The 288358-nt window shown below is 41.1% G+C and overlaps 1 protein-coding gene across 2 annotated transcripts; it reads left to right on the top strand.

Moving 5' to 3' along the window:
• The first annotated feature begins 95933 nt into the window (after positions 1–95933).
• On the top strand, positions 95934–246253 carry NPSR1 (neuropeptide S receptor 1). Of its 2 annotated transcripts, XM_082691785.1 has the most exons (9): positions 95934–96136; positions 128972–129104; positions 195444–195547; positions 204437–204530; positions 214067–214268; positions 225584–225660; positions 239761–239847; positions 244362–244542; positions 245447–246253. In XM_082691785.1, the coding sequence occupies exons 1-9, from the start codon at positions 95990–95992 to the stop codon at positions 245535–245537; spliced, it is 1116 nt and encodes a 371-aa protein (XP_082547911.1). In that variant the 5' UTR covers positions 95934–95989; the 3' UTR covers positions 245538–246253. The 2 variants fall into 2 exon arrangements, with proteins under 2 accessions (XP_082547911.1, XP_082547912.1); XM_082691786.1 differs by lacking the exons at positions 195444–195547; positions 204437–204530.
• The last annotated feature ends 42105 nt before the right edge of the window (positions 246254–288358 follow it).

Genomic DNA, 288358 nt, shown 5'->3' with positions numbered 1-288358 from the left:
TTTTGTTTGTGTTTGACCTGGACATTAAAATTTTTTAGAAAAATTTTATTTACTTATTTGACAGAAAGAGAGAGAGAGAGAAAGAAAGAGAGAGAAGGAGAGAGAGCACAAGCAGGGGGAGGGGCAGAGGGAGAGGGAAAATCAGATTCACCATTGAGCAGGGAGTCCCATATGGGGCTAAATCCCAGGACCCTGGGATCATGACTTGAACCAGAGGAAGATGCTTAACCAACTGAGCCACCCAGGTGACCCTGGACATGAGGATTTTTTAAAACTCTCCATGTCAAGGGAAGAAAAAGAATCACTGCTCTGGCCAATTAAGCCAGATTTTCTGAGAGTGGGAACCAGAATGTTTTCAAAGCTCTCACCGATATCTGGGTGTATGGCCGGGATTGAGAACCACAGGTGCACACCTGCGAGATTAGCATCCACCTTTAGTCAGTTGTACCCGAGTTTTTGAGTCTGAGAGACCACCAAGGAGCCAGGCACCGATGCAATCACAGGAGGGTTTATTTGACAAGCTTAAGCTTGGGCCCAAGTATACCCGACACAGCAGAGTAGGGACTTGGACCCCGAACTTAGTTAAGGCAGGGGTATTTATGGGTTCCTGTTACTAAAGCAGGGTGGGGGGTCTCTGAAACTAAAGTAAAGTAGAAGAAAGTTCAGCCATTGGGCACAGGGGTCTGAGATGGCTGTACTTATGCTAAGGCTAAACCTGAGGTGAGATGGCCTTGATTTTTCTCGGCCTCCACATTTCCCCTGAACAATTTGACCCTTAAATCTTTAAGGTTGTTGAAGGTGGAAGGTCTCATCTTCTGTAACTTCTTCCTGATGAGTAGGGGCATAGAGTTGTCCCTACCTACTCGGGTCAACAATGATAAGTTGGGGAATGTATAGGGGAGTTGTGAAAGACAGAGGCAACTGAGTCCAGGGGTTTAAATCAATCATTAAAGGAGAGAGGGACTGTTTAAAGTGCTAACCTTGAGTAGGTCAGAACCCAATAAATATTTTGTGATAATCTAGAACATCAAAATGGCTGCACTTATGTCAGGACTAGACTCGAGATGGGTACAGCCTTGTTTTTCTTGGCCTCCACAAGTCAAAGAGGAAACCTGGAGCTGCCCTGGTTTCCTCAAGAACACAGAGCAGATTAGTGGTGGGGCCGTGACTACTAACACTAAGTCTTCCCTGAACAAGTCAGAAGTCAGACAGTTGACACATTTTTCACCTGAGAGAGGACCACAGAAGGTATTTCTATACGTCCAGCCCAGAAAAACTGAGACAAATAGACAGTTGTGTTCTGGTCGCTCCATGAATGACCACCTCCATTCTACTAAAAGCAGGGCCCAGGGAGTAGCCATGCGGGCAGCAGACTCTCAGCCCCTTCTCAGACTTGTGGGACCAGAATCTGAACATCACAAGATCTCCAAGTGTTCTGAATGCAAATTAAAATTTGAGGAGCACGGGGCCCTGGCACAGGGGCAATGATACAGAAGCTGGTAAACCTTCAGATGTTGTAGGTCACACAGTCTTTGTCACAACCACTCGTCCGGCCTTTAGAGCACAAAAGCAGCCACAGACACTGGTGAGTGAGGGTGAGCGTGTTAACAGCAACAGGTAGTGGGCCAGTGTGGCCAGTGGACCATAGTTTGCTGACCTCTGCACTAATGCAATGAGGCAGGGTTGAGAGCAAATAAGATGAGCTCATGAAATAGGGAAATGAAAAAATTTGGATCCTAGCTCTTCCAGCAACCAGCTTTGTGAGCTAAAACAAATTACCAAGCACCTCCAGGCCTCATCTGTAAACTGTATGAAGAAACCCCTGCTGTACAGGGTCAAGGATGATTAAGAGAGAAGGCATGCCCTAGGAGTGGCATGAAGAAGGCCCTTGGCAAAGGTCAGTTTCCTTGCTTCCTTCCAACTCTCCTTGTGTACAAGCTCAACGAGTCTGCCAGTTTGCACCAGGGCACTGCAACACAGAGAAGCCAAACACACTTTTTTTTTTTTTTTTTGGTTCAAAATAGCATTTTAATTTGGCTCTGGAATGTTCTTTTGTTTTTTATTTGATTATAAGAAGTCTGATCACTGGCACATCTCCAAATGTCTAATCAAATAATGATGCCAAACTATAAAAATCCAGCTCTCAAAAAGCAGGAAACCCATCAGCTTTATTCCTCCCCACATTGTCCCTTCTCTTTCTCTTTCTCTACAGCTCATTCTGTCTAGAGGATGAAAGCACCTCCCCATCCAACCTCTTTCTCTAAGCTGAGGTTTTTCTGACTCATAAGTTCCCTAAGGGAGAGGAGAAAATAGAAAGTGAAATGATTTTGCTTGAAAGACTTTGGTAAGGTAGGATGGGGGAAGTGAGCTGTAGCTCCTGTTGAAGGATGAGATTGCTAAATACATTTAACAGGATGATTCAACAGGAGAGAAGAATGTTGAATGGGACTTAACAGTGTGCCCAGGATGGCCTACCGAGGAATAATGACAGCGTTAGAGAGGAGGCAGGCAGTGGGCAAGGACATTGTTGACGGACCCTCACCCTGGACTAATTATAAAACATAATTAGTTTTATAACTATAAAGGGTCCATGCAGAAAGCTGCTTGGCACTTTTTCCAAGCAGCTTGGAAGTCAGCAAGAAAATATAGTTCTTATTGTGGCTGTCATTAAATTGGGACCAGAAGCTGATGGACAAATATATATGGGCAAGCACAAAAATAAAACTTGATGTGGCCAGGAGAGTGATAAAACATCAACTCAGAGGCTTATTCAGAGCCGTTCAAGTAATCCCAATGTAGAACATCAGAAAAATAGCCCATGCATGTTATTTGGTTATAGAGAGCTTAAAATTTGGTGAGACATGTAATTGATTATAGGGACAAGGAGCCTTGGGGATGTTCCTTTATGATGACAATTTGATCACCCGTATGTATTGTGCTTTTCTCTCTAATTCACGTGCATCAAAGTGTCCAAAAGAATATAATAGGCATCTCTGGATCCCAGAAAGGGTCCTATTCACATTTGGAAACTCTGGAGAGCAGGCAGATGGGGAAATGGGAATGGCCAGACCTTCCATATGACCATTACCATACACAAGGGTAGCAGCATTCTGAGCTAGAAGAGATATGGGAGGCAAGAGTGGGCTGCAAGAGAGAAAGAATCTGATCTTGATTTAAGAAGTATACCAGGGTTGAGACCATGGATCTCACTCTGAAGTTACATCTGGTCTGCATGCCTTCCTGAGAATAGAGAAGAAGTGTGGGAGAAGGGGTCTATCTTTAGGTTGTACATAACACAGAAAAGCATGACTGTGATGTTTCCTTTCTGCTCTTGTATATAAGAATAAACAAATAAAAATCACCAGATGAAAAGATTTAGCAGTTTCAAGAGAAAGGAAATAGAGGTAAGGAATTAGAATAAATATAAATATTCATAATTAAATTTTCAAAGATATTTCAGATGACATTGCAGGAAGATGTTAGGAAAAGAATATTCAATTTCAGGATAATATTGTTTCAGATAATAAACCCAATTGCCACATTTTTGAAAACACTTTGGAGGCAGTCAGTGGCAAGTTGAATCATGAGGGAAACTGAGAAACTGAGAAAAACTGAGCTAAAAGCATGGTCCCAGAATTCAGAGGAAACGGATAATGATAAGAATATAATGATGAGAAGAATGACAAGAGACAAGGAGGAATGATCTAAGAGATCCAACACACGCGACAGATATAACACCAGAGGGTGAAATGGAGCACAAAGAAAAGCAAAATCAAAGAAATAATTGAATAAAAGTTGCCTAAGTTGAAGAAAAATTTGAATCTTTACCAGGAAATGGATCATTAGCTATCTGATGCTATTAATAACAAAAAGAACCAAAGTCTTGCCTTTCAAAGAAAAAAAAATCTATAGAGGGGGGAAAAATCTCAGGATAAAGCCAAGTTTCTTCTTTACTGCTCTGAACACTAAGTGAAAATGGAACTTGCCTCTGAGATCTTGAGGGAGAAGTTTGCCTGCCTTTTGAGAGGTAAGAATTCTATACTCAGCCAAGCTACAATTTACAAATAAGAACCATGGTTTAATTTATTTCCTTTCTTTAAAAACAAATATTCTTTTAAAGATTTTTATTTATTTATTTGACGGAGAGGAAGAGAACACAACACAGGGGGAGCAACAGGCAGAGGGAGAGGGAGAAGCAGGCTCTCCACAAAGCAGGGACCAGATGCAGGGCTCCATCTCAGGACCCTGGGATCATGACCTGAGCTAAAGGCAATCGCTTAATGACTGAGCCACCCAAGTGCCCAAATGTATATTTTTTTAAGATAAAGAATAACATGTTGCTTTAAAACAATCAGACAAAACAAACAAACAAATAAGAAACCTAAATTAATAAGCTTTCCTGTTTCTACCCCCACAATCTGGACTAAGATCCAAAGGTAAGCATGTTCTTTTTCTAACAGCTTTAATATGGCTTTGCAGCTTGGTAAGAGTGAAAAAACAAATTTTTTGAAAAATAGTAAATATAATTAACATGATTATTAATGATGATAATTGGGATGATCCTGATTAAATCCCAGATGATCCTAATTAAAACTACTAGGAGGACAAGGGAACAAATAAACTGTAGACAGAGCCTACAGTTTGCAGCTTGCGTGGTACACAGCACTGGATACTATTCCTAATCACAGTAGGGAAAACGGGCTATTTAAAAGTTATTTCCTTTCTTTAAAAATACATTTCTAAAGAACTTGATTGTCTATTGAAAGAAAAATACCAAAATGCTAATTACACGTTAGCTAATCTATACATAAACAATGTTAGAAAGCAACACCTGTGGGACATGACAAAAGAGGTAAAGAAGAAAATGTCCAGCCTAAAATCCTGTCATCATGGTGACTCTTACCTTCGGTGGCCCAAACTGAATGATTAAAAGCAACATTGTGACTGAACTACTGAGTGGGCTGAGCTTCAGGGAGGTACAAGGTCATTCCTGGTGTCAGTACCAGTGTGAAGTGAGTCCTGGAATGTGTTCGTCTTTCCTAGACCTGCTCCCTTACGGCCCGCTGGGGTCCAGTGACTAGAGCCCCACTCTAGAACTGTGTAATATCAAATTCACTGTTATAAAGAAATGTTCCTGGAGTGCCTGGGTGGCTCAGTCAGTTAAGTAGCTGACTCTTGATTTCATCTCAGGTCATGATCTCAGGGTCCCCCCGCAACCCTGCCCCTGCCTGGTGGGACTCTGCACTCAGTGGGGAGTCTGCTTCCAGACACTCTCTCTCTCTGCCCCTGCCCCCTCACCTATGTGTGTGCTTTCTCTCTCTCTCACTAAAATAAGTAAATCTTTTAAAAAATAATAGTAATAATAAATCCCTGCTACAAAAACCCAAAACACAAAAGACTAGATGCCCAATTGGGAAAGAGCCGTGTGCAAGGACTATTGGGTGAGAGCAACACCCAACAGCAAGGGTACTGCAGTGTCTTTTCAAATACATAAATCACACTAACCTTTTTAAAATAAAAGTGTCTCAAGTCAACTTGACATGTCCTCTTTTAAATATAAAGAAGAGCTCTTGTTTCCTGAGATGAGGCAAAGTGGATGTGAGCGTTCTCTATCTTTGTATCAACACAAGCCAGAACTCCGATGCATCATTTGTTCAGGCTGAGTGTGGGAGCCGGAAGTGAAGTTTAAGAATCACAGGGTTTGGAAAGGAAAGAAGGAAGGAAGGAAGGAAGGAAGAAAGGAATAAAGAAAGAAAAAGGAAGGGTCACAGAGTTCACTAAGGAAGATATCTAGAGACAGAGTCCCAAGGAGGTTTGGCTGAGGGAGGGATAAAAACACAACTGGCCATAGCATCAAATCAAATAACATATAGGAGTCAGTGTATAATTCAAGATGATGCACATTCTTCACATTTTTTACATTCTTGCAATTTCCAAAAACTTCTTTCATAATCTTATTTTAGATACACAGCTGGGCCCAACACCTACTGTCAGGAAAGTTTCTGATGTAGTCATGTCTACACTAGTATGAATCCAGAGATCACCTCTGCCAGAAGCCCTTGCACTCTAAGTCTCATTAATTATTACAAAACTGAAACTCCTACAGCTCCTCAGAAAAAATTCTGAGCACCGGCAAAATGAGTAGGAAAAGTATTTTAAAGAGCAGAAGATAGTTCTTAATTTGAAAACTCATGTCTGTGCAAAATCCTGCACATGGATGTTTATAGCAGCTTTATTCATAGTTGCCAAAAATGTGGAAGCAACTAGGATGTCCTTTAGTAGGACAATGGAATATTATTCAATGCTAAAATGAAATGAACTCTCAAGCCATGAAAAGACATGGTGGAACTTTAAATGCATATTACTATGTGCAAGAAGACTATTTGAAAAGGCTCTATACAGTATGCTCCCAACAATACAACATCATAAAAAAAGCAAAACTGTGGAGACAGTAAAAAGATCAGTGGTTGCCAGAAGTTAAAGGGAAAAGAGGGAGGGATGAATGAAGCAGAACACAGAGGAATCTTCAGGAAGCAGAACTACTCCTTAAGACATTATAATGGTGGAGACTTGTGCCATTAAACATTTGCCCAAGCCCATAGAATGTACAACTCAGTTGTATGTGGTGGACTTTGGATGATTATGGTGTGTCCGTGTGGGTTCATCAGTTGCAACAAATGTACCCTTTTGAAGGGTACACTGATGGTGGGAGAAGCTGAGCATGTGGAAATAAGAGAACTCTCTGAATTTTCCACTCAGTTCTGCTGTGATCCTAAAACTGCTCTAAAAAATGAAGTCAATTAAAAACAAATTTCAAGTATCAGCAAATGAGTAAGAAAAGCGTTTTGAAGAGCAGGAGATATTTCCAAGAGCCTCTGCCTTTTACAACACTGGAAGCTTGCTAAGGCCTTTCCTCTCAGGGTAGTCCCTGGGGCCACGGGGTCAACATGCGTTCTTTGCTTTATCGGTTCAGTAATGCCAGCCATGTGACCTTGAGTGCAGCATTTAACTTCTTTCTTCCCTCCTTCATGGAATTGTTACAGTGATAGAAGAGTGCATATCCTTATAGACTAGATCAATGAAGAGTAGTCACTGCAATTTTTGTCATTATTTAATACATCCTAGGGGAATTTCATGGGTTGTAATAGGGAAATTTGAAAAATAAAGAAAAAGCCATAGTGTTTTATGCCCATCACACACATATGTGCACATACACACACAGATATACATCCAATGTGTATAGATTCTTCCTCTACACGCCCTATAGCTGGCTCATTAAAAATCCACTGCATTGGGACACCTGGGTGGCTCAGTGGGTTGGGCCTCTGCCTTCAGCTCGGGTCATGATCTCAGGGTCCTGGGATCGAGCCCCGCATTGGGCTCTCTGCTCAGCGGGGAGCCTGCTTCCTCCTCTCTCTGCCTGCCTCTCTGCCTACTTGTGATCTCTTTCTCTCTGTCAAATAAATAAATTAAAAAAAAATCCACTGTATTTATGGAAGTGTTTTCCCATAGAAAACCACTATCATTTATCAGATCTGATAGTAATGGTTCAGAAGGAGACCCCTACCACTTTAGTCCTGTTCTCCCAACATGGTAATTTGCTCATCAATTAGTGTAAAGGAAAAAAGAAAAGAAATAAATAAGACAAATTTTTAAAAGTGTAAGTGGGGAAAGAAAACATGGTGTAGATTTTTGTGCACAAATAATAAAAGGATGGCTTGATGAACAGGAAAAAATTATATACAAGCACAAAACACTTGTCAGCTACAAAAAGAGGCTTTGTTTTTCGTTTTCCTTCATTAAACCTTTTGTTACTATGGAAATTTCTTTGTGTTGAGGTTTTCAATACTTGCTCAAAATTTTTAAAAATATTTACTAATTATCAAGCTCCAGAATTCACGTTTATTTTTAATGTTTTTTAGGAGACTGGGTTTTAGATACTGGTGTTTTTAGAAATCAGGATCATTGTTTGACAGTTTTGTTACTCATGTTTCTCCATATCTTGCTCCAGCAAGCCTCCTCTCCCAGATTGAGAGCCACTTTCTAAAGGGGTCGTAAGCAAGCCTCAAGAAAAATCAGCCCAAATAGCTTTATGATCCCACGCTCCAGTCCTGACATTTGTAAAATGCCATTGTTCTGACCTCAGTGCAGCAAAACAATGACACTGTTTCCACTGAGCTTCCCTTCTACTTGGAAGAGAAAGACACACAAAAAATTTGGACAATTTCAGATAGACTGAAGTTCTATGAAGATGAGGAAACAGTGTAATCGTGTAAAGGTAGACTCTGGGCAAGAGAAGAAAACTTTTTAAGGGGGTAGTCAGGGAAATTCTGTGAGAGAGCCACACCTGAGGAGAACTTGACTGATAAAAAAATATTTCAGGGAGAATTCCTTACGGATATAAAAGCTCTAAAGCTGAAATGTGCCTGAACTGTGTTCCAGGGAGGTCAGGGCAGCCATGATGGCCGGGAGCACAAGGGAGCTATGGGGAAGTAGTACGAGACAACGTCTGGCAAGAATAATACCACGTAGGGCTTATAGGCCACACTCAGGGACATGAATTTTATGTTGAGCATCAAGGTAAACCATCAAAGAATTTTTAAACTGAAGAGCAAAACTTTCTTATTTATATTTCACAAAATATACTCTGTTACATAACAATGGATTCCAGGGGCAAGAGATATGCAAAAACCAGGAAAGAGGTTATAGCAGTGGACCCAGGAAATAAGGATAGAGAGGCAGAGTATTAACATTGGATATGGTGAAAAGTGGTTAGTTAAGGGATACATTTCATAATGTTATAGCATAGGACTGTCCTGAGGAATGAATGGATAATTTATATTATTATTATTATTATTAATTATTGTTCAAAAAAGATGAAATATAGGAAAACATTTTCAAAATTAATAGGGATAATATTGTGATTTTTTTCCCTTTTGTTTTTATTTTAATTTCAGTATAGTTAACATACAATGTTATATTAGTTAGATGACTGGATAAGGAAGATGTCTCACACACACACACACACACACACATCACACACACACACACACACCCCCACAGTACATAGCACACTGGAATATTATTCAACCACAAAAAGGAAATTTGTTTCCCTTTTGATTATTAACAGGTATTTAACATTAATTAATTCTTATATTTCTGAAATTGTATCTCCTTGGTCTTGCTTTATTAATTCCTTCAAAGTACTTAATTTGTAGTACATGTAGTACATGAAGTACATTTCCTTAGCTAATAATCTACTTGCAGATTTTTAACTTATTTTATTTTTTTAAAGGTTTTATTTATTTATTTGACAGAGAGAGACACAGCGAGAGGGAACAAAGCAGGGGGAGAGAGAGAGGGAAAAGCAGGTTCTGGAGCAGGGAGCCTGATGCAGGGGCTCTATCCCAGCACCCTGGGATCATGACCTGAGCTGAAAGCAGATGCTTAATGACTGAGCCACCCAGGCTCCCCTACTTATAGATTTTTAAAAGGATATTATAAGTGTAATTAGCTTGTAATTTTTATCTTTATAGGATTTTAAAAACAGTATTTAGGCATGCTTTAGAATTGAGAAACTTTCTTTTTTATGCTCTGGATTAGAATATTTCACATGGCTTTAAATGATAAGTTCCTTAATGGTTTGGTAGAATCCCCTTGTGAAGCATTTGAACCTGGTACTTTTTGTTTAGAGGTAGTTCAATAACATTTCGAATTTCTTCTGTGGCAATTAGTCTGTTTCAGATTATTTCTACATCTTATAAAGTCAATGTACTAATTTATATTTTCTTAGAAATGTAACTACAGCAAAGGAAACTATTAAAAGTATTTCTATTTTCAGATGCATTATTTTGATTTCTAAGTGTTACCTTAGATTTCCAGGATTATTTGTTTAACTTTTTTTCTATTTCAATATTTAATTTCTAGTTTTGTTGAACTGTGACCAGAAAATATTGTCTGTAACTTTCTACTTTGAGGATTTAGTTGATGTTTCATCCGTGGTCTAATAAATGGTCAGTTTTTATGACTTTCTCATGAACTCTACTTTTTGGTTCAGATTTCAACACGTGGTTAAAAACCAATATTTCTTTCTTGTATATGAATCTGCCATGTTTTTTATTTTATTTATGGAAAATCTTTGTATCTACCAGTTCTCCTAGTCATAGTTGTGGGTATGTTCCCATTCTCTAAAGAAGAGGGTCTGAGGTAAAGATAGAGTTGTCAGGTCCCTAAGGATACCAATTTGACTATTCCATGGTGGGGGGGAAAGTGGAGGGCACATAGTGGATATATTTACCTAGATCTAAAAGTATGAATGCCAAGTCCAGACTTATGTGATCAGATGTGTTCCTATATTGGATACTTCTCTTAAAATTACTGTATCTTACAAACGTAGTGATCCGAAGGGGCACGTGCACCTTTATAGCAGCAATGTCTACATTAGCCAAACTATGGAAAGAAACTAGATGTCCATCAACAGATGAATGGATAAAGAAGATGTGGTATATATACACAATGGAATACTATGCAGCCATCAAAAGAAATAAAATCTTGCCATTTGTGACAACGTGGATGGAACTAGAGGGTATTATGATTAGTGAAATAAATCAATCAGAGTAAGACAACTATCATATGATCTCCCTGATATGAGGAAGTGGAGATGCAACATAGAGGGTGTGGGGAGTAGGAAAAGAATACATGAAACAAGATGGGATCGGGAGGGAGACAAACCATAAGTGACTCTTAATCTCACAGAACAAACTGAGGGTTGCTGGGGGGAGGGGGGTCACGAGGGGGGAGTGGGGTTATGGACATTGGGGAGGGTATGTGCTATGGTGAGTGCTGTGAAGTGTGTAAACCTGGCGATTTACAGACCTGTACCCCTGGGGATAAAAATACATTATGTGTTTATAAAAAATTTTTTTAAATTAAATTTAAAAATTACTGTATCTTCATACTTTAACATACTATTCAGTTTTATTTAAAGAACTTAAGGACTCTTTTTATGCACTATATGGAAATATCTCCATGAAAAATGTGGTGAAGAAAGCCAGGTGATATACAGTGTGTATATTATGTGCAAAGAAAATCAAAGAAAGAGAAAGAATTTCTATTTATAATAATTTGTATAAGCATACTGAAATTCTGAAATGACCATCTGAACCATTAGGAATTGATGTGAAAATTAAGAGAAATGTGTAGAGGAAATACTTTTTCATTATTTACTTTTATGCACATTAAAAATTTTTAAACTATACAAAAATTGTACAAAATAAAAATTTTAAAAATTAAAATAAATTGATAAAAATCAAAATCATAAATGACAAACCAGTCCACAAAAAATGCATCTAAGTATTTCCCAGGATCCAAAGGACCCCAATTTGAGAAATTCCTATTTTGTAAGTTTGTTTTTTATAGCAATACATGGACATGAAAAATATTCACAGAGTACAAAACTAAAAGTTAACTTCCCATCATGTTGTCAGAAATATCTCTGTGCATAACTACCAGCTTTCTGGGTGCATATCTGTGTATGTGCTTCTGCATACATTGTGTATGGGTGGATACCTGAACATTTCAGGGTTGGAATTGACAACACTTGTAATTCCTTCCATAATTTCCAGTCCCTACTGGTTTCTACTTCTAAATAAACTTTAGTAATTTGTGTTTTCAAAACATTATTACTTTAATTCAAATTTTCAAATTTGCTTCATAGATTTCTCTGTAATCAGCTCCTATTAACCTTTTAAAGTCCTGTGCATGACAATATATTTATTTTTTAAATCTCCATCATGGTATATTACTGCTTTATCTTCTTTTAGCTTAATAATTAATAAACTTCCTTAAAGTGCATTTTCATAGTATTATTTTCAATAATATAGTTGCAATATATATTTACCAGTTCTATTCTTTGTTTCTACTTTCCAATTTATTAATATCTACCATATCATGTATTATTTATTTTTCTTTCCTTAAATTTAATTGATTGTTAGATTTTTGAGTTAAGACTTGGTTAATCTGTTTTTATTTCCAATTGTAATTTTTATCAACATTAAAGCATATGAATTTTTTTTTATGATATTTTGTTATATTGTATCATTACTTGCTTAAGAGAACAGCTTTAAATTTTCCATATGGTTAAAATATTGGCTTAATTGTGTTGTGGTCAAATGATAACTTTATGCTTTTGACTTTGAAGCAGCTACCAAGGTTTTCTTTGTGGCCTACAACATAATTAATAGGACTCACTCTCTGCTTATAGGGTAAGATCTTTGATGTAAATATATACTAAATGAAGACTTATGATTATAATTCTTAATAATCTTGCTTAATATTTGATTTTTCACAGACTGGAAAATGTCTTTAAGAATTTAAATTCTAATTATTTTTAAAATATTTTATTTATTTATTTGAGAGAAAGTGAGACAGAGAGAGGGAGCAAGCATGAGGAGGGGGAGGAGCAGAGAGAGAGGGAGGAAAAGACTCCCCACTGTGCAGGGAACCCAACGCAGGACTCGATTTCAGGGCTCCAGAGGTCATGACCTGAGCTGAAGGCAGAGGCTTAACCAAATGAGCCACCCAGGAGCCCTGAATTCTAATTATTATTTTATTAATTTGTATTTTGAGACAAAGAGAAATTTCTGTGCTATATAAACCAGTAGGCAGAGAGGCAGGCAGAGAGAGAGAGAGAGGAAGAAGCAGGCTCCCTGTTGAGCAGGGAGCCCGATGCAGGACTGGGTCCCAGGACCCTGGGACCATGACCTGAGCTGAAGGCAGAGGCTTTAACCCACTGAGCCACCCAGGCGCCGCCTTAACAAAGATTTTAAGAGGAATGCATGTTCAGAATCATGAACTGAAATTATACTGCAAATAGTACTTGCAATTTCAAAGCAACCAAAGATTCATTTTGTGTGTGGATATCAGTAAAAGGACAGATGGTTAACACACTCTTTCAACCACACTACCATTTACAGGGCATTATCTTTGACAATGACAGACACTAAGACGATCAATTTTACCTTTGCCTATTATGTGAATCTTCTCTTTGTCAAAAAACTAAACTTCAGTTGGAGCAACATAGAAAAAGTCAATTCTAGGTCCTTTAAAAAAAACCCATGTAAATGAAGAAAATGAATGACTATTGCATTTTCAGGCCATGTAGACATTAGCTTATAGAAAAGGTATTATTCTATATATCTGTTCGGGAATATTGCAGTTCTTGTTAAAATGGTTCAGCAATGTTAAAGAACCAAGCCTGGTTAAAGACTCTTCGTAGAATTATAAAATCTTATATATAGTAGGAATACCAAAGATCATTTGAAATATATCAGTTAAGTTCATTGAGAGAAACAGATGGCATGTCTAAAATAGGATAATTCCAGCAGAGTTTTTAAAAGGCACTAATTGCAAAGGCATGGGAAATATGCAGGGAAATGATGAAGGATGATGCAGTACCTAGGAGTTAGTGAGATGCATTTACTACTCGCTAAGCCTGAAGAAATAAGGGGACTTGAATGTTAAAGATGGCTTATATGGGGACTATGAACTTGGTAAGAGTTAAAGTACCAGTTTGAACTCAACTGATGGACATGGCCAACTTAATAAGTAGTATAGGGAGGGGTTTAAGAAAATAAACATATAACTTCACTCTCTTCCCTTTCTCCAATCTCCTGCCAGGGCTCCCCATAGGCCAAACCCAACTGGGAATCAGAAAATGAAGAGACCTATACAAGTCAACCTTCTAGGAAAAGGCAGAGTGCAGAGACTGAAGGCATACCTAGAAAGGCCAACAAAAGATGTACAACACATGACCCAGTGATCTAAACTTTTAGATGAAGACTTTGAGTCAAATTGAGGAACTGACTTGCTCAGGCTCAACAAGCAAGTTAGAATCAGAGCTAAAACCAGAGACTCCCAATCTAGTTCCCATTTCATGGAAGTTGGCTGTGTCCCACTTCCAAAATATCTTGCTTTGGGGCAACTGTCATAATTGGAAAGGCTCTGGTGAGTCTCCTGGATCAAAAGGATGAAGGAAGTACAGATAGCCTTTCTCCCTTCATTCTGGTGTTCAATCACTGTGTTACAAACCACCCCAAAAATTACAGTATTGAATGGCAATAATTTTATTATGTCCATGGACTCTGTGAGTCAGAAATTCAGATATGAAGCAGCACAAGTGACTTTTTTCTGATGCCCAATATTTGGGTCAATCCAGGAAGTCTTGAATGGCTGCTTAATAATGAAATAGCTGAATGGCTGGTATCTGAAGTCTTCCTCATGAATGTGTCTGCTACTGGGGCGGGGATGACCAGGAGGCGAGGCTAGCTGGGACTAATGAGCAGAACATCTACACATGACCTCTCCGTGAGGCTTGGTTTCTCAGTGCAGATGGACAGATTCGAAGTGGGAGAGTCTTGAGAGGGAGCATCCAGAGAGAGAGGTCTCCAAGAAACCAAAGCAAAAGCAGCCTTGCTTCCTGTGAACTAGGCTTGTAACTTACACTCTATCTGTTATGCTACATTCTTTGGGTTAGGAATAAGCGACTAAGGACAGGTCATATTCAAAGGGAAGGAAATTACATACCAAGTCTTGAGGAGGGGAATGGCAAGATTTGCAGAAGAGCACGTGAGCTGGGAGACACTGTTGCAGCCACTGTAGGAAAATAAAATTTTCCTCATGCCTCAAAGACAACATTTAAATAAAAGCAAAGAAATTTAAAAGCATGAGTTGATGTTGAATAAGAGACTAGAGTTAGTCATCTGAGGAAAGAAACACCAATAAATTTTTGGTAGAAAGAAACTGAATGGGATGCCTGGGTGGGTCAGTGGGTTAAGCCTCTGCCTTCGGCTCAGGTCATGATCTCAGGGTCCTGGGATCGAGCCCTGCATTGGGCTTTCTGCTCAGCGGGGAGCCTGCTTCCCACTCTCACTGTCTCTGCCTGCCTCTCTGCCTACATGTGATCTCTGTCAAATAAATAAAATCTTTCTTAAAAAAAAAAAGTAAAGAAAGAATAAAAGAGTTACAACTGATGGTGTAGAGTCTATAAACCTACATTTGTAGACACAAGATAAACCCACAGAGATACTATTCTGCCTCTAGAAGTACAGAGAAGCACAGGACTGGGAAATGCCAGGTAAAAACAGGAGTGTGGGATGTGCAAATTGTGATATTCACTTTCTGTGCATGTAATTGTCAATACTCCTGTCAGGCTGTATAGAAAAATTCATGTAAACTAGTCATTTATGTGTTTGATCTTAAAACAACGAAATCATGTTTTTGCCTCAGGAAATTGAGCAGCTACAGAATAGACACTAAAATTCTGGCAGTTAGTTCCCCACCCTATTACCTAAAACAAACTCTTTCAAAAAATATTGGAGTAAGGAACATTTCTCAATTTACTTGAAGGGGCTAACATAAATCTGACACTGAAACAGAGGAATAAAATTATAACAAAAAGGACTGAGGATCAATATCCTCAAGGAACAGGGATACAAAATTTCTAAACCTAACTAGAAAATCTAACATAGAAGTATATGAAGAATATAATAGATCATGAAGAATTGGGATCTATCTCAGGAAAGTTAAGTTAGTTCAGTATTTTAAAAATCAATTAATACAATTTCTATAAAGAACAGAATAAAGGAAAAAATCACGATATCTTAAAACCTATAGAAAAAGCACTTGACAAAACCTGACATCCTTCATGATAGAGACTTCAGCAAACTACTTAGAGAATAGCACTTTCTCAGGGGACCTGGAAGGCACAGACATTTAAGTGTCTGACTCTTGATTTCAGCTGAGTTGGTGATCTCTGGGTTGTGAGATCAAGCCCTGCACTGGGTTTTACACTGGGTATGGAACCCACTTAAGATTCTCTCTCTTCTCCTTCTACCCCTCCCAAACTCCTCTCTAAGAAAGAAGGAAAGAAAGAAAGAAAGAAAGAAAGAAAGAAAGAAAGAAAGACTTTCTCAATTACAATAAAAAGAATCTATGAAAAACAAAAGACTCCAGCAAATACCAGGCTTTATGTAGAAAGACTGAACATTTTCCCCATAAGATTGGAAAGAAGGGAATAGGTCTATTTTTAGCAGTCTTATACAGGATTGTACTGAAACTTTCCCACAAAATCTCTAGGTGCCAGAGGCTTCCCCAATGAATTCCTACAAGCATGTAACAAAGAAATAATACAAACTCTTCCAAAAAATAGAAGATGCCTCATTCTGTAAGTCTAGCCTTACTCTATTACCAAAACCAAACACATAAAAAGAAAATTACGGGTTAACATCAATCATAAGCATAGATGCAAGAAAGTCATTTAAAAATTAGTAAATTGAATCTAAGAATATATAAATATGATAATAGATCATAATATAAGCAGTTTTGTTCCAGGAATACAAGATTGGTTTAACATTTGAAAATCCATTAATGTAATGCAGTATGTTAAAAGAATAAAAAAGGAAAAAAATATTATCAACTTGGTAGTTACAGAAAAAGCATTATACAAAATTCAACATCCATTCCTGCTTAAAACTCTCAGAAAAGTGGAAATGGAAGAGAATTTCTTCAACCTTATTAAGAGCATCTATGAAAAACCTCAACTAATATCACACTTTATGGTGAGAAACTAAGTATTTTCCTCCAAAGAGTATTAACAAAAAAAAAAAAAAGGATTTCATTATCGGAACTTCTATTTAATATTGCTTTGGAGGCTTTCGTGATTTAGAAGTGCAAGAAAATGATGTAAAAGTCATCCAGATTGGAAAGAAAGAAGTAAAACTGTCTTATTTGTTGAAGACATTGCTTTACAAAGAAAATTCTATGGAAACTATAATAAAAGCTACTAGAATCAATAAGAAATTTCAGCAAGTTGCAGAATATAAGAACCATGTCAGAAATCAATTGTATTCCTAAATCCTACCAATGAATTATCAAAAGTTGAATTAAAATAATACCATTTAAAAACAACATTAACACATAAATTTCTTACAGACATACATGACAAAAATTGTGAAAGATGGGTTTGCAGAAAAACTACAAAATATTGCTTGGAGAAATTAAAGATCTTAACAGATGGAGAGAGATGGCATGTTCACAGATCAGAATGCCCAATATTTTTAAGATGTCATTTCTCCAAATCTATGTATTTACCACAATCCCACTCAAAATCCCAATAGGAATTTTGTAGAGATTCACTAGCTGAATATGAAATTCACTTGGAAATGCAAAGGAAGGACATGGAACATCTCTACAACCTTTAAAAGAACAAAGTTGGAGAACATACATTTTCTAACATCAAGACTTTATAATGCTAGAGCAATCAAGACAATCTGGTATAGAGTCACGGTAGATAAATCAAGCAAGAGAAAAGATGGGTGTCCAAAAAAGTTTTGACGAAGGGGCCAAAGCAATTCACTTCTTCAACAAATTGTCCTGCGACAACTGAAGAACGATATGCAAAAAAAGAAAGAAAAAGAGAGGGAAAGAAGGAGAGAGGAAAGAAGTCAGGAAGGAAAGAAAAGATGCTCAGTGTCATTAGTCATTAGGGAAATGTGAATTAAAACCATAATTACATACTACTAAATACTTACTAGAATGACTGAAATTAAAAAGCCTCACTGTATCAAGCCTTGACAAGAATGTGAAGTAGACTTCTCATTCCGCTCCTAGGTGTTTTCCTAAAGGAAAAGAAAGTATATATTCATGCAAAGAATTTTATGAGTGTTCACAATAGTCTTACTTATAATAGCACAAACTGTAAGCAACCCAAATGTCCATGAAAAGTGAACAGTAAACAAAATGCAGTGTATCTATATAATAGAATACTACTTAGTAGTAAAACAGAATGAAGTATTGACATGTACAATAACATCAATGAATCTTAAAATAATTAACTTGAATGAACTAAACAGACAAAAATTTTTCATGCCTTATGATTCTATTTATATAAGGTTGCAAGAAATGAAAACTAATCTATAATCACAGAAATAGATCAAAGGTTTCCTGAGGAATAGAGTTGCCTGAAGGAGTGCATTCCAAGAGGGCACAAAGAAACTTGTGGGGTAACAGGCATATTACCTACATTGTAGTGGTGTTTTTCAGGTGTGCATGAATTGTTAAAACTTATCAATATGCTTACTTTAAATATGTACAGTTTATTGATGATAATTATATCTCAATAAATTTGCCTTTAAAAAAACATTATTAGCAATCAAGAAGGCAATGAAACCCAGGGAAAAAATATTCCAAATACATATATCTGGGAAAGGATTTGTAACTAGAATATATTTAGCTTAAAAAATCTCATACCTGCCAAAAGAAAAAAAAAAGTTTAAAAAGCTTTTTTAAGTAGGCAAAATTTTAAACAGATATGTCACAAAAGAAGATATCTAAACGACCAATGCTAAGCTCGTAAAAAAGATGCTCAATTTCATCACTGCAGAAATGCACATTAAACCACAGTAGGTCTGACTGTATACCCACTATAGTGACTACACTAAAAACACTGACTGTCCAAGGTTAGCAAAGACGTGCAAATACTGGAGATCTACCACATTGCTGGAGTGTAAAATAATAATATTACAAAAGTGTTTGGAAGTTTCTAATAATAAGTTTCTACATCTACTCTATGACTGGGCAATTCACTCCAAGGAATTGCTTAACAGAGAGAAAAACAACTGTGTACCAAAAACGTTTTTATAAGAATATTCCTAGCATGGTTGTGTAGTTTCTCTTGTTTTATGAATTTTGAAGTTTATTTTCTAAACATCAACATAATCATAGTTGGTATATTTGAGAATTTTTGAAACTTTGCTTTGCTTTTCTTTTTTAAAATTGAGATGTAATTGATATACACCCTTATATTCATTTCAGGTGTACAACATAATAATTTGACATTTGTATGTGCCGTGAAGTGATCACCTCAATGAGTCAACTTAATACCCATCAACACACAACTATTTTTCTTGTGATGAGAACTTTTAAGATCTATTCTTTTAGCAACTTTCAAATAGGCAGTAAACTATTACTGCACATCATAGCTTCATGACTTTTTTTGTACCTGGAAGTTTGTGCCTTTCGACTATCTTCACCCGTTTTACCCAACCCACTCCCACTCCCTTCTCTGGCAACCACGGATCTGCTCTGTGTATGAGGTCAGGTGTTTCTCTCTCTCTCTCTTTCTTTCTTTCTCTTCCTTCCTCCCTCCCTCCCTCTCCTCTTTCTCTCTTTCTCTTTTCTTTTTGTTAGATTCTACATATAAATGTGACCACATCTTTTTCTGGCTTTTTCTGTCTGACTTATTTCACCCATCATAATGCCCTCAAGGTCCACCTATACTGCTGTAAATGGCACGATTTTCTGCTTCTTATTATGGCTGAGTAATAAAATAATGGAATATCATTTTAATTCACAGTATTCCAGAATTGGAAGCAACCCAAAAGCTAATCTGTAGAAAATGGAATAAACACATTGAGATACAATGTCATATTACTCAACAATGACATATTACTCAACAGGGGTTCCTGGGTAACTCTATCAGTTAAGCCTTAGACTTGATTTTGGCTCAGGTCATGATCTCAGGGTCAAGAGATTGAGAACTCTGTCAGGCTCTGTGCCAGGTGTAGAGCCTGCTCAGAATGCTCTCTCCCTTCCCCTCCTATTCTCCACCACTCACCTCTCTAAATAAATAAATAAATAAAATCATAAGAAAAAGAAATATCACTCAACAATAAAGGAAACATACTATTGAAATATGCAATAATTGTGAATGAATCTTGAAAACATGCTTTGCAAAAGGAGCTAGGTAGAGGAGTACATCCTGTGAGATTTCATTTAAATAAGGTACTATAATAAGCAAAACTATTCTATGGTATTAGAAATCAAAAAGTGGCTGCTTCTAGCAAACATCGGCAGGGATTGGCCCTGGAACTTTGGGGGTGAGAGACATACATATTCTATATCTTGTTTTGCATAGTGTTGTGTGAGTGTATATAAAGTTCACCAAACTGTATGTAAATAGACCTCAGTGGAAGTAAAGAACAACCAGTGAGTTACTTTCCAAATAATAATGCAAAAGAATATCCCAAGAGGAAATGTGTTTCTAGGTAGTGTCTTTAGATGAAATAGCCCACTGAGAACGCAGAACAATGGATTCCAACCCCAGCCAAACTGTCATTCAAACAAACAAACAAACAAAAAAAAAAAAAAAAAGAGAAAGAAAAAGCTCTTTCACATATGAAGTGACTCAAAAATGCTTTTCTTCCCCATGTATTACTGGGTAGTTGGTTGAAAATATGCTCTAGCAAAATGAGAAAATAATTAAGTAAGAGAAAAACATGGTATCTTTAAAAACAGTGAATCTGAAATTGGAATGCAATAAAAGAAAGCTTCCTAAGTAACAGTTTCATGGATATGTAGAGAGCAATTGACACAGACTGGGGAATGAGGAGGAAGTATTTCAACAGGGAGTTGTTTGGGAAAGAGGTGGCTTCTTGGTATGTGTAATTTGAACAACTGAAGGGGCGATAAATGTTAATTGTGTATGAAAAAAATTAAAGCAAACAATCTTCTAAGTCTCAAGGAATATAGCCCCTTACAGGTCCAAATAAAGACAATGAATGGAAACATTCAGGTAGAATGGAAACATTCTAGTAGAAAGCATGGTTTCATTTAAATATAGACTGAACAGTAAATAACTATAATAGTTTTTATTGTCACTTTATTTTTTTTTTAAGGAGCAAGAGAGCACAAGCGAGGGGGAGGGGCAGAGGGAGAAAGAAAGAAAGAGAGAAAATCTCAAGCAGGCTCCAACTCAGCACCGAGCCAGACCTGGGACTTGATCTCATGACCCCTAGATTATGACCTGAGCCAAAATCCAGAGTCTGAGACTTAACCTACTGAACCACTCAGGCGCCCCTAATGTCTCTCTGAATAATTTCCCTCACTTTTAGAAAAATATTCTTGAAAAACTTAAATTTAATACCTTCTTACTAAAAATATTGTATTATGTGAAGTATCATCCCATGGTCATGAAAACTATTGCTCAGACTATTTACCTAACCATAGATCCTTCCTCATGTCTATAAGCACAGAGAGCTGCCTGGAATGACGCCCATCTGACGTTCATTATACGACCTCAGTGGTAGAATTTGCGTGACTTTGTGGGTTTCTTTTGTTACAGAATGATTGAATTTTTGCAATGTGAATGTATCATTTCTATAAAGACAATGAAGAAGAAAGCTTTGCTAAAGGAATCTTCGCAAAAGTGTGGAAATGTATTATAGCCTAAGACTACATGGGATGCCATCAGAAGCCAATGTGCACACGGGAGCTGGCTAGAGGCTCACCGATCTTTACTTCTGTACTTCAAAGCCTTGGTGGTTGTCCTTGCAGCAATGACCACTTCTCCCCCTTATTCCTCATACCCTTCCTTGGAGAAAATTGTCATGACCACAGAACGCTAGAGCCAAGAAACGTGGTGTGACCAAACAAGTGCTTTGTTGTTCTCAACTCCAGCAGAATTCAGAAAGACATAGGTGTGTTCTCAACTCCAGCAGAATTCAGAGGGATGCAGGTGTAAGCCAGAAGAGCAGATGCATAAGGACTTCTGTCAGTTACCATCCTAACAGGGATTAGGTAAGAATAAGAGTCAAGTTTGGGATAACCACTTGGGAAGATCAAGTCCAAGAAAGGATGGAAGGAGATCAGACAAGGAAGGCAAGGAGGGGAATGATGTCATGTGCTCATTCGCTGAATGCATTCCATTCTTATCCATCACCTGTTACTTTTTGAGCACCTGACACTGTGTCTGGTGTTGGCTGTATAGAGTAAACAGGGTAGACCTGTTTCTTGCCTTCTTGTCCCTTCAATTTAGTGGAAAAGAGAGAAAAGAGTCAAGTAAATAATTGAAAATTGTGGTCAGTGCTCTAAAGGAAACAAGCAGCAGTTGTGATTAAATAAATAAATAAATAAATAACAGGGTGGGGGCACCTGGGTGGCTCAGTCAGTTAAGTGTCTGCCTTCACCTCAGGTCATAACCCCAGGGTCATAGGATCATGCCCCACGTCAGGATCTCTGCAGAAAGTGTGCTTCTCCCTCTCCCTCTGCCTGCCACTCCCTCTGGTTGTGCGTGCTCACTTGCTCTCTCTCTCCGTCAAATAAATAAATAAAATCTTTTTTTAAAAAATCACAGGATGAACAGCGAAGGTCTGTCTGGGAAGAGGTAGTCATTAGATGTGATGTAGTTGAGCACTTTCCTTGCAAAAAGTGCAATGACTCGAGGGTAAGAAGGGGTTTGGTGAACTCAGTCACCTGAAACAGGTGAGGAAGGGGACCAGGGACCACCTAGACCAGCAGCAGCACCCAGAGTCCATTTGTGAGTTGCACCATCTTACAAAGAAGGCCTTGGTTTCTGGCTTCAGTGTTGTCTTAGGGGACATTTCCTCAAAGGTTGCTATAGTGTGTTCAGTGATGATCCTCCCAAAGGTATGTCCACCATATCCTGTGAATGTGACTTTGCTGGGGATAAAAGGGTATTTGAAGATATAATCAAGCTAAGGATCTCCAGATAAAATCATCCTGGATTCAGATGGGCCCCCAACCCCATGACCAGTATCCTCATTCTAACAACAGGAAAGACAAGAGGAAAACACACACAGACCATGAGGTTGGAACAAATACACGCACACTGCTCTAAGCCAGAAGCAGGAAGAAGAAAGGAGGATGCTCTTCTATATTTTTCAGAGGGAGCATGGCCCTGCTGACACCTTGATTTGGACTCTGACATCCAAATCTATGAGAAGATAAATTTGTGTTGTTTTAAGCCACCCAGTTTGTGGTCATCTGTCACAGTCACTTTACAAAACTAATATGTTTTCCATTGTTTTCATCTGTTTTCCCTTCTTTCTCAGAATGGTAGAGGGAAACAGACAAGGTTTCCTAAAACAAGAGGTTTGGCTCAACCCACCCACCCGTCACAAAGGCACTAGTGTTGTCCCAAAGGCACAGCCAACGGCTGCCTAACCTGGTTTATCAAACCTTCTTGCCCAGTGTATTTCAAAGAGATATGGTTGTCTTTGGCTCTTGTAGATGTTTGGCTCTTGAGACTCTGTCAAGTCCTGGGATCCTGGTATTCCCTTTTGGCCATGATTTAAACAATCTATATTAAATCTCTGAGGAAAACGGGTTTTCCTTCTGCGTTGATGTATTTTGTTTCATACATCTTTCCATCTCCTGGTGGGGGGGATGTTCATCTTTGACTCTAGACATGTCCGAGTCAGTTTCACCTCAGGAAGAAGGATTTCAACTTCAGGATCTTAAAGCAGAGTTTTCTTTCTTTTTTTTTTTTTAATTTCTTTTTTAATTTTTTATTTTTTATAAACATATAATATATTTTTATCCCCAGGGGTACAGGTCTGTGAATCGCCAGCTTTACACACTTCACAGCACTCACCATAGCACATACCCTCCCCAATGTCCATAACCCCACCCCCCTTCTCCAAACCCCCCTCCCCCCAGCAACCCTCAGTTTGTTCTGTGAGATTAAGAGTCACTTATGGTTTGTCTCCCTCCCAATCCCATCTTATTTCATTTATTCTTCTCCTACACCCTTAACCCTCCATGTTGTATCTCCATTTCCTCATATCAGGGAGATCATATGACAGTTGTCTTTCTCTGCTTGACTTATTTCGCTAAGCATGATACCCTCTAGTTCCAGCCACATCGTCGCAAATGGCAAAATTTCATTTCTTTTGCTGGCTGCATAGTATCCCACTGTGTATATATACCACATCTTCTTTATCCATTCATCTGTTGATGGACATCTAGGTTCTTTCCATAGTTTGGCTATTGTGGACACTGCTGCTATAAACATCGGGTGCACGTGCCCCTTCGGATCACTACGTTTGTATCTTTAGGGTAAATACCCAGTAGTGCAATTGCTGGGTCATAGGGAAGTTGTATTTTCAACATTTTGAGGAACCTCCATGCTGTTTTCCAGAGTGGCTGCACCAGCTTGCATTCCCACCAACAGTGTAGGAGGGTTCCCCTTTCTCCGCATCCTTGCCAGCATCTGTCATTTCCGGACTTGTTAATTTTAGCCATTCTGACTGCTGTTAGGTGGTATCTCATTGTGGTTTTGATTTATATTTCCCTGATGCCGAGTGATATGGAACACTTTTTCATGTGTCTGTTGGCCATCTGGATGTCTTCTTTGCAGAAATGTCTGTTCATGTCTTCTGCCCATTTCTTGATAGGATTATTTGTTCTTTGGGTGTTGAGTTTGCTAAGTTCTTTATAAATTTTGGACACTAGCCCTTTAAAGCAGAGTTTTCTATTCTAGTACTCTGAAGTGGCATCTACCTCCCCAAGGGAAGAGAAATCACGTTTAATGCTTCCATGCCCCATTCTACTTAAAATCTTCTTATTCCAGCTGGCTGGCTTTCAAGAGCTCTCTGCTCCTCTGGGAACCCACCAAGGAGTGCTTCCCAGTGCAGAGACATGAAAAGGGCCTCACACACAGTTTCTCAGCACCCCCCAAAGGGGTCAGGAGTCTTTGGGGGAAGAACAGCCTTCTGTGGAACACAGTGAAAGGCAGAGGGGTAGAAAGTCCTCTCTTCTAGGAGTGGTGGAAGGAGGTTAGTCTGCCCAGTAAGACTCTGTCTGCCTGGCTGGAAGGAGGAGTCTCTCACCAAGCATGGGGCTGCACACAGAGCCAAGAGTGGCTCTATCCTAGGTAAAAAAGGGGGTGGGGCAGAATATCAGAGGATGTAGCCTGACTCCAAGGGGGAGGGAACGAGAGCAAAAGTGAGGTGGGTGTAGGCAGAAAGAATTCCGTAGACAGAAGGCGGTGGAGGGCTGTCTCCACAGCCCAGTCCTCAGTGCAAGGCTCTGTGTCATGGTGATAAGCCAGCTAGATTCCAGGCACCAGAGCCAAAGCCAGGATCCCCCAACCTCCCACCCCCCGCCCCTTCAAAACCCTCAGGTTGTTTTTCAGGGTCCATAGTCTTTCATGGTTCACTTCCCCTTCCAATTTCCCTCAACTCCCTTCTCCTCTCTTTATGTCCTTTTCACCTGGGCTGTTGTTATTTGTGTCGATGATAGGGTCTTGCTTACCCACCTTCTCTGCATGTTGAACCTTAACCAGACCAAATGTTATAATGTTAAATGGAATGTCCCCCTTAAGACAAGACAGTAAGTGGTAAGCTCACCTAACTGTCCTCTGAAGTTTTTGGACCCAGCTGTGGTTGGCAACATAGAACACCATCAATCCAAACCCCGTCAGAGAGAGTACACTAAATTTCTTACCTTCCCTTCACCTTTTAAGAAGCTCACAAACCTGACTGCTCATCAGAATTCCCTGGGACAGCTTCCTAAATTACAGATGACCAAGCCTTACCTTGACTTGACTAACTGTGAGTAGGGCCTAGAAATACACATTTCGAACACAGTTGCCCCGTGTTCTGATAGGAATTGTCCAAGGCGAACTGGGTTTGGGGAAAACCTGGTATATGCAATGGCCTTGGGAGTGAGACCTTGTATCAGTCACGTTTCCACACCCACCCTTGGCCCAGTGCTTAGAACGTGGGAGACCTAAGTGCTCTGGGCCTGAACAGAACTAATAAATGCATATCGAAAGGACAGACAGGATGCTGCGGGGACACCTGTGAAAATCAGTCACACCAACCATAGGACATTTAAGTGGAATATCAAAACATAAGTAGAAGAATGGCAGGCACAGCTGTGGGGTGGGGGGTGATAAAGAACTTCATCAACAAGAAGTTTTTTCCAAAAAAAAAAGAAAGTGCAGCACCTGAGGTTGGAGGTGGGCTCTGGGGGAGACCCTGCCTGGCTCTTCCTCATTAGACACTAAAATATGTGAAGCCAACTCAGCCAGGAAGAACCCCTAGGTTCAGCCACAGCACTGACTGTGGGAGGCCTGTCATCCTTGTCTTTCTTTGACCTCTTCAACCCTCAGATTTCCCCAGTGCCCTGTGGCCATGTGACACCTTCTAAGTGAAAACTCTTTTCTGTTTGTCTCTCCCTCTCTCCATGTCTCCCTCCCTTCTTTTCTTCCTTCCTTCCTTTCTCCTCCCCCCATTGCTCTCTTTATGGTTTTCAACCCTGACCCCCTCACTTGTTACCTGCCCTTTGCCCTGTGACTTTTCTCTCCTTCCCTCACAATCCCTGGGGTCAGTCCCCTCTCTCTCTAGACCTCCGTGGTCCTCTTCTGTAAATCTTAGTTCTCCACAGAAGGGAAAGGAGGAAAGAGGAGAGGAGAGAGAAGAAGGAAAGGAAGGAAAGAGGGAAAGAGAGAGGACAGAGGATGGAATTAACCTTTATCAGACATCTATTATAGGCCAAATGCTCTCCTGTAGGTGACCTTGTTTAATCTTCATGGCAAGCCAGTGAGATCACTATTACCAGCTCCACACGCAGACCAGGTTAGTAATGAGTCTCCTATCACACAAGGATTCGCTTCTGCTGTAGATGGCCACCACAATGGTTTGCTTCTGGCAGACAATTCCAGTGAGAAGCCCTAATTTTATGGGACAAGGCAGGTTTGTATTTTCTTGTCACCAGCAGTAATTATTAAATGTTAATATTTCATTGTCTTAGAATGGACGATTGCAAGAGCCCCACTTCTAGGGCTAGTCCCTTGTTGATAAATATACCCACGGAAAACTTTGAAGGTGTTTCTCTATTCAGAAGCAATTACTGTGAAGGAGCGCAAATCTCCAGTAGAGTTTTGGCTCATTTCCTGGTTTGAGAGCTTCACTCTGGCTGGAGTCAGAGTTCCAATTAAATTCTTCAGAGAGCAGAGCATACGGGTTCCCACCATTTCAATCAGCTCTACTTAATGGACTCGTTCACAGATATGTTTCTCTTAATAAAAAGTGTCATTCTTCCAATTGCCTAGTATAAAATGGGGGCACTAGGATGAGCCGAACAATATGTGATGTTGGCTACAGAATGACAAGAGGTCTTCCAGCCTCTCTCCTGAGAGAATGAAGACTATAAAGAATATAGCTTCCACATCCTGTCCCTCACAATCATGGCAGCCACCCTACCCCCAGATTTCTACCACCTCCTGCCTATACTTCTGAAAGAGGGAGCCTCACATCCAGCCACAACCACTGACTGACTTGCCTCTCTGACACACATCAATCTCTCATAATTATTTTTATTTTTTTCCTTTATACCAACCATAGAACTATATTTCCTAACCACTTCATCTAAGTATGATGGTGTGGATAGTTACTGTGAAGAGGATGAAAGTGGAAATTTTGCATTGTAGTTTCTGATGGCCTCCCCATACTCTCTATCATTCCGTCAGCTGAATACATATGATGATGAGGGCTTGGGGAGGGGGGGCTCCCTGAATCCCAACTAGGGGAGTGCTGCTTATCATATGGGAAGCCTCAACTCAACCATAATGTAAAGAAGAAATACACTTTTTAAACTGTATGTGGTGCCTATCTGTTGAGGTAACTCAGCCTAGTCAAACTCATAACAATAGGAAATTGGGTTACAGGGTAAATCGGCAACAAGTAGTATTCTTTCATAAACCAACAAGCAGTCAGCTACAAGGGACCCTGCCATGTTGCTGGAATTCTAACCCATAACTCTATCAATCAACATTAGTTTAGCCCAGCTCAGATGTCCAAACCACGGGAAGTAGTTTGAATTTCACCTAAGTTCACAAAGAAACCATTAAAGGATTTAAGTAAGGAAGTGACATGATTAGGTTGACATTTTAGAATGACCAATAGTTCAAGACCAAAAGCAGGGGGACTGGGTTGAGTGTCATTGCTGGAAGGTAGGTTCCTGGCGGTGTGGACAGAAAGTGGTAGGTGTATTAAAAATGGACCTAGAAGGGAGAAGGAGAAAAGGCAGTAAAGAGTAAGTAGTATGAACATTAAAGAGATGGGTAGAAACAAAAGAGCTCTCCTCAGTAGAGGAGAAAGAAAGCATCTAGAGAATAGGGGGGGGGGAACCCACAAAAATGTTTTGTACAGTGGAGAGAGATGTGGAGAGAGTATTTTCAGGAGTGGGTTATACGCAGAGCCAGATAATGTTGAGGGCAAATGAGCTAAGTTCAAAAAGGTGTCCATCTGATTTAATAAACAAGAACCATGCCAGGGAGCAGTGTGGGTGGGATGAGACAGCTAACCCTTATTATTGTAGCTTGAGGAATGGATGTAGCAGAGGGATGAGGAGACAAAAAAATTTAGAAAACTCTTTGCTTGCGACAGAAGTGTAGGGAAGTAGTCAGTTACAGACATGGATTGAAGGAGATTTTATGTTTGGGGGTTGTTTTATTTAAATGTGAGATGATCCTTCTTGGGATCCTCTTGGGAAGGAGCACACAGAGAGGATAGAGACTGATCAATGGAGCAAGTCCCAGATGAGAGAGCTACAGGGGTATGGGGTGTAGGGTAAGTGAGAAATTAACCGTGGGCAGGATGGAGGACCCTCCTTTATTATTGGAATGAGAAGAGAAAAAGAAGTACAAGTGGAAGTGATTTCTATTTGGCAGATTACGTGTAAATGGAAGCAAAGAAATGTACACTATCTGTAGAAAAGTAAAGAGAAAACATCTACTGAGCCTATTACAGCTTCTGTTACTTAAAGGGAAAGCAAAGTGGCCCATATAAGGATGATTCAGAGGAAAAATACACATGAAAATGATCCATGCAGGATCCAGAGTAAAATTTCAAGAAACCGTGGAGATTGTATTCTCTAGTGGCTAAAAACATGGGCTTTGAAATCGGAGGAACAAGGTTTTGCATTCCAGTTTCATTATTTAATAACTGCATGATCTTGTACAGTTTGCATGACCTTACTAAGGCTCCAATCCCAATACCTTACACCAATGGGATTATAGACATAAAACAATGACTGTTTAGGGTAGCACGTTATCGCTCATCAAAATATGTTAGGCATCATCATTATTACCTGTCAAAAGTGTTCAAGGAACTTACCTTCAAAAAACAAGCACAGAGATGCTGGGTTTATAAGTAATGATGGAGAGACAAATGGGCTATCTTCCCAGGATATTTAGAAAATGAACAGAGATTTAAACAATTAGAAAGTTAATGAATATGGAGGGCTAATATGAGTAACTCAGGGACCAGAATGAAAGAAGACAAGAGGAACAGAAGCTATAATCAAACATTTTCACACAGAAGTCCATACATTTATAAACCACCCAGTTTGGTATACAGAGCAGGATTTTTTCACTTCTACAATGTTGAAGTTGGTTGTAGTCAGCTCAGAGGCATATGACATAAAATTTTGCTTATGTATTTTTCAGATTTGAAGGTTAAAATGGAATTCTATCTTTAATAATATTTTCATTCATAATTTATTAATTATATAAGTAATGATACTTGATATTATAATATAATTAATATTTGTTACAAAATTCTGTCCTACATACATTTCAACCATCCCTTGTAATTTACACAAACAAAACAATGACAGAATGGCGGGCACTGACGTTACTACTTTCCTAAAATCCCTATCACTTCAAAAGTTTTTAAAATTTAATTGCATAATGATAGAGATTATAATTATCTACAGTATGTAATTACCAACACTCATTATTGATATTAACAGCTTAAAGCCTGAACTTTGTTTTCCATTAATAGAAGCAGAGCAGTTTTCTCATTAATGTTAAGGATAAAATGCACGTGTTGTTTTGCCCACTAGCTAAGACTTTGGAGCCGGTTGCACTCGTGTGGTGGGGCTAAATGTTTCCAAACACTCCCATGACCTGGAGATATCTGTACACAATGTAAATGACTCCCTGCAACGCAGACAAAAATCAACGACAAGGCATCCATGATAGATTCCATCCTGGCAATTTTTCTAATTACACAGACATAAGAAAATCCTCAAGTGTTGAGGCTCAAGGGGATGACAATAAATCAAACGTCTTCCCCCATCTCCACCTCTAGGTTGAGAAATCAGACCAAATAGCCAGACGGACGGAGAATGCAGGAGCCTACTCACGGATATGGCAGGTTGGGGAATGCAGCTGAGAGCTGGTACCCAAGGGGCATCCGAACCATGTGCTCCTCTCAGTGCCACGCTCGAAACAGAAGGGAAACTTGCTACCCTCACCACTAACAGAGCTGGGTGACTTCACAGTTCCTATCGATCACAGAGGAAAAAAGAGAGAAAATTCTAGTAGAAGAAGGTCACGTGGTGGGCAGCTCAGTGCTCCTACACGTGACCTCGTTTTCCAGACAACTAGCCTGCACTTCTTCCATGCCACTCAGAGCTTTGAGAGCGAAGCAACAGAAACTGCTGGTCCTCCTAAAGGTTAGCCCAGAAGCTGCTGCAACATCTCTTGTACCGTAGTCGACTGATTAAAGCATTCCGTCCAGCCCAGAACCAAGTAAGTAGGCAAAGGGGCCCTTCTTGGTGAGGAACAGGCATGAGGGGTAGAGAGAGGGAAAACACAGCCATCGGGCAATCAAGCCATCACACACTCAGGGATTTGCAGCGTGACTCACAGTCGCATCTGCATAGTGACTTCAAAGCCCATCCACATGACCCAGAGGTTTCCACCAAGTGCTGTGGCTCCCCTCTCTGAGTGTGGAGTAAAGAGAGCCCTAGCGTGCCCAGGATTAATAACATTCTCCCCTGCTCTGGAGTCGTGCCGCTCTTCAACTCAGGGAGTGACATATGAAGCTTGTTATGTTCTGCCTCGTCCATGAAAAATGAATCTCATGAAAGGTAGATCAGTAGAGCCTGAAGATTTTATGGGTAATAAGAGTCTCACCTTCTTAATGCCTAAAATAATCTCTTAAGTTTGAAAAGCTGGAGGAAAACTACCTTAATAGATGTTATAATTTCTTTATTTCAACATTGATAAAGAGTGTTTTCTGATACATTTGAAACTGATGACAGTCCTCTGGGGTAAGTACAGACGCAAAAAGCACTGGGTGCGGAATAGGAACATAGACCTTCTCCCTTTAAAAGAGAACATTTTGTTTATTTATAAAAATAATCAGGGTACTTGTGGGAAATCTGGACATACAAAAGTTTTAAGAATTATTTTAAAAATTTGAATTTCTTGTAAAAGCATGTCTCAAAGATCAGCAATGACGCACTATCACACTTAGGATTTAACTCCCAGTAGACTGCTCCCTGTTTCCCCTTAGTCACCAGCAATAAAATCCTCTCTCAAGGCCCTCAAAATTGCATAGGTAGTTTTTCAGTTGTAATCATATCATAAAAAAACTAGGGATAGCTTTATTTCTCCATCATTAAACGCTCTTCAAAACACAATTTGTAAATAATATGTTTTTAAATTTGACTATATAAACTGATGCATTGTAGAGTATCTGGAAGTTACAGAGAAAGACTTTAAAAACTTTTTTTAATTTAATGTTTTTTCAGTGTTATAAAAAATGTTTTTTTTTTAATTGTTTTTAATTCTCTGAATGCCCACAACCCACAACTAACAACTGCTAATTTTTTGCTGTTTTCCTTCTGGAAATATTTTAATACAGGTAAAGGTAGTACTGAAAGTGGCATATAACTCTCTCTCTGTGCACGTGTGTGTATATATATACATATATATATTTACAAAATTATGATCATAGTCTACCCCATTTTGTAAACTTCACTTCACTTTTCAGAACAACATATGGTGAATATTCTCCCCTGTTTTATCTTCTATAACACCATTCCATTCAACATGTTATTATGAACATTTTCAAACATTCAGGAAAGTACAGATTGTGCCTTGCATGCCCATATACCCGTGACCTAGATTCTGCAATTGATGGCACCTGTTCTCATTACTCTTTGGTTCAGGGTCAACCCTGGGACTCCGTCTGGCGCTCCCAACCTGCCATGCAGCGGGGGTGGCTGGGTGCAGGACACACTCCTGCGGAAATCAAACACCCTAGGGCAGCACTGGACCTCTCTTCAAGTAACAGTGGGTAAGGCCAGGGTTTATGGGCTGGGTACTGACAAGGTCATCTGAAGAAAGAAACGATCTAAATGGCTCCATGGCCCATCCCAATGCTCTACTTGTCACAGTTCTTCGAAATCTTTCTGAAGTGCATGCAGCTCTCTGACTTTCTTAGGCAGTTGCGGGGGAAAAGATTTTCTTGTTCTAATACCAGTTTGAAGAGTCATTCCCAGATCTGCCAACATTCATTGTACTGCAAAGAAACTATTTTTGTTTTTGAAAATGGTTGGGATTGGTCCTTTAGTTTTTTACACATAATCTAGAACTCCCAAATATCCTTGCTATTTGAGAATATAATGATTCACTAAGAAAATACAAACATTCATACCAAAGAAAAACCATATCCATAAAAAATTGAGCAGTTTGGGGAAAAACACTACACTCGAATTCTATATGAAATTGTCTCAGTGCCTGTGGTCTAAGTGGAACCCAAGCAACCACAAAGAGATAAAAACAGAGCTGAACGGCCTCCTCTGGAGTTCACCTCCCACCTAGTGGAACTAAGGCACTCCGGAGAAAGCTCCACTGTCCATCAGGCAATGACTTTCCACACCCATCTCACTGAGCACTAAAACAACCTCAACCTTGAAACTTGACCTCTTCATCTCAACTCCTCCCTCTCAAGGGCAGGGTGAAGCAGGGAAGAGAAAAATAAACAATAATGGCTAACGTTGAACATTCACTTTCAACAACACAGCCCCCGACGTTCTTTCCTCTTTGTCTCACCACCACTTTGTGAGGTAACAGAGACTACACACACTCCCAGCCCAGCAGTTTCTGGGCTCAGACCGCTATTCCAACCTGCGTCTTCCCACATCTAGCTTACTGCTCCTTCCTCTCCACCGCCCTTTACCAGTCCTCACAAGCAAGAGAAAAGTGGTCAAGACAAAGAGAGGTGACAAAACAGCAGGCACAGCGGCTTTATGAAGAACCCACTTGCTTGCCAGCTCTCCTCATTCCACAGTTTAGTGTCTATAAATTGTGTATTTCCTTCAAGGAATTGAAGTTCACTCTTCTTGCTTTTCCTCACGCAGCTCCCTTGCAAATTGAAAGCTATTCTGATGAAATGATGGGAGGGAGCAGACGCTCACATCAAGGTCCCTTAACTCTCATTCTGCTAAAATGAAATTATAAGGTAACTGCCCACCTGAGGAACCTTAGACAAAGTAATGGGGCGGCGCCGGCTAACCAGCAGGGTATTTGTTTGCCTGTCTCTCCAAGGACCACCCCTTCTTACCATCGGGCCACGGAATATCCTCAATAATTTATGGTCATAAAAATGAAAAATCACTACAAGGAGGTGAAGTAAATGAGTTCTGTGCAACCAATATGAAGTGATATATACTTTTTTCCCTCCCACAAAGCATTCCTACAAAGGAAAGGTCTAAATCACAGAATTTCCAAACACCTGTCTCTTCTCTTACACAAATCATTTAGCCTGAGTTCTTGATTTGCACTCAGACGAACCTGTCACTTGGCCAGTATCTATTTTGTGTGAATCCCACGGAGTTCCATGGAAGTGATTTTCCAGAAGAAGCAGGGATTTGCCAGATAAATTTTGAATCATTTTCCTTTAAGTATTAACATAGGTGTTATCTCCATAGTGGTGTGCCATCTTGTTTTGGATATCAATTGCCTTTTGAAAGATTAAAAGCTCACATCTGAGCTTCTAGCATTCAGCAGTTACTCTTCACAATGAGTGAAAAAATAGAGGGATGAATGTAAAGGTGGAAATTCTGAAATTCTCCCCCTGAATGAAGCAAATATTGAAAACTCAGATCTCAGCAGATTTAAAAAATCCTACCCTAACATAGTAAGATTCCACCATTTATTTTCCCTGAGCATCATTAAGCAAGCCTTTGAGACTCTCAGGTTTGCCTAGTCATCCAAGGACAAAATTTAGGGAATTCAGCACTCTCACCCATGGGAAAGTCTGCAGCAAGTCAGGGTATAGAATTGTCCTTATTTCTCCCAGAGACCAAACCTAAGCATTTCACCTAACTTCATGCATTGGTTTCCAGGATTCTATTCTAATCTGTAGCATCAGTTCTTTTATCTGCTTGAATTCCTAGTCAACAAGGAAAACTGAGACAAAATTTGATATTATTTCATGGGGCAATTTGGCCACTCTGGCCACATGTGGTCACTCAGCCTTGTTTCCTCATCTGTAAAATGGACCCATAGTATTAATAAAGACACTCTCTCTCTCTCTCTCTCTCTCTCTATATATATATATATATATATATATATATATATCTCAATGTTTCATATATTGTTCTTCCTTTTCCCTCTCTCCACCAATCCGGACTTCTGTGACCACCAACCTTCCCTTCTCATGTTCCTGTCTACATCATTAATAGCAGTGTGTATTACTTATTTGAAGTTCTTTTCAGTTAGTCCCAGTGAATCACACAAAGTTAGAGTGGGAGAAAGAGTTTGTAGATCACCTAGTTAAGCCTCTTCCTTTTTTAAAAAAAAATCAAGAACATGCCTCAGGAGGTACATAGTTTCCCCAGAATTTCTCTCCTTGTCTAGTCAGTTGCTCTACTCTGATCTTTTGAATCAACACTGTGCTGTCCACTCATATACCACTGGTTCAAAACATTTTTCATCCCTGAACTCTTACTGCAGATGAAATATGCTGAGGAAGGCAACAGAAGAAGAGGCTCAATTCAGAGCAGAAGTGGGACCTGGAGATCCATCTGCCAGACCCTCCCCTCATTCTCTACCTCGAGGAAAGGCCATAAGACCTCTGGGGAAGGTGATAATAAAAATACTTAGCCACTGGTAAGGACAAGGCACAGAACAATTAAAACAGATACCCCAGTCACCACTGTTGGGCCACACAAACACCTACTGATTGATGCCAGTGATGCCTCTGGGGGTCAACCAGTGCGGGTCCACCACACGTTACCACATTAACAAGGCTGTAAGGGGAAGACAGCCATCTGGCGTTTCACTGTCCAGAAAGTTCCAGAAATCGGAATTTACAGCATCGATTGATAGAGCACTCATGTCTAATCACTGATTAGTCACAGTGTCAACTTTCTTTGAAAAACACAACAAAAAAATACAGCTAAGCAGAGTAAACTGGATGGGCAGAATAAAACAATGTTGCCAAAATTCCAAACAGTGGGAAAGTAGGTAGTTCCAATTATCCATAGGGAATGGCAGGCCTTTGAAAAAAATTAAAGTTTTGGGATGCCTGGGTGGATCACTGGATTAAGCATCTGTCTGCCTTTGGCTCATACCATGATCCCAACGTCCTGGGATTGAGTCCCGAGTCCGGCTCCTTGTCCCCGGGGGAGCCTGCTTCTCCCTTTGGCTGCCATTACCCCTGCTTGTGCTCTCTCTCTCTCTCTCTGATAAAGAAAAAAATAAATAAACAAACGAATAAAATAAAAACCTCTAAAAAATTAAAGTGTTAAGAGTGCATAGATGTCCATCAACAGATGAATGGATCAAGAAGATGTGGTATATATACACAATGGAATACTATGCAGCCATCAAAAGAAATGAAATCTTGCCATTTGCGACAACATGGATGGAACTAGAGCGTATCATGCTTAGCGAAATAAGTCAAGCAGAGAAAGACAACTATCATATGATCTCCCTGATATGAGGAAGTGGTGATGCAACATGGGGGCTTAAGTGGGTAGGAGAAGAATAAATGAAACAAGATGGGATTGGGAGGGAGACAAACCATAAGTGACTCTTAATCTCACAAAACAAACTGAGGGTTGCTGGGGGGAGGGGGTTTGGGAGAAGGGGGTGGGATTATGGACATTGGGGAGGGTATGTGCTTGGGTGAGTGCTGTGAAGTGTGTAAACCTGGTGATTCACAGATCTGTACCCCTGGGGATAAAAATATATGTTTATAAAAAATAAAAAATCAATTAAAAAAAAAAGAGTGCATATGTGTGTGCATGCGTGCGTGTGTAAGTGGTTCTGAACAGTAATGCAACAACTGAAAAATACTTTTTATAAGAATCAGGCATTAAAAAGCAGGTTTTATTTGAGAGCCTAAAGTTTTCCACTCATGCCTTTCCTGGGTCCTGTCCTGGGCGCCCATCCCATCGCCTCCATACCCTGAAGACAATGTCATCAGGCAAGGCCACCTTTTCTTTTCCAGGTCAGTTTATGATGCATAGGGAGATCAGGAGGGTGCAGGTGGAAAGGTCAGAGACTCAAACCCTGTTGGAGCACATTACTGTCCCAACTCCAGGAAGTCACCAACACGTAGGCATCTCAGCTTCCTCATCTGTTAAATGTCAGAAGGATGATGTTTACTGGCTCTGTTGCTGAATGTATTGCTGGGAATTTTAAGTTCACTGATATTATTAATATTTCTGGGAGATACGAGATGACTATAGGTGGTATCTGGGCCTAAGGCTACCTTATTTTTCTAGAACCCACATAGAATAGAGGAAGCTTTAGACTGAGACTCTAGAAGCAGTTTTCCAATCCTCTTCAGGATGGGGGGTTTCCTTGGGAGCTAGCAAATCACTTGGAGTCACCAAGTCAAGTCAAATCACCGCGAGTCAAGACAGGGTTGTATAGCCATTATGTACAAATCTAGTGTTTATTTCCTCTCAATGTTTCTTGTGAGCATTTTTAAACGTATTCTAATTAATGAATGCTAGCATAGCCCTTACTATAATGTAGCAACAGTTTTAAAGGCCCTATGAATATTAGCTTATTTAATATTCAACCCTATAAGGTAAAATATCCCCTCTTACAGATGACAAAATAGAAATATACAGAGTTTAAGTGATTTTCTCAAGATCACACAGCTGAAAGTCACAGCACCAAAATTTACACACAGGTAACTGACACCAAAGGCCCTGTCCTTACCTATTAGGCTATGCTGCCTCATGGAAAGGTAAATACTACTTTTAAATAGTTTCTTCACATTGTATAAATCCAAAACTAAATCATCAGCCTCAAACAACATACTTGGAGTAGTTGGAATCCAACAATCAAAAGGTAGAATGATTTTCCTAATCTCCTCTTGACTGCTGGAATTGGGTAAGTATTTAATCCCCTTGGTGTTGAGTATTAATCTTTAGCAAGTGCCTGCCTCCTAAAAATTCTTAGGGATAAACTAAAGTGGGCTTTACAGGAAAAGCTGTATTTTAATTGCACTCTCTGGATTAGCAGAATGGTGAATGAGTAAGTTCAGGGCTACGGTAGAGTTCTCTTCCTAAAGGTTCCTCCAGCTTCCCAGAGGCTGTTTGAGCAGAAGCTAAATTAATGCTATAAACATAAAGTTGCAGAGAATATTATTTAAGGGTGATTCTTTTCATGGGGCTAAGAAGGGGACTTAACCCTAAGTACCTGGGTCAGAGCTCTAAAACCTACAATATCTGTTTGTTTTCTCCGATAACATGAAAAAGAACTGTCATGTTTGTCTGTGAGCCCCAAATCATGAGAGTAGAACACAAGTCCTGAAGACAAAAATGCCTGAACTGAAGCATATAAAGGGCATCTTGATGAGGGAGCCTCCACCTTTGATGATTCAGCTAACCTGGGCCTTTGTAGCAAGGATGGTCCAAGAAAGATGCTATTGTATCTTCAACAGAAGGCCAAGCTTTAGACTCAATGTCATTGCCAATATGTGAATCTGAATACCACCCAATGAGCCAGCTCTGGTTTCTTTTTAGAAGGTACATAATCATAGCAGCTGAGTGAGTTTTCCTTTAGGTGGTCCAGGAGAAAATCAGCTATGGCCCCACTAGTGGTGAAAGCAAACATTCAATTCAGGACAGTTACCTTCTCTCCCCACAATGAACAAGTGATCCCACCCTTTTTGGAGCAAAGGCAAACCAAGAGAGAAAGAAAATTCATTAAGATAGAGCTGTAGACTGGGACCGGAGTGAGTCAGAAATGGGGAGGGAGGGTCACTGGGCAACTGTTATCATATAGAAAGAGGACTGTCCAGAGAGAGGTGGTGAGCATGGAGAGGGGATGTGCAGAGGACCACATGGATGGAGAGAGCTGCTGAAAAAGGGGACACTCTCTGAAGGCCTACAGAGCAGAGCCTGTCTCCCGACTTCCCCTGCAACTTCCCAGGCTCCTATGAAGTTCAAGGGTATGGATTAACCGGATAAAATCACATCTATCTGCCCTCAATTTCACACTAGTTTGGGGTACTTACTTCCACACTTTCATAAGAAAAGTGGGGTGGAGATATTTGAGATGGAGAATATGAGTTGCTGGTAAGACACATCTCAAAAAATGTTTTTTAGAGAAATCCGGATTTGTAGCATTTGTCATTTTCTTTGGTGTAAATCATTGCTGATTTCAAGCAGCTAAGGTGATGTCACTGAGTGCAGAGTTTGTAAGCAGGGCCCGCAGCCCCTCCCTCCTGAGCCAACACAGTCTCGCTGCTGCTGGAGACTGACACCTCCCCTGGATGGGGACCACATCCCCTTCACATCATCAACTTATGCCTCATGAGTACCTTGCTTAAAAGCTTATAAACCAGCATATGATGATAGACACTTGAGAGACTATTAGACAACTTTCTTTGACCTGTCCCTTTCCCCAGAGAGTATGAAAGAGATGCATATAAATCAGATAATGGCCATGAAAATATATGATCATTGTAAGGCTGAGGTCAGGGCAACAGTACCAGGACCCCTGTGCTTATAGCACCACCCAGGTGCTGAGATCCAATCAGCCTGAAAAATGAGTCAAAGAGTAAGCAAAATGCCTTATTACTGGAAATGGCTGCTAGAGGCGAGGCTGGAGAACAGAGCTTATGTCTGCGGTCAAGTGGGCTTCCAAGCAGGCAGTTCCCTGGAAGGAGTGTGAAGGAGTAGACACCTTTAAAATGGGCAGCATGGAGGAAAGTAACCGAATCCAGGCTCTCTGCAGGCAGGTGGTCTCCCAAGACAGTGCAAAGAAGGCGGATGTGATGGGGGTTGTGACTCAAACCAAATGGGTACCCATTCTGACACATGCATTATGGGACCAGAGCAGGGCTCCCGAAACTTCCTATGGATTCTTGGTCCTGCTAAGGGGTGAGGATTACAATGTGAAGGAGCAAAGGGAAGGGTTGCTCCTAAGAGAAGCTTCTCCCACGGAGAAAGGGAGAGGGAGAGACTGGGCATGTTTCTCCTATGTAACTTGCCAGTCAGGGTGGTCAGTTTAGAGCCAGAAGTATCACATGGATGGACATCACCCTACATGAAGGGAGACACCCCTCATATTGCCTACCTTATCTTTACCTTGGTCCATTGAGCTTAAGCTTTTGGTCAATGAGGGGTGTGGCTATTTCCTATAGGGATAAGATCATCACAGGGTTATAGGGAAGACCCATTTCCACTTAATTAGGCCCTTCCCCAAGAATTAAGATCTGCATCTTTATGTATTCATGGGATTGCTGATGGACAATATGTAATCTGCCTCCATAAAGCTCCAAAATTGGTCAGAACAGTTAATTAATCAATACAACCCTAAGGTCATTCAATTCCCAAGCCTGAACATTTGTTTTTCATTTTATTTCCCATGCCAAATTATGTCCACCCAGCATATCCAGAGGTTCTGCAATAAAAACAAATGAACAAAATGCCAACCAGATAGATATACTCTGAATCTGATAATTAAACTTTCTCCCTTAATAAGATTCCAGAAAGAAATGAAATTCAAAGACAAAGATCACGTTTCCTTGTTAAAGTCCCAAATTTATTCTCTCTAATTTCATATTCTGCTCATCTCAGCTAAAAGGATTGTCTGAGAGCTTTTAACTTCACTTATAATGGCTTCCTACAGAACCCTCTAGAACAAAGTAATGGGAGAAGCCAATCACTAGCTGACTCGCCGTCCTCTCTTCTCCCAGACCCCACAGAGCAGTGCCAAAGCCTAGGATTCCTTTACTCAGCTTCCCATTGCCACATGTTCAGACTTTCTCCTTTTCCGTATGTCCTCCCAACTCCCTCCTTCTTTATTACCCCAGACAGCAGAGTTAGGATGACATTGACATGCAGAGAAGTGAGAATGTCTCACCTCCTGCTTCCGTGTAGTCACAACCATCAATGGTTTATTCCACCTTGTTCAGAAAGAACTAGCAAACTGGGTGTTAGATACACTCCTCCTTCTTTTAATAAGAAAGGGTTAACCCCAAAGGACTCTCCTTTTTACTTATGGAAAAGCACAGATCTCTCTCTTGCCCTCTGCCAAGATGTGCTGATGTCTTCTAGCAAGAATAGATTGCTCCTGCTTTGGGGGAATTTCTGAGCATTAAATATGTTAGGACCAAAAAGAAAAAAAAAATACCATTTTGATGCCATGATTCATTAGGAGAACCTTGGGAACACTGTCCTCAGGGACCATGCCACGCAATAAGACCTATTTGGTTTTGGAACATGACTTTAAGTAAGGAAAGCAGTTTTTCTTACTTAAAACTATAATGTCAATTTTTCTACAACTCTAATCATGGCAACCGACTTTGATAAATAATTTCTGACATTTAAAATGCAGCTCTTGAATCTCTCCTCTCATTAAATGGGAAAAAATAAGTTTTGGAAACAGCCATTCCTCCTGGCCCTATTACTGGATGATTCCCTTTTTAAATAAATGCTTTCACTATAAAAGTAGAACATGCATATTAAAGAACATTTGGAAAACCCAGAAAAGTAGACAGAAGGGAAAAAAAAAGCACATTTGCCCTGTTACCCAAGAAAAATCACTGTTAGCATTTCAGTGATTTCATTTATGATTTCTTCTTAGTTTTATGCTTATAAAGTTTTTTTCTCAGATTGAAAATAGGTCAATCACCCATAAAATAAGCTATTCATTTAATGTAATTCTAAGTTGTGATTCCTTATTGGAATTCCATTCTAATAAGCATCCCCATGCATTTCTCTTAAAACCTGATTAATTCAATCTAAATTCAACCTAAAATATAAATAAATGAGACTTATGTAAGGAAATATTTTGAAACAGCAAAGGAAGAAGAAGCCTGGTAATAAAACTAAAATGTACAATGCATAATCCCTTTGACCTAACAATCCATTTGAAGGAAACTTTCTTTCACATGTTTGACTCTACTATGCAAAGACACAAGTCAAAGGTTATTTGGAGTGGTTGTTTTGTTTTGGAACTAGATACACAGCTCACTTTCCTCAATTCATGAAACATTAATTGATATCACACACACTTGGAAAAACTGTCTTTTTTATTTTTTCTTATTAATTTGCTTATTAATTCTTATTAATTTGCTCCTTTTGCTCATTTTCCCTGTTCCTCCTTCCCCAGTATCGCCCATCACATTATGAAAATCCATTCTTCTAGAAATGGCAGCTATATGGTCTCAGGACATTTTATCACAGCCAGGGTCACAGTGAACATTGTCATGCACTTTCCTGATGAATCTATGTAAAAATTTAGCTGTAGACGCAGGGATGTGTGTGTGTGTGTCTGTGTCTGTGTGCACGCGTGCACGTGCATGCACGCACATGCACACTTGTGCACACGCATGTGTGTAAATATATAAATACCTTTTCTTTCACCAGCACTCCCTGAGGTTCATTCCCTCTCACTCTTACCAATGCTTGTTATTTACTTCTGTCAGAGTAACAGGGATAATAGCACAGCTCACAACTGTTGTATTTCACATGGGCCTGTTTAACTAGGGACTTCGACCATCACTTCACATACTTAATAGCCATTTGATTTTTCACTTCTGAGATTCCAGTATACATGTTATTTGTCCACTTCTTCTTTTTTGTGTTCTGACTTTTTCTTAATGATTAAAAAGAATCCCTTCGGGGGTCTAGATCTTAATCCCTTGTTCCCCTTAGATTTGGCAAATATCTTCCTTCAGTTCATTGCCTGTCTAATAATTTTGTCAATGGTTTCATTTAACAGAAATTTCAGCTTTGGGGGCGCCTGGGTAACTCAGTGGGTTAAGCCTCTGCCTTCGACTCGGGTGGTCTCAGGGTCCTGGAATCGAGCCCCGCGATTGGCTCTCCACTCTATAGGGAGCCTGCTTCCCCACTCTCTGCCTGCCTCTCTTTCCTGCTTGTGATCTCTCTCTGTCAAACAAATAAACAAACTCTTTAAAAAAAATAAATTTCATCCACTCCTAATATTTTCTGCTATGGGTTTTTTTTTCATTTATTTATTTTCAGCAAAACAGTATCATTATTTTTTCACCACACCCAGTTCTCCATGCAATCCGTGCCCTCTATAATACCCACCACCTGGTACCCCGACCTCCCACCCCCCGCCCGCCATTTTAAACCCCTCAGATTGTTTTTAAGAGTTTTTAAGATCTTCTCCAGGAATATTCATCTGACCTGAAGTCAGAAAGATAACCTACATTTTTTTCCTATTATCTTGTATTTGACCCTTAATACTTACATTCTACTGGCCCCCATCCTTGTATTTTGCATGATGTATAGTTCTTTACCCTGTGATCTGGTTTTCTGAGCACCTTCGATTAATAATCTAACTTCTCCAATGTAGACGTGGTACTATCGTACATTAAATTCCCCCAAAGACCTGACTCCTCTGTTTCTGACTTTCCATTTAATTCCACTTGTCCTTGAACCAGTAAACCATCTATTTTTTATGACAATGTTTTTGTCATAAGATTTATTCTCTGGTACATTTATTTGGTTCTGTTTGCTTTACTTTTAAAAAAGAATGTGGAGAATTTCAAAGTGTATAGAGAAAAAATTGATTTAAAAAAAAAAGAAAGAAAAATTTAAATCTATACCTTACCAGGAGACCCTAACATACCTCTGTGAGAATTCAATAGTATAAGAAAATTAAAAATTAGTAAGAATATGTAAGATAGGAGAGACAAATTTTTAAAAACTGACCTAAGTGGCATATATAGAACACTGTAACCAACAATGACAGATCCCTCATTCTTTTCAGGTTCACAGAGTACCTTAAGCAAAAATAACCATAAGCTGGGCATAAAGCAAATGTCAACAAACTTCAGAAAAGTTATATCATTCATCCTAAGTTCTCTGATCATAATGGAATCAACCTAAAAACTTTAAGTACAGACATATAAGTATAAATGAACTAATACACTTCTGAGAAGTACCTAGGTCAAAGAAGAAATCACAATGGAAATCAAAAATGGAAACAAAATATAAAACTGAATTATAATAAAGAGATGACATCGCAAATGGAGGAGGCAGGTGAAAGCTATGCTTAAAGGGAAATTCATAGTGATATATGTTTATATTTATACACAGTGATATATACTTATACATATAGATCCCTCTAGCTTTAGAAATCTATAGCAGATCACATTGTCCTTTCCTTTGGGGTGCTTATATAGTCAAGGAAATTAGCTCTTCATCCACAATGGAAAATTTCAGTTCCTAAGTTTAAAATTTTAGTCTGGTAAAACAATTCTATACCTATACCTCCTTATGTGAAGAAAGAAACATATTTTTAATGAAACTTTTAAAAATCATTCTCTGGTCTCAGTAAGAAACAAAATACAAAAATCCTTTAAGAACTTGTATTCCTTCTTGATACAAAAAGTTACTATAGAGAATACTGTAAGAAAGCCCCAAATGACAGAGATCTGGAGACTATCCCAATAAACATTCAGTTAGCAAAATACTCCAATTACCTAATTCTTACCTCCTTTATTTTCTTGCAGCAAAAACTGAAATCGTAGGTGAATGAAAGTATTGATCAAAATAAATGGTTCTGAAGTTTACACAGACACTACCTATCCTAGAGGTCACAATTCAGAAAAAGGACATGTTCAAAGTAAACTTGTCTGTATTTGGCCTGACAATCTGTCTATGTCCTTATCTTTGACAATAGAGTTTTAGAGAAAACAAGGTCTCTAATGGTTTGCCATGTCCTCATTTTTGTTCTGGTCAGTATTGTTATTAATGATTGGGTCATGGACAGCAATGGTACACTGAGCTAATAACCTTGACCAGAGACTATGAAGTGGGAGAGTGCAGTGGGGAGGAGGGCAAAAAAGTGGGGTCAACCTGGCTGTCCAGCACGAGAAGCAGAGACCATCAACATATCACAGGGTAGAGCCAGGCTCCCCCCCATCACCATATCAGCTGGGAATCATTATCTATCAGAGAGACATCTGCTTATTTGGTTGCAGATTCCATGGAAATCAACAATTCTGTGTGGTTTCCCATACAGATGATGTGAGTCTTGGGTTCCTATGATATCTGGAAAAAAGGAAGGTCATGGTCCCAGTGTGTGTTTAGCTATATGATAGGGTTCACTTCTGGAACCTACTCATGAACAGATTACTCAGATGAACTAAAGCCAGTTTGGTGGAGGACAATCAAGATGGGGAAGGCATTCAAGCATTGTCACATGGGTTGCTGCAGAAGAGACAAAGAGACCTCCCATGTGCTCTCAAACACTTGAAGGGCCGTCGTGCAGTGAAGGACAGATAGACTGCTAAAGCAGAGTGTGCACCTGAGTAAGGCAGGGCTCTCGAGGACTGAATGGCTGCTGAAGTAGGACTACCAACGAGGGGCTCAAACAGACAAGTAGCTATTAGGGACATTTGGGGGTGCAGGGATTTGGGTGTTAGAAATAGTAACGGCTGGGGGTGACTGAGGATTGGAAAGCTGACCTACATAGCCTCTGTGATGCCCTCCACACCCAAATCCTATGGGGTTATATGTGCAAATCGGGTTTCCCCTGATCCTTCTTCTCTCCTCATTGTTTCGTGAAAGTGCCTCTTTCTGTGACTGCCTTTTCCAGTGACCCAGCAAAGAGCTCTTTCCCTCTAGTTCTCAAGGCCCCTAAGAGCACTCCCCTCACTGCCCAACATGGCATTGCTCTGTTCACATATCTTTCTTCCCATCTGCCTAGGAGCTCTGATGTGTCAGGAGGAGGTTTTTACTCCTCGTCAAGGCTTATCTTCCTTAGCCTGAAAGTTTCTTGTCGGGAGTGAGTATGTGCATCTTTGCAAATACCGTTATTAAGAAACTCTGAGAAACTAGAAGACTCTGTTTTAAGAAAAGGAGAAGGGGTTGATGAGACACTTCTAATACTTGTAATGCAGAACTAAAAAATTAAAAGAACAAGCCAAAGCTTCAATGTTCCATTGTAGAACCGAATTACATTGTACTTATGTAAAAAATAATTCCTTCCAAACTGCAAAATATTCATCACAGGTTGAGGAAACTAGTGTTTTTCTGAGGTCAACCATACCACCACTCAGGGATGAAAAGCATAAAAATCAAGAATTCAGAAACACAGAGGAGGGGCTCATTAGAACATTGTTTGAGCCCCACTGTTCTGACTTCCCACTGCTCTTATTTCTCTCAGTCTGACATGTTGGACAACCAAGCCCTAAGCCATCAATTGTCAGTTTTCCAGAATCATTAAATGGAAAACCTTATCAAGTCATTTCCTGGACAGTCAACCTCTTCCTGGGGTCCTGTTTAGGTGTACTGAGGCCCAGAGTTAACTTGCAAATGTGGATGGACTGGTTCTTCCAGACTTTTCAAGCCAGAGGCGAGCTGTAGCCACTGATGTAAGGGTTGGGGTGGGCAGGGACTGTCAACCTTGCCTCCCACGATTACAATGGTTGGAAGCAAAGTAAAGTACACCTGTTAGGTAAGAAAAGATGTATTTGAGACAAATATGTTTGAGACTGCCAGAGGAAAGCTATTAGAAAAGATTCCTGTAATGGTGGAATTGGAATGTGTTTTGATGTCATTTTTTAGAATTAATTTTAATTTTTAAATAATTTGTGACAACATCTGTCCTTGTATTTACTAATCAACATTGCATTGTATAGAGTGAGTGTTCGAATCAGACAGAAGAAGGGGTCCCTGACCTCGGGGAGATAATAGTCTCTTTGGGATGCAGGTCTGGGTTTAATATAGGCTGATGTCAGGAAAGACAGAGGAGCCAAGGGAACTGGATCAGTAAGCTCTCCTGTGCAGAGAGGACCTGGCTGCAGCACAGACTTCTACAATGGTGCCTGACTATCCTGGGCCATGGGGTCCAGCAAGCATGAGAGCACAGATGCCAAACCACAAACCTGGTGGTTCACAGCAGAAGGCATCCAGGCTTCCAGATCCAGTGCGATCCAGCACAATCCAGTAAAATCCAACATGGCGGAGTTGTGCCATGCTTCTGATTGATCTGACTGTTTATGGCAGTTGCCCAGCCAGGAGCTGGGAAAACCTGATCAGAAACTCTTCCTTGGAAGGAGGGTGCCAGAGTTGGCCACCATCATGGCAGGATGAAAGGAGGCCAACAGGGAATACGAAAGGCATCTTTATGGAAGTTTTTCTAAAGAACAGTTACGGTATTGTTCTCCTGGGCCATACGTGGTGGAAGATATCCACTTGCACTACACAAGCCACAAGTGTAACTTGACTTTGACAAACATAATCCTCTGCCCCTCCCCCCAAATTATTTGGCATGGTGTTTTTTAAGCTTTTCGTATTCATTAAAACCAGGGAAATCAGGCACTTATCTCAAAAATTGTTGTTTTAGAGAAAAGAAAAAGAACTGTAAGTAACCTAAGGTTTTTTTGTTTTGTTTTGTTTGTTTTGAATTAGAACAGTGAGTGGTATTCACTGCCCGTGCAGCTGGCGGGGATAGGATACACGGAGGATTACTGCAATTCCAATGGAGTTAGCTCTCAGGCCCACTTTTTCTCTCTCACTCAGAGTTCAATTACCAACAACAGACCCATCTTTCATCTATGTCATAATCTTTAATTCCTGATGAAACTGAAGTTTTCGCATGCTCTTGTACCGGAGTGCCAGCAACCCCTCCCCCCAGCACCCACAACGCACATAGCACATCACCACATAGCACATAGCACATCACAACTCTGGGCCTCATCTACACCAAGGGCAGGACAAAGGGCTTCCTGGGACCAGATGCAGTTTTCCGAAAACTCCTGGAAGTCAACTTTTCTCTATTTGTGGAAACACCCTCACATCCAGGACTCTTTCTCTTCTCCACTGATGTCTCTGTCCCTGAACTTCCAAGAAAAAGACAAAAACCCTACTCCAGAAATAAATGGAGTAGCAGGGGTGGAGGGTGTGGACCAGAGGCCCATTGGGAGACATACAGACAAGAAGCTTCTTTCTTTCTTCCTCTCTGTCCCTCTCTTTCTTATCACCCTGTCACTTCACGGAGAGGTAAGAGGCTCTTAATAACCACATGAGATCATTACAGATAATGTAGTTCAAATGTGGTAAAAGCAGAGTCTCCTTTTCTTCCTCACAAGCTGTGCTAGAAACTGAAGGATAGGTTTTTCTTTGCACACAATGTCTAGCATGACATCTAACCCAGAAAATTGGGTAATTGCACCTGCTTAGGTCCCTTGAAACTTTGCAGGTTCATATCCTTGCTTTATTTCTTGATGTGACATTGAGGAAGTTTCTTGATTTTCTACACCTCAATTGCCATATCTATACAATGCAGATGGAAGAAGGGCTGCTTTACAGGGTTGCTTTCATCACAAAAGTTTTGTGACCCAGAACTTATAAATAATAGCTGTTAGCTGTTACTCTCCCATTGAGGCAAGAACCATTCCTACCCTCCCTCCCCCAGGGCGTATAAAAGATCAGAACTGGTATTTCGCGTTCAGATTGACTTGTGGTTGGATTTGGAAATTACCAAGGCAGCTCGCAGGAGCTGATTCTGGGTGGCTGTGGGGTTCCTCCTGACAATGGGTTTCTCACTGAGCTCTCCCACTGGCAACGGCAACCCACTCTATACCCAGGTAACTATGAATTCCTCACCACTTTTTAAAGAACTCTGGATAGCCATGAAAAATTCATGTCCTGGGGCACAGCACGTAAGACTCCTGTAAGGCACGCCATTCCTCTCCTCTTATCATTCAGTGGCAGACGCTTACTCAGGACCCAGCTTTGAAAGTTCCTACTCAGGGACTCTTCAGTTAGAGGTAGATAGTCCCTTCTCTGGGCTGCACTGTTCTGCTTCCTAATTATTATCAATGGGTCCGTGGCATTTTGACTCTGGGTCTACAGTGTATCATCTTTCCAGCTACAATGTGGGCTCCAAGGTGGTGATTGTTCCATTCATCCCTATTTCACTAAAGATTTCCTGCGGCTGGCACAGAATATGTGCTCAATACATCTTTTAACCTAAAGAAAGTAAGTCCATTCAATGTTTCATTAGAGCATATTCTCAGTTTCTTTCAAGCTCTCCCACTAGCCTGAGAGGTCCTTCTGGGAAGAATATTTTTAAAAATATTTGTAGCCCCAGACTAGTCAAGGATATTATAGGTGCTTAATAATCATTTATGGAATTTTTGAGCTGATTGCTTTTGAACACAAGCCTCTTATTAGCATATAGAGTAAATCAAAAATTCTTAGATCAGACAAATAGCATAATTTAATCAAAATTAAAGAGAAATTAAAGATACATAGTATAATTTGATCAAAATTAAGGTAGTATCTTGTAAGTAGAATGCTTACTTGATAGAACAAATCAGCAGTATTGTCTGGAGACCCTAATCCTTACCTCTCAGGCAAATTATGGCAGTGGGTCACTCACGGGGTTTTAAAACTCCCAGACTTAGGTTCTACCCCAGTGTCTTGAATCAAAGTCTCTAAAAATGAGTTTAGGCAGAGGTTTTGTTTTGTTTTTCCAGATTCTCCCAAGATTCATGTTTAGGTTAAGAACCATTCTGGCCTTCTAACTTGCTAGCCCTGTGATCTTGAGAAAATTTTTAATTTCTCTGAGCCCCAATATCCTCAGCCTCATTAATCCTTCATTAAAGAAGGATTAATATCCTTCATTAAATGAAGATAATTATCATACCTCCCTTCTCAGGTTGAGAACATTTAAATGAAATAATCCTATAAGAAGTGCTGAATACAATATCTAAAATGCTAAAAGCATAGAGTGACCATTACTGTTATATTAGTGATATTTTTATTACTGGAGTATATGCCACACCATCATCCATGAGCCACTATTGCCACATCTTGGCCAAATATCCTAATTGCAGGTCCCTGTTCTTATATTTAAGTAATTAAAACTGGACCAACCTACCAGCTCTAACCCATCTTGCACCATAAGAGAGAGGTGAGCTTCCAAGCATCCTCCCTTCAATCAATCTCTGCTTTCAAGGCCCACATTGTTCTCCAATTATTGCTAAGAATTAAATTATGCAACTTTCATTCAGGCTTGAGAGTGATTCTTCTTTGGGGAAGAAGAACAGGCAACAAGAAAATGCTCTAGGACAAAACTTTCTAAGTATTATCCATTTCTTTTTTTTTTTAAGATTTTATTTATTTTTATTTATTTATTTATTTATTTATTTATTTATTGGAATAAGTGTCTTTTATTTATTTTATTTTTTTAAATTTCTTTTCAGCGTAACAGTATTCATTGTTTTTGCACCACACCCAGTGCTCCATGCAACATGTGCCCTTCTTAATACCCACCACCAGGCTCACCCAACCTCTCACCCCCTAGCCCCTCCAAAACCCTCAGATTGTTTTTCAGAGTCCACAGTCTCTCATGGTTAATCTTCCCTTCCAATTTCCCTCAACTCCCTTCTCCTCTCCATCTCCCCATGTCCTCCATGTTATTTGTTATGCTCCACAAGTAAGTGAAACCATATGATAATTGATTCTCTCCACTTGACTTATTTCACTCAGCATAATCTCTTCCAGTTCCATCCATGTTGATACAAAAGTTGGGTATTCATCCTTTCTGATGGAGGCATAATACTCCATATTGAGAGACAGAGATCACAAGTAGGCAGAGAGGCAGGCAGAGAGAGGAGAAAGCCGGCCCCCCGCAGAGCGGAGAGCCTGATGTGGGGTTCAATCCCAGGACCATGGGATCATGACCTGAGCCGAAGGCAGAGGCTTTAACCCACCCCAGCAGTATTCATTTCAAAAGGACAAAAAGATGGCATGAGAAAACCTGCTGTGTGGGGAACTGTTGCAAAAGATAATATGGATTTATTCATTAATTTCCTTTCTCTTATCTCTTTTAAGTCCTTATAACTCTAGCAAGTCCCTAATGTCTGTTTCCATCGCATTAAAAAGGACCCAAATGAGTACATTCCATGCAAATTGTGGCACATGCAAACTCTTTAAGATAAATTCAGAAACCAATTTGTATACTAGCATCAGGGAAAACAAGGCAAATATTTATAAGGAAAATAAATGCTTAAGTAGGAAAGAGCATCTATGAAGAAAATAGCCTAGGAATTCCTATATTCTACCAAGAGGGCAGAGGTGATAAGAAAACAGAAACAAGGTTCTAGAGCTGAGAAAACATGGACAGAAGGTCTACAGTTAGAGATGACATCAATACGATGTCTGCTACATACCTAATCTTCAAATCTATCATCTAAGGTAATCTTCCCAATGACAATGAAGAGGAAATACCATTATCCCAGGACTAGAGATGAGGAGATGCAAAGGTGTAAAAGTGAGGTTTCACAAGTCCGCACGCCTATTTAATGGCCGAATTCACATGAGACTCAACATGTGACTGGCTTCACTTCACAACTGACCTCTTTCCATCAAACCATTCTGTGGAACACAGAGAAGAAGCCCACAACTACCCAAACCACTGCTCATCTCACCAAAACAGACTATCGGAATTCACAGGTAAGAAAGGCTCCAGAGAAAGTACAGGCTCTGAGGGAAGCAACTGCTGCTGTGGGAGGCTGGCCAGGGCTGCCCCGGCTGAGCCCTTGTGTCAAAATAGTCTGGGAAAAAAAAAAAAATAGTTACAGTTGGGAATGGAAAGAAATTCACCAGGGGGTAGGGGACAGTTTTTCTCCCTCGGTCTTCCTGTTTGAATTAGTAGAAGTTTGTCGGTTTGTTGGTTTTTGTTGTTCTTTTTTTACTTATTGTGGAAGGATAGGTAGAACTTCTCATGGTCCTGTGACTCACTGTTCGACTTTGTCAGATGAGGACTCTACAATTTTTTCACTCTCCCTTTCTCTATGGCAACAGAAAAATAAAGCTTTTTAATCAAAGTATTTAGCCTTTTCCTATCAATTCCTCAGTCTTACCATGTGTTGGTCAGGAACACCTCCTCCTAAAGCTCAGGGCTGTCTCTCAGAGGCCCGAGCGGGCAGGAGGGTATAGAGGATCCTCAGAGAAACCCATACCTGTAGGGCTAGGTTAGAGCAACCACCCACAGGCTCACTACAATGTCCTCTCAATTATCTCTGGGATTTGGATCCTTCAAACTGATGTCTATCTTACAAAGTTCTTACAGGAAACTGAGGAAAAAAAAAAAAAAAAGAACACAATGAATAAATGAACCCTTCCTCCAAATTTTACCAGCTTTAAGGGAAAGTACTAAGCTCAGATCTTTGCATCTATTGTTCTCATTTAATCCTTAAGACCACTGTTAGTATCCCCTTTCATCAGAAAATGATGCTGAGGCCTAGAGAGGACATTTGGTTATACCAAGCCCATACAGATCCTGAGAAGTGGAGACAATTTTCCCCGATCCCTAACTTGTGAGCCTGTGCAGTGTATGGACTTCAGAACCAAAATACTTGGGCTCTAATTCTGACTCCGCGAGCTGTGTGACCTTAGGCACGCTTGTAATTTCTCTGTGCCTCAAAGTCTTCATCTCCAAAATGAGGAACAGTAGTAGAGATAGTAAATCACAGGTCTGTCATGAGGATTAAATGAGTTAATACATTTAAAGTTGTTAAATATGTAATTCCTATCCTGTGTGCCGAGTGGTCCCAGGGCACCAGGGGGAAATCATAGAGAATTACTGGGACATTTAAAATTTTCAAGGGAAATGTGGTGATACCAGACATCTGTCTGACATTGAGTGCACTACTAACTCCAAGTCATTCACAGTTGCAACATTAGATCTTACCACATTCTTCTGATAATGGTATATCTCCTCAAAGCTGGGTTTTCAGTTAATGCTGTGCAAAAAGCTAAGTCCCACCCAAAATTCAACATGGAGCAGCAAGGGAGCGTGGCAGTGTCCAATCTAATTCCTATGTTCGAATAGTTGGGCAACACCCAACAGGTGCACATGTCCCATTATAAGTAATTATGTTCTTTAAGAAAAAAATAAACGTGTTATCTTTTAATTTATGTATGTCTTTTTTTTTCAAATGGCTACGGAAGTTGTTAGGACATAAATATGTATTAAGTTGTTGATACCTAACTACTTAGTAAATGGATATGATGGGTATCTCTTTCAGCCCAGATGTGCCCTAAAAAAACGATTGTTGCTGTGAATGCCACAAAATGAGGGTGTTTGGAACTTCTGGGTTGGAATAATTCCTGGTGAATAGTCACGCTGTATAGAAGTCAGCCATTATTATCAACCCCCACGCTGTACTGAGTCTTATACTAAGTTCCGCCAGTTCCATGTGACTAATAGAGCAGACGTTTGTCTAAACAGTTTGGACAAAAGAAAAGGACTGATTTTTAGAGATAAAGGTATGAGGCTAAGGCTGGCATGTGACTTGTCCTAGATCATCCAGCTCAGCCTCATGGTGCTGGGACTTCCCCAGTGAGCACTTGTTGCCCTGAACCAGGCTGGTTCTTCGGGGGCGGTGGGGGGAGGGTACACAAATCAAGAAAAAATGTGTTACAGCCATCGAGATTCTTTTTTCCTTTTTTGCTATTTTTGCTTTTGTGGGGATGGGGCAGGGTGGGGGAGGGGAGTTGCATCTCTTCCTTCCTTTAATTATCAATTCATTTGAAAACATGTTATTGAACAATTTTACTGACAGAGTCACTCTGCTGATTAAGAAGTTACCTCACCAGAATTAATTTCCCTCTCTTACTAATTAGGAAGGCTTGAAGTAGATCCCGACATGGCATTCTAGAATTCAAATTCCTATCTGTTACTTTTACCTCTGGGAGGTTCATGCCCTGTGGAGAAGGGAGCCTCCTGCTATCTTTTAGCAACATGACTGGCTTCCTCTGAGACCCTGCCTGGGTGCCAGCAAAGGGGCAGAGGTTCAGGTGTTTTATGCTTTAGTCCTAGGACCCAGCTCTGTTATTCATAAGAAGCGAGGGGAAAATATGGCGAAAGGACTCCACTTCATGTAGATAACTATACTACTGAAGACAGAGCCTTCTCATGGACTGTTTCAAGAAGCTGCCCTGAGAGGTCTGTGCTTTCTTGTTTGTTTTGCACATTATTTTCTGTTTCCCCACAAGTGCTTAGGAAATTGGTTTACCTTTACTTGTTTCACGGCATCCCTGGAGTCATCCCAAGGGAGCGTTTCATTTCGGCTATAAGCTGCATATCAGTTACTTCAAGCAATGGGTAAAGGAGTCCACAAAATGTGCTCTGAGAAGGAAAGGTTCGGCCAGTTCCAAAGGTCCAGATTTAAGCCTTGAAGCCTCTGCACTTATTCACCCCTCCTCTTACAAGGCAATTGCAAGGTGGTTTCTGTTCACTGACTCAGCCTGGAAGTGCCTGCCTCAAGTAGGACCCCTTCTTTCTTGCTCTCATCTTGTATCCTGGTAACCTCATTGCTCAGTCCCCTAACTCTGCCTTTGCTTCACTGGTGGTGCTATTTCCTTCCTAGTTATGAATGGGTTTCCTCTCATTTTCCAAAGGTAGTGCTAGATTTTTCATCATAGTGACATTCTTACAAACTACTTTAGACCAAGCCATTCGTTATCAGAGTCTGTTCCAACCTCAAAGACTTATCTTCCCTGGCACCCATAGCATTATCTAATATCATTATTATTATTATTAGTGTGAACTATTTGTTTCTTTGTTCCATCATTGGAGTCTCATTTTCTGGTTGGTATTAGGAGGTCGTATAGCTAACTTCCAGGATTATTTCAAGGATTAAATGACATGCTGACTGTAAAGCACTTGGCCCAACCCCAAGATCATAGCAAATAGTCTTTACTATTATGAGAAGTGGAACCTCCCCTTCAGCCTATGAGCACAAGGGGAAACTTAGATCCTGTGGTAATCAGAAAACCCCCACACAAATATGTGCACTCTTACCGCTGGACCTGTGGGTATGCTTTGTTAATGGCAAAAGGGATTTTGCAAGTGTAATTAAGGTGGCAAACCTTAAAATAGGGAGATGAGCCTAGATTATCCAAGTGGGCATTTCTGATCAAGTGAGGTCTTGAGAACAGAGAGAACATGCCAGCTGGAGTCAGGAAGATGTGACAAAAAGGGAGGTGGGAAAGATCTGAAGCAGGAAAGGGATTTAACATGACATTCCTGGAGGAGGGGACACCTGGCAGATAAGAGAAGGAACTCAGGTAGCCTCCAGAAGCAAAGACCTGCCCCCAGCTGACAACCAACCAGAGATGTGCTCTGCAGCCTGCCAACACCTCCCACTGAAACACCTTCCTGCACCTCCCTGACAACCTGATCTCCTTCCTCACACAACAGAGCAGATGCATCATGAATATAGCCTTCTCCCTTTGTCTGCACAATTGAACAGGTATCTAACAACCTCCGACTGAATCCTTCTCAAACCCTAATGTAGAAACAAAATACGTATGGTATCTGCCCGTAAGAGCAAGTGAATAGAGAGAAGTTTCAAATTTGTGGAGACATTCAGTAGTTTCAAATAAAGAGACCATCCTGAGAAATCCAAATAAAGGTCTTCCATTAAAGAGAAAGCCAAAGTAAAACTAAGGTTAATAAATTTGGTTTATATTTTCGAAGAGATTCAAGAGAAACTTGTATCTGTGAGAAGTTACAAATCAGGAATAAGGAACAAAGTCTTCAGATGATCAGCATAATTATTGTGAAAATATCATGGAAGCTATGACTAATATAATACATTTTTAAAAAAAAAACTGAAATGGATTGATTGGATGAAAGGCTTAAGACATTTTCTCAGAACCTAGGAAAAAAAGAAACATGATGAACGTGGTGAACATACTCTAAATAAATACAGATGAAAAAACCAGTTTCATTCATCTATAATAGGAATTAGAGAAGCAATTATTTAATAGAGGAGTTCCTTATTTAAAGGAGGCAGAAGTAAACCAGTAATAAAAATAATAATAATAATAACAGAAGAAAATTCCCTGAGATGTAGAAAGCTTCCATCTTCAGATGAAAAGGCTTACTGAGTACTTGGCAAATGGCAGAGAACTTAGGAGCCAAACTTAATCAAAATCTTGTTTACAAGAGAGCCTGGGAAACATGGTTTCCAAAGTCACCTCCAGAGTCAACAAGTAGAGCAGGGTGAGGGCAGGGAATAGATTATGAACAAACATGGGCAAATTGGCACAATGACCAGGGAAGATCTATTCCATAAATAAAAGTATAAGTTAATGTCGGGCAGTTCATTAGGCAATTCTCTTAAGGCAATTGATCATCTAAATGGATCAAAGAATGAAAACTGTAAAAAAGATACTGAAGTAGTACTTGAAAAATTACAGTAAAAGGGTAAAAACAATTACCCTAGAGTTGAATACTAAGGACAGTGTCACTAAAGTCAAGAAGGATAAAAGATTATTTGCTGTAAGTGAATTATTCAGTATTGCTTTGGGTATATTGGTCAATACAAGAAGATCTTCATCCTTACAAAAAACAAAAGAAGAAAGGAAAGAAAATTAATATAAATATAAATTTACATTTATATAACCTATAATATTAGAATAGAGGAGACAAAATTACCATGATTTTTATATGCTGTCCTTTTATACCTGTGCAACTTGCAAAAGGATAACTAAATAACTATTAAAACTGATAAAGGAATTCAGTAAGTTAGTAATTAAAAAGCAGTGTACAAAATCAACATAGTAGTGATAATTACACAAAATCCAACTTATAGAGTACCAAAATATATTACATACCAGTGAATGAATAACAAAACACGGTGCCAAAAATAATAAAAGACCTTCCTGAAATAACTACCTAGAAAACATATATATTTGGTTGAAAAATAAAAGTACATGCACTGTAGTAGGGCAATTTTGTCTCTAGGAAACTACCATAAAGATGTAGTTAGACTAATGGGCAAAAAATGTTCACTGTAGCCTATAAAGGCATATAATTGAAACATCCTATGGTGAAGAGTGAAGCAGTATTAAATTTAAGAAACAAACGGGCAAAGGAAAAAGAGAGGAGACAAACCCAGAAACAGATTCATAACTCTAGAGAATACACTGATGGTTACCAGAGGGGGGCTTGATGGGGGGATGGGCGAAATAGGTGATGGAGATTAAGGAGGGCACTTGTGGGGATGAGCGCAGTGTCCTATGGAATGTTGAATCACTATAGTGTTCACCTAAAACTAATACTGCACTGGATGTCAACTATACCGGAATTCAAACAAAATCTAAAAAATAAATATATTAGGACACATGCATACAAGGAGAAAAGTCTCAGCAGGAGAGTCATTGTCAGTCACGGTCCATCAGGGAACTGGTGTCATCTCCAGATGACAAAAGAACTGAGAGGGCAAACGGGAGATGATGAGGCAACACAGAGTTTAGCAACGGCAGAAGCATCCTCACACCCGAATGCCTTCATTGATGGTGGGGAGGAAGTGGTGTCACTGGAACCGGAAGCTGAAACCTTTCTGCGGAAGTTAGGGCTGCAGTGGACACTGGAGCAAGGTTCCGTAGAGGAGAGGGCTGGCCTATCACTGCGGGAGCCAAGGAAGAGATGAGTTGCTGTCAGAAGCAACACTCAACCCATGAGAAGGGCAGAGCAATACCCCAGCTTCTCCTTCCCAATCTTCCACCAGTTCCTCCTCCCGCTGCTGAGTCTACTTAGAAATTAGAGAGGCACTGGAGCCTGGGATGTGCGATCGCATTTCAGAACCGAGTAGGAAAAGATGGGGAATGCATCTGAGAGCAAGCAGGCAATAAGCCAGCATAACTTCTATGTGATGTTTATTGATGAGGAAAACATATTTATGATGTATTTTAGGAAAAGAAACAGGTTATAAACATTTATATTGTTCAAATGGGCATATAAATACATACCTAAGTAGATAAGCACGTAGAAAAATGACTAGAGAACACAGTAATGTTAGTGCTGTCTGGATGATGCTATTTTTGGTTTAATCTGTATCTTCTAGTTATTCCAAAATGAGTATATAACACCAGTGACTTAGAACAATAAAAGGATAATCGTGTTTCTGTGTTTAAGAAAAGAACAATTAGATTGTTGGCTCCTTGAATACTGGATATAAAAATGAAGCATCTTTATCATATTTCGAGCCTTTCATTCAGAGAAAAAAGCTGAGATTTTTCTACCAGTAAGAAATACATAACTGCACTATTGATGTTGACCATCAAAGAAAATGTTCGATGTACTTTTACTTTCGCTTGCCCTTTTCTACTCCCACAAACAATTGAAGTAATAAGGTATATTACAGCCGATTCCTTTTTATCTCTTTCAATAATACATTATGAATCATCGCCTTTAGGATTCCCTTGCACATCTTTTTCTTTTATTATCATGTTAGCCTCTGTAATTCAGTATGTTTTATTTTACAGTTCTCATAGTTTAACATCATCTATTTCATAGTGTGCATTCTCTGTTAGATTTTAATTCCACCCCCACTCCTCAAAACACTATCTGTGTTACCTGACTACCATTAGAATGCAGATCTCCCTTGGGAGGATCATTCTAATGCCAACCTGAAATGGCAAAATGAGGACTTCTTCCTTTTCTATCAGAAACCAGTTATCCTTCTGGTTTGTCTCAGCCAGTATCCAGTCAGGAGGTAGTGATCACATCAGTTATTTTTATAAAAACAGTATAATGCATAGAGGAGTCAAGATGGCGGAGAAGTAGCAGGCCGAGACTACTTCAGCTAGCCGGAGATCAGCTAGATAGCTTATCTAAAGATTGCAAACACCTGCAAATCCATCAGCAGATCGAAGAGAAGAAGAACAGCAATTCTGGAAACAGAAAAACAACCACTTTCTGAAAGGTAGGACCGGCGGAGAAGTGAATCCAAAGCGACGGGAAGATAGACCCTGGGGGGAGGGGCCGGCTCCCGGCAAGCGGCGGAGCAACCGCGCACAAAATCAGGACTTTTAAAAGTCTGTTCCGCTGAGGGACATCGCTCCAGAGGCTACCCGGGGCAAAGCCCACACGGGGTCAACGTGGCCTCAGGTCCCGCAGGGTCACAGAAGGATCGGGGGTGTCTGAGTGTCGCAGAGCTTGCGGGTATTGGAACGGGAAAGCCGGCTACAGAGACAGAGCCGACAGTAAGCTCGCAGCTCGGGGTGACCTTGAACCGGTCGCAGGCTCGGTGAGCTCGGAGCGCGGCCGGAGGTCAGGCAGACGGGAGTAACTGAGCGCGGTTCTCTGGGCGCGTACTGAGGAGTGCGGCCCTGGGCTCTCGGCTCCTCTGGGCCGGAGACCAGGAGGCCGCCATTTGTATTCTCGTCCTCCGGAACTCTACGGAAAGCGCTCAGGGAACAAAAGCTCCTGAAAGCAAACCCAAGCGGATTACTCACCCCGGCCCCGGGTAAAAGCGGTGCAATTCCACCTGGGGCAAAGACACTTGAGAATCACTACAACAGGCCCCTCCCCCAGAAGATCAACAAGAAATCCAGCCGAGACCAAGTTCACCTACCAAAGAGTGCGGTTTCAATACCAAGGAGAGCAGCAGAATTCTAGAGGAGGAGAAAGCAAAGCACGGAACTCATGGCTTTTTCCCTGTGATTTTTTTTAGTCTTGCGGTTAATTTAATTTAATTTTTTTCTTTTTGTTGTTTTTTTATTTTTTTTTTTGCCTTCGGGTAAAATTTTTTTTTTTAACTGTTACCTTTTTCTTTTTTAACGATTTTTTACTAGTTTATCTAATACATATATTTTTTTTCTTTTTTATATTTTTCTTAGGTGTTTTCTTTTTTTAAAAAAATTCTTTTTTTTTTTTTCTCTTTTTTCTTTTTTTTTATTGTTTCCTTTTTGAACCACTTTTTATCCCCTTTCTCCCCCCTCACGATTTTGGATCTCTTCTAATTTGGCTAAAGCATATTTTCCTGGGGTTGTTGCCACCCTTTTAGTATTTTACTTGCCCCTTCATATACTCTTAACTGGACAAAATGACAAGACGGAAAAATTCAACACAAAAAAAAGAACAAGAGGCAGTACCGAAGGCTAGGGACCTAATCAATACAGACATTGGTAATATGTCAGACCTAGAGTTCAGAATGACAATTCTCAAGGTTCTAGCCGGGCTCGAAAAAGGCATGGAAGATATTAGAGAAACCCTCTCGAGAGATATAAAAGCCCTTTCTGGAGAAATAAAAGAACTAAAATCTAACCAAGTTGAAATAAAAAAAGCTATTAATGAGGTGCAATCAAAAATGGAGGCTCTCACTGCTAGGATAAATGAGGCAGAAGAAATAATTAGTGATATAGAAGACCAAATGACAGAGAATAAAGAAGCTGAGCAAAAGAGGGACAAACAGCTACTGGACCACGAGGGGAGAATTCGAGAGATAAGTGACAGCATAAGACGAAACAACATTAGAATAATTGGGATTCCAGAAGAAGAAGAAAGAGAGAGGGGAGCAGAAGGTATACTAGAGAGAATTATTGGGGAGAATTTCCCCAATATGGCAAAGGGAACAAGCATCAAAATTCAGGAGGTTCAGAGATCGCCCCTCAAAATCAATAAGAATAGGCCCACACCCCGTCACCTAATAGTAAAATTTACAAGTTTCAGTGACAAAGAGAAAATCCTGAAAGCAGCCCGGGAAAAGAAGTCTGTAACATACAATGGTAAAAATATTATATTGGCAGCTGACTTATCCACAGAGACCTGGCAGGCCAGAAAGAGCTGGCATGATATTTTCAGAGCACTAAATGAGAAAAACATGCAGCCCAGAATACTATATCCAGCTAGGCTATCATTGAAAATAGAAGGAGAGATTAAAAGCTTCCAGGACAAACAAAAACTGAAAGAATTTGCAAACACCAAACCAGCTCTACAGGAAATCTTGAAAGGGGTCCTCTAAACAAAGAGAGATCCTACAAGTGGTAGATCAGAAAGGAACAGAGACCATATACAGTAACAGCCACCTTACAGGCAATACAATGGCCCTAAATTCATATCTCTCAATAGTTACCCTGAATGTTAATGGGCTAAATGCCCCTGTCAAAAGACACAGGGTATCAGAATGGATAAAAAAACAAAACCCATCTATATGTTGCCTCCAAGAAACACATTTTAAGCCCGAAGACACCTCCAGATTTAAAGTGAGGGGGTGGAAAAGAATTTACCATGCTAATGGACATCAGAAGAAAGCAGGAGTGGCAATCCTTATATCAGATCAATTAGATTTTAAGCCAAAAACTATAATAAGAGATGAGGAAGGACACTATATCATACTCAAAGGGTCTGTCCAACAAGAAGATTTAACAATTTTAAATATCTATGCCCCCAACGTGGGAGCAGCCAACTATATAAACCAATTAATAACAAAATCAAAGAAACACATCAACAATAATACAATAATAGTAGGGGACTTTAACACTCCCCTCACTGAAATGGACAGATCATCCAAGCAAAAGATCAGCAAGGAAATAAAGGCCTTAAACGACACACTGGACCAGATGGACATCACAGATATATTCAGAACATTTCATCCCAAAGCAACAGAATACACATTCTTCTCTAGTGCACATGGAACATTCTCCAGAATAGATCACATCCTCGGTCCTAAATCAGGACTCAACCGGTATCAAAAGATTGGGATCATTCCCTGCATATTTTCAGACCACAATGCTCTAAAGCTAGAACTCAACCACAAAAGGAAGTTTGAAAAGAACCAAAATACATGGAGACTAAACAGCATCCTTCTAAAGAATGAATGGGTCAATCGGGAAATTAAAGAAGAATTGAAAAAAATCATGGAAACAAATGATAATGAAAATACAACGGTTCAAAATCTGTGGGACACAACAAAGGCAGTCCTGAGAGGAAAATATATAGCGGTACAAGCCTTTCTCAAGAAACAAGAAAGGTCTCAGGTACACAATCTAACCCTACACCTAAAGGAGCTGGAAAAAGAACAAGAAAGAAACCCTAAGCCTAGCAGGAGAAGAGAAATCATAAAGATCAGAGCAGAAATCAATGAAATAGAAACCAAAAAAACAATAGAACAAATCAACGAAAGTAGGAGCTGGTTCTTTGAAAGAATTAATAAAATTGATAAACCCCTGGCCCGACTTATCAAAAAGAAAAGAGAAAGGACCCAAATAAATAAAATCATGAATGAAAGAGGAGAGATCACAACTAACACCAAAGAAATACAAACAATTATCAGAACATACTATGAGCAACTCTATGGCAATAAATTTGACAATCTGGAAGAAATGGATGCATTCCTAGAAACATATAAACTACCACAACTGAACCAGGAAGAAATAGAAAGCCTGAACAGACCCATAACCAGTAAGGAGATTGAAACAGTCATTAAAAATCTCCAAACAAACAAAAGCCCAGGGCCAGACGGCTTCCCGGGGGAATTCTACCAAACATTTAAAGAAGAACTAATTCCTATTCTCCTGAAACTGTTCCAAAAAATAGAAATGGAAGGAAAACTTCCAAACTCATTTTATGAGGCCAGCATCACCTTGATCCCAAAACCAGACAAGGATCCCACCAAAAAAGCGAGCTATAGACCGATATCCTTGATGAACACAGATGCGAAAATACTCAACAAAATACTAGCCAATAGGATTCAACAATACATTAAAAAGATTATTCACCACGACCAAGTGGGATTTATTCCAGGGCTGCAAGGTTGGTTCAACATCCGCAAATCAGTCAATGTGATACAACACATCAATAAAAGTAAGAACAAGAACCATATGATACTCTCAATAGATGCTGAAAAAGCATTTGACAAAGTACAGCATCCCTTCCTGATCAAAACTCTTCAAAGTGTAGGGATAGAGGGCACATACCTCAATATCATCAAAGCCATCTATGAAAAACCCACCGCAAATATCATTCTCAATGGAGAAAAACTGAAAGCTTTTCTGCTAAGGTCAGGAACACGGCAGGGATGTCCATTATCACCACTGCTATTCAACATAGTACTAGAGGTCCTAGCCTCAGCAATCAGACAACAAAAGGAAATTAAAGGCATCCAAATCGGCAAAGAAGAAGTCAAATTGTCACTCTTCGCAGATGATATGATACTATATGTGGAAAACCCAAAAGACTCCACTCCAAAACTGCTAGAACTTATACAGGAATTCAGTAAAGTGTCAGGATATAAAATCAATGCACAGAAATCAGTTGCATTTCTCTACACCAACAGCAAGACAGAAGAAAGGGAAATTAAGGAGTCAATCCCATTTACAATTGCACCCAAAACCATAAGATACCTAGGAATAAACCTAACCAAAGAGACACAGAATCTATACTCAGAAAACTATAAAGTACTCATGAAAGAAATTGAGGAAGACACAAAGAAATGGAAAAATGTTCCATGCTCCTGGATTGGAAGAATAAATATTGTGAAAATGTCTATGTTACCTAAAGCAATCTACACATTTAATGCAATTCCTATCAAAGTACCATCCATCTTTTTCAAAGAAATGGAACAAATAATTCTAAAATTTATATGGAACCAGAAAAGACCTCGAATAGCTAAAGGGATATTGAAAAAGAAAGCCAACGTTGGTGGCATCACAATCCCGGACTTCAAGCTCTATTACAAAGCTGTCATCATCAAGACAGCATGGTACTGGCACAAAAACAGACCCATAGATCAATGGAACAGAATAGAGAGCCCAGAAATAGACCCTCAAATCTATGGTCAACTAATCTTCGACAAAGCAGGAAAGAATGTCCAATGGAAAAAAGACAGCCTCTTCAATAAATGGTGCTGGGAAAATTGGACAGCCACATGCAGAAAAATGAAATTGGACCATTTCCTTACACCACACACGAAAATAGACTCAAAATGGATGAAGGACCTCAATGTGCGAAAGGAATCCATCAAAATCCTTGAGGAGAACACAGGCAGCAACCTCTTCGACCTCAGCCGCAGCAACATCTTCCTAGGAACAACGCAAAAGGCAAGGGAAGCAAGGGCAAAAATGAACTATTGGGATTTCATCAAGATCAAAAGCTTTTGCACAGCAAAGGAAACAGTTAACAAAATCAAAAGACAACTGACAGAATGGGAGAAGATATTTGCAAACGACATATCAGATAAAGGACTAGTGTCCAGAATCTATAAAGAACTTAGCAAACTCAACACCCAAAGAACAAATAATCCAATCAAGAAATGGGCAGAGGACATGAACAGACATTTCTGCAAAGAAGACATCCAGATGGCCAACAGACACATGAAAAAGTGCTCCATATCACTCAGCATCAGGGAAATACAAATCAAAACCACAATGAGATATCACCTCACACCAGTCAGAATGGCTAAAATCAACAAGTCAGGAAATGACAGATGCTGGCGAGGATGCGGAGAAAGGGGAACCCTCCTACACTGTTGGTGGGAATGCAAGCTGGTGCAACCTCTCTGGAAAACAGCATGGAGGTTCCTCAAAATGTTGAAAATAGAACTGCCCTATGACCCAGCAATTGCACTATTGGGTATTTACCCTAAAGATACAAACGTAGTGATCCAAAGGGGCACGTGTACTCGAATGTTTATAGCAGCAATGTCCACAATAGCCAAACTATGGAAAGAACCTAGATGTCCATCAACAGATGAATGGATCAAGAAGATGTGGTATATATACACAATGGAATACTATGCAGCCATCAAAAGAAATGAAATCTTGCCATTTGCGACAACATGGATGGAACTAGAGCGTATCATGCTTAGCGAAATAAGTCAAGCGGAGAAAGACAACTATCATATGATCTCCCTGATATGAGGAAGTGGTGATGCAACATGGGGGCTTAAGTGGGTACGAGAAGAATAAATGAAAGACGATGGGATTGGGAGGGAGACAAACCATAAGTGACTCTTAATCTCACAAAACAAACTCAGGGTTGCTGGGGGGAGGGGGTTTGGGAGAAGGGGGTGGTATTATGGACATTGGGGAGGGTATGTGTTTTGGTGAGTGCTGTGAAGTGTGTAAACCTGGTGATTCACAGACCTGTACCCCTGGGGATAAAAATATATGTTTATAAAAAATAAAAATTATATTAAAAAGAAAAAAAAAACAGTATAATGCAAAGTATAGCTAATTAGGTATTGGAGAACTGAAACGCAAAGCAGGATACTGAGGTTTCATAGAGGTTGTGATTTCAAGAACTATCAACTCTCTCCATGGTTGGGAGGACAGGGGAAGGGACTGGGATTATTAAACTTTAGATGCTCAGGGGTGGGGGGGGGGTGTTGAAGAACTGCGATGGAAGCCTCTGGTGAGAGGGCACTTCTTGGTTGGTATGGGATGACACCAGAGGGACCCATAGGAGGAACCCTGTGGAGCTGGGATTCAAATCTTGAGTGGGGCCCAGGCTAGCCAGTGTTATGACCCCTAAGGGGATACCATGTGGGTAACTACTGCTGCCAGAGCAAAGGACCACTGCTGTGGTGTGGCTGGGATGAACTGGAAACAGAGGTGAAGGAGCATGTCTCTCCCTCTAGCTCCCCGCACCCCACCCCACCCCATCCCACCCCACCCCACCCCACCCCCGTGGCAAACTTGAAGGAACTGGCCACCTTCCCTTTAGCCCCCCCTGGTGGCAGAGGCAACAAGGAGCCCTCTGAGAAAACAAAAACAGGGTTTGCAGTCCTGATTAAAAGTTGGGCACAGAAGGGTGGTTTGAAGCTGAAAAACATTAGCAAAAGTCCCCTGACTTCATCAAGATCAAAAGCTTCTGCACAGCAAAGTAAACAGTCAACAAAACAAAGAGGCAACCCACAGAATGGGAGAAGATATTCGCAAATGACACTACAGACAAAGGGCCGATATCCAGGATCTATAAAGAACTCCTCAAACTCAACACACACAAAACAGACAAGCATATCAAAAAATGGGCAGAATACATGAACAGACACTTCTCCAAAGAAGACATACAATGGCTAACAGACACATCAAAAAATGTTCATCATTACTAGCCATTGGGAGACTCAAATCAAAACCACATTGTGATACCACCTTACACCAGTTAGAATGGCCAAAATTAATAAGACAGTAAACAACAAGTGTTGGAGAGGATGTGAAGAAAGGGGAACCCTCTTACACTGTTGGTGGGAATGCAAGTTGGTGCAGCCACTTTGGAGAACAGTGTGGAGATTCCTCAAGAAATTAAAAATAGAGCTACCCTATGACCCTGCAATTGCACTACTGGGTATTTCTCTGAAAGATACAGATGTAGTGAAAAGAAGGGCCATCTGTACCCCAATGTTCATAGCAGCAGTGACCACAGTCACCAAACTGTGGAAAGAACTAAGATGCCCTTCAATGGACGAGTGAATAAGGAAGATGTGGTCCATATATACTATGGAGTATTAGGATGAATACCCAACTTTTGTATCAACATGGACGGGACTGGAAGAGATTATGTTGAGTGAAATAAGTCAAGCAGAGAGAGTCGATTATCATATAGTTTCACTTACTTGTGGAGAATAAGGAATAACACAGAGGACATGGGGAGATGGAGAGGAGAAGGGAGTTGGGGGAAACTGGAGGGAGAAATGAACCATGAGAGACTATGGACTCTGAAAAACAATCTGAGGGTTTTGGAGGGACGGGGTGGGTGGGAGGTTGGGTGAGCCTGGTGGTAGGTATTATGGAGGGCACAGATTGCATGGAGCACTGGGTGTGGTGCATAAACAATGAATTCTGGAACACTGAAAAGAAATTTAAAAAATAATAAAAAGTATAAAAATAATTAAATAAATTAATTAAAAAGCCCCCTGCACATAGCTCCTGTTAGAAGTGTCTGCAAGGGGCACCTGTGTGGCTCAGTTGGTTAAGGGTCTGCCATGTGCTCAGGTCATGATCCCAGGGTTCTGGGACAGAGCCCCACATTGGACTCCCTGCTCAGCAGGGAGTCTGCTTGTCTCTCTTGCTCTCGCACTGCCCCCCCCATCTCTTGTGCTCTTTCTCTCTCTCAAATAAATAGATAAAACCTTTAAAAAGGAAAAAAAAAAAAAAGGATTGTCTGCAAATAATAGGGCTCTATTCCTATTTCTGAGCGTGAAAAGGAAGATAAGGGAGCAAAGAAAAGTATAATAGGCTTATGGAAAAAATTATAGGAGTAAAATAGCAAGACAGAATGGCCTTCTCTAACTCTGCAGTACTCATGAGGAACACGCTTTGGGCTTCCTGGTGCTAAGAAGCCCTTGCATCTCTTTACCATCCCCGTCTGGAAATCTGTGCAGCTCCTGGGATTTTTTAAAGTCTCGCCTCCTATTATTAGTGCCCATTGAACTAGATAATGAGTTTGGGTTTCTGAATGTTGACTGTGAGAACCTGCCCTCAGGTATAAAGTATATCCACCCTCTGGCCTCTTAAGTGATATCCCCTTCCAACAGTACAGTGACCTGTAGTACCCCACCCTTGTGTCATGCATTCCCACGGACCTGTGCTGGCCTTGGGGAAAGCCTATCCTTCCATCCCCTCATCCATTGGCTAACTAGTTCAATGAGGGTTTATTCAAAACTTCCTGTGTTGGACATTGTCCTAGATACTGGAGATCCCCTCGTGAGCCAAGCAGACCAAATCTCATTTCCATTTCAGCGGGTGTGGGAGGGAAAGGCAGGGGTGAGGCAGGTAGTGCACACTTGGAATAAGAGAATAACAAGTTCTACAGAGAGAAATGCACTCATGTGAGAAGACAGGGTGAGGCGGGGGTGTGGAGAGTGATCAAAAAGGACTCTGAGAAAGGAGCAGTTTGACAGAGATCAGAATGGTAGGAGTCTGAGGAACATCTACAAAAGAAGCAGTTGCAGGTGGAGGGAAGAGAGAGCAGAGGTGCTGAAGTAAAAGCCCATCTCGTGAAACAGAAAGGCCAGTGGTGCTGGAAAGAAGGTGGCTCAGGTGGGTCACGTGGGGAATGAGATCAGAGCAAGAACAGAACTACCCGGGGCGGCATGATTCATGGAAAGGCTCTCCATACACTCCAAGTGCGAAGAGAAGCCACTCAGGGAGGATGAATGGGAGGTGGAAAACAGTTGATTTAAGAGTTTTTAAAAAATCATCCTGCCTACTATGTGAAAGTCACAGACTCCAGGAACCAGTCGATTAGAAGAAATACTATTGTATGTACCAGGAAGAAAAAGCTGTTGATGAAACCACACAGGAAACTTTCTTATAACTTGGAAAATGTTTATAGTTCTTTAAAAAGTTGTTAAAGTTTATCCAGACAGGGATTTTCATTAACTATCACTCAAGAGCATATGTAAAAGAGAAATACACTTGAGATTAATTGGAGAATTCTTAAGTTGTCTTCATAGTCAGAGCTCAACCCTTCTGAAATACTTTTCTATTCAAAGACTTCAAGGAAGCTGAGATATTCATTTTCATTCATTCATTCATTCACTCAACCAATACCATGAGGTTCCTGCTCTAGAGTAAGCACTGTTCCTAGTGCTGGGATGCACTTGAAAGAAGAGATATGTGGCCCCTGGCTTCCCCAAGCATATAGTCCAGGAGACCACAACAAGCAAAGAAAGGGTAGGGATAGGAGAAGGCAACATCTGTGCAGAGCTCAGGCATCACACCATGTTGTTCACAAAAGGAACTCTTCTGTCAGGCAAAGCTGGCTGTGAATCCTGCCTCTCCATGATTACTCATGCAACCATGGATAAATTATTTAATCCCTCTGGTCATCAATTCCCTTCTAATATCTACCTCATACAGTTGTCGTTAACATAAAATGAAATGGTACCCCGTTATGGAATTCATGGTCACTACATGAGCCTGCTGTTGGGTTTAGATATGTCTTGTATGGTTCTCCAAGTAATTCACGTGCCCAAGACACCCCTGATTCTTCTTGAGTGCAACCACACTGCCTGAGTCCCTCTTTCTGTAAACTTTTAGGGACCTTCTAAATATGTTACAACATTTATACAAAATTTATGCAAAATTGCAAAAGCATGACAATTTGTCTTTTCATAATTTTATATTGAGTTGACATTCTGTTTTCTCCTCCCCTCAGATCTCAGGGAAAACTTATCTTGCTTCCAGTTGTATAAAGGAGATTGTTACATTCCGTCTGTCTGAGGGGTATAGAAAAAAAAATCAAAGAATGGAAAGGAAAATAATGGGAACTCAGCCTCAAAGACACTGGAGGATGGTACCAGAATACTGCAAAAATCTAAGCATGTGGAAGGAAGTTAAAGGAAATGACACACTAGTTCCATTGAGGAGCCTCCATTGTTTCCTTGGCTGTTCTCGGAGTCACATAATGAACAGTTCTCCATCAGTCCATGGAGTTCCCTGTGAAAGACCCCACAGCCCTGAAGCCTGGAGGCTGATGATATTCATGACACACTTCATGATGCTGCTACTGCAATCATCCTACCAATGGGACTGGAAGTATCTGTGACCTGGTCATCATCCCGGCCATGTATTTAAAGCTTTGAGGAGGCAGTTGCCATTTCAAGAAGCCTTAAGTAGACAAAGAAAACATAACTACAACTGTTCTTTTCTTTTAAGTCTTAAATTATGTAAATTGCTTCTTTGTTGAGGATTTCTTGACTCACGCTTCTTAGAAGCCAAAAGGATAATCTATCTCCAAAATGTAGTTAATGTTCTTTTTCTCTTTTAAATTCTAGACCTGATTAGAGACCTCATTCCCCAACTGGCTCACTTGTGAGAATCCCCCAAAACTGAAGTTATGGATTAAATACAGCTCTTCCTACATGTATGCACTAGTAGTCTGTTAGCATAGTGAATGGATGATCAACACTATTTCCATGTATGAAAGATCCACTCTGCTCCTCTGCCCATCCTTCCTTTTCCACAGTGGAAAATATTTTTTGCTCTATCAATCCTCATTTAGCAACAGTCTCACTTACAACAAAACTTGACGAGATCTGGCTAGAAATAAAAATCTGTGCATTTACGGAGCACCTGTTATGCACCCAATAGCATCCTTGCTACAGTTACTTATTAATTTAGGATGTGGTGGGAACTGTGTCCATTAGTTCTACATTACTATTTCCATTGTGCTGAAAAGGAAACTGAAGGTCAAGGAGACTTGAAAGCCGTTCGCTTCCAGTTCCATTCACCTAGCTAGTTACGAGAGAGAATTCCGACTGAAGTGTGTGCAGTATCAAAACTCAAATTATTTCTACTGAGGAAATACTGGATACTCTGGAAAACACTGTGTGCTGAGGGTTAGGAGGCCTGAGTACCTTTGTGAGCTCCAGCCTTAAGAACTTGGTAATTTTGTGAAAATATTACGTATATCTTACACTGTTTATAAAAATGGTCATAATATTATTGCCGTCCTTGTTCTAGAGTTGATGTAAAAATTAAGTGAAGTAATAAATGTGAAAGTGCTGTAAAAGAATTTTGCTACAAGACAATTGAATAGCATTTGAGTGCATGATATTGTCATCATCACTGACAAATATAGGGAGCGAGTGAGGAAATTTTAAGTGCGAACTAAGTATTAGTTTCTTACCAGGCATTTCCTATCTTGGCTGCACACTATAAGTTAAGAGATGGAGGAACTAATGTGTTGTCATACATTAGATCAGGACACAATGGAATGGTGTGGAAAGTAAGAGAGGCGAGACTTTTCCAAGAAAAAAACACCACTGACTTAGAATGTCATTTACCCATAATTTGGATGAAATTAGTTTCTCTGCACAGCTGACATCTGATTATCCACATCAGTTAAAACTTCAAGTGAAAAAAATTAATTTTATTTTATGACTCAAAATATGGAATGTGTTTTAAGAAGTAACACATGCCAATAATTAATTCGAGCTGCTGAGGATATTTTGAAAAATTAGAAATTTATAAACATAGAACATACTCATGTATCTGTTGTAGTTAAAGACCATATGTTGCCTGGATAAGAATTCCTTAATCGCCTCATTGTTTTTCAGTTTTCTTGTAATTTTCTTGTAATGGGACTTCCATCATTAACCATTTGTGACCAATCTCTAGATCCCTATTGACTCAAGGTGCTCATTATAATGAAAATATCTTTTGGGGAGAGAAAAAGTCAAATATATATTACCTATTTACTTATTATATCTAATTATATCTAACTTAAAACATTTAGGAATTGAAAGGGTACCTTGTGTTTTCACAATTGTATTGGAAGCATGGAGTCCTCTTCATCTGGAAGTTGTACTATCTGGCCCCTAGAACCCTTTCCACTGTGGAAAAGGATGGGCAGGGGAGCAGAGTGGATCTTTCACACATGGAAATAGTGTTGATCATCCATTCACTATGCTAACAGACTACTAGAGCATACATGTAGGAAGAGCTATATTTCATCCATAACTTCAGTTTTGGGGGATTCTCACAAGTGAGCCAGTTGGGGAATGAGGTCTCTAATCAGGTCTAGAATTTAAAAGAGAAAAAGAACATTAACTACATTTTGGAGATAGATTATCCTTTTGGCTTCTAAGAAGCGTGAGTCAAGAAATCCTCAACAAAGAAGCAATTTACATAATTTAAGACTTAAAAGAAAAGAACAGTTGTAGTTATGTTTTCTTTGTCTACTTAAGGCTTCTTGAAATGGCAACTGCCTCCTCAAAGCTTTAAATACATGGCCGGGATGATGACCAGGTCACAGATAATCTGAACAATCACTACTAATAGTATGTATTGAGCACCTACTATACCACACACTATCTACTCTTGAGTACTTTATATATGTAAAAGTTAGTACTATTATTGCCTCTGCTTTACATATTAAGAAACTGAGTCACAGATCATTTAAATAACTTCTCGAGATCACATAGCAAAGAGTGACAGAGCCGGGATTTGCGACTCTGGCTCCAGAATCCTCCAAATATAGGTCAATTCCAATAACACTACTAGATTCAAATTATAGACAAAAAATAAGCACAAAAATACAGCCAAGCTTACATAGGAGGATGCCCTGTTTTGTTTTATACTTTTGTAATAATCCGTTTCTTTGTATCATCCAACTATCTAAACTTAAAAACCAACATTAGCAGTATCGTGACATAGAGCAAAAGGTGCTCCTGAGAAAAGCCAATCAACATCTTTTTTTAAACCAACTATCAATTAAAATCCTATCTTTAAATGTAATGGTAATAAGGAAAGAAAAGTTTTATCAAGTAAATCAGGGTGATACCATACCATTTCCTTGATGAAAAATCTTGAGTTCCTCTCTTCTTCCTAAAGTCAAGCTTAAATTCCTTATCCTGTCACTCAGGATCCTACAAAATCCTCCAGCATTTAGTTTTTAATCTTTTCCCCCTTACACAGCCTGACGCTGCCACTCCTATCCTAATCTTACTTTCTAATTCTTATCTCCACAACTTTTCTCGTTGTCCCTGTAGCCAGGATGCCATCTTACTTCTCAGTTATCTCTAACTGTTCCCCAAGGTGCATACACAATCTGCAGTGTTTCTGTGAGTTAGCCTTCCTTTCTAGTATCTTCTTTTCTCTCAAACCTGGGAGCACACCAAATGTTCTAATCATTTGATGTTAATGCACACGTTGACTGAGCACCCATGATGTTCCAGGTGCTCTAAATATACACTTGTATATAATCCTTACAAAAGCTGGTATATGCCTCACTGCCTTCATTTTATTTAGGAAGAAACCAAAACTGAGACATCTGATTGCCTATGGTAGACAGCTATTAAGAAGTGAATTGGAGATTCAAATTAAAGATTCAAACTAAAGCCAGAGTGAAATTTTTCTCAAAATTTTCCAAAATGAAATCTAGATTTTACCTTTAAAACTAACTGGTCAATTTCTCATTGTACTACAGTTTTATGGAAAAATTAAGGATATACTAAGGCACACTGGGCCTAAGTGCCATGATCCATTTGTGTTATCCTCAGTGGGTATGGGGAAGGTAGCAAGTGTAGAGAGTGGAGAATATGTCCAGGGTGGACATAAGGAAGGGGAATGTGTTGACAGTGTTAAGAGGCTGCTTCTTCCTTGGGCTTTTTTTTTTTTTTTTTTAAGATTTCATTTATTTATTTGACAGACAGAGATTATAAGCAGGCAGAGAGGCAGGAAGAAAGAGAGCAGGAAGCAGGCTCCCCGCTGAGCAGAGAGCCTGATGGAGGGCTTGATCCCAGGACCCTGGGATCATAATCTGACCTGAAGGCAGAGGCTTTAACCCACTGAGCCACCCAGGTGCCCCTTCCTTAGGCTTTCTTATTGCTGTCACCCAACTCAGCTACTCTGAAGTCATTTCCAGCACTTTTCTTCCTTGCTGCCTCCCACTATTAAGTCCTTAAAATCCAGGGACTCATTTTAGACCTAGGGGTTGCCATATGTTCTTGTTCTTGCCAACAAGATGTAAAAGGGTAACTGTCAGTACTTTCTTGGGTATCATGAAAATATATTCTTCTCAGAAAAGAGAGGCAGAAAAGAACACTCTCCTCCACCATCCTTTCTTTCTGCTTTGGAACCTGCCATGTGAAGCTATGATGATGAGAGATCTAGGCACCATCCCATCACCAGGAAGGGAGACAGTGGCAACATGATAGAATGGTATAAAGGATCAAGAGATTCTGAGTGTCCTATGGCCTTGCTGAGCGACCAGACTCAGCGTGATAGTGCCCAGACCCAGCCTTCTGTGGTATAAACATTTCATCTTCATGGCTCAATCTTCCATGAGTTGAGTCTTCTGCCCCTTGCAGCCCATGACATCCTAAAACCAGTACACCACCAAATAGGTAATAGCAATGACTTTCTACAAGTTCTGCCCTCTTTGATGAAACAGATACAGTCTAAACAGTACAGGTAAGTCTCTGAGTCTCTGAGTGACATTTTTGTGAAGCAATAGAAGCAAACAACCCACAGGAAGCCTTGGCTTTTCATTGTTACATAGATTCTTGAGAAAATTTTGGTTGGACCCATAGCCTACAATCTATATAGTAAGGCAGGAGAATTCTACCTAATGACTGTATCCTCACTGCACACAGAGAAGATAAGATTTTCTACAGAGGACTGGAAACAGCAGCACAATAGATGCTAGTGTTAGGGGTCTGAATCCTGATGGCCCTTTCTTGCAGATTTGACCCATTATTAGATGGTTGGATAGAATGGGCTTGGGGACCTAATGCAGAAAGACCTGTTCCACGCTCCCTGTCTGGAACCCATTCAGGAGAGTCATGTCAATTGCCTCATACCAAAAAAAGGTAGAATGCTAAAGATTAGTAAGACCTAATTATGCATGGCATAATGAGATCACCTATCTCAGGCCTTGGAAGAGACTCAGGAAGTTTCCAAGAGGCTCAAAGGACAGCTGAGAATTAAGAGCTGGAATGCAGTTAGGGATTCACAATCCCCCAGCAGACTGAGAAAGTGATGGCATGAGAAAAATGGGAGGAAAATTAAGTGGAAAGAGAACAACTCAGAGACACTGTTTAATTACCCTGTAATAGAAAGACTGGGTTTTTATTTTTTTTTAAGATTTTATTTATTTATTTGACAGAGGATGAGAGATCACAAGTAGGCAGAGAGAAGAGGGGAAGCAAGCTCCCCGCTGAGCAGTGAGCCCAATGTGGGGCTCGATCCCAGGACCCTAGGATCATGACCTGAGCCAAAGGCAGAGGCTTAAACCCACTGAGCCACCCAGGTGCCCCATAGGTTTTGTTTTTTTTTTTTTTTAATGTAAAGATAAAGGTGGTTTTTAATCCCCCTAGCAGTATTTAATAAACTAAGTTGATTTGTTTAATAAAGTTTCATTTTTCCCATTGGAGTTGGTATTACAAATTTACAGACAATTTGACATCACTGGAATATGATGTCAGAGCTCATCTATCTAAGCTAACAGCAATTTCCCCAAATAGCCCCCAGCATCAGGCTGCCCTATCACCATCGCATCTGACTGACCCAAAATAAAAGACCTAATCTGACAATCTCCAGTGGAGAAATCCCACAGGCTAAGACATTTTAAGCGTGGATTATATTTCACAACCACAACGAGCAGGTCAAGCCCGCCAGAAGATGGTTTCCTCAGCCTTTCCAGTCCCCACCACAAAGCACTGCCATGCTCAAGAACAGCCCTTGGTCACAAGAAGCCACATCACTCCATTGGGTTTGCCTTTGATATCAGCTTCCTGGGGGTACCTACCCATCCTAAGTAATGTTTCATTATCGGCAGACAGGCTTCTTGGCTTCCTGGGAATGGCTCTTTATGCCATTTGAAGTTCTGAAGCTCCCAAAAAGAGAATATTCGATTCATGAACCAAGTGAGATCCAAGCAAGGTGAGTGTAGAGGAGACACTTCGTCCCCTGCAGGACATCAACATAACTGCGGGTGTGTGACCAGACAACCTGGCTTAAATCCTAGGTCCACACCCTTCTGGGTCTATTACTCTTTCCTCAATTTCCTCATTTGTCAAATTGGAAGGCTGATGTCTACCACAACACACTTATCTGAAGATAAAAAGAGATCGACTGGGCTATACAAGAAATACAACAAATACCCATTTTCTCCCTTCATCTGTTCTTTCATGTTATAAGTTTTACCATATTCTGAGTTTAAGCACAACACATGTACACTAAGGTTTAACAACCATGGTGACTTCATCTTAAGTCAATTGAATTAATTGTGGCTTTGGCTATACCCATTGGCCTCCGTAAATAAAGACAGGACAAGTAGACCTGAAACCCTCAGGTAACCAGTCGTGATCTACACTTGAACAGCTAGAGATGGCTTCATCAGTACTCATGCAACTGATGCTCACTCTATGCCAAAAGCGGGCCAATCTCGTCGTCAAGCCCAGGGAATAGAAAAGGGGACAATATAGTCTCTGTAATATGATGGCAGAGATAAGAGAGATGCTATGGGGCTAAAATGAAGGATATGAAACTCAAAACCAAGACTGAGGAGCAAGGATGCTGTATCAGATGGTTTCAAGAAATGATAGTGGCCTGAACAAGAATTGTGATGATGGAAATTAAAATAGTTTCAAAAAGCACTGAAGAGGGGGCACAGGTGCATCTCGCCTACTGAACAGGTGTAAATAGCAGGTAGGTGGAGGAGGTGAAGAGGACCACATAACATAGTCTATGAATACTAATTGAGGGCCTGAGTTGGGGAGACTCTGACAGAGTTGATGTGGAAGGCTAGAGGGCTAAAGCCACATTCCTCACATCCAGAAAATGCATATACATTTAAGCAAATAAGATATAACAAAAATTTCCCCATGTCCCCATGTCCCTTAGACTATTATCTTTTTTATGGGGTTCTATTTAATTCTCAACAAAGAAAAAAGTAGTAAAAATAAAAGGCAGTGGGCATCTGGGAAGAAGTTTTTGGAAACTTCAGAAAAATTCCCTTGAAACCCGCACATAATTGTTTCAGTCTTACAGGGAAAGTGGATGAAAAGAATGGATTGTGTCATTGCACTTTGAGCCACATACTGCAAAGCCTAGGTGCTCCTTCTAAGGGCTGGTTTCATTTCTATGAAGAGGAAAGAAAACCATAGCCTCTGAGTTACTCTTCAGGAATTATAGCAAGTTAAACATTTTCATTTAAAGCCCATATTTCGGGGCGCCTGGGTGTCTCAGTGGGTTAAAGCCTCTGCCTTCGGCTCAGATCATGATCCCAGGGTCCTGGGATTGAGCCCCGCATCGGGCTCTCTGCTTGGCGGGGAGCCTGTTTCCTTCCTCCTCTCTCTCTCTCCCTCTCTCTCTCTCTCTCTGCCTACTTGTGATCTGTCAAATAAATAAATAAATAAAATCTTAAAAATAATAAAGCCCATATTTCTTAAAATTATATATCCCCTTTTTATATATAGGTATGTTTGAGAAGCTATCATATCAATGTCCTGAAAAGGTAAAATTAATGTGTTATTAGGTTTTACTATGGACCCTCCATTTCTTCCCTAGGTAACATAAAAAGTATAAAGATTACTTCCTGAACCCCTATCATATCCCACATTCTCCTTGTCATATTTGTATGGGCCCCACCTCAAGTTGGGGACAACCTGAGGTGGGACCCATCTTCCTTGACTCTTCCCCTTCATCGGGTACTTTTTCTACACCATCTCTGGGGCCCTGAGTCTGCGCCAGTGGCTGAAAGCTGCTGCTTTCAGGGAAAGGCCTGTACCATCACTGTAGCACATATTAACAGCCAGATAGGGAGTGAAGGAAAAGGACAACTTGAACCCCCCAGGCTGTTGCCCCAGCTTCTGCTCCACTCCGAATTCATTAACCATCCTGGTCCAGAGAACACTGCAAGAAAAATGATGTGCAGGCAGATTCACAAAACCTAATTCAGGATCCAAAGCCAAGATAGAGATAGAGCAAGGTCAGGAAATGAATGGGAATTTGGAGGAACAAGACCAAGCAGGAGTAAACATTAAAGTATATGGCATAGGTCTGAGTTCTTGGGATGTAGTTTAAAAACAAGGTAAAAAAGACTACTGAGGAGACATAGCAATGAGCTAGGAGGCAGTAAGGAATACTTAAGGACTATTTTAAATACTATTGTACCACTCTTACCCTAATCAAACATACATGGACATTGATTTCTTACCTGTCATTTGCCTTGTCTTTGAAAATAGGACAATAGCTTTGGTTTTCAGCCAAACAAATAACCAAGTGTCACAGCACATAAAGAATAAGAATCTCTTGTTATCCTAGACTCCTTATCCCTTGGGTGAGACATAATCCTAACTCACTATTACCTCCCCATTCTGATGTTACACTAACTAGGGTTAGGACAGCCATCTAAGACTTCCTCAGATTTCCCACTTCCAGCCAATAGCTGAGTTCACCACCTTGATTGTTAGGAATTGGGGCAGCAGTCTGATCTCCTCATATGATCCAGTGAATGTATTGCCAAAGTAAATGTTGAGTACTGGTTCACTAGTAGCACAGAAACTTTGTAGCTGGCTGGAGTTACTAAAATCAGGGACTATACATCCCCTTATAACTCTCCCTTCAGAGTATTAATATCTCTTTTTTCTCTCTTGGATGCATTCTACAGATCAGATGTCAGGCGGAAAATGATGTTCTTGGGGAAGTCTAGGTGGTCTCAGGAATGACAGAACCTCCTTTTCTGCTGACATATACAAGATACTTGAGTAACAGCATGAAGTAAGCCTACAGCAATGAATCTTATTTAGGTGAGAAGAGATTGGGTTTATTAATTTTGTTTTCACCAAATGGACCTTAATATCAATATTTCTAGGACTCTTTCAGCATTATAATTTAAAACAGAGTTTAGTGTGATATTTGATTCTGGTATAAATTCACCATATGTGAGAAAAGGGAAAGAAAGAAAAGCTGGCAGTTCAGATAAGAGAAAATAGTGGACTAAGAAGCTCTTATATTTGATAAGGATATAAAAGTAAAAATTGAAATCATTGACATGAACTGAAGACTTTGAAAACCATTTACTCTGAAAGTGAAATTATTCAGATATGCCTGGCATCATTCCATCCAGAATTAGACCTTGCATTCAATCTTTATACTTTCTCCCTAAAGGGAATGACAGTTCCCCTATAGGGTATGGGTGCTAGATCTGGGGATGGGAAAATAAGATGGGTGTGGGATATTTTGTGTTGGAGATGGTGATCTATTCAGACATTCTGGAGATAGTATAGTGGCAAATAAGTAGTAGACATGAGATGTTTATACATCAGAGCATTCAAACAGCAAAAAGATGACCAGAAAAATAATAATTATGTTCCACTAGAATAAGATTAATGTGTAAATAAGCCTTGAGTCCATGATAACATTTAAAAACAAAAACTGACCCATGAATGCTAAGACTATAGAAGTTGGAACTGAATCATGCACATGAGACTTAAGTGTTATTTACAGTAAGATGGGTTATTTATCAAATAATTAAGAGAATTCTTCACTGAAGTTTAGCCAGTCCAGGTTACCCATGACAAACTGCTTTTCCTCTTGTGGGGGTTTTAAAGCACAAAGCATTTTGTAAAGAGATAGGGTCTGTGTTCATCTCTGAATCTAACTGGGTTTGCAGTGGTTTTAACTTGGAGAGGACGGTATGGTAGAGATGATGCTATGCGATTTTGAAGGTTGGGTCACAGAAGGTCACATAGTTGTACCTTACTTACAGGAATACTCACTTTGGGATCCCTGAGCCATGTAAGATGTTCAGTTATCCTAGGGTTGCTGTGCTTTGAGGAAGCCCAAACCATATGGACAGACTATGTGTAGGTACTCTGGTCACCATTCCCCACTGAGATCAGCATTAGAGTCACCCCAGCTCAAGTGCCAAATATGTGAGAGTAAAGGTCTCTAAAATATTATGACTTGATGCCATTTACATTACCCAAAGTTTTCAAGACCTCCTATGGAGACCTCAGATATCACCAAGTAGTAACAAACCATTCGTGCTACGTCCTATCCAAATTCCTCATTCACAACATAGGCAGTGAATCTGGAGGCAGTGGTTTTTTTTTTACACAACAGTATGTAATCATAGCATCTCCAGACTCTTCGGCAGGAACCAACTATATGAATAAAGTCTTAGGTATGCAGGAAGTGCTGCCCCGTATTATTATGCCTTTGATTTTGCTTAGCGTTTATATGTCTAATGCCTTCCAAACAAAAATCAAGTAAAGTAGAATGATAGCAACTCAAGAAATTTCTACTAAATGTAATCACAGCAGAATGTGCATCAAAAAACAGCGCACAAATCTCCTCACTGAGACTGTAACTAATTCAAGTTCCCACGAAAATGCCTCAGGGCAGGGACTCTTGAACTTTGATTTACATCAGTATCATCTGAGAGACTTGTAAAATAGAGAGGCCCAGGGCTTTACCTACTTAATGTATCTGAGTCTCTCTGGTCCTTTTTTTTTTTTTTTTTTTTTTTAAGATTTATTTATTTATTTTAGAGAGGGAGCACATGAGAGGAGGAGCAGAAGGAGAGACTGAGCATGGAGCCTGCAGCAGGGGAGCCCAGGATCATGGCCTGAGCCCAGATCAAGAGTCAGATGTTCAACCAACTCAACCACCCAGGCATCCCTGCTCTATTCTTTGTTAACTCTCTAGGTGACTCTGAAACACATGAATGTTTGAGAACCGCCGAGACAGTACTACGGAAAGTAAGTAGAGAAAGGGGGCCAATGTAGATAAAATGGCATTACTTCCTGTCCATATAACCACTGCACGTAGGAAAATGTTGAGAGGCTTAGTACCCTTTTTCAGCCTGTCTCAGAGAGTTTCTAAGAAGACAGTGGCTTAATTGCCGTGTCTTCTCCCTCTGACTAGAGTAAGCACCCCTGCCCACACAGACTCAACAACCTGAGGTTGTGTGCCCATGCCTTCATACCACAGGACAGACAAGCACCAATTTATTTGCCAGCTAACTGTGTAGGAGTGGAGTTATCTATCCTCAACATACAGAACCCACAGGAACAACTGTTTTGTTTTTTTTTTTTTGACTCAGTGTTTCTCAACTTTGACTACATATTAGAATCATCTGGAAAACTTTTAAAAGTCCCCATTGCTCTACCCCAGACTATTATAACAAGGTCTGGAAGTGGATCACAAGCATAGGTTATATATACATAAGGCTCCCGAGAGGGTTCAAAGTCTATCCAAACTTGAAAACCACTGTTTCTAACTCAAATTCTCACAAATGAGGGTGATTCATTCTGAATTAAAAGAGAAGTCTGTATCTTTAAGGATCATCCTTATTAGGATACTCTCATAACTTGGTATCAGATAAAATAGTTAAAAATATTAAAACATGTGCAGAAAGATAAGCTCCAGAGATAAATGTCCATATTTCTGCCCTCTCACTACCATATTGGCAAAGTAATAGACAATTCCTTTAGAATTAATAGACAACACCAGCAATGTCAAGTGAAATTTGAAATTAAAATATACCATTTACACAGCCCCTCATTAATGCTTAGATATAAATCTAATAAAAGCTGCAAAATATATAATATTTGAAGAAAACTACAAAACTCTGAAGAATTAAATCAAAGAAGCGCTAAATAAATGAAGACATATTCCATTTTTATGGATCAGAACTCAATATTGTCATGATGTCCATTCTTCCCATCTTGATCTATAGATTCAATACTATCCCAATCAAAAGCCATGAAGTCATTTTGTGGATACTGACAAACCAATTTTAAAGTTTATATGGAAAGGTAAAGGATTCAGAATAGCCAACATAGTATTGAAAGAGAACAAGTTGGAGGACTAACACCACCTATCTTTAACACTTACTACAAAGCTACAATAATTGAGATAATGGTGATGTTTCCACAACTCTATAAATTAACAAGAGTCAATTTAATTATATACTTCAAATAGGTGAATATTTTTTTAAGATTTTTTCTTTATTTATGTGACAGAGATCACAAGTAGGCAGAGAGGCAGAGAGAGAGGAGGAAGCAGGCTCTCTGCTCTGCAGAGGCTCGATCCCAGGACCCTGGGATCATGACCTGAGCTGAAGGCAGAGGCTCAACCCACTGAGCCACCCAGGTCCCCCCAAATAGGTGAATTTTATGGTAAACAATAAAACTGTTTAGAAAGACACAATGTGGATTTAGTTTTAAAGTTTTGGGGGAAAAGGGGCATCTGGGTGTCTTAGCTGATTAAGCACTGGACTCTAGATTTTGGCTCAGGTCATGGTCTCAGGGTCCTGAGATTGAGCCTGGCATCAGGCTTTGCACTAGGCCTTGAGCCTGCTTAAGATTCTCTCTCTCCCTCTCCCTCTTCCCTTCCTTACCCCACTCCCCCCCCCCAAAATAAATCAATAAAAATAAAGTTCTGAAAAAAACAAACAGGCAAAAATAAAGATTAGTACTCTGAAAAAATTACTTTAAGGAAATAGGAGAGAAAAAAAGCTGTAGTAATTTTTTTCAACAATGCATGAGCTCTATAAAAATATTAATTAAATATATTGTTTACTATTATATGCCAAATGCTATTCTAAGTGCTTTACATTGTTTTATCATTAAATAATCCTATAAAGCTGATACTATATCCTCTTTTACAGATAGAGAATCTGAGCCTAACTGGACATTAAAAAAAAATGAAATGATAGCATAAAAAGAGAGGCTTAAATTTAAAGGAAGGTGGTAGTGCTAAAGAAATGATTCAAGGAATTAACAATGCCATTACATTATTGTAAATGCTATTAGAAAGATTGAAAAATAATGAAGATCCAAAAGCAGTTTAATGATGATCAGAATGGGATTGAAAACAGTACGGTCAATGCAGAAGAAAAGGAGAAAGAGATTAATGTGATCAGATAATAGATGATAGATAGATGTGGATGACATAAAACAAGGACCAAAGAAAAGATAATAGTGTTCTGAGGGGTGTAGGAGAGAACAGCATAAAACAAAGTTAAAGGCTATTATCTACATTTTCTCTTAGCAGAGGAGAATTTTAAATATAAATGGCACCATCGCTAACAAGATACTAGATAAAAATGTCCCTGCAGCTGCACTGAGGACCTCACACACAGCATCTTGTTTGATATCACAATCCTAAGAAGCATGCACTATAATTATGCCCATTTTACAGATGATCCTTAGAAGAAGATGACTGCATATTCCCAGCTTGCCTAGGACAATGCTGATTCACTCCAGTGGTACCTCGATAAACTAATATAAATTACTTTAGGCAACACTCCATCCTCAAAAGTGTCAGAAATGTGGACAGCAAATTACATGATGACCTTACTTTGAGCCTAAGACCATAGCTGGTAAGCTGCAGAACCAAAACTTATAGTCAAATAAGTCTCTAAAGTCTTTCTTCTTAACCATTTTATTATAACAACTCTGTAGAGTGAAAGTGTTTATCATATCAAGTCAAAATTAGTGAAAAGTGGTCATTCCAAGAAATCGTGCATTTCTTTCCTTTTCTTTTTTTTTTTTTTTTTTAGAGATTTTATTTATTTGACAGACAGAGATCATAAGTAGGCAGAGAGGCAGGCAGAGAGAGAGGAAGGGAAGCAGGCTCCCTGCTGAGCAGAGAGACTTGGGATCATGACCTGAGCCTAAGGCAGAGACTTTAACCCACTAAGCCCACCCAGGTACCCCAAAAATCCTGCATTTCAAAGATAAATGAACAAGTCTACATGTAGCATTCAGTAGAAGCAATCATTTAAAAAGCAACAAGTACTTAATTTAGTAAGTAAATAATGTCCTAGACTTATTCACCACAACATTTAATGGCATAAAACAATTTATATACAGACAAGTTGTAATTAATGTAGGAAAACAATAAAAAGCTATTCTTAAAAATATACAAAGTGTTGGGCAGCAAATACCCAAGCAATTACTTGAAGACATTCTTCAGCTAATGGTGGGATAAATCAAAATGCAGACTTCACAAATACAAAAGTAAGATAGAGAAGGACTGGCAGTGGGCAACAATCCATTTTAAAAATAAAATTATAGGGGCGCCTGGGTGGCTCAGTGGATTAAGCCGCTGCCTTCGGCTCAGGTCATGATCTCAGGGTCCTGGGATCGAGTCCCGCATCGGGCTCTCTGCTCAGCGGGGAGCCTGCTTCCTCCTCTCTCTCTCTGCCTGCCTCTTTGCCTACTTGTGCTCTCTCTCTGTCAAATAAATAAATAAAATCTTTAAAAAAAATAAAATTATATGTAAATTGATCCAGAAAATATGGTATCTGGACAAAATGTGCATATTTGATTTCTTGAAGAACTATCACCATATTTAACTTCTCTACTGCATCAGCAATTCCAATGCATATCAGTTAAAAATTTTATGAAGAAGTGGGTAGAAGAAGGTGAAAGGGAATGTACATGCAACTGTTTCCTATTTTTCACAGAGGGAACTGAATCAATGATGTCTCATTTCCAGTGCTGATAATTTAATTAAAGCTTTGTTAATTTATTTGAAGATACAAAAGGTATATATTAGCAGAAGAAAAAACTTGTACGTCTTTCACATTATAGAAAAAAAAACAACTAAAGAAAACCTTAAAAAGATTATTAAAAAAAAGAAAAAATAGCATAAAAACTAAAGAAAATACTGAAAACAATAGAAAAGGATGGAAAATAGAGGTGAGAGTCAGAAAGTGTATTAAGAGACCAAACATAAAATGTTTAACAATAATTACAAATGGTTAAACTACTCTCTCAATAAAGGAAAGAGGGATGCCTGGGTGGCTCAGCGGGTTAAAGCCTCTGCCTTCGGCTCAGGTCATGATCCCAGGATCCTGGGATCGAGCCCCGCATCAGGCTCTGTGCTCCACAGAGAGCCTGCTTCCTCCTCTCTCTCTGCCTGCCTCTCTGCCTACTTGTGTTCTCTGTCTGTCAAATAAATAAATAAATTTTTTAAAATCTTAAAAAAAAAAAAGGAAAGACACTCTAACATTACACAAAAACTATATAAGTAAAACCTAAATAAATAAATAAACTTATTTACAGATGACTTAAAGCCAAAGACTAAAAAACACAAGGAAAAAAGGACAAGAGAAGATATGCAAAAGATATTAATAGAAAAGAAAAAAGGCCAATGTGTCAGGGACCGATATCTGCCAACTCAATCTCCATGCTTAACGGACTAACTTAAAGAACCCTCATTTCTTGCTCGCTATGGCGCATATACTAAAATTGGAACAATACAGAGAAGAATAGCATGGCCCCTTGTGCAAGAACCCTCATGTTATGGGACATGACAATATTCCCAGTTTCTCTTGCAAACAGGAGAAGCCAGAGAATCAAAGAAACAGTGGAAAGACACTGGGGGAGTTTTCTAGGGAAGCTTCTTTTAAAAGTGCTGAGCACCCTTTTGCTTTCTCCACTTGCTCCCTTCCACTGGCCGGGATGCCAACACGATAAAACTGGAATGTCCATCTTGCAACCAGATGTTGACCTTAAGGATAGAAGCAATTTATCAAGGACGCTAAAGCAGGAATGTACAATGGGCCTGGGTCACCGATGACATCCTGGAACCTCTTGATTGTTACTTGAGAGGGAAAACAAACAAAACAAACAAAAGTCCATCCTGTTTTCAACTAGTCTTTAGATCCTTGTTTCCTGTACCCAAAAGCAATTCTTCACTGATACCATAAAATCAGTATAAAACCAAAATCCAATGTGCAAAAAAAAAATTAAATGTGACAGAAGGGAGTTGGGGGAAATTGGAGGGGAGGTGAACCATGAGAGACTATGGACTCTGAAAAACAATCTGAGGGTTTTAAAGGGGCAGGTGGTGGGAGGTCAGGGTACCAGGTGGTGGGTATTATAGAGGGCATGGAGCACTGGGTGTGGTGCAAAAATAATGAATACTGTTATGCTGAAAATAAATAAAAAATAAATTTTAAAAAAATGTGACAGAGAATCCCTTTGTTGAATGATATAATCCAACATGAGTATATGTCATAAATTTTTCTGTAATAATAATACATGAAAATGAATGAAGGAAATGCTATAGGAACTACAAAGAGAAACTTACAGAATTTCAATTAGAATGAGAAACATAAGCAAGCTTCTCTGAATCTTTGAAAACTCAAATAGAACCATTAGGTAAGAAAATGAAGGTTCTAGGGGCTCCTGGGTGGCTCAGGGGGTTAAGCCACTGCCTTTGGCTCAGGTCATGATCTCGGGGTCCTGGGATCAAGTCCCGCATGGGGCTCTCTGCTCAGCAGGGGGCCTGCTTCCCTTCCTCTCTGCCTGCCTCTCTGCCTGCTTGTGATCTCTCTCTGTCAAATAAATAAATAAAATCTTTAAAAAAAAAAAAAAGAAAATGAAGGTTCTAAAGAATACAGTAGAATTAAAGAAGGTAGTACTTTGACATGTAGGCATATGAATATGTTCATGTGTACCTATATTTAAGTGTCTTATAAATAGAATTTCATGGACTAGTTTTTCAAAAATCGATTATATGAAAATATTTAAATATTTCAAAATATAGATTTTATCTTCAAATTATAATTCAACAAATAAATAAAAATGTAAAGTACATTAGATTGAACAGAAATACCAACATTTGGAAGTCACTCACAATAATTCTTTGGTCCAAACAGAAATCAGAGTGCATATTACATGTATTGTAAAAAATAAGGAATATATGAATATATTCAATATATAGAATATATATTATTTGATATATATGAAAATAAGAATAATATGCCTCAGAATCCATATGACATAGCTAAAGCATATTCAGAGGAAAAGTCATTGCTTTAAACATGAAAGAATGAAAATAAATGTAAAGCATTTAATCCAAGGGTTCAGATAAAGAACAGCAAAATTAAGACAGAAAAAGAAATAGATCAAAGAAGCAGTAGCAAAAATATCACAAGAAAATCTTTTGGGGGAAAATCAGAAGAAAAGTACTCAAAGATGATTGCTCAGTGCACAGTTTCTGAAAAATCAGACACAACTGAAAACTCAGTTATTATGAGAAGGAACGCAGAAAATCATGGGAACATCACATATTAGCATTACAGGGAAATAGCCATTATATTTATTGATATAAAAGCCCAAAATGTGTGAAATTAAAAAGCAGAACCGTAAGCAGAATGCATAGTATGATCTTCACTGGGTAACTAAGGAATACATTAGCAGATCATATAATTTCTATATTTGCATTTCAGGTTAGTATTTAGAGTAGGAAAGTTTTGTTGATATAATTAGAAAAATAAAATCCTTAAAGTTTAGACCTCTAAATCCCATTTCCTCTGGTGTCCTCTTTAAAGTAGAACACTGCATTCCTTTTCTTTAGGGATAATATCTCTTAGTCATTATAACATATGTAACCTCTTGCACCTATTAGAGCAAGCAATTACCAGATGTAATACTGCATTTATCTTTTCTCTAGAAATCCCAAGGATTTCTCTCTGCTTTCAAAGCAATTTCCCCTCAGAGGATACTATTATTTCATAGTAATGATTCAGAGCCCTTACCACCCCCTCAGAATGCAAGCCAAAACTAAAGGAAAATTAACCAGTGTAGGGAGTCAATGATTGGTTCCAATTTGGTGTCTCTACTTGAAAAGCTCTCCTTTACCAGGAGCTCTCTGCACCTTTAAAATGGAGAAACGTGCACCCACTTGAAAGTAATATCCTGGGAATTAAATGTTGTGACATATGTCAAACTCCCAGCACAGAGATTTGGTGGAATCCTCCGTTTTCTCTCCCCCGTATCCTTTCCAACCTCCTACATGATTAAAACTCATCTAACCAATCCACATTCTCACAGATCCTAAACGAGGCAAGGAGAGAATAAACAGCCAGGCGGGCATTGATGTATCTCACTTAGAAACTGTGTGGAACATTGTATCAACAGCAAGTTTAGACTGTCAGCTCATTCCTTTGAGAGAGAAGTCACAGGGCATGGGAGGTGGCCTGTCTGTTATCACCTCAACCTTGAGAAATTTAGTCTCTGCAAGCAGTGGCACCTTCTGGTATCCGAGGATCAAAATCCCACTGGAGGAAGTTAATTTCCTTTGTCCTAAACCCACACTTAGTCACCGTTTTCCACACTGGTGGATAAAGAAAAGTTGTATGCTTCATCCAAAGTAATAAAAACACTAAAAGCCAAACTTAAACCTCAGAACTGGGATCTTCCTCTGAACTTGGAATTTAATTCTCCTTAACTACTCACTTGGAGATTAATTGCACTCTGCCTGTGTCACTCACAGATTTCATATTATTTTACTTTTTCTGTGATTCAGCCCAGAGAGTTCTATTTTCTGGTCTCTCTGACCAAACCATGAGCTTTCCCAGAGCACCTGATATAATGTATACTTCGTTTAGCAATTGCTCAAGAGATTGTTTCTTCCTACCAATAACCCCTTCAATTCAATGCAGCATGAATTTTTTCATGCATACAGTTTGGACTCTGGTAAGAAAAGACTTAATTTGAAAGAATTGTTCCAGAGGGGAAGGACTCCACTGCAACACAGGGATAAGAGGAGCATTACCACAGGGAGACTGTTCCCACCAGGAGATGTGCAATCATCCGAAGGGTTAGGACTCAACGAGGTTTATGAGGCTGGAAAGAGGCAGGCATGGAGAAGAGGGATGAATGGAATAGGATGGTCTGATAGCAGAAGGAAAATGCTTTCTTGAGGGACCGGCCATTCTAGTGAAGCAGGGCTTGTAAGAAGGGGTTGTAATCTGGCTCAGAGGGGCTGAAGTTCAGCCTGGGAAAGGACAGAATCTTGCCTAAAATTGGTTTAATGAGCATTGTACTCCCAGTTGATCAGTGGGGACACAGTAGTTTAGCTAACGTTTATGAGGCAAAGAAAGGGAATTGGAGGGTCTATGGCTGGCCTTTTTACAGCTGGCTGTGACCCACAAGGGGGCATCCATGAGTCTGATCCCAGCCAAATGGGAAACAATGGTTACTCACAGTAATTGGTTATTTCCTGTTTTCCCACAGGGTCCGGTAAGGTTCAGTGTGGTCATAGGATACAAAAAGAAAAGGGGCAGCTTGGGACACCTGGGTGGCTCAGTGGGTTAAGCCACTGCCTTCTGCTCAGGTCATGATCTCAGGGTCCTGGGATCGAGTCCCACATCGAGCTCTCTGCTCAGCGGGGAGCCTGCTTCCCTCTCTCTCTCTCTTTCTGCCTGCCTCTCTGTCTACTTGTGATCTCTCTCTGTCAAATAAATAAATAAAATATTAAAAAAAAAAAAAGAAAAAAGAAAAGGGGCAGCTTCTGCCCTTTAGGAATGAATGTGGAAACTAAACAAAGAGCCCAGGAAAATTTACACACATAAAGGAGTCATAATGAAGAAGAAAAGAAGAAAGACTATTAGCATTAATGGGATCAGTATTATCTCATTTAATTCTCCACCCATTCAGGCACGACTGTCATCCCTGTTCACAGAGGACAAAAGAGAAGCTTCAGGGTGTCCCTGTACTCATGGAAAGGAAGTAGCAGAGCCAGCTTTGGATCCAGATCACTCTGACTGCTGTGGTTACAGTCAATACGTGAAAATTCAAATGATGACTGAGTTCTGGGAAGGTCAGGAAGTACCTGGGAGCTCCGAACTCCATCTCCTTTACATAGGACTAAAGAGAAGACTTCGGACTTCCAAACTGCAATGAGGGGGAATGGCATCCCCACTGAGATGGACCCCATTAACCATCAAAAGTATGTATACAGAACCAACTTTAAATATGTTGTCTATAGTTTTTTATTCCAAAGTTGATGAATGCTCTACTTTAAATATTATAGAAAAACAATGTATTTGTTCAAGGTTGTAAATATCGTAGCCAGGGTTCCCGTGATAAATGAAGCAGGAAGGTGGTGGGAATTCAGGGAACCTTGAGCATCTCCCTTCCAAACCCTCTCCAACAGTCTGCTCACCCCATCCTCGAAACTGAATGCTCGAATGATACACCAGGACAGGAGGTGGTTGTGGGGGGGGCCGGGGGGAGTTGTTATGGGGTTGGAGAGGAGAACTGGGCACATACACAGGCGGACCAGAAAATAAAAAGTGAGACTCTCCCAGACACCACTTCTTTTTCAAAGCCCCACCTGACTGTGCCCCAGGAGCAAGACGAGTAAATACCTTATTAAGGTAGTTTCTTAGCAGTTTGTGCAAATTTCTCTTTTCATATCTCCAAGCCTTGGTCCCATTTTACTGAGACGCCTCACTCTGGGATCTGAAGCATTCTCAGGAGCAGGAACTAAACCCCACTCACCGCCCGAAGGTCAGGCAGGCGGAATGAATTACTGAACCACCCCTCACAGGCCGAGAGCATCCAAGGGGTAGATCTGAGTTTTATGACCCATTTCCTTACCTGGAAATTCTTCTTTCAGGCTCTCGTTGCGGAGTTTTTAAGAAAGCAAGTCTTGGAAATGGGATCCAAACTGCGTGTCTGAGTGTCTCCGAAAGGGAGGTTAACTCTATGACTTCTCGGTGCTCCGAAAGAGAGAACAAAACTCTCTGGAGGTCCACAGAGAAAGGTGAGGGAAGTTTCCCTCCCTCTCTGGAGGTACGGGTGCCCTGCAGCTCAGACTTGGTCGGGAGAAAACGGGGCGCAGAAATGAGGTTGAGCTCACTGTGGGTCCCAGGAACACCAGAATCAGTCCCCGGGGCTGGAGACCTAGGGCGAGCTAACTCAGACAGCAGCCCCAGAATAAATGTCCTGGGCATGCAGCAAAAACTCCCCACTGGGAGTTGGGCACCAGAGATTGCCCTGCTCCTAAAACGGTGTTTCTTTTCCCTGGAGGCACATTCGAATCACCTGGGGGAGCTTTTAACAATCCCAATGCCCAGGTGGCACCCTAGAACAATCTAATCAGGACGTTGGCCTCCATGCATTGTATTTTATAAAGATTCCTAGATTATTACAATGTATAGCCAGGACTATGAGCGTCTACCCTGGTGAGCACTGATCGTGTACAACATAGGGCTTTCTTTGAGAGGGTTCCCAGTTTCTACAGGGAACACAGAGATTTGAGGCTCACTCTTTGCAATGTTAGTAAAGGATTTACTAAGATTTGTATTAGGCAGGTGGCAAGGTGAGGATTACTAGGCTGCCTTTAATGATATACCTAGCAGAGGCTAGAGCTCCCCAAAGAGGATGGAATCAGCCCCCCCAGCACTACTGGATCGCCAAGGCACAGTTTCTCTACTGCACCACAATTACTTGATGGGTTTGTGATTGTTGTTGTTATGGGCTAACAGCTAATTAATAAAGCTAAAGAACTGATATTTTCTTTTTTTTTTCCTAAGATTTTATTTATTTGATAGTGAGAGAGGGGAGGGGAGTGGCTGGCAGAGGGAGAGGGAGAAGCAGCCCCCCTGAGCAGGGAACCCGACATGGGGCTGGATCCCAGGACCCTGGGATCATGACCCAAGCTGAAAGCAGCTGCTTAACCAACTGAGACACCCAGCCGCCCCAGTACTGATATTTTCAGCTGTGAAAATATTTCCTATGTTTTCTTCTAAGAGCTCATAGAAGTCTTGATTCACCCCAGATTAATTTGGGAGTGTGGTATGAAATAAAGGCCAAGGTTCATTTTCTTTTCCATGTGAATATCCAGTATTTTGGCACCATTTACTGAAAATACTTTTTAGTCATTAGATTTTTTTACTCCTCTGTCAAAAATCAGGTGCCCTTACAAATGGGGGTCATTTCTGCACATATAAAATGTTTTGTCTTGAGCTACTCATCAGTCTGTTGTTGTTATTGTTGTTTTAGATTTTAATTATTTATTTGAAAGAGAGAGAAGGAGCAGAGGGGGGAGGCAGAGGGAGAGAAACTCAAGCAGGCTCTGTGCTGAGCCTGGATCCTCACATGGGGCTTGATCTCACAACCCTAAGGTCATGATCTGAGTTAAAATCCACAGTCGGACCCAATCAACTGAGCCATCCAGGTGCCCCTATTTGTCATTCTTTATTTCATTATCACATTGTCTTGATTTCTGTAGCCTTATGGAAATTCTTGACCTCCAACATTCTTCAATTTTAAGAGTACTTTGGATAGTGTAGGTTCATTGCGTTCCCATATTTTTGTATTAGTTTGTCCACTTCTACTAAAAAAAAAAAAAAGAAAAAAAACTTGATTTGATTGTGACTGGAATTTCATTGAATCTACAGATCAGTTTGGGGAAAATTGACATCCTAACCACACTGAGTCTTCTAATCCTTGAAGTGGTATAGCTAGCTCTCCATTTGTCAGTCTTCATTCATTTCTCTCAGCAATATTTTATAGAAATATTTCACATCTTTTGGGGCACCTGGGGGGCTCAGTGGGTTAAGTCTCTGCCTTCAGCTCAGGTCATGATCTCAGGGTCCTGGGATCAAGCCCCGCATCAGACTCTCTGCTCATCGGGGAACCTGCTTCCCCATCTCTCTCTGCCTGCCTCTCTGCTTGCTTATGATCTCTCCTTCTCTCTCTCTGTCAAATAAATAAAATCTTAAAAAAAAAAAAAGTATTTCACATCTTTTGCTAAATACATTCCTAAGAGTATTAAATTCCTAAATTTAAAGAATTCCAAAGAATTGTAAATGAAAATATTCTGTAAACTTTGTTATCCAATCCCTTCCATTTATTTTTAATGCTCCTCTAAGACTCATTATTTAAATGCTTACACATGTATTTCTTTTGCTCACATTCCTTAACTATGTTTCTCTCCTTCTTTTTCTTATATCACTTTTAATGCCTTCTGAGAGTTTCTTACCTGAATTCTATCAAATTTTCCTCTTTTTTTGCAATTCAAAACATCTCTTTAGTTTTTTTTCCAACAATTTATTTTTATATCCATTTTTCCAGTTGGTACACCTTAAACTTCAGCTCTTCTCTACCTTCTCCTTTTCAAAAAACTACCTCCCACACTTGTGAACATTTAACCCATGGGGTAGTATGAAGTATAGACTTTAAAGTGGCCACCATGATCCCTGACTTCTGGAATTTATGTCTTTCCGTAATCCCCTTCTCTTGAGGGGCATGAGCCAAGAGGAATGGGATGTATGCAATTACACATATGTGATTACGTAAGACTGTTGAACCCATGTTGGTAGAGTCTCTCTTCCCTTTACTGGCTTTGAAGGAACAGGTGCCATGGGTTTTACAGTTACAAAGAAATGAATTCTGCCAACAGCATGAGAGAGGTTACAAGTGCATGCTACCCCAGCTGAGGCTCTGATGAGATCCCAATCCTGGCCAGCACCTTGATCTCAGCCTAACACAAATGGGCAAGAAGAAAGACTGAGAGACTGGACTCCCCATCTTTGTGTATTGTGACCTACTCCTATCAGCCCTGATCAGACTCTGGAATTGCTGTTACCATTTTTTTTCTCTGTTGTAACCATGAGCCAAGCAATAATCCACTTGGGCAATGTGTGCAGGGAAAAAAATGCACAAGTAGAAAGCATCCTCTCAGCCTATCCGTGTCCATGGCACCTGGCCCTTGTCTCGTCTCTATTTCCCCTCCCACCTTTAGCCTTCATCATACTGAGACCCAACCAGTCTCTGACTCACATCCAGAAATTTCTCCCAAAAAGGTACAGAGATGGTAAGCGTATTTAGCTCACAGCTTCTTCATAATTGGAATACTCTCATGTAACTGTCACCCTGACCAAGAAATAGAATATTACCAGCAGCCCAGGGGCTCCCTCCTAGCCTATTCCAGTCACTACTCAGCAAAGGCTTCTTAACTTTTAATTTATGTAAATGAAATCAAACAGTATGACTTCCCTATAACTCAAAATAACAACTGTGAGATTTATGCATTTTGTTACCTATAGTGGCAGATCACTCATTCTCATTGGTATATGTTTTCCATGGTATGAATACACCACAATTTATTTGTCCACATTTCTCCTGATGAGCACTTACGTAGTTTCAAGTTAGGGGAAATTACAAAGAAGCTGCTCTATTCATCCTTACGTTTTTTGATTAACGTAAGTACTCATTTGTGTTGGGTATTTTCTTAGTAGAAAAACTGCTAGGTCATAGAATGCACATATGATCAGCTTTAGATAATGCTGCCAAGAAGTCTTCCAAAGTGCTTGTACCAAGTTACATTGTCATAGTAGTGTATGATAGCTCTTCATCTTACCCACCCTTACCAGCAAAAGGTATTTCCCATCTTTATCATTTAAGCCTTTTTAACAGGTGTCTCATGGTTTCATGCTAGATCCTGTGCTCCATCAATGCCTCTCTCGTTTTTGTGGGATATCTTGGGGTATATTCAGGTAAGAACATAGAAACCATAAGAGAAGTCCCAAGATCTGTAGTTAGCATACTAGAGAACCAGGGAGTTGATGTGTACTTTTAGCCTAAAATCCAGCAGGCTTGAGGTTCAAGAAGACCTAATGGTTTAGTTCAAGCCCAAAGAACTTTGAAGACCAATGTTCCAACTCAAAGGAGTCAGACAGGAGTTCTCTCTTATTTATGGGAGAATCAGCCTTTTGTTCAATGGTTCAAATGACTGGATGAAGATCACCCACATTAAGGGGGGCAATCAGCCTTACTCAGCCTACACATTCAAAAGTTAATCTCATCCAGAAACACCTTCACAGAAACACTGAGAGTAATGTTTGGCTGAATATCTACACATCTCACTCCCCAGTCAAGATGACACATAAAACTAGCCATCATATCATACTTATTAGCTTGTCGTCTTGTCTACAAAATTCCTTTCAACTGTGATATAGTATTATTCCATTACATATAAATGTATGTATATACAAACACACATATATATAGTTATACTTACTATAAATGAAAAAAGTATTATTTTGTTTAATATTATGTTTGTGAGTTTCATCTATAATGTACTATATTTGCTACAAATTATTCATTTTCATTGATGTATAGTTTTCATCATGTGACTGCATGGAAATTTATTTATCTGGTCTACTAGTGATGAGCCTGTAGATAGTTTACAGTTCGGAGTGTCTCATTGATTTTGTCACTCTGAATTTTAGGTTGCTTCTGATTCATTTCTAAACAATATTGCAAAGCCATGCTTTCCAGTGTCTCCTTGTACACACAAACATAAATGTTCCTCTTGGGCAGCCACAGGTCAAAAAAATGACCCATCTGCACCATGAGTGGAGAGGAAAAAACACAACCAGAAAGTTCTTTCCACCTATTCCTTATCCATCACGGAATCTACTCTTTTCTCTCTCTCTTTCCAACCTTACCACATTATGACTTAACCAGCTTCTGCTCTTTCCCAGAAATTTCTCACAGATTTTTAAAATTTTTTATTGAAGTAAAACATACTTATGAAAAAGTACATACATTTTATGTGTGCAGTGAAATGAACTTCCCTAAATTAAATACACGTAAGTAACTGAGTTAGAGACAGAAAATTACCAGCATTAAGAAATGGAATGATGCATCATAGGCTATGTAATTCTAACTTTACTGGATAAGGCCAAATTGCTCTTCAGTGTGACTGTGTCAGCTAACTCCCACAGAAGTGAAAAAAATACACTCATTTCTTCCCATCCTTGTCAATACTCGGGGTAGTCAGACCCTACTTATGCCTATGCCAATAGATAAAAATTTCGTTGTATTGTTTTAAGTTGCTTTTCCTTAATTTTTAACATGGTTGGGCATCTTTTCATGTTTATCTGCCAGTCAGAATTTCCTTTGCTCATTTTGCTATCTGTTGTCCCGTTTTGACTCTTCCCTTGCAATCCCTGGCTTATCCAATTTTCTGGCCAGCGCCCTCCTATTTGCTGCCCCTTGTTACTGGACCAAAGTGGATCTGCTCCTTGACATACCACAGACAGAGATAACACCAGGAGGCATTGTCTCACAAACTCAACTTTATTTGTACAAACAAGGAAATCAGGGAGAATAATTTCTAAAGTCGTGTCCCCCTGAACAAAAAAAAAAAAAAAAAAAAAAGAGCAGGCTCCTTTTTTTAGGAGGTGGGATAAATATTCCAAGGAGTATTTTAACATTATAATGAGGTGGAGGCACTTTCTGGCACATTTTTTTTTTTGACAATTGTATTTATTTATTTGACAGAGAAAGATCACAAGTAGGCAGAGAGGCAGGCAGAGAGAGAGAGAGAGAAGCAGACTCTCTGCAGAGCAGGGAGCCCCATGTGGGGCTCGACCCCAGGACCCTGGGATCATGACCTGAGCCGAAGGCAGAGAGTTAATGCACTGAGCTACCCAGGCACACTTTCTGGTACTTTCTGAGTCTCGCATGCAGGCATCTTCCTCAAATGTTTCTTCTGCTGTTTCAGCACCTCATTGGTTAATTTCTTAAAGGTTAGATAGACAGACAGAAGTTTTTATGACCTTCCTGAGTTCAGAAGGTCAGACCAAGGACATTTGCTGCCCCTTCAGTGTAGACTTAATACCTTCTCATCTATAACATTCTATGTACTTCTGGGCTGGGCAGATAATGCTAAAGCTTTCCCACTTCCATCCCAGCTATGGTTTTTTTATGATCATCACTAACCTGCTACTCCTTCTACCAGGTGTCACGGACCAATGGCTGCCCACGTCTGGAGCGTTTTCCATGTAAAGAATCAGATAGTTATGCTTGGTTGCAATACAAGCAGCTTAGTTCTGTTGTTTTACACCTGGCTGTCTAACCCTACTGTGTTAACTGCATGCCTCAACCCACATTTGAGATATGATGCAAATCAGTATATGGTAGTGTCCAGACACCGCTGTCTAGGAATTTCTGAAGAGAGGAGTTATTACCTCATTTCCATCACTGGTTGTGGGACCTTGGGCCAGTCATTTCAGCTCTGAAAGCCAGTCTTTGCTAGGGTATAATGAGAACATAAAGATACAATGGCTGCCTACCTCCCTGAGTTGCTTGGATGTCAAATGAAAGAACATCAAGGCGATCAAAGTATTTACCCAGCCCCAGTCCCAGTCCCCTCACCAGGGGTCATAGCTTACAGACAAACACAGACCCAGGCTTTTCTGAGAAGTGCCCTGCGAACACCTAGAGTAAACCACGGTATGAAATACAAATAGTTTCTTTCCCCGTGTTTACTGAAATAATGCACAGGCTACTGAGTAAATGGTTAGGTGAGTATTGTAAGTCAGAAAGCAAGCTCAGCCCGAGCAAATGCACAATTATGATTTGATATCAGAAGAGCCAACATGACCTGAATTAATCAGTTGGCTGTTGAGTCCAAGTTCCTGTATTGTTGAAGCTGGAGCAGAAGGGAGGTCCATTCTGGAAGTTAGGGAAAGCATAGCTGGGCAGGAAGGCCTGTCTCGGGAGCCACGTGGATCGCTGTGGGGGCGGGAGGTAGAGGGGCTCCCACCTGCTCGGGGGTGAGGTCCCCACCCTGAGCGGGACCGTGGGGTGAGGAGGCTGTGCCGGCTATTGGATCGTAACTGCTGAGCAGAGAGCAGCACGTGGATCCTCGCAGGCTTCAGGCAGAGCTCCTCTGGAGGTGGGCTCCGGGAGGGCTCCATGCCTCTGCTTAGCTGAACTTCCACCAGAAGCCTTGGGAGGCAGAGCAGGTGCAGAGCTGTAGCTGCTGTCCGGCGCTCAGAGGGCAGCTGGACCCTTCCTGGGCTGCAGGCACCGGGACAGCCAGGCTCAAGTTCACCTGAGCCATGCCAGCCAACCTCACAGAGGGCATCCCGGACTCCAGCGGGACCACGCAGACCCTAGATGCTTCCCCAGTTTTCTGCACTGAAACGGTAACTTCCACGGAAGTGGTGGAAGCCGAGGAGTGGGGCTCCTTCTACTACTCCTTTAAGGTACGTTCCCTGCTTTCCACTCTGAAAAGGACTTTCAATAATGAGACAAGTAGAATTTAAGAGACCCAGTTAAACTGTAGTTGTCAATACCATGAATGGGTATGGTTTGTTTTTCTTTAACTAAAAGAGTAAAAGAAAAAGGAAAAAAAAAAACCCTGATTAGCTAAATCAAGGAGTTTTTCATACTGTGCAAGGACCTAAACTGTAGTTTCTTATGAATACTGGTCTTTTTGTTCTGCTGCTGAAAATGTGTGAATCTTGAATAGCATTTATGTTAACCAAGAGACTGTAGAGTGGAATATCCGCCCCCCCCATTCCCTTAGGTAAAAGCACTTCTAATTAATTCTATAGTAGTGCTTGAAATGTTGTCTGTTTCTTCTAAGGATTATTGCTGTGAGTGTTTTGCTAGGAACATCAGAAGTGTGGAGAGCCCCCATCCCCCAGGACAATGCCTGGCTCAAGGAGAAACATAGCAGTAAGGAAGGAAAGACCACACTTGTTTTTTGATCCTGGCTTTGAACATCAGGGAGTAATAGATTTCTGTGACTGTAGTTTGTGGTGCCACAGTTTGCAACAAGTTGTCTCCTGGAACAGATAAGTAAATCAGACTTTGGTGAATTTCACCTTCAAAGCATTCAGAGGCCACGCTGCGAAATGATCCTTACTAGGTTAATACTGTTTCCTCTTCTATAAGACTGTATAGTCAGAAACAAGCCAGGCATCTGGAAAACAAGTTCTCTGCCTCTTGCATCAGAATGCAGACATGTCAGGATATTTCACATGCTGCCTGGAGGTGCCTGAAGTCGTGGCAATAATTCCCAGGTCTCAAACTGGTCTTTTATACCAGAAAGGAAAATATTTCAAGAAAAATTCTAGCCATGTTTGTTTGTTTGTTTGATCCTCTGGGTGTTCTTGAGTGATTTGGTTTTTACTCCACAAAGTAGAATTACTATAACATCTATCTCTCTCCTGGAGCTTTGCTTCTTTGCAAACACTCAAAATGAAACTTTCAGTGGGGAGCAATCTTGGGAGGCAGCCTAGCCTTCCACAAAAGCCAAGAGACAAAATAGCAGAGCAAAGCCCAAACAAGTCACTTAGGCTGGCTCTACGGGACCCAGACCCTCAGAACTACCCCCTAATGCATGCACACACACAGCCCAGCTGCCCAGCTCCACAACAGAAAATAGACACTGAAATCAGAGTTTGTTGCCATTTACCTTTGACTGAGTACATCGTCTCTATGGAATCAGCTCACAGATCCAGAGAGTCTGTCTTGGAGAAGCAGGCTTTGTGCACCCAGGAAACACACCATTCCTTCTCAGGGACCCTACCTCTGCAGTGTCTTGATAGTTATAAAACGAGATAGCAACCAGAACGAAGAGAGAATGGCCATTGCAAAGGGATACTGATCAGCAGGAAGGCAGCTGTTCTGAGACTCGGGCAATAATCACTCTCCGCTGAAATCTGATTTGCCCTTTTTTGAATACAGCTCCTAAGGGTATTTTGAGTGTTCAGAAAAACAGATCCTGGCTGGTTCTTTACTAGTGTTTACACGCTGTCCTAGCATCATCATCTCTAGGCACTAAAGGGAATCACATCATTTTTAAAATCTCATTCCTATTCATGTTTGCCCTCAAACAACTGGACCATTGGACAAGAAAAGAAGATCAAAGGGAGGGATTGTTTGTCCAGGAGCTTAGGATGTTCTATTTCATTTTTTGGCCCACGCAATCATTACTAAAACACACTGATTTGTAGTTACAAGGTGGTCCGTGCTGTTTGTGGGCACTGAGCTTAAAAGTTTCAGGGTAGAGGATGCCTGGGTGGCTCAGTGGGTTAAAGCCTCTGCCTTTGGCTCAGGTCATGATCTCAGGGTTCTGGGATCGAGCCCTACATCGGGCTCCCCGTTCAGTAGGGAGCCTACTTCCCCGCTCCCCTGTCTGCCTACTTGTGATCTCTCTCTGTCAAGTAAATAAATAAAATCTTTAAAAAGAAAAAAAGTTTCAGGGTAACTTTTTCCTATGGTGCTCTTGGAAAAGGGCAGTTCTGTTATACTATGGGTCCAGAAACAATTCTGATACAAACTCTTGTTCATAGTGAGCCTTTTATTGCACATACCACTCAAGAAGAAAGTCCAAACTGCTCTTTACTATGTCCCAAACGTGTCCTTTTAATCCCTGTTCTTTACCAAAAGCAGTAAAAATATCATAAAAATAAAAATGGTATCAGCAGTAAAAGTAGCAGAACTAATAGCAAGAACAATAGCCTAACGTCTCATTTGCTTTGGGCTTTCTTGATGCTAGGAATCTTTCAAAATGACTTCTGTGACGTGTCCCATTTCCTTCTTACACACAATGCTGCACCTTTCCAGCTGGAATTGCCTTGCACCCGCACCTGCGTTGGTCTAAATTCCACCGCCTCTGAAGTCTTCTCTTGAATTGCTTCTCCATGAAGCCCCCCTTGACTCACCTCTCCTTTGAGTGCACCTGCCTTCTTGTCACTTAATCCAGCTGTCTTCAACTGCTATTTCAATATGTGTCCGGGAGATGTAAAATAGCCATTAAGCTCCTCGAGTGATTTTTGTTTCCTATTCGCTCCAGAAACCAGCACCATGCTGGGCATCCTCAATAAGCATTTACTACATTAATGAAGTGTGGTGCTCTGTTGCTATCAACTGCCCATGTTTTCGCAGAAATCTTGCTTTCTCAGTAACAGAGGTGGGGCTCTTGTTAACCATGACTCCACAGGGTAGCCCCTGCCTGTCTCTCCACCCACTGTACTTGCCAGGCAAGGTCCTTCTCGGCATGAACATTCAAATCATCCTTATCCCATTTCAAAGCCAATGCGACAAAAGTAAGTTATGGGTCCAGTGGGTGGGGTATAGAATTAGTTGTGGTGCCGTAGACTAGTACCTAGTACCTGATTTAGCCCTGGGAATCCGTACCCACCATGTTGTAGCCTTACTACTGTCAGTGGTCTCGTGCAGTCTGCATGCCTGGGCTTCTGATAAAGTAGCAGAACTAATAGCAAGAACTAATAGGTGTTTCCTACGTAGCACTTGGGTTCTCTTCTGAACCCCAAAGCTCTCTTGGCAGGAGACAAGACATCCCTGCCTGGATCTGGTTAACTTTCTCTTCGACAGGCTTAGTGCCTTTTCCTCCTCCCATTTCCACCCCCAATTTCTAGTCCCCACTTCCCACTGCTCTGACCTACTCTGCTATTTAAGTATGTCCTCGGATATAGGCAGGAAGGTCAGCAGCGAGTTCACCACCCCCTTCTTCTATTGTGAGTTTCACGTGATCGAACCTATGTGGTTCTGGGTTTCAAGGTTCCCAGCTCAAGCCCTGGTTTCCTTCATAGTTTCCAATTTCAATTTCCGATCCAGTTCACTTCCTCAATTCCTAGCCCCAGCACCAAATTCTACCAGAAAATTCCCAAGGAGGGTGGGACCTGGCTAATCAGAAAGTGAAGAGAGGATGTGACTACAAACCTGCCCAAGTGGAAGACAAAGGTGAAACTTAATTTTAGCCTTTCATTTTGCCCGTGAATGTGCTAGCAGTGTATCCTGTATCTCTAATTCTTTTTTTTTTAAAGATTTTATTTATTTATTGACAGACAGAGATCACAAGGAGGCAGAGAGGCAGGCAGAGAGAGAGGAGGAAGCAGGCTCCCTGCTGAGCAGAGAGCCTGATGCAGGGCTCTATCCCAGGACCCTGGGATCATGACCTGAGCCGAAGGCAGAGGCTTTAACCCACTGAGCCACCCAGGCGCTCCTGTATCTCTAATTCTTAATGATGAGAAAATTAATTCAAAGTAACTAGGAGAGAACCCTGTCTGAATTAGTAAATTGGTGAAATTATAAAATAATGCAAATGAGCTCATTTTTATTACTCTCAGGTGAGGGAAGAAACTTGAACCAAGATTGCTAAATATTACCTAATGACGATCTTTTATTGAATCTCCTTCAGTGGGAAGCTACAAATGATATGCGATTAGCCTAACTATTGTTTATATGTAAATGGTTGCTTCTAAGTGCTTGAGGGTGATAAGACAGTTTTTTCCCTTTGTTAGTGCAGCCTCCTGCCTACTGTCTGTTCATTTTCTTAACACACCTTTCATCCTTTAATATAACAAAAGCAAATTCTTGTTGGATTCCTGTCCCACTTATCTCACGGGGAGGCTTTAGCAAGAGCTCAATTGAAAAAGCTTATGTAGCCTGCTTGTTTTCGGTATATTTTGGTTGACAACTCACTTCTAACAACTTGATCTACTTACTGAGTACCAATATTTTCACCTCCAGCGACTGTCATTTCAGTTCCTCTTTGCCCACTTTTCTGAACTCTCCTCTCGTTCCAGCTCACCTTTTATGGGCCTGTTTGTCTCTTTCCTGTCTTGGGCCCCAGGATAGTGTCAGTGATGCCCTTCCCGGAATCCAGGAGCCCTGAGTCCCTGGCCTCCTCATGTTATCTCCTGCCCATTACAAAAGGACCTAGCATTCACATCATGCCTTTGTTTATGCCTTCTGGGGAGTTTCACTAAGTATGTTCATTTTCAGTACATTCATGCGGTTGAATATGTGGTTGTTCATAAGGAAATGACTACTAGTTTTGCTTGGTTAAATAATTATTAAAGGTCTGTTATTTACTACCTGTTCCTGCTGTGCAGACCTAGCACTCCACTTTCCACTCCCTCACTGGGTAAGTTCTATCATGTCCAATTTTACTTTGTGTCATTGAGAAAGGCACAGATGTTGCTGGGTTGGCTCTACAGGGACCTCGGTCAATTCTCGAGCTGGTTTTTGAGAAAGGGAAACTTGCTCAACTAAATTTCTCTTTGCATTACTAATACATCTCAGGGCAGGAAACATAATCTTAGTTAATTCCAAGTGAACTCAGAATTAGTTTTTCAGCTGATAAAGGGTTTGCCCATTTTCTGACTCAAGGAAGGTATCTAAGCTCTAGGGATGGTGTCTCTTGTGCATTCACATGTGTGCGATGGGGGATAAGGGAGGGGGTCCAACTTGGGGAGATACCCAGGCAAGTTGGTGTCAGCCAGAAAAGTGTTGTCTGGCCTTCAGAAGTGGTTGTCCTTGTTCCAGACCCTTGTCTGGATCCCCCTCTGGCTCAGGTCAGGACCACACTGCCTTCTGAGGCAGAGTACTTTTGTCAAATTTCTTGCAGCCACACGGGTGTTCACACCCCTCTTTTCTTATCTCAATCCTGGCTAAATTTTTGTGTCCTTACTGGGAATGAAAAGTTCAACTGCCTCCCTCCCAGCTCTGGGCTGTGAGAAACAGGTATTGTCTCTGCCCCTCTCTCTACCCACATGGAGATCATATCTGTAAAACTTCTACCTCACAATAGCCTGGGAAACCCCCAAGGGACTACCATTCCCCCCTTCCTGCACAGTAAGTGGACTTCAGTCCCCTTTTAATACTCTGCTCTCAGACTAAGTGGGTGTTCTCTCTTCCTTTTTTGGTGCAGGCCTTTGGAGGGGCCAACACAATACCCTCTCATCAGTGTCTAGGCTTCCTCACCTTCTGTCCCACTGCTGCACCGTCCTCTGTGCCAGCTCCCTCGGCCTTTCTTTATCAAGGGGGAACTGGTTGCACTGTGTTCTTCCAAACTTATTATTCCAAGCTTTCTGCTCAGGTTGCTCAAAAGACACTCCTCTTGCCAGGGAAAAAGCCATTTCTTTTCAAGGCTCTTAAGATACCCTCCTTGCAGCCTTCCTTTTTTTTTTTTTTTTTCTTTTCAGTATCCCAGAATTCATTGTTTATGCACCACACCCAGTGCTCCATGTAATACATGCCCTCCTTAATACCCAGCACCAGGATCACCCATCCCCCCTCCCCCCTCCTCTCCAAAACCCTCAGTTAGTTCCTCAGAGTCCACAGTCTCTCATGGTTTATCTCCCCTTCCATTTTCCCCCAACTCCCTTCTTCTCTCCTTCTCCCCATGTCCTCTGTGTCATTCCTTATGCTTCACAAATAAGCAAAACCATATGATAATTGACTCTCTCTGCTTGACTTATTTCACTCAGCATAATCTCTTCCAGTCCCGTCCATGTTGATACAAAAGTTGGGTATTCATCCTTTCTGATGGAGGCATAATACTCCATAGTATATATAGACCACATCTTCCTTATTCATTTGTCTATTGAAGGGCATCTCAGCTCTTTCCACAGTTGGTGATGTGGCCATTGTTGCTATGAACGTTGGGATATATATTGTACTTCTTTTCACTACATCTGTATCTTTGGGGTAAATACCCAGTAGTGGAATTGCAGGGTCTTAGGGTAACTATATTTTTAATTTCTTAAGGAATCTCCACACTGTTTTCCAAAGTGGCTGCACCAACTTATATTCCCACCAACAGTGTAAGGGGGTTCCCTTTTCTCCACGTCCTCTCCAATGCTTGTTGTTTCCTGTCCTTGTTAATTTTGGCCATTCTAACTTATTTAAGGTGGTATCTCAATGTGGTTTTAATTTGAATCTCCCTGATGGCTAATGATGATGAACATTTTTTGATGTGTCTGTTAGCCATTGTATGTCTTCTTTGGAGAAGTGTCTGTTCATGTCTTCTGCCTATTTTTTGATGTGATTATCTGTTTTGTGTGTGTTGAATTTGAGGAATTCTTTATAGATGTTGGATATTAGCCCTTTGTCTATAGTGTCATTTGCAAATATCTTCTCCCATTCCGTGGGTTGCCTCTTTGTTTTGTTGACTGTTTCCTTTGCTGTGCAGAAGCTTTTGATCTTGATAAAGTCCCCAAAATTCATTTTTGCTTTTGTTTCCTTTGCCTTTGAAGACATGTCTTGAAAGAAGTTGCTGTGGCCAATGTCGGAGAAGTTACTGCCTATGTTCTTTAGGATTTTGACATTCCTGCCTCACATTGAGGTCTTTTATCCATTTCGAGTTTTATTGTTGTGTATGGTGTAAGAGAATGGTCAAGTTTCATTCTTCTACACATAACTGTCCAATTTTCCCAGAACCATTAATTAAAGAGACTGTCTTTTTTCCACTGGATATTTTTTCTTGCTTTGTCAAAGATTGTTTGACCATAGAGTTGAGGGTCCATATTTGGGCTCTCTACTCTGTTCCACTCATCTATGTGTCTGTTTTTGTGCTAGTACCATGCTGTCTTGGGGATCACAGCTTTGTAGTGAAGTCTGAAATCAGGCAACGTGATGCCTCCAGTTTTGTTTTTCTTTAGCAATTTGAGGTCTCTTCTGGTTCCATACAAATTTTAGGATTGTTTGTTCCAGCTCTTTGAAAAATGCTGATGGAATTTTGATCGGGACAGCACTGAAAGCATAGATTTCTCTAGGCAATAAACATTTTAATAATGTTTATTCTTCCGATCTGTGAGCATGAATACCCAACTTTTGTATCAACATGGACAGGACTGGAAGAGATTATGCTGAGTGAAATAAGTCAAGCACAAAGAGTCAATTATCATATGGTTTCATTTACTTATGGAGCATAAAAATAACATGGAGGACATTGGGAGATGGAGAGGAGAAATGAGTTGGGGGAAGTCAGAGGGGGAGACAAACCATGATAGACTGTGGACTCTGAGAAACAAACTGAGGGCTTTAGAGGGGGAGGGAGTGGGATGGTTGAGTGAGCCTGGTGGTGGGTATTATGAGAGCATGTATTGCATGGAGCACTGGGTGTGGTGCATAAACAATGAATTTTGAAACACTAAAAAGAAATAAAATAAAATAAAATGGAAAAAATGTTTAAAAAGAAAGAAAAGACATGTCAGATCATTGTTCCATAACTGAACTTAGCTTTTCTCTGGACCTCTCAGTCCACCTGCTAGCAGAAACAGCTTGGTCATTCCTAGGTAAACTCGGACCCTCAGATCTTCCCCATCATTTTAGTGAGATACGGCATCTATAGCCAGATTGTTGGGGTCAGCTCCCAGGGCCACACTACCTAACTCTGTGACTTTGAGCAATTCCCTTCTACCTCTGCCATGGTTTCCATGTCCAAGAAATAATACTAATAATTAAATGTCCTTCTGAGCATTGTTGTGACAAGTTAAGTGAAGGAATTCTTGTGACATCTTTATGAATGGCAATTGGTCTACAGTGTTCAATAATCATTAGTTGTTAGATCCCCAGGAACTAATTGTTTCACTCTTTGAAAGATGAGGAACCACCATTATCCATACTTCTGAATATTCTAAAAGACATCGCTGCATTTGAAGCTCTTTGGGACAGTTTTAATATACATTAAGTCCTCACATGGTGGTGGTGAATCAAGCTGTTTCTTTTCTTTCAATTAGACCATGAAAACTGTAGAGTAAGATATTTAAAGAAGATTTCATTTCTTACTTTATCATCTTGATATAATGTCTAATTTTTATCTATGCAAGCTTGATGACCCACTGCAAGAAGGGCTATTTACAATGATGGGAAATTATGCCCTATCGAAAAAATCTGGGCCACAAGATAGCAAAAGCATGCACACTCATGATGAAATCATTAAGAAGGAATCATCAGTGTTCTTTTTTTTTTTCCTCCTAATCTAGGCAATATTGCTGACTGCCTAAAAATGATAGATCTCTTATACTTGTCAGCACTTTATAGTCAATAGCATAATTTCACATGATTTCATTTGACCCTCTAGGAGGGTTTAAAATATCATATATTTTAACCAGATGTGAACATGAAATCTGAGAAAAGTTAAAGGTGTGAACTTCCTAATGAAATAGAAAGAAGAAAAAAGAAATAAGATTCTACCACTGATTTTAGTCAGGATAGGGTGGGTTCCACAGCAGTAAAAACTAAACTCTGAATATTGGTGGTTTTACATATCAGAAGTATATTTCTCTCACACATCCCAGTTGCAAGAAGGTCAACTTGTAACTCTGCTTTCTAGAACAAAATGGTTTCAAAAGGAGCAGGCGTTGGCCTTGTCTTATCTGCTTTGGCTTGAACTGATATATGACTTGACTCGATTCCATTGGCAAGAATGAATTAGGTGATGAGCATGGGAAATGTAGCTTCACTGAATGAACATCCCCAGTGTGGGGAACATAGTGTACTGCTTTAAAGCTTGGCTTGATTTTCACCTTCTACAGGCTGAAACCCAAAGTCTTCAGCCTGGCCTAATTATGTTCATGACCCCAATGTGTTATATAACATACACACATGAACACACACACAGAGACACAGACACACAGTCGACTTCAATCATGGAAAGGTAACTCTAGATCCCAATTCCCTAGCATAGTGTCTGACACAGAGTCCAAACTCTGATAAAGGGTCAAAAAATATTTTGTTTAATGAACGAGCATATCAAGCATATCTGTGTCATAAGTTTATTCCTAAGGTCTCAGTAAATTAATGTGAACATATTCGAGTGGATGGAATCTTTTTTTTTTTTTAAGATTTTATTTATTTATTTGACAGACAGAGATCACAAGTAGGCAAAAAGGCAGGCAGAGAGAGAGAGAAGAGGAAGCAGGCTTCCTGCTGAGCTGAGAGCCCAATGCAGGGCTCAATCCCAAGACTCTGGGATCATGACCTGAGCTGAAGGCAGAGGCTTTAACCCACTGAGCCACCCAAGCGCCCTGAGTGGATGGAATCTTAATCCTTATTCTACAAGCCATTGGGATTGAATTTTAAAGGTACCATAATTTGGGGGAATTCCTAACACCACAGCAAGGCCATAGAGCAGGGGAGGGTGTGTAAAGAGATCTTTAGACCTGAAGCAAACAACAGCCAAGGTCTGGTGATACCCCTTTCTAGGCAGCTAGTTCTGGTCCATATCTGAGGCCTGGAAACCATTCACCTCTGAACCCCAAGACATCAGGCAGGTATTAGGAAAGGGCACAATGTTAACATTCATGTACCTGCACTCCTTTTATGTGTCCTGACACCTGATTATAGAAGGTCAGCTAGAGAGATCTTCTGTAAGATACAGAGGGCAAAGGGCACCATCTGTGGACAATAGAACCTAATGCAATGGGCTGAATGATTCAGCCTTGTCTACTAGAATGTCAGTCAAGCAACCACACGATTCCTGTCTGCTGCCTCTGGACACTGCAAGCAGAAAATGTGTCTGTCCTGTGAACAGTGAGACTATAGCTGCTTCTCAGGAGAAGACCTTATACTAGGTACTAGGAAACCAAGAAGGATGCATCACTGTCTGGATGGGCTGGAAAACTAAAGCTTTAATTCAAAAATATTACTAAAGTGGCTTCAGCCTTTTCAATTCTTAATACCTATAGGTAAACAAAAATATTTCTCACTCAATTTAAATTTTAAAATGCAAATATCATGTCTAAGAATAAGTAAAAGGTGTAATTGTAATAATGCAGAATACAATTTTTTAAATTATATTCTTTCCCTCCCCATATGTTATGCACCCTTTTACCCTATCACGTTGAGAATCACAGATTGGCTTGACCAGGTATTACCTTAGGCACTGCGGGATCAGAGATGGAAGAAAGAGGTACCTTGACTTTAGACGGCTCTGTTTAATGGGAAACCAGACATTTAGTCAATAATTATAACGGAAAAGGATATAGTCACTTAGAAAAGGGAAGAAGGGTGCCTGGGTGGCTCAGTTGGTTATGTGTCTGACTCTTGGTTTGGACTCAGGTCATAATCCTGAGACAGAGCAAGCATCCGTCTGCCCCTCCCACACTCATGCACATGTTCACTATCTATCTCTCTCAAATAAATAAATAAAATCTTTTTAAAAAAATAGAGTTAGGTTTAAAAAAAAAAAAAGACCCAAGGGAATCATTAGACTAAACAATATGGATTTTTTTCTTATAGGCAAGAAGATCTTTAAAGTTTCATTAACAAAAATGTTAACAGTGAAAACTGATTTTAGAGAGGTTGATCAGGCTGCAGGGTTGCAGGGAGGGGACTCTGGAAAAGGAGAGTCAGTTCTGATGCCTGAAGGAGAGGTGTTGGTGCTCAGGCAAGGATTGTCTTGTCTGAGAGTGGAAAGAAAGCTCATGTGTCAGGTCACATGCAGGTTTCAGGGAATCAGAGAGGGTTAACTTAGGCAGAGAAGGCAGAGATGACATGAGATGAAAAGGCAAAGGAAATTGAATAGCCATAACAATTCTGAAAAAGAATAAAGTCAGAGTACTCATTCATGTTACCTGACTTACAGATTTACTGTAATGTTACAGTAAGGTATTGAGGGAACGCTAAACATACAGAAATGGAAAAGAAACAGGCCCACACATATATAGTCAATTAATTTTTGACAAAGGTAAAACAGAAATTGAACGAAGGAAGCAAAAATAGTGCTGGAACAAATAGATAGCTACATGTAAGAAGTGAACCCCTACCCAAACATTATACCCTATAAAACTTAACCCCAAGTGGATCATATACCTAAGTGTAAAACCTAAAATAAAACACCTTAAAGAAAATCTAGGAGAAAACTTTTGTGAGCTTGGATTAGGCAAAGATTTCTTACATACAAAACTAAAATACAATCCATTAAAGAAAAATTTGATAAATTGGGCTATTTTGTAATTAAGAACTTCTTTTGTTTTTTTTTTTAAAGATTTTATTTATTTATTTGACACAGAGAGAGAGAGATCTCAAGTAGGCAGAGAGGCAGGCAGAGAGTCAAGGGTAAGCAGGCTCCCCGCTGAGCAGAGAGCCCAACACGGGGCTCGATTCGAGGACCCTGAGATCATGACTTGAGCCGAAAGCAGAGGCCCAACCCACTGAGCCACCCTGGAGCCCCTAATTAAGAACTTCTATAATTTAAAAGATGTTATTAAGAGATTTTTTTTAAAAAGGCTAATTGCATACTAGGAATAAATATCTATAAAATATATACAGATCTAATAGGTAATTTTATCCAGAGCATATAAAAATTTTCTAAAGCTCAAAAAGCAGAAAAAAAAACCCTTGATTTTTTAAAAAGTAGGAAAAGTTTTAGGGGTGCCTGGGTGCCTCAGTTGGTTAAGCCTTCGACTCTTGATTTTCTCTCAGGTCATGATCTCAGGTCCTGAGATAGAGCCCCATATTGGGCTCCAACCCTAGGACTCTCTCTGGCTGCCTCTCCCACACCCCTCCTCACACAGTTTCTCTCTCTCTCTCTCTCTTCTCTCTCTCTCTGTCTCTCTCTCAAGCAGGTTAAAATAAAATAAAATGTAGCTAAATTTTGAACAGACATCCCACCAAAGAAAATACATAGATGATAAATAAGGACATGAAAAGATGTTCAGCCTCCTTAGTCATCAGGGAAATACAGAATAAAACTACAATGAAATACCACCACACACTTATTAGAAGGGCTAAAATAAAAATATACTGACTGTGTCAAGCACTGTCAATAATGGGAAGCAATTAGAAGCATCCTACATTCCTGATGGCAAAACGGTAGACATTTTGGAAAACATTTTGCCCTTTTCTTATAAAGTTAAACATACATTTATTGTACAACCCCCAACTCCTACTCCTGGGCATTTATTTACCCAAGGGAAGTAAAATGTACATCTACACAAGAGCCTATATATCAATAGTGAGACTGCTTTCATTTGAAAATGCCAAAAAGCAGAAACAAACCAATCATCCTGCAGGTGGAGAATGGAGAAGCAAGCTGTAATACACCCATTCAATGGAACATCCCCTAGTAATAACAAGAAAAAAACTGAGAGATACACAAGGCAACATGAGGCACGTCAAAAACATTATGCTAAGTGAAAGGAAGTCAAACTTAAAATGCTACATACTGTCATGATTTCATTTATGTGACATCGTTGTGAAGATAAAACTCTAAGGACAGAAAACAAATCAGTGGTTGCCATGGGCTGGGGGTGGACCAGTACCTGACTACAAAGCGCACGGGGGAGTCTTTGTGTATGATGGTACTGTTCTAGATCTCCAGTGTAATGATGGTTACATTTGTCAAAACTCACAGAACTGTACACTAAAAGGCTGAGTTTTCTTCTGTAAAAATTATACCTTAATAAAAAATTCATTATCTAGACATTTATATTGTGAATTTAATTTTCAACAAAATGTGTTTCATTTAAAAATCATAAATCTCCAAGTGACAGCATAATGGACGTAGAGCTGAAGCCCCAGGAGCACCTGAAATGGGATATGGATTTAGAAGATTCCTACCGAATCAAGGGTTCAAGATGGATGAGCCTCCAAAAGCAGCAAATATGGATCAAAATGGACGGAAAGATGGAGGCCCCATGTCACACGGGGTGTTTGCTCAAATGTCATCTTCTTTGACTTGTATGACATCATAGGACACATCTGTGCCTTGTCTCTCTGTCTCATAGTGTCTAGAAACTATGCTTCACGAGGACCAGAACTCCACCTGGTTTCACCATTGTGTCTCCAGTGCCAACAACCATGCTAGCCTTGATTAGACCCTCAGAGAGTCTTGAAGAGTGAATAGACCCTACTATGGACTTAGATAAGCGTAAATATTGACAAAGAGTTCAGGGCACAGCTCTATGAATATTTCCCTAGGTTTCTCTTTATTCTACTTTACAAGTAGACATCAACCATTAGCCATTTAGCATGAATCTTAACAATATATAGCTAATAGAGCTGAGGAATGAAGACGTTGCTTCCAAATTTTGGAGAACATCAACAGATGGGAAAGGAGGCATTGGATGTGCCTGGAGGAGATGAAGATGAACAGATGCTGAATGGGCAGTGCTGTTTGGCTGATCCCATAGCTGATCTCAACCCCCTCTCACTTCCCCAGCTAAATACTCCCTACCCTAGTCTCCCCTGCAGTTCATAGTAGATCAGTTTGGGAAACTTAATTGGAAACCTGTGAGATTTCTGATAAAATTTCTCCTTGTCTAGTAAAAGGAGAAAGATATGGCTGGCATTTTATTTTCCCCTTCAGTCTTCCTTGAATCCTGGCACAGTGCATGGAGCTGCAGCAGCCACTTTGTGACCACAAGAGAAATCCCAGGGCAAATTAGATAAGTCAAAGACAGCAGTCACCTACCTTCAGATTTCTTCTTATATGAAAAACAAAAACAAAAACACTCATTATTTGTTTAAGCCCCTGTTAAGTGGGTTTTCTTTTATTTTTGAGCTGAACACTTTCCTAGTAGATTTTTTTTTAAAGGTGCAAAAATCACATGTTTAGACTTCTGAAGCCAAGGCCTTAAAAGTGCGCCACAGAAAATCAAATAAACATTTCAGGGACGCCTGGGTGGCTCAATTGGTTAAGCAGCTGCCTTCAGCTAAGGTCATGATCCCAGCGTCCTGGGATCGAGTCCCACATTGGGCTCCTTGCTCCGCAGGGAGCCTGCTTCTCCCTCTGACTCTGCCTTCCACTCTGTCTGCCTGTGCTCGCTCTCACTCTCTCTCTCTCTTACAAATAAATAAATAAAATCTTTTAAAAATAAATAAATAAATAAATAAATAAATAGACATTTCATTTTCTTTTATTCTACATTTGGGTGGTACAGGGCTGGCTATGCTCAGGTTCCTCATCCTGCTATTAAAGAGGCCCTGAATAGAGTTTTATAAACATTGATTCAGACTGGATTATATGTTTCTGAGTAAGAAAAATCTCTCCTCTTTCCCAAAGGAAAAAACCTTCAATTTTTCCAAATGATTCTCCACATTTCAAATAATGACAGTACCTAGGTAATTTTATGAAAAAAGCGAAAAACACTTTTTAAAAATATTAGATTAAAAAACTACCCAAAACATTAGGTCACTTTCTCATAATGACTCAATAGGAGGATTTTCCATTGTTCTTCCTGAAGTAAAAGGATGTGATTCTTTTTTTTTTTTTTTTAAAGATTTTATTTATTTATTTGACAGACAGAGACCACAAGTAAGCAGAGAGGCAGGCAGAGAGAGAGGAGGAAGCAGGCTCCTTGTTGAGCAGAGAACCCGATGTGGGGCTCGATCCCAGGATGCTGGGATCATGACCTGAGCCGAAGGCAGAGGCTTTAACCCACTGAGCCACCCAGGCGCCCCAAAAGGATGTGATTCTTGACACTTAAAGACAACCGAGGAAAGTGTGAGGCATGGGCTCTGGAACCTAAAACCAATTCCATATTGTGCAGTTCTGAACCCCTCACATGCCTGCTCTGGCCTCAGGCAGCTCTGCCCGGGGAGCCTAGAAATGAGGTAAGGAAGGAGTGAGTTCTCACGTGGAAAATGGATTTGGGGGAAGAAAAGAAGAAGGTAGTCGTGGAGGAATTCTACTCATGAATCTCCTGTCAGCATCCCCTCAAGCTGACAGTAAGTGAACAGTGAGTGAGGGCTGATGGATTTCCTCCTGAAGACCAGCCTCCCACACTCTCTACCACCCAGATTCTCCTTCCCTCACACTGTCCACTCTCCCAGATTCTCCCCCAACCCACACTCTCCATTCTTCCACTATCCACACTCCCAGATTCTCCACTCTCTCACATTCTCCACTCACCCACTCTCCACCCTCCCAGATTCTCCACTCACCCAAGGTTCTCCACTCACCCAGATTCTCCATTCTCCCCAATTCTCTGCTATCCAGATTCTCCACCCAGATTTTCCAGTCTCCAACACTCTACCCACCCAGATTCTCCACTCTTTCTCACTCTCCACTTTCCCAGATTCTCCACTCTTCCAAATACTCCATTCCCCCAGGTTGTCCCCTGCCACACTCTCTACTCTCCAACTTGCCACTCTCCCAAATTCTCCACCCACCTACGCACTCTCTTCTCTCCCAGATTCTCCTCTCTCTCAGATTCTCCACGACCACCCCCCAGATTCTCCACCCACCCAGATTCTCCACCCTCCCACACTCTCTGCCCACCCAGATTATTCTCCCTTTGCCGCAGTAAAGTAAAGCAGAAACTTCCAGAGATTCCTCCCCCATTTCTGTTCTATTTTTGGAAGGAAAGAGACAGTTCTTCCAAGATAGAAATAGGTGGTTGGAGAGGAATAAGAAGGAAGCATAACCTTGACACAAACAAGAGCCCGGTCCCACACTCTTAAGAGCTACTTCTTTCCCTTTGCTGTCTTCTCTTCCTGCTCTCATCCCTGCCTCCCCAGGCATTCATCATGGACCTTGCATGCTCTGCTTTAAAAAAAAATTTTTTCTCCCTCTTTTCCCTAATCCTCCTTCTATCTAAAAACATTTTTTCCTCAACAAGCAGATTCCAAGTATCCACATAAAAGCCTTTCAGAGTGAAGGAATTCTTCCCCTGGGGTGTCTCTCCCTTCAGCCCCCTTAAACTTCCAACGCTGTTTGCATTTTAAAGAGGATTTTGCTTAATTTAAACAAACCCCTACTCTCCAGAGCTCCCTGAGTAGAGAAAGTGAAGATCACGGGGTCTAGAGGAGTGCGAGGGTTCCTTGAAGAAGCAGCAGCAAGGAGGAAGAGGATTCCCCTTAATTCCTCTTCTTCCAGCTCCCAAAGGCATTTGCCCAGCTCCTCTGTGGGCTGGAGCCCTGATTCACCCAAGCCTGCATCTCCAATGTTCCACGCTCCGCATCTGATCAGGGATCTCCCTAAGGCACTTAGAATTCCATTCACGTACAGATATTGAACCGAAGTCTTTGCACAAGGACCATTATTCACAACTCATAATTTAATAAAAAAATGAAATGGAATATTGTTAGGGCCCAAATGCAAGTTTCCTTCCTTTCATCTAGCATTGTGGACTATTGCCCTTGGCAACACATAGCAATCTATGCAAATTGAAGGTACTCTTTCAACTGAGGATAAATTTGATTTTATTTCCAATGTACTTCGTTCCTTTTGAGGATATATATATATACATTTTTTTTTGTTTTGTTTTGTTTTCTACTTAGGTTGTATAAAAATGCAAAAGGTATTCAAGAATACAGAAACTACGTCCCCCCAAAAACCTAGAATAATCTATTAAATGCTAACTGCTAAGCACTTTGTCTTCTCCATCAATTATTTTATTTACTCCTTTATTACTCAGGTTAACCTAAATCATGTCATGGTAACAAATAACCAGCTATTATCAGAAAGTTGAAAGTACAATATTTATTTCCTGTCATGCCATGTGTTTATTATAAGTTAACAAGGGGCCTCTGCTTATTGTAGTCCCTCAGGGGCATAGGCTGATATTAAGGCTGCCTTAGTATCAGGACTAGAAGACAGGCAGAGAGACAGACAGAAAAAGGGTTCACCCTTTTCTTTTAGCTTCTGCGTAGAAGGGACACACTTCACTTCTGCTCCTGATTCACTGGCTAAAGTAAGTTCATGGTCAGATCTGACATCAATGGAACACAGAAATAACAGCCTCCTCCTGAGAAAGTCAGGGGCTATTGGAGAATTATGAATGCCACTCCTGCAACTCTGAAACAGGCATTATCATCCTTGATTTACAGAGAGAAAGGTGAGACGCATAGAAGCCAAGTTCACACAATAGTTGATTGTCCAGAAATGTGAACCCAGCCATCTGGTTCAGAAGCACATGCATTCTCCACCGTAACAGAACTCCCTAAAGATGTTCCACAGAACTCAAACAATGTAAGTTGCTAAGTGTGTAAAAAAGAACTATGATCAAAAAAGTGTAGAAAAGAGCACATACGATATTCATCATATATAGTGTATTAGCCTATTTAAGTTTCTGAAAAGTCTTACCGTAAAAAAAAAAAAAAAAAAAAAAACCAAACTTATCTGACCATAGTACATCAGGATGTTACCTCTAATAATATGCCATGGAGACAGTGGTCCCTGGAACACACCTCAGAAAACGCCACATAGTATTCTTTTCCTGCGGAACCTGTGCAGTAACCCAGCAGAACCTCCTTTTGGGGCCGATGATACCCAAAAAGGTAAAGTGATCTTCCCAAAGTCAGACAGGCTAGTAAATGGTAGAGACAGGACAGAGCTGTAGTCTCTAGATACCTAAGTTAGGGCTCCTGGTCGGCCTGTGGAAGCATCATGAAAATACAAACTGGAAAGCACTAGTCAAATTTAAGATAGCATCATTCCTAATGCTAAGCACTACTGAAATATATAAAATATTTGAATAAATGAAAAAACATGGTGCTTCAGAATAGGGAGATCAAATATTGTGAAGATGTCACTTCCTTCCAAATTATCTTATGATGTTTAAAACCATTTTAGTCAAAACTTCAATGTGATTGTTTTATTGTGACAAAATAATTCAAAACTCATAAAAAAAACAGGTGAGAAAAACTAAGAGATTTTAATATAAATGCTAATGAGGAAAGGGATTTTTCCCTATCAGCTTTTAATAAATATAAGTCTGCATTAAGCAAAAACATTTCAGAATTAGCACGATACTTGACAGATCAATAATAACAAATGGTCTGCCCTGAAAATAAAATTCTTGTGCATAAATGAACTTAATACTACAAAGAAACTGCAAAAATCAGTAAGAAGGAATGTGTATTTGGGCAATAAAAGTAGAGGATGGGTGTTTGGGTGATGATTCTTAGATCAGGTAAGGTTGTAAAATCAATTTCAGTTGGATTTCGGAAATAAGTTTTTATAAAATAGCTAGAAAAAAGTATAACTATCAGACTGATTTTGAGATGAGTAAAAACTTTCAGAGTTTAAAAATAAAAATTCAAAAAAAATTTAAAAATTTAAAAAATTAAAATTCAAAGGAAAACAAAAACTAAGAAAATTATTGGCAATAAAACTAAATATATGTAGTATTATAGCTAGTAATGATATATATAATAATTGTATGACAAGAGTAACATGATTAAATCCATTAGTATATAATGAGCTCCTAGAAGAAAAAAAAAGATGTTTTTGATGGAAAAATGGGCAAAGAAAATAAAAATAATTTTAGATTAAATGCAGAGTTAAAAGAATATATCAAAATATTTTTGCCAGTGGTCTGAATGATACAACCTTAACAATGAGACCTATCCAACTGGCAAAGATTCAAGAAAAATATGAAAAGCATGTGACATTTCTGTAACACTGTCAGTAAATCAGGACAATTAAGCTAACTTTTCAGGAGAACCATTTCGTGATATACACTCAAGCCTAAACAATGTATTTGCACTTGGATTTAGTTAATTCTCCTTGCAGAATTATAAGAATACTAAAGAATTCTAAAGAATTCTTAAGAATAAGAATTGGATGAGATGGGCACCTGGGTGGCTCAGTCAGTTAAGTGTCTGCCTTCGGCTCATGTCATAATCACAGGGTGCTGGGATCGAGCCCCGTGTCAGGCTCTTTGCTCAGCAGGGAGCCTGCTTCTCTCTCTCTCTTTTTGCCAGCTGCTCCCCCTTGCTTGTGCTCTTCTATCTTTCTGTCAAATAAATAAAATCTTTTTTGAAGAGTTTGTTTTTAAAAAATATTTATTCACTTGAGAGAGAGATACAGAAAGAGAGAGAGAATGAGCAGGGAGAAAAACAGAGGGAGAGGGAGAAACAGGCTCCCCACTGAGCCAGGAGCCCAACCTGGGGCTTCATCCCAGGACCCCATGAGCATTACCCGAACTAAAGGCAGATGTTTAACCATCTGAGCCACTCAGGTGCCCCAAATAAATAAAATCTTAAAAAAAAAAAAAAAAAGAAAAGAAAGAAGAAGAAGAAGAAAGTCTGAGACATGGTCTTAAGTGTCAGCTTATTTTATTCCATAGGTCTTGGACAATAGAAGAGGAAAATATGATAGAATCACAGGATGAAATATTAAGGAATATTATGCACCTATAACAATCATTGCTCTTCATTTAATGCTAAAGATTTTTTAAAATCATGATAAGCTGCATATATAACACATTCTAAGTTTTATATGCTATATTGATATATACTCAGAAAATATGGAAGGAAATATACCAAAATGGGAAAGTGAAACATTCTCTCTGGAAGGTGGGGTTTTGTCTTTGTTCTTTTTCAGTATGTAACTTAATTTTTGACCATGAACACAGACTACTTTTATTAGCAGAAATAATTAAGTAATCCTATAAAGTACACCATGCAGATTTTCACATATTTTTTGCTCATTGCATTTCCATAAGAGCAAATGAAAGCATCAATTTTTTTTTGCAGAGAAACCTTAAGGAAGGTTCTAAAAGGCATCTGAAAGCAAGACACCTTTGTGACAACAACACATGCCAAACAGAGGGAAGAGGGAGTATGCCAAAATGAAGGAGGAGGAGTTCCAGAGAATGTCCTGGCCCCTGAGGCTCACACATGGAAAGGTCTGGGGAGCTGCCAGTGTCTCTCTAGTAATGACCTGGGTGTAGAGGAGAGGGATGTGGTCTTTAAAGAATTATGGTTACCCACATCCAGAGCCACAGCTCGATTCAGGAATTTAGTGAACTCTCCCATTTCTTTATTTCTCCATTTTCCCATATCACTCTCCTCATAATTTTTCACCACTCCAGCCTCCAATTGAGATTTTGATAGTGATTTTTGACTTGTGCAGTGACCTGTGAGTTATCTGTTCCTTTGAAAATCGACTTTTCCAATCATTTGCATCATTTCTCTATCATCATTGGGATGGGTTGAACCGCAAAACGTGTTTAGACTCCCATAGCGAGTGGAGAATAGTAGTAAGGTGGCTTAGACAGAGGCAGGCACCAGCCTAGAGGACCAGTCTCTCTGAGACAGGTCCCTGTTGGGGTAACTGAAGCTCCTGAGTATAGGCCCAAGGTGTTGTGGTCAACCCCATCAAAATCCAAGAGGCTCAGGTGGGAATGATGCCTGCTGCTAGGTGGGTGGTTGCCTCTCTAGGTCTCAGATAGGCTCCCATGGAATGACTGATGAGACGTAGAGAGATTAGTGTGCTACCCTGGGCAGGGGATCCTTGCAAGACTCAGAGTAAATGTAGAAATGCAGGCAAGGGAACCAAAGGACAAATGGAAACCAAGGCAGACCACCAGCTGTATGAGTTGGGTACAGACAAACAATTAGCCATTTATAACCTTCTGGCCAACCACCCAACTTTAGTCCCCAGAAAATAAAATCACCCAGAGTTCAAGATGATCTACCTGGAATCTTTGTACTTAGCACCTCTCATGCCCCTTCCCGCTACCCATTCTCATCGCTTCCATATCCTGTCTTCATGTCTGCTTCTGTTGTTCTTCATTTGTTTGACTCCTCCTGGGTTCTTTTGGCTACTTGATTGTGAATCTCCCAGATGAATTGCAAAGTACAGATTGAAAGTATCAGAGTCTGTACTGCAGTGGGCTCTCAGGGAGAAAGATTCCTTGGAAACTTTCCCCATTTATTAGTACCCTCAGAACATAAAACAGATTCCTGGAGGTTTTTGTTTGTTTGTTTGTTTGTTTGTTTGTTTTAAGAATTTATTTATTTATTCATTTATTTGAGAGAGAGAGAGATGGAGAGAACATGCACACACGTGAGCAGGAGGAAGATCAGAGGGAGAGAGAAAGAGAGAGAGAATCTCAAGCAGACTCCACTTTGAGCATGGAGCCCCTCTTGGGACCCAATCCCACCACCCTGAGATCATGATCTGAGCCAAAACTAAGAGTCAGTTGCTTAACTGACTGAGCTACCCAGGCATCCCCTGGAGGCTTATTTTTTTAATTATGTGAATCACAGGGAAGAATTGTTTTTTTTTGGTATTTTTATTATGTAGTAATTATTTAGTTTCTACTATGTGTAGAGATTTGGACCTAATTTATCCAAATGTTAGTTTTCTATTTCAAAGGTCTAGAGCTCAAATAGCAATTTAAATGTTAATTTCAGCTCTTGGTACATAGCAGGAGTTTCATTCATTTGTTCAACAAACATTATTTACTACCTGAACTTGCAGCCCAGTGAGTTTTCAGATGATTTCTAGTATCTGTGATCTGGTATATTATGGGAATTCAGATGGAATTCCAGAATTTTTTTTAATATTTTATTTATTTATTTGACAGAAAGAGATCACAATTAGGTAAAGAGGCAGGCAGAGAGAAAAGGGGAAGCAGGCCCCTGCTGAGCACAGACACCCCCTTCCCAATGCAGGGCTCCATCCCAGGACCCTGAGACCATAACCTAAGCTGAAGGCAGAGGCTTAACCCTTGTAGTCACCCAGGTGCCCTGGAATTCCAGAATTTAATTGCCCCAAAATGTCCAATACACCTTATTTGTGATTGATCTAGAAGTTCTCTTATGATCTGGGAATGAATCACAAGAAGGGACTCACATTGAAATGAATATGGGGCGCTGGTGTTTCTGCTGTGGGTGAAATTCAAGGATTCACTGGAAACCAAAAAGCTGAATCAGACAGTCCCATCTAAAGGCAGTCCCATGCACCAAACCCTGATTGAAATGAAAACAATTAGGTACTGGGAAATTAACTTTGGGAATTAAACATGAAATATAACCCATGGCAGTTAATGATAAAATACTCCAGACCAATAAGTAACCCTTCCTCGTCAGAGTAGAAAGAGCTGATGCAGTTATTTAATGTGTCCTAGAGGCTAACTTGAGATATAAATGTTAGGCTGTGAATAATTTCCCTGTGCAGTCCCAATTTGAAGGAGATAAAATTGTGGTCTTCTGTCACTTGTGATGGTGGTGTTGAGTGGTAGGGCAAAGACAGTTGAAGAAATGAAGGTAACTAGAGAAGGTTCCAGATGGAGAATTCCTTTCTTCTCTTGGTAGCAAGTTCTCCAAACTCAGAACAGCGACCTAAGATGGACCTTGCCCATTTGAAATAGTTGGTTTTCGGGACACAGGTCTGATTTCTCATTACTAAGCCTTTCATTGCTCTGTGACCACACTTAACGTTCCCGAGTGGCCCCCATCTGTCCTCACTAACCTGAAAGTTCTCAACCTCTGCCTTCACTTATATTATTGCCAGCCATCCTACTCTTTCCTTGGCTACTCCTATTCATTTTTTCAGACTCAATTCATATATTAATTTCTTCAAGATACACCTTTTGACCAACCATGGCCAGTCTTTCCTAAAGTTCTACTGCATGTCCCTTTTTGGAATTCTACAAAATCTCCATTATAGTAGCTCACAGTAATTTTTTTTTCTACATTTATTTCTCCACCATTAGACCATGAGCTCCTTGTCTTAGCCTTCCTTCTATCCCCAAACTATGTTGAACTTTAGAACTAGATTATCAACAAATGCTTGTTGAACTTGATTATACAGAATGCAGCAAGTATGTGTGTATTTACAACAACATGATTTCGAGGACAGTTTTCCACTTCTGGTCTGAGTATCATTTCTATACCAAGATAGATAGATAGAGAGAAATAGATTGATGGATGACAAGGTTCTCCCCTCAGGGCAAATGCCTTTCCCCCAGATATACTACATAGAGTTCACAGAATGACTCTTGGTCCATAACCCTTTGGGACTGCCGTGGTCCACAAGCATGCTGTTAACTTCAACAAACCCAGGCTGTGACAATACCGCCCATCCCATTCACATTCTCGTTCAAGCAGGAGACCCCCCTCAATGTGTCCCACCAGCCCCTAGTCAGAGATTGAAACCTACATCCCTGCCCTGGGCCCCTGTTAAAGGGGTATGAAAAGCCTTAGAGAAAATTTGAAACTTAAATTAACATCCAGACTTACATGTAGCTTTATATAATTTTCTCATTTTTTGCAATAGTAATTATTTTAGAAGTCTTGTTAGATGTTTTTTTCATACTTGGTAACTAAGTACTAGAAATGAAGGCTATCCTAATCCTAGATGGGATAATCCTAGATGGAATTCTCGTAGTTTTAGGTAAAATAGTTTGAAAAGGTGAATGCAGATAGATGATTTGATGGTAGTGATTGAACTGTATTTGCATGGGCATCTCTCAGATGGTTAGTGGGAAATTGCAGATTTTCAAAGGGGGCATCATTAGGAGGAGGGGGTGGTGGGGAAGAAGCTAAGGTGTGTTCTCTGCAACAAACCCAGACTTCCCTCTGAGCCTTCTAGCCAACCATTCCCTGGCAGCGTCTCTGAAGCAGCAGGTGGGGTGAGACACGGGGAGTAGTTGGTACAAACTCCCGAGGGAGAGGTTCCCAACTGTGCAAAAGTAGTTGCTGCCTAGGAGTTTCTAGATCCCCTCAATGGATCTCATTCCCCAGGTCTAATTAGGCACCTTCAGGCGTCCAAAGCTTTGTAGTCTGTTCCTACCTGCCTCACTTTGAATTCTGTGTTCCCTGCATTGAGTGGTGATTCATCCTCAGTGGAATTAAACATCTTCAGATCTTTGCTTTGGATATCTGCAGCCCACCTAAGCAAATTAATAGAGCTTTGAGCAGCCTCAGAGCCTGTGTGCTGTGAATGACAGGTAGCATATGAGTCTCAGTGACAGAAGAGCAGAGTTTCTTTCCTGCTGCTCCTTGAGAACTGAGGCTGAATCATAACCTTTCCGAGATTTCATTTCCTCTCTTGGGAACTAAGATATATTTGCTCCTTCCTGTGTTTGAGAGATTCATCTTCAACATCACAAAATAACAATAATCATAAAATGAGCCATGAAAATGTAAGTGGTACAGAAGGTTCTGTGATTCCTGGGACAGATGATGCAGCTGCATCTTGTGAGATATTTATGACGACGGTTGGGTGGGAGTCATGCTCTGCTCCAGGGTCCGTCCATTCAAACATGTACTGAGCATCGACCTTACACACTCAGTTCTGCCAGACACAGTCATGAAACTGACCCAGCCCCAGAAACCCAGCTACGGACAAGTTTTGGGTCAGAGGGAAATGAATGAAAATTGAAAATAAATGAGTCAATTTCACCAATCCTGGCCCCAAATTGGAACAGAAAACCTCTATAGTAAGTTGGGGATGAACTTTACAATCCAGGAAAGCTATGTTCACATCCCAGCGACATCACTTATGAGCTGGGTATTCCATGAGCCCTATTTTCTTACTTACAAAATGGAGGACAGTGACATCTCATTGGTCAGTCTGTGAAATCCATGAGCAATATGTAAAGCTTCTCAAATGTTTGGTCCATGACAATCAATCAAGAACAAACATTTATTAAGCATCTACTATATGTGACAAACTAAGTAAGTCAGGTGCCTAGATTAATGTGATTCACTCCTATAAAATTAGTTCCCACTCACCCTATAATTATTAATGATACTTTACACTTTTAATTCCAGTTTCCAGGACTCCCCTGGAAAAGAGAATTACCATTCCTTGAATTTGGATAAATCTTGTTTTTGTCTCCAGACGAGTCTGACATAACCAGCACCAAAAATAGTGTCCCCCAACTAAATGTCTGGCATTTTCCTGATATAACTCCCATTTCAGATAACCTGTTCTATGATACTTACAAGTAACCTTTCACTTGTCATTAACTGTATATCCACCCAACATACATTTATTGAACTGTAGATACATATACATATACATATACATATACATATACATATACATATACATATACATATATTGCTGCCCGAGATATAGATATGTATCTGTGTATACATCCAACAGATATATTTATTAAGCACTTTCGATGGGGAAGATGGAATTCCACCCTGGAGTGGTGCCCTAGACTTAATGCCCACCCTCAAAGGCATCCTTTTGGCCCTGGAAGCCTATCCCATGGGGTGAAACCCCAAATACCAACCCTGTGGCAACACCAGCATTATTCAGGGGATGCTGTAATTCATCCTTCTAAATCCCAGGTCTTCATTTTCTGGACTGCAGAGAGATAATGTCACAGCATGGCCTCATCAGAAAACCAATTAGTCATGCCTAAAATCATGTAAGTGAGTTGAAAGTGCTGTAGTCTTTAGTCACTGAAAAATTTCAAACTCACCCATTACTTGTATTCAGTATTGAGCATCTGGCTGGAATTTTGCCTCACATGACCACTAGGGGGCATTTGATTCCCAACTATATTTCTCCAATAGGTTTGAGACCCGTGTTGGGACACCATCCCTACCTGGCTGGGTGAAGGAATCCGGGGTGGAGGGCCTGTTAGACTTGGGTGAAATTCCAACAGACTGGAATTGAAAGTAGGATGAACAGAGTGAATTCAAACATCTTCCTGAAAAGGCTGTGAGTTACTTATAAAACATTCCTCAAACCTGTACGTAGTCCATGAAACTTAGGAAGGAGAAAAAATAGTTTTTATTGTGTATATACTATGCATTGGGCACTGAGCTCGGAGTCTGCATTTTCATTGTTTTTTCTATGCATCACAAATGTTCTGCAGCAGATTTTTTTTTCAATTTATTTATTTTCAGAAAAACAGTATTCATTATTTTTTCACCACACCCAGTGCTCCATGCAATCCATGCCCTCTATAATACCCACCACCTGGTACCCCAACCTCCCACCCCCCCTCCGCCACTTCAAACACCTCAGATTGTTTTTCAGAATCCATAGTCTCTCATGATTCTCTTCCCTCCTAATTTACCCCAACTCCCTTCTCCTCTCTAACACCCCTTGTCCTCCATGATATTTGTTATGCTCCACAAATAAGTGAAACCATATGATAATTGACTCTCTCTGCTTGACTTATTTCACTCAGCATAATCTCTTCCAGTCCCGTCCATGTTGCTACAAAAGTTGGGTATTCATCCTTTCTGATGGAGGCATAATACTCCATAGTGTATATGGACCACATCTTCCTTATCCATTCATCCGTTGAAGGGCATCTTGGTTCTTTCCATAGTTTGGCGACCATGGCCATTGCTGCTATAAACATTGGGGTACAGATGGCCCTTCTTTTCACGACATCTGTATCTTTGGGGTAAATACCCAGGAGTGCAATGGCAGGGTCATAGGGAAGTTCTATTTTTAATTTCTTGAGGAATCTCCACACTGTTCTCCAAAGAGGCTGCACCAACTTGCATTCCCACCAACAGTGGAAGAGGGTTCCCCTTTCTCCACATCCTCTCCAACACATGTTGTTTCCTGTTTTGTTAATTTTGGCCTTTCTAACTGGTGTAAGGTGATATCCCAATGAGGTTTTAATTTGAATCTCCCTGAGGGCTAATGATGATGAACATTTTTTCATGTGTTTCATAGCCATTTGTATGTCTTGATTGGAGAAGTGTCTGTTCATATCTTCTTCCCATTTTTTGATATGTTTGCCTGTTTCGTGTGTGTTGAGTTTGAGGAGTTCATTATAGATCCTGGATATCAATCTTTTGTCTGTACTGTCATTTGCAAATATCTTCTCCCATTCCGTGGGTTGCCTCTTTGTTTTTTTGACTGTTTCCTTTGCTGTGCAGAAGCTTTTGATCTTGATGAAGTCCCAAAAGTTCATTTTCGCTTTTGTTTCCTTTGCCTTTGGAGACATATCTTGAAAGAAGTTGCTGTGGCTGATATCGAAGAGGTTACTGCCTATGTTCTCCTCTAGGATTCTGATGGATTCCTGTCTCACGTTGAGGTCTTTTATCCATTTTGAGTTTATCTTTGTGAACGGTGTAAGAGAATGGTCGAATTTCATTCTTCTACATATAGCTGCCCAGTTTTCCCAGCACCATTTATTGAAGAGACTGTCTTTTTTCCACTGTATATTTTTTCCTGTTTTGCCGAAGATTAATTGACCATAGAGTTGAGGGTCCATATCTGGGCTCTCTACTCTGTTCCACTGGTCTATGTGTATGTTTTTATGCCAGTACCATGCTGTCTTGGTGATCACAGCTTTGTAATAAAGCTTGAAATCAGGTAACGTGATGCCCCCAGCTTTATTTTTGTTTTTCAACATTTCCTTAGCGATTCGGGGTCTCTTCTGATTCCATACAAATTTTAGGATTATTTCTGCAGCAGATTTTATTTCTATCTTCATCTTATAAGTGAAAAAATAGACTAAGAAATGTTACCACTTACCTATGTATTACACATCTAGGGAGTAGCAAAGAGTCTGATCCCAAGTCAGGCTTTTCTACAAATCACTCACCTGATTGTAATACTCAAATGCGTCTGAACTTGCTTCCTCAATTCCCATTGTTACAATTTTCTAAATCCTCATATTACCCTGGGGATTTGTGTGTGTCTGTGTGTTTGTGCGTGCATGGGTAAGAATGCTATGAATAAATGATCCTACAAGTAAGTGTTTGCATATTTAATGCCCCTTGTACTACTCAATGAAACATGATTTAAACTTGGCCAAGTATAATTTATATACTCTACATGTACTGCTAACACCTTAAACTATAGACAATTAATTGATGGTGAATGAATTAATAAACAAGTGAATAAACATGGCTCTTAGGAAGACGCCAGAAAGCAAGAAGGGAGTGGGGAGATTCTTGCATCTGGAAGTTTCCTGAAGACTCTGAGGGGAGATTGTCTTCAAATAGAGAACTCTAAAGCAGGAACAGGGACCCTAATTTCACAGGACCTGCTCAGTTTGTCCGATAGATACCATCCAGTCCCAAGGAGAATAGACTCTGACCTGTTTACAGAGAGCCGTGGTTCTACCAGCCCAAAGCACAGTGACCACAAGCTTCTAAGAAAAAAGGCTCAGCCAAGCCAGCACCAACTATGCCAGCCCTCCTGAAGCCCGACTTCCAACTCACGGATCTATCTAACCAGGATAATTTAATTTGCAGTGTTTGTCACTGTGCTCCCTGTGGAGCCAATCTGAGCTCCAGGCCTACTCCGAAGATACTGCATGCCTGGCTCAGAATTGTGCCACATGAAGACAAGGAACACAGCTGTCCCATGACCTGTGAGAGGCCAGAGGTATCCTCCATTACAGAGGAACTTGATTTCTGGAATTCTGCACTTCGATGCCAGCCGCATGAGCACCAATGTGCCATGTGAAAAGCAAACCGTTTACCCACTTCAGTGTTGTTTTTCTGGCAATGAGGCTTCACTCTACTTACCACAGGCAGTTAGTTATGTGAGGAAAGGAGAGCATGAGGAGACAAACATTCTGGAAAAAATTCTAGTTCAAATTTTTAAATCTCCTCCTCCTCCCAGTTCTCATCCAGAAGGCCTTCAGGGTATAATTTTAGTTGAAAAAAGTTCTGTGTCAGAAGGAGAAAATAGGGAGGTTTGACCTCACATGTTGCAAAATTGAAGGAATTTCTGTCAGGTATAGAGTAGGTAAGACAGTTCTGAGGGCAGAGCGGAGAGACTCATTTACTCTCTCCTCTGAAGTAAGAGTCTCTTCCTGGAGGAGCAGTAAGCTGAGGCCAACCACAGCAGATTCTATTACAGGAGGCTGAGGTGGGGCAGATTTCTGTGGGAAGTCACCGAATACCACAGATTCCATGGAGGAGACACGGCCACCTGCTTTCATCCAGCTAAGAGACACAGGCAGCAGAGCAGAGCCGTAGGTGGTGCTGGTGAAGACAGTCTCAGTAAGGGAAACAGCCCTGTATCCACCACCTTCCTGACATCCCACCGTCCCCAGAGTAGCCTGCCTCCTTCTCCTTCCGCCCACTCACCATGGAGATCTGGATTTCGATCTGACAAAGAAACATCACCAATATTCTAATGTTTCCCTTTCTTCTTCTTCTGATACTGAAAGAGTTCAATGGAAATCAACTCAGTACGGACGAGGTGTGGAAACAACACTCACAACACCATTACCCAGGCTGAAAAAGTGGCCTGGACGTGACAGTGTGTTCTCTAATTTGAAAAAAGACATTAAGGCATTGAAATGTTTCTCCCCATGAAACAAATTTCCTGAAAGCAAGAGGAGAAGATCTTGGGCAGTCTCTCATTTGTATTCTCAGCAGGGCTTGACAGGAATTTGTGTGCCCATATCTGCCACACCACCTGCTCTAGGGGCTCCTTATCTTTTCCTGACCTGTAAACACTCCCAGGACCCCGGGCACCTCCCAGATAGCGCACTATATACTGGGGACATAAGTGCCCCCTCCCCAACACTGGCCCCTAATTGGATCAGCCATCAGCATCCCAGTGTCAGTTGAGTCCTTCTGCTAACAGATGTCTAAGCCCCCTTATGTTGGTCCACAGGTTGCCCTAAAGTTTTAAAAGGCAAGTTCAAATCACTTATTCATGCTCTACCATCTACACACCAGCTGCTGAAAGAGAAACATCGTTCTGACACTTCAAAGGCCTCCCTTGCTGTTATCTGTTCCTGACAACAGTCAGTCTATCTCGAAGGAGAGAATTCTCTTATTAAAACCACTCCCTCACTCCCCTCAGACCAGCCCTTTTCATAACAGTTTCCATTCTTGATGCTTTCTCAATGCCACCCATATCTAGACTGCTGGAGAAATGGATCTTCCAGAAGAAGGTGACTCCTCTGGTCAAAAAAGGACCAGAGAAAAAGTATAGAACCTGGCACTGAGCAAAGAGTGTTCTCCAAATGGGACATGAGTAAGCGTGCTGGAGGTATCGGCGCCTGTGCCTTTCAAGGGAGTGGAGGTCATCAACCCTGTGGGCCTCCCACTCCAGTCATACACCTTGCCCCCCAACACTACCACAGTGCCCCCTAACTCCAACCATCTGTAGTTTCAAGGCTCTGAGCTCTTCCCAGGGCCACAGGAATCCACCTGTAAATCTGAGAGGGAGAACCAGAATATCAGTGTTATAAACTACAGGGCTCACGGAGAAGCTCGCTCCAGTCTGGACTTCTGGAAAGGATAGGGCTGGAGGAGAAACCATGAGAAACTGCTCGAGTCCTGGAGCCTGGCAGACCAGGTTTGGGTTTCCGCCTGGCAGGGCCACAAAAGCCCAGGGATGCTTGGGGAGGATAGTGGCTTCAAGAATGGAGCTGACTCAGTACGCACTCACCAGCTCCCCCCACCCCTCAGTCTAGAAGCTTCCCCATATTGTCAACATATTTTGTTTTAGCAAATCTAATCCATTTGTTCTAACTGAACTATTTCACTGCACTGTATGAAAGTATCACCTTTTGTTTGGCCATTTCTCTCGCTGACTGAGAAAAACAATACACACAATATATACAGAGTATAGTAAATACCAAATTGCTAATCACACACTCACAATACTCTTTATTTCTATGCGTGCGTGTGTGTGTATGTGTATACACACAGGTATCCAGCTATAAAGTATTTTTCCAAGGACTGGAAAGATAATGTAATCAAAATAGTTACCTTCTGGGAGAAGGAAGTTGATTAAGACAGAGAGTAGTGACAAAGGGGCTTTGAGCTTTATCTGCATTGTTACAGGTTGTTTTTTATTTTTGTTTTTGTTTTTGTTTTAAGTAATCTCTACACCCAAAATGGGGCTTGAACTCAAGAGTCACTTGCTCTACCAACTGAGTCAGCTAGGACCCCCTGAATTGTTACAGGTTTTAGAGAAGAATTCGTGTATCTGTTATTGCATAACTTAAAATTAATTTAATATAAGAAAAAGTGCTACTGTGATGTCTCAGATATTTAGAGAGTATATTAAGATTCTCCACAGAAAACATAGTCAGTAGAAATATAGAGACAGAGACAAAGAGAGGGAGACAGAGAGAGAGAGAGATTAATTTTAAGAAAGTTGCTCAAGTGATTTTGGGACTGGCAAGTCTGAAATTCACAAAGGAGCAGCCTGCTGGAAATTCAAGCATGATTCCCATGTTCCTCAAGGAATTCTTGCTGGGAAACCTCAGCTTTTGCTCTTAAGGCTTCCAACTCATTGGATGAGTCCCACCCATAGTATTGAGGGTTACCTGGTATACTTAAACTGAAGTCGAATGTAGATATTAGTCACATCTGCAAAATACCTTCAGAGTAATATCTTACACTCCTATTTGGCCAAGTAAGTAGTCATTATCCCTTAGCTAAGTTGACACGTGAAATGTTACCCTCACAACGGGCCCCTCTTATCTCCACCAAGTAAGAGAAGCACTTCACATGCCAACATTAGACTTGTGCATTCTTACCAGCATTCTGCCCAGACTGTTTAGGCTACTGTGTTTTGGCTTTTTTTTTCAAGCTTGCCTCCAGATCTCCTGATCCCAAGCTCTTCATGGCCATGGCCTTGCTCTGCTTTTTTCCTTTGTCCAGCCTGTCCTAGCACCCTGGGCCTCTGCCCATGGATTTTAAACAGAGGGAAATCTCCATTTGAAGAAATTGTGGAAAACTTCTCACAAAGGACTTGGCATTTTAAATGAGTAGCATTCTTGCTTTTTTCCCCCCTCATTATTTACTATTTATGTATTACTCAGTGAAACTTTAGTATTACTATGTTATAAAATTCTGTCAAAATAAAAAGAATAGGATAACCCATAATCATATTACCCTAAAATAACCAATCTTAGCACTTTAGTATACTTCAGTCTTTCTCTACTTGTATTAATTTTGCAGTTATAATCATACCTAATACACAATTTTAACTTGTTTTTTCACTTACTGTTATAGTATAAGCATGCTTAATGTTGCTACATAATCTTCATGGTTGCTATTGTTAATAGCCACATAATAGTTCACTGAATTGAAGTGCTTTATTTACTTAACTATCTTGTTATCTTTTTTTTTAAAAGATTTTATTTATTTATTGGACAGACAGAGATCACAAGTAGGCAGAGAGGCAGGCGAGAGAGAAGAAAGGGAAACAAGCTTCCTGCTGAGAAGAGAGCCCGATGTGGGGCTCAATCCCAGGACCCTGGGATCATGACCTGAGGCGAAGGCAGAGGCTTTAACCCACTGAGCCACCCAGATGCCCCAACTATCTTGTTATCTTTAAGCAATTTCCAATTTATTCTTATGATAAATATCCACATCTTTGCTACTCTAGTATTCTTTTTCACACCCTGAATTCTTTCCTGTAGTCTTAAACAACTGCTTGGCCAAAGAATATAGGTACATTCTTTTGTCCCTTGACATATATTTCCAAATAGATCTTTTTTAAAGGTTGCATCAATTTACACTGCCATGATTGTCTCTGTTCTCTTAAGAGTAGAGCTTTGAGAGGTAAGGATTTGAGACTAGGAGAAAGACATTCCAGTAGTGAAGACTGAGCCTGGTGTTTTGTAAAGTACCCTGGTTCTCACCAGGACACTGGTTTTGTGTTGCTTTTATTCTCACAGACTGAGCAGCTGATAACTCTATGGGTCCTGTTTGTTTTCACCATTGTCGGAAACTCCATGGTGCTCTTCTCTACGTGGAGGAGGAAGAGGAAGTCAAGAATGACTTTCTTTGTGACTCAGCTGGCTATCACAGGTGAGTAACTATGCAAGTGGGAGAGAATAAGCTGTGTGCAAAATTCCTGTGGCTCCTCGCTTTCAATTATTTTACCAATAGAAATAGCATACTATCAAGTCCAAAAGGCATCAGCGAGTTTGAGAGTAATTTCTATAGGATCCCATATATGGAGCTTTTTTTTTTTCAGCAAGTTTAACACATTTACATATCCATAAGATTCCATTATAAAAATAACTCTCTATATAGCACACTTAAAAATGCTATTTTCAGTGCCACCAAGAGCTGCTCTAGTGTTCTACCCTTCCTCTACACAACAGCTTCTACAGTTCACTGAGGTGAAAGTACGATATTACACCATGCTATGAGCTTAAAGAATACATCCCAGCAAATGGACCAGAATTACCTCTATTCAATAATAAATGTGAAGTCTCAAGTATTTTGCAGATTTAAGGCTGTGGACATTGTTTTTGAAATACAAGTGATATGTAATACCACTGGTGGGCATGATATAAGGACCTAAGATAATATCAGGGATCAAGATGCTTAAATGTGGATTTGGGGAATGTCCAGTACAGTTGAAGTGTGAATGCATCACACTTAGAGAGGGAATGGTGAAATATTCTCAAGTTTAAAAATGATCTGTGAAATAAAAACTCTCACAGAGATGGGTAGAGCCCAAATTGGTAAAGGTCATGTTCAAGAGGAAAACACAATCTCGGGGCACCTGGATGGCTCAGTAGGTTGAGCATCCAACTCTTGATTTTGGCTCAGGTCATGATCTCAGGGTCCTAGGATCGAACCCCACACTGGGCTCCCTGCTCAGTGGGGAGCCTTCTTCTCCCTCTCCCTTTGCTGCTCTGCCTGCTGTGCTCTCTTGCTTTCTCTGTCAAACAAATAAATAAAATCTTTTTTTAAAAAGATAAAAAATAATAAAACAAGGAAACACAAACCAAAAGTCAGCTGAGGAAGCTATGTATGTATATCATATGTATATCAGAAATCCAGATATTCACGGTTCTTCTTAAAGCACTGGTGCCCATTTGGTTTAGAAGGGAGAAAAATAAAGACAGGAGGATTCTAGTGCTAATAGTGTTCTTTTTGTTGTTGTTGATGGTAATTACATGGATGTGTTCCCTTTGTGATAATTCACCAAATTATATGCTCATGATTTGTGTACTTTATGTAGTTTATGTCAATAAAAAGGTTTATTTACAAAACACAGCACCTCAATTTGAAGTAGAACTGCCAACTCAAATGCCTTCAGGAGTAACTGTGTGAAAGAACCCAGGGAAAGGACAGGTGAAGATGGACCCCCAGGGCAAGTAGAGGAAGCATACCCCACCAACAGGCATTCAAACTCAATTGTTGTTAACATTATGCTGATCAAAAAAACCACACAAGCAAGACAGATTTGGCCTAAGGGCCCCTGATTTATAGCTGCTGATATATAAAATCTTAAAGTCAAAATTCTGAAAAACTTATGCTATGATAAAATTCTAGTCCACCCCATGTTATGAATCCCACTCTCAATATGTGAAGGGAGGGGCACCTGGGTGGCTCAGTTGGTTAATCATCTGCCTTTGATTCAGGTCATGACCCCAGGGTCCGGGTATCATGCCCCACATCTGGCTCCCTGCCTAGCTGGGGGTCGGCTTCTCCTTCTCCCCCTCCCCCTAACATGTTTGTATGCCTGAGTGCGCGCGCACGTGCGCTCTCTCTCTCAAATAAATAAATAAATAAAATCTTTAGAAAATATATGTGATGGGAATAGTAAGCTTTTGGGGTGTAGTTGGGGAGAGTGAGAGCAAGGGTAGGGAGCTTGTCATTTATAATGGTTTAAAAAAATTGCATGTTTTTCAATGTTTTAAAATGCATTGCCTTGAGAAAAAAAAAAGATGTTATGTTAGGGCTTTCTTCTCCAGTTTTCTTTATTGTAATTTGAGAATTATAGACCATTATATTGTACTATTAAAACCAAAAAATTAAAACATTATATGCCTCAGGAGCAACAATAACGCAATGAAAATATAAAGGAAATTTCCTAATGGTATCAAGCCCAACCCATATAACCCAGTCTACGTGATTATCAGATGCCCACTAAGATTAAGGAGAAAAGTCAAGAGCAGCACATCCTCGTATCTGCTTATCATTAAAATTCCTCCATCAGAGAAGTATGTCTCAGGCTTCTTGATATGAGGGAAAATCACTGACAAGACACTGGGGCCCTATCAGGGTGATATTAAAACAGAGGCTGCTGGCTTAAACTCAGCATGAATGAGTTGTTCTCACATAAAGATGCTGCTATTATTAGTGTGTCCCTGTGATACCAAGACATTTGCATAAATACAGCTATAATTTTATAGGTGTTTTTCTCTTGGCATCATATCTTAGTCTGCTCAGTGCGCCATAACAAAATACCACAGACTGGGGGGCTTAACACACATTTATATCCCAGAGCTCGGGAGGCTGGGAATGTGAGATGGGGCGCCAGCGGGGTCAGCTTCTGGTGAGATCACTCTTCCTGCCTTGCAGAGGGCTGCCTTCTCGCTCTGTCCTCAGATGGAGAGAGAGAAAGCAAGTTCTCTAGTGTCTCCTAATAAAGCTGTTAATCCTGTCTGATCATCCACTTCCATAAAGGCCCTATCTGCACATATAGTCACTTTGGGAGTTGGGGCTTTAACATGACGAATTTTGGTGAGACACAAATATGCAGGTAATAACAGATGGGAAAATCTAGGTGCATCAGAAGATTACAAGTGATTTGAGGGAAGAACATAGTATGTGGGGTTGGAGGACCTAGATGAAAGAAATGAGAGGTAGCCATAAACAAGAGTTTGGACGCCTTGCTAAGATGTTCAGCAAATCCTTGAGCACATCCTCTGTGGTGCTAGTTTGGTTCAGGCCACCATTGCCCTTTAGTAGTTTACGGTGAAAATCCCAATGTATAAGAATGAGAATTGCAATACTAACCCATGGCCAGGTATTGCTGGTAACATGGGAACACAGTAAAGCAAGGAAGTTGAATTTCTTGTCATGAGGATGACACAAGTGTTGGACCACTATGACTAAAGAGACTATGACTAAAGAAAGAAATGAAAACAGGCAAGTGGGAAAAAAAGAAAGATGTTGGAGAGTCAAGGAATGAGAGTTACCACACAGTGGTAAGGTGGGTTTAGTGATGGTTGCCGAATAAAAGAGCTGGAAAGAAGGGAGTATGTGTTCAACACCCCAAGATATTCTCAGGTGAATGTTGCAGAGACTGTGCAACTAACTCAGTGTGCCCCTAGTAACAAGGAGCCAAAGTAGAGTCACATGGAAAGTCGTTAGTAAACAGGGTCTCCATAGTGGAAACTAAATTCTATTAAATGCTTATCATATATCAGGCTCTGTGCTAAATGCTTTGTGTAGATTTTTTTATTTAATCCTCACAATAGTCCTATGACTTAACCCTGCCCTAATCTAACCCTTTTTACAGACATGAAAATTAAGGTTCAAAGAGATTCAGACCTTGCCCTAGGTCATACAGTAAAGGGGTAGACCAGATATTCAAACCGAGGCAGGTTTTTTTGTTTTTTTTTTGTTTTTTTGTTTTTTCCCAGTCATGAGCTTTTAATTGTTACAGATCGGGTGTCCCTGAGGGACCTATGCGTGGGTGAGTGGTCTGCGGACAGACTGCAAGACCTCAGGACAATGTGAGTCCGATTAGATGGAGCAAATTTGAGAGCTTAGTCCCAGTGTATTTAATAAATGAGGGGAACTGATGGAGCAAGAGCATAGGAGTCACTAGAGGTAGGAGAATATAAGAGCTGAATACATGTTTCAATTTTGAAAGGGCTTGTGGTTCAGTTAAAAATATTTGTAGTTGGGGACGCCTGGGTGGCTCAGTGGGTTAGAACCTCTGCCTTCAACTCAGGTCATGATCCCAGAGTCCTGGGATTGAGCCCCGCATCAGGCTCTCTGCTCTGCAGGGGGCCTGCTTCCTCCTCTCTCTGTCTGCCTCTCTGCCTACTTATGATCTCTGTCAAATAAATAAATAAAATCTTTTAAAACAGTTTTTTGTACCAGCTGGCTGGATTTCTAGTCTGTATCGTGAGCCCTAGCATTGGTACTAGTCAAAACTGCCCATGCAGGCAGGATGGGGTGCCAGGAATCCTCCTGTCCCATTGCAATGCCTTGCAAGCCTGTTGATAATGCCTGAAATGTCTGTCACAATATAACCATTTCTTGGAGCTTGTTAAAATAAAAATACTCTGAAAACTTATCACACACTTCACTTTGCTTGTTCCTTCTCAGTATGGAATGAAAATCTGAGCGCTTGTAGAAGCGAAGGGTCTTGGGGGCCACGGATGACAAGGAGTGGGAAGGAGCCAGACACATTTCACTCATTTAAACCTGTCTACTTCAAATCCTTTGCGGAGCCAGAGCGTTGGTGGTATAGTGGTTAGCATAGCTGCCTTTCAGATCCTTTGCGGAACCTCAGGATTTACATAAAGGCAAGCCAAACGTCATGGTTCCAAAGTTTAGGAAGGGCTAGATCATTTTAACCAACATTCTGAGTGGAGATTTATGGTCTTTTCAAAGCATATTCTATCAGCCACTGTATTAAAATCCCTCTTCAAGTACATAAAACTTGCCACAAACTCACCTCTTTGGATGAACATTTTGCTTTACCATTGTTTCAGGTTATCCAGACTTGAGTATGAATCTCAACACTTGCATGGCCTAGCTCTGAGCCTTTGGAAAAGACAATTTGTCTGAATATCAGTTTCCTAACCCAAAAAGTGGGGATGCTTCTCAGAGCTGTGGAGAGCAGTAAATGAGATAAAATCAATGAAGTGCTTAATACAGTATGAGGCACATAGTAATTGCTCAATAAACACTAGCTGTCAATGCTACCACTATGGCTGTTTCATTCACTGAAATGAAATGAAGGAACTGATTAATTTAAAATCATTTGAGTCACTTGCAAAAGAACAAAAAGTTCTCCAAAAGACCTTAAGTTCACTGCAAACCCTCAGCTGCTCTTTTATTCAGGACAGTGTTCTTAGCTCAAGTGTGTTCTGGGTCCCAAGTGTTGCTTTGAAGGATGACCAAATATTTTCATATAAGCATATTTTTAATCATCAGCTTCAACTGACATCATCAGTGCCACAAATATTTGGAAAACTAAATTCTGAAATGTTTCACCTGGCGTTTTTTTGAGGGAGAAAAATATGTGCTAACAGTTATTACTGGGAAAGGCAATATGAATGCCCTTTATTAAATAATTTCCATCAGGAAATATTGAGGTTGAGGTTGAGAATAGCCTTCTACTTATAGACCAGTAGCTTTGAGTGATTCTTTGAGGAACATTCTGATTTCTATTTGGTCTTTTATTTCTTTAGTGAGTAAGCCAGTGGAAATTAGATTCAGTTGCACATCCATAAAATCCAGATAATGGTGGTCTAAGTTTATAAGGATTTGTTTTTCCTTATGTAAAGAATTCTCAAAGCAGGTAGTCCGGGGCTCCTATTGTGTTTGCTTATCACTGGGGAACCATATTCCATCCTCAAGAACTTCCATCCTCAAGGTCAGTTCATCGTATGGAAGGTTCTTGGTTCAAAATGGCTGCCAGAACTCCTGCCCATCATGCCCAAATTCTAGTCAATAGGAAGGAAGGGGAAGGAAAGACAAGAGAAGCCCATGCCAGCTATCTGTCCTCCTCCTAACTAACCTTCCTAGAATTCCCACCCATTAATTTTTGCTTGTGTTTCATTAGCCATCTCTAACTGAAGAAAAAGCAGGGAAATGTTTTTCTTTATTTCTAACCTGGGTTCTTTCGCCAGAAGAAACCCGGAGTTCTTTTCCTGAGGCAGAATGAGTAGCAGTCTCCGGCATATCTTGTTTTCCATACTTCAATTTCCATAGAGAACTGAGAAATTTAAACAATGAATCTGTTTGACTAACTATTCCCCTCCTTTGAGAATGCTTCCTCCAGAGGGTCATGGGGTCTTCTGACTTTTTATCTTGGCACACTTTGTCCCATTAATTAGATAAACTCCTTTTGTTCACTGTTTACATCCCTCCACCAGAGTTTTGGCTGTTATAGCAATCCTGCAATGACTATCCTTACTATTAAATCTCATGAGCATTTATTTATTTAGGATTGTTTATAGAAGTGGGCTTACTGCATTAAAGAAACTTCTGTGGCTTTCAAATTTGCTGATGTCCTTTTAGGTCCCCCAGGACTAAAAGACGATGGGAAATGTCATGAGACAAAAGCTCTAGATGCCACCAGCATAGATCCACACTGATCCTTATTTTAAAAGGTCCCTGAAAACAAAAGCTTTGCTGGCTTATAAGAGTTAGTCATAACAAGTTCCTTGAGGGCAGGGGTTCTCTCTGTTCACCTCTTATACTTATACACCTATTCAGGTATAGTTTGCTTATTTAAAAAAGAAAATTTTAAATTTTCTTTTACTAGTACCTTTATCTGTGTGTCTGTCTTCATATGTTTTAAGGTTAAAACCTTAGCCAGTGTATTGGAGAAGAAAACTAATTTATCTCTTTCTTCCATAATGACTACAGCAGCACTCATATATTTGTGAAAACAAAGAATACATCATTTACCAGGGCATTTGAATGGAGCAAGTGTTTTAATTTTGCATCTGTGTTTTTTTTTAATTGGAGTATAAGAGTATTCTCTCTTATATCTTATTATGTACATCATAATGATTTGATATTTTTACACATTACAAAATGGTCCCCACTGTACATCTGGTTATCAACTGTCACCATACAAAGTTATTACAACATTATTGATTATATTCCTTATGCTATACTTTACATCCCTATGACTTCTTTATTTTAAAACTGGAAGTTTGTACCTCTTAATCCCCTTCACCTATTTTGCCAACCCCTAACTCCTCCCCACTGTGGCAACTGACAGTTTGTTTCTGGTATGTATGAGTCTGTTTCTATTTTGTTTTGTTTGTTTTGTTTTATTAGATTCCACATGTAAGTGAAATAATTGAGGTATTTATCTTTTTGCCTGATTTCTTTCACTTAGCAAAATACCCTCTAGGTTCATCCATGTTCATTTTTTTTTTTTTTTTATGGCCGAGTAATTTTCGTGTGTGTGTGTGTGTGTGTGTGTGTGTGTGTGATCTTTATCCATTCATCCATCAATGGACACTTGGGTTGGGTTGCTTCCATGATCTGGCTACTGAAAATAATGCTGTAAAAAAACATAGAGGTGTACATATTTTCTCAAATTAGGGTTTTCATACTCTTTGGGTGATTCCCAGTACTGGAATTCCTGGATCTTATGGAAATTCTGTTTGACATTTTTGAGGAACCTCCATACTGTCTACACAGTGGCTGTACCAGTCTGCACCCCCATCAACAATGCACAAGGGTTCCCTTTTCTCTACATCCTCACGAACACTTATTTTTTTGTCTTTTTGATAATAGCCAGTCTGACAGGTGTGAAGTGATACCTCTTTGTGGTTTTGACTTGCATTTCCCTGATGATGAGTGATGTTGAGCATCTTTTCATGTGCCTGTTGGCCATCTGGATGTCTTCTTTGAAAAATATCTATTCATGTCCTCTGTCATTTTCTCATTGGGTCGTTTGTATGTTTTGATGTTAAATGGTGGAAGTTCGCCATATATTTTGCATAGTAACTGTCTATCAGATATATCAATTGTGAATATCTTCTTCCATTCAGTGGATTGCCTTTGTTTTGTTAGTGGCTTCCTTTGCTGTGCAAAAGCTTTCCAGCTTGACGTATTTCTGTTTTATTTTAGTGTTTGTTACTCTTGCTTGAGAATACTGGTCCAAAAAAATCTTGCTAAGACTGATGTCAAAGAGCTTCCTGCTTATATTTTCTTCTAAAAGTTTTATGGTTTGTCTTACATTCAAGTTTTTAATCCATTTTGAATTTATTTTTATATATGGTATAAGATAGTGGAAAGTTTCATTCTTTTGCACATAGCTGTCCAGTTTTCCCAGCACTATTCACTGAAGAGACTGCCTGTTGCCCATTGCTTATTCTCACCTTCTTTATCATGGGTTAATGGACCCTACATACATGGTGGGGGTGTTATTTCTGGGCTCTCAATACTAGTACCTTTATCTGTGTGTCTGTCTTCATATGTTTTAACTTACTTCTCCACATTTCTGAGCCCTTCCAAAAAAGTCTTAACTAATTCTTCTCTATATATTCCATTAGGATTTTTGATTATAAGATTAGTCTTAAGAATGGAAGGAAACTAGAAGATATTGAAGCTGCTATTTTGGCACATTCTGCAATTTTTAGTACTTCCATTCTAACAATTTTCTGGATGAATTTAATGACTGTTTATATTTTATGAGCTAAAGTGCCAATTAAAATTTATTAGTCATTTATCATCTTCAAGACTGACTTGTCTGTTTTATTCAAATGCAATAAAGAAGAAGGAGCCAATGAGAATAACTCCCGTTGAGTGTTCAACAAAGGAAAAATAGAAAACATATTTTTTGGCACACATTCAGAAAACTTCCCTTTTCTGATTGGACCAAATCTTCTCGTATTAGTAAAGAAAATTCACTTTATCTCAAAGCACTTTTTGGAGAGCAATTTACTGATGAACTAAGGAATTCTCGACCTTCAAAACTCTCCTGTTAATTATCTGACAACAGAAAAAATTGAGAGTTTCAGCAAGAGAGGTGAGATCAGGAGTGTTGAGTTGTCCCAGGCCAAATATGGAACTTGCCACAACTTTCTTATGCTCCTTTCCTTCAGTCTTTTTCTGGGTTTGTGAGTTGCATACTTAATTCATTTATTTATTTTAGTTCTGCTAATTGTTTACTTTAAAATTTTTTTTTCAACTTCATTGATATAAAATTGACATATGTGTAAGCTTAAGGTGGACAAAGTAATGATATAGTATATGTATGTATTGCAGAATGATTACCACAATAAATTTCATTAACATTCAGCACCTCATACAGTTACAATTTGCCTGCCCTAAGAACTTTCAAAAATCTACATATATACATATACAGGAATCATTCGTTAATGAACACAGTTTGTTTCCATGTTTTGGCTATTGTATATAACGCTGTCATGAGTGTGGGGGTAAAGATATCTTTTGAAGATAGAGATTTCATTTCCTTTGAATATATACCCAGGAGTGGAATTACTGGATCATAGAGTTGCTCTCTTTTTAATTTTTTGAGGAATCGCCATAGTGCTTCCCAGAGTGGCTGCACCAATTAGCATTCCCACCAACAGTGTACAGGGATTCTCTTTTCTCATATCCCTACCAGCACTTGTTATCTCTTCTCTTTTTTTTGATAATAGCCATTTTAACATATGTGAGGGGGGATCTCATTGTGGTGTGAGTTTCCCTGATAATCAGTGATGTCGAATACCTTTTCATGAACCTATTGGCCACCTCAATAAATTCTTTGAAAAAAATAGCTCTTCAGGTCTTAGGTCCATTATTTAAGTGGATTATTTCTTTTTGGCTATTGAATTGTATGATATTAATATATTTGGGATTTCTGTTTGGACTTGATCCCCAATAGTCAAGCTTTGCAGATTTCTCCAGTAATCTTTTTTCCCCCACTAGAGAAACTGAGGCATTGGTCTGACACCATGCCTGCCTGGGTGAGGGGTGATGCAGTCAGGATACAGCTACTCCTCTTACCTTTCTGATGCAGTCCTTCTTGGTTCCTGTGGTTCAGCCGAGGGCTACATGATCTTGTCTTGTCTATGGTCTTACTAGTTGGTCTTGTGAGGGGGCAATCAGGAATGATGTGTGTTGCCTTCTTGATGACATTACTTGTAATACTCATTCATAATGAAAACATTAGCAATATGAATTTTTTCTGTATTCATAAATATATATATATGATACAATTTACTGGGTTGGTTTTTTTTTAAGATTTAATGTATTTATTTGACAGAGAGAGAGATCACAAGTAGGCAGAGAGATAGGGGGAAGCAGGCTCCCTGCTGAGCAGAGAGCCCGATGTGGGGCTCCATCCCAGGACCCTGGGATCATGACCTGAGCTGAAGACAGAGGCTTAACCCATTGAGCCATCCAGGCGCCCCTTCTTTAACATTTCGTAAATCATATTGAATGTTATGGCCTTGCAGTCAAAGAACATTTTCGGAAGGATTCCTGCTTTTTGCAATTTATTAAGGGTATTTTTGAGGTCTCACATGTAATCACTTACTTTGAAAAATAGTTAATGGGGACACCTGTGTAGCTCAGCATCTGCCTTTGTCTCAGGTTATGATCCCAGGGTCCCGGGGATCGAGCCCCACCTCCTACTCTCTGCTCAATGGGAAGCCTGCTTCTCCCTCTCCCACTCCCCCTGCTTTGTTCCCTCTCTTGCTGTGTCTTTCTCTGTCAAATAAATAAATAAAATCTTTTAAAAAATATATTTAGTGGATATTTTAAAAGAAGATATAAGAATTAATGTGGGAATAAGAAAAAGCCACCCAAATGACAACAAGCAACAATTGTTTATTCAGAGCTGGCTGTAACAGGGGAGTCCACCACCATCATTTCTGTTGGCAGCCTCTCAGAGATGGACAGGACGGCAGGAAAGTTTTATAATATAAAACAGGGAAGCCCCATAGGAGGCTACTGGCAAGGGAAGCCATAGGCAGGCTAACTAGAAGCATGCCGTCCTCTGTGGTTAACTGTGAGGATTTGACTTTCTCTGCTTGGTCCTAAGTTGGAAACAGGGTCAAAAATTAGAACAGTTGTCAGTTACCAATCAAGTCCTGGCTACTTGGAGTGGATTACTACCGTAGGTATTGTTTGGACTTGTGGTTGCTACAGGTCATATGTTGGTTTCCTAGGCTGGTTGTTGCAGGTTGTGAGTCAGAATTCTATTTTTATATATAGTCTGATCATTGTCCATTTGTAAATTCATTCCCTACTTTGTGCTTACTTTTTTGAATTTGCCTTATTAATTATAGTCTTCAAATATTCTCTATTTTTATGTATTTCTTGCCTATTTGATACATCATGGGTGACTAAAAGTGCTGTTACAGACTTTCATACTTTCTCTCATTTTCTCACAGTATTTTTTAATCAGTATTTATTTTATAAATTTCAACATTTCATTATTTGGATCCTAAAGGCTCCTGACTAGTGTATCTTTAATACAGGTTTGTGTGCTGAATGTTACACACACTTAATCCTTCTAGTTTCATTTATCCACTTATTTCTAAATTTTATTTATGTGATATTAAGACTAAGTTCATCTATTTTATTTTTATTGCATTTATTTGCCAAACACTAGACCAAGTATTTTAATAGAAAGTTATATTAAAAATATTTTATGGTCTTTGTCTTCTGCTTTATGTCAATGCTTGCAATAATTATCAACAAGTACTTCTGTGTTGGACTGTTCCATGCTCACCAGCAGTTGGCTTCCTCATTCTTGATTCCTCTGTTTGGTACAGATCACAACTACACAACTCACAACTACAGCTCTGAACTACCCTGTGAGGTAATTCCTTCTCCTTTCCAGATTGGTGTGTGGATAGGTGTCTCATTTATGACATTTATGAAAAAGTCTTTCTCTTGTCTCCACAATAATGACAATATAGTTGGGTGTAGAAATCTTGAATTCACAACTCAGATCTCCATAGATGTTGCTCCATTGACTCTTGGCACTTTATGCTACTTAAATCAACCAGAGTTTTCTTCTTTTATAGGTTATCAAATTTTTGTTTGTTTCTAGATTTTTTTCTTTGTGGTTTCATACCTTTAACAGTTTATATCTATTTATTGGGCTGTTTGATCAGTTCTCCTCTTTGCCAAGTAAGCTCTTTTGATCTGCAGATTAAAGCGACTTCTTAGCTCATTTTGTTTATGCCTGAATATTGATCATCTTCCATTTGTTCTGATCTTTTGTTCAGGAACATTAATTATCCATATGTCTGTAACCATGGCTTTTCTTTCTCATCATTAAAATCTTGGTCCTATTTCTTTACATTGGGAAGGATTATTTAAGCTTTTCCTAATCACTGATTTGATTTAGATTCCATTATTTGCAGAATTACCTCTACTTTTCATCATTTTTAAAGTCTCTTGAAGGGGCGCCTGGATGGCTCAGTGGGTTAAGCCTCTGCCTTTGACTCAGGTCATCATCTCAGGGTCCTGGGATTGAGCCCCACATCCGGCTCTCTGTTCAGCAGAGAGCCTGCTTCCCCCTTTCTCTCTGCCTGCTTGTGATCTCTCTCTCCATCAAATAAATAAACAAAATTGAAAAAAAAAAAGTGCTAAACCGGGCACTCACGTTGTTTTGGGGCACCTGGGTGGCTCAGTGGGTTAACGCCTCTGCCTCCTGCTCAGGTTTTGATCCCAGGGTCCTGGAATCAAGCCCCACATCAGGCTCTCTGCTCAGCAGGGAGCCTGCCTCCACCTCTCTCTCTGCCTACTTGTGATCTCTGTCTGTCAAATAAATAAATAAAATCTTTTAAAAACTAAAAATAAAAATAAAGTCTCTTGAAAGTTGCTTTTCCAGTGATTAGTTTCAAAATATCTATTTTTATATTACCTAGTGCTTTTCATTTCTGTCAATTTCTCAGTATTTCCTTTTTTGCAACTTATCTAATGTCTTATTGGTTCCTCCTTCACCTTTTATACCACATCATCAAAGTGTTCCTAAAATGCAAATGAGCACAAAACACACTGCTTAAAATTGAAGTGTTCCCTGAACTAAAGTTTTTTTTAATGTTAAGATTTTTTTTCCCCTGACATTTGTGTGCTTTTTTCTACTTACTTAATGCCACAAAAATCTCTCTACTATATGACTCACTCATTCCACCAAAAGTTGACTAATTGGCTAACATCTGAATAAATACACATGCTTTTCATTTAGATAATTCCTACAATCGCCATGCAATATCATCATTGTTCCCTACTCCGAAAAGAAAAGGTCTGTATTTATAAAGAGAATCAGTTTCTCTTAAGCAGGAAACGAAGGTATTGTCCTTTCACTCCACGAATAATTTAACTAAAAAGAATAAACTCTTCTCCTAGGAATACTTTTTTTTTTTTTTTGGATTTCTTTTTGTTCCCTGCCTTCACACCATCATTAACACACTGTGTGACCTGGGAGATGCACTTACCCTCACTAAGTCTTTGTGTCTCTGTTTCTAAAAATGAAGAGGTTAGCTGGTTGATCTTAAGAGGCTAAAGTGATCTGGTTGTAATCATCCTTTGCCTCTAATCAAAAATTCCCAATTGTACAAATTGAGAGGAATTTTTATATCTTTAGATAAGTTGTTTAATAACCAAACAGCTTGTGTTTTAATGAGAGCTGACACCTTTATGAATTAACTCTGTTGGTAATATGTAGCTTCTGGCTCATAGAAGGAATATGACCCATGGAATATAGTTAGACGGTGGACTCATTCCCCTGTTGCTCGCTGCCTCACTGGGCTTTCCAGGTCAACATTCTAGAAACCCATACATGGCTGTTTATTTATTCCTTTCTTTAGTTATCCAGTAAGTATTATTAAGCACTGACGCTGATGAGGCATGGTTCTAGGTACCAAAGGTACAGTGAGTGGTATATTTGGTTATAAGTGAGAGTCCAAACAATAACGTAAGAAAGGAGACAATTTTGCTTTTGTCCTGCAAAGTTCAGTGGCAGAATATCCCTGGGCTTGGTTTGCTCTAGCAATTCAGCAATGTCACCGAGGACCCTGTCTCTGATATGGTAGAAGGCCTCACCCCCTAAGCTTTGTTCCTTATCTTGGTTATGGGATGCTGTCATAGTCTGCTGAGGCTGCCATAAATACCGCAGAGTGGGTGGCTTAAACAACAGAAATTTATTTTCTCACAGTTCTGGAGGCTGGAATTTCAGGAGGAAAGTGTGGGCAAGTTTGGTTTCTTCCGAGGCCTCTCTCCTTGGCTTGTAGATGGCTGTCTTCTTCCTTTGTCCTCACATGGTCTTTCCTCTGTGTGTGTGAATGTCTGCGCCCTAATCTCCTTTTCTTATAAGGTTACAAGTCATATGACTTAGGCCCCACCCATATGACCTTGTTTTACCTTAATTACTTTTTTAAAAGCCCTATTTTCTCATATTCTGAGGAACAGGGAGTTAGGACTTCAACAAGTAAATCTGGGGGGACACAATTCAATCCACAGCAGATGTCCCCTAATGACTCCTGGGGAACATTGGTCCTCAGGCATTGAGAAAAACTATGACTTCCAGAAGCTTTCTTAGAAGTATAGGAAGGCACTCTTCCCAGCAGTGCTTGTCAACCCTCTTCATGCACCTCCCTGACCTAACTTGAGCTTTATGCTCATATTTGAACTAATTGATGTGAACAAGATTTGCATATACACTGAGGAGCTTACACTGAAGTCAAATGCCTTACTCCTAGAGATTCACTTTTCCCCAAAACACATGGGCCGAGCAGATGGGATGGATACTTGAGTTAAAAGGTGGGGTGTTTACCGAAAGAAGGAGAAGTAGATGTTGGGGAGCATAGCCTGCTTACAAACAGTAAGGGGGTTGAAAAAACGGGGAGTCGCAAACTTCATGAGCTTCTAGTTAACGGAAGAGAAAGGGATATTTTTCTCTAGGCTCAGGAGTAGGGTAGCTGGGCAGTTCGGATTCCAGAACATGGCAGAATATACTCTGCCCAAGAGCTGGGAGCCTTCTGAATATCTTTGAAGATTCAAAACATTATAACACTGCTAGAGGAAAATAATATTTATAAGATTATAAAGTAAGCTTTTCCATTCAACTCAGGAGAAACAACGCAGATCAAATAAAATGCAATCATTTCTGTCTCCCTGATAATTATGTAGATAGGTGAGTGGTGATCAATAACCTTCAGGGTGTTAACAAATATCATCCCTTTGAACTTACACCAGCCTTGTGAGATAAATATTCCCATTTTCCAGAGAGGATAATGAGGTTCAGAGAGGGTAGGCAGCCTGTCAAAAATCCTTGAGTGCCTTTGGCACTCCGCCATGTGAGGGATGCAAGCATGAGGAACCTGGAGTCACAGGTTGTCACTTTCTTTTAAAAGGGCCTGAGAGCCCCCAAGCATCTCTTCAGGGAGTCCTTGTGGTCATACTTGGAGGAGACCCTGGAGTAAAGTGACTTAATATATAGACAGGTAACCCAGCTCTATCCTGTGGAACTGTGTCCTTGGCTCAGCGTTTACTGGCTCCATCCCTTATGAACTCTGCCCCAAACTCAACATTAAGAATTAATTGTTGCTTGTCCCTAATCTTAATCATTAAGGAAACTTATACAACTTTCTGTGAATTTCATTTCCCTTTTCTTTGGCTTACTGTTTCTTGGTAGTTAAGAATGCAGTCAATGTTATACAGACAGAGGTTTGGTGTGATCTCCAATTGACTTCTTCCTCCACAACAAGCTCATTGTGTCCTGAACACCCACCGTGTTTGTACAGTTTAGCCATTGTCTGAAAACTTGAGGAATCAATGCCTGTGTCTAAAATGCATTCTCACACTTTTCAGGCCAATACAAACACAGTACTCCAGACCTCTACACCCAACTTCTTCCTTGATATTCCTTAAAACGGCCCTTCTTCCTGCGCAGCTTTCCCTGTCAGTGATGCCAACACATCTTTGCAGAATCCTAGAGCAAACACGAAGGAATGCTAGGGTCTCTCCTACTATCACACCACACATGCAATTCCTTGTGAAATCATCTGACTTAAAAAAAACAAAAAGCAAAAAACAAACCAGAAACAAAACATTTGCTATCCAACCAGTGAGGGAACAGAGCTTCCCATTTAATAATCAAATTTACTAAACCAATCCCTGATGGGAAAAGGCAGGGTCTTCTAGACTCACTGAAATACTTACTATAGCTTAACCAGTGATATTAAATCCTCGAAACATGTAAAACAATAATAAAGTACATAATAATGCATGTATGGATATATAGATATATATATTTTATATAGATATGTATACTTATACATTAGATGCATATATTATGTAATATATATCCATATCTATATGTAACTGCATATATAATATATACAGATGATATATAGTATACAGATATACTTTGTAATATAACCAGATATGTATTATATTGTATATTATATATACAGATATGTTATATACCCGTATCTGCATATACACATTAATTTATCCATATCTGTGTACATATATATATGCACACAGATATAGATATACAAAGAGACTAAATCTGAAATGTGTTAATAAAATGATGATGAATTTTTAATGAAATAATGAAATGATGATACTACTGGCCAGGAGAGAAATGAATCAGGTCACTAGTGTGGTGTTCTGTCCTTTGAATCAAAGATGCGTCATCACGCCTCACCATGATTACATATCCATTCAGTCAATGGAAACTCATCGAGCATCTGTTATGTACCAGGCTGTGCTAAGTGCCAGGGTGGACGAGTGAGCAAGCGAGGGGGGCACTTGGCCCTGTGGAGCAGCAGGATGGAGTGGATGCAGATATTAAACCCACACTAGTCAAGGAGGCTGGCGACGGGGCGCGGGGCGGGGGGGCTCTCCAAGACCAGCTGCCAGCTCTTGCTCTGATGGGATGATCGTGAAGCTACCGTGGGATGACAGCTTCTGCGGCTCGAATGGGCTTTTAGAGAGAACTGAGGTTTTTTTGTGGTGGCTATAGATCAGAAGCCCAATTTCTGCACCTGCTGAACTGAGGACTAATCCACACCGTGTGGCAAATTCCCCCTGAGAAGACCACCCTCCAAACCTCCTGGGGACGAGCAGCGTCCTCCTCAGAGACACCTTTCTGCTTGCTACATACCCTCCTTTCAGGAGAAACTTTTTCAAAGGCTTTCTTTCCTTTGTCCACTTACATATTTCTTATCTCTTCACATTCTCCCATCTAAACCTTCCCCCAAATAAGTTTGTCTGGACCTACCTTGAGTTCGTTTGGCCGGATTGTCTGTTGTTAATTGTCACCACTGCCTCTCTCTCGGCTTTCTATGGCATCGCAGGGGAGAGGCCTCCCAGAATCCTTCCCGCCGTTTGCTCCCAGGTCAGATCCTGCCACCGAGGAGCACACACGCAGGAGATCTGGAACAGAGAGACAAAGGGGAGACGGTTCCTGCACCAGCAGCGAGTATGACAGAGCATGAACGAGCAGATGGCAAGCATGAGAGTAGTGTCAGTGTTTTCTAAGCTAATTCTTGGAAGTCACCTGATTTCTTCATGCTTACAAAGATTGGTGAAGTTTGCAGAGACTCCACGTGACTTCCCGCAGACCACCTGTTTGGGTGCTACATGCAGCTAAGGCCATCCGAAGTCAGTGTCTAGCCATTCAGGTGCTTTTTCATTTTATGAACTTGAGCCAAAGCTTCCCTGAACCCTCTTATGTCTCTAGTTCTCCGTATCCAAAACCCTTCCCACTTGGGATTCCTAGAAAGGCTACTTTCTGACTGAACCTGACAAATCTGGTAGGTTTGTGGGGGAAGGATGATTTCCACTTCTTTTGGTGCTCTCTGCCAGAGCCTGACACTATACAAGGACCTCCCTTCAGGGAAAGGAGAGAAAGCAAAGAAAGGAAGGGCAGAAATCCACTCTTTGTGAATTACCTATTTCTAGACTCTACTCTGAGTGTCTAAACAGCCCTCTGCACTTTCTATCTTGGAGTCTCAAAAGGCCATGAATAATCAGAAACTTGAAAAGAAGTCCTTTAGCCAATGAGAGAAAGACTTTCTGCTTGACCTGATACTAGATGATTGAGAAGCTCTCCTTGGTCTGTGCCCTGATTCAGTTGGTAAGTACTAATTTGGGACCTACTGTGCACAAGGCCCACTGCTAGACCTGGTGGAGAAGAGCGGCATTAGTAGGAAATAGTCTTTCACTGGGGGACTTCTGTGTAGCAGGGAGAAGTCAAAGTTATTAATTGAAATGACACCAGGCAGAGGAAACTGTCATAAAAAAAATTACATAAAAGCAAGAGCTAAGAGGTTTTCAAAGAAGCTGAAATTATATTCTCATAAGAGAAATCAGAATTCTTCCTTTCTGGAAGAGATAGATCTTAAACGATGGTTAGGTTTCCCAAAGAGATAAGCCAGGAGCTGTGCTGGCCTAGAAAACAGGCTAGCAAAAGGTATTTGTTGTTCTCAGAATATGGCCAATCGGCTTGCTGGGCTAGAAAATAGGAACTCCATAAAGGAAGGAGGAGGGTGATAAATATAAGCATGAGAAACACCTCTTATGTCCAAGGCGAGGGGTTTTCAGTCATCCTGTAAGTAGGAATCAAGTCCAAGAACAGTTAAAAATAAATAAATAAATAAATAACCCTAAACACTAATATCCAGGCCCCCCACACGAAAGATTCCGATTCAACTGATCTGGGGCCAAAGTGAGATATTGGTATTTTTTCCAAAGTTCCCCAGATGATTCTAATATGCAGCCGGGGTTGACAACTACTAAGACAATGTGCCTGAAATGCCCAGCACAGAGCCTATTCAAGCAACATTAGCTTTTGTTCTCCACCATCATTGTGTGGGAGATCTGAGACCTGGGCCCAGTTTGCTGGAGGAGCATGGTTTTCGCTGCCCCACAGCTGCCTTAAAGGGTGGGTAAGACCACAAAGCAAGCTTTGTCTGACTGTACCTTTCAGTCAACAGAGGCTTTGCAAAAACACGGGTGCTCTGGCCTACTCCAACCAATCAAATCAACATCTCTAGGGTGGGGCCCAGGCAACAGTATGCTCCTCGTTAATTATTCCACGAACATCTGCCACGTGATCTGATCTCTATTTCCCCATTAAAACTGATTTGTTGGCTCTTTCAGTTTTCGCAGCATGCCTTGTATCAATGCGGCTTGTTTATATGATCTCTCTCGCTGTATCGTGAACCACCGGAGATCAAAGATGGTGTTTTGTTTCATTTTGTTTTTTATACAATCTCTTTCCCTTTGCACTCAGCACCCAGCAGAGTTTTAACATATGGTATATATTTAAGTAATATTAATTTAACTAACTGTCTGAAGCCACAGATACCCTTCTGAAACTCCCTGACTTCTCCATTCTACTCTCCCCTTTACATTACTCGCAGTGTTTTCTTTGGTTGTTATTCTGCTTTATGTGCTTTCTTCACATTGTAGCCAGAGTGATCTTTTCAAAGCTCAAATCCATTACTGAAGCTGTCTGGTGGATGTAATAATATATGCGCCTGCGTGTTGGTTATAACGTTCAATCTCTTTTTGTGTGTACAAGAAGGTCTCCACCATTGATAAAACGTCCTCAATGACTTGAGAATGCACCCCAAGTGAAAAACCACCGCCCCCGGGATGGGTTGGGACTGGGGGCCAGAGGGTGAGACATTGGGGCACTGGGGCATCACTGAAGGCTTTGAGCAGAGGAGCGACTTAAACAGAAATGTGTTTAAGTGTCGAAGCCAAAATACAGCGTGAGGATAGAAGAAGGAGACTTAATTACTTCTGAGAGAGTCCTTTATTCATTTCTCAAAGGACTATATAATCATCTCAGTTCTGTTTCCAGTTTCCTTCCTTCCATAATTATTTTTTTCTCCGTTCACTTGCCCTGATAGCCTTATACTCATTTGAGTTTCTGTCAAAGGGTCACATTTCAGTATATTAATTCTCTTGCTGAATGTTACAGCTTGAATTCCCATCTGCTAGTCTTATTAAAATCTAAATGGGGGGAAAAAAAAACCCTCTACATTATCTAGGAGATCCATGTGAGCAGCCTGGCCCCATTAGCCGTCGTCTGCCGTGGAGACGGATCGCGGGGAGGCATGATTTTAAGGACACAGCTCTCTGGTGCTTGTTACAAAGCACACAGACTGGCCAGAGAGGAAGCTGCCCTGATCAGTAGTTACATCACCCCCCACCAAACAAATAGAATTGTGGGACAATAGAAAACCACTGTGAATTTAATAACCTACGACAGAGAACTCCATTTTTTTTTTTCTGAATGAATTAGCATCTTTTAAAAGAGTTAGCCCATTTGTGGTTTCACTAGCATAGTCTTGTGATGGGCCAAATGCCTAAAAATCTTTGAGAGACAAAGATAAAGAAATCAGTCTATAGTGTCGGATGTGGCTGCCTCTGGGATTCCTCCTTCACAGCCCATCCTTACCCCGTCTCCAAATGACAACTGAAAATGTATATTAAAACAATTAATGATTCCACTCAAAGGCAGCAAGAGAAATCTCCAGGGGTCAGACATGAAGGGTAAATGCTTAGGCTGGAAAACTCTGGGAGCTGGAGCCGGGCAGAACACAGTGCGGAGCAATGGCCACGGTCACCAAACTGTGGAAAGAACCAAGATGCCCTTCAATGGACGAATGGATAAGGAAGATGTGGTCCATATACACTATGGAGTATCATGCCTCCATCAGAAAGGATGAATACCCAACTTTTGTAGCAACATGGTCGGGACTGGAAGAGATTATGCTGAGTGAAATAAGTCAAGCAGAGAGAGTCAATTATCATATGGTTTCACTTATTTGTGGAGCATAACAAATAGCATGGAGGACAAGCGGAGATGGAGAGGAGAAGGGAGTTGAGGGAAATTGGAAGGGGAGGTGAACCATGAGAGACTATGGACTCTGAAAAACAATCTGAGGGTTTTGAAGGGGCCGGGGGGTGGGAGGTTGGGGGAACCAGGTGGTAGGTATTAGAGAGGGCATGGATTGCATGGAGCACTTGGTATGGTGCAAAAACAATGAATACTGTTACGTTGAAAAGAAAAAAAAAAAAAAAGGAACACAGTGCAGATCCAGAGGTGATGTTTAAGAGCTGTGTTTTCACATCTCTGGGGGCGGGGGCGTGGGGGGGACGGTTGTTAAGGCTCCAGTAGTAAGCGCAGACCTAGGCTCCCTGAATAAAGCCTGGAGCTGGGGAGACTCTGTACCATCCATGACTGGGAAATGGAAAATTTCCCTGCTGTCTGGGAAGCCAATCATCTGTCTCGGGCCTTATCCCAGGCCCCTCCAGATACAGGAACACCTCAAGAAACAGGATTTCAAACAACCGTGCACACTGGACACCATCATTTAACAAGTGTCTCCTGTTCTGGTCACTGTTTGTTGTGCAACAAACAATCCCACCCAAACGTAAGTGGCTTAAAATATCAGTTTGTTGCCCCTCATGTGTCTTGGGAGGATGGTCGGGAAATCAAGCAGGGCCCAGTGCAGTTGTTTGTCTTTGTTCCACGAGGTCTGGGACTCAGGTGGGAATGGCGTGAATGGTATGGCTGGCGTATTGATGCTGGCTGGCCCCTGGGAAATTGTCAAGAACTGTTAGGCAGGTTCCCCGGATCCTCCTTTAAAGCCTCACTGAAGGCGGGCAGAGGGTTCCAGGAGCACCTGGTAGAAATTGCAAGAGTTCACATGGCCCAGGCTGAGAATTTACAAAGTCTCACTTCTGCCACATCCCATTGGTCAGGCATGAGTCATAGCCCAGCCAGGATTCAAAAGGAGGGCACCGCATGTGAATAACATGAAACAGGGCTCAGGAGCTAGGAGGGGAGCATCTTTGAAGCGGCTGGAAGTAGGCAATGTGCCATACTTGGTTATGGTAGTAGGAACCTCGTGTAAAAGCCAAATAGACACATGGGTTCAGAATAAGACAACTCCATAGGGCCCTTCAGAAGTGACCATAAAAATTGCCCATAAGACCTCTGTACATTAACGCACCCACCAAACTCTCTTAGAGATCCCAAGGGTGATAGGAAAGTGAACTTAGAGGTAGAGGGCCACTTAGCAGAGCTGGGATGTGATTGCCAAGGCTGACAAAGGGGAAGTCCACAGGGTTCCCCACCCAAGACCCAGTCAGTCATTCCTGACCAGCCTTGGGAAAGAAGCAGAGCTGGGGGTCATGGCTAGATGGGTAGGTGGGCTACCCAGTGACCTATGCATCAAGGAATGCCATGGAGACCTAGAGCCAAATGAACAATGATGAGCTCTTATTCTGAAGGACATAAGCCCACAGGCATGTCCATAAGAAATTGTACCAGGACCACAAACCTCTCATCTCAAGCAAGCAGGAGTGATCTCTGAAAAGAAGCTCCAGGCTGGTACAATTCACAGTGAAGATGTGTGCTCTGATTAACACAAATGACAAGTCCCATTGTGCTCCTTCTATCTGGAGGAAGATTAATTGAGGACACCTGATGTGAGAGAGCGAGAGGAGTCTGGCTGTCACGGCAGACATTCTGCATTGTGACAGGTTCCCCTCTGCCTGGCCAATGCTTCAGAAGAGAGCAGAGACAGAATGGGCTCATAATTAGGGCTGCTAGAAAGACAGCAAAGAAAGAAGACCCAACTCAATAAAATCAAGAAACTCAGGCATATAAAGTCAATGCTGTCCTAAGCCAGTGCTGCTCTTGGGTTAAGCAAATGAGAATATGGTTCCAGAAAGTCCTTCTCCCCCCAAAATGTTCTTTTTGAACCTATCAGGCCTAACTGGATTATATAGGCACCCATGTACTGAAGTTTGGTTTTTGTTAAAGAGTTTATTTATTCATTTGACACAGAGAGAGAGAGAGAGATCACATGTAGGCAGAGAAACAGGCAGAGAGAGAGAGAGAGAGAGAGAGAGTGGAAGAAGCAGGCTCCCTGCTGAGCAGAAAGCCCAGTGTGGGGCTCAATCCCAGGACCCTCAGGACCCTGAGATCATGACCTGAGCCGAAGGCAGATGCTTAACCCACTGAGCCACCCAGGTGCCCCCATACTGAAGTATATAAGAGAGTCAGAAAACCCTCATATCACTGGGGGCTCCACCAAGGAATTGTCAGTCGGCCCTACAGAACATTCTTTGCAACCCTATCTTACACATTGGCAGAAGCAATGTAATATGTTCACTATATTCCATTTCCTGTCTGTCCTTTCTGGATGGAGTCATGTGATTTGCTCAAGCCAATGAGGTGTGAATGGAAGTGTCATGTCACTCCCAGGCGGAAGCCACAAATAAACCCTTGATTACCCTGTCCGCCCCTCCACGTTCAGTAATGAGTGTGAAGGCCATATGTTGAGATGTTGGGTTCTTTCTAGCATGAGCCTCTGACTCTCTGCAGTCCTGCAGACAGCATTGGCCTCAACTATGCTATTAGTCCAGAGACCTGCTGGGGTCACCAGGAGCATCCTGGTGCTGGGACCTCTGCTTGGCACCTGGGTGCAAAAACTCCATACTTAGCTTGGAGGGATGCTAGTGGAAGTAGCTCCAGGATGAGAAGAGAGTTGAGTGAAGCCACAGTTAGAATGAAGGGGGCACTGGTTAAATCCAGAGAAGGAAGCACAGAAAACCTAGAAGCAGCGCGGATAGTGTGGGCGGCCTCCAGAGTTGCGGTACCAGGACATGGTGCAAATTCTGCTTGGGACTGAGCTGTTAAGCACGCAACTATTAATCTTTACTTGAAAAGAAGAGAACGTACAACTGGCAGCAGGTTCCAAAGGCAGTCCTGGTCCAAATACTGACTCTCCTGCTTTCTATTAGGAAGTCTTCCAAGACAATTTACTTCTCTCTGAAAGCAGCTTAGGTGAGGGGGAGATGGAGGAGAGAATGAAAAGCCAGAGGATCTGAGAAGTAGTGGAGAAGGCAAAGGAGCCAAATGTGAACCCGGGGAGGTACCATTTGGTGCAGAACTTCTACTCTTGCTCTGAACTGGCCATGCCCCAAGGGGAGGCGTACCCTCAAAAGCCCGGCGGGGTTTTCGGGGTCTCACCGTAGGAAGAGACTACTTTCACACCCTGGATTGCAGAGTGTATATAGTAATCTGAAGAGCTCATTAGACACAAAATGATACAGTCCTACTTTGAGTCCAGGTTTTTCGGACCTCCAAGCCCAGGCTTTTTCCCAGTCCTGCTGGCCCGGTGAGGTGTCCAGGGTCGGCAGGGAGCAGAAAGAGGTGGAAGACGGAGTTTGCTCTTTGAGTATATCCAGAGCCCACAGCATGTGATAAGGATGCTAGGGGAAGATGAGCGCTGAATACCTAGTAAGCGCATGGGGGGCTGCATTATGCGATGAGAGGAAAATGGGCGGTCACACGGCTGGGCATCAGAGGGCTGGAGTGAGAGTAAGTGCTCTCAGATCACATGTGCTGGGCAGGCAAACGCCCCCTGCCCCATGTCTGCTTCTCTCAGGGGAGAGAGGGCAGGGAAGCTGTTTCCTCTCCTTTCATTTCCATGCTGATGCTTGGCATAATTTGCTGCAAAGATGTTTCCTCTCTCATGACTTAGTGAGGAGAATGGAGTCAGATGGTTAGCATGCTAGATTGTTCAGAGCTATGTGGAAGCAGCAGGTGACCTAGAAAAGATTGGTCCTGGGAGAAAAGGATAAGGCGCCTTCCCTGGATAATGATTACATTCTGTCTCTGTGCGCTGTTAAGTTTCTGCAATATTATGAGAAACAAGAAAGGGATTTTTCATACAGCTAGCACCATACTACATAAATATATATTTCGTACCTGGTTCTTTAATGAGGATTTAAAATGTACTGTCATACGGCTGTCAGAGCATGTTTCTAAATCACATTGTTTCCAGTCTCTTCTGCCAAAAATCTAGATGGACTTGCAGTTCGGGACTGTGCCGGTTTCACTGCCCTCCCTGCAATCTGTCCTCTCTCCTCACTTCAGAAATATGGGGAAAAGTGAAAACTCCCCTTGCTATTAAAAATTACCCGTGACAGACAATCCAATGTCAGAGTTAGAGAGGAACTGATACGACTGATTAGGTAGATGGGGTTGCATGGCAAAACACAGAGCCAGGGAACCCTCGGGACCGTGCCTAGATTTGTTTTGCAAAACCAGACTGACAACAAATGCAAGGCAGAGGGATGATCTGTGGCCTGCTGTGACCCACTGGACAAGGAGAAGCTTGTCCTCGGATACTGCCAGGCTGTGAGGCAAGCGCAACGAACTCATGACACCATTAACCACTTTCTAGGAAGAATTATGAGTCCCAGAGGGGAAATGGGCAGAATATAGGAACAGACTCAGGGTATTAGGTGATGGGTAGTCCTACAAGCAAAAAGCTGAGTGTGTGAGTTGAGAGAAGTCCTCTGGTGATAGTGCCATGTTGGGAGTTGTGGGTGGTTTGTGTGTGTGGTGTGTGTGTGTACCTCACTCATTAAGAGTCCCAAGGATCCAGGCAATTGAAGGGGAGGGAAGATTTCCCTTAGACAAATAGCCATCAGAAACATGGTATTGGCTTGGAGCGAGGCACACTGACCGGGTCTCCCGGTGCATTTCGGGAAGGGGTATTATTCACCAGAGGCCGAACAGAGCAGGAGCAAGAGTAATTTATCCACCCTATCTGCTTCTAATCATCCAATCTGAAAAGCAATTGGATGTTTTCCTGAAAACAATAATAAAGCCATCAAATAATTTAGAACTATAGACGTGTAGTTTATACCAAGACGAAGGAAACAACATCCAGAAGGCTCAGAAGAAAAAGAAAAAGATATGTCTGGAAAATTTATACCTCAGCGGATAGAAAAAAAATACATTTCAAGGAAATGTTTTGGTGTCATTTAAAGATATGAGAAGGCATAAGTAGGAACAGTGTCATAAGCAGGACACGTAAAGGAAAGAAGCCCTGGCAGGCAGGGAACCATCAACCAACACTTGAGGCAACAACCAAAAACGGCCCAATTCATGGTGCAGAAAATCCCATCCACTGATGGAAGGAAAATTTGAGAAACCTTTCCAGAATGATGAGGAAAAAGATAAGGAAATCTAAACAAAATAAAAGGAGGTAAGAGTGGGAGAGAACAAAGAGTATTCTTGAAAGAGAAACAAGAATAAATGAAAGAAAAGCAGAAGCAAGCCTGTAATGGAAGAAATTCTCCCTGAGCTTAAAGAAAAGGGGAGAGAGAGGTTTGTGTGAGCAGGTTCCAGGGACTTGTCATTTCTAGACACAGTCATTGAAAGTTCAGACCTGCCACCCCACGTCTACCATCATCGAGTCACATCTTAGCAAAGCGTTTTTATGCATTTGCTCAACAAATATTTATTTTATGTGAAGGTACTACAATTTAAAAAGGTTAAAGGAAATTCCTCAAATTTTAGGGAGAACAAATTGTTGACTAGTAATACCCACAGTGACTTTCAATTTCTTTGCAAAACCAAACATCAGGACACTTTGAGAAGACATGTAAAGTCTTAAGGGAAAAGCTCGTGGCCCAAGAATTTCAGAAGCTGCCAAGTTACCTTTTGTGTGTGAAGATAACAAAACGATGAATGCAGATAAGCAGTGGTTTAGAAACCACGGCATTATTATAGAATGTTTAAAAATAAACTTAAAGGCATTCCACAACCAGGAAAGTGTCAGAGCAAAATTAAAGACCTAAATTGAGGAAGTCATGGTATAGAGTACTGAAATTATTAAAATACAAATAATCATAAATAATTAGTACATGTTGTTATAAACTAAAACAGTATTAAATATTATATTTTTAAAAGAATATATGTGTGTGTGTATATATATATATATATATTATTAAGTTAAGGTTATGTGTGTGTATATATATATATTAAAATTTTCCAAGAAATTATTTAAGGTTGGGTGTAATGGCTCTAAACCAAGATACAGTTTACAGTGTCATAAAGTGAGAAATATTAGAAGAACAGTGATGTCATTGGTTGTAGAAACAATAATTTATACCTTTAATGAACTACAAAAGAATAATGTAGATAAAAGTTATTTATAGGTTAATAAGCTGTGAAATGCAAAAAAAAAAAAAGGAGGACAAGTTAAAACCCAATATTTATAGTATAATTCTTTGAAAAAAAATTAACTTATGCAAATAAACAGAAAATAAAATCTAAACATCTCGGGCGCCTGGGTGGCTCAGTTGGTTGGACGACTGCCTTCAGCTCAGGTCACGATCCTGGAGTCCCAGGATCGAGTCCCACATCAGGCTCCCAGCTCCATGGGGAGTCTGCTTCTCCCTCTGACCTTCTCCTCGCTCATGTTCTCTCTCACTGTCTCTCTCTCAAATAAATAAATACAATCTTAAAAATAAATAAATAAATAAAATCTTTGAAAAAAATCTAAACATCTCTGCAGCTAAATTTTAATTGTTGTTATATCTGGGTGGAAAGATTTTACATGCTTGTTATTTTCTGGTTTATGTTGGTTTGTTTTTGGCTTCTCTGGTTTTCTAGTTCTTTTCTGCAAGTTACATGTAAGAGATTTAAACAAGGCTGTGACGTATTCGCTTTTCAAGGGTGGAGACAGACTTGAGGGCCAGGATGAGAGACGCAGTAGCTGAAGCCAGTCAGGTGGGAGGTGGTGGACGCCCAAAGCCAGGCAGTGAGCGGCAGGGCAAAGGGACAAAAGTGACAGGCTTGAGTCACTCCAAGGACAAGGGACCAATGAGGCTGGAGACTGGGTACATAAGGGAGTGAAGCAGCAGATAATCACTGTACAGTGCAGCAAGAAATCCCATCTCCTCTGAGGTTTAAAGAATAAGGAAGAGTCAGCCAGATGGAGAGGAGGGGAAGACCATTGGAGCCAGAAGTGTGGGTCCGGCTATTGGACCTGTCTCCCGTGGGCTTTCCCAGCCAAACTGCAAACATACTCACCAAATCTGAGTGAACATTTTCAAAGGGAGCGGAAACCACTCCTCCCTCCAGAACCCCTGAGCACCTTAAGTCAGAATGAATTCATCCATCTTGACCGAAGCAATCCCCCAGGGGATGCTGCCCAAGGCTGCTTTGCAGAACGGGTTATTCTCTGCTGAGTGCCTCATTTACTCCTGAATGGAGAACTCCTGGGAATCCTGCATCAGCCAAGCACAGCACAGTTTCTATTTCTAGGAAATAGTAACACATTTGACCCCAATGACTTACAATAGCAGAGCAATGTCCCATCGCCCAGTAATCATCACTGTGACCTTCCCTGGGGCTGAAGTGTCCTTTCCACAGGACCCGCTCCAAAATACCATTCAGCAGATTCGAGGTCCTGTCAGAATGTGAAGATTCATCACACTGACAGGCCCTCCCTTAGGACCCCAAGAGCCTAAGGGTTTGAACAAAGCATCCTTTATATAGAGAATGAAGGGGGTGCAAATTTCTAAATGGCCCAAAATAAAACGGTCTTTAATTATCTCTCTCTCTTTAGCAGACATTTTAAGTAGGAATGGGTCACTGGAATTTCCATTTCAAATCTTCACTGAAATTCTTTATCAAAAGGTTTCTTTTTTCACTTGATCTACTCAACATTTCTTACCAGCTACAGTTTATAACAATAATAACAGTAATAAAATAGTATGAATGTTTGTAGTTTGCCAAATATATCTCCTTTTGTCTTTTCAACAATCACTCGAAGAAGATAACCTAATTTCTATAGCTGTCAGAGAGAAAACTTACCCACTTGGTTGAACCAAAACCAATTTGCCTCCCACACGAAGGAGTTAGACTTGTATTTTAAAGAATATGCCATTATCAAGAAAGCCCCATTATACTTTGACTTTGACTTTTGCCCTCAAAGTCACCTAGACCTGAATTACTAGCTTGTTTCTCCAAAAACAATTAAAGTTGACTTTCTTTTCATCTCCCCCTGGAACTGGATCTGGAAGAAAATGGTATAGCTAGCATAAAGGAAAACCTCTAGTGTAGCCATATTGTCACAGAAACAGATTCAGAAAAATAAACCCGAGAACTCTAGAGAAGGAAAGCATATTATATAAGTTTTCCCTAGAGTTTGGCAGCCTTTGTTCATGGTTGGATATAAACTCATTCAGTTCTACCCAAAAGCCCACACGACTTCACTTCCTGGCATCTGTTCTCTGTTCCCAGGAGCTGGAAGATTATTTCTTCTGATAAAGTGTAAAACGTTTGCAGCAATAAGGTGTGCTCAGAAAGGGAGAGAAAGCAGACAGCATGATTCAACAGGTCTGGGTAGGACCCAGGGAGCTGGATTTTTTTTTTTTTTAACAACTCCCTCAATGTTAATCTTATCCAAGTGATTTTGGGGCACTATTTGAGAATCTCTGAGTGTGATATTTGATGGTGGTATGCACCTTGTGGTTAGGAACTTGGAATAAGTTTCTCAGGGTCAAGTCCCAGCTCTATGTCTCACAACCGGGTGAATGTGGCAAGTCAATTAACTAAGTCAGTTAATTCTCAAATTTCCTGTTTATTAATGGGATAATCACATGTGAAAATTAATGAGATAGTATATATATACAAAGTGCTTAGCGCAGGTATCTGGATTACAGTAGGCAATTGATAAATTGGAGTAATTATTAAATTATCACTGTAGTATGTGAAACCATTAAACAGTACTGTAGTATGCTTGTAGTATGTCTGACACATACGGGATTGGATGAGAGAATGACTAATGATAGTAGACAGCAAGTGTCACCAAACTACCAAATGGATGATACATTCAAAATCCATTTTAGAAAGGAATAAAAAGAGCCACGCCAGGGTGACTCAGCCATTCCGTGTCTGCCTTCTGCTCAGGTCATAATGCCAGGGTCCTGGGATCAAGCCCCACATGGGGCTCCCTGCTTGGTGGGAAGCCTGCTTCTCCCTCTCCCACTCCTCCTGCTTGTGTTCTTTCTCTCGCTGTCTCTGTGACAAATAAATAAATAAAATCTTTCTTTAAAAAAGGAATAAAAATAAAAGGAAGGGGAGCTCTGGAACCTAGCTTGCCAATTGCCACAAGGTGACTACCAACATGATTTTCATAACTCTTCCTGAAACTACTCATATTGCAAAAAAAAGAAAGCACTTACAAGACTAAAACTTAGTAATTAAGACACTAAAGCCAAGGGGTGCCTGGGTGGCTCAGTGGATTAAGCCTCTACCTTCGGCTCAGGTCATGATCCCAGGGTCCTGGGATGGAGCCCTACATCGGGCTCTCTGCTTAGCGGGGAGCCTGTTTCCTCCTTTCTCTCTGCCTGCCTCTCTGTCTACTTGTGATCTCTGCCTGTCAAATGAATAAATAAAATCTTAAAAAAAAAAAAAGACACTAAAGCCAAAAGAGAATGTCACCACGAATGTCATAATTACACTTTTAAAGAATTTACTATGTCCCCTCAACAACACCAAATCCTCTATTGGGATTGGCTCATTCTATCTTGATAGCCACCTTAGGTAAGTGTTGGTTTTGTCTTTCTCTGTGATGGAGGATACTGAGGACAGAGAGATGAAGTTCAGCAAGGCTACACACACCCTAGAGAATGGGACCTGGTTCTATGCAGGTTAAGACATCTCAAATCCTGTGCTCATAATCAGAACCCTTGTAGTAGGGTCCCCAGAATGAGGACAAAACCCACTGGGGAGGTGGTTTCCTACACTACACCAGCTAACTGTCATCACCAGCTTGTTAATAAAAAGGAAGGTGATCAAAGAGAAGACGAGCTACAGACTGGGAGAAGATACTTGCAAAAGACATATTCTTATAAAGGCCGATCAATTAAAATATTCAAAGAACACTTTTAAGTCAACAATAAGAAAACAACCTGATTTTTAAAAAGGTTTTATTTATTTATTTGACAGACAGACACACAGTGAGAGAGGGAATACAAGCAGGGGGGATGGGAGAAGAAGCAGCTGGCCTCCCAGGGAGAAAGGAGCCCGATGCAGGACTCGATCCCAGAACTCTGGGATCACGACCTGAGCTGAAGGCAGACACTCAAAGACAGACATCTCACTAAAGAAGATATATTAAGGGTAAATAAGCATCAGAAAAATGCCCCCCATCATGCAGCATTAGGGAATTGCAAATGAAAACAGCAATGAGTTACCACAGTATTCCTTTCAGAATGGCCAGCATCTAGAACACTGACAACACCAAATGCTGGTGAGGATGTGGAGCAACAGGAACTCTCATTCATGGCTGGTGGGAATGCAAAACAGTACAGCCGATGTGGAAGACAGTTTGGCAATTTCTTACAAAACTCAATATACTCTTAACCTCACAGTCCAGCAATTGCACGTCTTGGTATTTACTGAAAGGAGCTGAAAATTTATGTCCACAGAAAAACCTGCACATGGATTATTATAGCATCTTTATTCATATCGTCAAACCTTGGAGGTTTGTCCTTCAGGAGGATCTGAATGGATGAACCAACTATGGTGAATCCATACAATGAAATATTATTCTGTGCTAAAAAAAAAAAAAAATGAGTTATCAAGCCGTGAAAAGACATAGAGAGAATAAATGCATACTACTAAGTGAAAGAAGCCAATCTGAAAAGACAACATAGTGTGTGATTCCAACTATATGACATTCTGGGAAAGATAAAATTATTCTAAAATTGCTCCACTTAAAAATTGAACTAGAAACAGTACAAAGATCGATGGTTGCCAGGAGTGAGGGGAAAAGGAGGGATGGACAGACAGGGTACAGAGGATTTGGGGGGCAGTAAAACCATCCTGTGTGTCATTGCAAAGTCGATAAAGGTCATTATAAACATTTATCAAAACCAGAGAATGTCTAACATCCAGAGTGACCCTAATGTAAATGATGAACTTTGGGTGATAACATAATAATGTGTCAATGAAAGTTCATGGGTTGTGACCAGAGCACCACTCGGGGGGCAGGGTGTTATCAGTGGGGGAGGCTGTGATGTGCGGGAGCAGGGCGTGTCTGGAAACCCTATATCTTCCTCTCAATTTTGTAATGAACCTAAAGCTGCTCTTAAAAAAAATGAAATATTTTTTTTTAAAGAAATGGATACCAATCTTCAAACACATCAATGAATTGTAAAAACATAGATAAACAGTGATCTCCAAGGAGGCAAGAGTCATGTTTATTTTGTTTGCTTTATTCTTAACTTATTTTGAAATAAGAATACATTTGAAGGAAGCTGCAAAAACAGTAGAGAAAGATCCTCTGTACCTTTCATCTAGTTTCCCCAGTGGTTTTTGCATCACATTCTGCATAACTTTAATATAACATCAAAATCAGGACACTGATGTGGGTAAAATGCCGGGGGTGGGGGGAGTGCTGTACTTTACTTCATGTGTAGATCTGTATAACCACCTGTGCCCACCCAGTATCTTTTTATTTTTAAGATTTTATTTATTTATTTGGCAGACGGAGATCACAAGTAGGCAGAGAGGCAGGCAGAGAGAGAGGAGGAAGCAGGCTCACTGCTGAGCAGAGAACCCAATGCGGGGCTCGATCCCAGGACCCTGGGATCAGGACCTGAGCCAAAGGCAGAGGCTTAACCCAGTGAGCCACCCAGGTGCCCCACCCACCTAGTATCTTGTTCAAGTGCGGACTAAGATACTCAGTAAGGCTATGAAATAACTCAATGAATGAACATACAGCAGGTAGCTGGATGGCTGGCTGAATCTGTGACATAATGAATAGCACATAGTTCTTATAGTATAAGCTCAGATGATCTCACAAACCATTTTTATTTTTATAAAGTCTGGATTGGGAGCACCTCACCACACTCCTAAAGAGTCCTCCCTTTCAATTCAAGTTGGCCAATTGAACCTACATGAGCTGACCTGCCCTCCCCAAACACATTCTCCATGAAATAATATAACAAAGATATAGGAGGAAAGATAAAAACTATGTCCCTGGTGATAGGAAAGGGTGCTTATTCATGCAGTTCAAAAAAAAGGAAAAGACTTTCTTACTAGTTTCAGAGCCGGTGACATGGCAAGCCAGCATTGTGAGAAAACAGAAATGTGCCTTTGAAGCAAGTGAAGGGGAGACCCATCAAGACTCCATTCTCAATCCCAGAACTCAGAAAACCAAGAGCTACAATTAAAGGATATTCTGGGCATAAGTCACGGAAGCAATGCACCAGAGCCAGTCACAGAGCGACCTCCCAGTCCATCCTGGGTGAAGGAGGCATGCTGGTGGTGGATTGTGCTGGGCTAAGGGTGTAGGAGTGGGGCGGCCATGGCTAAGAGCCAGTTCTCACCCCAGGGGTGTGATGCTAACTCGGGTAATATGGCAGGGAGGGCCTCAGCCCCTGACAAGGCTCAAAAGCTGGAGGTGGGGCTAGTACTTTTGCTTTTGTCTCTAAAAAGAACTGGATCTTGATCTGGCTAAATGGAAGTAGAGAATATTCTGCCTCAGCTAGTGTCTGCTCACCTGAGGGTTTTCAGCAACGACCCAAGGATTTTAACAAGTATAATATCATCAGTGAAAGAGATAAGCTCCATTCCAAGGCTGGTGTTAGGAAAGGGCCTCAGGAAGGACCGTTCTGCTAGGCCTGAGACCCTGACAGCCATGGGCCCTGAGTGTCTTCTCACAGGAAAGCCCACTGGCCCAGAGATGGTGGTGACTGGCCACAGTCTCTGTGGGCCTCTTCCTACACAAAAGGGAAATAGGAGCAAAGAGAGAAAATAAAATGTCTGTAAATTCTTCATTATAGTCCTTTTTTGTTCAGAAGACAATTTTGCTTGCTTTTTAATATTGCTGTTAAGTGCAAGATAGAAACTTGTTTGTTCTTCTGTCTCCCGAGAGAAAAATGAAAGTGAGATTCTATTTCACAGTGTGATCATAGTTTCTGACCTAAAGAAATTGATCAGGGTGTCCAAGAGCCTCCCACCAACCCTTGGCAAGAACTGTCACCCATTTCCCTCCTCAGAGGTTCAGCTCTAAGTACAACCCTTCTGAGCACAGCGTCCTCTCCCAGAGAGCCTTGTCAGCCCCTGGGGTCCAGTCCCTACAAGAATCCCATCCTGCTGAGGGCTATGGCAGTACAAGTCATCTCTGGAGACTGCTTTCTCTTACACTTAAGAGGGAATAAAAGAGAAGCAAAACCTATTGATTGATCTCTGTTTTCCTCTTGTTTCGTGAAATTTCCATCTCCTTGTGAATAAAAGAGTCAAAATGTGCTCCACCCAAGAGAAGAGATATATTCCTGGACTTTGCAAGATTTTTTTTTTTAAAGTTTTTATTTATTTATTTGACAGACAGAGATCACAAGTAGCAGAGAGGGGAGGGGAAGCAGGATCCCTGCAGAGCAGAGATTCTGATGCAGGCCTGCGGGGCTCGATCCAGGATCCCAGGATCCTGGGATCATGACCTGAGCCAAAGGCAGAGGCTTTAATCCACTGAGCCACCCAGGTGCCCCGGAACTTTGCAAGATTTAAACATCTTGAAAATATACACTAACCTCTGATAGAAGAATCAATGAACACATACAAAGATTCTGCAGTTCACAAGGAAACTCTCTAAGGAATTGAGTTAATACAATCCAATAAGAAAACAATTTAATAAAAGATGTGAGTGAAAAAAAATGAGCAAAATTATCAGTTTGCAAATGATGTGACCATCTAAGAAGAAAATGCCAGATTGTTTGGAAAACCCATTGGGCCTAATAAGAGATTTAATTAAAGTAGCTGATTATAAAACCAACAAATATAAAAAGCAATTAGCTTTCCTATATACTAGCAATAACCTATTAGAAAATTTAATAAAAAACTACAGATTAAATTTTCATAGAGCAATCAAAACACAAAGTGCATGTGAATCCACTTTGAAATAAATATGGTGATTTACATGAACAGTTAACTAAGTGACATTAAGAGAATTTAAGAATTGAAAATTCATTCAATGTTCCTGGTCAAAAGATACCAGCATGTAAAAACTCCAGTTATCCCCAAATCGAAATTTTTAGTTTCATGAAATTCAGATGAAGACTCCAACTGGATTTTTTAATTTAAAACCAGCACATAGTATTTTAAAGCACATCTGGAAACATGTACTTCTGATATGTTCCATGGAATTTTCTGTAAGGGAAACAGTAAGCAGAGTGTAGCTGCTCATCTTAAAACAAGTCTATGTTGGCTCAAGATCTGAAAGTGAAGGAACAGAATGAAAGGCCAGAAGCAAAGCAAATATGTGTCAGACTCTAAGATATAAGAAAAGTATTTTTGAAATGAGTAGGGGATGGGGGTAGGTGGTTGAATAAACAGAGACCGATTGATCGATGCTCTTCTTGCTTTCAGGCACATACTTAGCTCCATGCTGCCTACAGCCCTTGAGTTTTTTTTTTTTTTCAATTTATTAGTAAAAATTTATTATTTTACTAACAAATAACAAGTATAGCACAAATTATCAAGTTAACCTAACTGACATTCTCAGAACGTTCTATCCACCAGCAGCAGAATACCCAATCAAATCTTCGTGAGACTCACCAAGATCGAACATACACTGATCAATGGAAGATGTTACCATGAACTTAAAATAACTCAGAACATACAGCGTATCTATTCTGAACACAACAAAATTAGAGAATTAATAATAGCAAACTAGCTGGGCTATTTCCAATTGCCTGCAGGCTTTGTGCTTGCTCTTCCCTCTGACTTGAACTGTCTTCTGCCAAAGCTATTCCTGGTCTCTGCTCAGTGTTCCCTCTTCAGAGAGGCCTTCCTTGGCCTCCCTAAGTCAAAAAAACAGCATCCTGTAGAGGCTTTGAGGGATTTCCAGGAGTGATCAATGAAAAAGATATGACCACAGGGTGGCAGTAATGCGCACAAGCTTTAATTAGGTGCTACTTTGACACGTTTCTAGGTGAGGAAGTCCTTCGGGCAACAGGACCCAGAGGCTATGGTGCAAGGGTCAAGGTTCAGGAGGACAGGAGGGCAAGCGGGGAGTAGAATCGAGAAGGTTGATGTGTCTAGATGATGCCACTCAGCAGCACTGCAGGGAGCCCCAAAGCTGACAGCATCAGCTTGAGATCTACATAGCCCCAGAGTGCTGATTTATGGCTAGTATTTATGGCTAGTTGGACAGGGTTTTGGGGTTTACAAAGCAGGCAGCCTTTCAATAGCTAAAAATCTGTCTGTTGGGGCTATATGAGCTAACAGATCTCTGCTTGCCGTGAGCAAAGAAGCAAGCTAGGAGCCAATGCACAGAGGCCATCTCTGGCTTACTTCTACGACACTCCCATCCCCCTCTCTGGCTCCTCACCCCTTTCATATTTTATTATAACGCCTATCACTCTGTAACATTACAATTCTATAGTTATTTGGGTGTTGTGTTTATTATGTTTTTCTCATTAGAATATTAATTCTATGAAGACAGGAATGGTATCATCTTTGTTCACTGCTGTTTCACCAGTGTTAAAAGGAATTGGTATTCACCCCAAAGATACAGATGTCGTGAAAAGAAGGGCCATCTGTACCCCAATGTTTATAGCAGCAATGGCCACGGTCACCAAACTGTGGAAAGAACCAAGATGCCCTTCAACGGATGAATAGATAAGGAAGGAAGAGAGGACAGGTTTACTTTAAAGGAAAGAGGTTTACTTAAATAAGCAATAAAGTAAGTTAAAGTCTCCAATATAAACATGAAATTTTTTCAGAAAAAAAATTTGAACAATTAGGGTGAGGAAGGATTTTGCTAAATGTGACATCAACTTGTGAAGAAAGACTAACAGGTTTGACCAAAATATTATAAAACACAAAAATTTAAGTTGTAAAATGAAAATTAAAAAAAAAAAACTGCAAACTAATTAGAATAGTTACAATATGAGTAGTATTTGCATACCTGATAACAAGTTAATACACTCACCAAATGAAGACTTCTGACAAATCGATAAGATGATAAATACTTAAGATAAGGAAATAAGCACAAATATGTGAACAGGTAAAATAAAAAAGGAAATTCAGGGGTACCTGGGTGGCTCAGTGGGTTAATCCTCTGCCTTCGGCTCAGGTCATTATCTCAGGGTCCTGGGATCGAGCCCCACATTGGGCTCTCTGCTCAGTGGGGAGCCTGCTTCACCCTCTCTCTCCCCCTGCCTCTCTGTCTACTTGTGATCTCTCTCTCTCTCTGTCAAATAAATAAATTTTAAAAATATATTTTAAGGGGCCCCCGGGTGGCTCAGCAGGTTAAAGCCTCTGCCTTCGGCTCAGGTCATGATCCCAGGGTCCTGGGATCGAGCCCCACATCGGGCTCTCTCTCTGCTCAGCAGGGAGCCTGCTTCCCTTCCTTTCTCTCTGCCTGCCTCTCTGCCCACCTGTGATCTCTGTCAAATAAATAAAGAAAATCTTTAAGTATATATATATTTTTTTATAAAAGGAAATATAATTTACTAGTAATCCTATTTTAAATGGTTAATGTTGCCACTAACTAAATAAATGCAAATAAGAATAACAACGAGCTGCCATGTTTTCCTACTAAGAAAAGAAAGCAGGTTTCAAGAAGTTGGTAGGGCATCAGGCCAGTTCTTAACAAAGTCTGAAATGGTATCAACAAAATGTTATGAAGTATTTATTTCTGAGTCATATTTAGCTATTTGGTACTTTATAATTTTTTAGAGATAACATATTATGTATGTGATAAAAATTAATTATACATGAAAACTACATAGTAAACCTTGGCTCCTAGGATGGGACAGTCCTGGAAAATAATGCCTCAGTATTGGGAATTGCCTAGGTCTGTTGCATCTGTTAATAGCATGGAGGAGAGTGTGATTTTTCTCTCCTTAGGATGAAGGCCAGTGGGTGAGGGCTCATACTGCACAGACGGATCTTGAAGTCCCACTAGAGGTTTCCAGGTAATCAGTGGAGGAAGGAATTACAGAACAGAATGTGCAAAGGGATAGATAGGGGTGCAAGACGGGATGTGGCACAGTAGTGTCGTTACACAAACAAATGACACTTTTGGCTTCTCACTTTCCAGAATTCGTATGTTTACACTAAAAGTTCATCATATAAGAAGGCTCAGGTTAAAGAATGACAGGTTATGGGTAACAGACAGAATTTTCAAAAATTTGCAAAGCAATGTCGTTAAAAAAAAATGAGCGATTTTCTCTACCCTCTCCCACTGGGAAGTGCTAGGGCCAGTCTTGGGTGTATCTCCCAGGAAAGAGACCCAACTTCTCCAGTTGTTCACCTTTCTTATTCATCAAGGGATAGGGCAAGTTTATCAGTGGTGGGGAAGGGAGTGGTGGAGGCAAGAAAGGGACTGCCTGGGCATTAGGCAGGGTGGCTTAGATGCAGGTTGTTTACAGTAGTTGTCTAGGAAAGCCAGCTGACTGCTTGAGAACCAAGAAGTTACGGACAAGGAGAGCTCCATCTCCGGACATGCGAAAAACCCGACTGTCTCTCCTGGCTCACCATGCAGGGAACCAAGTGAGAATTCCAAGGATGGCTTTTGAACTATTCTGTTCATCCATACCAGAATTCTAGGGTGGCTTTTAGACCATTCAGGTATCCATACTAGAGGTCCATGACGTTTTAGCAATTTAAATTTTACCTAAACTGGATGTAACTCATGTACAATTTAAGGTTATTGTGCAAAATACATCACTCAACTAGTGAATGAGATGAGCTGACCACCCAGAAGTCACTTATTACTAAATATCTTTTTGTGTATTTATCCACAAATATACATGCACACTTCTACAATGAGGCTGTTATTTTGTAAAGAGTGGGCACAAAAAGGGTATTAACTGGCACTGTTTGTGGTGGCTATGAAGAGTGAGAGTTTATTAGTTCTTGGACAGAAGAAAAGAAGTTGTGACAAAGAGAAATATGAACTCATCTATTTGTTAAAGTTTGAATGACAAAGAGAAATATGAACTCATCTATTTGTTAAAGTTTGAATGACAATGAGCATGGCATTTAGAAAGAAGTAAAGGCGATTCATGAATCTGTCTTCATGATTGCCACAACCAATTCAAAATTTGCTCTTCCAGTTGGAGATACCATAAATGAATGATCAAATGATGGTGAGCTTACAGTGTTAGCAGGTGTCTGATTCTTTACAGGAGCCCATGCACAGCGAAAGTACCAAGGCTTTGATGGCATGTGGAGAAAGATAAAAATTGGTTGGAAATTTTAGGAAATATTTTTTCCCTTGTAGAATTTAGGTTAATGGGGCTTTATGAGGAGAGGACTTCTTAGTCACACCACTGTACAAATGCGGACTCTACTGGAATGCCTAACTCATTCATCATTCTTGGTCTGTATTACTATAGATGAAATGCAACATTGTATGGAGGTTATTTTCGTGACAAAATGTACTGTACTTGTACTTACTATTTAAATTACTATTTCTACATGTAGAGAGTCATTGAAGTCATAAACTTTTTAAGTCTCCTATACACATGTGTGGAAAGAAATTACACGACATCCAAGAAAATAGAGCATCACAACAGTCTTAAGATATTTCTCTTATGAATACCAAAGACTGCTTTGGTACTGCTATAGGATAAACTGGGCGGGGAAGGGCATAAGAATTGATACTGAGGAGATGGGGGTGGAGAGCCCACCATGAGGTTGTGTTTCCAGCCATGCATTTGAGTTAGGCTCACAAAGGGTCACAATCATGAAAGCGACAGAATCAGACAGGTTGTCCTAGAAACCCATTCCCCCAAAAGATTTCCCAGAAAGTGGAGTGGAGGACAGATTGGGAAGGAACCAGACTGGAGGAGTCAACACAACAATTTAGGAGAATATTATCATAATCCTAAAAAGGTGATGAAGATCTCAAATTAGTCTTAAACCCAGTGGTTCTCGACCCTGGCTGGATAGTAGAGTCGTTGGGGAGATCTTGAGACTGTGGATTTCTGGATACCATTCCACATCAATTACATCAGAATCTCTGGGAGTAACACCTGGGTATCAGTATTCTTTAAAGCTCCCCAGATGATTCTGATGCAAGATGAGAGGTGGGGATTTTGCTATTTAAACCAAGCAATGGCAGTAGATGTGGATGAATTAAAAAAACACTCAAGACTTAGAATTTGATGATGCCTGATAGAAATGGAAGAACAGGAAGTATCTAACTTCAAGATGTAGGTCTTGGACAGTCTGGGGGATAGGATGGCACTTACTAAAGGGGAAAATATGGCGAACCTTCTTAAAGTTAAATACATTTCAAGCTTTGAATATACCACAACTGATAATCTCTTCAAAACCTAGCCTGTCCTACAAATCTATGCTCGCAAAAATCCCATGCTCGCAAAAGCCACAAGAGAAAATGACTTGACTATAGAAGCATGTTCTCGAGGGAGATCTGAAAATTGAAATAGCAACATTTTATCATGTGGATTTTGCTTCCACCAGAGACGAGATTTATCATTTCTTTTCTTTAAGACTGTGGTGGAGCATCTCCTCAGAGGACAGTGTTTCTCAACAAATTGGTCAAAAATGGTCATGAAGTTTCATACCAATTATCAGGTTTCACCCTTCTTGAAAACCAATGACCAGTTGCAAGTGTGTTCTCTTTCATCTCCTACTGGCCTTACCGGTTTTCTATTGTTTTTCTCTCCCCATTTAATGGTTGTATTTTTTCTCTTAGGCAGGATCTCTTGAAAAGGGACTGCAACAGCACTAAGCTTATCCTAATAGTTAATCACTATGGCCATGGGGTAGACTATTCTGATTGGTCAGGCCTGGCTCATGAGTCCACCCTTGATGGGAGGAATAGGGTCAACACCACCTAAATCACATGCATTAAGACCTTATTGGGGAAAGGATCATTGAGATACTGTCATCAGCAGAAATATATGTAGGGTAAGCAAAAACAAGAGGTGACCAGCAAAACTTCAGTGAGTTTCTAATTTTCCATTCCCTTGAGCCTCACCAATGTCCTGTGAACACCAGGAATAGTCCATAGGTTACTATGTTCCCTTCCCAAGCTCCATGCATAGCTGTGCTTAGGGACAGAGATGGCTATGCTTCATGGGGAGGCCCTGGAGGCTTCAGAGAAAAAAACAACCCTAAAGGAAAAAGCTAAAATGAGGGCCAACTTGCACCATTCACAGCAGGGCCAACACTCTCATTTCTTATCTCAGAGCCTTATTCCTCTCTTCTATATGTTGACTTTGATAAATGAATAAATGAATGAATAAATAGACGAATGAATAAGTAAATATATATTTGGGTCCCCTGCATATGTTCCCCACAACTGCCATGCCAGCCTTCCTTCTTTCCTCCAAAAAATAAATTGGGTGATTATTGGACTGTAAGAGCTGAAAAAGTGGGAGTTCTTAACCTCAGGCTCTTGAGAAAACAAAATGGATCTTGTGAAAAGTAATGCTTAATGAGTTAATTTCCAAAAGCCTGAAACAGAGCTTTAAAAATGTTCTTTTTTAAAAAAAAAATAGCAGTGAAAGTTTTGATAATCTACCCTGGGGAAGTCATCTAAAACTGCTGATGAAGCTTTCTGCAAAGAGATTTTATCACAGGGCTATTTATAACAGCAGAAAATTGTAAACAACTTAAATGTTCAACAATGAAGGAACAGTTAAAAAACATATGCTACATCCCCTCAAAGAATGTAATGTACCATTAAAAGTGATGTTAATAATAAACCTGTAATAGTATCAAAAAAATCTCATAAAGTAAATGAAAAATGAGAAAAAGGATTGTACATGCACAGTGGACGTTAGCTATATAAAGAGGTAACTCCCTGCACTGAAAAAAAGAATACAGAAAATGTTGGTTTTCGTGATGATAAAACACTTGATTCTTCTTCTCTCCCAACGTTACATCCATATTTATGGAAAACATAACCGATGTTCAATTCTCAGACACATTGATCTGCCTGTCAGCAGAATTTGACAGAGCTGATCACTTCCCACACCCTGAAATACATTCCAAACCTGCCTTTTGGAACACCATACTTTCCTGATTTTTATCTCACCCCTCTGGTTCTTCCTTCCCTGTCTCCTTTCCCGGTTTCTCATCTTCTCCCTGATCTCTTAGTTTGGGATGTCCCAGAACTTGGTCCTCATACCATTACACTTTCCTGGCCACACCCACTGTTTTAGTGATCTCATATAGCAGCATGACTTTACACATCACCTATATGCCAGTAATTTTCCCATTATATATATAGATCAGACCTCACTCTTAAATTCTAGACTTGAACATGAAACCCTACTACACATTGCCACAGGAAGACATCTCAAATAATCCCTTATTCAGAGCTGAATTTCTGATCCTCTCTCCCAAAACCTTCTCCACTTGGACCCTGTCCCATCTGTACTGGTCCAGATTTTGTCAATAAATCAAAGTCAATCTATTATAAGATAAAGAAATGTGGTCGTTAAATGGGTGCTTTCTCAAGTGTGAGCAGAGTTGGAAGAATGAAGACCAAGAAGCCAGAAGGTGAAGGGAAGACCCCCCAAAAATAAAAATTAAAAAGTCATTCTTAAATATTCTCTGGAGAACTGCAGCAATTCTGAGGTTCTATGGCAAGGCTCCTACCAACTGTCTCAACCTCAGAAGCAAAACAGTCCCTTCCAAGAAGCCCGAGATACCAATGACTCTTACAGCTGCCGATACATGTACTTTCTATGACCTACTAATAGAATGTTCTCTCCTCACTTTTGCTTCTCAGATTTCTTATTGAAAAACTCTAACCTGGAACAACACAGGAAAAGAGAAACTAGAAAACATGGTTCCTAGAGAAGTGTGGAATCTAGAAGATGTGATAGCATTTCAATTCATGGCAAGGCCATTCTTAGCGTTCCTCAGGACAAAATCCTCAAAGATATGTTTGGCTCTTGTTTTCACACCCTATTTCCAGTCTATCAGGAGATCCAGTTGTCTCAACCTCCAAAATATCCAATAATGGCCATTGGAGTGTAAGCTCCATTAAAGCAAGATTTGTATCTGTTTTATTCACTTTGCTTAGAAGAGTATCTGGCACTTAGTGGGCCATTTAATAAATATTTATTGAATGAGTAAACTACTAATCACACACCAGCTCTCTTTTGGTTAATATTTGCTTGGATTTTTCCCCCAATTCTTTTAGTTTCCTTCTATTTGTGTCTTTGAAACTAAAGTGGGTGTCTTTTTTTTTTTTTAAGATTTTATTTATTTATTTATTTGACAGAGAGAGAGAGCTCATAAGTAGGAAGAGAGGTAGGCGGGGGGTGGGGGAGCAGGATCCCTGCTGAGCAGAGAGCCCGATGTGGGGCTCGATCCCAGCACCCCAGGATCATGACCTGAGCTAAAGGCAGAGGCTTAATCCACTGAGCCACCCAGGTGCCCGAAGTGAGGGTCTTTTAAACAACATATAACTGGATAATGATTTTTATCAATTCTCTATTTTTTGATTACTTAAATATAAACATAATTGCATTTATATCTAAAGTAATTACTAAGACAGGAAGATTTACTTCTGTCATTTTGCTATTTGTTTTCTGTTTATAGATTTTTTGTCCCTGGATTCTTTAATTACTGCTTCCTTGTAGGAATAATTGATTTTTTTTTCCCCTAGTGTATAGTTTTTCTAATTTCTTATTTCCCTGGGGGTTTTTCTTTCTTTCTTTCTTTCTTTTTCCTTAGAGGTTATCCAGGAGATTACAATTAACATCTTAACTTTAACTGTCATAGTTTATACAATCAAGTTTGAAAATTAATACCAACTTAGTTTCAACTATATATAAAAACTTAGTGCCTTTATAACTTCATCCTTTTTTTCTGTTGCTAGTCATTAATTACATCTTTATATGTTATGTGTCCATTCACATAAATTTATCATTATTGCTTTATACAGTTGTCTCTTGAATCATATTGAACAGGAGTATCCAGGTAGCTCAGTTGGTTAACCATCCAACTCTTGATTTCACCTCACATCATATCTCATGGTCCTGAGACCTGGCCCTGGGTCAGGCTCTAAGCTGGGCACAGAACCTGCTTAAAATTTTCTCTCTCTTTCTCCCTCTCCCTCTGCCTCTCCCCACAATTTGCATACTCATGCTCTCTCGCTCTCTCTCTCTTTCTCTAAAACAAACAGACAAGTAAATAATTGTAGTGAACAAAAAAAGAAGAATTACAAACCTAAAGTGCAAAAACACTAGCTTTTGTATTTACCCTTGCTTTGAGCTCTACTGTTGTTCTTTGTTTTTTTTTTCACATGGCTTCTAGTCACTGTTTAGTGGCCTTTCATTTCAGCCTAAAGGACTCCCTTTAATGTTTCTCCTAGGGCATGTCCACTGCTGAGGTACTTCATTTTTCATCGGGCAATATCTTCACTTCTCATTCTTTTTTAAAAGGCAGTTTTGGGGGCGCCTGGGAGGCTCAGTGTGTTAAAGCCTCTGCCTTCAGCTCAGGCCATGATCTCGGGGTCCTGGGATCGAGCCCCACATCTGGCTCTCTGCTCAGCAGGGAGCCTGCTTCCCTTCCTCTCTCTCTGCCTGCCTCTCTACCTACTTGTGATCTCTATCAAATAAATAAATAAAATCTTTTTTTTTAAAAAAAAGGCAGTTTTATTGGATATAAAACTTGATTAGCAATTTTTTCCTTTTAGCCCTTTAAATATGTCATCTCACCACCTTCTGACCTCCATAATTTCAGTAAAGAAATATGCTGTTGGTCTTATGGAGAATCCCTGGTATATGTCGAGTCACTTCTCTTCCACTGCTTTCAAGATTCTGTCTTTCTCTCTGGCTTTCGACAGTTTGCTATTGTGACTTCCTCAGCATCCCTATAAGTTTACCCTGACTGGAGTTCACTGGGTTTCTTGTATGTATAGAGTCATGTGTTCCTTCAAATGGGGGAGAAGTTGGGTCATTATTTCCTCATATTCTTTCTGCCCTTCCCTGTCTCTCTCCCCCCTCAAGACTCTCAGACGTGAAAGCTTTTATAAGGTGCTTCCCAGACTTGTCTGAGAATTCATACAGCCCTGAGCATGTGTGTGAGCACCTATACCCATGGGAGCTTTTGAAAGCCTTTAGTTCCCCAAGCATCTTCTTTTCCAACCTCAATTTTCCCAGGCTTTCTGATTTATCTATTGCTTGTCCCTATTATTATTCCTTGCTCCATATGACTGTATTCAATACCTATGTCTTTAAATGTCTTCAGCAAGTGCCACTCAGGAAGCTCTTCAGGCCTGGAAACACTCCAAGTGAGGTGAAATGAAGGCAAGCTTTGTACCTGTGTTAAGGAGAGCTGCCAGACAAGTCAAAACACAACCATAGCTCTTTGAAAACAAGATTCATATTGCTCCCTGTGGTCCCAGCAACCCGAACCAGTGTCTTTATGGCCACTGCTGATCTGAGGAGTTGGGCATATCAAGCAGGCAATTTCAAAATGCCATAGCACTCTCTCACCACAATGCAGCAATTTCTTAGGCTTTCCCCTAGTTGTTGTAAGTTGTTGTTGTTGTTGTTGTTGTTGTTGTTGTTTTGACTATATTTCAGAGTTCTTTGAAAGTTGGTTCTGAGATTTCTGTTAGGTTATGAGTTTTTAGAGTGATGGAACCATGGCCTTCCCTATTCTGCTACTTTCAGTAATAACACCTGCACCATTTCCTAGCTTCTTAAGTTAGATACTCAGATAATTTCTTTTTATACTTTCTTCTTTTCTAAAATAAGCACTTAGGGATTACAAGTATTTCCCAAAGAGGCTTTCATTTCCTCTCACAATTTCTGACAGATATTAGTTTCATTACTATCTCATTATGATTAATCAATCTATAATTTCTATTATGGTTTCTTCTTGGACAAATTGTTATTTTGAAGTCTGTTTCTTAATTTCAAAAATGTCAGGCTTGTCTGGTTATGTCTTTTTTATTGTTAGCTTGATGTCTTATATGCTTTAGATTTTTTGAAATTGGATGAAACTTGACACATGGTCTAATGCCTAACAATTATAGAAAGTGCTATGCACCTTTGAAAATGTGTGTTTTCTAGATTTGAGGAGCATTACCTATATATATATATTTATATCAGGTCAAGGTTGCTTATCATGTAGCTCAGATCTTTTTCTATCCTTAGTGATTTTTTTATCTACTTGATCTATAAATATCCAAAAGAAGTTGCTAAACTGTGCAGGTATATTGCTCTATGTCTCCCTATAGTTCTGTTATTTTTTACTTTATTTTTTCTAACAGGTTTGGAATTGCTACATCTTCCCAGTGAATTAAACTTTTAATCAATATTCAGTAACTCTCTTTATCTTCAGTAATGCTTTTAGCTTTTAAGATTTTATCTTGTATTGACGTAGCTATAGCATCTTTGTTTTAGTTAATATTTGTCTGACATATTCTTTTTTTAAAAATGCTTTGTACTTTTATGTTGTAGATACTTCTTTTTCTTCTTTTCTTAGAGCAAGTATTCATGGGCCTAGTGCTGCATGCAGTTTGACTGCCTGCTACAAATGGGCAGGAGTCCTCAGGATAAGAGGACAAGGAAGAGCAGAGGAGAGGGTAGGAGTCCTGAGGCTGGGTGACCCTCCTGGAAAATGGCGAGGGTTCAACAAATGTTCATTGAATCATCAAAGTGAATGCTGATGGCCAGCTCTTCTTCCTGGACTCAGATAAAGTCTCCCCATGACATTTTTGTGTTTGACTCTCTGGGAGTTCCATTAAGAAACCCTGGTCCCCGAGGCCTTCTGTTCATAATGACCACTCTGTTTTGTTGGTGGTTCACAAACACAAACTCTTTCCTCTTCCTAAATTTACATGCTGTCTGAAAACTGTGTGGGATATTTAACACCCAGGCATTGTCAGTTTTCTTATGTCTGAGGACTGGCATCCTTCAATTATAGTAAATTCATAGTCACTGTCTCTTTGAAGAATGCCTCATTTCCATTCTCTTGACCATCTTCTGGAATTCCAATGAGATTTTCATTGGACTTGCTCATTCTATTCACTATGTGCCTGAAATTATCTTTGATCTGCCTCCTTGTCTCTATTGCCTTCAGGGTAATTTCTTCAGACCTATCTTCAAGCTTACAATTCTCTTTTCATCTGGTTCCAATCTTCTATTTAGCATGTTTATTGAGATTTTAATTTGAATTAGCACATAATTTTTCTTCATTTCTAAAAGTTCAGTTTTATTCTTCTTTTAATATATTTGCTCAGTTTTAGTTGTCTTTTAATCTCATCAAATTTAGAATCCCCTGCCTTATTTTGTTTTTAAAAACTATATAATATTATTTATCTGATGTTTCTAACATATGAAATCTTCATACACCTGTTTCTTTGTGTACAGAATGTACACAGATGTTTGTTTGCAAAGACAAATTTTCGAAAGGCCATAGCACACTCATGAGAGAACAAAAGTAAAAAAGGCAAATAAAGTCCTACTATTACTATGAAAATGGTTTTGACCTGATAGATCAAGGGTCTCAGGGACCCTTGGGGGTATCCTCAGATCACACTTTGAGAATCTCTTTCCCAAAGTTTCCATTGATATAAGGAATTATTTTTCTCCTGTGCATCCAGAATTACCCTGGGGAATTTCCCTTGGCAACTTTGGGAAGCTATCAACCTTGGGAACACTGAGAAAATGAAAATTCTAATCATTTTCCTTAAGGCTTCATTTTCTCTGGAGCTCTGTTTGAGAATGACTGCAAGCAAGTTTTAAAAATCGAATGCACTGTATGGTGTTTTTGCTTCTCAACCGATGTGCTCTTCCCCCTCTCCTCTTTAGCATTCTTATCACTCCATAATCCCCCATTTGGACAACTGTGTCATGAGGCTTTTACTGCCATAATGAAGGTTTATTAAAGGAACATGAAAACAAAAAATCGTCTCCTTCTTGGGTTTTGAATTTCAAGTGATTTGGAAGACAAGCTGAAAAGCTAGGCTCCCTAGATCCAGAAATCGGAAAGGCAAGGGGGCATGTGCAGGACACCGTCGAGCCATCAGGTCATTGCTCAGAAGGAGAGCTTGAGTCTGGAGCCACTCCAGAGCAAACATTAGGGGGACACGGGAGGAGAGCTACAAGTCAGAGAAATTTAAGAGCAAGGGGATCTGTGACCCACTTTCTCAAGAGAGAGTCCAGGGAGTGAGTGAGACACTGGGTTCCCCCCTCCACCCGGCACTGAGAATGAGAACAAGCGTCTGTGTGGGTGTGTAGGCAGAGAGCCTGAAATAGCCACAGGCGGTCGGCAGAGACTGCCCTGCATCCTGGTGCAGGGAAGGGGGAATATATTCTGAGCAACAGGAGAAGAGAGCCTGTGGCCGGAAGGGGCTGCACGGTGGGGACCAGGCAGGCATCCCTTGGATCTGCTGACAACCAAAGGAGAGATGGGATTGGGCACTTCTTAGTAGATGCCAGTGAGGATAAGGGAAGATACCTAGGACCAGACACGCTGCGTGCACACACGCACAGACACGTACGCACACACATGCACACACAGGACTTGATGCTGCCTACGTTTTCCAGAACTTAATAAAGAGGACTACAGAGACAAGGGAAGAGTAAACACTTAATTGACTGCAATTAAGTTTTCGACATCCAACAGAGTCGGAGTTCATACTAGCAATTAATTTCAGGTTTAGAAGATGAAGAATGTTATTTTTCTTGTACACTGCAAACAAAAATGTAACCAGTCCTCTGGCTCCGGGATCCCTTAGCTGCTGTGGTGACAGGTGGGAGGAGGTGAAGAGGGCAAGGAGGGAGGGGGATGCGGAGACTGCGGTCCGCTGCTTCCCGGCTCGGGGGTCGCATCACCAATGAGGTTCATCGGGGCTCTAGGCATGTTTACTACTCAGCAAGGCTGTCAGCCAGAGAACGTAATTGATGTGCACAGAGCCGGCCTGTTGCAAGCTCATGGTGCAAGGGCCTCTAATTCAGGGAAAGGGAATTGGGCCTCTGCCAGTCATGTACCTTTTATGCTTTCATGTGGACATCAGTCAGACCCTGGTTTCCATCTGACAAACCAGGAAAAATAAAACTGTCAGAATCCAGGCACGCTCTTTATTGGGACTGTTAGCTTGGTAATGGAAGGGAATGTTATTGCTCGAGGCATTTGCATAATATCTATTGATCAAGCCTCCCCACGCTCCTGTTCTTCATGCTGGGTTCTGGCAGCGAGGGAGGACTGTTCCTCAACGTCGCAGCTTCTTCACACTCAGGCCAGGCCACTGTCACGAACACAGTTCAAGAATAGGGCCGCAGCTCCCCGTTTGAACCCAAAGAGAGGCAGCCTCAGCCTGGGGCAGCCGCGTGAGACTGCGAGTTGAGGCAGCTGAGTTTTATTTACAGCTCTGCCACTACCGTGCTGTGTGACCTTGGGCAAGCTGCCAGCCCATTCTGTTCCTGTCTGCATTCTACACTGCCTAGAATCCCTCCATTAACGAGTCCCTCCTGGGCCGAGGTTTGATGCCCCCATTAAAATGAACATGCTGTTGAGAGAATAAGTGGCTTCAGCCATTAGCCCTGGAGAATTAGTTGTCAGTTAGATTTGTTTGCAACTGAGAGGGCCGTTTTTGGTGGGCTGAAGTGGGGAGGTGGGGGGAAGAGCACTAACTGGAGGTTGGGACTCTCTTGCCCTGGAGCGGGGTGGGGGACATAGAGAAGGATCCCTGTGAGTCATTATAGAATGAATCATAGACTCAGGTCCGGGAGACATAGCTTGGGTCATTGCACCCATCTTTCCACTGTGCCTGAATCCCTGTCAAATGCACAGAGGATCTTTGCATAATCCCCTCTAGTAATGGGGATAAACTGCTTGAAAGCTGCAAGATATTACTGAGAAAAGGCCCTTAGCCAGCCACATATTAATCTTAAACCTAATGCTTTTCCCAGGTGACAGCCCTTAAAGGAATGCATGACAGACACACACTAAGGTCAAGATTGTGACCTTGAATCTTTTCTCCTAGATTACTTATGTCCTCTCCTTCCTCTGCAATGTGTGCACTCCAACAAAGCTGGGCCCCCTTATGGCAAGTCTCAGCCTGATGCCCTGTTCCAAAGAAACACCCAACTTCAGTCTTAAGGAGAACTCTCAGAGGAAATGGCATTTATCGGTGGGGATAAATTTCAGGAAACCCAGCAAAATGTCTGAAAATTCCTCTCTACTCATCCACTTAGCTTTCCCAAAGTCTCTCTCAGTTGCTCAGAATCTCTTCATTCTCCAACTCCTAGACTCTCTCTTTCCAAAATTTCTTCCTAAATGTTCCAAGGAAAGCGGGAAAGGAATAGAAAGGGAAGTCAGGAAAAGAAAGAAAGGAAAAGCTTACATTATTGAGAGCTGTCATGGTTCAAACACTTATAACATCGAATCTTGACAAAGTAAGTAGGTATACTAGTCTCAATTTTATAAGGCAGCAACAATGACCCAAGATGTCTAGGTAAGTTTCCCAAGGTCACAGAGCAATTAAGCGGCAAAACAGTGGATTCAGATAGTGACTATATCACAGGCCAAACCTAATCACACTCAAAATAACTCACATCCTCCTGACTGCTGGAGAGCCAAGCCCTGAGGACCCAGCCAGGGAGTGTTGAGTAAGGAGGAAAGTACAGAAAGGACAAGATGCTAATCTTGTCCTTGTACAGAAAGGTCGAAGCTGCTAATTCGACCCGGATTATGAAAACTGCTCCAGTTGAAGTTCAGTTTCATCTCTTTAGGTTGTTTTTTAGGGGCACCTGGGTGGTCAGTCAGTTATGGGCATGACTCCTGATTTCAGCTCAGGTCATGACCTCCCGGCAGTGAGGTCCAACCCCATGTCTGGCTCTGTGCTGGGCATGGAGGTTGCTTAAGATTAACTATTTCCCTCTCTCTCTGCCCCTCCCCTCACTTGCACACGAGCGCGTGCGTGCGCCCGCGCGCACACACACACACAATCAAAGAAGAAGTTGGGGAGAGGAGAAGGAGAAGAAGGTTTCCTTTATATTCCAAGTCTGATGAGAAGTTTGCATCCTAAAAATGGAAATTTGTTGAATGTGTAAAATGTAGGCCCTCCATTAAATCTTTTAAGAAGATTTTTCCTCTGCTTCCCCTTAATCTTTTGTTTCTATCTAATTTTAGTGTCTAGAACTCGGCTAGGGGAACAGAGCAGGCTGTTATGAGCCTTTTCCTGGTCTACTTGGAAAGATTAGTAAATACAATGACACACAAGATGATGAATGACAACAGGTGTTTCATACTCCCATGCCTTCACACGTACTGCTCTCTTGCTCTGATCTCTCTAGCAAAACGCTGCTCTTTCTTCAAGATACAAAGCTCCAGGGGCACCTCTGTGAAGCCTGCCTTGTCCTCTTGGTTCCTACCCTAGCGGATTTGATCAGTCACCCCATCCTTTCTACAGACACCATGCAATAAATTATTTCACATCCTCCCTTTGCCACTAGAATGTGAACGAGTTGAGGACAGGAATGGAGTTTGCTTCCTTGTGGTATTTCTAGGACAGGGCATGGTATCTGAAGCCCAGTAGGCAGCAATCAATAAGTTCAGACCGATGATCACTTAAGGCCTAGATGAAGTGACCCAAATCAGAGTCCTTCGGGGAAGCAAGGTGGGAACTTCATGGAGAGGTAGAACTTGCAGTGGGTCTTAAAAGATGAATTACAGTTGAGGTTTCTGATGCTGCCAAAACTATAGGAGAAAGTCACCAGCAAGGGGGACAAGACAGAATAAAAGGTCAGAAATGCAAGGATGCCTTCCCATGGCTTCCTGGTGACCCTGATTTCAAATAACCCATCCTGTTTTCAGACATTGTTACAGCTTCGGAACGAGGAATACGGTTTCGCAAGAAAAGAGGGATGTTATTCTGTCGCAAACCAGGCCCAGTGCTCATCATGAACAGACTTAGGACCAGGGCTGCCTAAAGGGATACCTAGATTTTCAAACACAAAGAAGGTATGAGGTGACGAAATCTGGGTCCCAACTCAACACCAGGAAGAAGGTCCAGCCATCTTGAAGCCCTGAAATTTGCTTTGACAGTTCAACAAACACTGGCAGAAATCTTGCCAGGTCCAGGAAGATTACCCAGCATCCAGCCTCCCTCCCACCTCCTCTACTCTTTCTTCCTTCTCCTGAGATCTGCCTTTATAACAGATTGTCGGCTGGACCTAGGTCTAGGCCCATCAAAACTTGCTTTCAGGGTTTTTAGGACAGTGAAAATACTTGATATGATAATAGCTGTGAGGATGGTTACATTTTATTATACATTCACCCAAACCTCTAGGATGTACAACACCAAGAGAAAACCCTAATGTTCACTGTGGACTTTGGGGGATTATGATGTGTCGGTGTAGGTTTGTTAATTGCAACAAATGCACCACCCCATGGGGACTGAGAATGAGGGAGGCTGTGGTTGCAAGGGGGGTGCAGGAAGTGGATGGGAACTCAAGTCCTTCTGCTCAATCTTATTGTGACCCTAAAATTTGTACTTTTGCTTGATTTTATTGTGACCCTAAAACTGCTCTAAAAATAAGGGTATTATAAAACAAAACAAAAACTTCCTCTCCGGATGTAAGAAGAAAGAAAGAAAGAACCAAAATATACCCATGCAGACGTGTTCTTGCATGTTCAGCGACCAGCGCTGGATATTCTGTTTGACGGTAACTACGGCTGCTTCCGAGGAAGGAACTGAGTGAGTGGGAGTTAAGAGTAGGCGGAGGGTGCCTTTCTTATTTTCAGATTTTATTCTTTATATTGAAATACGAAATCTAATCCTGTGCACACATTATAAATATCAGATTAACGAACGTTCACAAACTGAATTCCACCAACATAACCAGCACCCAAATCAAGAAACAGAGTACCACTGGCTTTTCCCAAACCCCCTCCACCAACCTGTAGTCCTCACCCCTCACCTCCATGGAGGGAAGTCCCAGAGGCCAAGATGACCTTCACCTGATTTTATACTTTACCTGCATGGAGCCTTATGAAGCCTTATGGTATGTGCTTTTTATGTCTGGCTTCTTCTTCTTTTTTTTTTTTTTTTTAAGATTTTATTTATTTATTTAACAGAGTAAGCACAAGCAGGGGGGGGGGCGGCAGGTAGAGGAAGAGGGAGAAGCAGGCTGGGACTGTTTCTTTGCGGGACTCGATCCCAGGACCCTGGGATCATGACCTGAGCCAAAGGCAGCAACCTAACCGACTGAGCCACCCAGGCGCCCCTATGTCTTGATCCTTTTTCACACAGTGCTCTGCTCAAGAGATCTGTCAACATTGTTACACTTATTGTAGATCCATCACACTCTTATCTGAATGGCTGCACCGTGTGCATATAGTACAGTGCACTGCATTCTACCAGGAACAAGCATGTGGGTACTTTCTAGTTTACAGTTATTACGAATAGTATTGCCTTGAACATTACAGGACACTTCGTTTTGTGAGACATTTATTTTTGTTATTTGTCCTGCTTGAATCGCATATTGTGTGCTTGTGTTACTTTAAAAAAAAAAAAAAAAAAAGTTTGTAAAACACCTTCCAGGGCATTTTCATTGAGATCAGAAAATGAGCTTCTTCCATCCTGACAAATAGGCAAGCAAAATAATAATAATAATAGTTAATATTTAAGGAATACTCACTCAGCTAACTCTTTGCAAAACAAACAAACAAATGAACACAAAACTCTTTGCATATAGTTTCTCATGTAATCCTACCAACTGCCTGAGCTATAAGACACTTGCTCTCCTCCCATTTTAGACCCGTGGAACCTGACTCCGAGAGTGGTTAAGTGCCTTGCCCCAAACCAGAGAGCCAGTCATTGGAGAGGCAGGTGCAAAGCAGGGGCCTGCCTCCAGAGCTTGCCCTGTCAGCCTCCAAGTCCTCTGTGTCTGAGTCCGCAGCCTGGGCATGGGGGCAGGGCTGGGACTCAGGAAACTGTCAGATGGGGGGCGGGGTTCTCTGACTGCAGCAGCACACAGTGGCAACCCAGCCCAGCCCAGCCCAGCCCAGCCAAGTGTTCTTTCTCCCCCTTCAGGTCCTCATTAATCAAGTGCTTTGAACATGAAAGAGAGTGAGATTGGATTTTTGTTAAGATGGAAGAATCTGTTCCCATCTGGTAACCATCACAACTCTCCGATGTCAGCCAGTGGGGAGGACTTCAGTGCAACCTACGTGGCAGTTTGATAATTCCCCAAGGATACCGAAAGATCTGGCAAAGTCACAAGCAGTCTAGATCCACCAGCACTTGGGCGTAATGACAGGAGCTGGGGTCTCAGGTCTAGAGAAGGGTCAGCTAGCTTTTTCTAAACCCTTTTAGCTTCGGGAGCTCCCTGAGCTCCATCAGCGAGCTCTGCTGGTGTAGCAGGAAAGCAGCCATGGGCAGTGTGGGAGCACATGGGCCTGGCTGCCTTCCAATACACATGTGGATCCTGGAATTGGAGTTTCATGTAATTTTCCTGTGCCACAAACCATTTTCCTTCTTGTCATTTCGTTCGATCATTATAATGTTTTAAAGGCCATTCTTAGTTTGAAAGCTGTACAAAAATAAGAGACTAGATAACCTGGGTCGGAGTCCTGGCTCTTGGGTTTATCATGTGTGTGCCTTTCAACACATTACTTACATTCTCTTGGCTTCATTTCTCTCTTGGGGAACTGAGCGGAGCAGGTGGCGTGCATTCAAGGCCTCCCTTGTGACTTGCACTGACACGTGTGCTTTCTGTGCCTTGCTTAATTTAGTCCTCATAATGACCACAAGATGCAGGAATTATACTGTTGCCTTTTGGGGGAAGTTATGGTGATGGAAAGAGGTTACCTGTAGATTATGCCTGACCTGATCTCTCCTGTTTGTGGAGGTTAATCCTTGTCACATGCAGAAGTCTCACGTTGGTTCGGTGATAGTGTTCCTGCTTCTCTAAGATTCTGTGATTTTTCTGAGTGTCTGTGGTTATACTTCACCTTAGATTGAATGATTTCATCTAATTAGAATTCTTCGATTCAATTAGTAATACATAAACGTCCAATTTACGCTCCAGATTTCACTAAACCAAAGTTGAATGCGAACTCTGAACAGTCACTAATTCTATTGATGTGTACACTGGCGAGCCTGGCTCAGATACGCTCGTGCAAATGCTGCATTAAATGAATGAACGCATGTTAAATAGCCCCATGCAATGCCTGGCACAAAGGTCGTCAGCCAAAATTTGTCTCTGCCCTCCTTACTGGCAAGATCAGACTCAGAGAGCTATTTTTTGGGAAAGGTGAGCATCCCCTGGAAAGATGAGGCCAAGGCCTTACAAGATACACTGGAACAAAGAAGCCTCTTCCAAGGGTCCAGTGCTCTGAAACCCAGTGTGCTCTCTTGTTTCCAGACTGATCCCTGGATCTGCTTTCATCAATCACCTACTAGGCAGGGTGTGGCTTAGTTCCACTCTGCTATTTTAGGACCCAACTGTGGCCCAAAATCCAGCTTCCTTCTGACCCTGTGATCGGCTTCTGCTACCCCACTCTGCTTGCCTGATCCTATCTTCTGTCCTCTGAGCTTTGGCTCCATCCCCCGACCCCCACCACTCCTGACTCATCACAGACAACTCCACTTTGCCTTAATATATCAGGCAGCAGTTCAGACTCTTTTAGGTAGCTCTGACCTTGAACACCTCACCTTGCTTTATAAGTGATCTCCCCCTGGAGGAAGTCCTGGGGCATTTAGAAAGGTTTGGGCATTTGGAATTATCACAGTCTGGGGATGTCACATTTCCTGCATTGCACAGCACAGTCTAACCCAACAAAGATTTGCCCCATAAACAGTACCTCTGCCAACAAATAATGGTTCTAGCTCTGAACCATTCATCACAACTACTATTTCTATTCTCTCGAGTACTGGCTTGGTTATATTCACCTTGTAAACCAATCAGTTAATTTAATCAACACTGTTTTCTTAGTGGATGACAAATGTATTAAATTAACACAAATTAATGAGCATGCACTGTAGAAAATAAGATAGACAGTCATTACTGTAGATCTAGTTAAACAAAGCCTGAACCTCCTATTTATCAATTTTTTCAGACAACTATTTTCTAGAAAATTGGGTAGGAGTTTGGGACTGGGCTGGCAGCTAAGATCTTAGATTATGCAAAGAGGCAGCCTTTAAAGACTATCCCTAGACAATCAATGGTCATGTATCCCTTCCTGCCCTACCTCTTGTAGCAAGTTGGGTTCTTTAGAAGACAGATGCTGAACAAAATAAGGCTTGCAAAAATGGATGGGGGAAACGTAATGTGTAAGAAAAGAAAAAAGAAGAAGCAAGATTGGGCTGGAGGACCAGTCAGAACACAATGGCGGTCTTACAGTTTCTGCTAGCTCATTATAAGATTTTCATGCTAGATGGAAATAAATGACTAGACCCTTCTACCCACACCTTGCTCAATCATTGGCAGGACTTGTACTACAAACAGTATGATCTCAACTAGGAAGCTGGGGTAGGCCCTGAGAAGTCTAACAGTGGGAGGATGCCAGCAAACCACACTTCTCACAGCTGCGCAGGAAGGTCTTTCTTCAAGAGAGATCTGAGCAGCCTTCTGTGTCTGCCTCACGTCCATATGTATAAGCCTGTGCCCTTTTGCAGCAGGATGAAATGAGAACCAACTATTTCTTGTTGCAATCTCCTACTTGCATGCCAACCTACAACTCAGCTGTCTTTGGGCAAGAACTGCAAAGAAAAAAGAAAAGACATTCAAAGAATCCATCTCTTAGATAACTGCAAATGGAACTTTTCTCTCCTTCACTTGCACTTTTAAAAATCCAAGACCATTGATGGGATTGATGAAAGGTCATTCTTACTAGGAAAAAAACCTCTCATTAAAGGAGGAGACAAGTTGTCCATATCTTACACTTTTATACTCAGAGTCATGTACTGCCATGCCTCAAGAAATTTCTCTGTAAAGAATAGTAAGGAGGAGAAATAGTAGTCACTCGATGCTTTATTTTCCCTCACTTCAAGGAAACATATGCTTTTGCTGAACCTGATATTTACACATATAAGAATTCTTCACCATCCAGCAATAACCAATGACCCATGCTAGCCAGTTTGGCCTCATGTAATGGGATTCTTGGCTTTTGCACCCAAGGAAGCAGAGAATAGGTTTTAGGAGGATTGGGGTTCCATTAATTATATACATGATTTTTATTTGTTTAGTGGACCAATAGAAAAAGAGAGACATTAGTGGCATTTATGACTTATTAAGACTAGATGAAAACCTCGGAAAGAGCTTTTTGTGAAGAGAGTGGTCTAATGAGAATGGATGTAATGGTTATTTACCTAATTGAGCAGTAATGACTGAGGTGCAGGCCACTTTCCCAGGATTAATAAAGAGCTGGGGAGTTGACAGTTTGGGCCATTAAGCTCAGCCAGTACTTAATCTTGGCAAAGGGAATGGTGCCAGGGTCATATTAGTATTATAAAATGAGAATGAAACTTAGAGAAAGAACTTACTTTTTTGAGAAATGATTTTAATTGGCAGTTAAGCACCTGACATCAGATTGGGCAATGCAAGTTTCATCATGAAACAAATTTTCACATAAAGTCTTCAAATCTTATTCCAAAGAAAGAGGGGGCTAAGAGAGAGACAATGACCCTTAGCAATATCAAAAATATTTTCATGCACAACCACAAGCAAACAATTATCACCTCCCTTGGTTTAAAAATAAAACAAATAATACTAAAGACATGGAGTTGAGCTGGAAGCATTGTATACCCTGGAGATTCCCTATCGACATTACCATCCACAGTGTCCTCCAGGAAAACCAGGGTGCCTCTCATCCATAACACCATAGTTGAAGCTAAGACGTTGTCAAATATGTCGAAGTCTTTTGAAATTGTTGGTATTCAGTGATCCCCTTAACCAGTGTGACAAATGTTCACATGTTACTCACTTGTCAAGAAAAGTTACTCGGTTTACTAAGTATTCGTTATTCCCATAGTTCTGTTCTGGGTGGGAAAGTATGAACATCAGCCGAGAGCAAGTAGGAATCTAAGAAATGGTGCTTCATCTTGTTCTCTATGTGAGGTGAATCTTACAAGACTGGCCTCGAATTTTTGAGGACTTTAAAAATCTGTTTAGTTCGCCAACATTTCCTTCTTTATCTTGAAAGCACTGAGTGTCTTACAAGACATCTTGAAAAAGGTCGAGGCTCTAAACATGAGTAAGGCACAGCCACTGCTAACCAGGAGCTTACAATCTAGCAGAGATCTCAGAGTCTAGAGCACTGTTCTAGAAATCGGCATAGGGATAGGGATACCTGAGTGGCTCAGTCAGCTAAGCGTCTGACTCTTGATTTCACCGTAGGTCATGATCTCAAGGACAGGAGATCCAGCCTTGAGTTGGGATCTGCACTAGGCATGAAGCCTGCTTAAGTTTTTTTCTATCCCTCTATCTTTCTTTCTCTCCTTCTCTTAAAAAAAAAAAAATTTAAATTTACAAAAAAAGAAAGAAAGAAAGAAAGAAAGAAAGAAAGAAAGAAAGAAAGAAAGAAAGAAAGAAAGAAAGAAATCTGCTTGGGGATCAAAATTTCCAATCATATCCCTCCTTCCATCATCTTGACTCTATATTCATTACCTTAATTTTCTCTAAAGGATACAGTTAATGGGGTTGAGTCTTCTCTGTGAAACCCCCTCTGCTGAAGCAGCTGAGCCAACAACAGCGGGAACAATGTCGTCATTCATTTCAAGGAAAGTTACCAAGCCCTTACCATGTAATAAGATGTTAGGGTGTAAGACATGACAGTGCATAAATAAATAATCTTTATACTCTCATAATACAGCAGAATCAGAGAGAAATAAAAAGAATACATGTGTTAATGTGTTATAGGTGCTTTGATAGCAAGGCAGGGAGATGTCCAGAGAAGGCAATCAGCCAATCCCAGTAGTCAAAAAGGCTTCAAAAAGAAGGTGACCCTTATTAAACCTGGTGGAGTTAGGATATCTACCTTTAGGTAGAGGCGCGTAAAGAAACTACCAAGTCAAGGGGCAACATAAAGAAAGGGGCTGACAGAGTGAACAACCAGGAATGGTCAAAGAACACTAAAGGATTCCCATAGAAGGCCTCTTGGCTCCATCTTCTTCATGCCTTGATGGGCTGACCAACGCTCCATTCTTCCTTCTAATACCCTGACTAACTAGCACCCATGTCTAGCAGGATAGTTCCTAAAAAGTCATCCATTTCTGCTCCCACCTCTTGGGTTATATGAGTCTCAGGTGTTTGTTCCCAAAGCAGCCTATGCCAGTTTTACTCATTATTAAAATGATATAATTAACATAAACTATGTTGAAGAGTTGTTGTTTCTGTGAAAATTAAATTGGATACTTTGGAAAGACTTGACTTTTTTTTCCTGAGTCACTAAAAGAAGCAATAGAATTAAGCACAGGGTATGTAACTATAAAAGAATGAAAGAGGATTATAAAAATCCCTACAATGAGATTCTGCCTCAAATTGCTTTGCTGGTATCTCAAGTTCTCACTCCAATTTAAAGAAAACAAAACTGGAAATCATAAAAGATGCATTATGGATATATTTTATGCACACAAAAGCAAGATGATGCATAAAATCAAATAAAAGTCTTGGCCCTACATTAAAGAAATGATAAATGCATGCACATTAATGTTTTATATTCAAATGTTTTAAGAAGGTTTTGTGTGTGTGCTTCCTTTTTTTAACCAACGTTGTGATCAATTAACCAGCTGTCAGTATTAATGTGCTGGTTGAAAGGGTTTCTCTTATGGTATGAATTTACCATAGGACAAGAAAAGATCAGACCTAAGAGGCAGACAGAAAGGCTCCAAACGCCACAATTTGTAGCTTATTCTGTAGATCAGGGGTTGGCAAGATATAGACCTCAGTCCAAACCCAGGCTGTAGCTTATTTTTATAAAGTATTATTGGGACATAGCTGTATTCATTCAGTTAAAGGGTTGTCTATGGCTTTTTCCACTACGCAATGGTGGAGTTAAGAAGGAGTTCTTACCAAGACGGTGTGCAAGTATACATGAAGGGTTAGTTTCTGCCTTCAGGAAAGGCATGAAGTCATGCCCTTCTGCTCAGTCGTCTCTCTCGACAAACACCTTAGGCCACTGTGGTATCACATACTGTTACCCCAGAACACAGGGAAAGACATAGAGACAGCCAGTAAGAAGGCCTCCAACTCTTGGGGATGAGGGCATAAAACAGCTGGCCCAAGTTACAATACGAATTCCATTGAGAGTCACCCACCACTAGAGGAAGGGTATAAAAGTCTCTCCCACACAAGACCCACCACAGATCTAAGGCAGAAGTTCAAGTGCCATGGTGGGAAAGGAACTGGGACCCTGAGAAGCTCCCAAGCCCAAGACCCTGGTGCACAGGTTGATAAGACCAAGGCTGAGTCAGACAAAGGAGAGGCTTCCGACCTCCAGCTTAGCAAGCCCTGAGCAACAAGCAGAAGCCATGTTCATGAACACAGGTGCAGAGGAAAGTAGAGACCGGAGCACTAAAACCCTCCCCACCCCATCTCCCACCCTGAAAGTACCCCAAAAGGAATGTGAAGTGTAGGGGCTATGGATGATCATAGCAACAACATTGTTAACTAGTAGGAAGATGCAAAATGGAAGCCAGGACAAGAGACCACAACACACCTAGCCCAATGACTAAAATAAAACATACTGACCATACCAGGTGCTAACAAGGAGAGAATGTATCTCTCAGACATTTATTTTTGGTATCATCACTCTGGAAAACTGTCTGGTAGTTTCTCGTGAAGTTCAACGTATACTCATCCTGTGGCCCAGTAGTCTTACTCCTGGGTATTTACCCTAGGGAAATGAGAACTTCCATTCACATAAAATCTTATACATGAATATTCATAGCAGCTTTGTCTGGAATTGCCAAAGACTGGGAACAAGCCAAATCTAGAGAGCTTATCCTCCTGTATTCTCAAGAGCTACCACACCTACTACGAACACCCAAGCCAGGACTTCTCCCTCTGTCTCACACTTAAAACACCAAGTCCTCCTTATTTTACCTTATAAAGTATATCTCAGATCTGCACCCTTCTCTCTTTTCCAATTTCTATTTGACATACAACAGGTACCACTTATCTCTTTCCCATACTTCTGCATGGTTTCCTAACAAGCATAGTGTAATTTAGCATTGGACCTCCCAAATAGATCCCTCAATGGTGACTAAAGAAATCTATTTGAAACAGGTGTTTGCCCCACATCAACATTCAATAGCTCCCACAGTACACAGGAAAAAGCACAGCTCCTTTAACTGGCACATGAGACCCTAAAAGGACCAACTCTTGTCTTCCCAGCTCCATACCTTGGCCTTGGAAGCTCCAACTTCAGACTTCAGCAATCCCAAATTGATGTTGTTTTACACTGTAACTCTTCATGCAGTCAGCCCTGCCTAGAATCAGTGTCTTTCACCTGGTTTCCCCTGACCCATCCTTACTGACCCTTTAGGGTTCAGCTCAGCTGTCCCCTCATTCCTTTTTTTAAAAATTTATTTATTTGACAGAGATCAAAAGTAGGCAGAAAGGGCAGGCAGAGAGAGAGAGAGGGAGAGGAAGCAGGCTCCCCACTGAGCAGAGAGCCCGATGTGGGACTTGATCCCAGGACCCCGAGATCATGATCTGAGCAGAAGGCAGAGGCTTAATCCACTGAGCCACCTAGGTGCCTCTGTCCTCTCATTCTTGACTTCTTCCCACTCCACCCATATCCATGCTCCAACGGGGAACCCACACTCAGATTTCTGAGAGACCATCAAAGAAGCCATAAAACCCGCAGGGAGCCTGTTTTGGGTTTTCTGAGTATTGCAGTTTCCTAGGATCTCTCACGGAAGAAATGGGGAGAAGCAGGAGTAATAGCATGGAAGTGATTAAGCCTTTGAAGTGTACCCTTTGTTCCCAGGCTCCTGTTAATTACCATTTAAGAAAGGTTTATTTGTAATGTATTCAATTACTTAGGTAACGAAATAGCTTTTTACTGATCAGTTAGAGCAGCATTTGCTTAATAGCCACAAAGGCTGGGCCCGAGTTTCATTGATAGTCTACTCCCAGATCTGGGCTTATCCCAGACTGAGCTGGGTGGTGGAGGGAGTCTTACCGGAGTACATTATAACTGTTAATATAATCACTTAGATTTAGAGAAACGGTGTAAGTTTAGGGATTTTCCTCATTATTCTTTAAAGAATAAGTACAACAAAGGAGAAGAGCCAAGGAACTCCAATGTCTATTTTATTCATTCTTCCAGTCGATTCCTGAGAGGAAATGCTTCATGAGATTTCTACTGATCAGGTTTCTTCTCACAATTCCCAACACCCTACTCAAATCTGACCTCCTCGGCACTTCTCTGACTACCCAGGACTGCTATAAGATTTCTCTACTCTCCGACATTTTTGCTGTGTTTCCCATGGAGCTTTGCCAGTGGTCTAATGGTTATCTACAGAGAAACAAAAAGGAAGAGACAGAGGAGCATAAGACTGGGAGGGCCAAAGCCATTTTGTTGTAGCCCCTACCATGTGAATGGTCAAGGGAAGCTCCTGGAAAAGGGGACATGTCAGCTAGATATTGAAAGATAAATAAAAATTCAACAGACTGATATATGGACTGAGGCATATATCAGTGACTCTTTTTTTTTTTTTTTTTTTTTTCAAAAAGAGGGAATTCATATCTGAAAACACGAATGTGTCATCTGGGGTCTTCAATACAAAAATGCCATGGGGGTATCTGACAAAAGGTAGGCAAGGCCAGATCCTAGAAGGTTTTAGGTTAAGCTGGGCACTTATCCTGTTTATGGTGAAGATCCAGAAGAGGAAGACTTACCATCACAGTTCTCTAAAGGAATAAAGGAAAATTCTATGGGTGGAGGGGCCCTATAAACAGAGAGAGGCAAAACAAAAATCAGGGCAGCCAGGACAGGGAGTGAGGGGAATGGGAGGAAGAATCACGCCTATATATTGAGGTTTCAGGACTATATGAGAACAGATAGAACAAGAATTAGAAAGGAAGATAAGAAAGGGAAAGGAAAGAAAAGAAAAAAAAAATAATAAAAACACAGGCACTGTGGTGAAGACTGTGGACATAGTCATCCAAGTCTGGGTTACAAGGCTGGCTTTCCCTCTAATTTGTCATAAAACATTCAGAAAGATTCTAATCACACTTAGTTGCCAATCTATAAAACAGGAAACATACCTCACAGTTTTTAGTTAGATTAAAAAGTCTTAAGATACTTTAAATACTTAAAATATTAACAAGGATATAATGACTGCTTGGTAACATTCCTTAAGATCACACTCAGTTGTACAGAAACCTGGATTAAGAGTGGTAATTCTTCAAACAGCGAAGTCAACTCTACTTAGGTAAGATGTCACCATGAGGGACAGCTGGGTGACAGGTATGTGAAAACTCTGTGCCATTTCTGCAACTTCTCATGAGCCTTTAATGATGTCTAAATAAAAGTTTAATTTTTACAAAGCCATAAATACTTTTGACAAACCACAGTGACAATTTATTGGATAAATAGTCTCTGAGAACCTATTTATATCCTACCTACTCTGGACGATGGTTTCCCTTTGTTTCTCATTCTCCAGGGTTCAGAGATATCATTTACCAAGTAACAGTGTCATTTCAGTTTTCATTACCCCCCCCTTTTTTTTTAAAGATTGTATTTATTTATTTGACACAGAGAAAGAGAGCATAAGCAGGCAGAGTGGCAGGCAGAGGTAGAGAGAGAAGCAGGCTCTCCGCCAAGCAAGGAGCCCAATGCTGGACTCAATTCCAGGACCATGATCCCTGGGATCATGACCGGAGCCAAAGGCAGCCATTTAACCGACTGAGCCACCCAAGGCGTCCCTTCATTACTCCTCTTAAACAGAAACACAGCAATAAAAATAAACTATTGGAAATGGAATTATGAGTGGCCTACTATAAAACTGGAGTTTCTTTTGCTGTTTAGCTGTTCAGCTGAGAGCCTGAATCCAACCAAACACATACCCTTTACTTCTAAGGTTCTGCCCAGTCCTCTAAGTAGAGTTGCACAGAAACCACAGTCCTCTCCCATAAAGGCTAGTAGTGAATCTCAACAAAGGCAGGATTTGAATTTTGATCTGAGCAATTTACTAGAAAGTACAGTTCATTTGTCATCCAAGACAGAGTTGCTAGCTTTGTCTTTGTGCCACCTGAAGCCAGGGTGCTTATCTCCATGACAAGAATAAAGATTCAATTTCAGTCCCTATCACCCTCCCACCACAGCAGAACAGGGCACCCAAGAGCCTGAATAATCTGTCAGACTCTGCTGAGGGGATGCTGCAGTATACCTGGCATCCCTAGCCCCATTCACTAATTACTGCTGTCAATCCTAACTTGAGAAGTAAATTGCCTGTGTTCTACCCATACTCTTCCCTGTCTTCATTGTATAAATCCAGCTCTGCTGAGATCACAACCAATGACTTTGGCCACAGTGGTGACTTCTCATCTAGACTGCTAGTCCCTGCACAAAGGAGTCCTTGTGGCAGCAGCCATCACTTTTAGTTCAAAGGGACTCTTGCTATGTCCCGTGGCAAGTTTGCACTTCCTTTTGGGACTAGGACCTCCAGCCTGCAGAGTAGAGAGGTACACAAAGTGTCCCAGGGGTTCTTTGGGAGTGATGTCTCGTGAAGCCATTTCTGTCTCTACCCTTTGGTTATCAGATGTATGTCAGCCTCCTATTAGTAAACACAGCATGATAAAGAAAGCCCTGATTTTATGCATACGCAGCATTTTGAAGGATGGCATTCCATCCTTTCAGAGTGCCGTTAGGATGGCACTTTATCTATGCCTTTAGCAGACCACCCAGGTCTCCAAGAAGAGTTGGAGAGTATACTATATGATATAAACTAAGGATTCTATGATCAGTGGTTCAAGCCTATATCTGCTTCACTATGAAATGGATCTCCTGATCAGATATTATGTTGTTTGGCATGCCGTTCCAATTGAGCAATCAGAAATCCTCTAGGGATTGGTGAATGGTGCTGACTACAACTCAGAGGTCAGGGAAGCAAGCTCATATTCAGAGTAGGTATACACGGGGAAGATGGAGAGCTTTCCCTTGCAGTATTGAAAGGACCCAGTGTAGTCAACTTTTGACAAGGTAACAAATTGGTCTTCTTAAGAAGTAGTGCCATATTGGGGCTCAGTGTTGGTCTCCGTTATTGGTAATTCCAAGACAGTCAAATACAACAATAGCTAAATTGACCATGATAAGGGGTAATTCATCATGTTGTCCAAATGTGTAGTCTTACTCCCTGCCACTATTCTGAGGAGCCTAATATGGAGTTATTCCAACTACCAAGTATGCCAATACAAATTAAACCCCCAGGGATGTGGGAAGTGAGCAATGAAAGGTCTGAAGATCTACTGAACCATTCTACTTAAACTAGAATTCTATTTGTTACCTGGCCTCATGAGATTCCATGCTTGTAGTGGGGCCATAATGAGACTTCAGTTTGCCAAGTGTCAGGTTAACATAGACCCTGTGTCTAATAGTCCTCAAAATGTCTGTATATTCTTCTTTCCCCAGTGCACAGCCATTCAAATAAATGGCCATAAGTCCCTTTGGGGAAGGACTAGGAGAATTATTACAGTTCATACTTACTATAGTTCTATAAGACCTGGTTTTATCACCCCCTCTCTACTGCCTTATAGTAGGAGGCCACCACTGAGCTTCTTTATAATGCTGGTTCCTCTCACCATTACTTTATTCAGGAATGGTGTGTCTTCTGAGCCCTTTCATGCAACATCATTCTCTGGTGGATCTTCTTGCTTCCCATAATATGTCCATTACACCATGACCTTTTTGTTCTTTTTTTATACTGTCTTCCAGGGCAACTCAGACATTTCCATTTTGCCTAAGAAGGACCAACACTTCCTCCAGACTTCTAAGTTACTCTATCAAAGAGTTTGCCTTGCCTCTTGGGTCCTTGATAGAGTGTTATATCCCATTTCCAAGAAAGTGACCCTAAGTCAATGAATTCTGGCCTGTCCTGTCTTAAGTCCCATCCCTGTCCAACAATCAGCAGAGAATCCCTCCAACACTGTTTTGAGAAAAATTTTGAATCACATGATCAATTAGTGATAGCAGTCATGGAGAGGTGAGAGGGAGCTTTAAGACATATGGTATACTTTTGCATTTCTGATGTAAACATCTGCTCAACTTACAACCTGTAAGTATAGAAATGAGTAAGGACAACCACAGGAGCATAAAGTCTCTGACCTTGGTCTCAAATCTTGGCCTCAGTTCCTCTGTAGTTTAATCAATGAAGTTAATTAAAGTGATAGATCATGCACTTGACTTTTTCTAGGAACTGGTGTTGAAGGGGGAAAGGAGAAGGAAGAAAAGGAACCTGGGGTGGGGGGTGGGGGGAGTTGTTGATGATAGGGAGGTAATAAGAAGTCGACACTGTAAAGTAACAGATAGAAGAAAGGGACTTTGAGGGACTTCTTGAAGATAAATAATTTCCTTTTCTCAATTTTGTCCTTATTGATCCTCACACAGTCCTTGTTTGGGTAGAGATCTAAACCCCCTTAAAACTCCTCTTCTGGGACTTAAAATGTCAACTGCGTGGTTACCAAAGTCATTTTAGTTATTACCAAAATCCTTCCAAGGTGGCTCCATCTAAGTGGTAACAAGCTCCAATAAGTAAAATCAATGGACTCCTGTCTTGCTTTACTTTTCCTTAATGGCCATCTGATAAACTGGGGCAGGAGGAGGGGATATCTCCCCAGGAATTCATTTCTACTGTGGCAAGGCTGGGAATTTGAAAGAGATTCAAATTAACCACTGTGTGTTTTTGTTAGACTCCTTCACAGGTCTGATAAACATCTTGACAGACATCATTTGGAGATTCACCGGAGACTTTCTGGCACCTGATCTCGTCTGCCGAGTGGTTCGTTATTTGCAGGTATGTCGCGCCTTACGAATGTGATGAAACAAACTGACACCAAGATTAGGTCTTGGATTCTTCATAAGGAAAATAATATAGAACCCAGCACTTCTACCCAATAAACTTCTCGCTTCTTCTAGTTGGAAGGACAAGAATAATTTGTAAGATTTTGGGGTTTTTGCTAAAATAATAAACATACAGATAAAACATAAGTAGCATTAGTAAGAATATAAGTGTTCACATTTCAAGTATTAAGTAAAATTTTGGAGTCAACATGAAGGTCTTTGACATATTCTGGCTGTCTTGGTCCACTCAGGCTGCTGTAACAAAAATGCCGCACAATAGGTAGCTTAGAAACAACAAATATTTATTTCTCACACTTCTGGAGGCTGGAAGTTCAAGTTCACTGTGCCAGAAATTGTCAGACCAAGTGCCTTCTTGCAGGTTGCAGGCTCCAGATTATGACACATGGCAGAAGGAGCAAGGGAGCTCTATGGAGCCTCTTTTGTAAGAGCACTAATCCCATTCATGAGGGCTCCACTCTCATAACCTAATCATCTCCCAACAGCCTACCCCTAACACCATCACAATGGGCATTAAGATTCCAACATGTGAATTTTGGAGGGACACAAACATTCAGAGTATATGTAGCACTGTCTAAACAATCTTCAGAAAATTTCAGTTTTCTTTTCTTTCTTTCCTTTTTTTTGCCATTTTCCCCCACTCAAATTAACACAACACGGGCTACTGTTCTTTTTGAAAAACATTGACAGATTGTTAGAAAGTAGGTATTATCTCTGGTTATTTTAACTTGTATTTCTTGTATTACCACCGAATTGGACTTTTTAAAATATCTACTGGCATTTGAATTTCTTCTTCTTCAAAGTATCTGTTATTCTTTTTCAATTTTTTTTATAACTGGGATAGTTGTTTTTTTCTCAGTTATTGATAATATCTATTTTCAGATTAAAGACATTTACACTTTGCCTGTTGAATATGCTTCAAAGTAAAAATTATAAATGCAAATATATATACATAAAATATATGGTATAAAATATTACATATGTATCATTTACATATATTAGTAATATATTATATATGTATATAATATGGATTAAGGCACATCAATTAATTATAGAAAGAATGAACTGTTTCATAACTGGTATTAGGATTGAGGTGCTGCTTCAGAGCTGTTAACAATTATTTTTCATTAATATATTTCTATTTTTATGCCCATACTTCAGGTCTAAATTACTGTAGCTTTATAAAGCACAGTGCATTTCTGGGAAAACTTACCCTATAAGATTCCATTTGTTAGTAGAGTTTTGTAGAATCTTTGCAACTATATTCATCCATGATTTTAATTTGTTCTATCATTTTTAGACCTTGGAAATGGAGTTACTTCATCTCCAGAAAATGGACAGAGAATAGTTACAATTAAAAATCTTTTGTGCTCTGAACATAATCTTGAAAGTTTGGTAGATGTGAAAGAGCCCTGATTACTATCTGGAACTGGCATTTTTTCAGAGATAATTTTTTAAAACACATTTTAATTTATTATTTAAAAAATTTGCTTCCTTTTAGGTAGATGTTATCAATTGCTTATTCTAGCAATTGCTGAGAAATAAATTATGCCAGTTCTGTGTTAGAAGCAGGGATATGGTTGAGCTAAATAGCTATCAGTTGAAATAAACTAAACTATCAATCAAATTGACCTAATTGGCATTTATACAACACTTCATCCAACAAAACAGAATGCTTATTCTTATCAAAATCACAGGGAACATTCACCAAGAGAAATTACATACCACCATAAAACACACTTTAACAATGTAAAAGAGTGGAAATAGCACAAAGTATGCTCTCAGACCCAACTAGAATTAAACTAAAAATGTATAACAGAAAGATAGCTGGCCAGTCTCAATGTTTTTGGAGATGAAACAACATGCTTCTAAGTAACATGTGGGTCAAAAAAATGAAAATACAATTTATCATAATTTGTAGGACAGTAAAAACAGTGCTTCTGAAGAAACATAGCATTTAATTTCTTGTTTTAAAAAAGAAAAAAAGATCTAAAATTAATAACAAAGCTTCCCCCTTAGGAAACCAGAGAAAGCAGACCAATGTAAACCTAAAGCAAGCAGAATGTTTTAAATGATAAAAATTAGAACAAATTACTAAATGAAAACAGTAATTCAATTGTGAAAAATCAATGAAACTATAAACTGGTTCTTCAAAGAGATAATAAAACTGGTAAACTTCTTGTCAGGCCAAAGAAGAGTAGAAAAGGGATGACACAAATTACTGATATCAAAAATGAAAGAGGGGTCATTATTACTGATCTGATAATAAAATAATAATAAAGGAATTTATGAAATACAAGTTTGATAAATTACTTGAAATGGACCAAATCCTTGAAAGACACAATCTGCCAAAACTCACACAAAGAAAAAATATATTACCTGAATAGGTCTGTATCTATGAAAAAGATTTAATTGATATTTTATAATCTTCTAAGAAAGAAAGCACCAGGTCCAAATGGGTTTACCGGTGAATTCTACCAAACATTAAAGGAAGAAATTATACTAACTAGTTTCTTTTTTTTTTTTTAAGATTTTATTTATTTATCAGAGTGAGAGAGTACATGAGTTGAGAGGGTATAGGGAGAAGGGCAGGAGGAGAGGGAGCAGCAGACTTGCTCCTGAGGAGAGTCTGATACAAGGCTCAATCCTAGGACCTTGAGATCATGGCCTGAGCTGAAGGCAGACTTATAACCTACAAAGCCATCCAGGCTCCTCTACTAATAAGTTTCTAATTTTTCTAGAACATAAAAGCAAAGGGAACATTTCTTAACTCACTCTGTGAGTCCAGCATTACTCTAACACCAAAACCAGACAAAGGCATTATAGGAAAGTAAAACTATACACCAATATCTCTCATGAACATAGATATAAAAATTATCAACAAATATTAGTAAATTGAATGAAAATACTTATAAAAAGAATTACATACCATGACCAAATGGAATTCATTCCAGGTATGCAAGGTTCACCATTCAAAAGTCAATTAATGTAATTCATTAAATCAAAAAGTTGAAGTGAACAAAAAATGTATATAACCATTTTAATAGACACAGAAAAAGCATTTGCTAAAATCCAATATCCATTCACAGTAAAAAGTCTCCACAAACTTTTCATAGAAGGCAATTTCCTCAGTTGGTAGCTACAAAAAGCTACTGCTAACCTCATACTCAACGGTGAGAGACTGGATGTATTTTTCCTAAGATAGGGAACAAGGTAAGGATGTTCCCTCCCATTACTCCCATTAGGATCATACTGGAAATCCCACCTAACTCAACAGGACAAAACAAGGAAATAAAAGGTATACAGATTGGGAAAGATGAAATACCTGTTCACAGATGAAAAAAACAAAACAAAACAAAATATAGAAAATCTGTGGGCTTATTAAGTGAAAATAAAAATAAAAAGGTTGAAGACTACAATATGCTTTTATATACTAGGAATGAAAAATTTGAATTTAAAATTTAAGAAGCAATAACCATTTATGTTAGCACAAAAAATATGAAAGACTTAGGTATAAACCTAACAAAATATGTGCAAGATCAGTATGAAGGAAACTATAAAACTCTGGTGGGAGGAATCAAAGAATATCAAAGTATAAAGATAGGTATTCTATGTTAGGAAAATGCACTATAGTTAAGATATCAATTTTGTTCAAAACAACTTATAAATTCAATGCAATCCGAGTCAAAATCCCAGCAGGTTATTTTATAGATACAGACAAACAAAGTTTCTGTGGACAGGTTAAAGACACAGACAAGCCAGTACAATACTGAGGAAGAACACAGTTGGAGGAGCTACTATCTGATTTCAGACTTACAAAAATGCTACAGCTACATCAAGACACCATGATATTGGCAAAAATAATCAAGAAATAGATCAATGGAACAGAATAGAGACCCCAGAAACAAATGCACACTAAAAGTCAACTGATCTTTGACAAAGGAGCAAAGACAATTCAGTGGAGAAAAGATAGCCTTGCCAAGAAATACTGCTGGAGTCATTGGTATCCAATTAAATAATATTAATGATCATGATGATGATCTGACTAAAGACTTTATACCTTTCACAAAAACTAATTCAGTATGGATCATAGACGTGAATGAAACATGCAAGGCTATAAAACTACTAGAAGATAACATAAGAGAGAATCTAGGGGACTTTGGGTTTCTCAATGGCTTTTTAGATATAACACCAAAAGCACCATCCATGAAAGAAAAAAATGAAAAGTTGGATTTTATGAAAATTTAAAACATCTCTGCAAAAGACACTGTTAAGAGACAGAAAAGACAAGGCACAGAATGGCAAAAAAAAAAAAATGTTTGCAAAACATATACTTGATAAAGGATTTGTATCCAAAATATACAAAGAGCTCTTAAAACTCAACCCACTTAAAAATGAGCAAAAGATCTGAACAGACACTTCTCCAAAGAAGATAGAACGATAACAAACAAGCATATGAAAAGAAGCTCACCACTATATAGCATTAGGGAATCCCAAATTAGAACAAGATAGCATTAACATAGCTATTAGAATGACTATAGTCCAAAAAACTGATGATGCAAAATGCTAATGCTGTTTGCAGGAATGCAAAATGATATATCCATTTGGAAAGCTATTTTGGCAGTTCAATTTTATAAAAATAAAATTCTATAAAAACAAAATTGAACATACTCTTATCATACAATATAGCAATTACACTCCTAGGTATATAAACAATGAGTTGACAACTTACATTCACACAAAAACTTACACAAGAATGTTTATAGCAATGTTATTCAGAATTGTCAAAAATCAGAAGCAAGATGTTCCTCAAAAGCTGAATGGATGAGAAAAAAATGGCTACATGAGTATGATTACAACCATATGACCTTCTGGAAAAGGGAAACGATGAAGACCATAAAAAGATCAGTGGTTCCTAGGGACTTGGAAGGATTGAATAGGTAAAGCACAGAGGATTTCTAGAATAGTAAAACTTTTCTGTATGAATGGTGGATACATGATATCATGCATTTATCAAAAACCCACAGAATTATAAAACATAAAGAATAAGGCTTTATATAAAACATTGATTTGGGTAATAATGTGTTGATATCAGTTCATCAGTTTTAACAAATGGATGCTAATAATAGGGAAGGATGTTAATAATAGGGAAGGATGTTAATAATAGGGAAAACTGGGGGAGAGGAGGGTGGGACATCTCTGTACTATCTGCTCTATTTTTACTGTAAAACTAAAATTGCTGTAATAAATAAAGTATATTAATTTTTTAAGTCCAGGGATCCTCCTGTACATGGATCCAATCTGGTATTTTTCTAAATAAAATTTTTCTAAGTTTGCTGCATTCAAGTCTCACTTCTCTGGAAGATTTTCCTTAGTTTTATATTTCCTAGGTCATTTTTGTCAGAATTGAGGGGTGGGGTAGTGCGAATTCAGACATATGTCCTCAAGCTGCCATCTGTTCTCCAAATGGTATCCCATATGTTGTTGATGTGTAGAATTTTCATTGTTGACATTTATGAATTGACTATAATTGTACTTTGATTTCCTTCTTGACTCAAGTTAATTACAAGGGTGTTTAAATTTCCAAGTGGTATTTTAAAAAAAAATAACATGGTACTAATTTCAGCTTTTATTGCTTGTTGTTTTAAATATGCAAATTATATAAGTTGTATAATTTTTGGAATCTATTGAGGGATTTTTTTCTTGGTAGTTTAGTTTAGGACCAGTTTTGAAATGGTTGCCTAGATATTTTACAATAATGTGTATTATTTTTAAAGTGTGTTTAATTTTTCCATGTATTATTATGTTTTATTCTTTTAAATCTTTAAACATTTTAGTTATACATATTTAGTATTATGTTGCTTGTCACATATAAGTTTATTAATATTCTATCACCATTTTGTATTGTATTTTTTTTAATAAAAAGAATCCATTTTTCTCATGTAGTGCGATTTGCTTTGAATTTAATTTTTCTGTTAGCAGTATTGTATTAAATGCCTTCTTTTGGTTTTAGTTGTTCTGTATGCCTTTGGTCATTGTTGTATTTTTTAAACTTTGATAATCATTTGGTTTCAGAGGTTTGTTTTCAACACACTAAGCAGATTTGGGGAAGGATTTTGTACATAGTCTTTGTTTTAGTCAAGGAGGTCAAACCATTTATATTTATTGAGACAAACGGTGTTTGGTATTATTTAAATCACCTCATTTTAATCTTTTTGGTTAATTTTTTTTCCTATTTACATGTTTTTTCTTTTCTATTTGGTTATTAATTGTGTTAGGCTGAAAGATGCCCTCCACCAAAATCCAAATCCTAATTCCTAAAATGTATGTATATTACCTTCTATGGCAAATAGGGACTTTACAGATGTAATTAAATGGGGAGATTATTCTGGATTATTTTAATGAGTCTAAATGTAATCATATATATTCTTTATAAAAGGGAGGCAGAGGGAGATTTGAAAGTCAGAAGAGGCATTATAACCACAGACCCAAGATGTAATTGGTATAACCACAAATCAAAAAGTGCTGGCTGTCACCTGAAGCTGAAAGAGGCAAGGGAGGAAACACCCCCCACCAGAGCCTTTGGAGGGAGGCTGGCCTTGCTAACACTTTGACTTTGAACTAGTATACTATAAGTGATTTTACACTTCTGGTCTCTAGAAATGTAAGAGAATAAATTTTTGTTGGTCTAAACCACAGGTTAGTGGCAATTTGTTACAGTAACCATAAGAAGTTAATAAATTATTTTTCTCCATTTTTATTTCACTATCATAGCTTATCTTTAATTTTTAAACTGAGTATGTCTCTATCAAAGTAAAAAACAAAAGCGATGCCTAAAATGTCCAAATGGAAAGATATAACATGATTCCTTTCCTTATAATCTCTTCTCAACTCCCCAGATTTTTCCCTGGAATGTTTCCTAAATAAATTCATAGTTATTTTGTAAACAGGTTGTGGGAATTTTTGGACTCATTGCTTACCATAGCTGCTATTATTCAATCCTGTCCCTCTTATAGAGTCTTAATTTTGAAACAATGCTCAATCAGCAGAAATATTTCCTCACAGAAGATTTTGCAGGAGATTATGTGATGTTATGCTTTCTTCTTTCTTATACATATAAGTAAATTATTCTGTGCCTTGGCACAGAAATGATATTTACAAAATTCTTGGATCATAATTTTTCTTTCAAAATTCTGAACATGTTTTATGCTATTTTTCTGGCATTTTATTTTTGTAAAAAAGAGGCACGACAATTTGAAATGCATTTCTTTTATGTAACCTTTAGGGTTTTTTTTTTACCCTGCCTAGATGTTTGAAGACCCTTGAAATTAACTACTGTTTTTGACTGTATCTCAAAATACATCTCTTTTTGTTAATGCTGGCACTCTCTTTTGTGAACTTTTCTCTTGCTCCAGATTCTGAACTTGTGTCAGCTACCTCACTCAACACAGCCAAAAATGGCTGAGATTCTTGTGACCTTCTTACCACAACATTCTGCTCCACAAAGTTCTGCCCCTGGGGACATTTTTTCCCCCATCCTCCTGAAATGCCACCTCCTGAGCTGTGTGTGGCCAGCTATAACAATTCTGAATTCTTGGATCACACATAGAAATCCCAGTTTTCTCTAAGAAGACAGTTGTCTAATTTTTTTTGGTTAAACTTGGACATGATTCTTCCCTCCATCCATATAGCACCTTTTTAGCAAGAGGAGACTCTCTTCTTACATCCCTCAGGAGAACCTTCAATCACTAATGAGACCTCAAAACCCCCTCCCTATAGCACCTTCCACAATGGTAGTACTGGGATGCATTTGTGGTAGTGTTTTAGGTAAAAATAATAAAGAACAACAATATTGTTTATTTTTAGTTGAGTGAGGGAAAGAACAGTAAGGTATAAATTCAGACAAAAGTTATTACCAAAGTCATGGTATTTTTCTTTCATTTTAGAAGAGATTCAGACACTCACCCTTAGACTTTGGTCTTTGACTTACCCTTCCCCACTCTGGAATTGGTCCAAAGATTACAAAACAGAGATATGGCTGGACTTTTGGTAGAAATGAGGCTCAACGTTACGCAAAAACTTTCCACTTTGATCATCCTTTCAGAGATATTTCACTTAATTATATTTTGATTATGCTCCTCTCATAAAGAAGTTAACCTCTTATATCCCAATTTCCTTCTCTGCAAACTCTACAAATAACACTATACTTAGGATAATTAAAGGGCCTGAGCAAAGTTGGTAAGAGATGGGGTGGGAAGGGGGAAGAGGGGACCCAAGGACTGACCCTAATGAACAGCTCTGCTAAAGAAGTGGAGGAGGAAGTAAGTTCTGAGACTGTTAACACAGATGATGATAAATGATTCTAAATAGCACATGGGCTCCCAGAAACCAGATCCCATCCATTGTCTTTCAACAACTCACAACTGATAAAACCCAAATGAATGTTTCTTTCTAATTATTCTGGAGTGTCAAGTATGGCAGAGAAAATTAGTTTAGCTTTATAAGTCAACTACAAACAAATGTACCATGCAAATGTCAAGAAAGACTGATCCTGAGATGTGGTGTCTCCAAGAAGTCATGTGAATGAATGAACAAGGGTGAGCTTAGAAGCATTCTCACTGGTCACCATTAGCAATGGCAAGTCCAATTCCAAAACAGCAATCTACTTCTAGACATAGGGAGTCAGTCATTTCTCTCCCTAGCCCAAACTTCATCCCTCCTTAACTTCAGTGCACAGGTTTCTAAATAGCACAAAATACTCCTCTATGATATGCATTCTCTCACTTTTGTGAAGTCACATACCTCCTCTTGTTTCTCTCTTCAGGTTGTGCTACTCTATGCTTCTACCTATGTGCTGGTGTCCCTCAGCATAGACAGATACCATGCCATCGTCTACCCCATGAAGTTCCTGCAAGGAGGTAAGTTGGCTTAGCTAAAGTCTATCCTGTAAGAAACCATCCTTGGGTGAGGGTAGGTTTATTTCCACTAATGTTATCCTCCTAAATAATGGTTTTCTTATTCCCACTCTCTTCTTTTCTTTCTTTCCACTTCATGGGTCTGATGGTCCAAAAAGATGTAGAATTAGAAGCAGAATGCCTAGGAAAAGTGGATACTATTTGGATACTATGTATCTACTATGTAGATAGTACCCATGGATGGTCAACAAGCACTTTGTCTTCCTTACTTCCAAACCATAGAGATAATTGGAAAGATGTTTTTAATTGACAGTTACTGGCTAGTAAAATTCTCCTTGATCCAGCGATAGTGCGGAAGCCCCAGAAGAAGAAAACAGATGGGTCAGAGGGAAGGTTTAAACCACACAACTCACAATACCCACAGATGACAGTACAGTAATATGGTGTTAAGAGTGCTTCCTAAATAGATTGTGTAAAGGCCAAAGCATGAAGGACTCAAGGAAACCAGTAGGTTGATTTCTGGAACACAAGGAGGAGGGTCCATCACTGCATGTTTACGTTCCCTCTGTCTTCCCCCTTCCCAGTGGGGCAACAGAGATAGGGGGCTCTTCCTCCTAGTAGTGGGGATGCTGGATTTGAAGAGACAGGGTGGGGTCCTAGGAAGAAATGACTCCTTGGAGGGATGGTTGGTACCTAGTCACAAGACTAATTGTCCATTACTCTGCCCATGGGCAGAGCCCAGTTTCCTCCAGGACCCCTGAAAGCAAGTAAGAACACAATGTTGATTGACCTGTACCACACTCTCCCAGGAAGCCTGTAAAACCTTATAAAATAAAGAACTAATATGAAATCTTGACTACAGAGATGAAGTGCAATCAAATATCATACAAAATGAGACAAAAACAAAACTGTAGAAAATAGATAATAGTTCAAAATACCATTCTGAGGCATTCACAACTAAGAAAGTAAAATTAGCAGAACAAGCAGAACTTTAGAATAAATAGAATTAATGTCATCAGATACTAGTGAATATTTCAGAGAAAAATGGCATAGATCCTTTAAATGATAAGTTAACAACATCTAGTTAAAACAAAATGTGCAGTCCTTTGACCTTGAAGTTCTACTTCTCCGTATCTTCTCTGGACAAACACTTACATTCATGCCTGTATGTACATGTGTTGTTTATTGTAGCTTTGCTTAGAACAGCAGGGATTCCTTCAGTGGAGGAATGTAGATGTTTCAGTAGCTTAGATTTATTGATTGCATACCAGATGCATTCATGATTATATAAGTTCTTTAGCCATGTTAAGTACTTTAATTCTTACAACATCTCTATGTGATAGGTCCCATTATTATCTGAATCCTACAGTTTGGACAATTATAATTTAGGGAGTTAAAGTAACTTGCCCAAATCACACAGCTGGTAGGTGCAGGGCAAGACTTGAACCCAAGATGGCCTGGGTGTAATTCAGGTATTTTGACTACCGCATATCCTGCTTCTCAATGAGGAAGTGGGATAGCCACAGACAGTAAAAAAAGAAAAAGTAATAAACAAATGCTTGCAAGGGCACACATCAACTAGTCCTCACTTTTGGCAATGGGATTTCAACTAGCTATAGTGACCACAGGGACTTACGTACAAGAAGGTAGACTGATATGTTGTGCACAATTAAAACTATTTTAAAAATAGAATTTATACCTGTTTATTGTAGGCTTTTCTTAAGGTTGGGGTGTGTGTGTGTGTGTGTGTGTGTGTGTGAAGTATGTGACCAGCACCAAGCTTTCTGGGCACTTTCTTTGCCTCAGTGGTTGTGATAAAGGAGGAAGCAGGGAGTGGGATGAAGGGAAATGGGAGAGACACTTCATGATGTAAACAAAGGTATGATATACTTATTCATTCACCTATTTAGTTATGCCCAGCAAGCCCCAGGAAGGATTGAGTGGGGGCATACAAAAACACATACACCAGAGTATTTCAAGGTACAGAAATATGAGTATTAGGGAAATTAAGTATAAGGAAACATGAGGGGTGTCCTGAGATATTTGCCAGAGGTGGAGGCTTAGGGAATCCATAGCCAGAAGGGAAACACTACTCATCTCACAATACTCATTGGGTTAAAAAAAAAATCAACTCTTTAGCTCATGGAAAATAGGACTAGTTCTAGGAGACACTGCAATATTCTAAACAGTGTCCTAAATTACAGAAAAGGCAGCAATGAATATTATAGCATTCTTTTAAAGATGTAAAGCAATTTATTTCCTCACTACAAAATTAATAGAGGTTTGGTGGAGGGCACTTGGAAAATAATCATCTTCAATAGCTTTGGGGAAAGGTGAAAACTTAGAAATAGACATTATCCATTTTTTTCCCTTCCTCTCTGGCCAATCCCACTGAAGTCACAGAGGAAGCAGAAATAAAGGGGATGTACAGCTGGGAGGGAGCCAAGGAAAGAAGGCTTCAAATAACAGAACCTCATGGAATTCCCAGCACACAGGGATCTGATGAAAAATGGATGCCACACTCGCCCAGAAAGGCTGCATGGCGATGTAGGAGTTTTGGGGTGATGTGGTAGGTGAGAACAGGGAACCCTGTTGGGCTCACTTGGTATGACTTGGTGTTACAGTTCCTCAGAATTTAAGGGCAGCATTGAGGGGCTGGGCTAAGGGTTCATGTGATTGAACAAAGAGGGGGCAGCCAAAAGAGATTCCCCACCAGGCAGCACAGCTTCTTCACCCAGAACTGAGCAGGCAAAAGTCACAGAGTGTCCCTCATGACTGAGCAGACACCAGGTGATGGCGACTAAACCAATGGAAGAAGAGGAGAAAGGGAGGCCTTCCCCTTATTCTTACTGGTCTTGTTCACTGCTTTTTACTAAAGTGGTGGTTTCCTCAGCCAGGAACTCCAAAGAAACTGACATTTTAAGCCTCTTTAGGATAAATAAGTACAAGAATAATTAGGAAAACATCTATTCATAATGAAGAGAAATACATACTTCAGGATACTAAAGCATAATATAAAACTTTGATAATTTAAGAAATATGATACTGAAACCAGAATAATGTACATACGGCATATGGAATATCAAATCAGTTAGAAAAGAATGACTTAGTCAGTATATGGCATTAGGATAGTTGTCTAGCCATTTAAAAAATATTAGACTGCCATCTGTCACAGTGAATTACAAAGTAAATGCCAGTTGGATGGAAAAAGTAAAAATTTTAAACTTGAAAAGGTACAGGTAAAACTTTTTATTTTTGGTGAGGGAAAGATCTTTCTGGGAATAACACCAAAAGCAGAAACAATAAGGGAAATAAATGTAGTTTAAACTACACCAAAACTAGGGTGCCTGGGTGGCTCAGTGGGTTAAAGCCTCTGCCTTCGACTTGGGTCATGATCCCAGGGTCCTGGGATCAAGCCCCACGTAGGGCTCTCTGCTCAGCAGGGAGCCTGCTTCTCCCTCTCCCTCTGCCTGCCTCTCTGCCTACTTGTGATTGGTCTGTCAAATAAATAAACAAAATCTTTAAAAAAAATAAAAATAAAAAATAAACTACACCAAAACTTTAAAACTCTTTACACAAATAATAAACATCGTATGCATACCTAAGCAGAATAACAAATAAAAAATATTTGTATACAACAGGCAAAGGGATAATGTCCTTCTTCTAAAGAACTCTGGCAAAGAAATAAGAACATACCAATTGAAAAAGCAGACAAAGTACATGAACAAATTATTAAGAAACAAAAAAAATAATAATAAATGGACGATATATAGAAATGTTCCTTTTGATCACTAACTGAAGAACTGCAAGATTAGACATTTGGATATGAAATCTTATCAATGAGATAACAAGAGTAAGAGGAAGAATCCTCTCAGTGTTGGGAGAATATACAGAAATAGGCATGTCTGTACACTTCCAATCGGAGCCATAAGTTGTAGACACTTTTGGAAGAAATTGAATAATATTTGCCAAAATCAGTTTCTCAGAGTTTATCCTAAGGCAACAGCACCATAAAGAGAATACACATAAATTGTTTGCAATAAAATAATTGGAAACAATTTAAATAATAATAGGTTATCAATAAAATAGGAGTTTAGTGTAGTGATGGGAAAAAATTTATATCAGTGCTTTTCAAATTACACTTCACACACTGGCCCTGGAGGACTCATTTTGTAGACCTGCTCTAGAACAGGTCTGGAAGCTTCTGGCTGTCACGCAACCTCAGCCTGAGCCAACCAGGCATCCTGCACTGGGCTCGAGATAAAATTATATTTGATGAAAAGCTTTTATTGCCTAAAGAAGTCTGAATGCCGCTTGTATAGATGCAGACATGAAAAAACGTCATAAAATTTTTTGACAAAGACTTTCTTGACATGAAGATATGGTCATAAAAATTTTTTTCTGAGAAAAAAAACAGATTGAAAACTAGCATGTACATTATGTTCACATTTTTATATGTGTAATCTACGTATTACATATGAACACATTATCAAAATTTGGGCTGGCTATTTCCGGTACTTTCCACCAGGGATTTTTTTGCCTTCTTTTTGTTGATATTTCCCTACTGGTATTTGTGTAATTATCATGGGTAGCTTTCATTATTAAAAACAAAGAAGATCTATGGGATGCATGAAAGAGAGGACTAAGACAAAAGTACAGAATTAGGGGGAAGGGAGTCAAGATGGCAGAGGAGTAGCAGACTGAGATGACATCAGGTTGCAGGAGTTCAGCTAGATAGTTATCAAACCATTTCGAACACCTACAAACCCAACAGGAGATCAAAGAGAAGAAGAGCAGCAATTCTAGAAACAGGAAATCAACCACTTTCTGAAAGGTAGGACGTGTGGAGAAGTGAATCCAAAGCAAAGGGAAGATAGATGGCGGGGAGTGGGGCGGGCTCCTGGCAAGCAGTCAAGCAACAGAGCACAAAATTCAAACTTTTAAAAGTCTGCTCCACTGAGGGACAATTCTCCAGAGGCTAAGCGGGGGTGGAGCCCTCGCTGGGACAGTGTGGTCTCAGGTCCTGCGGGGTCACAGAAGGATCGGGGGTGTCTGAGTGTAGCAGAGCTCACAGGTATCCCCATAGTTGGGGAAGCCAACTACAGAGACAGAGCCAAGAAGTGCGTTCTCAGCTCAAGATTACCCTAAACTGTGATCTGTGGCATAGTCGGGCCACTGCTACTTGAGCAGGGACACCAAAAGTGGCAGATCTAGGAAGATTCAACTTCCTTCCCTGGGGGCAGGAATCTGCTGGGTTTAGAGACTCCAAATGGGACTGTGTGTCAGAGACAGAAATGCTCAGTAACAGGCCAGGTGAGCTCGGAGCACGGCCGGAGACCAGGGAGACGGTAGTGATTGACTGCTTTTCTCCAAGGGCACACTGAGATGTGGGACCCCTGAGCTCTGGGCTCTTTTGTACTGGAGACTGGGAGGCCGCTATTTTCATTCCCGTCTTCCAGAGCTCTTCGGAAAGCATTCAGGGAACAAAAGCTCCCAAGAATAAACCTTATTTAGCCTGGCCCCTGGCAAGGGCAGTCCAATTCCACCTTGGGCAAAGACATTTGAGAATCACTACAACAGGCCTCTCCCTCAGAAGATCAGCAAGAACATCCAGCCAAGACCAAGCTCACTGATCAAGGGGAACGGCAGAATTCAGAGGAGGGAAAAGCAAAGCATGGAATTCATGTCTTTCTCCCCATGATTCTTTAGTCTTGCAAAGTTAATTAAATTTTTTTAATTTTATTTTTTTCTTATTCTAATGTTTTAACTTTTCCTATTTCCTCTTTTAACATTTTTTAACTAGTTTACTTAAAAATAACTTCCTAAAAAAAATCTTTTAAAATCTTCATTATTATACTCATATTTATCCTTCATTGTATCTGACTTTATTTTTGTATACATATAGGGTTTTTTCCTTCTAAAAATATTTTTTGGGATACAATTTCTTCTAATAGATTAAAATATGCCCTAAATCTAGCACAGGGCTTTGTTCTAGTCTCCACTCTGAGCAAATTCTCTCCACTTCCTTTTCTTTTTTTTCCAATCAACTTATCAATTACTTTTTTTAGAATTTTTAAACAATTTTCATCCTTAGTCATCCCTTTATCATGTTTACCCTTATTTTTGTATATATATAAATATTTCTTTCTTTAAAAAATTTTGGGAGGTAGTTTCTTCTAAGAGACCAAAATACACCTTAAATCAAGTGGGTGGCTCTGTTCTATTTACCAGTCTAATTTATATATATATATTAATAGTTACCCTGAATGTAAATGGGCTAAATGCCACAATCAAAAGACACAGGGTATCAGAATGGATTAAAAAAAAAACAAACCCATCAATATGCTGTATAAAAGAAACTCACTTTAGACCCAAAGACACCTACAGATTTAAAATGAGGGGGTGGAAAACAATTTACCATGGTAATGGACATCCAAAGAAAACTGGGGTGGCAATCCTTATAAATTAGATTTGAAGCCAAAGACTATGATAAGAGATGAGGAAGGACACGACATCATACTCAAAGTGTCTGTCCAACAAGAAGATCTAAAAATTTTAAATACCTATGCCCCTAACTTGGGAGCAGCCAACTATATAAACCAATTAATAACAAATTCAAAGAAACATATTGACAATAATACAATAATAGTAGGGGACTTTAACATCCCCCTCAATGAAATGGACAGATCATCCAAACAAAAGATCAACAAGGAAATAAAGGCTTTAAATGACACACTGGACCAGATGGACATCACAGATATATTCAGAACATTTCATCCCAAAGCAACAGAATACACATTCTTCTCTAGTGCACATGGAACATTCTCCAGAATACATCATATCCTGGGTCACAAATCAGGTTTCAACTGGTACCAAAAGATTGGGATCATTCCCTGCATATTTTCAGAACAAAATGCTCTGAAGCTACAACTCAATCACAAGAGGAAAGTTGGAAAGAACCCAAATACATGGAGGCTAAAGAGCATCCTACTAAATAATGAATGGGTCAATCCAGAAATTAAATAAGAATTGAAAAAAATCATGGAAATAAATGATAATGAAAATGTAACAGTTCAAAATCTGTGGGACACAGCAAAGGCAGTCCTGAGAGGAAAATATATAGCAATACAAGCCTTTCTCAAGTAACAAGAAAGGTCTCAAGTACACAACTTAACCCTACACCTAAAAGAGCTGGAGAAAGAACAGTAAAGAAGCCTTAAACCTAGCAGAGAAGAGAAATAACAAAGATCAGAGCAGAAATCAATGAAACCAAAAGAACAGTAGAACAAATCAACAAAACTAGGAACTAGTTCATTGAATTAATAAGATTGATAGAATTAATAAGATTGATAAGCCCTTGGCCAGACTTACCAAAAGGAAAAGAGAAAGGACCAACTAAATAAAACCATAAATGAAAGAGGAGAGATCACAAGCAACACCAAAGAAATACAATTATAAGAACATATTATGAGCAACTATATTCCAGCAAATTTGACAATCTGGAAGAAATGGATGCATTCCTAGAGACATATAAACTACCACAACTGAACCAGGAAGAAATAGAAAACCTGCACAGACCCATAACCAGTAAGGAGATTGAAGCAGTCATCAAAAATTTCCCAACAGTTCTACTGAGGGACATCACTCCAGAGGCTAAACTGGGGTGAAGCCCACGTGGGGTCAGCGTGGCCTCAGGTCCCACAGGGTCACAGAAGGATCGGGGGTGTCTGAGTGTCGCAGAGCTTGCAGGTATTAGAACAAGGAAGCTGGCTACAGAGACAGAGCCGAGGAGTGAGCTCACAGCTCGGGGTTACCTTGAACTGGTCGCAGGCTCGGTGAGCTCAGAGCGCGGCCGAAGGTCAGGCAGACGGGAGTAACTGGGCGCTGTTCTCTGAGGGCGCACTGAGGGGGGCCCCAAGCTCTCGGCTCCTCTGGGCCGGATACCAGGAGGCCGCCATTTTCATTGCTGTCCTCCGGAACTGGAACTCTACGGAAAGCGCTCAGGGAACAAAAGCTCCTGAAAGCGAACCTGAGTGGATTACTCAGCCCAGCCCCTGGTAAGGGCGGTGCAATTCCGCCTGGGGCAAAGACACTTGAGAATCACTACAACAGGCCCCTCCCCCAGAAGATCAACAAGAAATCCAGCCAGGACAAAGTTCACCTACCAAGGAGTGCAGTTTCAATACCAAGGAGAGCAGCTGAATGCCAGAGGAGGAGAAAGCAAAGCACGGAACTCATGGCTTTCTCCCCATGATTCTTTAGTCTTGCAGTTAATTTAATTTTTTCTTCTTTTTCAATTTTTTTTCTCTTCTTCTGCTAAATTTTTTTTAACTTTTACCCTTTTCTTTTTTAACGTTTTTAAACTAGTTTATCTAACATATATATGTATAGTTTCTTTTTTATATTTTTTCTTTATTCATTTTCTCTTTTTAATTGTTTCTTTTCTTTTTCTCTTTCTTTCTGAGCCTCTTTTTGCCCCCTTTCTCCCCCCTCACGATTTGGGATCTCTTCTGATTTGGTTAAAGCATATTTTCCTGGGGTTGTTGCCACCCTTTTAGTATTTTACTTGCTCCTTCATATACTCTTATCTGGACAAAATGACAAGGCGGAAAAATTCACCACAAAAAAAAAAAAAAAAAAAAAAACAAGAGGCAGTACTGAAGGCTAGGGACCTAATCAACACAGACATTGGTAATATGTCAGATCTAGAGTTCAGAATGACGATTCTCAAGGTTCTAGCCGGGCTCGAAAAAGGCATGGAAGATATTAGGGAAACCCTCTCAGGAGATATAAAAACCCTTTCTGGAGAAATGAAAGAACTAAAATCTAACCAAGTTGAAATTTAAAAAAAGCTATTAATGTGGTGCAATAAAAAATGGAGGCTCTCACTGCTAGGATAAATGAGGCAGAAGAAAGAATTAGCAATATAAAAAAAAAAAAAGAATTAGCAATATAGAAGACCAAATGACAGAGAATAAAGAAGCTGAGCAAAAGAGGGACAAACAGCTACTGAACCACAAAGGGAGAATTTGAGAGATAAGTGACACCATAAGATGAAACAACATTAGAATAATTGGGATTCCAGAAGAAGAAGAGAGAGAGAGGGGAGCAGAAGGTATATTGGAGAGAATTATTGGAGAGAATTTCCCCAATATGGCAAAGGGAACAAGCATCAAAATCCAGGAGGCCTCCTGAGATCCCTGGTTCTCCTAACATCTCCAAAGTGGATGCTTCTCAACTTGCCTTCTGAGCACTTCAAGTCCTGAAGGTGGTATAGACATTTTCCTACTTCCCTGGACCACTTCCAACCCTTCCATTATTTCCCGTGCACTGATCTATTCCTTTGATGCTCGTGCTATCAAACCAGATTACCTGTTCCCTCTCTGTCTTTACCACATGGCCATGCCCCTCACCCACCAAAGATGTGATCACTATTCTCCAGTGATCACATCTTTGTGATCTCTCATACTATCCCCATCTTGAATGTCTTTGATATCTATCTACATGGATAAACCATCCAACTTCTTTTCTTTGAGCAGAAAAGCAAGCCAAGATCCTCATCATGATTGCCTGGAGCCTTTCTTTCCTTTTCTCCATTCCCACCCTGATAATATTTGGGAAAAGGAAACTCTCTAATGGCGAAGTGCAGTGCTGGGCGCTATGGCCGGATGACTCCTACTGGACCCCGTACATGACCATTGTGGCCTTCCTGGTGTACTTCATCCCCCTGGCAATTATCAGGTAAGAGACCAACAGGCCAGACCCCAATAGAGGCTTTCCTGGTTCGCCAACTCCTGCTCTTCTCTCCCCACAAGGCCCGTCATTGGTCCTAGTGTTCTTGAGGGAAGTGGCCAAACCTCAAGATTTCATCTAAAGCTACTTTGTGTTAAGCCCAACTTCTCCAAAGTAGTGTAAGGAGGGGAGAACTAATATTTTCTGAGTATGTATTATGGAATAGACATAACTAATAGTGACCGCATATGGGATTCCATCCCATAGCTAACATAAATCCCAACTCAATCAAATAATTACATTTAGTCCCCTTTTTATGTATGGTAAAACTCAGGTTCAGAGAGGTTAAGTAACCTTCCCAATATCACACAGGATTTAAAAAGGTTTTTCTGAGTTTATACCCTATTCTTTCTCCTATTTCATATAGTCTTTCAAATATAAGGCATAGTACCAATTTCAGAGATCTTACGTTATCATTGAAAAGATAGGCAAACCTTAAGCAAAACTGAGCAAAAAAAAAAAAAAGGCAATACACACAAAAAATATGCTAGAAAGTGCATGCAGTGAGGTCAAGTAATGACAAGAAACACTTCTTGGAAGTGACAATTGGAGGAGAGAAGAATTCAGATAAGAGAAGGGAAAGGTGGGAGGGAAGCAGGTTTTCTGGGAACTGGGGGTCCAAGTCAAGTGCAGCGACAGGGAAAGGACAGGCAGGCATGTCAGTGGGAGAGAGAAGAAGTTGGCAATAAGCTCCTTCTGGTGGGGTAAGATTCAATTATAAAGGGCCTTAACAACCAAGTCATAGGATGCTCCCTCTGTCCCATAGCCAATGATGGCCACAGATGGTCTTTCAGCAGAGAAGACCACAACTGCTTGGAGAGTCAGGGTGTCGCTTGTCATGTGGCAGGACCACCTCTGACAGCATGACTCTAAAGGCCTGGGTGGGGTCAGGGATTGAGGGAGATACTGGCACGTTGAAGGTTTGCTTGGCCAGGCTGATCCTACACCAAGCCGGTCATGGTGTGCCCCATAATCTGTCCTGTATGAAGGAACCAGCCTTTGGTTTCAGATCATATAAATACTGCTGTGATAAAAATCTTTGTACTTAAATTTATTCATGAGTCTCTGATTATTCCTTCAGAACTTATTCTACTGGAATTGCTAGATCAAAGATGATGCTCATTTTAAAACTTTCAATGCATATTCATAAACTGCCCTACAGGAAAGGTGTATTCCTGCCAACAGCAAAAAAAAAAAAAAAAAAAAAGAGCTCTGAGTTTTCTTCCCCTGACCCAATGGAAGATGCTATCGTTTATGAAATCTCCATCCAACATAGAGGTTTCAAAAAAATATCTCATTGTTTTCATATGCATTTCTTTGATGAAGTGTTAAGTGTATGAAATATGTTTCGAGTTTTTTCTGATATTATGGGACTCCTGCATTCTTGCTCTTTATTCATCTGTAGTTGCATAAAATACCATAGCTGGAAGAATGTGATCCATCACATAGGCCAGCCCCTGAATTTTTCACAAAAGTAGGCCTAAGGCTAAAAAGCGCAAAATGACTTGCTCTCCATCAGAGGTCGAGCTGGGCAGGGGAGGGATCCCATAGCCAGTGCCGCAGCCTTGCTGAGACTGGAGATTGTCAGTCATCTCTGCTGACTTGACAAATTGACGCCTACGTGATTTCCATGTACTGCCTCCTCTCCACTGAGTTGAATTTGGGAGGAATCTTGGAGGAAAGATGAAGGTTATTTAGACAAGCAGTCAAAGTTAAGTCATAGCATCGTTGAAAGTGGCACGTGGAGGAGGAAGGTGGCTCGTCGCAGGGGTAAGCCTCTGGGGGGAAGCACCTCCTGCCGTCCGTCACAGGCAACTGACGCATCGATTTCAGTGGACAGTGTTTGTCCTTATTCTCTCCTGATTGATTTCCCATCAGCTCGTGAAATCAGTCCAAACACCTGCTCAGGCTGGTGGATACAGTATGTCCACCCCAATGTTTCCAATGCGCTGTCTGACCAGATCTGTCATGTGGCTCTTTCCCCATCCATAATCATTCCCCATCAATTCAAGCTGCTCCTTCCCATCAGGACCTCTCAGACCTGCCTACAGCCCGACTTGTGTGTTCTTGTAGTGCCCTTAGAAAAAGCCAAGTACAATACGACGATGAAAGGGATGACTTCAAAAGCAAGTTGCACTCAGCCTTCAACAAAGCACAGCCTCCTTAAATCCCGCCCTGTGCTCCTTGCTCCTAGCTGTGGTAGAATGACGAAGATTCAGAGTGACCTCCCACAACCTCGAGCTTCCCTGAAGCGTTTCCTATCTGCTCAGTCATGACCTTCAGTCCTCTGTGGTCAGACTCCTCTTGCAGAAGAAAGAGCTTCTGTCTGGGGAATATGGCACCCTCCAGCCCTCTCAGCTCCTCCTCCTTCTTGACCCAAGACCAGGCCCAGATGGAATCTTGTGAAGAATTTGTTTTCCAGCTAGCTCCTGGAATAACTTGCTACAATTTATATCTCTCAGAGTTAAAGTTCATCTTTTTTTTTTCTTTCTTAACCACATTTTGGACCCTTGAGCTCGATCCTGTTGCTTATAGTCCTTTTAGATAAACTCTTAATTCCAAGCTTAAGTAGACAAAGGAAACAACTCAAATTAGATGTCTATTCACTTTCTTAACTATGCCTAATGCTTTGTTTTTCTTCAGGCAGGATACGTGTGTATATATATATATATTTTTTTTTCCTTACCAAATTGATAAGCAAAAAGTACATATAAAGTTGTTTTAATTCTTTTCATTACAGATGAGGCTGAAAAATTTTAAATGTACATTATCATTTTAGTTTTTTAGATAAATTGCATATTCATATTCTTTTACCCATTTTTCTCAATTTTATTTTCTCTCTTCTTTATTTTTAAAGATACTCTATATATAAGAAACTTTTCCTGTTTTTATATGTTGAGGCAATCCCCTAGTTCGTCACTTGCCTTTTTGTTTTGAATATGGCTTTTTTTTGCTTTCTTTTTTTTTTTTTTTTTTTGCTCTCAGTTAATAAGACTGGCATAACTGTGAAAAAGGGAGACAGCATGAATATCAAAAATTAGAAATGAGAAAGTCAGATTCTTTAAGAAGTTAAAAGAACCATAAGAAAGCATTATGCAAAACTTTGCACAAATGCATGTGGAAATACTAAGGAAATGTATAAGACTTCTCTGTTATACACAGACCTTTCACGTTGAAATGTGTTCACACCTACTCATGTCTTTCTTTACATATTGCCTCCCATTTCTTTCTTAGGAAATCGTCCCTTGCACATGCTTATTTCTACTTTGATTTAACTTTTTAATGATTTATTATTTTATTTTATTATTTTAAAGATTTCATTTATTTGACAGATAGAGATCACAGGTAGGCTGAGAGGCAGGCAGAAAGAGAGAGAGAAGGAAGCAGGCTCCCTGCTAAGCAGAGAGCCCGATGTGGGGCTCAATCCCAGGACCCTGGGATCATAACCTGAGCCGAAGGCAGAGGCTTAACCCACTGAGCCACCCAGGTGCCCCAGTGATTTATTATTTTAGTTACTAGAACATAATTTCAGTGTTGGCAATACATTAAAAATGTCACTTCAAAAAAAAAGACATTTATTTTAGAAGGAGAGCATGAGCAGGAGGAGTAAAGGGAGAGGGAGAGAAAATCCCAAGCAGACTCTGTGCCCCTAAAACTTTTACTTTAAAAAAAATTTGATTTGGGGCACTGGGTGGCCCAGTTGGTAAGTGTTCCACTCTTGGTCTGGCTCAGGTCATGATGTCAGGGTCCTGGGATCGAGTCCCACAATGGCTCTGCACTCAGTGTTGCTTGGGATTCTCTTTCCCTCTCCCTCTACTCCTCTCATTCATGTGCTCTCTCTCTCAAATAAATAAATATTTTTAAAAATTTTGATTTGATTTGCCAAGTCCCCAATACCATTTACTTTCAATGTTATATATGAATTAGAGATTTAACTTAAATTTACTTTTTTAAGGCCAGGTCCTTTGTCCCAACACCATTTACTGAATAACCTATCTTTTCGACGTAGTATGAAGTGGCAATTCTATCATATGTATATTTATATTTTAAACACTCTCATTGTTTCTGAACTTGTCAGTCTCTTCATTGCACTTTTATTTTCTTTCTTTCTCTATCTTGAGTGGTAGTCTTTAGACGATCGCTTTTTTCTTTTTGTATATGTTGCAAACCTGTCCCTAGTTTGTCACTCGCTTCTTCATTTTGAATATAGTTTTATTTTCAGTTAAGAGGTATTCCATAATGAAGAAAGCAGAGACTTGCACAAATAACTAAGCTGGGGGCTTTTCTGCCACCAATACCATATTGTTTAAATTATTATAGCTTTATATACATTTAATACCTATATAAGTGTTTTCTCTTTCTCGAAGGTCCCTGGCTCTTTCCGGGGAGCTACTGATGCTCTCTCCTTCACCCACTACTGTAGCCATAACAAACAGGGACGCCCCTCCCTCTTTTCACCCCTCTACCATTATGCACATCATTCCTTATGCCTGTGCACTCCTCCACACCCACCCTGCCTTGCGGCTCTGTTTCTGGAAACCCAGGTCACATTCTTCACATCTTACTCCACATACCAACTCCACATGGAGTGGCCACTGCAGGTCCCCGGCCAAGTAGTGCCTTGGGTGTTCACCCATAACCTCCAAACTCCGCTCGTGCCTGCTGCCATGAAGACTTTGTGGTAGTGTCACCCCTGCTTGCTTGTGTGATGTATCTCTTGAGTACAGAACTTTGTCTCTTTATTTCTTAATTCCAAATCCAGTACCTAATGCTCACTCTATAAATGTGGGAGTAAATGTACAATGCAGGCCTGACCGATAATGTGAACCAATCCCAGGGCAGAGGTACTATGACACTCTGATACACACACACCTGAGATGGAAATTTCTAGCTGTTTAGTACCTAGGTCAGTTTCTGGCAGATGGTAGATCCTCCATGTATGTGAAAGGGAAGAAGGAAGGAAGAAAGGGAAAAAGCGAGAGAGGATGAAAGACAGAAAGGGAGGGAAGGAGAGAGGAAAAAAGAGTTGCATTATCTGGGGCAAACTCTCATGAGAGCTGTGTATGAATAAAGATTTAGCTCTTCTGTCATTAATTAAATCAGGCTCCCAGCTCTTGAAACCATAGTGACTGACAATAAAGGCAATACATTGTTTTTCTGGGTCAACACAACTCCCATTATTTCAAAATTTACTTGACATAACTGTCTAACTGCTGCTGGGTAGGTTATTAGCCCTGGTGTAATTGCTTTACTTTAGCAGTGGTTATTTTCTTGTAACTTAATTGATTTCTCATTCTTCTATCATTTTTATCTCTGTGACATAAAGAAAGAGGCATAAAAGATCCATGGCCAACAATTGCAAAGGAATAAGTGGAAAAAAAGCACATTTGTCATGGAGCATTGATTCGTGTTATATGAAAAAAAGATCCATTTATTTTGCTTGGAGAATGGAGATCCGACTATGGGAAAGTCCCATGCTAAGTTTGGCATAGCCCAGTAGAGTTTAAGGCCATGGTGTGTGAAAGGCCCCAGGGATCTGGCTAGCACTGTCCCTGGGCATGAGGTCCAAGGTCAAGAAGAATGACCCATCATATTATTAAAGGAAGTGACATACCATATGGTGTTGCCTGAGGGGTGGCAAGAGTTACCTTTTGAAAAGCCATTCTCATTAATTTGCTGGGTCAGGGTAGACGTTTGTGATTGGATTTCCAGTATCCAATTGGATACTGGATTGGATAATTCCAGTATCCATTCCACAATAAGCCACTCATGGCAGCCCTTCCCCTCAGTATGTGAATGGTTTGGAAATGGCCACGTGACCAATTCGAGCCAATGAGATGTGAGGGAACATCTTCTGAAGAGCTTTTGGAAAAGATTTCCCCATTCTTAGGAAACAAGTCCAGGAGAGGATGGCTTCTCATCTTCTGGATTCTGCTTCTGTATACAGGTGTCCAGGATTGACAGCTGGAACTGCTGCAGTTGACTCAGGGAGACACCTACACTGAAAAGAAAAGAGAAAAGTCAGATTTCTGAAACTCAGCTTTGACCCTTTGAAGTTGCAATTATGGGAGATAAGAAATATTCCAACTGTTTAGAACAATTTGAGTCGGGAGTTTTCTATAAGTTGCTATAAAAAGTATCCTAACTGATACCCAACAGTCCAAACCTGTTGTTTCCAGACATCAGTAAATTCATCTGAATTACCTAAGTCATCAGAATGAACTCTTCTAGGACCATTAGGAAATCTCAGTTATTTCAGTGGCACCAAGTGAGTTAGCCAAGGCATCCCTTTGACTTTCTCTGTCTGGGAGCCCATTAAACATGGTACCAAAGGGCTGTATATATCAGGACTCTCATGTAATTTTTTAGTTTCTTAAGTATCAAGCTGTTTTTACAAGTTAGTTTTGCCTTCATGTCTCCCAAAACCCAACTACATACAGAGATACTGTTGAGTCCCTGACACTTTACCTTTTGCCATATATTCATTATTTCTAGAAATAGCTGTAGGGCACCCACCCTCTGGGAGACCTGGACCTGGTAAGGGGGATACAGAAATGACTAGACACACATGCTGTCTGAATTTAAGAATATTCCTGTAACAGAGAAGACAGCCAATTAAGGAAGGGGTTACAACACTGTGATGAGTGGTAGTAGAGTAAATAGAGAGCCCTAGGGGATCCACAGCAGGGATGCTAACCTGGTCTAGGAATCAAAGAAGGCATTTAGGAAATAACTAGAACCATATATAGCATATGTAACCCAATACAGCCCCCAGAGGAACTTGTGCACCCTCCTTCACAAAGTTGTTAACAGGGGTGCCTGGGTGGCTCAGTGGATTAAAGCCTCTGCCTTTGTCTCAGTTCATGATCTCAGGGTCCTGGGATCGAGCCCCACGTCGGGTTCTCTGCTCAGCGGGGAGCCTACTTCGCCCCCCTCTCTTTCTCTGTCTGCCTCTCTGTCTGTCAAATAAATAAACTAAATCCTAAAAAAAAAAACCAATCTTGTTAACAAGTCGGTTTACAGCCCTTGAAATCAGAGGATCTATCCTCTAGCTGTGTAAACTCAGACAAGCCACTGAATCTCTCAAAACTGAAGTCTGACCCCCACAACCAATCAAGGTCCTTATTATATACTCTTGTTTCACCCTCCATTTTATCTTCAGAGCGTTTTGCCTCTTTATAAGCATATATTAATGTGTCCTCATTGTATTACTACCTATTGCCACGAATGTATTCTGTATTGCCACATTGTAGTGTAAGCTCTATGAGGGCTAGGAATCTGTATTTTCTACCAGAGTATTCACCATGACTTAACAGGTGCCTGGGACAAAGTGAGTCCTCAAATACCTAAAATGAAATGAATTAATTAATGAGAGAGACATTTTTGACTAGCAAGTACCCTTAATGCCCCTGCTAGGAGAAGAGAAAAAAGGGCCTTGTTCAGTGAAACACCAACTCCCCCTACCTGTCTTCCCTATGCTTGACCTCTAAGGAGACCTTCAGGGCATAACTGGACACAATCCTCGAACCCCAAATGGGAAGCAGAGATGGAGACTTAGATCCCCACTGGCTATGAATGTCTATGGCTCCAAGACTGTAACCCATGAAGTCCCCAGTCCTGTGCTGAATCCTGCAGGGGTGGGGCACTTACCGTCTGAGGGAATACTGTCTGTTGTGTCCCACAGGAAGGGCAAAGGTTTTGTTCTCTTCCCTGGACACTTCTTACACATTATCCAGAATCAGGACTAAGGAACCAGGTACAAGCATCCTCCTAAGGCAGTCCTACAAGGTCTTTCTCTGGCTTCGGCTCTCATGCAACCCCCATCACGAGCTGCCTCTACAAAGGAAATGAGAGAAAATGGGTCTGTGTCTAGAGAGTGTCCCATAAAATCAAGAACTCAGGCAGCCAGTTACAGATAAGGGATACTTTCTTCGATCGGGATGATCTTTCAGTATTCAGATTTGTCAGAAACTTGAAGAAACCTGCACTTGTTGGGAGAGTGGAAATAGATTGAAGACGTGGAAGAAGTTAAACCAAAACAGTAGAGATGTTTCTGTTTTTGAAAATCTGTTTTGAACTCTGTTTCTGAGAATGGGCTATGGATAGATTTGCTGATCTTTAGGACATGATCCTCATAGACAAAAGACTCCACGAAAACTGTGTTAGACCAGCATGGAGGCCCTAAGGAAGGGAGAGCCAGTTATCATTGAGGAACAGGGACAGCTCAGAAAGGTTTCACAGCTATGTGATATATGGAGAATGGGCTTAAAAATGCATTTCAGCAAGAAAGCAAAGCAAGCACAGAGAGATAGAAGGCACTGGAACTCAGATTTACCCAAAGTCAGCTGCATATGAAGCATGGGGTTGGGGTCAGTTTTGTCAGCTCGCTCCTGTTGGGCACTCCTGTTGCTGATTTTGAGAAAGGTCATCAAGAGACAGTGGGGTGGAGGGAAGAAGGATGATGATGGTAAAGGTGAGGAAGACAGAGGGAGATTGTGGGAGGCTTTGGATGCCCTGTGTAAGAGCCTGGATGTCATCTTGTAGGTAAGTGGAGAGACACTGGGGCAGTTTTAAGCCAGAGATGACTCTGGGTCCTAGAGCGCCACCTTGAGGGACGCGCCGGCATTCAAGATGGTAGCTGAGCAGAGATGTTAGAAGATCACAATAATCAGGCAAGAGGTCATAAGGGGTGCTTGTTTCAGGAGCGCACATACTGAAATTGGAACCATACAGAAATTAGTCTGTCCCCATATGAAGATGCCATGAACGTTCATGAAGCCTTCCTTTTAATGGGTACAGAGCTTCAGTTGGGGAAGATGAAAAATTCTGGAGATGGATAGTGGGGACTGTTATACAACAGTGTGAATGTACTTCATGCTGCCAAACCATGCAGTTAAAATTGGTTAAAATGGTAAAGTTTTTATGTTTATTTAACACAATAAAAATAAAACGTAAAAATATTTGGGAGAAAAAAAGAGATTGTAAGGATCTAGACTGATGCTGAGGAGCACAAATGGAGAAGAAGGAACAAATCATGGAGGCATGGGGACGTTTTGAAGGGACAGACCACAGAACTTGCTGATGAAAGGAACAACGAAGAAGAAGGAGACGAACATAATTCAGAGATTTCTCTGATACATAACTGCTCCGCTTTGAGCAATGGCCTGATTTGTCATAAAGGGGCACCCTACAAATTAGGAGTTGCTTTCCACTTGCCCGAAGGGTCCTTAGGAGATGAGGCAGAGATGACTTAGGCCCAAACCCCTAACACATAAGACCTTCCTCAATTATCCATTGTGTATATGGCTCGTGGCCAATAAATATTTGAATTGTTGATTGATTTAGCTCTGGGGTTGCAACTGTAATACATAATTAATGTTCCGTGGTGGTTGTAACCTTTCCTTGTATTTCATTTATGTGGGGGAAAAGTTTCTCTGCTATAACAAATGTCCAACTTAAGGTAAAGAATAGACTCACAAGTAGTTTTTCCTCATTTCTTCTATAATGTAGACACACAAGTTCCAGAAAAATCCCTGGGCAGGTATATGAGAAGGACTGGGGATGTTCCAAAAGGGCTCCAAGCACACCTGGAGCATTCAGAGGAGTTCACTTAGCAATAATGGGAAAAACAAAAAGGAGCAGAAGGTTTTTAACACGGTCATTAATTAAGTTATATTCTAAAGATCATTAAAAACAATAGCGCTTTGTCAGCCACTGCAGACCAGAGTTCTGATTTTATTTTAACCAGTAAATCTCAGGAGAGAAATGTGTGGCATTCTAAAGTAAAGCAATGCTTTGTCCCAGAGTTTTTAGTTCAAGTTCTTAACATATTGGAAGCATCAAACAACTGATCAAAGGGAACAAAAGATACAAAATTTCCTGATGCTTTTGAGTCATTAATATTTTGTTTTCCTGTTAGGCATAAATTATTTCATGCTACAGTAGGAGTGATAGTATGTGAAAAATGGGGAAGAAAAAGGGGAATGAAAATGACATTTATTGAGTCTCTGCTAATTTCCAAGTGCTGTGCTTGGCATTTTCAATGTTGTCACATTCGATCCATCCCCAAAAAAGTGTTTGTGTTATTAATTCCATTTTAGTGTCAACAGAGGCCCAGTGCCTTAGTCTGTTCAGGCTTCTGTAACAAAATATTACAGATTGGGTGGTTTGTAAACAACAGAACTTCAGTTCTTGCAGTGTTAGAGGCTGGAAGTCCAAGAACAGGGCGCCTGCATGGTCAGAGTGTGGTGACAGCTCTCTTCTGAGCAGCAGACTTCCCCTGGGTCCTCACATGGTAGAGGAGGCTAGGGAGCTCTGTGGGGTGTCTTTTATAAGAGCACTAACTCCATTCATCAGGGCTGTATCACGACCTAATCACCCATAGGTTCCACCTCCTACTACTATCACCACGGTCATTAGCATTTCAACATGTAAACTTAGGGGTGGAGATGCAGCAAACATTCAACCTGTGTCAGCCAGTAGATTGCTTATCTATTGCTGGGTAACAAATTATCCTGAAGCCATGACTTAAAACAACATATGTTTATTATCTCCCGTGTTGTGTGTCCGGAGTCAGACATGGCTTAATGGGGCATGGCTCACCTCCGCGGAAGCAAGGCAACCATCAAGGTGTCTGCCAGGGCTGGGCTATCACCAGAGGATCAATGGGGAAGGGTCTTCTTTCAGGCTCCTGTGGGTTCTTGGCAGAATTAATTTTCTGGGGCTGTAGGACTCATGGCAGCAACAGAGAGAGGCGCAAGCAAGGCAAGCATAAATCTTACACGATCCCAGACATTTATCACCTTCAGCCCAATGCTTGAATTAGAAGCAAGTCACAGTTCCCCCAGTTAAGGGAAGGGGATCTCACAAAGGCATGCATACCAGAGGCAGGAGTCATGGGGCCACATTAAAGAGTTATACATTATTATACAACCAGCAAGTAGTAGAGCTAGATACAAATACAAATCTTTCTGATCCCAAACCCTGAGTCTGGATTCTAATCTCAGCTCTACCTCTAACCATCTGAGTTATCTTGGAGGAACCATTTTACTTCACCATGTTCTATCCTCTTCAGGTAAAAAAAAAAAAAAAGAAGTGGTAGCTGTGACATGCAGGGATTCTATAATCAGCCAGGATAGGGACCAGGCGTGGTTTAGAGCACCCTCCCTCCTTACCTCACACTCAGAGAACTGGAGTGGTCTTTCTGTGTCCTGACAGTAGGAACCCACCAGCCATGTTAATATTACCTCTGGTCCTTTCCACAGTGTCATCTATGCCATTGTGATCCGAACCATTTGGATGAAAAGCAAAGCCCATGAGACAGTGATCTCCAACTGCTCAGGTAAGTGTCTAACTGGCATTACCTGGCTCTTAAATAATTTCCCTTCTTCAGTGGTTTTTGTCTAGCAAATAAGAGCTCAGGCTTTGCCTGAATTCAACCAGCCTGCACTCTTCCATCAGGACCCAGCCAGCTGGTCAGACCCAACAAAGCCTCTCCTGGTAGGTGCTGTCCCCTCCATGTGGCCTCCCTGAAGACTCAAGAAGGAAGAGGAGACTTTGGGTGCCAGGATCCAAAGGTCACCCTGGTTACTTAGGCCTGGCAAAGAGAACACCATGGAGGACACTGGGGTTTACAGAGGTCTGTCCAAGGAGCACACATTCAGTGATGCATGGGCATAGACATTTCTACTTGACTTGAATTTACAGATGGAGAAAATGGCTGTCCATCCACAGAACAGTCCTGGACCCTAAGCCAGGCAACGCATGGTCAGTGCTTTCCCAACACACCATCTCACCCCAGAATGAGCCCGAGAGCACCCACTATAGCCCTTCCCCAAATTCGGCATCAGTAAACCTTAGTGCAGAGCCCCTCCCACACTGCGGGCACTGGGACCTGGAGGCCTACCCTGCCACCCAGTCCAATGCTGCCACACCTGCCGGAGACCAACCCGGAGAGAACACAGTGACCCACGTGCCAGAAAGAGAGGGCAGAGGGCTCCTGGCTTTCTATTTATTATAATGCCACTAGTTCTCTGCTCGGACTCCCTACCTCCTCCCGTTCCTGGTATCTGCATGCACACATGCACTCTTTCACAGTCTCTCACATGCACACTTACACACACACCTATACACATACACAAACACCCGCACGCCCTCACATGAGGACAGCAGGCTATAATGCGGATGCCCGGCAAACAAAAGGGCTGGTTTCTGTTTCAGGTGTGCCACTGAGAGCTGGGCCACCTTGCAAAGTCATTTAACCTCTCTGGCCTTCACGAGGTTAAAATAAGGAGACAGCCTAAATGGTCTCGGCACCCTCTTCTTTTCAAACTGTGAGCGAACACCTTTACCAGACCAAGACCTTGCTCATTTTCCTCCCTCTTGAAGCTACTTCTCCCATGTGATGGAGGGAAGGTCTTAAGGATTCCCAAGCGGGCACTAATCATCTGTGTCCCTTCTCTAGGTAAATCGGGAGAGACGTGTAAGGCTGGGTGTTCTTATCTGAATTCAGTTCAGTTCTGCTGTGTCCGCCACAGGTCAGCAGTAGTACCAAGGCCTGGGGATGCCAAATGAATCCATAGCATGGTTTCAGACTAGAGGAAGCCTCTAGGCCCCCACGTGGGGTCTCAGCTCTGGCTGTCCAAGAGTACTGCCTGGGGAGATTCTCAAATGCACCAAATACCAGGAGACCGCTGACTGAGAGGTTCTGATTCACTCCGCTTGGAGTGAGGTCTGGCATCGTTACTTTGGAAAAGCTCTTTGGATGATTTTAATGTGCACCCAGGTTTGGCAACCTCTCGTCCAGCGGGAGGCACAGTTAGAGGCTGCTGACTCCCACCGTGATTGACAAGAGCAACCCCGAGGTGTGTGCAGGCTGCTTGGAAATGTGCCACCCATGAAACACCTATCATTCAACTTGTGACCCCTTCTGGGCTCCGTGCAGGTCCTCCACACAGACTCCCTCCCTCCAGTCTAGTCTCTGCACCCTGGTTTTTCTAGAAGAACAAGAGCAAGCAGAAAGAATGAACACAAATGCATTCATTTTATTCATCATCAGGGGCTCTGGCTAAACGTCAGCATATTTGTCTGAAAAAAAAAATGGAGGAAGACATCCTTCTTCTATCAGGCATCAAATAGATACATTAAATACTAAAATTGTTGAAATAGGGTATCTCTATCAAAGAATTACAAGAAGAATAGAATAGAACAGAAACTCTAAAGGAAACCTTGGGAATTTAGGGGAGGATAAAGTGTTTCGAATTGATAGCGTAGTAGAGATCATTCAGTAATTAGTGTTGTTGAGTTTATTTAGAAATAAATAGAGCTATAGTCCTACCTCATTGCCACAAGGAAATAAACTTTTTTTAGTGATTTAAGTGAAAGAGAGGGAAAGGAAAGAAAACATAAGAATCATTGTTTATAATCAGGAAAAAATGGGAAAAGTTCTGCATACCTGTAATGAGGGATCGAGTATAATTATATAGACAAGGAAATGTGACAGCTGTAAAAAGTATTATGTAGTATACTCATTGCAATAAAAAGATGTTTATTATGTCTTAAACTAATAAGGAAAAAGTTAAATGATATCACTTTTATAAATATACAAATACATAATAAGTATTAGAATATGCATGTGCATATACAGATGATAGCACGCTGGATAGATAGATAGATAGATAGATAGATATAGAGATATATCTTAAACTGATACATCCCTAAACATTCAAAACTTATATTTTCAGGGAATGGGTAATGACCAAGATAAGATGTGTTCTGATACATAGGTAGGATCTAGAAGCTACAAGGCATAAGGAAGTTCCCAGAGGTTGATATAACAGATAACAAAAAATGCCTCTTCCTGCCCACAGATGTCTCCCTGCTGAGTTTTCTGTGATACCTGAAATTCAAACCAATGGAATCAGTCCTTTTTCACCAAGATACTGTCTCTAGGAGAGCCTAGGAGTAGTGCATTTGTAACCTGGATTGAGTAATGTGCACTATACAAGCATATACTGATGAAACTGTCACTTAGACTACACGACCCCTGATTTGATGGTGGACAGATCAAGTGTGGTGGGACCAGCGGGTTTGGGAAGGTCCAGAGCAATGGGTGTGAAGGGGAAAAAAATAAAAAGGGGGCGTCTGCATCTGTTCAGGCTGACATAACAAAGTGCCATAGACTGAGTGGCTTCAACAACAGAAATTTATTTTATCACAGTTCTAGAGGCTGGGAAGTCCAACATCAAGGTGCTGGTTGATTCTATTCCTGGTGAAAGTGCTGTTCTTGGCTTGTAGATGGCTGCCCCTTCCCTCTTGTTGTGTCCTCATATGGGGGTGAGGGGAGATTGAGAGAGAAAGAGCACAGGCTCTGGTGTCTATTCTTATAAGGGCACTAATTCCATCATGAGGGCTCCATGCCCATGACCTCGTCTAACTCTGGTCACCTCCCACAGTTCCCATCTCTAAAGACCATCACATTGGGGATTAGGACTTCAACATATGCATTAGGGGAGAACACAAACCCATAGTCCATACAGAGGCAGAATCAGGGGGAAAAAAAAAAAAAAAAGACCCTGAAGAAATAATTGAAGTCCAACCAAATGAGAATAGACAAACGTTGTTTATCCAGAGCTCACAAAAGAGGCATTGCAAGGGAGTCAGGCACCATGCCTTCTGTTTTGGCAGAGACTCAAAAGCAAGCATAGGAGTGGGAAGGCTTTATAGTGGAAAAAGGGAAGAATTCAGATGTGCCCTGGCTGGTGGCTGGTGGCTGTTTGCCTGGGAAGCTGCAGGCAGGCCAGATAGAAGCATGGAATCCCATGTGGTTGGTGGAGGGTATATACTTGGCTAGCTCTGGTTGGGTTTAAGTTGAAAGTGGAGACAAAAACTAAAGAAGCTGTCAGTCATTAATTGAGTGTTGACCATTTGGGGTAGATTGTTATGGGTCTTACAGGACAGGGGGAGAGAGATACAGGTCAGACTGGCTACACGTTTGACCTACACATGGTAGCTTGGCCTTCTGGTCTGGTCACTTTAGGTAATGGGTTGGTTCCCTGGCCTGGTGGCTGCAGAGTGTGGGTCAGGAGTTCTGCTTCTATATATGGTCTGGCCACGAAGCATTTGTTTACATGGTCTATCAACACAAGCTGACAAGACAGAGGAACAGACAGAGCAGCTCCTGTCAGCCACTTCACTAAGTTCTTTCCATACTACATCTTCTTGAATCTGTGCATGACGCTGCAAGGCGCATTATTAATCTCTCTCTTACAAATGGAGGACAGCCCATACAATTGACCAGAAAGCCTATGTTTTCTCCCCAGTATCAGGCTGCCTCTCAGAAGGAAGGCCACTGCAGAAGGGGAGGTCGTACATGGCTGGGGGGAAAAAAAAAAAAAGAGTTCAAAGTGAAAAAAAAATTTTTTTGTTAAAAAACCCAAACCCTGGCTCTTTGGCATGGCTTCTCTTCCATCCCACTCCCTCCAGAGTTTAGCCTTCAGATTGCTATTCAGATCCCAGCCCCTGAAGTGTTTTGATTTGAAGTCTTTAAAATCTAAAAGGTGGCCACTACTGGTCAAGGGCCCGATTTTATCTCAGTAGGCTAAGGTCTTCCTGTACTTACAGATTTCAATCAGCTTCGTTTAAACCCCTGTCCTTTGCTTCTTTCCAGTTCCAGGAGGTTGGTATGTCCTGAGCTCCCTCCTGCCCAGAGCTGTCACATTCACCTGCCCACGGAGTGCTCTTCTGTTCCCTCTGCTCCTGGCCCAGCAAGCATGGGATCCACATCAGTTTCTTTGAGTTTATCACCCCCAAGAGTAAATAGAGCAAATGTTGCTGTAGGTCTGAGGGGATGAAAGTTTTCCACTTCCTATCAGCTGCCCCCCCCCTTTTCTAGCAGGCCTTTCACCACTGTGGTTGGGCTCTGTCTGTTTCCAGAGTCCCGTATATCTCCCTGCTACTAGATTTCCTAGTCCCTAAACTACTGGCTTAGCCCTGTCCTCCAGTCTCTGAAATAGTTCAAAGCCACATAGAGAGCAGTTTTCCCACTGGTATACAATATGCCATTATCCTCCCCAAAGTGGAAATGGCTGCAGTCAATTTTTATTCTTTAATACAAGTCAAAGTCTATTACCCCTATTTTTTTTTTCAGTTGTCCATATTAACACCAGTGAGCCTCTTCTGGAATGAGGGGCAGATAGTAGTGTCAAAAGCCCATATACTCTCTGTATCTGATTCATAAACGGAACTCACCTGATTTTCTATTTGTTATTACAGCTAGGCAGCTTATGGTGTTGCCTGGTAAATAGATCTCCAGTGGTGCTAGCATGCCAGGATTATTGCTCATCAACGAGGGGACATTGGCAATGATTAGTGTGAACAGAAGCATGCGGTGTAAATACAGGCTGCAACATTCAAGCTCTCGTTCTTTTATGAACCACTCTTCTTACCAGCAAAGAAGTCTATTTTCTCTCCCTCAAAGGTGGACAGAAAGAAAAGAAAAAGAACTATTTAACAAATGATCTAAATACTTTCCCACAAACAAGTATGGAAGGCAAGAGGTACTGGGGATGAGATTTTTCAATCTTGTAAGTTATCTTTCCTAAACAGGCGTGTTGTTGATGCCCAGGGGAATCTAATTCTGTAAAATAGAGCAGTTAACTGCATAGGGACAGGAGATGCAGGAAGTGCGGCCATAGGGTTTGCAAACCTATCTGTGTATGACTGCGTCTGTCCATTGTGGTTTAGGAGACGGGACAAGATCCATGCCACATCCAAATTGCAGGTTTCAAATCAAATGAGACAGAATGAGGTGGGGAAGAAAGCTTTGGATTGGGAACTGGGTTAGAGTCCTATTTTTCTAGCTAAATGATTTAAGATAAGTCCATTAGCTGCTCTCAGCACGTTTCTTCATCAGTAAACACAGGCAAAATGGCTTCTCTACATAGAATGACATTTAGTAAAAGACAAAGAACTTCATAAAAGACATAGATATAAATAAATGAAGCTTATAACAAGTTCATGGATAGTAAGATTCAATAGCTTGAAGATGTCAATTTTCCCAAACAATCTACAGATTAATGCAGTTCCTGTCAAAATTAAAATGGGACATTTTATTGAGCTTGACAAACCAATTTAAAATATATGCGGAAATTTCAAGAGCCAAGAATAGCCAAGAAGACACTCCTAGAGAACTAGAACAAAAGTAGGGGAGGTTAACTCTATTCAATATTAAAATCTATCATAAAGTCAGAGTGATTAATAGAGTATGGTATTGAGACAATACAATACACAAATAGAAAATGAAACAACCTCAAAACAGAACCTACATATATACAAAAACTTGATATATGTCAGAAGACCATAGAGAAAGAAATAAAACTGGTTCTTTACCTCAATTTATAAGCAAAAACAAATTCCAGGAGACTTGGAGACTGAAATTTTGTTAACTGCAAGCAGAGCAAAGAGCAATTTTATTTATGTAAAAAATGAATTTATTCATGAACAGCCGAGAAATTGCAATTCGGGACAAGCAAGCTGGGACGAACTTTAGGCAAGTCCAAAGAGACTAAGGGAAGGTGAGCTTTATTAGGTTTTAGGAGAAACTGGGGTAGGCTGTTCCGAACAAAAGGTCACTGGAGAACGAAGAGTTCCAGGTGGCGGCGGTTTCTTATTGGCAGCAGGTGGTGTGGTTGGTGCTTTGGTGCTGAGGAAGGCGGGATCTTCCTTACTTTTTCTTAAAGGCAAGAGACAAATTCTCCTGTAAAAAGCGCCCTCCCTTCTCCAAGTGGGTTTTCTGTTGGTTAGGCAGGCTGCCGGGAGTGGTACGTGCGTGTGAGCGCCCCCTTCAGGCCTTGCTGACTCCGTTTCCTTATGTTCACAACATATAAACCTTCTATATTTTTTTTGAAGATTTTATTTATTTATTTGTTTGTTTATTTATTTATTTATTTATTTGACAGAGAGACACAGCGAGAGAGGGAACACAAGCAGGGGGACTCGGAGAGGGAAAGCAGGCCTCCCGCCGAGCAGGGGTCAATCCTAGGACGCTTAGAGCACAAGAGCCAAGGCTGACGCCCAAAGGAGCCACGTGACTGAGCCTAGCAGGCGCCCCCATAGAAAACTTTTAAAAGAAAATGTATGGTGATACCTTTATGACATTGGGATAAGATATCCCAACGTCATATCCCAGTTAACATAAATTATGTTTTACCTGTCATATCCCAGTTAGCATAAATTATGTTGGACCTTCTTAAACAAGTTGAACATAGATCAACAAGATCCAACATAAACAAGATCCTACATAATTTATGTTAACTCAGAAATGATAGATAAATTTGGTTCTGTTAATATCTAAAAAGTCAAGTATAAAGTGGGAGAAGGTATTTGCAACACAGAGACCTGGGGAAAGATTAGTATTCAGAATATAGGAAGAACTCCTAAAAATCAATTTAAAAAAGAATTTTTTAAAAAGTTGAATAGAATAAGTAAGTCATGGAGATGAAAAGTACAGCATAGGGAATGTCATTAGTAATATTGTGATAGCCTCTTTGGAAAAGAGTGTGGAGATTCCTTAAGAAATTAAAAATAAGAGCGCCTGGGTGGCTCAGTGGGTTAAAGCCTCTGCCTTCGGCTCAGGTCATGATCCTAGGGTCCTGGGATCGAGCCCTGCATCGGGCTCTCTGCTCAGCAGGGAGCCTGCTTCCTCCTTCTCTCTGCCTGCTTCTCTGCCTACTTGTGATCCCTGTCTGTCTGATAAATAAATAAAATCTTTAAAAAAATTAAAAATAAAGCTACCTTATGACCTTGCAATTGCACTACTGGGTATTTACCCCAAAGATAGAGATGTAGTGAAAAGAAGGGTCATATGTACTCCAGAGCTCATAGCAGCAATAGCCATAGTCACCAAACGGTGGAAAGAGCCAAGATTCCCTTCCACAGACGAATGGATAAAAAAGATATGGTCCATATATACTATGGAGTATTATGCCTCCAACAGAAAGGATGAATACCCAATTTTTTGTATCAACATGGACGGGACTGGAGGAGATTATGCTGCGCGAAATAAGTCAAGTAGAGAAAGTCAATTATCATATGGTTTCACTTACTTGTGGAGCATAAGGAATAACACAGAGGACATTGGGAGATTGAGAGGAGAAGTGAGTTGGGGGAAATCAGAGGTGGAGGCAAACGATGAGAGACTGTGGACTCTGAGAAACAAACTGAGGGTTTTGGAGGGGAGCAGTTTGGGGGGTTGGGTGAGCCTGGTGGTGGGTATTATGGAATTAACATTCCGTATTGCATGGAGCACTGAGTGTGATGCATAAACAATGAATTTTAGAACACCGAAAAAAAATAAAATAAAACTTAAAAATAATAATAATAATGATATTGTGATAACATTGTATGGTGACAGACAGTGACCATACTTAGCATGGTGAGCACTAAGTAATGGATAGAATTGTTGAATAAATATGTTATTCACCTGAAACTACTATAAAAATGTATGCTGATTATGCTTCAATTTTAAAAAACATATACAACAACAACAAGAGATAAAAAGAAAAAAATGAGCAATACACAAACAGACATTTCACAGAAGGGACAAAAGGAATGGCCAAAACTAAGATTCTCAACCTCATTGATGATCAAGAAATTGCACATTTAAACCTCAGATGCAATTTTCTACCCACAGGATTAATAAAAATGTTAACATCTGATCTCTCAAAGTGTTGAAAAAGATATAGAGCTCACGGCTTATTTGGTAATATCATTCCTCAAATATGTAGAAGGCTTCTGATCCATTTGCTTTCAGTTTCATGTGCCAGTGACCATGTCCAAAAAGTCTTTCTTAATAGAATTCTCATATCCGACTTGTGTCTTTGCTTCCATGTACCATCCCTGTCTTTAACTTAATGGAGGCTAGGTTGAAGCCATCTAAAACACTAGTAGGGAGGCCACATCCTTAGTGTCATCTTTGCCTCAAGAATGATTCTGAATGGGTCTTTGTTGGTTAAAACCTCTCAAACTTAATTTGGGGACCAAGGTCAGCTCCACTGGTATAAGACTTGTACACTTAGAAGGTGTACACATTATAATGCTCCACTCACATTTTCAATTTGCACCAGGTCATGCAAAAGATGTATCTGTTAATATCAAGGGCCAAAAGCAATGCACACTTGCGGTTCCATGAGATCCCATATTTTAAGACTTTAAGTTCCTGTCAATTTTTTAATTTATTTATTTGACAACAGAAATCACAAGTAGGCAGAGAGGCAAGCAGAGAGACAGAGAGAGGAGGAAGCAGACTCCCTGCTAAGCAGAGAGCCCAATGCGGGACTTGATCCCAGGACCCTGAGCCAAAGGCAGAGGCTTAACCCACTGAGCCACCCAGGCACCCCATGTTCCTGTTATTTTTGTTCATAAACCAACCATCTCTTGTCTGAGCTCATCTCTTTTTTCTAATACCTTGCTAATCATAGTGGTAGCAATCAACACACACTATTAACATTCCACTTACCAACTGTGATTGTTAATTTTATGTTTCAACTTGAATGGGCTAAGGGATGCCAAGATAGCTGGCAAAACACTATTTCTGGGTGTGTCTGGAAGACATTTCTAGAAGCATTTGAATCCGTAGACTAAATAAAGGTGTTCTCACCAATGTGGTAGGCATCATCCAATCTGCTGAAGGCTGAATAGAACAAAAAGACAAAGGAAGGGTAAATTTGCTTGAGCTGGGACATCAATTTTCTCTTGCCCTTGGACATCAGCTCTCCTGTTCCTTGGGCCTCAGGCTAGGACCAGGATTTACACCATTGACTGCCTGAGTCTCCAGCCATTGTGTTCAGACTTACACAAACATCTTCCTTGGTTCTCATGATTTGTACTTAGACTTAATTATGCCACCAGCTTTCTTGGTTCTCCAGCTTATAAACAGCAAACTGTGGGACTTCCCAGCTTCCATAATTTTGTGAGTTAATTCCTATAATACATTTCCTTTTATGTATATTTCTACGTATTTCCTGTTAGTTCCATTTTCTGGAGAGCCCTGACTGCTGAGGCAGGCCTGTTCTATGGGCTCCAGGCTCAGTAGATATACAATTTGACTTCCCAGGCATCGTATGTGATGGTTCTATGAAATAGATCTCTAGTGTCCCAGCTTCCAATGTCAGTTTTCTTGTCACCTGCTGCCAGCCCACAGGCCAATGCATGTTTTAGATTTTTGTTATAATAGCATTGCATATGAGATACCAATTTCTGCTTAGTGTTCTGCTTAGTGTTAAGGAAACACTAGGTGCCCTAACAAAGAAACCCCCGAAGACAGTAGCTTAACAAAGGAGAACTTTGTTTCTTGTTTAATTAAAGTCCAATCAACAGTCAAAGTCAAAGGCTCCACATAGTCATTCAGGAACTCAAGCAGATGAAGATTCTGCCTCACTGAACAGATGGCTATAAGGTGTCTCTCTCAGCATTGACATCCTACTGTCAGGGGTAGGGACGCAAGAGAGAGGAGGATTACTTGGTGGTTTGTCTGAGCCAGGCCTGAGAATAGTGTTCATAGATTCTTCCCATATTCCCAGGCTTCCTGGTTCCCCCTAAACTGAGGAGCTGAGGAACAGAAAAGGCTGTGAGGTAGCTAAGTTAGGTCATACCTCCTCATATCTAGCTATGACCTCTGGTCTAAAAAAACAAAAACAAGGGAAAGTAGTGGTCAAAATTTAGTGTAAAAATGCACTAGAAATATTTAATCCTGAGGCTATATTTATAAATAAACAGGCCATCAATGATTGGAAATAAAAAATTTCAAATTTTAAGAATTTTACAATTTGGGCATGACTGTTAAAAACATTTACATTGTTAAAGCCAATCGGAAATACATAGACTTCCCAATGTGTGAAAAAAAAGCATTTGTTTTAAAACATCCCCAGGTAGATTTCCTTGTTACAAACCAATCTCCTGCCCTCATTGTAAGCCCAGAGATGGAACAATCCCTCCCGCCAGGAATAAATTCTGTCTCGTTTAAAAATCCCAAGATACCAATTGCTCCCCCTTCAGGCAGTCTGTTCAGGCAACAGTGGATTCCCAGTGGCTCTGCAAGGGTGGGGAAGGGGGGGGAGGTAAGGAGCAGGAAGTGGTCCCTTGGAGACTAGATGGACAGTGTGGGGGGGCCCCCCCAAAGATGCATCCAGGAACTGAGACTGCCTGGGGCAGGATGCAGCTTCCAGTCCCGAATCTCATGGACCAGCTGCCTCAAGGCGGCCCCAGCTATCAATGTGCAGAGATGGCTGGATTTCACCGTTTTTTGCTTTTAGCTCAGTGCCAAGGCCTGGGTGGAAATAATCCTTTTATCTTCCAATAAAGGAGAATTACTGGCATTTGGGAGCTCAGTTCTCTTTGAAGAGCCATCTTTAGAAGCTGGAGGCTTTGCATTTCCTCGAGTGGTCAGATTAAAGAAGGCTTTCACTGATCTCATTGGGAGATCGAAGGGCAGGGAGTTGATTATATTGTCACCCAGTTGCCCTGCGGAAAGTACCGCGAGGTTCCATTTTAAAAAGATTTCAGAGCACAAATGTCATTCTCAAGAACTTTTCTGAAAAACCAACCAAGTTTTCAGAACTGTATTGTTTCGGAGCCAGCTGTTAGGCCAGCCAATGGGGATATTTTGAATGGATATAATTTGGTCGGCTGTATTTCGGACTTGCCTCCCATGGGTAAAATCCTTCCGGGAGAACTTTTGGATGTATATAATTCCTATATCCAGATAACAACAGTGTATAATAGACTCTCTAAATGTAGTAATACTGTCTGTTCACTTCCATAAAGGGAGTTCATGTTCATCCTGAAATACTATTAAAACTTTATTCATTCCAATTAATAAGGGAATTGACATTCTCAGTATGGGGCTTGGCATCTTAAATACATTTTTTTTTTTTTTTAAATCTTCAAAACTCTGAGTTTGGTGCAGGGTGTCTGGGTGGCTCAGTCGGCTAAGCATCCAACTCTTGGCTATGATCTCAGGGCTGTGGGATAGATCGCGGGATCCAGCCCTGCATGGGGCTCTATGCCCAGCAGAGAGTCTGCTTGAAAGATTCCCTCCCTCTGCCCCTTTCAAAGAGCCTCTTGAGTTTGGTGTTTTATGCCTCATTTTTTAAATTGGGAGACTGAGGCTGGAAACAGTTTGTAGCTGCCTAAGGTCACACAGGTGGAGTTTGGTACAGCTGGAGGGTATATTCAGGTCTGACCTTGGAGCCCATATCCTTCCCAGGAGACCACCGTGGAAATCAGGGTTTTTTCACCTTGGCACTATTGGTGTTTGGGACTAGATAATTCTGTTTCACTGTCCTGTGCCTCTAAGGATGTTTAGCAGCATTCCTGGCCTCTCTACACTAGATGCCAATAGCAACCCCCCAGCACACTGAGACAACCCAAAATGTGTCCAGACATTGGCAAATGTAGCCCTCCGGGGCAATATCACCCACAGCTTAAAACCGCAGCTATAAATGCTTCTGAAGGGTTTTTGCTTCCTTATGCTACTGAAGTCCCGTGGTTCTGTGAAATGCACAGAATAATTCGAAACCCTAGTAGTACCTAAGAGTGGCCTTATAACGTATACATTAAGAAATAAAAAACCAGTTCTAATTAGCATTTCAGCTTATTGCACATAAACGTTTCTTCCTATTCTTCCTGATTACCGTTTGTCCTCTCCAGCGAGTACATGTTCACACTGGGAAAAGACTCAGAAGCTTCAGCGGTTGGCGGCTGCCTCCGAAATTCAGCCCAGACTCCCTGGGAGGACATTCTAGGTCTTTCCACTTCTGCCTCAGTTCTCCTCCCCACCCTGGAAACCAACGTCCTTTTTTAGGCTCCAGTCAAGTGAGTGACTCCCCCATGGTCCAGATACATCTGACATTTTCTGGTTTCCACGTCCTGGCTGAGGATGCTCCATCTGCTTTGCAAGTCTCTCCCAATCTCACTCCCACACAGCCCCACAGAGCTCCACCTCTGGATTCTCTCCATCTGCCCTGCAGCCTCCCTTGCAGGGCAGTGGGGGATGGCTCTCTCCCTCACAGCTGGTTTTCCTCTCTCTCTTCTCACCCAGCACAGTGTGCAACCTTTCCTGCCGGACTGGAACCTCCTAGAGAACAGGAACTCTATCTCAGCCTCTTCTGTTCAGTCTTGTCTCTTGGCAGACATGCCATGTTGGTTGGATTGGGCTGGATTAGACTGGAGAGGGTCTAGAATAATAGTGCCAAGGTAACTTTCAGATCAGTTTCCATAGGATTAAAATAAATCTCAAACGTGGAATCGGAACACTGTAGTGAGGACAACCTAGCACAGCAGCTGGCCTCTAGTGTACAACTCCATTCAACAGGTGCCCTGGTAGGCCTTTGACATGGACCACCACTAGGGTCCTGCTCATTGAGCTCCAGTCAGCAGCATCCGGCTAGCAGTGCATGGGATTAGCATCCCATTCATGCTTCCCTCACTGAGTGTGTGCTGGGGCAAGGTTGAGGGCATCCACAGGAAGGGCATCTTTTCCCAATTTTCACAAAGGCCCCATACTGCCTGATGGAAGCTCTGACAGTAAAAACACTTCTGCAGGGGTAGGGGACCCTGCGCCCAACATCTCCATTCCCAAATGTACCATCTTCACACCAATTTACTTCATACCAATTTACTTCTTTACTGAGAGCTATCCCTCTAAATTCTGTACACCCTAATCAACTTTTATTTTACCACTGCTTCTTAACTAGAGAGAGGTTTGTATTCATTGATTCAACAAATATTTATTAATCACTCATGAAGTTTAGAGGATACAGCAATGAAGAAAACATAATCCCTGCCTCCATCAAGCTTGGATACTAATAGATTCTTATATTTATCCTTCGTGTGCTTACCATCAAACAACAGCCCACATAGAATTAGATTATATATCCAGGATCCTACTTGAGACAGGTTTTTTTGTTTTGTTTTGTTTTGTTTTGTTTTGCTTTGTTTCTCATATCCCTGGTTTGAGGTTTGGTTGAGAGTGGATTTTCTGAGTTAGATGAACTAGTTAGTCTGGGGTAACCATTCTAAGAAAATGGCTTCACCCTAAGTTGCGGAAGTGACCAGATGGGTAGCTTAGCATCACCCCCTGGCTAATTCCAGGTCACAAGGCTAATTCCAGCTTTAGCTGACTCAGGGCATTCAGCCAAGACTCTGGAGAGAGTCTGGATGTCCCAGTGCATTTACATTTTATATTAAGCTGCAACCTGAGCTGTTACCAGCATCCAGCCCAAAGCCATCTTGACTCTGAAAATATCCAAGGGTGTCCTCCCGGGCAGGGGTGAACAGGATCTAAGTGGCCCCATGACAGCTGTGGAGCTGTGGATCTAACCTGTGATGTTCCTATTGGCACAAACACTACCCCGTTTCACCATTCCCCCTTCTGTATCTCCAGATGGAAAGCTGTGCACCAGTTACCACCGAGGGCTCCTCTCAAAGGCAAAAATCAAAGCCATCAAGTATAGCATTGTCATCATTCTGGGTAAGCAAAGTCCCTCCTTGTGTGTGAACATTCCAAAAGCAAGCTTGTCCCAGGAGTTGGGGGGGGGGGTGCGTTATGGGGTGGGCATCCCACAAGAAAGGAATGTGCCTGCAGGCACTCTACCTTTGAGTGGAGAAGAATGTGTGGAATTTAGCAGTCCATCCGTGTCTCCTTCAAGGGCAGACAGCGGTTCCCATCCTTCCCTTTTATGAATAGAGTTGTCCACCAAGACCATGGGGTAGATAATTGGGAGAAAGTTGATGAAGTCATAACAGGCTGAATGATGCCCAACATTCACCCAGGTGACCCAGCTGCCTTCTCTGAGACATATTCTCCCCTAAGGCTGAAGCTTAGGAGCAGAGAAAGCAGACGTGGCATTCCGTTTCTTCTGGATATTTAATTACAGGGTCACTACAAATCCCTCCCTCATGGCCTCATTACTCTCTCCCCGTTCTCTCTACTCCGAAGACCCATAACATCACTTCATCTTAGGAAAAATAGGTATTTCTAGAGCACATGATATGTGTCAGATTGGCGTAGATAGATTTGCTCTTCTCAACCCTTCAAAGCTTCCTCCCCCTTATGCTCCCTGAGCTAATGACCTCGCATCATATTTCACTAAGAAAACGTCCTATCGGAAGAGAACTCCCTCATGCTCCCACCTCCACATTCATCGACCTATCTGCCTTTCTACAGTGTGCTCGGTCTTTTCTCCTGTTTGTATGAATAAACTGGCACTGCTTCTTTCTAAGCCCAGAATGATTGCTGGAACTCCCCTTAACAGTGCAGGAGGGCCCTCAGTGAATCCTCAAAACAGACCCCTTCATCAGTCTCTCTTCTAGCACAACTCCTCCATGCTCGACCTCTCATTTTCTGGAGCCTGTTTCTATCTGCTTTCTCTCCAGTCACTCCTGAAACCACCTTCATCAATGTCATCACGACCTCTAAAAAGGCCAGTGTCGATTCCCAATCTTCATCTTGACTTGTAAGCAACGTGTAATCAATTTCTCTTTCTTAGAACACTTCCTTTGCTTAGAAATCCTATTTAAGATTTTTACTTGAGATCTTGATTTGTGTTTTTAGTAAGCTTGTCATAGTCAGCATGTCAAACCCAAAGTCTCGGCCTGTTCTCCTCCCCCGCACGAAGTAACTCCTCCCCGCGTTGTCCCTGTTTCAGTAAATGACACCATCTTTCACCCAATGTCTATACCAAAAGCTTAAGGGTCATCTATCTGTCTTTATTCTATTCCTTTGACATCCCACATAACTCATACAGTAGAAAGGCCTGAAGGTTCTACCTGCAAAATAGCTCCCAAACCAACCAGTCTTCACTATCTGTACAACTCCTGTCTTAGTCTAAGTTTCCACCACTTTCTGCTTAGAACATTATACCTATTCTTCTCTTTATTCCTTTTTTGCAAAACAGCCAATGTGATCTTTCATGACTATAAATCAGGTAACATCACTATCCTGCAAACCCACCTCTGGCTTCCCATTACTTTGGAAGAAAACCCTACAGTTCTACCACGTGTGATCTATCCCTCAGCCAGACCTCCAGCCTCTCCTCCCAGTGCTCTCCTCCATGTTCATTCTATCCTGGTTGCATTGGTCTTCTTGCTATTTCTTTAAAATGTCCACTTGTTTGCACCTGGGGAGACCACGTGCTGTTTCCAACACCTAAAATACTCTGTCACCGGATGGCCTGGCTCCCTCCTCACATCATTTGGTTTCCCAACAGTGCTCCCTCCTCAGCCAAGCCTCCTTCACAAATCTGAAATAGTCCTTCTCTAGTATTTGTCCCGCTGTATTTTTCTTCCTATTCCCACTTCTTTCTGAATATTATATCTATTGATCTGCTTATTGTCTGTTCCCCCTACTGGCTGAATTCCATGAGACCAATGACTTTTGGCTTTGCGCCGCTTGTACTGTTGTCACCAAAACCTGAAATGGAATCCCACATACACTAGGGGCTTCATTAATATCTGAGGGAAACACATGAATTAGGATATGCAAGAAGGAAAGTGATTTGTGTGATTTTCTTTTTATGTGGCTCCAGTCTTCCCCTTCCCCTCCGTACCCCACTTGCAGCTCCTGGGAGCCCTGAGAAAGCCTCACACTTCTCGTGTTAGCTGCATGTCACATCACCAAAACAGGCAATTTCACCTTTCCAAGACGCTGTTGCAAAATGCCAAACAGAGCAGGCGCAGTGGGACTCAGCCAGTAGAATAGAGGCCCAGAACAGCAGTGCGGGCAGAGCTGGGGCCAGAGCAGATACAAGCGCTGGGGTTCATAGTCAGTCCTTCCCCAGCAGCCAACCAAGTAGCACCAAGATTCTCTTGCCTTCTGAGACAGAAAAGAAAATACTCATCCCCTGGATGTTGAGTCCAGAGATAAATGTTAGACATGTGTTCCAGAGCCAACGTAATTATTTGTAATCAGGAACCATCTGCTAGGCCCTGGGGGTCCTTTCTTCGGAGAACAGAGAGGCCCCCAGACGGCCAGCCAGTGTTAACAGCCCGGACAGACCAAACCAGCCTTTCCTATAACAGATATTCTGTGATGCTCCTTTACCATCGTGCGATGAAATGCATAATTAACACTATCTACCTAAGATGTCTTCCAAGATCAATATGTAATAACACAAAGGAGGACTAGAGAGAAAATAACGTATAATAGAACAGCAGATTTCAACATGCAAATACTTGGCCACGGCTGCCCTAGAAGAAGAATGAAGTAGGCAGCTAGTTGTAGTAACAGGTACAAAGGAGAATCAGTACAGGTGTGTTTTCATGAAGATGTGAAAATAAAGCAGCATTGCTGTCAGGGACTTGATTTTTTGAGCAGGTAAATAAATCCTGCTGAAGTTCCAAATTAAAGAAAGTAATCTTTCCTCCCTCTGCAAAGGAATTACATTTCTGGAAAATTCATTATTTTTAAAAAAGACAGTTGTGTTCATATATAGAATAGAGTTAGGTTTCCAGACCGGGGTAATTATAAGCAGAGCTCCCAGCTACATAAATGTCCACTTGGGCCTTCAAAGGATGTATGGGACTGCCCCACACAGGAGGACCCGTATCCCTGGGCAAAGCAGATCTCCACCAACCCCACACACGTACCTACATAAACACACACATTTTTTTTTTTCAAAATGCCCCCCAAAGGCGATTTTGCTCCTTCGTACCCCAGAACCACTATTCTAAGCCAACACTAGGCTTACCAACTGGTGCCAAGAATGCTCCGTGGTCTTTGTGTTTCAATTGCTCCTCTTTAATCCATTGCCAAGGCCTGGGGAATAAAGACGCACCAGTCAGTTACAGAGGAAAGTTGGCCCCTGCGAGGAGATGGCAAAGGAAGCCTGACTTCTCTGAGAAGTCCTACGGGTGAGAAAGGGGGAGAGGGAGGCTGGAGAGGATGTAGCAAGAAAGCAGAAGAGGGCACATCCCTGTCTAGTCAGCCCCAAGACCGTCCACATTGTTGCATGTGGGTAATAGTCCAGTTCTCCAGAGATGGACATATATGTAAACATAATTATTATAAGGAATTGGCTCACATGATCACAGAGCTGAGAAATCCCAGGGTCTGCAGACCCCGGAGAGCCAATAGTGTAGTTCAGTCCGAGTGTGAAGGATGGCAGGAGAAGAACAGTGTCCCAGCTAGAAGGTAGTCCAGCAGACAGCATGAATCCTCTCTCCCTCAGCTTTTTGTTCTATTCAAGGCTTCTGGGGATTGAAGGGGGCCCACCCACATCGAAGAGGGTGGTCTTCTTTTCTTAGTCTACCGATTCAAATGTTCGTCTCATCCAGAAACACCCAGAAATCATGTTTCACCAAATACCGAGGCACCCCCTGACCCAGTCAAGGTGACCCATAAAATTCACTGTCAGACTCTGGATCTTTCCGTATACCACCCATTTCCCCTGAGGATTTGGAGACTAATAGAATCAGGGGCTCACACACATTGATTGACTTGGAGAGGGGTAGAGAGCAGCTCTTTTCTGGAGTGGCAGACTAACAAATGAAAAAGAAAATTAAGAACATGGGGATGAATCCAGACTATGCTTTGAAAATATTAGGCACCACCTTTCCCCCTGCCATACACCAAGACCAGGAGTCACTACTGGTCAGAATGCTTCCTGTTCTTCTGGGGTTTTTTCTCATAGAATCTCCAAAGAGTTTTGCTGGTTTTCCTTCCACACTATGTGGGATGAGAAGCTGAGGCCATGCCAAGCAGTTCCCGACCTTTCCACAAAGACTCACAACAGGGGTCAAATCAAACCCTCCGTTTACAAATTCACTCAACTCTAGCAACGTTATCTGTGGGACGTGTACACATCCATGTATATGTGTGCTTGCGTGTGAGTAAACATGACATGGATGTTGACACACAACAGTTCTGAGTATTTCTGAGAGATCGCAGATGCTAAGGAACCTGTTTGGAGCTCCACTTGGGGCCACCACTGAAAGCTACCCCCCAGCTGTGGTCAGCTATGGTGCTCATGGCTCTCTTTTCCCCAGCCTTCATCTGCTGTTGGAGTCCATACTTCTTCTTCGACATACTGGACAATTTTAGTCTTCTTCCAGACACCGAGGAACGCTTCTACGCCTCTGTGATCATTCAGAACCTCCCAGCCTTGAACAGTGCCATCAACCCACTCATCTACTGTGTCTTCAGCAGCTCTATCTTCTGTCCTTGCAGGTAAAAGGTCCTCCTGCTTGGGTCAGTGCAGAGAGCCACTGTACTTGGATTCTGACATGTGTCTTTTCTCTCAGTGCTCCCTGGCAGCTTGTAGATGAGATGCTTGAGGGTCAGAAAAGTCCTGTTTATGTACAAATTCAAACCCAGGTCCAGGTCATGGTCCTTGTTATTTCTTCTCTACCACCTCACCTGCGGTAGCAACCGTCTCACTCAGGTCATACATAGAACTTTTTGTTTGGAGCTTCCCAGCATGAATTTCCTCAGTACCATATGATGCTGTGAGAATAGCAGGACCCAAAGCATTATTACCATGTTATAGATTAACAAAGGAAGGCTCATGAAGGTGAGTGACATTATTGACTTTATATAAAAAATAAGGACCAACGCTGAAATTGGGTCCCTCCCACAACTACTCAGTCATTTTGCTGTTTTGCAACTGTTTTACTGCAGAAGCTGCAGGGAGTAGTAGAGAGATACGTAGGAGACAGAATAATAAAATGGTTTAAGGCTTGGGTTTGATGCCTGTGGCTGAGGTTTAAATTTGGCCGCTGCTGATTCATAGCTATGTGTTTACCTTGAGTGAGATATTTAACTTCCCTAAAACTCAGTGTCCTTGCCTTTAAAACAGGGCTAGTAGGGACGCCTGGGTGGCTCAGTTGGTTAAAACAGGGCTAGTAGCAGTTCCTACCCAGACTCTGGTGCTGACCCGTGGGAAGGAGTGCTGTGAAGTGTGGGCAAGGAAGGAGTGTGTGGGGGCTGGGGAGGGGGCCAGATAACACATGCAAACTGCTTACAACAGTGTTTGGTCCTCAGTACCTCCTCCATAACTATTATCCTTTAAGATCCTTGTTTCCCTTTCCATCAGGTCAAATTATTTTCCCTCCCTGATTTATTCTTTCACTAGGAAGCGAACATCAAGGGATTCCAGAATGACGTTCCGGGAGAGAACTCAGAGGCACGAGATGCAAATTCTACCCAAGCCAGAATTTATCTAGACTCTGAGGCAGTAGGATTGTGAGGCTGAGCCCCATCAGCAATTATGGGTCCCTGTCACCACCTTGGGCGTGTGGAGGGAGCCTGAGCGGACTTCTCCATCCTGCTCCTTCCATCACTTGGGAGATGCAGGAGGCAAGCAGCCTAGGAGTGTGTGTCTTCTCCATCAGCAAGCACTGGCCAATGTGAGGTCACCAACTATTCATGCCAGCCAGGAAAGATGCTTCCTCCTTCCCTGTGACTCTTGGCCCTCCTTCCCACTGGTCAGCACCAGAACCCAATGGACAGAGACATCTCTGGCCCAAGGTCCATTCTCGAGTAAGCGGAGGAGGCTAAAGTATGGTTTATGATTTGTCAAAAGAACTCAGTGCTTGCCCTCTAGAGGAAGGTTAAAACTGAGGGTTACTTTCTCTGATAGGAAATAATAATAATACTAAAACGTCATGGCCCCCAGATTTCCCATTTCTGAGAGTTGGGACCTGGGTTTCACAGATCTTTGAGGCTCCCGGACAGCTCCTCCCTTGGCATTCCACATTTGGGCGACTCTGGGCTCCAGTCCCCACCCTGCAGGGTCCCCTCTTCCCCCTCTGACTTCTCTGAACCCTCTCTTTAGTTGGGAACTGAACCCCTGTGGCTTTTCCAGGCACGATGTTCCTGCAAGCTCTCTATCCGTTATGCACGTTGCAGCCATTGTCTATCTAACACCTCGGCCAGAAAGTGCTGGTAGGGTTTATTTTGACAAGTCTGGAGTTTGGTATTTATAAGCCTAATCCAAGTGAAATATGACTAAATGTTTTCTAGTCAATTTTTGCCATCAGATTTTTTCATAAGTGGAAATGGCATAATTTAATTTGATTATATATACATCCCCACCCACGGCTCTGGAATGTGCGTGAGCTCCTTATTTTTAGCCTCACATACATTCTTGACATTAAAATCTCCTTGGCAAAATCCTCCTTCCCAGAATTATTCTGAGCTTAAGTCTTTTTTTTTTTTTTTTTTGGCCTACCGCTAGAGGAGTCATTAAAATGTGCAGTATATTTTAATAGCACTCCATTCCTCATTATGGTGTCAACCCAGAAACTGCATGTTTAAGGTCACAGTGGCATTTTTTCCACAAACTCTCTTATCAATTCTGTCTGTCCTTAGGGAAGGTATCTCTTTAGGCAGAAATCAGACTCCTCAGTCACCATCTCTCTGAGAATTATTCTCCGAATTGAGGAGACTGAATAATCTAGCTTTATGTCGACACAATAGTTTTGAAGGATGCCTCCCTTTCTGTCCGATCCGCTAAATATGAGCAACCCTGGACGTGTTGAGTGGTCGAGAAGTATTTTTCAACATCTCACTTTAAATCAAGATGTGCCGTAGAAGACCCACACAGAATCGTTGTTAAAATAGCTGCTTGCACGGAAGCCAATTAACAGAGCAAAACCTGGCAGGTGGCCTGGATGGCAGAACAGGAGGCCTGGGTTCTCCTGACAGATGCTTTCAATCTCTGTCAAGTTCTGGTCTGCGAGAGCCATTAATGCCCACCTCATCTATCAGTAGAGTCTGACAGCGAAGGAGAGAGGGGAGCGCGGGCCTTCGTGCTCTTCTGAAATGGAATGCAATTTTGTAGTTGCTCTAATGCTGTGCCTCTCCTTCCCTGGGAAGACTGGACATCAGGAAGATCATGGCTCACATTGCTGCAAGAGAAGCTGCCGCTGAAATGAAACTCGCTCGATAGTGGTGTGCATTCTGGAATCCTCATCTCCCCTGTATCTGCTAAGCTTGGGGAAATATGATTTAGACATTATGAGAACACCGGTAATTACTAGTCTTCTGACCTTGGGAGAAATCATTTAATGTCTTTGGGCGCCCACTGTCTTGTCTGTAAGATGAGAAAAGAGTAAGGTTGGAGTAGATGATCTTGTGGGTTCTTTATAGATAGAGTTCTGAGACCAAAATGGTTTATATGACACCCAGAGAGCCTGACCTTCTGAAATTCTTTCCCCAGGGGACCAATGACTTGGTGACTCAACACCGAGTCATTTGCCCTTTAGAAGGTGTAACTTCCCCATCTATCAGTACAAAGTCAGAGACACGTTTCCCAATCGAGAAATACAGTTTGTGCTCCTGGAGGAAATGAGAAGCTTAGTGCTGTGATGTCACTGTGGATAGCCGTGGATCCCCAAGTAGGGTCAGAGCAGTCAACAAGGCGCTGTGCAAAATAAAGATGCTTACTTCCTACACTGAGGCGTCACAGAGGTCTGTGGGTACAGCGGACACAGGTGAAAATTTAGGGTAACAAGAGTAGGTGTGCTTAATATATTTAGCCGTGCTATGGAAATAGGTGTGTCCACTTCACTGAACTAAATTAAACACAAATGGTAAAAACTTTTCTGTTTTCAGGGCTTGTGTGAAGCATAATTTCATTGAAGTTTAATTTCACCAAGCAACGTGTCCCACCATTTTTTTCTTTTTCTGGAACGTAGCAACACCTTTTTAATAGCTTTAATTTTAAATCAATCAGAAGAGAAAAAAGTGTCCATTTTATTTTTTTTTAATTTAAATACAATTAACCAACATGGAGTACATCTTTAGTTTTCGACATAATGTTCAATGATTCATTGCGTGTAACTCCCTGTGTTCATCACACATCATCCTTAATGCCCATCACCCAGTTAGCCCATCCCCACCCCCGGCTCCCTTTCTGGAACCCACTGTTTGTTTCCTAGAGTCAAGAGTCTTAACAAGGTTTGTCTCCCTTCTTAAAGCAAACAAACATGCAGCTTAAACCTTCTTCCCTCCCTTTTTTTGGACAACTTTGTACACACATACACAGAAATGACTTTGCTTTTTCCTTCTGCATGCTCCAAGAGCAAAGGGACCACAAGCCTGGGTCTGCTAAGGAAACAGAAATACAAAAACACTTACAGCAGGAAGTAAAGTGATTCGGTCCTTCTAGAATCGCCTTAGGTGAGCTACAGACCTGCAGGCACCCACAGTTCTTTTATCATCATCTGAATGCACCTCATTTGATATGTAGATCTCCCTGTGTTCCCTACTGCTTTCGATTGCATTTGATTAAAAGGAGATAGCCCCATTTAGGTGCCAGCCTCCTTGCCTTGGGAATCACGAAAAACCCATGCCTCATTGCTCCGCAATTGCATTTTTAAAACGCATTATCCACAACAGAGCTGGTCCAGTTAACATTTTAGAAGCGCAGCTCCCTGCTTGTAGAATGTTAATGTGCACAGTGGCTTGGCTTGTGTCATCTCATGGTTTTCGGACTGCTCAGGGACCCTCTAAGAGGCTCCCAGCCGGTGTGACTCAGTAGCACCGTTTCTACACACAAGAGCACATGTCCAGAGAAAACTAGATGTAGTGAAATTGATCAAAGGTCCTTGGATTACCTGGAATTAGAGAGGATATAGATTACCATCAGCCATCGATATACCCAGAATGCATGTGGTCCTCTCCAGAACGCATGTTGTAACCTAACAGAATCGAAGAAGTATATCACTTCTAAACTAAAAGAGGAGAAGGAAAACGGAATGATTAAATCGCTCGAGCTGGGACAAGTAAAGAGCAGAGGAAGATAATGGGGTTTTTTATCCAAATACATCAGTAAGTATAATAAATGTAAGCAGATTAAATGATCCAATTCATAATCAATGATCATCAGACTGGATTTAAAACAAACAAAAATCTGTCCTTTAAAAAGACATGCCTAAAACAAACAACGCAGGAAGTTTGGAAGTAAAAGAAGGAACCAAGGCATTCAATGCAAACGCTGTTGAAAGAATGCTGGGGGGACTATGTTAACAAAGGCTACATAGATTTTAAGGCATAAAGCATTAGTAGAGTTAAATAGGGACACTGCAAATGATCACTGTTTTCGTTCAATAGGATGATATAATAATTTTCAATTTCTGTGCACTTAACAGTGTGGTTTCTATTTGCAAAGTGGTCAGAGCGACAAAATAAATAGGCCAATCCATAGCCTCCTGGGGAACTTGATCACACTTAATTCCAGTAACTGAAGCAAAAATTAGAAATGATCTAGATGATTGGAACAATGTGAATAACACAGAAAGCGCTTCACCCTAACACCCCAGAAAAATCAGGCTTTGAAGCACAAGTGAAACAGTTAGTTACAAAAGTTGCCTGTATACCAGACCACAAAACAAGCTTCAAAACTTTTGAAAGACTGGGCTCATACAGTCAAGTTTCTCTGATCACAATGCAGTTATGCTAGAAAAATATCAAGAAAGTCGCCATTTATTTGGAAATACACTTCTTGGAACTTACAGTCAAAGAAGAAAGTATATGGAAATTAGAAAACAGTTGCACTAAGTGATCATGGACTCATATGTCAGGTGTGTGGGATACAGATAAAGTCATACTGGAAAGCGGAAAAATTTAAAGACAATGAACAAATCATCTATTTTGTGAAGTTAGAAAAAATCACCAAAACAAACCCAAAGGAAATCTTATCATAAATCTTATAAGTAAATAAATCTTATCTTATCATGGTCTCCAGGGTAGACAAATTAGCAAATGGAGCAAGAAAAGAGTCCAGAAGAAGATGCCTGCATTTGGAAAACTTGATTTATTTCAGAGGCAGTTCTGCAGAGGGATGGGGAAAGGGTGGTCTTTCTAATACATGACACCAGGACAGTTGGATGTTTACATGGGAGAAAACAGAAATGAAAGCCTAGTGGATTATATGCAAAAGTGATTCCAGATGGATTATGGATCTGATTGTGAAGACAAAACAACCTTAAGGAGATCATGTAGAAGAATATCTTTACGATCTATGAATAGGGAAATAGCTCTTAAACAAAACACACAAAAAAGACAACAACAACAATAAAAAAAAAAACAGTGCATAAAGGAAAAGATCAATACATTTGATTACTTAAAATTAGAAACGCTCTTCATCAAAAGCCATTACAGGATGGGTGAAAAGGCAAGCCGTTGAATGAGAGATGGTGTTTGTAACACACATAACTGAGCAAAAGCGAGTATTTAGAATATATAAAAACTCATGCTACTCATTAAGAAAAGACAATGGAAAAGATAATGGCAAGTGGGCAAGACTTGGCTTCAGGAAAGAGACAACCCAAACGTCCAGTACCTGTGTGATGTTCAATCCCATTAAAGGTCAGGAGAAGGTAAATTAAACCACAATGAGAAAATAATATGCACCCACCAGACAGGAAACATGTGTGACTTTGAGAAATATTGAGTACTGGTAAGGACACGGGGCATCTGAAATTCTCATTCTGTTCTGGTAGGTAAATAATTAGTGCAACCATTCTGGGAAAATATATGTACCTTTAACTAGTAAACTTTAGGATGCCTATACCCCATGACCTTGAAATTCCATTCCTGAGTACACACACCACAGAAGAGTGTAATTATAGCACCATGAGATGTGTGAAGGAGTATTCATAATAGCATTGATTGTAGGAACTCTGGTTGGAGGCAAAGCAAATGCCCACCAGTAGGAGAATAACGAAAGAGATGATGATGTAGTTCACACAGTAGGATACTTTACAGTAATAAAAATGAAAAAAAAAAACATAGTGGCTTACCGTAACATGAAAAAATGTTTCAAAACATAATATAAAAGTAAAGAAGATGGATACCCAATGATACTATATATAATTTGATTCATAAAATTCAAAGCCACCTGAAATTAATGTTTGGTAATGCACACATAGATGATACAATTCTTAAGCAAAGCAAGAAAACAACTTTTTATAAACGCTAAGACTGGGGCAACTTCGTGGGGGAAGGAAGCGCTACCTTTGAGAGGGGGCACGCAGAAGAGGCAAGGACCGGACTCTGTTTCTTGCTCTGGATGACGCTTTAGCTTCTAATTACTCATTAACCTATATATTTATACTTCAAGCACTTTTGTGAACGTGTGTCATATTTCACAATAAACAGAGTTTCCAAAACTGTCTTTCAAAAGCCTTCTAGAACAATCATTCTGGAAACAGTGTGGAGAAGGGAACCAGACTGGAAGAGGAGGTAGGGGATCAGTTGGGTCTCAGTTACACACAAGAAACAGCAGAAAGGGATGAAAGGAAACTCTTGGGTTCCTTCTCTGCATTCAGAGCCAACACGTATCATTAGCATCCAGTGATAGCTATACCAAGGCCAACATTGTTCAAAATCTGCAGAGATGTCTTGGCTCCTTCCATGAGCCTTGGGAGTCGATTCAACAGAAATCAATATTCGTCTTCTGTTCTCTTCCTGCCTGTCAAGGGGCCCTGGAGTCCTTAAGCTTCTCCCACTTCTGTATCCTTCCTGCAAGTCTCCTTTCTCTTCCTTGTCCCCATCCTTTCTGCCCTTCCTCATCCCTTAGAGCAGAGCAGGTGTCTGATACACCTGCTAAGATGTTATTCCCAGAGCAGAACTGGACGCAGCATTCCCTGGGAGGTTTACATGTAAGTAGGGAACAGTGGAGAAGGTGCTGCCCCAACCCCAAAGAACGAATCGCCACAGGTGTGTAATTCGGACCCACAATAGGTACCTGGGAGAAATATTTGGGGCAGCAACATGTAACTCACACATCCCCATAACTACGTGACTGGCTTTATGGAGGTTGATCAAATGGTCCCAAATCTACCTCACAGAATCACCCAAGGAATTAAAAAGAAAAAAAAAGGGGGAGGGATAGATTGCTAGATCTCCAGCCCTAGATTTTTTTTTTTAACGGGGTTCTGGGCAGAGCCCAGAAACTCCGTATGAATGGCAAGCAACTCAGGTGATTGTGTCAAGGAACTTTCTGTGCAGCTTTCCCGTGGGCCGGAAAAAAGCCCACGTGTGTTGCTTACCTCCATCAGGTTGCCCTGGGTGCGACCTGAGGACAAATGTGTTCTCCTCAGACCAAAGCTTCATCACCTTGCTGCCCTCCAGATATCTGGTAGGTCAACTCAAGATAGCTCTTATTTCTTCCTTCCACTCTGGATTAATGGCATTTTCCCCCCAAGATGATAGACTTAATCGAAATCAGTTCTGCACACATGTAGATACCCAAAAGAGAGTCAAGTGGACAAGGGTAGCCCTGTATTTTTTGAAGATTTTATTTATTTATTTTAATATCTTAATATTTGAGAAATATTGACTGGTAATAATACTGGTAAGGAGAGGTGTGAGGTGTCAGGGACAGAAGGAGAAGCAGACCCCCCGCTGAGCAGGGAGCCTGACTGACATACGACTCGATCCCAGAACCCTGAGATCATGACCTGAGCCGAAGGCAAAAGCTTATCTGACTGAGCCACACAGGCACCCAAGGATGGCCAAGTATTTATGTGACATCTGGACCCAAAAAAGAATGTCTCTGATGAGGTATTTTGGGGGTTCTAACAACATGTGGGTATGCTATCACATCAAAGCCCTCTAGAACAGCCTTTCTTAAACCTATTTATCTCAGGACCCCTTTATACTTGTTTATGTGGATTATACTCACTGATATTTACTACATTAAAAATTAAAAGTGAAAAATATTTAATATTTATGAATTCATTTACAAGTAACAATAACAAGCTCTTTCCATATTAACAAAGATATCTTTTATATGGAAAGTTCTTGCACCTTCCCTCCAAAAAATTAGCGAGAAGGGTGACATTGTTTTAACTTTTGCAAATCTCTTTAAGTTTGGCTTAACCGAAGACAGCTGGATTTTCAAATCTTCTGCATTCAATCTGTTGCAATATGTTGTTTTGATGGAAATGTATAAAGAAAATCAGGCTTCACACAAATATGTAGTTAGGAAAAAAAGGAGAATTTTAATCTGCTTCTGCACTCAATCTGTTGTGCTATTACATGCCACCGTAACCTCTGGAAAATTCTACCATACACATGAAAGAATGAAAATGAAAAAAGCAAATAGCATCCTAGTGCTGCAATGAAAATAGTTTTGACCTCACACACCACCCCCTGAAAGGTCTTCAAAGACACAGCCCTCCACTCTTCAGGATCTGGACCACACTTTGAGGACTGCTGACTTAAAAACAGCATTGGCTTGCTTACCAAGAGCTTTAGCCATTACCACTGTCTTGGACGCAAATCAGGAACAGCGTGAGGTGGGCAGAGGAAGGGCCCCTAGGTTTCTGTTTGCAAAGCTCCTTAAAGCACTAATTATAGGCAATTCTGATTGAGGCTCCCAGACCACACCAACCTGTCTCTGCTGGGGGCTGAGTTCATCGTTTTATAGCATGTCCAGGACTGGGGACCAGTGATTGCTTAGACTGAGGAACAGAATGACCAATATTCCCCTCAAAAGTGAGGGCCTTTATTGGGTTCTGAGTGTCAGCAACAACAAATAGCATTCCCCGTGTGCTCAGAGGAGCTTGCTAAGTAAGACCCCCCCCCAGACCACACTGTTTAGAATCGCAGGTGCTGATCCAGCAACCCTGGTCCCCCTTCACGGTTCTCTGTTATTCTTTGCACCTGTGTTTATCACTTTCCAATATACTATACGGTGTACTTATTGATTATGCTTATTGTTTATTGCCTGCATGTGCCCTGAGATAAGGAGCTAGTCTATTTTATTCCCTGCTGTATCCTCAGGACCAGAACACTGCCGTAGAGAGAGCGAGTGCCAATAAATGGCAGCTTTATGAATGAACTGGTAAGATTTACACATGGAGGGGTGGTGGAGAACCTTAGCTTCCTACAGGTAGGCTCCAACCATGAGAAGGGAAGGCTAAGCTGAGCATGGCCATTTTCTTCTCCCCAAATTCAAGATCCAGATTAGGCCATTCCAGTTTCCTTGGGTGATTGAAGGGCAAACAAAGATAAGTTAGGAATGTGACAACTCCATGTGAGAGGAAGCATCAGGAACAGAGAAGCGGCCACTGTGACTTTCCTCAACTGTTCGTTCTCAATCTGTGCTCACCTATGAAGCCATGGTTAGCGGAGTGCGGCCATACTCAGAGGGAGATCAGTTCTGCCGGGACCTTTCTGCTCCTCCTTCCTCAGGCATGCCCCCCCAGTGCCATCCACTGCATGGAGGCCCTTCATCTCCCTGCTGCTTCTTGGCTCTAAGCCCACCCATCGGCTCCATCCTTGATTCGGGGGCTGGGACTCTGCAGACTACATTTCCCAGACTCCTTTGACCGTTGGTTCCTGTTAGGTAGGGTCTGCCAAAGGGAGAGGGGAAGGAGAATAGAAGGAGGAACACAATCTGGGGAGAGGGAGGAGCTTTCTTCCTGTCCGAAGGACCAGTCTCGCCTTCTCCTCAGAGTCACCAACAACATCCAGGCTGTACCTCTCCTCAGTTGCCTGGAGCTTGGATCCTAGAATGACCTCCTAGGATGACTCTACCTCTTACATTTTGTTCCCCCAGTCTTAGGGATAGTAGCAGCTTCTTGTCATTACTCATCTCTCTACTCCTCCTCCTTTTTGCTCTCCCTGTCCTTTTGTCCTCCAACATTTGTGCACCCAGTTCGCTGCATTGAGTCCCCTCTATCTGAAATACATATGGCGGCTCTTCTCGCTTAACTGGATGGTCCCTGACTAGTTGTGCTCCTTTGTGGGTCCTCCTGGGACCACTGGTAGACAAGTTAGAATTGATCCCCAGAGGGCTTTTATGTGAGTCAGGAAATCTTCATTGATTAAATCTACTATGTTACTGGAAATTTATTCCCCATTCCCTTCCTCTTTACTAATTACATTTTTCCACATGGTTCAGTATAGCTAGAGTGACCACATGTCCAAATTCACCCGAAACGGTCCAGGTTTGTACCTGTTGTCATGGCTTAATTATTGATAGAGCCTCTTTTCTCTCTCAAAACCATCCTAGTTTGGGTGATAAATTATATGGGCACTCTAAATAGAGACCATTATATGTTCTGCAATGAAATCAAACGACATTAAAATACTTCAGCAATAAAATACAAATTAAAGCATGTTCCAAATTTGAATATCGACCCCTGCTCATCGTGAATTTTCTGGGAAGGAATTAAAGCTCAACGATTAAGTTAAAGTCCAAAGATATTAAAGTCCGAAGGACTTAAAGTCCAAAATCATATTCTCTTCCCCTTCTGATTTAAGGTTCAAAGGAAATTAAAGTCTAAATCTCCTCCTGATTTGTTATTCCACTCCTACGTTCTATTTCTCAGTGTTCCAAGGCCATGCACCAAATGTTGGAGTTGAGAGGTTCAAAAATAGCCTCTCTCTTCCTCATGAGAGCTTTGAGCAGATTATAAAATAAAACAAAGGATGACAGAAGGGAGGATAAAACACCCTTATTACAAATAAATGTAGCTTATACCTGCAGTCAAGAGAGCCTACTAATAATGAATCCTAGAATGAGACATCCTGGCTGTGGCATATACAGCTGCTCACCAGTATCTCTGCAGCCCTTTCCCTAGGCCCAGCTGCACTCTATATACTCAGCTTCTCTTCAAGACAACTCTGCTTAGATGAGTTTTGGCCAATGGATTGTGAGAAGGTCACACACATCCTCTTAGCACGATCCATAAATAATGCCCTTGAATTTTCTCCTGCTTTCCTTCCCACCCCCAACGGCAGACTGACTGGAGAGGACTCTGAGGGCATAGAAAAGGGAGAAGGTGCTCAATTTCCAGAAATTGCTTCTTCTAGCCCTTAGTGTGCCCTGCCTGATCTACCCATCCAGCTTCTGGAAGCATTGATCCGGGATGGGTTTTCCTATGGCAGGGAGTTAGCTGCTTCCATGAGACAGAGGAGCCTTCTGCACCCTGTGGACAGCCCAAGGCTGAGAGAAAGAGAGTGGGGCTGAGCCAGGTGTGCTTAGCACAGTCTTCCCAGGTTCAAACCAATCATGTTAAGATCCACCTGGTAGGAGGGAACCTCTTTCCAGAGGCTAAGATCATGACACCTCCATCTGGAAGTATGTGCCCACCAAAGATGTGTCTTCTTTTCTTGCACCTCTTGCTTTGATCACTGACATCATTCCTTTGCTCCCCATCCAGAGTCTATTAGCTCTTTCCCAAGATACACACTCCCACTGCAGCCTCGCTAGCAGGTGTGAAACAGAGGGCAACTGCCTTTGTTTCTCTCTTGAGATTGGCCCATGGGGGCCCCACCCAAATGCCCTCTGGGCAAAGTTAGATGAAAATTAAAGAAAAAAAAAAAAATGCTTCTTAAACCCCCCCACCCGCAACCTTCTCCAGATTCCAGGATCTGCAAAGGGTTATGCTCAGTAGATAAAACAGGAGATTGTTGGCTTTTTTTTTTTTTTTACCTCTATCTTTTAAGAATGGTGGCATTTGCTTACAAGTCACCAGCCTATTTCTGGGGAAAATTTGTGCTCTCAGCATTTCCAGAGTTCACCTTCCTTGGACCCACCTTTCTTCTGCCTTTGCTTGAAATGGAAAGAGAAAAGCTCAGATCCTCACCACTGCAAGAATATATCCTGGAGTGGGCCCACTTCAATGTACTTGCCCCACTCACAGTCCCTTCTGAGGGACACTGTCCTGCTTGGTACTTAATGTGTAGGCCAACATTTGGCCTAACACCATGTGACCTAGTACCTCCTGGCCAAAGCAGATTAGACCAATGGGGTTCCCAATCCATGGGGGTCATCTACAGACTGATCCACAAACTATGGCCAAGGGTCTAAGCCATTTGATAGGAATAAAAACCCAAAGTTCATGATATAGGATTCACACAAGAGAGGTCACAATGGACCATCTCAAGCCCATAAAACAATAAGACCATGAGTAAACAGAGGAAATTGACTGAGAAAAGACAATGAGACAGTTGTGTGGCGAAATGCAAATGGAGACAGGAGGATAGGGAGAAGGGAGGAGAGAGAGAGAGAGAAAACACAGTTTGGAGGGACCCATCCACAGAGATACCTTGGATCCTGACAGTTGTTCAGTTCTTTCCATGTCTAACCTTATAATAACCTCTTTTTTCCTGGACCTGACTTAAGCACATCACAGAGCCTTGTCTGACTAGAACAATTCATTTCTATAATTGTGTTATCAAACTGTGATGAGTGACTCGTAGAAAACTATGCTCATATGAGCTTTTTCCTCTTCCTTCCTACCTGTCAGATGCCTTGAGCTACAAACTTTGGGAAGAAGCTGTGAATAAATAATAGAGAGTTCGGCAAGATTGGCACTTTGGGAAGAAAGGAGAATAAGACAGGTGAATCTCTGTGATATTCTATAGGTTTCTATGAGGTTTGGAGCTTAGGATAAAAGTCACCCACAGAAAACAATCTATGCCAGGGGCACCTGAGTGGCTCAGTTGTTAAGTGTCTGCCTTCAGCTCAGATTGTGACCCCAGGGCCCTGGGATGGAGTCCCTCGTTGGGCTCCCAAGTCTGTTTCTCCCTCTCCCACTCACCCTGCTTGTCTTCTCTCTCTTGCTATCTCTCACTCTCTCTGTGTCAAATAAATAAATAAATAAATAAAATCCTTTAAAAAAAAAAAAAAAAAAAAGAAAGAAAGAAAAGAAAATAAAAAGTCCTGGCCAGACTGAAGAATTCTCCAGTTGAGGCCATGTGAGGAAATGATGAGTACTGGATAATAAATAAATAAATCAGCTGACTCTTTTTTTTTACTGCTGGGAAGGAGAGACCTAAATCGTGTCCTCACTGTCACCTTTCAACCCAGGACAGACGCTGGTCCCTTCCCACTATGCAATGCTGAGGCCAAGGTGAGACCCTTCTGAGTGACGGCAAAGAGGCTCTGAGTACAAGAGCCCAGAGACCAGAGTTGCAGTCACATGGAACCTAGAACCTCAATCCATTCTCAAGACCAACAGATGTCCCCAAGAAAAGGGGTGGTTGTCCTGACAGAGTCTTAGTGGACAAGCCTCCAAAGCAGGATGAATAGGAAGAGGGATGGGTGTAGAATTTAGCTCCATGCCATGCCCTGGAGGGAGTAGCAGAGTGACAGCTGGGAAGCTTGGGAGATTGGATCCCCACATGAGGCCAGAGATCCGGGCACTAGATGACTCACAGTGCACCTTCTGTCCCCATCTTCAGGAAAGGCTTGAGGCTATTTGGGGCCCCAAAGTCAGGGGCTAGAGGGTCAGAATATAGTCTTTGGGCCATGCCCACTTGCCGGTAACGTCACAGGTCCTATTAGAGAAACACATCCAAGTCCCCGTGACCCATAACCTGTTATAGCTACAGAGGAGGGTCATCTTTCTTCCTGGAGATTTCCCATTTATCACCCAAGGAGCAATAATGACTATTGATCTTGATCTGGAAATAAGAAAAGGGTCACTGGGAACATTAATGGAACGTCTTCAAGAAGCAGAATCTCTTAAGAAATTCTGAAGCCAGCCGCTTCCCACACTCAATGGCCTCCTTGTGGAATAGTGATCCCAGACTGCGTTCCAGGATGCATCCAAAACAGTCTCGCATTCACTTAAGAGAGTTCATTTATGAAAAGGAGGCACTCTGAAATCAGTGGAAGGAATAAACTAATGAGGCTCATCTACTCCAAATGCAGAAAGTTCAGGCAGTTTTCCTAAAAAAACTTCCGATCTTTAGAATTTGTAACACGGGAAGCTATAATATACTGAATTTTCTAAATCCTCACCAAAACAAAGAAGTTAGTGAGGAAATCAAATGAGAGGAAGCTAAAACTGACAGTTCAACTAGCCAACTAACCAAATCATCTGGTGCACACACTAGAATGTTATTAAATAAATCTCTGGTGAATTTCCTTTATTAAAGAGCAAGGAGTCAGAAGAAGAAAGGCAAATTTCAGAAGCCTGGGGCAGATGGGGGATGCCAGAAATGAAATGGAGAGGCGGTCTGTATCCCTTAACATCCTCTACAGGAGACCTGGGGATGGACCAGGCGGCTGCACCCCTCAACACCCACAGATGTCAGATGAACAATTAATTCTTGCTAGCTTTTAGGGGCAGGCTTCCATGAAAATGAGTCCCATGAGGACCATGGGAAGAAGACTGCCCATCTTGTCACCCTGCATGGTAGCAGACATATCTGTTGCTGAGTGACACCCTCCGGCAAATGCAAGGAAGAAAGTGTCCTCTTCAATGGGTGAAGGCAAAAATCAGACAGATGGAGACTGGACAATAAAACAATTCAAGGAAAACAATACAATAATTCAAGGGCAGAAAATATAGGCCCAGTCATTCACAGTGTTTGGAAGATATTCTTCTAAAATGCAAATTTGATGACATCAGATCCTGTTTAAAATCACTGCCTTTTCCCCCAGTCCCACACACCCTGCCTTAGGTCCGACCATAATGAACCAGGACTAGAATGACTGCCGTAGTATAACTGCCCACAGCCTTACCTTGCCCCCTCCCCCACATGCTGCTTTCTGGAATCACACTTTGAACCTTTCATAGGTTCAGAGGAGGGATGCCTCACAGATCTGTCAGGGCTGAGCGTATGGTGTATTCGTTGACAGGCAACAGGAAACAACATCTTTCTGAACCCGAACTCATGATTCGTGCCAAGTGCTGCGCTAGGTACTTTCTTATGCTTCATTTCATTTAATTTCATTGCCGCATCCCCTCCTGAGGCAAATGTCAGTATCTGCATTTTGCAGACAAGGAACATAAGACTCGGGAAAGGTACACAAAATGCCAAAGCCATGTACCCATAAGTGGGACATGGCTTCTGACCTTGGGCTCCCTGACATCCCGTCTCACGCTGTGGGCTGGCAGCAGCCTTTCCCTGCCCCTCCCTGTACTCCACTTGCTGTTGGCTCCTCCAAGCCCCGGTGCGACACTAATTCATACTGCCTCCCACAACCCATTCTTGATCTGCTACGGTCCACGAGCTAACCAACCAGTACCATCACCTTCTGTCCTACCCGTGCCCCCCCTTACCACCCCCCACTCATCCTCCCAGACCCCAGAGTTTACTACCACCTCAACCCCTTTTCCTGAGAAGAGATTAATAGACCCATGTCCCTGCCCTACAGTATTTCTGAGGAAGGAGGTGGGGCCCAGGCAGGGGCTGTGTGAACAATGGCTGTTATGATAGGACTTTTGGGGCTGGGCAAAGCGTGGCCCCTTACAATGCTTTGCATTTTGTTTCTTAATCATCCCCTGGCCTATCTAGCTGGCTCCCGCCCTTGAAATCCCATAATACCCAGGGATAAAGAGCCATTGTGCTTCTTCCCCAAACAGAACAAGGCTGTCATTCCAAATGCAGCTAGGATCCTGGCTTCACCCCATTACTCAACATTTCCAGAGCCGCTGTCCCCACTGTCCCTTAACTCGCCCCCAACAGAGTAGCCAGCGGTCGCCAGGAGCGGAGGCACCTCAGCTTGAGGTCTCTAGGCAGCCTGGCTCTTGATGCGCCTTGGAGAATGGCTTGTGCTTTTCCCTTCAGCTTGGGATTTCCAGAACAATCCAGGCTGGAGGACAGAATGGGAACAGAACGGCAGGGCCAGGTCTCAACTCCTTGTGATCTCATCCCTCAAACAGACCGACGAGCGGAGGGCAGCAATGATCTCTGAGGAAGTTCACCCTTAGGTGAACTTCAGTACATACAGGCAATTCCTGGGATTCTGTGGCAAGACAGGTTTGGATTCAGCCTGAGATTCTGCATAGGTCTGGGACCCCATTTCTACAGCAAGGCTGAGAAGCTTGCTGGAGTGAGTGGACATCTCAAGGTGTGTGTGTGTGACCCTGTGCGGGACCCTCTCAGTTGCCACTGGCAGGGATGTCAGCCGTTCTCAGAGCGGACGCCCGGATAGAGCAGCCCCGGTCAGCTGTGACTAAGGAGTAGAAGAGGATAAAAGAAATAATCACAGTCGCTCAAAGGGGAAGGGAGTGGGGAAGGCCCCCACAGTGGGATGAGTCAGAAGGTGAAAAACAAACAGGGCTCAGTCTGTGGTGTGAAGAGTTCCCCAAAGGAGTTACACACAGGAAGATTCAGGCCTTATCCATTTTGATGCATCTTCCTTCTTTCCCAGAGTGCTGCTTTCCGTGTCAACTCCAGGAGGCCGGCTCTGCCATTCCCTCCAGGAGAAAATCAGGGAGAAACTCGGTCACCGGCCTCCCACAAGCCGCAGGTGGCCTCATGCCTGGCGCCACTTCTGACGTCTACGACAGATCCTGGTCACTGGTGGCTCCGAAAATGGGTCACAGCAGGCCAGGCTGTGTCAGAATCACCAGGGAGGCTGGTCAAAATGCAGAGTTCTAAACCCAGACATTCTGACATGGTGGGGTATGGGAAAGAGCCCGAGGACCTACAAACACGGCTGAGCTCCCCAGGCGACAATGAAGCAAGCCAGACTGATTTCCACCACATACTACTACTACGGGACTGTTAAAAGGGATGTTAACAAAAGGCATTCAGACGCCAGGATTATAAATAGTATAACTCGACTTGTGTGTGTATATATCTATATATGCTTTGTAGTGTATAATAAATAGGATAACTCGAATTTTGAAAATACACGTATGTATTAGATGCATAGATACTAGGCAGTAGGATGACAGGCTCTTCTTTTTCTTTCTAGGTTTTCTCCAATCCACACGTATTTCTTTCACTAATGAATAGGTGTTTTTGTGAATGCTGGGGAGCAGATTATGACCTATGTGGTGTGGGTTTCCTAAAAATGAAATGCCTCCCAGAGAGGTGTGCTGTTCCTCCCTTCCTTCTGGAGAGAGTTCGCAGATGTCTGCGTCAATGTACTCTTATTGTCCTGACTGCCGGACAGCCTGGCCAGCTTCTGCAAATGAAGGAACACTCATTTCACTGCATTCAATAAATATATCAACTTTTTTGTTTTTAACAGAAGTGAAGGAGGAGGGCAGGGACCTGGGCTTGCGTTCAGGACCGGGCCCTCATCAGCAGGAGAGGGCAGGACTGAGCAGGGAAACCGGGGCTAACGTCAGCAGGGCAGTGCATGGGGGCAGCTGGGGCTGTGGGGGGCTCCCAGGTTCCCCTAGTCCTACCGATGCCAGAGCCCAGCTGTGCTAGAGCCGGCTCTGCTATTGTTCATACCGGGACAGGGTGGAAAGTGGGAGGATCTGGTTTGAGCCCAGCTTGACTACTTCCTGGCTGTGTGTAGTAACCGGTGCCCAAATGGAACACTTTTCCTCTCATTTTCCCACCTGCAAAAGGAGAATGGGAAAACCCACCTCAAAGTGCCGGTGCTGGTGATGATAACTTAGAAGAAGCCCCCTGTGGTATCTGGCACATAGATGGCCTTTGGGAATGCCCCTTCCCTGCCTTTGAGATGGGCTCATGTAGTGAGAGGGCAGGAAATGGCAGGTGGTGGGCACCAGGGGTTCCCTGGAAGAGCTTGGAAAGGGAAGGGCCCAACAAAGCCCAGCAAAAGGAGAAAGGGTTGCCCCATGGCAATCTTGCTGCAGCACCACTGTCCTGGGGAAGGCTCAGACAGCCCAGAGAGCTCCCCGAGAAGCCAGGGCATTGTAGAGGTCCTTTCCTCATCTCACTTCTGCTCTCACACCCAGAAGATGGCGGCGACCTGGGGCTCCCTTGTCCCTATGTGTCTGACAGATAGCACTGTTGTCTTGAAACAACAGGCAGCTGAGGTCGGGGAGGATTGAAGCAGTGCGCTTGCGTTCCAGTGCTGGTCTCACCACCTACAAGCTGAGCAAGGGGACTTTGTTGTTCTGTGCCTCCGTTTCCCCATTTGTAAAATGAGGTTAAATAGCACCTTCTCCAGAAGGCTGCCGGGTCCCTGACACAGAACTCAGTGGAGGCGCTCCGCAAAATATTTTCCTTTCTGACTCCTTTACCGGAAATATCTGCAGATTTGATTCCAGTTAAGTCTCTAGAGCATTAAATAATATCTCTTCCACTTATTCCTGAGGGGTATGGACACTCTTCACCATATAAGTATGAAATTCATGAGCCTTTCCATGGCCAAGAACTGGCCTTGTGAGGATCCTCACGGCCAAGTCCCTAGGCTCTGAGTCCACTGCCCAGGCAGCCTCTGCCCTTCCTCTCAGAAGATGGGGGAGGGGTCCCCTGATATCCTTTCTCTAACACAGGCACCCACCCCCATCCAGAGCATTTGGTTCTGGGGTCTGTTTCTATGTTAAAATATACACAGGATTTGTTTAAATCAAGTCTGATAAAACACACAAACACAGATATGACTGTCATGAAGGAGGAAGTCTATACCCACAGATCCCAAGAAACAGGAGACATGCCACACCATGCAGGACCACACTGAGAAGCAGCAGGGTCAGTCAGGAGGTGAACGAGAGGAGAGGGAAGAGCTTGGCCCAGCGTGTTTATGGGGGTTTTCCTGGGAAAGAAGGTGTGAGGCAGGTGAGTGCTCTGAACAGGTTAGGACTTGATAGTTGGAATAATTTCAGCAGGGTCTAGGCTATGGGAGTGGTCCCTAGTTGTCCTTAGAACGTGGCCGTGGAGTGATTCAGGGCAAGAGGAATACAGGCTTGGTCTGGAGTTCGACGAAGGTGATGATTAAGTGAGTGGGCACCAGATCTGTTGGTTTCTGTATCAAAGAGGCACTCTCGGGGGAAGTCATTTGCTATCTGGAGGAGTTAGCTAGCGCAGGGAGTGGCAGTTTCCCCAGAATAAGGCCCCAAATGCCACAGCATCAAGAATACAGATCATTTCAAAAATATAAGGAATACAGAAAAAATTTTAAATACAGCAAATCAACCCTTGAAAATGCCACTCGGGTCTTCAAAGGACACAGAACAAAATCGATTACAGGGTAAGAAGTCTTGTGTATTCCGGCCAATCTTATAAGGTGAACACAGACTTCCATGTTCCTCTACATCTCTGTTTACATGATGATTATCGTCATTTTAACACCAACTTTTACAAAGCACCTCCTCTTATATATTTTGCTTCATTTGATTTCCATAACCGTTCTATGAGAGAAGCATTTGGTGCCCATTTGATTCATAAAGTAACAATCTGCCGGGGTGTTTGGGAGTCAGGGGAGCGAAAAATGAGGGGCAAGCTAACATGCATGAAACTCCTCTAAAGGGTGGGGGGCATTATCCTCATTTTGAGGTGGGGGATTCAGAGGCTCAGAGAAGCAAAGTGGCCCTGTCGAAGCTGGAAGCTGATGTGTCCCTGGGTTAGGCTTTGAAACCGCATCGGTTTGATCTGAAGACCCATGTCGTTCCCACCATGTTCATGGATTTGGCCAATAGTGTTGAACTCCCATATGTTGCATACACTGTTCTAGATGCTGGAGATGCAAAACTAAGCAAAACTGACATGTTCCCTACTCTTGGGGAGCTTACAGAGTAGGGGGAAAGATATTAATCAGTTAATCACCAAAGAAAATATACAATTGGAATGGTGCTAAATGCTTGGAGAGAACACTTTTGTGGCACTGTGAAACCACATTCAAAATCCTGGCCACGATCAATTTTACCCACCATGAGGACGGGGCTGGGCACCGAAGCTGTTCCATTGTTGATAATAAGCCCCGCAGGGCACCTGGGGGCTGCAACTCTCCTCCAGAAAGACCACTGCCTTCTCCTCCAGGCTGACTGTCTTATGGCCACTCCAACCAGACTTCAACAATATCAGAAGCCAGAGCAGAGAAGAGACCCGAGAAAGCTTTCCTTCCTCAAGAAGGAGCGACAGTATTTGTTATTAACACCAAGATTCAAAGATTCTTCACTTCTCTTCTTCAATTGTGCCTGATGGGATGTGAAGGGAAGATTTTTATGAAAGGGGAAGTTGCTAGAAAATTCTCTGGCTCTTCAGAGGGAGCCACAGGAAGAGACCGATGTCCAGATACAGCCAGCGCTCAGTGTCACCACTGAGCCACCAAGTCAGCTCTCCCTGAAGCTGCCTACCTCACCACCTGTTTCCTGAGATAATAAAGTCCCTGTTTAAACCAGTTTGAGACGGGGGTTCTGTTTCTTACAGGCAAACATATTTTAACTGATGCATAAGAATGTTTTATTTTTAGCATCATGAAGATTATTTGCAACCTCACGGAAGCAAAGTTGTTGATGTCTTGTAACTGGATCAAAGGTATCTTTTTAAGTAAGTGTTTTATTGAAATGCAGCATCCATAAAAATGTATGCAAATCCTAGGTGTACAGTTTGATAAATTAATATACTGGGAACACACCCGTGCAGCCACCTGGGTTGGGCCTGGAAGAATGGGGAAAACATGGAGAAATGGCTTCTAATTTAGAATTAGAAGTTAGTATTAGAAATCACTATGTGCTTGTTGCCCTAGTTTGTCATTGTTTCTAGTCCCCCTCTGTCGGCAGAGCAAGGAAATACATGTTTTTTCCTAAGTTGCTCTTCACTGCGTGTTTGCTGCTTCTTGGATTCCTCCTCATTATACTCCTAATGGGCGTCTAACCTCCTGATTGTTGGGTCCATAAGCAGGAAGGATCCTAGTAGAACTCACATAATGAAATGGACATGCTTTCTTTATCTTAGTGACCCATGTTTAAAAAAAAAAAAAAAAAAAAAAAAGCCAGGTCCCCCTAGAGAAATGGCTAATTCTGGAACCAGAACAGACAATATACAAGATGAACCTAGAGCATCTTATACGCCAGAAATAAGTTTTAGGGAAGGAAAAACATCCCATAGTGATGGGGGCTGTGTTAATGGGAAACAAAAGCCAAAGGGAAGAGCCACTACAGCCAAGTGGAAACACTTTGAGCAACAAAATAAAAAGGGTTGAATCATAATCCATAGGACACAATAAATATCCATGAGTCATTACTCATAGAAAAATGATTCAATTAATCAACAGGAAAGGAGAGACAAATCTCCCATGCGGAAGAATTCTAAATAATGTATACAGATATCTCACCTTCAAGGGTGTGTAGTATAAGGCCCATCTCTTAACTGTGGGCTGCAGATGGTGATTTCCTTCCAGAGAGTAGGAAAAGGAGGCAAGAAGAGGAACTTTGCAGTAGAGAAAGCTGACCAACTACCTCAGCCAGGTGGTCAAGCCATAAATCATATCAGCATTCATAGCCATAATCAAATCGATAGCATGCACCCTTGATACAATGGAATGAGAATCCACTTTACCTCTGTGTCTTCCTTCAAAAATTTTGTAACTTCAGTGTAATCATAAGAAAACCATCAGACAAATCCTGATAGAAGGTATTCTGCAAAATACCTCCCCAGCACTCTTCAAAACTGTCAAGGTCATCGAAAGCAAGGAATGTCCCAGAAACTATTATAGCCAAGAGCAGGCAGGACAATGGTCGTAATTTCCTAGGGCTTCTGTAACAAATGACCCCAAAATGGGGAGGGGGTAAAACAACAAAAATTTCTTCTTTCACAGTTCTAGAGGCTGGTGGTCTGAAATCAAGGTGCTGGCAGAGCCATGCTTCCTCTGAAGATGCCAGGAAAGGATCCTTTCTTTCTTCTTCAAGCTTCCGGTAGCCCCAGGCATTTCTTGGCTTGTGGATGCATGGCTCCAATCTCTGCCTCTGCTGTCATATGGTCATCTTCTGCCCATGTGTCTACCTCCTCTCTTATGAGGACACCAGTGATATGGGATTAAGGGCCATCCCACTCCACTAGTAGACCTCATCTTAACTAATTACATCCACACCAACCCCATTCCCACGTAAGGTCACATTCACAGGTACCAGGGATTAGGACTTCAGTGTCTCTTTGAGGGATATAATTCAACCCATAACCATCCCCACTCCAGTTGTTAACCCCATTTTACAGATGAGAAGCCAGGGCTTGGCAGAGGAGAAGCAACTTGCTCAAGAGCATATGACTAGCAGAGAGCCAACGCCAGGGTTCTAACTCAAGTCTGCCTGGTTCTCAAGCTTGGGTTTCTGCACTACATTATACAGTCTTTTTCACACTAGACATACTTTCCTGCCTCTGCCCTCACTGTCCATCCTCTTTTAAGTTCCAAATTGAGGTCTAGGAAGGGGTAGTGATTTGCCCAATGTCATCACCGGGAAAAATACAGGCAACAAATTTTGAGATTGGGACTTTTAACTAATGTCTATAAATTCAAAAAAATGTTTATTAACAATCTGACTATTCAGCCATGTGCAGGGAGTGAGGGCACAGGGAGAGGAGCCTTGGGGGTGATAGGCTCTGGATCTGAAGGTCCCATGTTTACAATAAAACAGTTGTCCATGGCAATGGGTCTCCAGTTCCTTCTGCAGTCTCCCTCCCATGCCACTCTCTCTCTAAACAGTGACTTAGAAGAAAAAAGATATGAGAACAGTTTATCTGCCTCTTATCATCTGTCAGGAAGTTGGGGCATTGTGGGTTTCATGGTGCCCTCAAAAAGAAGCCCAGATTACAGACCTGTGGACACACGCTCTGTCTTCTTTGCCTGGGAAAGTGCCATGCATTTTTCTCCAAGAATGTCAGGAGTTATCCACAACCCCCTGCCCCCCCCCCCCGGGATTGATTTCGCAAAGGTTGCAGCTATGATGAGAGAGAGGCTAGAGATGACACTACAGTCACTCATCTCCCTTGCTCGCCAACAGCCATTAGGAAAGCTGTTATAAGGTGGTGTCTTGGGTTGAAAAACAGTCACCCAAATATATCAGATTCTGACCTTTGGGACTTAGAAATGTTATAAGGAAAAGGATTCTTTATAGATGTGACTTCAGTTAAGGATTTTGATGTGGGAAGACTGTCCTGAATGATCAGGGTGGGGCTCCTAATACAATCACAAATGTCCCGGGAAGAGAACACAGCCAGGGGTCACACACAGAGAAGGGGGGAGGATAATGTGCCTCCGAGGCAGAGACTAGAATAGTAGAAGTCAAGGAATGCCAGCTGCCATCAGAAGTCAGAAGAGACAAGGAACACATTCTCTCCAAATCCTCAGGAGCCAGCTAGTCCTACCCACACCTTGATTTCCACCCACTGATACCGATTTCAGACTTCTGGTCTCCAGAATGATGAGAGAATACATTTCTGTTGTTTTAAGAATTTGTTACAGCAGCCTCAGGAAAATAATACAGACGGTAGAACATTTATTCCACTAGTAAGGGGGAAAATTCTCTAAAGCAAATATAAGTTTCCTGATTTAGACTAATCACTACGGGAGCAAGAGGCTGTCCAGTGATGTCCATGTGCACACCTCTGAAGAAAAGAGGTCCGTCAACGCTCTGGGCTTCCATCTGATTCAGAAAGAAGTTAGGGCTGCAAGAAACCATTATGCCCCCACCCTGCCCCCGCTCGCAGGCGGTTCAGGCACCGAGTAATTACCTCATTTTTCAGATGAGGAAAAGAAGATCCAGGGATGGTATCTAACCCGTCCAAGAGCCAACCAGTTGCTAAGCAGTAAAGCCACTTCAGGTCTCCAGAGCTAGCACACAGTACGCGCGCGCACACGCACACACACACACACACACACACACCCCGAGTTAGGTCATAATGACAAAAACACATTCAATGAAATAAAGACAAAAACAGAAAAAAAAAAAAGAATTGGGATCTAGGAAAAATAGGATTAAAAGATTAAGATCAAAGCAAAAATATTGACAAAATACCAGAACCCCTCAGAGCAAGCACACTATCTAGAGTTAAGCTTCAAAACAGGGGAAGGGCAGGAAGGAAGGAGATGGGAGGGAGGGAGAAAGACAGAAAAAAGAAAGAAAAAAAAGAAAGAAAGATATTTGCACAGGAAGCGGAGGGAGATCCCCAAGGATTTTTTTCTAACGAAGTGCGAGTTGTGTTGAGAGAGATTAGGAGAACAAATAACAAATTGGCAAGGGACACCGTGCCCTGCTGCAGCTGGAGGCAAGGCCTTCATGATGGCACCGGCTGCTGGCTGCAGAGCTCAGGGCCTCCCCCCCACCACCCTGCCCCCGCTCGCAGGCGGTTCAGGCACCGGTTCAGGCTGTGACACCACCAGAGACAGGAATGTGGGGAGATCTGAGAGCTCAGGTAGCCCCTGGCTCTCCTCTGCCTTGTTCCCTCAGGCCCCTGTCACTTCCCTACAGGAAACTAAAACAAAGGGACAGTGATGGGGATGTGAGGGAACCCCCACAGGGTGGCCTGGAATCTCCAGGCCGAGGTCCCCTCCCAAAGGACAGAATAACTATCCCTAGGCTTGATCCAGGTCAGAGGAACAGGCTTGGGTGCCAGAGAGAGGTCATGGAGAGTGGCTGGTGTTGACCTAGAAAGCAAGCCAAGGCAAAGTTGCCCTTGGGTCTGGTCCTAGAGCCACTGCCCTGAAGGGGGCATTGCTGGGCTGGAAGGGACAGGGTCTTTGTGCCCCCCACCCCACCACCACCAAACACATACAGCACAGACTGCTGTCCTCCTGTTCTGGGATGAGCCAACCTCCTCAACCCCGAACCTTCTGCCTTACACAGTAAAAGGGACTCTGCAGACATGGTTACATGAAGGATGTTAGGACAGAGAGATTATGCTAGATTATATGGAGGTTGCTGAGTGGAATCATGGGGTCCTTATAAGAGGGAGGCAGGAGGCTCAGAGTCAGTAGTGGAAGCAAGAGGTTACAGAGGGTGCAATACAGGCGGATTCTAGACTCTGAAAAGACAAGGAAATAAATTCTCCCCTAAAATCTCTAGAATGAACACAGCTTGACCGACATCTTGAGCTTTTAAATTCCTGAATTCCAGAACTCCAGAAGAATAGATATGTGTTGTTTTAAGCTGCTGAGTTTACAGTAATTTGTTACAGAGGCAACAGGAAAGGAAGACTCTTTCGTATAGTGCAGGGAGGGGGGAGGGGGGAGCATGGGGAGGTTGGACGGTTGCCAAAACTTTGGGGGGGCATGTATGCTGCAGATGGCAACATCAGCACCTCCTCAGGTTCCTGCCCCGGTCCCTGGCTCATTCACCCACTAGGAAGAAGGCTATTTATATCACCAACAAGGTTACCTATAAAGGTGGTAAGGTCAGTGTCTACCCAGTGCCCTCAGGCATCCTCTTCCCAGTAGAAAGAATCGCATTTATTAGGGCCAGTGATGCCCAGCCATTCCACCAGTCACCCTGCCTCTGAGCAGAAACACAACCTGTCACACCCTGTCCCTGTGGGGACACTCAGAGCTGGCTCTTGTTTCCTCACTCAGACCCAGAGAGAGCAAAGGGAGCCAGGGAAAGCGGGTTCAGACCACAGAATGCAAAGAAAGCACTTCTCCAGTCCAGAGAGCCCACAAGGCCAGCCCTAGCAACACCAGCGTCGTGCCAGTGGCCCTGGCCAACTGCTCTTGGCATCCCGGCTGCTCACATATTGAAGGTGAAGAGACAGGAGACCTCTGGCTGCCCACAGGCTCCATGTCCCCACTCTGCGTGTCCCACTCCCTTCCTAAAAGCCATGTTCAAGCGACTTCCCTGCAGAGCATTAGCATAAAAGAGCTCTGGCTGTACCTTCCTGATTCTTTCATTTGAAGTACATGCTCGTTATAGACTTTCTTTCAAATCAATCATATTGCTGGCTGCAAAGGAGAGTATTTCTCTGGCTCACGCGACAACCCAAGAAGTACTAACGCACCACCCGACACATGCCTGGCCTGACAGCCTTACTGTCAAAAGCCAGCAAGTGCCTGGAGGACACCTGTGTTCTTACTGTGTTCCCACAGTCAGGCCACTGACAGCTGCATCTTCGATAGGGGCTGTTGTTTGGGATGCACCTAGCCTACCGGAAGGGGGCCGGAACTTCAGGCTGTGGGACCGCAGGGGCAGGACCACCACCTGTGTCCTGGAAGGCTCTGTAAGGCAGTCATCTGGGGCAGAGGTGAGCCGGCACCGGGCCACGGAGTCCTCTGGTTCTAGCACCAGGATTCTCTCCACTACCCATTCTGTACTATTATAGAGGACCCCAAACACCAACATACCTCTTTTTTTTTTTTTTTTTAAGATTTTATTTAATTTAGGGGCACCTGGGTGGCTCAGTGGGTTAAAGTTTCTGCCTTCAACTCAGGTCATGATCCCAGAGTCCTGGGATAGAGCCCCATATCAGACTCTCTGCTCCGCGGGGAGCCTGCTTCCTCCTCTCTCTCCGTCTGCCTTTCTGCCTACTTGTGATCTCTGTCTGTCAAATAAATAAATAAATAAATAAATCTTTTTTTAAAAAAAGTTTATTTTTTGAGAGCGAGAGCAAGAAAGAGCAAGTGCACGAGCAGGGGGAGGAGCAGAGGCAGAAGCAGACTCAAGGAGCAGGGAGTCTGATGCGGGGCTCCATCCCAGGACGCTGGGATCACGAACTGAGCTGAAGGCAGACGCTTAACCATCTCAGCCACCCAGGCACCCCCCCAACATGCCTCCTAAGGGTAAGTGTAAGTCTCCAACAGGCTGCCAAAACCCGTGCTAGCCATTTTCTTACCTAATTTTCTAAGATGGTACAAAGGAACTGAACATGGTCATTGATCAGCCACAGCCGGAGCGCTCATGCACATAGGCATACCCTGCTCCCTGTGCAGGCACACCTGGGCACGGCCTCCAGCTCAGCCCAGGCCCAGCCAGGGCTCTTTCTCTTTCTCTCTTTCTGTCTTTTTGTTTAAAGATTTTATATATTTATTTGTGTGAGAGAGAGGTAGCAAGAGACAGAGGACAAGCAGGGGAGAGAGGGAGAAACAGGCTCTCTGCTGAGCAAGGGATTCCAACGTGGGGCCAGTGCTGAGACCCTGGGATCATGACCTGAGCCAAAGGCAGATGCTTAACTGACTGAGCCACAGGTGCCCCTCTTTCTCTCTTTAAAAAAAAATATATATATTTATTTAGAGAGTTTGAGGGGGGAGGGGCAGAACGAGAGAAGGGAGAATCTTGAGCAGATTTCCCACTCAGCGCACTGCCCACATCGGGGCTCGATCGCATGACCCATGAGATCACGTTTTGCCAAAATGAAGAGAGTTGGGTGCTTAACCAGCTGAGCCACCCAGAGGTCCCAGGGCTCTTGCTCTTATACCTGCCTTCTGCATATAACTGGGAAGGAAATTTGGGCTGGTGTCTTTAATTTTCTGGGAAGAGGAGTGAAGTCCTTCTAGGACTCCTATCTTTGTACCAGGAGTTGTTGCATCTGGCACTTAGTGAAGAGGCACATGGATTTCCATTTGGCTATTAGTGCTTGTGTATAAGCCTCTCACCTGGTAAGCACCCAGGGAAGCAGGTGTGATCGAGCCCAGACTCCCACAGCTCAGGAAACAATGTCCCTAGAGGTCCTAGGGCAGGACTTGGTTAAAGAGCAGCTATAACTGAAAGGGACTTAAGAGGTCTTGAGCCGTCCACACTTCTCTTACAATCATACGACACGGTTTGGGCATCATCTATATGACTTGCAACTTGGTTTGGATAAAGCCAGTAAATGCATTTGAGTTGTAGGACAAGGGTAGTCTTCTGTGGAAGAAGAATAATGGGACTTAAGAGGTCTTGAGCCGTCCACACTTCTCTTACAATCATACGACACGGTTTGGGCATCATCTATATGACTTGCAACTTGGTTTGGATAAAGCCAGTAAATGCATTTGAGTTGTAGGACAAGGGTAGTCTTCTGTGGAAGAAGAATAATGGCCCCTAAAGATCCACATCTTAATCCCCAAACTTATAAGAATGGTAGTTTATGTGGCAAAGGGGAATTAAGGTTGTTAATTAGATGACCTGAAAAGAGGAAATTTATCCTGGTTTATCCAGATAGACCCAACGTAATTACAGGGTCCTTAGGTGAAAGATGGAGCACCAGCCACCTGGCAGCTGAGGACTCGACCTGCCATTGCTGGCTTTGAAGATGAAGAACGAAGCAACAAGAAATGGGTGTGGCTTCTAGAAGCCGGAAAAATCAAGGAAGTGGATTCTCCCCTAGAACCTCTGCAAGGAACACAGCCCTGCTGACATTTTTTTTTTTAAAGATTTTATTTATTTATTTGACAGACAGAGATCACAAGTAGGCAGAGAGGAGGAAGCAGGCTCCCTGCTGAGCAGAGAGCCCGATGCGGGGCTCCATCCCAGACCCTGGGATCATGACCTGAGCTGAAGGCAGAGGCTTTAACCCACTGAGCCACCCAGGCGCCCCATGCTGACGTTTTGATTTAAGCCCAGTGACACCTGTTTCAGACTTCTCACCTCCAGAACTGTAAGATTAAAACTGTGTATTGTTTTAAGCCATGGTGTTTATAGAAGCAGCAATAGAAAACCCTTTCCACCTGCCACTCAACTTCAGTACTATTGACATTTTGGGCTGGAAAATTCTGTTGTGGGTGCAGTCCTGTGAATTGCAGGATATTTAGTAGGATTCCTTGCCCCTACCCTAATAGATGCCAGTGGAGCCCCTTCCTCAACTTGTAACAACCAAGAGTGTCTCCGGACACTGCCCCGAGTGGGAGAGAAGTGGGGAGGTCCCCCAACCCCCAGCTCAGAACCACTGCCCCGAACCTGCCATAGTTATTCAATCTAATATGTACTCTGTCTTCCTACACTTTGGATTCTGTTCACTGACCTTTTCTACGTGGATGCTTCTGGATGAGTCCTCTGATGCCAGTTGAAGAGTAAGTGCCTAGAGAGATACCACACAAAGCTGTCATCTGTCTCTGACACCTCAGAATGAATTCCCACTATTTCAAGGAAGCCGATGTGATGGGGAGAAAGGGATCTGAACGTGCTATTAAGTCAAGAGAAGGACACTGATGGGACAAGACAGACTCTGCCCACTCTGCGCAATGCTCCTTACCATTTAGGGAGGACAGGGATACACATGAGGAAGACCCAGTTTCTGCTCTTAGGACCTCACTGTCTCATCAGGGAGACTTGCATACAGTTTTTTTGAACCCTGAACAGAAATTAAAAGGACTGTAAACACAAGATGAATCAGGTATCCATGGTCTGGACACAAGAGGTGAGAAAGCATAACAATAGGACCAAATATTTTTAATCAAGATGACCTCATAGTCATCTGTAAAAGGCATACGCAAACTGCTACCAGAAGCTTCCAGGCCAGAGACCCACATATGGACAAGAGGAGGAGGAGAGAACCCTAACCCGTGCAGGAGAACCCCGTAGGCAAAGAAGCAGGATAGGAAAGCATAGGACACACTATTTGCAAATAACAAGCCATTCCAGATCGATGTGGCTATTTGAAAAGAATTTCAAATATGCATTATTAAACTGCAAAGAAATAGAAAAAACAGGAATGATTTTTATTTAAAAAGATACTGTGGATCAAGAAATTCTTCAAGGGTAGACACCAAGGATTTAACCTAGATTCTTCCCTCTCCCTAAGCACCTGTGCTATAACTTTGGGCCGCAGCACCTGTTTCCACATCTGTAAAATGGGAACAATAACATCTGCCCTCCTGTTCACTGCAGGAATCATGTATCCACGTGATGCCCTTGACAGAGTGTCTGGACCATGGTAAGTGCTCTATAATTGTTCTTATGGGTAGTATTGGAGGTAGTATTGTTAGCGCTCAGTAATGGCACCAAGACACCACGCATGCTGCCTGGGGCCCACTTGGGGAGGGGGACAGCCAGAGCCTGGCGTGCCCTGGGGGCAGGCACCTGCTGAAACACCTGGAGAAGAACCACGCCCCCTGGCCATCAGGAAACGCCCCCTGGCCTCCTTTACACCCTCACCTGCATGCTCTAGGACTTGGACTGGAGGGCCCAGCACCTAGGACACATGCCGAGCAGCAGCTGGGGACTCCTTAACCTGCAGTCCTGACAGATGTTAGCGAGTAGTAGGGCCTGTCATAAGCCAGGGGTGGAAATGCCTCTGGAAAAAGTCTCCCTCAGCTCCAGCCAGTTGTCCCATGAGAATGTTGACAGATCTTATTTTTAAAAGAGGTGAAAATCAGAAATTCTGTGGGGGAAACTCCCAGTTTTAAGACACAGTGCAAGTTAAATCAGCTCATTGGGCTGGAAGCCACATTCGGCCTGTGGGCCACCCTTGTGAGACCTCAGGTTAGAGACTTAGGAAATGATCTTTCTTGCCATATCCTATCTTGGGAAAGAACCACCAGCAGGAAGTCTGGATACTGCTCTTGCAAAACCCAAAGGAGGAAATTATTTCTGACTTCCCTCTGGAAGAATCTATATATTGAGTTAAGTAGTGTGACTACCTTAACACCGATTTACTGTCACTTTTCCGGCTTTAGCTGGCAGCTCGCCAACCTCTTCAAGGCCAGGAGGAAGGGAGTCACTTGCTGTATCCTCACCATCACAGCCAGTCCCTGACCATGTCCCAGAGAATGGATCACGTCCAGATTTCGTAGCTCAGTCGCTCCCACCAACATGTAGGCAATGTCATCCTCTCGCCACAGCCCTGGCGATGCTTCCTACCAGGTGCTTATGCCTGCACCTGACCAGGTCCTCCTGCACACATTGCCCTGCAAGGTGAAGGTGAACCATTCAAAGTAAGCGTTTTGTGAGCTCGTGTCACTGCCTTGCTTGGAACCACTCAAAGACACCCCATCGCTAGCGAGTCAAATTCTGTGCTCCTTGACATGACATACACAGCCAGGGAGTGGTGGATGTTTATGTGTGCCTAAGTCTGGGGGGAATGGAAGTGGGAACTTGAGGCAGGATCCATACCATGAAGAGCCTTGAACGTCAAGCTGCATTACTGGCTGCCTTGCATAGGCAATGTGGAGCTATGGAAGGTTAGAAGCAGAGAAGAGCCTTGTGTGGTCTCAAGTTTATAAATCTCAATACTCCCATTTGTTTCTTTCCTGGCACTTATCACAGTTTGTAATTATTTCACTGACATTTATTTTTTTCTGTGTCTCCCATTAAACTTCAAACTATGAGGAAGGGGAAAAAAAAAAAACCAGCTTGTGCTTTGTTTACATTTATTTCTCTACTACCCATGAGTACCTGGAACATAGTAGAAATTCAATGAAAGGTTGTTGAATAAATGACTAAATAAGTGATAAATAAATGAGTAAATAAATGTAGGAATGAATGAGTAGAATTAACACAAAATTAATTATAGGCTCCATTCAACCCATTCCTCACCATTCCTGTGAGATCCTTCAGAAATACGTCAAGATAAAATGTGTGTTCTGTTGAAGCCTTGCAATTCAGGGTGCAGGGACAGTGACTAGACATTAACGATGTGCATTTTTATTGAATAGAGCAAAATGCAGAGCAGCAACTAGTAAGTAATTAGAGGAATAAGACCTTCAAGAGTGCTCATATGCCATAATTAATTGAAAAATCTGCTTACTGTTACCAGGAGCATAAATGCCAAGATTTGGTATTCAAGTCGGTCTATATGCATGAAAGATCAAGAGAATTAACAACAGTCTTTATTCGGGTGTGCCTTCTTTTAACTACCATCAATCAAGTTCTTGAACAATTTGGACATACACTGAAATGTTTCCAGGGATCTTCTTTGGGTAGTGACATTTTCTTGATTTTCCAAATTTTCAGTAATAAACATGAGTTATTATAAAAATCAAAAAGAGAATAAAACCTTAAGAAAGGATTCCTAGGGAGGAAACCGATTTATTGTGTATCATCTGTGATCCTATCATTTTTCAAATATTTTTCAAATCCTTTCAATACCATTCTGGTCCTTAGAATCATGAATTTTTAGAGTTGATAGAAATCTTGCAAGATCATCTTATAAAGCTGCCTCATGTTTCACGGGTACATTTTTGACTACACAGTATCCCTCCCCCACTATGTGTGATTCTAGCAAAACTGTCAATCATGGGGCTGGGAGGCAGAGGGGAGTGTGGAAAGGCTAAAAAACAAGATCTAAACTAAATAATCAGAGTAATTTACATCATTTCCTTGGAAACAAGAATCAATCTGGCAGTGTTCACATGACCCAGGCATCATTCAGATTACTTCTGTCGGGGAGAGGATTATTCTCTTTGTCTTGGCCCTCAAGTCAAGGGAAGCCATGAGATTGAAATGATCATTCAAACCTTGAGTAACAGATGTACCTGGCATAACTCCTCGAACTTTCCTGAAAAGTGTTAAAATAATTAATAACCGTTTTTGCTGAAGGCTCAAATTTATTTTCTGTCACATAGCTCAGAAAGAATCTTAATAACCACCCATAACAAATACTATTGTATTGTATTGTATTTTGTTTTGTTTTGCTTTTTATTTAAGAAAGGTAGACTGCCACATTCAGTGGCTCATTTGGATCTGTCTGGAGTTTTGGAAGCTTGCCTACACTATGTTCTTCTACAAATGGACTTTGAGAGGTTGATTGGATGTTCTAACAGAAGAGCACAGCAACTCTTATAGCTGTGACTGAAGAATGATTTTCCTCTATGGGTGTGGTCATTCTCTTCAATCATGCATGCAGCTTTGGGAGGTACAAACTTACAGCAGTTAGGAAGGATGGAGACACCTGCCTGGCCAACCAGAACAGCCAAATCAACCGTGGCATGAAATGGGGTGACAGATGTCCCAACCAGATCACCCTCTCAACCTGCCCCCTTTTTTAAGGCTCCAAGCATGAGGACTCCCGCATATTCCTGGGTCTCCTATTTCAATGATTTTTTGTTTTTCTAATAGTGGGATTTAAACAAAGAAATCATTTCTTACGTTCAAATTAAACTTCCTGCTATAATTTTCAGTTAAAGATTTCTGCTTCCACCTGAGATAGAGTAACTAGAACTAGATTTATCTTCCTACTGAAATGACAACAACAATGACAACAATGACCAGCAAACAAAATATATGAAACAAAGATTTCCAAGTGATTGGATATTAGACAATGAAGAACAGTGATCCCTGAGATGGCTAATAAGGAGGTGAGTCCTATAATTGCCACAGATTACCTTAAGAGAATTTATAGCCTGGAGCATAAGAAAGAGAAGCTACATAGAGCCTGATGGACCCTGTGAATTGAGAGTCTGGAGATAAGAAGGAAGCTGGAGCTGGTAAGCTAGGGTACAAAGATGGGAGAAAACTGCACAGAGAGTAGCCTGTTCAGGGTCCTTTGGGTATGTAGCACAGTAGTGAGTAGTATATACATTTAAGGAAACTACACAATGCTGGGGGAGAACCGGCTGAAAGATTGGAGAACAGTGTCCAGTGCTCACACTGGACTATGACCAGAGCCTGTTCCTACCAGGCAGAGGGGAAAACACATAATTCATGGCACATTGGGAAAGTACCTAGGGAAGTCATACCTCAGTAGTGGGAATAAGTAGTCCTAAACTGAGCACAGATCTGAACCCACCAAAACACACACACACACACACACACACACACACATACAAATAAATCCCACAAGGATCTTTCAAAAACCTCATTGTATCCCTGAGCAAAGTTTAAGGATATTTACAGGGATATAAAAAATAATCCACACTAAGCAGGATAAAATTCACAATGTTTGAAATCTAATCAAAGATCATCAGATATGCAAATAAACCAGAATATGACCCACAATGAGGATTGATCAATCAATAGAAACTGACCCAGAACTAACACAGATGATAGAACGAACAGGCAAGGACATTAATAATGCTTTAATAAGCATTTATTTTAACTATTCCAGTATGGTCAGAAGTTATCTAAGGACACGGAGAATATTTTTAAAAGACCCCAGTGGAACATCAGGGAGTGAAAACTGTGAAGTCTAAGAGGTGAAATACTTACTCTACATGGTGTCCCCAGCAGACTGGACATTGTAGAGGAAAAGAATAGTGAGCTCGACCACATGGCAATAGAAATGATCCAAAATGAAAGGGAGTAAAAAGAATCTCTGCCCCCTACTGCCCCCAAAATGAAAACAGCATCAGTGAGCTGCAGGACAGTCACAGGCAGCTAAAATTTAGGTAGTTGGAGTCTCCAGGAAAGATATTAGAGAGAGGGGTGTGGACAGAAACTATAGTCCTTCAAATGAAGAAATAATGGCTTAAGATTTTTCAGATTCAATGAAAACTATAAACCAGGGATGAAAAGAACTCAACGAAATACACACACACACACACACAAACACACCACCATTAAGAAAACTACACCAAGACACATCACAATGAAATTGCTTAAAAACAATGATAATGGGTAAGGTTTAAAAACATCCAGAGAATAATGACAAGTCACATACAGAGGAATAAAAATAAGAATTGCAGCAGATTTCTTCTTGAAAATATTGAGAGCAGGAAGACAATGGAGGAATGTCTTGAAAACACTGTACTGAAAACCTGTCAACCTATAACTCTTTACTCAGTAAAAACATTTCAAAACAAGGGCAAAATAAAGACATTTCATTCATACAAAGGCTGCAAGAATTCATCTCCAGCAGACATACACTGCAGAAAGTGAGAGGAAGTCCTCTGTACAGAAGGAAAATGATACAGTTTGGAAATCTGGAGTTACACATACGCATAAGGAATGCGAGAACTGGTAAAGCCATGAACAAGCATTAAGATTTTTTTTTCTTACTATTTAAATTTTATGTCACTCTTCCTTCACTTGGTTCTCCATTCAAGCCCTTCTTATAAGTGAAGATGAATCACATTACCTTTTACCCATCTCTCTTTCTAATTCACATCCTCATTTCTATGGATTTTTATTCTTATGATCTCACTCTCTATAACATTAGGACTTGTGCTTCTCATTCTGCTAGCTTCTCCCCCACCTTCCTGAGTGATGCAACTAAATGTTCAAAACAAGTAACCTTCGTACTAATAAAGCCATTAAGTGCCTTGACTGTCACCTGCTCTAAAGAGCTTTTGATTGCTTATGAAAACTTTTACCTTACTCTTGCCCTGGAAAGTTGTGGTGCATAATAATGTATTAAAGTTTCTGAGAAAGTCATTACTAAAGCACTTTATGAAATTTATCCCAGCATTTCCTCTAACTTATTGACTACAGGATTCTCAGAACACAATCTGAAAATTATTGATCCTATTCAACATCCTTACTTTATAGATGAGGAAGGTAAAATCCAGAGAAGTAAAGTAATTTGCCCAAGATCCCACAGAGTGATACAGCAGAGACTAATACTTAAGTCTTCTGGAATCAGTCCAGTGTTCCTTCCTCAGCACTCACCCTGAAACCTTGGAATTCTCAAAAATTTCTTTAGGAATTTCTTGTTTGTCCAAAATCAATCTCATAGCTTTCAACTTGGCCTCTCGCCATTAAACTTCTTTCCCAGCATAAAATTCTGCAAATCTAGGAATCAATGGAGGCTTGGGCATTTGGACAGGAATCAAATCTTCAGATCATAAGCCACTGCAAGGAGAGAAAGCTCGTTGTGAAAGTGCCATTTGAAAAGACAATGTTGGGCGTCCTCAGAGGTGGCAATTCTACTTGGAACTGGCAGCCATTTTTCTGTCATCACTTAGTCATTTTCCTGTTCAGCTCAGAAGGCAGCCCTGGCTCTGCTGGGAGTGACAGATGCTCTATTGAACAGAGCCCCAGTGCGTCGTACCCAACCAGCCCCGCTTTGCACAAAGGCTGAGTGAAAGGGGCAGATGTGGAGCCAGACTATTTTGACAGGGGATGGGTTCCTCCCTCCCCCTTTCTCCCAAAAAACCTTTTTTCTCTCCTTATGTTTGGATGAATTATTCCTATTCTCAATGAAAAGCAGAGAGGAACAGAAAGAAATTATTCCAAAAGGGCTGGGGAGACATCTGGGAGAAAAGTACAAAGAAAACCTCAAAGATTTTCAGCATTAGAAATGGTGAGAGAGTGGATCCACCCCAATTTGCTCATCTGCTGGGTACTATGATTAAGGGAAGAGAAAAAGAGAGAGATGTTATTTTTTAAAGCGCTCTGCTACTTGAGCTTGATAGAAAATTCATTTCAAAGAGAGTTCTGGTCTTCTGGTTGGGAAAAATAACCTAACAAACATGTTTGATTAGGATCATGAAACCCTCTTGGAATAGATCGCCCAGATAAGAAGGTTAGATGCACCAACTGAAATCAGAATCTCGAAGAGATATTAGCCCTCCTAGGCTCACTGAATTCAGAAGCAGAAACAACCTAAAATGTCTGAGAACAAATAAGTGGATTCTTAAGATGTGGTCTATACATACAGAGGAGTATTATTCAGCCTCCAAACAGAAGAAAATCCTGCCATCTGTGACAGCAAGGATGAACTTTGAGCACAGTAGGTTACATGAAATCAGGCTGTGCCAAAAGGCCAAATTCTGCCTAATTCCACTTATATAAGGAATCTAAAATAGTCAAAGTCATAGAAGCAGAGAGGAGAATGGTGGTTGTCACAGGCTTGTGGGAGGAGGAACTGGGAGTTATTAATCAACAGTTATGCAAGGTAGAGTTCTAGAGCTCTCCTGAGCAACACTGTGCCTACAGTTAACTACAGGGGGTCACACAGTTGAAATGTTGTCAGCAGGGCAGATGTCGGGTTAAATGTTCATACCACAGGGCCAAGGAAGGAAGCTCAGCCGTGAACAAGTTCCTGAGGTAGAAATGGGGGCACAATGACAGTACCGCAAGGCAGGCCCTCCTCTCCTTGCTAACCTCAGGGAAGTCCGGGACATGATTCAACTTGTGTTAGTGGATGGGGGTGGGGGGGCTTTAAAGTGCAGTTCAGGGCGTGAGAGAGAAGAATGATAGGGAAGATACCGGCATGATAGGAAGGCCAGCCAGCATGATTAACAATGTCGCATGTGACAGGATTCCAAGATGGAGTTTATTCTCACAGTAAATGGGAGACTGAGCTCAGAGAGCTGGCAGTAACCTGACCAAAAACTATGATCTCATTTAAACCTCACACCCAGACTGTGAGGACCTATTATCCATATTTTAGAGACAGGAAAACAGAATTGGGCATGTTACTGCGTTTACCTAAGCTCATACGGCCTTGTCTAGAGACTGGTAGAACCAAACTTCTTACTCCGCTCTGACCCACTCCAGCTCCTGGGCTCCTGGCCGAGAGTCTGCTTGTGATAAAACTTGCACATCCCTAAACCTCACTCTCCATCTCCTTGATGGCAGGGAATGCGACTTATTTCTTTTCTAGTATTCTCCTGCTAACTGACATGCAGCAGGTACTCAAGATGTAGACACTAAGTTGCAACCCCCTCCCACCACTCCCCCAAAAAAGAGAAGAAAAAGAAAGAAATGACATCCTATAAGTTTTGTCATGGAGAGTATTTTCCAGATAGTACACAAGTTAATTAATTTGCCCGAGATTACATAGCCAGAATATGATCCAGACATGCCTCAATAGCACATTTACTATGGACCCTCAGCCAGGCTCCCAGTGGCATCCATGGGCAGAGAGATGGCAATTCTTTTCCCCCCAGGGTGAGATCCCAAAGTCAGGGTGAGATAGCAGGCAATGGGAGATTTGGTGAAGGAAGAAACCAATAAAGGAGTCAGTCATTCATCCAAAAAAAAAAAAAAAAAGTTCTTTGCACACAGACTGTGAATGATAAAGCCTCTCAACTTCAGGAAATTGATTCTGGCTTAAAAAAAAAAAAAAAAAACTCTTTGTTCAGCTTGATTCTTCAGCTTGATTCCCATCAGGATCTCTGGGTGATAACAAAAGCTCTGTGGGCCTGGAGTCAACAGGAAACAATAGTAATTGTTTGGTTTGCACAAATGTAAAGTGAATGTCCTGTTATCTGCCAGCAGAAAAAAAAAAAAAATTTGGTTTCAGTCTCAAAAGTAAGAAGCAAGGAGCACCAAGAAGACACTGAACTAGAAACCCCAGCATGCACAGAGCACACCCAGAGAGGCACAGGGCCCTGGCTCTCCCGCAGGCTAGAGTGTGTACAGAGTTGACATTGTCACATCATTTCAGCCTCCTCATCTGCTGCCATCATGGGTAGGAGGAAAGGGAGGCAGCTGGCATTGATTTTACTCTGACTATAAAAAGTTCACATACAGTACCTCATGCAATCTTCTAACAGACATAGGAGACTGGCCTGATTTCTACTCCCCGTTTTACCCAAGGGGAAATTGGGCTTTCTAGAATGTAACTGTCAGTGTATGACCAAGCCCATGCTCTCCTCACCTTACCCAGGTGACAGGAGTGCCTTGGGCTAGGGCCCAGAGAGCTACTTTCTAATTTCAGCTCTCCTACTTGAGTAGGAGTGTGAGCTAGGCAAATCGACTTCCTCTCTCAGAGCCTCAGTTTCTTGATTTGTAAACAGATGTTGACCTTGACCATGCCAGTCAACATGTTCTTCTAACAGTCTATGGTTTTGTTTACTTAAGTGGCCACTGCTGGCTTTTTTAAACGAGACACCTGTTTCTTTCATCCCTCTTGTCCCTTTAAAATGAACTTCACATCATGCACAAGTCTTAAGGGAAATCCTATCTAAAAATTGTGATTGCCAGAGAAATTGAGGATTTCTTCTCTGCTTCCTGTCACACCTATTGGGGATTGTTCTTTTCATGTGTGTTAGCATTCTAGAGTGTCTACCTGTTTTTCCAATATTGAATATTTGTTGAAGAATATTTATAAAATGTTTACAGTATAAATAATTCCCAGTGGTGCATGGGTGGCTCAGTTGGTTAAGCGTCCGACTCTTGATTTCAGCTCAGGTCATGATCTCAGGGTTGTGAGATCGAGTCCTGCATTGGGCTAACACAGTTGGTGTAGAGCCTGCTTAAGATTCTCTCTCTCCTTTTCCCTCCGTCTCTTCCCCCTGCTTTCTCTTTGAAAAAGTATAAATAATTATAATAAAGTTACATCTATATAACCACTACCCAATTTCAAGGAACATAACCTTTAACTCTGAAGACCCCAGAGTACCCCTCTTCCACCCATCCTTTGAGAGATGACTATTAATCTAATTTTGTATTTATTGTTCACTTGATTTTCTTTGTATGTTAGCATGTTTCAGGTCCTTAAAAATAAATTATTTAACTTTTCATGTTATTGAATGTTCTGTAAATAAACTCACATCAAAATTTACATAATTTCTTATGCAAATTAGATTTTTTTGGCCTAATAATAGTCCCCTGAGAGTCATCCAAATTGTTGTCTATTGCTATTTTAAATATTCAGTAGGACCCTTTATCTGTCTATCTGTTCTATTATTTATTCCAGACACATGTGTAAGTGAGCTCCAGGTTTTTGGCTATTATGAACCCTTGGCAATGACCTTCTTAGACAATGTCTTCTGATGTACATGTATAAGAAATTTCCTAGGGTATATGTCTAAGGAATGGAGAAGCTATGTCATAGTATGTACATTCTCAATTTTAGCAGGTAATGCCATTTATTTCCAAAATAGTGACCTTCTACCAAGGATAAAGGAGACTGTGCTTTTCCACCTGTTTCCCAATATGTTAAACCAATGTCCTGTTATAAATGATATTATTATGGTTTCACTTTGCATTTCCCTGATTATGAGTAGGCTGGATTTTCTTTAATGATTCTGGTTCATTCACATTTCTTTTTCTGTGAAATGTCATGTCTTCGGTCACTTTTTCTTGTTTTTTTCTTTCTTTTTTTTTAAGATTTTATTTATTTGACAGACAGAGACCACAAGTAGACAGAGAGGCAGGCAGAGAGAGAGAGAAGAGGAAGCAGGCTACCTGTGGAGCAGACAGCCTGATGTGAGGCTCCATCCCAGGACTCTGGGATCATGACCTGAGGCGAAGGCAGAGGCTTTAACCCACTGAGCCACCCAGGCGCCCCTCGGTCACTTTTTCTAATGGGTTATTTGTTTCTTACTGTTCATCAGAGTTCTTTATTCTGATTGCTAATCAAGTATTTTCCACACATTATGGCTTGCTTCACTTTCTTTATATCTTTGAATGAACAGAAGTTAATGACCCTAATGAATTGATTTATCCTTCTTCTAAAGGTTTTTGATTGTTTGCTTTTGTTTTGGAAGTCCTTCTTTGAGGAATTCCTCCTTGAGGGCATGAAGATATTACCCTATGCTATCTTCTAGGTTTTCTAGTACTCTCTCTCTCCTTCTTAGGTCCTTCATCTATTTGCAATGTCATTTTTATGTATGATGTAAGGTAGGAAAATAATTCATTAATTTCCATGTAGATAACTAGTTGTCAGCCTCATTTGTTAAATATATGCACATTTGTTCTTGAGCTATTCTCTTTTATGAGTCAATTTGTATATCCTTGTGCCATGCTTCTTATCTGTTGTAATAAATCTTGTTATCTGATAGGAAAATATTCATCTATTTCATGTCCTTCTTCAGACTTATCTGGACTGTTCATCCTTGAAAACTTTACATTCAGATTGTAAAGCTCCATAAAAAGCCCTATTGGTATGCGAATTAAACTATAGGTCAATTTGAGGAGAGCTGGAATTTTTCTATCTTATATCCAATTTATTCTTAGGTTCTTTTTTTTTTTTTTAAGATTTTTATTTATTTATTTGACAGAGATCACAAGTAGGCAGAGAGGCAGGCAGAGAGAGAAGGGGAAGCATGCTTCCTGCGGAGCAGAGAACCTGATGTGGGGCTTGATCCCAGGACCCTAGGATCATGATCTGAGCTGAAGGCAGAGGCTTTAACCCACTGAGCCACCCAGGCACCCTATTCTTAGGCTCTTGTTTGTATCTTTGTGCATATAATAAACCTGGGCTTCCCTATTACTGCATTAACCCCACTCTGCTATGGGTATTAATGTTATAATCACCTAAAAAATGGAATTCTCTAATTGTCCATTCTCCATATGTTTGTATAAGATTGGAATCATCAGTATCTTGAAAGTTTAGTAGAACAGACATATAAAATTGTCTAGGTTATGTTGTTTTCTTTGAGGGCAAGATGTTTCTTAAAATTATTAATTCAACTTTTTTGCTGGAAATGAGTTTGTTCTTAATTTCTATTTCTTCTTGGGTCAGTTCTATTAAGTTGTATTTTTCTAGAAATTTAACCATTTATTTAAGTGTTCAAACTTACTGACAAAATTGTTCATAATATCCCCGTTATCTGTTTACTCTTTGTAGCTTCAGTAATTTGCTGATCCTAATATTTAATGCCTCCTCTATTTTGTCTTTATTATGAATGATTTTAAATAACCAACTTTGGCCTTATTGATCTCTGTTTTCTATTTCATCAAGTCCTGCTTGTTATTTCCTTTCATGGGCTGGGGAAAGGGGATGCTGCTATCCTTTGTCTATATTTCTGACATAGATAATTGAATTCATTTTTAATGTGCATTATACTAAATGGGGAAAAAAGTATACTTCTAGACATTCTTTAATTATACTGCACAAGCTGTTTGTGGTATATAATTTTTTTTTTCCTCAAAATTTTTTTCAGTTTTTTGATCATGGATTACTTAAAACTTTTTGTATTAATTTCTAACAAGGGGTTTTCAATCATGAATTTGTTTTCAAAGTGCTATTTGGTTCCGCATATGATCTTTTTTTTTTTTTTTTTTTTTTTGGAGAAGTATTGAGCACTCATCTATGCCAGGTGTTGTATTTGGTGCTTGTGTTACATCCCTGAACAAAAATTCATGCCTTTCTGGAGTTCACATTCTATTGTCAATTCTTGGAAACATCCCACATGCTTACCTGAAATGTGTATTCTTCCCTTATTTGGTGCAGTTGTTTTAAGTATGGTCATTAAATCAAAATTCCTTTTCTTATTACTTGAATTATGTATATCCTTACTGACATTTCTTGCCTGCCTATTATATCAATTTCTAAGAGAGGTAGGTTAAAATTTTCTGGTGTGTTTGTGAATTCATCTGTTTCTTCTGTTTTTAATTACCACCATAGGAAGCATATCATGTTGAAAGACAAGAAAACTGATTCTCAAAATGAGAAACATATCTTATCTCACAAAGTTTGTGAAAATGGAGCCAGGATTCCAATTTAGTTGTCTCAATTATGACAATATTATGTCACTGTCATGTTTTGTTTAATATCCTCATATAGCAACAACACATCAATCGCTCCCCATATGGGGGGAATTTCCTCTATTATACTTTAACCAAATTCCTAGAGTTCTCTGCTTCCCAGACAGCAACAAATCTTAAGCCACACAGCCTAAACCAGGACAGTGAGTCCTTCCTCTGTCTTTGTCATATTGCTTTTTAAAAATAGTTTTCTGGTGACTAGTCATGTCTGAATGTATCAAAATACTTGGCCAGAATATGTCTTGAGGTTAATTTTTGTTTTGCTCTTTGTCGAGGATATCCTTTCTCCTATATATGGTATTAATCTCATCTAAAGGTACTCTGAATATCCTTATTTCATTTCCACCTCTAGAATATATAATCTTCCATTTCTTTTAGTTCAAATAAATAATTTTTAGTGCTATATGGAATTTACTGCATTGTTGAATGAAGTATGATTTATTTGTTGAAAGAATTTATTGTCGAATTCAATTTGTATGAATATATTTATTGAAGTTGAATGAAGTATAATTTATTTCAAAAACATTAGCATTACTACATGCCAGGAACAGTGCTAGGAGGCACTGTAGATTCAGAACATAGTTAGATAGTAAGATAGAAGTCCAGGACACACAATGCAGTAGAAAAAGTCTTGTTATATGTGTGGAATATAGGGGTTATAGGAGCATGGGCAGTGGGAGCAGGTCACTCAGCCAAGGTGTAGTCTGTCAGGGAAGGCTTCATGAAGGAGGTGACACTTGAGCTGCATCTTGAAGTGAAATACAGTCCCGAAAAAAGAAAAAAACTGTCTGGGAAGAGAAGAAACACACTTCTCCACACTAATATTAAGTGGACAGTGATTTTTAATGAAAATTTGTTTTAATTTTTTGCCATTATATTCCCATTTCTCACTGACACTCTACACAGGGTTTATGAATATGAGACATCTACTCCATGGCAAGGATCTCTAACTGAATACAGCATTCTTTCCACAGCATTGAGTCTACTCAACACGAGGTTCCATGATTGATAAAGTAGAAATAGTCCGTCATCCTTTATAAAGGAAAGTATATATGAGAGAAACTTGCAGACCATTTCTGATTGGATTGGGTGGAGGAAATGTGGAAAGGGTGGATCCAGAAGTGAGGCAGGGAGGCCAGGTTCTAAAATATCACTTGGCAAGTTTTAAAAGTCCCAAATCATACTGGGGGAGGGATTCA

The sequence above is a fragment of the Mustela nivalis genome (assembly GCF_964662115.1).
Source record: "Mustela nivalis genome assembly, chromosome: 12".
Classification (NCBI taxonomy): Eukaryota; Metazoa; Chordata; class Mammalia; order Carnivora; family Mustelidae; genus Mustela; species Mustela nivalis.
This window is presented reverse-complemented; position numbering and strand designations above follow the sequence as displayed.

What these genes read in the sequence shown, in the direction of transcription:
- NPSR1 (XM_082691785.1), top strand. Translation starts at nt 95,990, where the DNA reads ATGCCAGCCAACCTCACAGAGGGCATCCCGGACTCCAGCGGGACCACG. An exon ending in GACTCAGCTGGCTATCACAG is followed by an intron (nt 129,105 to 195,443) that starts GTGAGTAACTAT and finishes TGTTTTTGTTAG; the next exon opens with ACTCCTTCACAGGTCTGATA. An exon ending in GAGTGGTTCGTTATTTGCAG is followed by an intron (nt 195,548 to 204,436) that starts GTATGTCGCGCC and finishes TTCTCTCTTCAG; the next exon opens with GTTGTGCTACTCTATGCTTC.